The 243793-nt window shown below is 46.0% G+C and overlaps 6 protein-coding genes across 50 annotated transcripts; 3 read left to right on the top strand and 3 right to left on the bottom strand.

Moving 5' to 3' along the window:
- Positions 1-6710: 6710 nt before the first annotated feature.
- MAPK8IP3 (mitogen-activated protein kinase 8 interacting protein 3) lies at positions 6711-86495 on the top strand. Of its 33 annotated transcripts, XR_009746967.1 has the most exons (34): positions 6711-7086; positions 23365-23485; positions 24267-24337; positions 25089-25180; positions 30104-30127; positions 34203-34347; positions 39617-39866; positions 42456-42558; positions 44890-45008; positions 49044-49055; positions 50390-50407; positions 52743-52800; positions 53751-53903; positions 55436-55517; positions 57242-57393; positions 57986-58042; positions 58519-58689; positions 59443-59569; positions 60646-60741; positions 69231-69392; positions 70121-70286; positions 70746-70931; positions 71556-71742; positions 72479-72601; positions 72867-72947; positions 76767-76834; positions 78208-78356; positions 79197-79368; positions 79494-79607; positions 80990-81028; positions 82431-82610; positions 82907-83050; positions 83605-84040; positions 86057-86495. XR_009746967.1 is itself a non-coding variant. In XM_061473817.1 (33 exons), the coding sequence occupies exons 1-33, from the start codon at positions 6769-6771 to the stop codon at positions 83724-83726; spliced, it is 3966 nt and encodes a 1321-aa protein (XP_061329801.1). In that variant the 5' UTR covers positions 6711-6768; the 3' UTR covers positions 83727-85939. The 33 variants fall into 33 exon arrangements, 32 of the variants coding, with proteins under 32 accessions (XP_061329801.1, XP_061329782.1, XP_061329802.1 ...); XM_061473817.1 differs by lacking the exon at positions 86057-86495 and having other exon boundaries at positions 34206-34254; positions 83605-85939; XM_061473798.1 differs by lacking the exon at positions 86057-86495 and having other exon boundaries at positions 34206-34347; positions 83605-85939.
- A 1700-nt stretch (positions 86496-88195) lies between these two features.
- MRPS34 (mitochondrial ribosomal protein S34) lies at positions 88196-90622 on the bottom strand. Its single transcript, XM_061473893.1, has 3 exons — positions 90164-90622; positions 89797-89839; positions 88196-88908 (listed from the first exon to the last, which is right to left on the bottom strand). The coding sequence occupies exons 1-3, from the start codon at positions 90479-90481 to the stop codon at positions 88631-88633; spliced, it is 639 nt and encodes a 212-aa protein (XP_061329877.1). The 5' UTR covers positions 90482-90622; the 3' UTR covers positions 88196-88630.
- Positions 90623-93062: 2440 nt separating this feature from the next.
- On the top strand, positions 93063-156933 carry GLYR1 (glyoxylate reductase 1 homolog). 13 transcript variants are annotated; one of them, XM_061473868.1, is made up of 21 exons: positions 93064-93207; positions 94080-94172; positions 95286-95322; positions 96596-96675; positions 106242-106380; positions 107002-107244; positions 110212-110298; positions 111205-111261; positions 112351-112401; positions 112520-112593; positions 114407-114506; positions 127437-127508; positions 129108-129190; positions 130525-130579; positions 131112-131192; positions 133911-134006; positions 135819-135917; positions 136399-136512; positions 137229-137278; positions 137782-137908; positions 156799-156933. In XM_061473868.1, exons 5-21 carry the CDS (start codon positions 106294-106296, stop codon positions 156907-156909), a joined length of 1587 nt encoding a protein of 528 aa, XP_061329852.1. In that variant the 5' UTR covers positions 93064-93207; positions 94080-94172; positions 95286-95322; positions 96596-96675; positions 106242-106293; the 3' UTR covers positions 156910-156933. The 13 variants fall into 13 exon arrangements, 12 of the variants coding, with proteins under 12 accessions (XP_061329856.1, XP_061329852.1, XP_061329851.1 ...); XR_009746973.1 differs by lacking the exons at positions 94080-94172; positions 156799-156933 and adding exons at positions 138468-139241; positions 144018-144277 and having other exon boundaries at positions 93077-93207; XM_061473861.1 differs by lacking the exon at positions 94080-94172 and having other exon boundaries at positions 93072-93207.
- Positions 156934-163750: 6817 nt separating this feature from the next.
- On the bottom strand, positions 163751-168281 carry LOC133279764 (galanin receptor 2b-like). Its single transcript, XM_061473895.1, is given in 6 exon segments — positions 163751-164207; positions 164210-164251; positions 164254-164335; positions 164338-164366; positions 164369-164595; positions 167885-168281. Coding segments are annotated over 6 exon segments (1065 nt in total). The 5' UTR covers positions 168253-168281; the 3' UTR covers positions 163751-163890.
- Positions 168282-224311: 56030 nt separating this feature from the next.
- RAG1 (recombination activating 1) lies at positions 224312-232262 on the top strand. Its single transcript, XM_061473253.1, has 2 exons — positions 224312-225194; positions 227670-232262. Exon 2 carries the CDS (start codon positions 227696-227698, stop codon positions 230708-230710), a length of 3015 nt encoding a protein of 1004 aa, XP_061329237.1. The 5' UTR covers positions 224312-225194; positions 227670-227695; the 3' UTR covers positions 230711-232262.
- A 5234-nt stretch (positions 232263-237496) lies between these two features.
- RAG2 (recombination activating 2) lies at positions 237497-240223 on the bottom strand. Its single transcript, XM_061473458.1, has one exon. The coding sequence runs from the start codon at positions 240127-240129 to the stop codon at positions 238531-238533; it is 1599 nt and encodes a 532-aa protein (XP_061329442.1). The 5' UTR covers positions 240130-240223; the 3' UTR covers positions 237497-238530.
- Positions 240224-243793: the final 3570 nt, after the last annotated feature.

Here is a 243793-nt window from a genome sequence, read left to right as displayed (position 1 = left end):
AAGACTAATCCCTTTATAAAAGACAGAAGTGACCAAGCTACATCGGATTTGGAGAAGACTGAGGTTCTGAATGACTTCTTTGCCTCGGTCTTCAATGGCAAAGGCTCTGACCGCACCACCCAAGTCTTGGAAGGTAGATGCAGGGACTGTGAGAATGAAGACCTTGGGCCCTGTCCTGGGTTCAGCAGTAGCAGTCATTTTTCTCCTTCTCGGTAGCTGGTGCAGTGCTGTGTTTTGACTTTCGGCTTGGGAGCAGAGCTGATAACAATGGTGTTTTGGTTTGGCCAAGGACTTTGTGAGCCTCATGCTCTGCCAGGGTGGAGGGGAAGCTGGGAGGAAGCAGAGACAGGACACCTGACCCAAACTAGCCAAAGAGGTATTCCATACCACAGCGCGTCATGCCCAGGATGTAACTGGGAGTTACCCAGAAGGCCTGGTAGACTGCGGGGTTGGAAGAGGTATCAGTCGGTGCTTGGTTGGGCTGGGGGGGGCGAGTTATTGGTTGGCTGGTGGTGAGGTGTTGTATTCTCTTCCCTTGTTATTTCCTTTATCATTATTATTATTGGTGGTAGCAGTAGTGATTTGTGTTATACCTTAGTTACTAAACTGTTTTTCTCTCAACCCATGGGAGTTGCATTCTTTTAGATTCTCCCCTCCGTCCCTCCGGGAGCAGGGGGAGGGAAAGAAGGGGGGGAGTGAGTGAACAAGCTGTCTGGCCGGGTTTAAACCATGACAGGCACAGTGTAGGAGAGGATCTGGTTCGAGACCATCTTAAAAACCTGAACGTGCACAAGTTCATGGGACCTGATGAAATCCATCCGTGGGTCCTGAGGGTGCTGGTGAATGAAGTTGCTAAGCCACTGGCCATCCTATTTGAAAAATCATGGCAGTCAGGTGAAGTTCCCGATGACTGGAAAAAGGGAACTATAACCCACATTTTCAAGAAGGGGAAAATGGATGGACCAGGGAATTACAGACCAGTCAGTCTCACCTCTGTGCCTGGCAAAATCTTGGAGCAGATTCTCCTGAAATGCACATGAAAAACAACAAGGTGCTTGGTGGCAGCCAGCATGGCTTCACTAAGGGGAAATCCTGCCTGACCAATTTGGTGGCCTCCTGTGAAGGGGCTATGGAACTGATGGACAGGGGCAGAGCACTTGATGTCATCTACCTGGACTTGTGCAAAGCGTTTGACACTGTCCCACACAACATCCTTGTCTCTAAATTGGAGAGACATCAATTTGATGGATGGACCACTCGGTGGATAAAGAACTGGCTGGATGGCTGCATGCAGAGAGTTGTGGTCAGTGGCTCAATGTCCACCTGGAGACCAGTAACGAGTGGTGTCCCTCACGGATTGGTGTTGGGACCGGTCTTGTTCAACATCTTTGTCACTGACATGGACGGTGGGATTGAGTGTGCCCTCAGCAAGTTTGCTGATGACACCAAGCTGTGTGGTTCAGTTGATACACTGGAGGGAAGGAATGCCATCCAGAGGGACCTCGACATGCTTGTGAGGTGGGCTGATGCCAACCTGATGAAGTTTAACCATGCCAAGTGCAAGGTCCTAAAGCTGGGTTGGAGCAATCCCAGGCACAGCTACAGGTTGGACAGAGAAGAGATTCAGAGCAGCCCTGCAGAGAAGGACTTGGGGGTGTTGGTTGATGAGAAAATGAGCCGGCAGTGTGCACTCGCAGCCCAGAAAGCCAACCGTATCCTGGGCTGCATCAAAAGGAACATGACCAGCAGGTCAAAGGAGGTGATCCTGCCCCTCTACTCTGCTCTTGTGAGACCTCACCTGGAGTATTGTGTGCAGTTCTGATGTCCTCAACATAAAAAGGACATGGAAATGTTGGAATAAGTCCAGAGGAGGGCCACGAGGATGATCAGGGGGCTGAAGCACCTCCCGTATGAAGATAGGCTGAGAAAGTTGGGGCTGTTCAAGCCTGGAGAAGAGAAGGCTGTGTGGAGACCTCATAGCAGCCTTCCAGTATCTGAAGGAGGCTATAGGGATGCTGGGGAGGGACTCTTCCTTAGGGACCGTAGTGACAGGACAAGGGGTAATGGGTTAAAACTTAAACATGGGAAGTTTACATTGGGTATAAGGAAGTTCTTTACTGTAAGGGTGGTGAGGCACTGGAATGGTTTGCCCAGGGAAGTGGTGAATGCTCCATCCCTGAGGGTGTCCAAGGCCAGGTTAGACAGAGCCTTGGGTGAGATGGTTTAGTGTGAGGTGTCCCTGCCCATGGCAGGGGGCCTGGAACTAGATGATCCTAAGGACCCTTCAACCCTAACTATTCTATGATTCTATGATTCTATGATTCTATGATTCTATGATATGAGACAAGAGTGATGGTGTCATGGTTTAAACCCAGTCAGGTAACTCGTTCACTCACTTACCCCCTTCTTTCCCTCCCCCTACTCCCGGAGGGATCGGAGGGGAGAATCTAAAAGAATGTAACTCCCACGGGTTGAGAGAAAAACAGTTTAGTAACTAAGGTATAACACAAGTCGCTACTGCTACTACCAATAATGATAAAGGAAATAACAAGGGAAGAGAATACATCACCTCGCCACCAGCCAACTGATAACTACCGCCCCCAGCCCGACCAAGCACCGACTGATACCTCCTCCAACCCCACAGTCTACCAGGCCTTCTGGGTAACTCCCAGTTACATCCTGGCCATGATGTGCTGTGGTATGGAATACCTGTTTGGCTAGTTTGGGTCAGGTGTCCTGTCTCTGCTTCCTCCTGGCTTCCCCTCCACCCTGGCAGAGCATGAGGCTCACAAAGTCCTTGGCCAAACGAAAACATAATTGTTATCAGCTCTGCTCCCAAGCCGAAAGTCAAAACACAGCACTGCACCAGCTACCGAGAAGGTGAAAAATGACTGCTACTGCTGAACCCAGGACAGTATGTATATTGAAAAATGTGGGATCTGAGCATGATGTGAATGGTATGGAATAAGGGGTGGATACTGTCCTGGGTTCAGCAGTAGCAGTCATTTTTCTCCTTCTTAGTAGCTGGTGCAGTGCTGTGGTTTTGACTTTCAGCCTGGGAACAGCGCTGATAACACCGGTGTTTTTAGTTGTTGCTAAGTCATGTTTACTCCGACCAAGGACTCATGGTGGTCTCATGCTCTGCCAGGGAGGAGGGGAAGCCAGGAGGAAGCAGAGACAGGACACCTGACCCAAACTAGCCAAAGGGGTATTCCATACCACAGCACGTCATGCCCAGTATATGAACTGGGGGCAGTTACCCAGAAGGGCTAGATCACTGTTTGGGTCAGGCTGGGTATCTGTTGGCGGGTGGTGAGCAGTTGTATTCTCTTCCCTTGTTATTTCCCTTATCATTATTATTATTGGTGGTATCAGTAGTGGTTTTGTGTTATACCTTAGTTGCTGGACTGTTCTTATCTCAGCCCATGGTAGTTACATTCTTTAGATTCTCCTCTCCATCCCTCCGTGGGTAGGGGGAGGAAGAAGGTCAGGGGGGAGATGTGAGCAAGTGGCCGCGTGGTTCTGAGTTACCAGCTGGACTTAAACCATGACAATTTTAAAGAACTCAAATAAAATATATTTAAAAAAAAAAAGACAGGGAGTTGCCTTCAGGGATGCAAAAATTTGTGTTTGTGGATCTCTAAGATTTCATCCAGAATGAAAGTTGCTTTTACTAATGTTTTTGAACGCTAAACAAATACTGTACCTTCCTACAAAGCGTAACTTTCTCCTCTGCTTTTCACCATCCTCTGAAGACTAAAGCTCTGGTTACAGTTCTGTCAGAACCTTGGTTACTTAAGATGCCTCCTTGATTAGCCAGTAGGATCAGATAGGGAATGGATTGCATTATATGGTCCCTAACCACCGTGTGAGATCTTGTTTGGTATTGGCACAACCTTGCCTACTGCTTTTTGGCTGAAAATGCTGTTTTGTTTGTTTGCTTGTTGTGCATATTTATATCAGTGCCATTTACACTGCTGTAGAAATGTAGAAGATTAGAGAGGACGAACTGGTGTGCCTGTTCCTCCACTGGTTAAAGAGAGCAAAGTGCTGCATCAAAGCAGTTCAATAAATTTTGACTAAATGAGAGTATTATTTCCATAGCAATGCTGGAGAGCTTGGTGGGGTGAGCAGACGTATAGCTGCTCTAGACAAACATTTTGTGGTTGTGAAGGAATCCAACACATAGTGTTATCTACCTTTTATTTTTTCCTTTTACAGTCCATTTAATTAATGGAAACTGTGCAATAATGTAGAAAACCACATGCAGTTTTCTTCAGTCAGAAGAGAACTGAACAAACAAATACAAGGGTCTGTGGTCTGTAAGTACTTACCAAGAAATGATGTCTGGTTCGAGACAGCTCCTGAATCTTGTAGAAAGTATATTAAATTAAAAATGAAGGTTTTCAAGCTGGAAATACCAGTAAGGATTCCCAAGAGTAGACTGCCTGTTTAAAAATAGAAGGCTAGATCTCTCTGTAACATGCATTCTCTGGCCAAGTCACGACACATTACCACAGCTGAGAAATTACTTGGAGTTTTAGGTGCTACCTTATTTACTATTAATGATATAAAAATGACTCCTTTTAGGTGGTGAGAGTTTCGTCCACCTTAAGCTCTGTTTAGTTTGCTTTGGCTAGGGAAACCTTTTCCAGTTAAACTGCAGCCAATTCTTTGATTACATTACAACCAGGATGATCTTGCTTCTCTTCTGTGAAAGAAAACAATTCACTTTAATCTTCCATTTCGTTTCCCCCCTCCATGCTAACTCAACAGGTTTATCTAGAAATTCTGATGAAAGGAGCACTTCCATCCACATAAAACAATGTTAACTTTTTACACTGTTTACAAAACCACAATAAAATTTGTGTGATTTCTCATTTATTTTTTTTCAAGAAGTTTGAGATCTGAATTACACTATCATATAATTTTAAATGAGGACCTATTTGAAAATAGTACATATCTCACTGCTACATCTGACACCCAACACCAATCTGAAAAAACACTTGAATTTATCTGATAGACACTATCCATTGTGTTTGAAAGATCACAGCAGTCAGGTGAAGTTCCCAATGACTACAAGAAGAGATATATAACCCCCATTTTCAAAAAGGGAAAAGTTGAAGACCCAGTCAACTGTAGACCAGTCAGTCTTATCTCTGTGCCTGGCAAAATCTTGGAGCAGATTCTCCTGGAAATCGTGATAGGGCACATGAAAAACAACAAGGTGCTTGGTGACAGCCAGCATGGCTTCACTAAGGGGGGAATCCTGCCTGACCAATTTGGTGGCGTTTTATGATGGGTCTACAGAACTGATGGACAGGGATAGAGCGGTTGACATCATCTACCTGGACTTGTGCAAAGCGTTTGACACTGTCCTGCACAACATCCTAGTCTCTAAACTGGAGAGACATCAATTTGATGGATGGACCATCAGTGGATAAAGAATTGGCCGGATGGCTGCATGCAGAGAGTTGCAGTCAATGGCTCAATGTACAGCTGGAGACGGGTAATGAGTGCTGTCCCTCAAGGATCGGTGTTGGGACCGACTCTGGTCAACATCTTTGTTGGCAACATGGACAATGGGATTGAGGTGCCCTCAGCAAGTTTGCTGAAGACACCAAGCTGTGTGGTTTGGTTGATATGCTGGTAGGAAGGGATAGGATCCAGAGGGACCTTGACATGCTTGTAAGGTGCCCAGTGCCAACCTTATGAAGTTCAGCAATGCCAAGTGCAAGGTCCTACACCTGGGTTGTGGCAACCCCAGGCACAGTTCTAGGTTGGGAAGAGAAGAGATACAGAGCAGCCCTGGGGAGAAGGACTTGGGGGTGTTGGTCAGTGAGAAACTGAACATGAGCTGGCTTCAGTGTGCGCTTGCAGCCCAGAAACCAATTGTATCCTGGGCTGCATCGAAAGGAGCGTGACCAGCAGGTCGAAGAAGGTGATCCTGCCCCTCTACTCTGCTTTCATGAGACCCACTTGCAGCACTGTGTACAGTTCTGGTGTCCTCAACATAAGCCTCAAGGGTAATCAAGTGCTGGAGCATCTCCCATATGACGAGAGGCTGAGAAAATTGTGGCTGTTGAGCCTGGAGAAGAGAAGCTGTGTGGAGACCTCACAGCAGCCTTCCAGTATCTGAATGGGGCTTACAAGGATGCTTCATCACAGCTTGTAATGATAGAACATGGGGTGATGGGTTCAAACTTACACAGGGAAAGTTAAGGTTAGATGTAAGAAAGAAGTTCTTTGTGAGGATGGTGAGGCACTGGCACAGGTTTCCCAGAGAAGCTGTGGCTGCCCCATCCCTGGCAGTGTTCAAGGCCAGGTTGGATGGGGCTTGGAGCAACCTGGTCTAGTGGAGGTGTCCTTACCATTGGCAAAGGGCTGGGACTGGATGAGCTTTAAGGTCCCTTCCAACCAGAACCAGACCGTGACTCTGGTTCTGTGGAGGTCTCTCGTGTGGCACGGAGCTCCTGTGTGCTGCTGCCCCTGCGCCACCCCTCCTCGGGCCCGCGGGCTTTTGGAAGCAGCTTTCCCGGGCGCGGGTCTGGCCTCGATGCACCCCAAGGTCCCTCGCGGGGCCTCGCCGCTGTCGGGGCCAAGCCGTGGGATCGGCTCCTACTGCCCGCTGTCAGCCGCGTCAGAGCCCTGGCGCTCCGCCCCTGGCGCTCCCCGGTGCTCGTGACGCGACGGGGGCGGGGCAGAGCCCGGTGGTGGCCGACAGTCTGTGGAGCTGTGGCAGGGGTGGAAGGGAGAGTGGCTGGCAGGATGCTGGAGATTCAGCTAGATGATGGCGGCGTCGGGGGATACCCGGGCGACGATTATTGCTCGGGGTCGGTGATGTCGGAGCGCGTCTCGGGCCTAGCCAACAGCATTTACCGCGAGTTTGAGCGACTGATACACTGCTATGACGAAGAGGTGGTGAAGGAACTGATGCCGCTGGTGGTGACGGTGCTGGAGAACTTGGACTCGGTGCTCACCGACAACCAGGAGCACGAGGTGGAGCTGGAGCTGCTGCGGGAGGACAACGAACAGCTCCTCACTCAGTACGAGCGGGAGAAGGCACTGCGTAAACAGGCCGAGGAGGTAAGCGGCGCCGCCCCGCCACCATCTTGGCCGCCCGCCGGGCGGGGGCCCGCGCCGCGGTTCCTCTGCGGCCGATAGGTGGACAGGCCTGGGAGGGGTAGGCGGAGGGGCTGGCTCGGGCCTGTGGTGGCTCACCGTAGGCCTCGGCTCCGTGTTTTCCATCGGCCACCGCGGCGGGCCCCCTCCTTCCCGGCCGTTGCGATGGGGCGGGCCCGCGGCAGTGGCCGGTAGTACCTTCTAGAAGGGGAGCTTGGGGCCGGGGACTGCGGTACGCGTGTGTTCTCCCGGCGGGATTCCCTGTCCTGAGTCCGCTCCCCCCGGCTTCTCCCGGCACCTTGGGCCTGTGCCTCTGCGGCTGAAGCGCCCCGGTGAAAATGGGAGAGAAAAAAAGCCCCCCTAAAAGCCAGCCACAAGCCAGTGGGGTTGACGAATTCACTTTGCGATGCCAACAACACGTAGAGGATTTGCTGATTTGTGGGTTAAAAGCCACTTTTAAAAGTGAATAATTTCTGTGCAGCCGGCTTTCTTAATGTTAGCAGTAAGCTGTTTAGTTAACGGAAGAAGTTACCTTTAGGGTGTATCATCTGGTTTTGAAACTCGTGTTTACCAAAACTACATCTCAAGCCTAAAATAATTTCCCAAGTTGGCATCTGTAGTATTCTGTAGTACTTCTGTGTCATGAGGAGAACAAACCCCTCTGATGGAAGGGAGCGAAGATTCTTGGGTTACAAAGATGTAGGCAGAACAGAGAGAGGGGATGACTTGCACTCTGTCTTCTGTGTGTGCGCCTGTCCCTGCTGAAGTCATGAGCATCTTTTCAGCCATAAATGAGGACTATGAGTAGGGTTTGCTGCTCAGCCTCTTGAAGTGATAATCTGTGAGCTGGGACAAAGCAGTAGTGGTGGAAAAAACCCATCACCACTGTGTCGACCGTGTTTCTCAACACAACTGCACACAAAGTGTTTTTTTTCCCCTGTCAGACTAAGAAGGAGTTGAACGTTGCAAGTTTAGTAGTCTTACTAGGTGTCAGGTTCTGATCTAATAAGGGGTAATTAATGAAATAGCTTTTGGGCTGGAGAACAGCTTAAGGCACTGAGCAGTGTTTTTACAGATGTATTCTTGTTGCTTAATAATCATGTGCAAGAATCTTGCTGATTTGAGGAGAAGGACAGTTGTGGTCTGTTACTAACACTGCAAGAGAGCCAGCCAAAGTTTTTATTTTTTATTGTGTTCTAATTATGTATTAATTGACTAATAAATAATCTTTTAAGATTCTTTTAAATTCATGTTGGGATTGGAAATGATTCTGAGTACCTGAGAAATACTTAAAGTTGCAAGTTGCACAGAGACAGAATTTTGCAGCTTCTGAGAAATAATCTTTTTTTTTTTTTTTTTTTAAAGTAAGTATGCTATTATGGGGGGGGGGGAAACCCCCACAAAACAACAAAGAGGGTACAGATGGGGAATGGAAGAGTCCAGTTGGAATGATCATGCATCTTTGGACTGGGAGGGATTTTTGTTCTTGACTTAATAGATACGGGATGTGTTTTTTGGAAGCAAACATAGTGACAGCATTACATGCATGACAGCATTCCCTGCAAGGAAGCACAGGAACCCATGATGATGATGCTCTGTCATTCTTGGGTACAGCTCAGTGCAAGTGGGGGAGAAAAGCGTCTGCAAGGAGACTTGCTACCAAAAAGGAGTAAATAATACTGCTTTTTATGAGAACAGATGAGTATTCTGTCTCTGTATCATCCCTGTTACAAGGTCATAATATGGAATATGTGGCTGTTACTTCCCTGTGCATATAAGCAAACCTTCACTATTTATTTGCACCTTGCCAGATGCTGCATACTATACAGTACTTTCCATGTTACCGAGGTGAATATCCATGTATTACAGAGAATTCTGTTGTCCACCAGATAATTGTAATTGGTATGTCTTGTTAAATTAGGGCTAACAATTCTGATTTCACTCTCACTAAATGCCGTAAAGTTTTCCATCCTAGTACTCTGCTGTGACTTACTCTTAAGATGATTCCATGTATTATATTTTAAAACAATCTTTGCTAAAAGCAAATTATTGCTTCATTTTCCAAACACCTGGGCTGCAGAGTCATTCCATATTTTCTACTTGTTCTAAAATAGGACAGCAGAAGCGCCTAGGCATGTGGACTGAAACAGCAGTTTCTTGAAACGAGGGAGTGCTGTCAGTCTGATTACAGGGCTTAGTAGACAACGTCTCAGTATTCTGTGACGTCTAAGCTATTGAAGATGTGGGATTGCACCAGATTTTTTTCGTGGTTTTGTTTTCTCCCATCTGCTTCATATTATGTATGAACACAAAGTAATTACTGTTTGCATGGTACAGTGTTCTGTGGCATTAACAGCATTGTTTAGTGTGGCAGGGACATCCTGAGCTCATCTGGTCCAACACCCTCTGCTCAAACAGGGTAAGCTGAAGCAGGTTGTCCAGGACTGTGTCTGGTCAGATCTTGAGCATCTCCACAGATGGACACTCTACAACCTGTCCTGGTGTTTGATGTCCCTTACAGTAAAGAAGTGCTTGCTTGTGTTCAGGTGGAATCTTGTGTGGTGTGATTTGTGCCTGTTGCTCCTCATCCAGAGCAGAGCCTGGCTTCTCTGTCCTCATACCATCCAGCAGGTCTCATGACTCCAGGGAGGTCTCTCCTTGAGTCTCCTCCAGGCTGAGTAGCTCTGGCTTCCTCAGCCCTTCCTCCAAGGGAAGATGCTTCAGCCCTTTTACCTCCTTTGTGGCCCTGGTGTTCATGGTGCTGTATACTAGTACATAGTATTTATTTATTTTTATTGGCTAAGTATTGTCTTTAGCTTGCTTTCTTCAGGAAATGATGCTTATGTGATTGCTCTGTCAGGCAGTTGGCCCCAGTGTAGGAAGCTCATGGCTGCTTTCAGCCATACTTGTGAAAGCGAAAGGGAGAAAGGCCAAGAGGAGGTCCTGCCTGAGGGACAGACAGGCAGAGGTTGTCGCCGTGCCGGTCAGCACCAGGCAGCAGCACACTCAGCATGTGGGTGTGAGACAGGTGGGTCCTACATGCAAATAGTGTCTCTTCTTGGTGACCTCTCAGAAGTCACGTGGGGGTAGAGTTGGGATGCTGAAAGGTTGGGGGACACCAGCAAAAATCCCCAGGGAAAGCAAGCTTTATTAGGTCCACTCTTAATGAGATATTTTGTTTCATTCAGGCTGCTTTCCTAATGTTCTGGAGTCTTCTTCTCTTGAAGAAGACCACCACATGCCTTAAATGCTGCTTTCAGCAGAGACTGTCAGTCATGCTTGGGCACTAGTTCCAAGATGAGCCTGCACATACAAATGTGTGTAAAAGCCTTCACGTATAGGAAGCACAGAAGCACAGGGATGGTTTACGTGCATTAGCATCACGTCTTAGAGGTCAGAAAAGCAAGGCAGATCTCTGCCAGGCGTGGAGATGGCCTTCTGACCTCTCTTTGCATGAAAACTGTTTCCAGTGAAATTTCATACATGGCAACGAAGGTGGCTGTCCTCCATACTTTTAAGTATGTTAATGGCACAGTAAGATCTTGGTCAGTTGATTTGTAGTATCAGTTAATGCTCATTAGAATTTTTAAAATGGATGCTCATTTAACATACAGGTAAGTATAGTGTAGAGGTAAGTACCTGGTGCTGGTTAGGACGTCTGAGCCCCTCCTGAAAGGCTTTTATAGCTTGTGTTCTGCACTGTGACAATCCAGCACACACAAGCAATCTCCACTGGAAAGTGGTTAAGGAAACCTCTGTCTCAGTAGATGTGGCTGTTGTTTCTAAATGACAACTTTTCCTATGGTGGTAGGTATGTTTGCAGGCTGCAGGCGTTGGAGGTCTAGGACAGCATGCGTGGGCCTTTGCTTGGCTCTGGGAGTCCAGAGCTGGCCTGCAACCATGTGGCAGAACCTTCCAGGCTGTGGTTTTCAAAGGCTTGTTATTTTGCTGTTGGACCTGACTGAGAAGGGGGAGCGCTGCTCTGAGCTGCCTGATACGAGCTTTGGCAGAGTAGGGACCTCTTGAAGCAGTGTGTATTGTCATGTGACATTCCTAGAGGGCTGTCTTGACTTGTCATCTTCTGGGCTTTGCCATGGGTGTATATGTGCTCTGGGTATTTTTCACAGAGTCACAGACTGGTTGAGGTTGAAAAGGATCTCTGTAGGTCACGTGGTCCAGCCACCCTACTAAGCAAGGTCAACCAGAGCAGGCTGCCAAGGACCATGTCCAAGCAGCATTTGAGTATCTCCAAGAATGGAGAGTCCACCACCTCTGGGCAACCTGTGTCAGTGCTCAGTCACCCTTACAGTGAAACATTTCCTGTTGTTAAGAGGAAACCTCCTGTGTTTCCAGTTTGTGCCCATCATCTCTTGTCCTGTCACTGGGCACCACTGGAAAGAGCCTGGCGCTGTCCTCTTTGCACCTTCCCTTCGGGTTTTTGTATACATTGATGAGATCCCCCTGAGCCCTCTCTTCTCCAGGTGCTCCAGTCGCTTCATTATCCTTGTTGGCCTTCACTGGACTTTTTCCAGTGTGTCACTGTCTCTCTTGTGCTGGAGAATCCAGCACTGGACACAGCACTCCAGGGATGAATAAATTCCTTTCCCTAATTCATTCACCAGCATTGAATAAAGGGGAAGGATCACCTCCTCTATCACCTCCTCTACCTGCAAGGCAGTAGCTGAGGACACCATTCATCTACCTTGTTGCAAGGCACATTGCTGGCTTACGTTCAGCTTGGGGTCCACCCAGACCCCCAGTTTTCTTCCAAGCTGCTTTCCAGCTGGGTGGCTCCAGCCTGGGGGGGTGTGCCTGGGCCTGTGCTTCCAGGTGCAGGACCTGTAAAGGGTGTGAACTGTGAAAACCCTTTGCTGGTATTGCCACTGTGGGGCTTGTGTGCAGGTGTCATCCTTTCCCACTTCCAAAAAAAGCAACATCTCCATCTTACAGCTGATGTGGCCATGTATGGCGCATTGCAGTGTCCTGTTTGCATTGTTATTTTACATGGTAAACATGTTCACCTATCAGTGTTTTATTTTTATATAATAAGATACGTCTGGTGTTTTGTTTGGGCAGGGATTTTGGGAAGAAATGGTCCTTTGGGAGAGGCATGTACTGTAGTTGCTGTTTCTGCAGCCTGAAACCTGACCTCACAAATAGCTGATAAATGGGAGTTTCTGCAGCTTGATGGTGACCTCATAGGATTGAAGGAGGAAAGCATTTGGGAATAGCGGATACCTAGAAAAAAGAAAGGCTCTGCTTACCATGTGGATTCTTTCCACTGCATGCCATTGAAGTAACTGGCAAGCGTGGAATGCAGACCTATGGCACAGCCATCTGTGTATGAGATCTGTCTCTTGTTCTGCAGACCCCTCTTTGTCCATTCCTGGAGTCTGGGCAGATTTCACCAACAGAATGAGTAGCAGAATCTGTGTCTTAGAGGGTTCTTCCAGTTTACCTAAAGTTTTTTAACTTTTGCTATTGTCTTGATTTATGTCCTTACTAGTTATAGGTTTCCAAAATACATACGTTTAGTTATTCAGATGTAAAAAGTGACCCAAATGTGAGTGTCTGTAAAGTGATCTTATGTCTTCTGGGTGAGACAAACCTTAAATCATGGGGGATATTAATAATATTTTCTCATTTTTCTCCTATGTCTTTTGTCAGTGATATCACTTGGATGTGATTCGGAATTGATCACAGTATTGAGATTATGATTGAAACTCAGCAACTGAAATGAGATTTAAAACACAAGCAGCAACAGAAAATATTTCTGGAGACACCTGTGTTTCAGATTTATATCTAAGTAGGCAGTGTTAGTTATAACAATTCTAATTCTCTCCTTTCCCTCTTAAGTGGTTAAATAAACTTACTAGCCATCCTTACCAATAGTGACAGCCTTGTCACTGCTTTGGCTTATGATGAGCAAGCCTGCGATGTGAAGGTGGCAGTCTTTGCGTTCAAGAGACACCTTTCCTTACGGAAAATGGTAGCAGTAAACTAAATAGGATTGTAAGCCAAAGGTTTAACATCCAATTGCATGTCTTCTGGTACAGGACTAGGATCAATGTTTATGCAGGTAACAGTGATCTTGTCCCCATAAAACGTGGGTGTGCAGAATGCTTTTTTTTTATGTAAAAGCTGTAGATTTGTTTAGCGCATTAGAGGTGGTGTTATAGGACAAGCAGGTGTTGGAAAGCCGCTCTCTAAAAATGCTGGATTAGTTACTCTAAATTTTTCTGATAAATAGTATGAAGTCTACACTGATCAGATGAAATAAATTTGGAAACTCTTCAGTTTACAAATTTTATTAATTTAAACAAAGCTCACAAAAGACATTTGTGTCAGGCAATAAAAATGACCATGTGATACATATTTCTAAATCACTTCTTCATGAGGAATCAGGCTTTCCAAACATAATACCCATCAGTCCTTGCCATCTGGTAGCCATACTTTATTCTCACTGATCTTGAAGGAAAAAAAAATCTATATCCAAACACAGATCCTCTTTGTGTCACTCAAGCTTATGGAACTTATTAATATTCATAAATACCAGTGTGTGGTATAAAAATTACCTTGAAAGTAAAATTAATCTGAGTGAGCGCTGTGAGCTGTTTCTTTATTTAAAGAGCAATTCAAGATAGTATTCTGGATGCTAGTTGATGATGATGATCTGGGGTGATGGCCAGGTTCCCCTCAACAGGGTTATCTGCATAAGTCATATTGTAATCCCAGGGAATAGGATGAAAAATGTATTGAGAGAAAGCTAGCAGGATGTCCACAGCAGCTGGCCTCTTGGCTTTGTGTGGCGCTTGGTAGGCTCTTCTTGCATAAGGAATTTGTCTTCTCCACTGTTACAGCTACATGAAGAGTGTGTGGTTTATTAGCTTTGAACACACAGCTTTACTTTTAAAGCTTGTTACGTGTAACAGATTGGGTTTGGTATCAGTTTTATCCTTAGTACACCAGATTGTCTGCAAATAAGCTCCAGTAACTGATTTTAATTATTTTAATAGGGATTTTCCACTCTAAGCAATTGGTTTGGTTTTGTTTTATCACTTTTTGCTTTTCTGTAGTCTTTTGAATACAAGTAGTTTCTGACTGGTTTGATGCAATTTGGCTCTATGTATACATAAAATAAGGAGATACAGTACACATGTATGCGTAAGAAATTTTATTAGTCACTTCTTACTGTATTTTTTTTTTATTAGAAAATGGTGAAAGATTTGTTAGGGAAATAATACTGTGATTTGAAATAATAGTGCTCATCAGATACTACCATACTTTCACATTCAGTCTCTGAGCATTTATGTTTAAAAGCACATTCAATTTAAACCGTTATTTTTATTGATTGATTTGTATGCACATTGTATTACTTTTTGCCTCCAGAAATATCCTCTACTTACTAGCATAACTGGAGATGTCTGATTTGGAGGGGCTTCTCTGATGCTCCCAACATAAGAGGGATGTGGAGCTGTTGGAGCGAGTCCATAGGAGGCCACAAACATGCTGCAAGGGCTGGAGCAGCTCTGCTCTGGAGCCAGGCTTAGAGAGCTGGGCTTGTTCAGGCTGGAGAAGAGAAGGGTCTGGGGAGACCTTAGGGCTTCCAGTGCTTAAAGGGGCTACAAGAAACCTGGAGAAGGGCTTTGGGTAAGGGCCTGTAGGGACAGGCCAAGAGGGAATGGTTTTAACATGCCAGAGGGGAGGCTGAGATCTTAGGCAAAAGTTCTTTTCTGTGAGGGTGGTGAGGCGCTGGTAGAGGTTGCCCACTGAAGCTGTGTCTGCTCCATCCCTGGCAGCATTCAAGGCCAGATTGGGTGGGGCTTGGAGCAACCTGGTCTAGTGGAAGGTGCTCCTGCCTGTGGCAGGGTGTTGGAACTGGATGACCTTTAAGGTCCCTTCCAAACCAGTCTGTGATTCCCAGCACAGTGCCTTGACTTTTGCAGGGGAAATAGAGCTTATGGAGGCCTGGCTGCAGGCACCTACCATGGCTGTGCGGGGTCTCTGGTTTCATTAGCTGCTCTCTCTCTCTGGAGGTCCCAGTGCAGCAGAACACTTGCCATATTCAGCTTCAGGGACATCACAGGCTCTGTTGACTGCCGCATTGATCATGGCTATGGTGTTGAGGTTGTCCATCTGGTGATGGCTGTCAGCTTCCTTTCTTAGTGGTTGTGGCTTCAGCGGGGGCTGTAACTCTGTTCTGAGGCCCTGCCATGGGCTTGCAGGCAGCAGACCTTGCCCTTCCCACCAGCCTGCGGCTTGTCCTGCTGGATTCTCTGTGACTGCTCTGTGGCTCACTTGCAACCATTCACAAATCTTCTGCTCACTCTGTTAGAATATTTTAAGTCTGTAACATAATGGTTTAAGCACCTCTCAGGATAGTTATGTGCTTAAACACAATTTTTCATCACACCACCTTTTGTAGCAGCATTAAATGCAATTGCATCATTTTCAAAGTTCCTGCTATTTGAAACACTATTTCACCAGCTCTGTGTTAGTCTCACCTTTCTGTTCCTTCACCTGGGTGGCTTTTGTAGTGTGCAGCCTGAGTTGGATTGAAATTGCCACATAATTTGCACCATAATTCCAGATACAAAAGCACGTGCAATACATTTTGGTCCTCATGAAGGAAGAAAAGTTTACATTACTAGCTTGCATAATTTTTATCCTCCCCTCTGCCCCCTAAATGTTTGCTCCATTAATATTTGTTTCATTGTCATCCATGCTCTGTGTCTGTTTAGCATTTAAAAACAGTGCATCAGTATCTTTTATTTCCCTGAGTGGAGGCTTGTGCTAAGCTATGCGGGAAGCAGCCACCCATGACTTCAATAGTGGAATGTCATACATGACAAAATTTAGAAAGAAAGAAAAATCATGGAAGCAGGAGTTTAGATAGTGGTTGTTAGGTGCTCTCTACTTGCTGTATTTGTGGTATGATGATCTCTATAATTTGGGAGAAAATTAATATCTACGCTCTTGAAATCATAGAATCATAGAATGTTCTGGGTTGGAAAGGACCTTAAGATCATCTAGTTTCAACCCCCTGCTGTGGGTGGTTATGTGATAAATTATCTTCAACTAGTACTTACCATATAATTTTACTGACAATCCCTCTGTCCCAGGGTCCAGCTTTCATAGTACAGCCTGTTCTGGAAGCAGCATGGGAAGCAGGAGTCAGCGTGTCCGGTCCCTGGGCATTGCAGGCAATTGCATTGTATAATCAGTTTCATAAATATACCAAGCTTTGCCTTAAGACCATTAGTTAAATCTCCTGTCTCTTACCTTCTTCTAAACTGCAGTGGAATTGTTTTGGTTTTTATTCATGGCCTGGTTTTGCTGGTTTGTTCCTGTGCTAGAGTTGTCCTTTGCTATCAGTAAGTTTTTACTCTATCAAGTATTTACGAGTTTGCTGTGTTAATGGAAACTGGTCCTGCCCTCACCTCATCCCTGTTTGCAAGGTGCTGGAGCCAGGCCAAAGGCGGTGAGTGAGCTGTCCTGTGCTGTGTATCCTGCCTGCATGGAGGTGCCTGTGTGTTGCTGGGCCAGCCTGCTCTTGTGTTATAGATTCCCTCATCCCCTTCTTCCTTGAGCAGCAGCCACATCTGATACTTGGGTTGATCCTCCTTGAGAGGCAGGAGGAATAGTGGGTGGTTTTCCAGGTACATCTTACCAGTGCTTCATACAGTGCTGTGAATACTGTCCTGAGAGTGTCCCAGTGTCACACTGCCATTTGCAAGGTCCTGGTAGTAAGATGTATCTGACCTTTGTTGGCACAGTCCAGTGCACTCTGTGTGACATGGAGCGGCAGGAGGTGGCAGCATGTCCAGTACTTGATCCCTATGGACTGCATAATTTTTGCACCAGTTTTGTAGTAAGTGCAAGATAAAGATTTTGAACAATCATGACATTTGAGATGGTTAATTAAGTATCTGAGAGTTCTAAAAAATGTGGTATAGCCAAGCAGTTTAAATTGTTGATTGCCTCATTTCAAAGTTGCAGCTGAACTTGTTTCAGGTTGTGTACTTTCTGCTGTTTATGTGCTTGTGGATATGTTACAGTCGGGTCTTTTGAACTCTGTCTTATAAAACTAGTACTGGAGGTGGCATCTTCTTATTTGGATAGCTAAACCTTCTGAGATGGAGAAGATATTGTTTATTAGAGATTACTCTATTATAGAGATTATATTATTCTATTATAGAGATTCTATTATTAGAATTTACACATATTGGTTGTATATTTTCTTCTGGTACAGTTGCTATTCGAGGTCTCTTTTATAAGGATTACAGATATATGTATCACATGTCAGTACTGCTGGGGAGATCCACTCTGCTGGGGGATCCTTGGGGACCCAGGGTTCAACCTTCAGGTCCCGTGTTTGACCTGTGTCAGCTGGAGAAGGGTCTTATGAAGGCAAGGGCGTTCCAGAAGAGGAGGTGAGCATTGCTTGGAGCACCTTCTCACACCCATGGGTCTGTCACCTGGGGCATTGAAGAGCGAGGTCAGTGATTATCAGATGAAATTCAAGGAGTCCCTTTTTACATGTTAGAGTAACTGTGCTCTCAAGGAGCAAAAATGTTTCTAAAATTGATGTGTGTTAGATACAATACATTAGAAATTCAGGCATTGTGTGGGAGCTGATGGCTCTATTTTTCTATTTGTGTGTGGGTGCATTTCAGCTCTTGAGACCAGCAAGGGAGAACCACTGTAAATGTTTGCAAACCCTTTGTTTTCACAAGGGAAATACTACATACGTCTACTGCCTCTCTTCCTGATAGAAACTGGGAATGTTTTAATGACATTCATTATATTAAAATGTGTGGTCATACCTTGACCACTGCAATTCTGAGAAGTGGCTTAATTGAAGGATCCTTTTTCTGATTGCAGAAGTGAAAAGATGAAGCTCTGGCATTGTTGGTGTCCGACAATTACCATTGCCTGTACAGGAGTTACACTAAGAAAGTATGACTTGCTGTTTCAAGTGTCAAATACTTTGTGTAGACATCTGCTTCGTAAGGAAGTTAAACTCTCTTCCTAAAGTTGCTGTTGAGTGAAATGTCTCCGTTAAGAGAGCAAAACAAGGTCTTCCCCTTGTTTTGGGGGAACTTCATCAATAAACTTCATCAATAGTGTCTGAAACTCACCAGATAACAAGAGTGGAGACTTGGTGTTGAACAGGTCAGATTTAAGTAGCTAGGAGTTGGCCTCTGTTGTGGCTTTCTAAGACAAAATACTGTCAGCGCAACTCCAAGTTGCAAACCTCACAATGTGCTGCTGAGAAGCTGTGAGGTGGATGACACAATCTGTGTTGCTTCCTTCATCTGTGTGCTCCCTGCAGGTGTGGTGACCTCCCTGGGGCCATCGTGCACAGTATGAGCCCACCCCACTTCAGCAGCAGACCTCTGTGTCTCCAGCAGATGTCTGCCAGGAGTGTGTTCCTTGCTTCTTCATGAGAAGCAACCTTTATTAGAAGAGGGTACTCTAGAGCTCATCCATTTCCAACCCCCTGCCATGGGCAGGGACACCTCCCACTAGACCAGGTTGCTCAAAGCCCTGTCCAACCTGGCCTTGCACGCACAGCGCTGCAGTCCCTTCCCAGGAAAGGGCTGAGGGGATGGGTCTAGTGCTGAACCTCCTGTGCTCCCTTTGGTGTGCACTAACATTGCAGACACTACCAGCCACCACGAATTAAGGCCATGTAATGAGATTTCTGCATCTATGTGCATCTCTGGCTCTCTGCTTGATTCATCACTGATATGATGTGATGATTTCTGATTATGTGCTACTGTTTTTAGCCTCTTTCTTCCTTTGCGAAAGGCAGTAAAGCAGGAAGCCAGGCGCCTTCGGATGATTTTGTGCTGGGTATTTTCCACGCACAGACTAGTGTGTGAGCCATTGTTGTTCATCATAATGCTGGGTTATTGCAGACCAGTTACCCTGCTTGAAGTCTGGGGATAGAAACTAACAGTAAACAATCCATGTGACTGATTTTTATATATAACAGTTTTATACTCCAGTTGTCTTAGATCACTGAAGTGATCAGCTGTTTTACTGAAGTGATTAACTGTTTAACTGCCCATATTCAGAAATTAATCTTTGAAAGCAAGTCTAGAGGCTTTGGAAAAAAATGTGAAAATGAGAAAAGATATTGAAAATATTAACTGGAATTAATAGAGTTAATTCCATTAACTGGAGGCAGCCTTGCTGTTGGAAGTGTGGGCTAGTTGTTGTTCTTGTACACCCATCTACTTTATCATAATGGGATACAAAATACTTTTTCTTAACCTTCCGTGGAATTATTTCTTTTTGTTTCTCTTTTCTAAATGTCTTTGGTAGAGCTTCATAAAGATGGAGCAGGAAGCGGTGAGATCACTGAGATATTGGTCTGAACTGAGCTCTGCTGCTGTGCTAAAAACAGGACCTGGCTCTGAGAAACACCTTAAATCAGGGGCAGCTCCTGGCACTGAGTTGGGCCCATGATTCTTCACCAGTATCATATGAAAGAATGCAGTCAGCAGATGTGCGTTTCAGGTTTTAAACTTCATACCCTGGGCACTTTAATTAATGGCAGATTTTTTTATAAATAGTGTGTCTCAGTTAAGATGTCTTTAAAAAGACCATAAGGCTATGCTGTTTAGGTTTGTTTTGTTGGCTTTTTTTTTTGCCCACTCTTACGCTGTTAAATATTTGAGTTTATAATGAAGCAAGAATAATACCTGCAGTATCTGCTTTCCCTAAGTCATGGGAATTTGTAGTATTTTTTGAGACCAGAAGTATGAATTTGATTCATGTGAATATTCTTTTCCCCTTTGATGAATGGCTGACTTTAATCAGCACCCACAGAGACATGGGCCTTCCTTTTTGTGCGGAGGATTTGTGCAGCATTTCAATAGGATTGGCTGGGCACAAACTGAAATGAAAGACACAAGGAACAAGAGTAAGCCAGAGGGATTCTTTTTCTATTGTAACTGCTTTTGGTGCTTTTTGTAAGTACTGCAGGCATAAGATGTTCAGATGGGAAGGTGACTTTCAAGTTAGTGTCCTCTCTGCTTGTTTGTTTTTAGGATACTTAAAGGTTGGAGCGAAATCTTTGTGCTCTTCAAATGGCTGAGAATATTCCCAGAGCTTCAGCAGGGTTATGTTTGTACCCCCCTTCTCTGAAAGAAATACAAAATGTGAAATGCCTGTGGTGTTTTATTTGCTGAGCTGCATTCATTCAATAGTAGGTCCTTGGTTTTAAAGTGTAACTGCCTCTGTGAGTTTGGGGTTTTAAAGTGTAACTGCCTCTGTGAGTTTGGTTAATGAAAAAAAAACCAACCTCCAACAACCCAAAAACCAAAACCACTTTATTCAGTTAGTGTTCTCTCTTTCTTCTGCCCTGGTATGAGTTTCTAGCAGGTTTGGTGCAGAGGGCATGTGGAAGGGGATTTGTTGTGTGATGGATTGGGTTAGGGCGGGAGAAGGACCGTAGCTGGCCCAGGGATGCTGCTCAGCTGGGTCATTCATAGCCATGTGGTATGGTCCATGAACTGTAGATTGAGGACCAGAGCATGCTGAACATGAGGTGCTGCTTCTGCTGTCTCACTTTCTGGAGGTGGTTGTTCACAAAAGTACTACAAATATACCTGAAGTGCCTGTTCTCTGACTCCTTGCACTGCTTACTTGTGCTTGTGGATGTCATATTCCTGAGCAAGGTCATTTCAATCTCTGCTGCCTTTAGTGGCTGGTAAGGCTCTTCCCTGGGTGCTGTATGAAATGCTTACTGGAAAACAATAAAGCCTACCTGCTGACCCAGTGAGGACTCACTTGTGCCAGGCAGGATGGGCGGCAGTGACAGTGTGTGCTAAGCCATGTCCTCAGTTGGAGTGTGCTTTCCTTGGGAACAGCCCTGACAATGAAACCTTTCTTCCTCATCCCACTGCTGCAGCCGTGATTTCTTCTCTGGATCTTTTTTTTTTTTCTCTCAGCCCTTCAGGGCTTGCATTGCACAGGAAGAGCCTCAGGTGAGATGGCTTCTGATGAAGGAGCAGCTAAAAGGTGTTTCAGAGACAAGGAGAATGAAGAGCCCTTTGGTCCGTGCTCACAATGTAGTCATTCAATCTCTTCACCAGCAGGACAGGATATACTGTACTGCCTTTATCTGAAATGCTGTCTGAGAATAGTGTAATATGAAATTTTAATATTGCTGTGTCCATGTCTCTTTCTTCTCCAAATGATTGATACTCTTAGGTTGCAAATCAGATGGGACTGAAGAAGAATGAACCTTACTTGTAGAAGACTTAATCTTTCAATCAGTTTCCTCTGAATTAAGCCAAAAGAGCCGTAGCAAATCTAGGGATCGTGTTAAACATGACGTACATAGTGGGAATAAAATTGAGCCTGTGCCTTCTTTTGCTTCATAATTTACTGTTGAGAAATCTGGTGCTCCAAATGGAGCAAGTTTAACTGCTGCTTCTCTCTGTCTCATATTCAGTGCACCTGTGTCAGGATTTTACTTTCCTTTTTACTATTTCTGAAATGACACTGTTATCCTGGAAAATGTTTCAAGAACAAACCTGAAAATTTACAAAGCAGATTGCTTGGTAAATTTCTCAAATTCCATAAAAGAGATTGCTGGATATTTGCAAGTGATTAAAGGGTTTCAAGGCTGATTTAACATCTCAGAGAAAAATCTAAAACTTTATACAATCTTAAAATGTAATTGAAAGTTAAATGTGGTTCTATAAACATCTCTAAGGGAGATTAAAGCCATCATGGCTTTATTTTCTCCTCCGCAGTTCTAATCCAGGGTTGTTCCTGGCCTCAGTCTCACTCTTGCTGCTCAGCTGACAGGTTTGTGTTTAATTACTAGACTGGCTGGTTGAGGCTGCTTTGTGCTTGTAGCTGCTGTGGATATAGCAGTTTGGGAATAATGTAAGGAGACTTGAATTTTGGGGTTTGTAAGGCCAGGATAGGACTTTTCCTGAAGCTGTTTATATCATGAAATCAGTTGTGACTGCAGCTCTTGTCAAGAGTTATGTGTAATATCAGTTCATTACAGTGGAGCTAAACTGAATATTTCCTTTGCTAGTGGATGCTAGTATGCAGTGTAGAGAATGACTAAAGCTCCCAGGTCAAAAGTGACATCTTACAGAAATAACCTGAAATTACATATTTTTCTGTTGTTTTCATTGTGAAGTATCTGTAAAAATCTTCCCTTCCACCCAGTGTTTTGTGCAGGAGTTCACACTGCTCTGTGCACAGCTACCACTTAGTTGTTTCTTAATGAGAGTTAGCGGCGATGATCCCTTCCCTCCCTCCATTGCCAAGAGCAGCTAGCAGAAATTCTTCTTGCTAGGTATAAATCTCTTAAATTCTGCTGTGAGAACCTCCTCCGCCTGCTTCTCTCCCTTGCTAGGCTCCCGTGTGCCACACAGCCCTTCTGGAGTTCGCTGTCACCATCTCTGGATGCAGAATTTTCTCTCAGCTGCCTGGAATTGTGACTTATTTTTTCCAAAAGACTTACACGTTCCTGCAAAGCTTACCCTCCATGTGAATTATAGGTGAAGCTTTTTACAAGAGTCTGTAGGGGATAGACAAGGGGGAGTGGCTTTATCCTGACAGAGGGGAGACTGAGATGAGCTCTTAGGCAGAAGTTCTTCCCTGTGAGGGTGGTGAGGTGTTGGCACAGGGTGCCCAGAGAAGCTGTGGCTGCCCCATCCCTGGCAGTGTTCAGGGCCAGACTGGACAGGTCTTGGAGCAACGTGGTCTAGTGGAAGGTGTCCCTGCCCATGGCAGGGGGTTGGAACTGGATGAGCTTTAAGGTCCCTTCCAACCCAAACCAGTCTGGGATTCTGTGAAAATGGCACAAATAGAAGAATTGGTCTGAAGTATTTACATGTATTTGTAAATATATGACCATAGAAACAGATGTATTCTCTGACATCAAATTAACAAGAATAAAAATTCAGCCTCTCATGAGGAAGAGCAGTGTGGCAGAAGATAGCAGAATTGTGCTCGTTTGTAAACTCATGTTGGACAATAGTTTATGTATTAATTAATACATTAAAGATAGCTAATACTTTCTCAAATAAAATAGTATCATCAGCTTGATTAGATGCTGTTATACTAACTAGAGCACTTAAAAATTCTTATTTCATATTTTATATAGTTTTTTTTTTTTTCAAGGAGTGTAAAACTCATAAAGGGAAAACACATTTTACATTTGTTCCTCATCTGTGCTTTCTCTGCTTCTTCTGTGTTCAGAAGTTTATAGAGTTTGAAGATGCACTGGAGCAGGAGAAGAAAGAACTACAAATCCAAGTGGAACACCTTGAATTTCAGACTCGACAGCTGGAGCTGAAGGCCAAAAACTATGCAGATCAGAGTAAGCAAAGTTGTACACCAGACGTGTTTATAAAGTTTAACTTCCACACATAGGTAATGCTGCTCTGAATATATTTTTCATACTTTTTGTATTTAATGTAATTTATGCAAAACCTGAAATGTCTGGTTATGCCTTGCTTTGTTATAAAATTCAGAGCCTTCTAAAGGATGGAATGTATCCAAGCTCATTTAATAAAGGCGTCATTACTTTTTTGTGTGGGGCATGATCAGTCTCTGCAGATACAAGATCTGAGCCATTGATAAAGCTCCGGAACCTAGTTTCCATTTTCTCCTTGTCCATGAATAGAACCTCCCATTTATTTTTTCTCATGTAAACTATTACATTCATTTGTTTATTTATTACAAATACTGCCTTGACATGTGCAGCCATGTTTTGTTGGATCCCCTCAGAATTCGTTGGAGTTTTGTCCAGTACTCCTGCTCCTTACATAGCCAGAGGATAATGCTGGTGGCTCCTCAAATAGCCCATCCCAGAGGGTAATTTAAATCGTTGTCAAACTAGGACACTTGGAGGGCATCAGGATAATGCTGAAGAACTCTGCTTCTGTGGTCTTATTGCACTATTTGGACTCCTTATTTTGGGAGGTACCCTTGGATTGAGTTTGTAATTAAGACCAGATCCCACAATGTGCATTACTCTATTTCTCTTTGTTTTGTTCAGTAGGTATAAATTAATTTGTAACAAAATAGGCTTTGACACTTCAAGTTTCTATTGAGAGTCTGGTGTGTGCTAGTTGATGGTTGGAATCTTCTCTTGGTAGTTTCACGACTGGAGGAACGTGAATCAGAAATGAAGAAAGAGTATAACGCTCTGCATCAGCGTCACACAGAGGTAGGATGTCATCTCATAATTTCTAAATAAATAAACTTCTTGCCTACATATGAAGTCATGTCAAAGAGTTCAGCTTTTCCCCTACTAGTGATGACTACAGCTTCTGAACTTTGGGAGTATCAGAAATATCTGAATGGAGGGTGTTAAGAGGATGGAGCCAGGTTCTTTTCAGTGGTGCCCAGTGACAAGACCAGAGGCAACTGGCACAAACTTGAACACAGAACGCTCCCTCCGAACATGAATAAAAACTTCTTTACTGTGAAGATGATGAGCTCTGACACGTGTTGCCCAGAAGTGTGGTAGAGTCTCTATGCTGAGGGATACTCAAAAGCCAGCTGGACATGGTAGGCAACCTGCTCTAGGTGGCCCTGTTTGAGCAGGAACATTTGATCTGATGGACCCCAGGAGGTTCTTTCCATCTGTTCCATGATTCTGTGAACAGTGCCCCACTATCTCACCTCCCACTGCTGGTGAGAGACTCCAAGAGACGTAAATTATTTTTGGATGTGCTCTTTCATGGCTCTTCTGAGATTAATTTTAAGTAATTTCCAGCACTATTTATTCTGAGATTTTCTGCCAGGTTAGTCCATTCACTTACATCATCAGCTTAGAAGACAAGAGCAAAGGCAAGGAGATGTGCAGGAAAAAAAAAAAAAAAGGAATTGGAAATGGAATCTGGAGGGGATTAAACAAAAGCAGAAAATGAATCTCTTGTCCTCTGTTTGGCTCATGATTTTTTCCCTCTTCACAGATGATCCAGACCTATGTGGAACACATTGAGCGATCCAAGATGCAGCAAGTTGGGGGAAATAATCAAACTGAGGGCAGTCTACCTGGGAGAAGGTAGGGCCATAACCTTTCCATGTAATGTATGCTGCCTGGGAACGCACAGACTGAGTGTGCATATCTGAGAGAGAGAAACCAAAAGTAGGATCTTTCCTTGTGGGCATGGATTAAAGTTGGAGTTTTTTTTTTTGCAGTGAGTTTTGGGTGAGTTATGGGGATATTTTCTAAGGCTTGATGACAAGGAGCTTTATGTGTTATGCTACAAAGCTTCAGCTTTGTCATGCTCCTGTTGATGAGGGGCCTCTGGAAAAACACATTTATATTCTCAGGTAACATGTAAAAGGTTTATCTATAAAATGGGTGAAGGTGTCGTATAAAGTATTTGTGTGTGTGTGTGTGTGTGTGTCTCTTTGTGTGTGGCTGTATGTGATAGCCAGAAAAAACACAGCAATTAAATTTGTTAGCTGTTATGGATTTCCCTCCCACACCATTCCTTCTTTACAGAAAAGGAAGATATCTGTCAGTCAGTCAGTCAATAGGCTTACTTATGCCCAAGAAATTGGTGTCCTCTCCCCCATTTTTAGAGCACCAAACTGGTAAAAAATCAGCCTTTGCTTAAATAAGGCAGTGGTAGGAAAGAAGTTAAATATATAGAACTAGTCTGTTGTAGTCTTACAACAGAAGTTAAGTTCATTGATTCAGTCCAGATACATCTAGTTTTAAGTGGTGTGTGAAGGAATCAAATGCTTTCTCTCTGATGGTACTGTATACCAGTAACATTGCTCACAGGGTGGCAAGCAGAAGTGATGTTCCATAAATACTGGTTAGAAAAGTAATAGATCATATAACACATAATTTACTTCGATTAAGTAGAATCTATTAAGTCAGCCATTAAAAAGGTGTTTTCTGTGGCAGTTTTTATGTGTGGCAGATTGCTGTTTGTGTTAATCAGTGCGTGCTAATGCAGTGATTAACACTGTAATGAGACTGTCTAACCCAGGAAGTTTTAAACTAAAGCAGTGTTTTCCAGGTGAGCAGTGTTGACAAAGTGATAGGCTGCAGGAGATTAAATCTTTTTGCTATCCTTCCCATCTTTAATTTCCTCTGGCCTTGAGGAATGTTAAGAGGTTTTATACATACGCTGACTACAAGCCGTGGCAGCTGCTGGTCTGAAAACCAGACAGAGACAGTACGAATTGCATGAGAATACTTGGACAAGAGTGCCTGCTGCATCTGTCCTCCCTTGTCTCTTACAAAATATGTCTGACTGATCTTGGTTATTATCTGTGAACTTCAGCTGGACTTCACCCATAAACAAAATCTTTAGGAAGCATTAGGCTGTGAAAAGGATTGGGATGGTGTGTCACACTACACACAAAGGGCAGCATGGGCAGAAACACAGACATGAAAATGCTGGGAAAACAAATCAGTGGAAAGCCATGAAGCTTTGTGAAATACCATGTGGTAGGGATGATGAAATGCAAAAGAGGAGCATTGAGCAAAATTATTTGAAATTAAGACTGAAGGAAAGTATAAATAATAAAGGAAGAATTAGGGTAATTTAGAAACTTGTATTTAGGTTTGTAACACTTAAATAGAATGTCAGTTGGTTTTGGGTTAATGTAATAGAAAGCAAATTTCAGGTCTTGGCACAGGACGCACGAATGCCCTCTGTCTGCTGTGGTTCTCTGTTGCTGGGTTGGACTGCTCTGGAAAAGACAGGCTTTGAACTGCCAAGGTTAGACGTGTATTGTAGGAAAGAAAAAGGAAGAGAAAGGAGGACCCAATCCCACCTTGTCAAGCAGTAAAAGACAGGAATCTTCAGAAACTTCAGTGACTCCAGCAGAATTCCCTTCAGCCTTAGAGCCAGGCAATATCCTGAGCTGGAAGAGACCCACGTGTGGATCATGAAGTCCAACTCCTGACCCCACACAAAACAACCATATATCTAGGAGCATTGTCCAAGCACTTGTGGAACACTGACAGCTTCGAGGCATGACTAGTGCTTGACTGCCCTCTCTGTGAAGAATTTTTTCTAATACTATCTGTTGGCTATTTCATTACCTCCCATAATAATTAAAGATACTTCTCTAGGCTAGGAGGATAACTTGCAGTTGGAAGATACTGGTATCTCAAAGAAAGATCCTTTATTTATTCTGAATCAGTTGATAACAGATGGATAGGGGCAAAGTGGTTGACATCACCTACCTGGAGTTGTGCAAAGCGCTCGACACTGTCCCACATGGCATACTTGTCTCTAAACTGGCGAGACATCAATTTGATGCATGGACCACTTGGTGGATAAAGAATTGGCTGGATGGCTGCATGCAGAGAGTTATGGTCGATGGATCGGTGTCCAGCTGGAGATGGGTAATGAGTGGTGTCCCTCAGGGATTGGTGTTGAGATTGATCCTATTCAACATCTTTGGCAACATGGACAGTGGGATTGAGGCACCCTCAGCAAATTTGCTGACGACACTAAGCTGTGTGATTTGGTTGGTACACTGGGGTTAAGGGATAGGATCCAGAGGGACCTGGACATGCTTGGGAAGTGGGCCAATGCCAGCCTCATAAAGTTCAACCATGCCAAATTCAAGGTCCTACACCTGGGTTGGGGCAATCCCGGGCATAGCTACAGGTTGGGCAGAGAAGAGATTCAGAGCAGCCCTGTGGAGAAGGACTTGGGGGTGTTGGTCAGTGATAAACTGAACATGAGCCGGCTTCAGTGTGTGCTTGCAGCCCAGAAACCAACCGTATCCTGGGCTGCATCAAAAGGAGTGTGACCAGCAGGTCGAAGGAGGTGATCCTGCCCGTCTACTCTGACCTTGTGAGACTCACTTGGAGTATTGTGGGCAGTTCTGGTGTCCTCAACATAAGGGGGACATGGAGCTGTTGGTGCAAGTCCAGAGGAGGCCTCGAGGATAATCAAGTGCTGGAGCACCTCCCATATGAAGACAGGCTGAGAAAATTGTGGCTGTTGAGCCTGGAGAAGAGAGGCTGTGTGGAGACCTCATAGCAGCCTTCCAGTATCTGAATGGGGCCTACAAGGGTGCTGGAGAGGGCCTCTTCATCAGGGGCTGTAGCAGTAGGACAAAGGACAATGGGCTCAAACTAAAACAGAGGAAATTCAGGTTAGATAACAAGGAAGAAATTTTTTACTCTGAGGGTGGTGAAGCGCTGGCCCAGACTGCCCAAAGAAGTGGTAAATGTCCCTGGCAGTGTTCAAGGCCAGGTTGGACAGAGCCTTGGGTGAGATGGTTTAGTGTGAGGCGACCCTGCCCATGGCAGGGGGGTTAGAACTAGATGATCTTAAAGTCCTTTCCAACCCTAACTGTTCTGTGCTTCTACGATTCTATGATAAGATTGATATACTCTCATTTGTAAGGATACTAGAGCCTTACATAGAGGAGGGAAAAATACATTTATATGTGAATCAAGAGGGCCTGTTTACCCTTGTTCTTCTGCCAGTTGAATAGTCCTTTCAGAAAAGAATATCTTATGGTGCTTCAAGAGAGGATTAACTAATGGCTGTTGCAGTTGGTAGTGTGCTATATAGTGAGTTATCTCTATGCTATATTTTCTGTGAAACAGTAAATTAGTCTCACAGCAGAGAGTGGTTTAGGAGAATGAAAATAATTACAGAACACTGTATTTGGGATCTGGCTAAAATTTCAGTATCTTAAAATCTGTTTGGGGAAAAAAATCAAAATACAAATGGCAGCCTTTTTAGGCAAAAGACAGGTATGATGGGTATAGAACACAAGAGAAGATGTGGTGTAAAAGGAACCAGTAGTTTGCAGATGTTCTTCTGTTCATAAAATTTCCCTTACTGAACTATATTGATTCCTTCTCCTCTCCCTGTCCTGGTCTGGAAGTCTGTAGTGAGCTCCCAGAAGGTGGTCTGATCCTAGTGTGGCAGCTGAAATGGGATAAGTGTATTAGACTGGTTTCCCTTCCCGCTTACATTTCTGTAAATAAAAATCTATCTGTGGAAGTACTTATACCGTAAAATATAAAAGTACCATAGGCAAAAACATACTTCAGGGCTTCTGTCTTTTACAGGGTGGTTTATATATGCACCTGCCAAATTTTGGTGGACTGCACGGTAGGAGTTAATTTTAATGAGCTTTTCCTTCCCTGATTTTCAAAGAAGCTAACATTAATTGTGAGTTTATGTTATCATTCCTTGAAGGAGATGCATGGATAAAATGTTTCTGGTTATATCTACAGGACTGCCATTCTCTGGGACAAAGGGAAAAATTTTCATCAAGAATTACTACCTCTTTGTATTAGAGAAATTAGTCTTTTACCCTTGTGAGTGTGTCATATTGCTAGTCTTGAGAGAAGAAAAGTGAAACTGTGGATCTGTGAAAGTCCCCGATGGGGCAGTGACCTGAGTTTGTAGGAGCCACCAATGGGAAATGAGACTTTTCCTTCATTTCAGCCTTTGCTCTGTCGGTGTGTGTGTGTAGCTCTGTCTGTATATGCTTGTGGACAAGCACTTGGGACAGATGTGTGTTTTTGTGTTGCTGCACAGCTGGGTGGGGGTGAGCACCAGCTTTTGTGTATCCTGATGCACTGGGGGGACATGGGCATGATTTCTAATAGTCTGTCACATGAATTGGGGTGTATTTATTTATTTTCATCTGTGGGTGTGCTTGAGTGTGTTAGACTGAATAGGGGTGTGTAAGACTGTAGTGTGCATATGACTGTAGTATGCTGCACATGACGCCAAGTATGTTTGCTTGTCCCTTGTGAGAAGTTTGTGCAAGAACTGTTGGGGGCCTGTATCAACAGCCATCCAGGAGGAGTAATGAGCACAGCACACATTTGTGTGTGGGGTGGATGACAGTGCATGCATTCTCCTTACCATTGGTAGGACTGCATGTTTGCATGGCCTCTGGTCTCTAATGTTTCTTTTCTTGTCTCACTTCTTGTGCAATTGCTGCTCTGTTTTGGCTGTTATGTTTGTCACGGCAGTCATCGCCAGTCATGGAGGAAAAGGTAAATTCTGTTGCTGCATCTTCACTTTGTTAATCCTGGTTTGGGAGATTGCTGTTGACTGGCAACAGGTGGTGCTGGGAATTTGCCCTCTGTCTGTTGGCACCAGGGTTAGACTGGCTCAGCGGATGAGGCAGAGGGAGCAACCAGGCTGCTGTGTCTGGAAGGATGTTCTCATCAGGAAGAAGCTTGTGAACTCAAATGCAGAAGACTCAGGTCCCATAACAGGATCAGTCCTCTGTGATTGGACATCTATACTTCACGTCACAGAATATTTTAAAAGTCATCTTTTCTCCCCTATTTTACTATAGAGTATGAGGCATGTATGTGTTCTGAGTGGGCAGAAAATGCATGTTGCTCTTAGTGGCCCTCTGAAGGCATTCCTGGGTTGGGGAGTAAGTTCTGCATCTGGAGCCTTCAAAGAGTAGTTCTAATCTTTTAAGTGCTGGCAAACAGATCACAATTTTGTTATGTATAATAAGCATTAGGATGTTACCTGTAGAGCATCCTGATCCCAGATTTTCGTTACTGCAAACTTTTATTGAGGAGTTTGCTGTTTACCTCGTAATGTAAGGTGTAATCAACCAAGTGTTATGAAGGCTACTCCAGCACTCAAAATTTAGGCCATTCCTGAGGGTACTCCAAATTTCTTTGAAGATTGATAGTCAGCCCCAAGACTGCAAAGTTGAAGTTAGCTCTTCGTTGGTGTTTGCTCTTTCCCCTTCCCTGTGAGATTTAGAAAAGGCTGGAAGGTGTTTCCAGAGAAACTCGGCAAGGAAATTTCCTAACTATCTATGTTAAAATGCTTTCCTGGAGATCCTACAGCTTCTGACGCTATGGAGATCTTGTCCCATGTCTTCTGGTTAGCAGGGACTGTGAAGTTCATACATTCCCTGTACATTCAGTGGGGGGCTGTATCTCCTTGCATGTTAAATGTGTGCGTGTTTGTATATGAATGTAGAAATAAGCTATGGCTTCCCAAAAGAAATCTGATAGAAATTACCTAAAGAGGAAGTATTATGTCTCAGCATATGTTTGGGATGGCTCATATTTCCTGGTGTTGCCAGTGAGTTACATCAGGCCATCCCAGCACAGTCACAAAAGCGTTTCTGTTGTAGCATGTTGTTAGGTGTTCTGACTGCACCACTTGTTCTGCATGGAATGGTTTGCAGCTACAGGACATTTTCTCCAGCTATGAAGCATGACTCCCTTAAGACCATCATCCTAACCTGAAAAAGAGGAAAGATAGGAAACTATGGCTTGGGTTTTTTGTTTGTTTTTTTTTTTTTTCCCTTGAAAAGAAAGATTCTTTTGAATTAGACTTTTTTGGGACCCTTGTTATTTCTTTAAAACTAGGAATTTTCTGTCTTTGTGGCATAAAGTTCTAATTTCTAGTTTTGAATCTCTTCTTAATCTCTTCTACATAAATGGCTATACTTTTTTGTGGCACTTAAATCAGTGCAGTGCTGGGGTGAAGATTTCATATTAGGGGAAAAATTCCCTTGGTGTGTTATTTAGAAACTTAGCAGTAGAAACTTTCAGGGTCTTGGAATGATAGAAGTAGGATAAAGAGAGGCAAATGCAGGAAGACGGATAGAAGTAAGTGTACTAAGGTATCATGACCTATTAAGAACAGGTGTAAATACTAGGATAGAAGTCATAAATAGGTATTTAGACAAGCAGACATAGAATGTTTTCTGTAAACCTTCAGCAATTGTTAGCATTTAAAACTAACAAGCACCAAGGTGCCTTTTGAGTGGAAATGCTACAAGAAAACTGGTAATCCTTGTCATGTATGAATCTGATTTTAAATCTGTTGAAAGATAGTTGCATCTTCTCTGTGAAAGAAAGTAAGGTTAATCAGGTTGTGTCAATGATCTGTGTTCCTCTAAAATCTATTTATGGGCTGCCTTTGTGTCCTGGGTTCAGCTGTAACGGTTATTTTTCTCCTTCCTAGTTGTCTGGTGCAGTGCTGTGTTTTGGCTTTAGTTTGAGAACAGTGCTGATAGCACACCGATGTTTTTAGTTGTTGCTAAGTAATGCTTACCCCGATCAAGGACTGTCAAGTCTGCCAGTGAGGAGGGGCACAAGAAGCCAGGAGGAAGCAGAGACATGACACCTGACCCAGAGTAGCCAGAGGGGTGTTCCATACCATAGTATGTCATGCCCAGTATATAAACTGGGAGGAGTCACCTGGAAGGGCCAGATCACTGCTTGGTCAGGCTGGGTATCAGTCAGCAGGTGCTGAACAATTGTATTGTGCAGCACTGCTGGTTAGTGTTTGTTTTTTTTTCCCCTTCCCTTTTTAGTTTTATATTCTCTCCCCTTGTTACTTCCCTTATTATTATTAGTAGTAGTTTTATATTATACTTTAGTTATTAAACTTTTGTTATCTCAACCCATGGGGTTTACATTCTTTCAATCCTTCTCCCCATCCCACCCAGACAGAGTGAGGGGTAAAAAGAGGAGAGTGAGCAAGCGGCTGTATGGTTCTGGGTTTAAACCATGACACTTTGTAAGAGGGTTTCTCTATGAAACTTCCATGTATGAATCTTTAAGGATCTTCAGGAGGGGATTTTAATGCAGTCTTAGGAAAAGTGCATCACAAATCTCCTTGCTGGCCCACACTAGAAACACCTTTTTGCCCCTTCTGTCTAGCCAAGGTAGGCCACAAGTGATTATTCCTTAGCATGAGCAATGTTGACACAGCGGTGCAGCATGTTGTGTTGGCCAGACAGTGCTGGGAATGGGAAAGTCTGTTATTTATTCCACAAGCATTGTTTCCTCTGCTAGACACTCCACCTCCTTCCTTCATAAATGAGCTGATTCATGTACCATCTCCTGTGTTAGTGTGTTTGCGTATATCCTGGGGGTCCTTACGCTTTACTGCAGCTGTTTCACCTATGGTCATGGCTGAGGTGGTTTTGGTGGTAGCCCAGCCTGATCATCAGAGCAGTTCTGATGACTGTTGAAGAAAGGCACAGGAAGGTCTGCTGTTATTAATACTGGTGTACAGAAGGGTGGATTTCATCACTCCCCACACCAATAACCAGAAGCCCTATACAGGAGTAAGTGAAGTACCATCAATGAACCCCTTTATGGGTGCTTGTCACACAGAAGATCAGCTTAGCTTGTCTCTGCAGAGCCACTGGAGTTGGTGAGTGCAGGCTGCTGGGAGTAACCCCAAATACATGTGTGCTCTGTCCCTGCAGGCCTGCTTCTCTGGCATAAAATCAGTTGCTAGTTTCAGCAAGCTGCTGCAGCCTTTTCCACCTCCACTGCCTGCTCTAGATTTTCTCCCACTGGAGCTTGGTCTCAACACTTGTGCCAGCTTTTATGTTCAGAATCAAACCTGCAATTACCTAGTTACCTGCAGTTGCCCAGAAAGAAGAGGATGAAAAAAACATAGTGACAGACATATGTCAACATAAATGATGTATTCATTTACATCTTCAATTTCTGAATTTTGAGTTCATTGTAATATGAAGAGGGGATCGAAAAATACAGGTATTATTTTCTTAATACTGAAAGTGATCCAGAGCCCTTTGATTTCTGCTCTTAGAGCTAACAGAATTTGGGATGGAATGTACAGAACTGCCCTTTAGGTGACTCTTACTTAAAAGCCCCTTTTTTGACCCAGTGATGGCATCTCTAGGATCTATGGGAGCTTTAATTTTGCTGTGAGAGTTGTTTGCTGTGGGCTATTTTCCCACAGTACCTTTGTTTCTCAGAATATACACTGACTTAAATTGACTGATGGTTCCTGCACTTTTGCATCTCCCCAAAATGTTTTGTGTTGTTGGAGAAGGCAGTTGTGCCTGTTGTGATCACTTGGCCTCCTCCCTCTTAGAGTCTCACAAGGAAGAGGCATGGCTCTAGCAGCAAACACCATGGGTCTGGGTAGACAACAGCATGGAAGTGTGGGAAGTGGGAGTTCATACAGCTGCTATGTGAGGGGCAGGAGTGCAATTCAGTTTCTAGTGACTCATGGTTCACATAAGCTAGTGTGCTCTTTCTTTTCTGCAGAACCTTGTAAATGGCTAACAGATTGGTTTCCCCTCTCTGTTTGTCTGTTTAGCAGGAAGGAACGTCCTAACTCTCTGAATGTCTTCCCCCTCGCGGACGGCATGGTACGTGGGCATATAGGGGCCAAGATCATCCCAAAACTGGACCACTGGCACCTCAGTGACCTCAGCCAGCTGCAGTCCAACTCCAGCTACAAGGTTTTACAGATCGTCGTGGAGCAAGAGCTTCTCACTCTCACACTGTCAACAGCATCCCATGTTTTCATTAAGATGGAGACCAGTCTGTGTCCATAACCCTTTGCAGCCGCTCCCTTTTGTGTGTCTGCTCCCTTGGTAGCTGTGCTGTAGGTGGAAGGATGTTCTTGTGCAGATCTAGTATATGGTACAGGAGGGATTTGGCAGCTCCTTATGCTTTTTGTCTCAGTGATAATCTCCTTTACTTGACTCCAAGAGGAGAGGAATGTATGGGGAGGCATTAGGGGTTTAGGGAAGATAAATCCTTCACTTGTTTTTGCAGCTTACTTGGGAGAGGAAGTGTTGGAACCTGGTCCCTCTCTCCCCCTCGATAAGAGTAGTGCCTCAATATGCATAATGTACTTAGCTGAGACCAGGCATTGGGTTGTGCTTGCTCTCCAGTGTTTGTCATTTTTGCCTAATCCCTGTTCTGGCATTCCTGTCTTCAGGAAGAAGGGCTCCTAATCCTGTCTGGATCCCCAAGTCTTGCACTGTGCTTAAAGGTCTTCAGTTCCTCCTATATCTCTAGTCATTGCTCTAGACTTGCATTTGTCTACCATCAGTATACCTGTCACCTTCAGTGCACTGCCTTCTGCACTGGGGCTTGCCAAATTGCTCACAGCATTACAACTGCACTGAAGCAGCTGCATGGTTTTGCCTGTTGCTTGTGGGGCTCTGCTCTGCCGTTCAAGTGGCCAGCCCAAAGACCCAGATGTTTCAACTGACAGCTCACTGCAGTGCCTTACAGTTTAGACTACACATGGTGACCACATTTCTGATGAGCTGTACCTAGAGACCTCTCGAAGTCTTTGTGCTGAGGATCCCACCAAATTCCTCTGCTTAAATGATCATTCAATCATAGAATGGTTTGGTTGGAAGGGACCTTAAAGATCATCTAGTTTCAACCCAGTACATGGTGACAGGCTTGAAAGTCAGTGGTGCATCTACCCAGCACCAGTATCTTACAGAGCTTCTGGTCTGCTTTAAAGGTGTCTGATAAAATTTGCTTTCTCTCTGCCTGGAATTTGTGGAACATCGAGTGTTTTATATGTCACATCTAAGGACTGATCTCCTTTTGAGAAGTTTGAAATCACTAACCTGTAAAATAAATTGAGGCAGTAAAGGCAAAGAGGAGGAACAAAACCAAAACCCAGCTCATTTTTGTACCTATTCTTCATGTCCCCAGGTTACATTAATGGTACTTTGGCATGAGGGACTGTAGGAGTGGCCTCCTTGATGCATAGCAAAAGAAATCTAGGCAAATTCAGAATTTACACAGCAAACAAAGCAGCAACTTACCTTTTTTAACACCGCCTCTGTTAAGTGGCCAGGCTAAGCACAGCACAAACCTTAGCACTTGGGCAGCCCTCTGCCTCCATGGAAATTGGAAATACCAAAGCAAGGTCTTTGGATAGGGTTGAGACTGTTCTTGGAACCCAACCCTTGCTGTAGTATTAAAAGCACAGAAGCTCGGGAAACATAGCACCTTGCAGAATGCCAGTCATTTCCTGCAGTCATTTCTGGAAAACTTTGCCTGGAATTAGGGAATAGCAATGCCACAGTGCATCAGTTAAGGATGAAGATAGAGCATGAATGTGTTTGTTCAGAGTAGTGCTGTGCCAACACAACACTACTGCAAGGACACAGCCAGCCACGAAAATGCACAGAGACCAACCTCCTTCTTGTTCTGGACCCTTGGTATCTCCAGGCAATGCTGCACACTATGCTATGAACATGTCCTTAAGCTCACTAGTCATGAGGTGTGTGTAGCAAGGGTTATTTTTTGGAGAGGAGCAGTGAGGATGTTGGGGTTAGATCCTTCTTCACAGACTTGCTAAGGTGTAATTCTATAAGCAGTACCATTGCAGAACTTGTGAAAGAAGTTTAGTGGATCTCACTGATAGCCCAGTATCTGCATTGCAGGAGAATGCAACAGGAACCCAGATAAATGGAAGCTTTGATGTCCAAGTTCAGGTAATAAAGGATTTCTGACTGGATCTCTTAGTGATTCGGTGGTGGTTCTGTCACGTAAAGAAATCCATTTCTGGTTACAAGAAAGCTTTGGGCAAGAGTAGTGTGCTACTCGAAACACCTGACAGTGCTGGGATTTTTGTTGGTGATCATTAGGGAAATTCAGAAGTGGGGTGCTGGGTTTAAGGACGATGCCTGATATGGTAGAGTTAGAGATGCTGGGCTGTGGAAGACTTGGATAGGGCAATGTGTTATGGAGAATTTCCTAAGAGTATGGAGCAAACCTATGAATGATTAAAGGATGTGATTGACTGACTAGGTTTGCAATTTGAAATGGAGATTTTCTTCCTGCGAGCATCTTGCACACTCTCTGATTGGAATGTTTTTTCTTAAATATTTTGCATGACTGAAATCTCAGCGGTGCTGCTTGTGCATTCCTCATCTCTTCAGCAGCTCAGACACTTAGCTGACATCAGCTGCACAGACAACTCACCTTTCCATATGTGTATCCAGACTCTTCTGACTAGTTTTTCCTCTTCATGGGGCCATACTGTAGCTACATTTTAAGTGTCCTTGTATGCTTTCTGTTATTTTCTGTTTTAGTTGCTGTCATTATTTTTACATTCAGTTGTATGTTTATTTTATACACCATTTTGGAGATGAAAGTCCTTAACATTTTTGTTTTTATGTACTATGCTTTCAGTGTTATAACCATACAATTATGGCTTCTCATGGTGACATATGACTGCTATGAATGTTGGGCCTTTGCAATGCATTTTGGAGGTCACTACTACACATTTGATGTTTAGGAGGTTGACAGGTATGGCTGTAGGTAAGTGGTGGTTGTGAAGAGTTATTCTTTGGGTGAGCTGTGGGTTATGGAGAATGCCTCCTAAGCTGTAAGGGAGAGCCGTACACTTAGTGGAATATTTAGCATTAACAGAGCACTGAGGACAATAGAAGAAGAAGATGCCAGCAAAGATTAATAATGCTTCTGGACTGTGAAGAGTAATGCCTTTTTAGTATTTACATCTGAGACAAATTTCTCCAATGGAGCCTGGTAGGCTGATAAAGTACGTTTTCTAGGTAAACATAAAACTCAGATGTATAACCAAAAAGTAAGTGAAAGACCAGGGTAGTTTCACTCACTGCTGTGTGCTTGGTGAGGGCTGGATTATGTCAATAAGAAATTAGAGCATATCTCTGATACAGATAGTGCCCTATAGACATTGATGATACAGGGTTTCTGAATGACATCTGCTTCAAGGGATGACGTGTGGACCCACCTGGCTGTCTCTTTCTTAAGGGCTAGGATGCTCAGACACCTGCAGTGATGTTTGGTTATTATTACAGACTTACAGTGGGTAAAAGAACATCTCTGAATCCTTTCATCCAACGGAAGTTTTGTTTGGGGAAGTAGGTTTTATGGCTGCACTTCACACTTGAATCTCTTTGTCACTTTGTACATAAGGAAGCACAGCAGGCAAACTGCAGTTGAGGTAGTACAAGGCTTACTGGATCATATCGGGTGTCAAAAACCTTGTTTGATTTTTTATTTTTTTTTTTGTCTCTTTATGAATTCGGAAAGTAGCTCCTGAAACAGGAGTTTGAAGTAGAGGTGAAAAGTGTGGTTATTACATGCAGCAGCCTAACTGAAAATTCTCCATCTCAGTCCTAATGCTAAGATCAGCAAATGTGCAGGGAGATGAATTGAGTGTAGAAGTGTGGGTGCTGTTTGGACTGACAATGCAGAAGCTGCATACAGAATATGGATTGTGTTTAATGGCAGCACAGTTTTAAAAAGTCTTAATTTCCAATATAAATGCACAGAAGCAGTGTAAAACCTTTGACTTCCACAGTGTGGTGTACAGCGGGATATTTTAAGATAAGCATACAGAGGCCAGTCTAATTAAAGGAAGATCTTAGTAAAATTACGAATTAAAAGTGTACATGGCTGCAAAGGGTTACGTCAGCTTTTTCTTCAGTCTTCTCTCTCATCCTGTTTTGAATTTGTCATGTTGTGCAGTTACTACTAGAACAAGAGAACTAGACTTCCAAATTGGTGACGTGAAACAGCATCACAGCTCCAAGGTTGGGAGTCTCAGAGCAGGATCCTTCTAGTACTTGCACAGAAGGGGAAAGGCAAATAGTAAAGATTCAAGCAGGGTCTGTATGTGTAGGTGCTGGATGTCACTGCACCCAATTGCAACTCATTATCACATCTAACTTGCAACATGAATTTTGTCATCCACCTGCAGGCAGTGATTACAGTGGACTGCCATGAGGAATGGGCAGATCTCATTTTGGTCTGGGAGTTGTCACAGCATTGGTCAAGACATTAATTGGTTGACTGAAGCAGTGGTGACAAACAGGAGTCATGGTATAAAATCCTGACCGAGCCTTGAAACCTCCCATGTTTTTCAAGAGGTGTTATTGCAAGAAATGGGTCTGTAATGTCTGTAAAACTGAGAGCCATTTGTGTGCATTTCACCCTGGGGATCCATCTCCTTTGTTGATTTATCATTTTCTCATTTTTTAATTCTTGGGTCTTGTCATCCTGTTATTTGGAAGTGGGGAGACCAGCTGGGTTTTACTGTGTTGTCAAGCTAGACCCATGCCTGGCTAGCTTTTGAATAAGGTGGTCTGGAGACACAGGTCTCCTGAGCTAACACAGTCAGAATATCCCAGCTAGGTACCTGCTTTGCTGCTCCAGTTTAGTGTCAAAATCATTTTGTTTTTATCTCATTCAGGTTCTGTTGATGACTTAGAGTAATGACATCATCCAGGACCTCTTAAGAGGCCACTTTAGATCCTTCCCAAGCAATATCCATGTTGCCTTCCAGTCTTGGTAAATGCTGGTTTAGCTTGCTGCAAGTGTCAAAGCCTTTCAGCTTCCACTGCAGTCAGTATGAGCTACAAATACTTTTTACTTACGATAAAGCCACTTTTCCTGAGATACATGATGAAGAGATCACATACTGATGTGATTTGTAAAGAACAATGTTTAATGGTAATGGAGGAAGGATACCATTCTTTTCCTAGGTGGGATTTGCTTATTGAGTTCAGCATGAAAATTCACTGTTTCATTGAGGTTGCTGTGCCTAGCATCACCAGCAAGCATTGGACATGTAGCTGGTACAGGGAGCAAGACTCATTCTCCCTAATGCTTTAAGCAGCCATACACCAACAAATGGGAGATTAATTGAAATGTATAGCTATGCTTTTCCCTTTTTGTTCTTCCCCCACCCTGGAATTGTCATAGTGTCCTCAAGATGAAATGTCCGAATCTGGGCAGTCTTCAGCAGCTGCCACACCGAGCACCACTGGAACGAAGTCCAACACTCCCACATCATCTGTGCCCTCTGCTGCTGTCACACCCTTGAATGAGAGCATCATTCAGCCCATCAGCGAATACAGTGGCACAACCAAGAGCAGTAAGAGAGCACGAGAAAAGCGAAACAGCCGGAACATGGAAGTCCAGGTCACGCAGGAGATGAGGAATGTCAGCATAGGTATGGAAGTTGGAGTTGGGTACTTGATCATTAAAATAATTGAATTCCCAGTGCTTTTGTCCCTCTGTTACAGGAAGAGGCTAGGAGACCAAGGGGTAATTGGTATGAAAAGTATAGAATTTGTGGAAATCTTACTCAGAAAGATATACAAGCGAGGCAGGGCTGATGGGATGTTTTCTGGGTAGCAGATTTTTAAAACATCAGTAATATGAATAGCTTCACAAATAGACAGGATGTGAATAGGTTATTGAGTTCAGTCCCCTGTACTTGCATTCATCCATGTCATAGGACTTCTTCCATGAGCAGTCAAGTCCCTTTTTGGTCTGACGTTTTTGCAAACTGAGGACCTCATCAATAACAATTGTTAAAAACTTCCATTTAGTTTTATGTCTGGACTTATTTGTAAGTATTTTACTTCTATTGTTTCATATCCCAAATTTGTTAGTTTGTGTGTTTATCCCCTGCTTTGATGAGTTTAAAATAGCAATTATATCCAGCTGTTTTTCTTAGCTAAATAAGCTGTTTTCTTTTAGTCCCCCTGAAATCTTTAGAAGTTATGCTTGTTTTCTGTCCACTTCCTGGAGTCCTTTAGTAACTTGAATTCATGATTTCTTGTCAGGTAAGCCTTCACCTAACACTTTAGCACCAGGCTGTTTAAATAAAGAGAAAATGATAAAAGCTGTTTTCTTTGTTTTTTCATATAGCTGTGCCAGTGTTGTGTCTGAGCATGTATTGTATTTAGGCTTGCAGCAGCCTTCAGAAATGAGAAATGGCCTGTAATACAGGTCATATACAAAACAACTGTAAAATTAGCTGAAGATCATAAGGGAAATCTGTGCAGGAGCACATGAATGAGTGTAGGTCTCCAAGGTTAGGATCTGAGCCAGATGATGACCTTTTTCTGAATAATACAGAGGAAATTCTGCTAACATTCCCAGGCTGGTTCCCAACAAATTAAGACTATAAACCAACATGTAACATCTTTTGTTGCAGCATTTGAATGGGAATTGCAATGGCTGAATCCCATTCTTCATTTATGTTAGCAGCTGAGGGTGTTCTGGGTCGCAGATGTCAATCTGCCAGAAACTAGCGTAGTTCTCCATAAAAGCATGTGACTTCTGCATAGCCAACTGTTGAATTGTGATCTGTTTGATGATCTTGGCCAAGGCAAGTCGGCATAAGCGTAGGTATCAGAGAAATTGAGAACAGATGTCAGTAGTCTGAATGCCCATAAATTCTTACCCTTGTTTTTACAGCTGTTGCTTTACACGCTCTTTTACCATCAGTAGCTTTCTGGGATCAAAATTTTTTCTCTTGTGTGTGTGCAACTGTGAAGTCATTTTCATGTGAAAGCTGCTTTTTTCTTGGTGGAATTACCATATTGTGGAACCAGCTCAAGGCAGATGCAGTATCTTTCCTGTGTGCTCTGCATATTCAAACTTTCAGCTATTTCTCACATGTAATGCAAAATCGGATCTTCTTGCTGAAGAGAAACACAGATACTTGAAGTTTGATTATTTTGTGCCTCTTACATGGTTAATTATAGATGCATAATTATGTCAGTGATACACATACATGCCTTAGAGCTGAAGTACCAAAAAAAGTACTCAGGTATTTGCAGAAAAGCTTTCCAGCTTGAAAAAAATGAAGAGGAAACCTGTTTCTGTGAGTTTGAGAGCCACTGGTGTATGGATGCATGCTTTGGCAACTGATACATATCATGCTTTGTCTTCAAATATGAAACTTGTTGCCAGCTGGAGCACAATGCCAGCCTAAGAGAATAAAATCAACACACCAGTTGCCATGGCTCTGATATTTGGCTTCTGGGGCTGTTTGGAATGCCAAAAATTTCACATCTAACAGGGACTAATGCAGTTTACAAAGTAGGTCTTTAATCCTTCAAGAATTTCTTGTGTGAACAGGCACTGTGTTCACATTGCTTGTTTAGAATAGGTGCAAGCCTGGGCTTTGGAACAGTTTGGTAGATACTGTCTTCAGGCTCTAGATTATACAGAAATGAGAACAGATTTTAAGAAAGAAATGTAGAAATAGATTTATTAAAACGTTTATTAAGAAATGTAGCAGATTTTAAGAGTAATTTCAGTGTAGTGGGTATCTAAAGCAGTTGTAGACTTGAGAATCTGTATTGAAATTTTATTTCTGTTGAGACTAAATACTGCCAGTTCACAACTACAGTATTCTCTGTGAAGCTGTACAATTTTAAATCTCAGTTAAAGCTGCATGGTGATTGAAGAGTTTTTATTGACAGAAAAATAAAGTTTATTTGTCATTTAATGGGTGAAATATTGCTGGTTATCACTTTTTAATGAGGATTCGGGCCAGTGACCTTGGTGACACTCTGGGCTGGGAGGGAGATGCTTGAGGTCTTCCTGCTCTGGAATTATGAGGGCACTTTCCCAGCACAGGTGCATTTATGACTCCAGATGATCAGCCACTTTCTCTTCCTATTTTAAGACTTGACACTGTAAAGTTTTGAAATGTTGATATTCAAAGCTGCAACAGTCACTTCAAGGAACACCATCCTGTGAAAGTCCTGATACTACAGATCGTATCTTCTGTCTTACCTAGGAATGGGCAGCAGTGATGAGTGGTCTGATGTTCAGGACATCATCGACTCTACCCCAGAGCTGGATATGTGTCAAGACCCCCGCCTAGAACGTACTGGGAACAGGTATTGACTGTGAATTTTCGCTGTGTGCTGTTTTGCTTGTTATGAGGAATGAGGAATGGATGCTGTGGCTTACTCTGAGTTCAAGGTACAGGTGTTTTAGAAAGTCCATATGTTCTGCTGAGTATGACATGAGGGGCTCTGACTTTCTTTGAGTTCTCTGGAGGCGACAAATGTCTCGTGATAACCTGCACAAAGACCTGTCCAGCTGACCCAGAACTGAGCTTGTTTGCCTTGTTAGATCAGAGGACACAGAGGTGTAGCAGCAAAAGGTTTGAGGCACAAAGTGAACATGGGCTTAAGCTGTCAAGAAGAGGGAAAAGATCATAAACTCGTAGAATAGTTTGTCTTGGATCAGCTACTTGCAGCTCCCTGGCACAGGCAGGGACACCTTCCACTAGAATGGGTTGCTCCAAACCCCATTCAGCCTGGTCTTGGAACACCTCCAGCAGTGGGGAATCCATAACTTCTCTGAGTAACCTGTTCCAGTGCCTCACCACTCTTATGGTAAAGACTTGTTTCTTCATATCTAATCTAGATCTATGCTCTCTCAGTTTAAAACTGTTACCCCTTCTCCTGTCAGTACAGGCCCTGGTAAGAATTCTCTCTCCATCTTTCTGATAAGCACCCTTTAGACACTAAGCTGCTCTAAGGTCTCCCTTTAAGGAGCCTTCTCCAGGCTGAACAAGCCCAGCTTTCTCAGCCTGTCTCCAGAGCAGAGCTGCTCCAGCCCTTGCAGCATCTCCATAGCCGTCTCTGGACTCGCTCTAACAGCAACACATCCCTCTTGTGTTGTTGCCCCAGAACTGGATGTAGGACTGCGGGGGGGGGGGGGGCATCTCTCCAGAGCAGAGATGCATATGTCTTATGAGAGATCAGTTCTGAATCCAGTTTCAAAACCTCAAGCTTTTTTTCAGTTCTATTTTTTTTTAAGTGCAAGTTTTTTTCTATTTTTTTTTTCAAAAGCAGGAGCAGGGCTGTTCCAACAAGAAGACAAGCAGGAGTAATCCCAGCAATCCCAGTCCCTCAGGTTCTGAGCAAAGAGGGTAGAGCACTGATGATGAGCTCAATCAGCAGCCCCAGACCAGGCAATGGGATGAATTAGGCCTGGTACTACCCATGAGGAGCAGGAGAAAGGGCTGAATACACTACACCTACATGTAGCTCAGAGAAGGACTGAAGGCCTTGGAGCAGTGGGTGGGTGTGGTTCCTCATACAGCTGGTCAGAGCAATTTTAACCCACCTGTGCACTCAGAACCTTGAGAGTTCTCTCAGACTTTCACTGAACTACTATGCTGCTCTGGTTCCTATCCATTACCCAGTTTGTGTTAAATAGGAGGCTCCCTGAAGGCCATTGATACTGGTACCATATTTCTGTGTGGTATGTGTTAAGTGTAGAATTATTAGTCTAGGTTCCTTGATTCATTTTTACTGAGGTCAGGAGGTTAATTTTACAGGATTTGTTAATTTTTACCCTCATCTAGTGGATAATGTGGCAAAACCACATCCCTAACTCTTAACAGGTATGCAGAAGACAGTAGCCTGACAAAGTGAAGGTGAGGTTTTCTCACAGTCTGAATCTGGACTAGATATACCCTCTTGAGCACCCTCCTAGAGAAGGGTATGAGCAGCAGTAACAGATGCATTTCTCACCTGTAAAACCACATACAGCTGAGCTCCCAGCAGGATATGTGGGATGTAAGGGCAATTCTTAGAGGCAGATGCAGGAGATAATTAGATAGCTGAAACAACATTTGTACCTTTTGATGGTAGTAAGAGGTGGAAACGTGCTCCTAGAAGGTATGATTAGAAAACATTAACTTTGATTTACCTTTCATGAAATAAGTTTTGTTGACAAGTGAAAGCATTTTGGTACATAGACTTGCCCAAAAAAGAAACTAAACCTTCAGGGTGATTTCATTTACTAGTTGGTGAAGGAAAAATGACATTTTTCAGCATTTGAGTCTTTATCTGATCTCGCTATCTAAGGTTGCCACCTAAACTGATAGGAGTGTGGGAATCCTTGCAGAAAAGTCAGAGCTGAGAGCTTCTGTGAGTTGAATATTTCTGTCAAATATTGAATAGTCATTAACTGTTATGACTTTAAAGGAGGTCAGGTGTGTGAGCTTTGGCATTGTACGTGATGAGTACTTGCTCTTGATATGGCAAATAAACCATTTTTTCTTTAATCAGTACGTTCTCTGAATAACCTTATGATGAAGGGGTGGAATGTGCTCTGAGGGTTTGATTTCAGTGGTATGGTAATTCAGAAATGTTTTAGCTTCAATATCGCCAAGTAACAAAAGTCCTTCATTTTTTCTCTTTCAACAACAGCCCAACACAGGGGATTGTGAACAAGGCATTTGGCATCAACACAGACTCTCTATATCATGAACTCTCTACAGCAGGGTCCGAGGTTATCGGAGATGTTGATGAAGGAGCAGATCTGCTAGGTAAAAACTTGCTCAGAACCATTCTGTTTTCTCTGGTACAATGACAACTGTGTTAGGCTTCTAGAGGCATGTTGGGAGAAAGTAACTCCTTTTGTTAAATTTTTTAAATTTAAATTATATGGAGATATTATGGTCTGTACTGCAGTTTTTACCCTTTTACTGTCAGTCTAAGACATGTAGTAATTCACTTTTTAGACTGATTTTGAAGGAGCTTGTAATGCCTGAAGTCTGGTTGTATTCTGTATTCATGAGTTGCACTTTGAAACAGTCAGAGAAGCATCTTTGCCTCAGGTAGCAATCTGAGCCCTTGGCATACTTTCTGGTGTTGGACTCTTGATTACTAGACCTTAATTTGTGACAGAATTTAAGTCCCTGCTGTTTTCCTGAATCAGAGCAATATGAATAGTCAGATAACATGGACAGCTGACAAAGTTATAACTGTGTAGCTCACTTTCCATTTTACTGCTTGATTTAAGGAGACTTAGGAGACATGAGAACTCCAAAAATATGCATAAAGCAAAAGATATGATCTGAAAATGTACGTTTCCTTTCTGGTGATTACTGATGTTGCTTGTGGAAAATCTTGTAAATTTGGTTCTGAATGTGTGTCCAGAAGAGGAGGAAGTTGAATCATGTCACAGATTAGCAGCAGTTCACCTTTGCAGAAATTTAATTAGGAAGACACTTGTATCAGCTTTGAATACGAGTCTTGTATTGGGACCCTATAAAAGTTGTGTTTCTGCAGAGAGGATAGATTTTGCCCTGTTCACTGGAGACTTCACCATGAAGATGTGGGCTGAAGACTTCCAGAAAGGATATTAATACCATACTACTTGCTTTATCTAAAACAAAGTATCTGTGAAAATGTTACTCTTGTAAGTAATAATGGAACTGGAATCTAAGAACAAGATTCAAACCATCACCAGAATGCTTGCAATACCTTTTTGATATGGGTAGGTTTGGTTTAGGGTTTGGTTTTTTTTAGAAGCATGGTGTTAGCCTTGCAACATGCGAGAGAGCTTTTGTGCATGGATTGATGACCATTGCCTGAAGTGTTAAAACATTTAATGTTTCACCTCCAACTCGAAATTGACGGAAGAAAAAAGCCTGCAGAAGATTCGGGAGGAATGCATGGGCTTTCTCTGCCTGCCATTGGAGGCAGCACATGCAGATACTTACAAAATGAAGAATATAGAAGGAAGAGCAAGATTTCCAAGTTGAGAATCATTTGGATGCTAGCAGTCATTGCAGAAGGACTGGGACTGCTGCTTGAAGTGCAGATAACAACAGGAACTACCTGTGATGGTTATAGCTTCATCTGTCTATTATTGAATGAATATTGGTTAGCCAGCCCTCATATGTTACCAGGAACTCTTCTAGCAGAATCAAAGTATCAAAACCAATTACAATCTTGCCATTGCCATCATTTTTATCTTGGTCCTCAGGTGCTTCCTTATCAATGCTTATCTGGGACAGTGCATAGCTGATTCTATGGCTATCTTCCACTAGTCACTGTGCCAACTGCTCCTTTCCTTCTCGCCCGCAAATGGCTGGGGCACCAGCTTCTAAGAATTACTCATCAAGAAAATGATTTGCTTGGTGTCTGAACGGCTTTGGACTACCTGTTCTCCACTTCTGGAAACCTGCCTTCTGGAAGTCCACTTGCCCTTTGGATTACCCTATAGTTTGACCCAGTGATCAGTGACAAATTCAGACTGTTGTTTTTGAAGGGCCAAAGATTTTAGTTGCCCAAACTTTGTAAGGTCCATCACCACAGTAGCAGTTAAAGTAGCAGAAGTCAAAGGTGCTTCACCTCTTCCAGTAATAAGGCTGCTTAAAGGCCAGTGATTGATTTTAGGTTGAACAGTTCCTGTGTAAGTGTGGCTTATGAAGACCACATAGTGTGTGTAGCTTATGAAGATATCATTTCTGTGCTGGGACAGTGTTCTGGTTTGAACGGAACATCAAAACTCCTGCAAGTGATCACATGGTAGGTTATCAGAACAGGAAGGCTTCTCCTGGTTCGTTTTCAAACCTGGGAGATGGGCTGTGATGAAATTGGGTAGTTCCGTGAGTTTTCTGTGAGAAATTTTAATGAACACATATGTTGCCAGGATTGTACAAAGAAAGGCAGAGAGATGTCTTAGGGGTCATATCTCTCACCAAGAAGTGAGATTTGTACTTGTTTTTTGGCTTTGTGCAGTAGAAGGCACAAAGTCTTCTTCCACTCAAGTTACTCAAACTTTTGCCTTTCTTGTTAGAGTAATTTTTCTCTCTTCCTGCTTTGCCTTTGAGTTTGAAGAGCCATAGAGGAAATTGTGTTTTATGGTTGTGATGTAAGAAACAAGATCCACAAGCCAGAAGAATTCTCTTTCTGGGTCATTTGGACTTTTCCCAGTAAATTAAAAGATTAGGTGAGGTTATGCCACCTAAGTAAAATTTTAATACTACTTCTGCTGTCTCACAAAATTTGGCAGTCAGTCTTTGAAGACTGTTCTCTGCTTTTGGACTCAGTTTCTTAAAGGAAGAGAAATCTCACTGAAGAGAACTTTAAAGTAGAAGGATCTTACTGAAATTACCATTGAGCAGTAGCTGGCAGGCATGTCTTGTTTCTCAAATGGAAAATCTCACTCATTCTTTCTGGATATCTGCAAAGCAACCATCATCTCTTGGTACACAAGAGATGCTGTTGTATATAAAATAATACTATTTATGTGAGTTCCCCCTGCTGCCACTAATACTGCTTTATATACATGAGTTTGCATAGGAAGTATTCTGGAGAAAAATACGGAGTGCAATTATTTACTAGTAGTAATTGTAGATCAAATTCCCTTTTTTTTTTTACTACAGCCTTAGGAACACTAGTTTTCAGCATATTCACTTGTTAATACAGATACTAGAGAGGGACTCTTCATCAGGGACTGTAGTGACAAGACAAGGGGGAATGGCTTTCAACTCAAACGGGAAGTTCAGGTTAGATTTTAGAAAGAAGCTCCTCTCTGTGAGTGTGGTGAGGCACTGGCACAGGGTGCCCAGGGAAGCTGTGGCTGCCCCATCCCTGGCAGTGAACAGTGTTGGATGGTGCTTGGAGCAATATGGTCTAGTGGAAGGTGTCCCCGTCCATGGCAGAGGGTTGGAACTGGATGAGCTTTAAAGTCTTTTCCAGCCCTGATTCTGTGATTCTCATCACAAGTTCTTACCTCCTGATCCTTGGTATCTTGTCCTTCTTCCATCTCCTGCTGCCTGCTTTTCCCTATCCCAAGAGTTTCTGTGAAGGAGAACTCACAGTTTGATTATGCACTATGGGCAGGTCCTTTCTTTCAGCTTTAGGATGCCCAACTCTGTTTGCTTTGGAGATTAAAACATACCTTCAAATAACAAGATTTTGTGGTGAAGACAGAAATTCAGCTATGTTAGTGGTAAGTTTATACTTCGTAGTTGAAATGGGATTATCAAACTGTGTCCCAGCACTGCACTGTGAAAAAAAAAAAGCCCAACCACCCCCCCACCCCACCCCCCCTCAGTTTTTTAAATGCAACTACTTGTCTCTTGCAAGCTGAGGTATCACTGAAGAGGCCATGTGTTATCAGAAGATTTAGTTGCTAAAATCACAGGGGGAGTGGAAAGGAGAAGGTAGTGGGAACTAGCTTTTCTGCATTTAGTGTTACACAACTAAATAAAGAGAAAATAAAGGGAAAATAAAGGTTTATCCAGGAACATGTGATTACCTGAGATTCATGTCTGGAAAACTGGAGGTAGCTGAGGAATGTGGTTGCAGTTGCACCACAGATTACCTTCCCTTAATTTATTTATTTTTCTTTTTTATGTCCTGTATGTAGAGTCATGCCATCTACAGTCATGGCAGGTCCTGTCCTTACTATCTCATGCCTTTTGACATTGAAATGGCTGAATCATTGTTAAGTTTTTTTTTAACAATTTTTTTTGTTTTGTTGGTTTCAGTCACTGATTGACCCTTTTTTTCCACTTCCTTTTTTTTCCCCTGTCTCTCTGTGCTTCGCTGGACATGGCCCGTAGGGGAGTTCTCAGGTGTGTATCTCCTTTCCTCAGTTTCCTTTCTTGTTTCTTTTTACCTTGTTGAGGTCAAATGATGTGGTATACACGTGTGATACTCCCCTGCTCTTGTCCAAACACGGTTGGCTTTGCAGACTTCTCCTGCCTTGCTTGGTTGCCTTGCAGCGGTGGGTCCCTGGGCAACAGGATATCCCCCCTCTATGCTCACGCCCGTTGCATTTCAGTAAGCTTTTCTTGTGTGGCTTTATGCAGGTTTGTTACACTGGCCTGTCACTCAAGTTCTTGGGTCTCAAACTACTGTTTTTTTCTGTCAGGACGGATGCTACGGTTGGAGCAGAGCTTGGGTGGGCATGGAACTGAGTGAGGTTCCCACTGTCCTCTCAGTGAACTGTGCTGTGAGGAATCCCTCTGTGTCCATGGTAGTCACTGGGTTAGTGGATTCACACTGGCCTTCTGGGATAGCTGTAGTAGTATTAAAGACACTTGCTTGATGGATTAGAGTGGCACAGCCTCTGTCTTGCATGGAAGCTTGGCCTTTCTGGCAGAACTTGTGGTAGCTCTGTCTTGTTTTAGTGGAGGAGACTTGCTGCCTTAGGGCCATGCTCTGTCCTCAGAAGGCACTTGGGCCTTAATGGAATTTCAGATGAAGTCAGGGGGATCTCTCTTGATTTCAGTGAAAACTGGATGAAGTTTTCTCTGTAGTGAAGGCAGATGCGGTACCATAATACTATGTGGTAATGAGCTCTCTCACATTCCATTACCCGGCACCTCTTGCTGTTGGCTTTAGGGTTACAAAGGAAAGGAATGACATCATCCTTTCTCTTAGTTCAAACTGCTTTTACTCTGAGCTGCTTTTTCATGGATGTTTCTCAGAAAACCTCCTGCTGAAGTTGAGTTGGAGTTTGTCAGAGTGGGGAGGTTGATTTGTGCTTGTACAAAAAGTCCAGATGAGAGCTTTGATATCCACCCTCCTTTTGTTTTCCTCCTGCCCTTATCCTTCCCTCTCCTTGTTCATAACGTCTGTTGAACCATCTTGTTGTGAGGATCGGAAACTCAAATACCTCTAGTGCAGGGAAAATGATGAAGATAGAAGAAACTCATTTTGAGCTTGTCCTGACGTCTGAAGTGTAAATCTCTCTTAGGCCAGGCTGCAGCAAAACAAGTGTAGATCAGTTACTATTGAGCATCACCTCTAATGGCACCACACACAGATGTACATATGCTGATGAGCTGCTCTGTTTTCTATTTACAGACTGGTACTTAATGACTGCTTTTGTTTTTCTCTTCCTTTCTTCCCCTTTGTCCCCATCTCTTTCTGTTCCCTTTCTCGTATGGGATGGCTCTCATAGTACGGGATGATTTCTTTGGTAAGGCGAAGGCCTTTTTTCTTTTTTCTTTTTCCTTTTTTTTTAATGTGCATTTTTTTCCTAAACTTCTTCCATTCACTCAACATCCCTCCATGTGTCTTGCATTTCCTTGGTTTGTTTTTTTTTGTGATGGTGGTGTCACCTTTCCAAGAAGCAGGATGCAGCTGGTCAGTAGCGGTGACTTGTGGATTCTCCTCTGTTTCTTGTGGTGGATTATCCACTTTGATGGTTCATACTATTTGCCTGGCTATGGAAGGTGGACAGTGTAGGATGGGCTCTGTTTAGGGCTCTGTCCAGATGTCTTTTCCCTTTGCTTCATGCCACAAAGGAGTAAAGAGATCTCCTTTTAGTCACTCCATGGTGTTTTGGGTTTTTTTCCCATGAGTAGGACCGTCCCATTACAGCCTGCAGTTATCTTCTACCATACATTCTGTGGCTCTAGGAGGCTTCATCCATTTCTTGATTGCAGGACTAGCCCTTCAGACCTCTCACTGGTTAAAGGTTTGGGCTGCACTGTGTCACACACTAATAAAGTAGAAGGTGTGCTGAGGATGCTGATGTTTGGATGCTGTATGGCTTTTAGTCCTGGTATGATAGCTCACTCTCTTCACTGAGTTCCTTTCTCTCCCCAGAAGAGCTGCAGAGAAGGATAGATGACTCAAGGATAAAAAAAATTTAGTCCAAAAAAACTGTGGGCTGAAATCTTTCCCTTGATGTCCCTCAGCACCTGTAATGTCCTTGTGCCATTTTAATGTCTTACTGGCAGGATATTTGATCATTTGTAGAATCACTAAAAAGGAACATAATTTAAAAGAATTTAATAAAGTGATGACTTCTTGGTCTTCTAATCAACATATGGCATGCTACAAAAGAAAGGGCTGTACTCACCAAACCAAAAACACACTTGAATTTACTCTGCAGTTAGTGTCTTTTTTGCTATTTGCAGTATTCTCTAACACAGCATCCAATGAACACTTTGCCTGAAACATCAAAGTGATTAATTACCTGCCTACTGATTTTCCAAAAGTTACTTGAAAATGCTGCTTCTTACTTGTTCTTGCTGGGAATTTGCTTTTGCCATCATAAATTCATCCCATTTAAATGTGGGAAGAGGAGAGTTGTGATGTGTTCTCACTTCCTGTATGGTACCATGTTTTTCTTAACTTCCATTTACTTCATGTTTGTGTTGTTTTTATTTTATTGCAAATATTAACAAATCAATCATCAAATAATGGTTCATGAAAACTGTTGATGTTTTTGCTGTAAAGGAAGTGGTAGTTCAGAGGGCAGGACAAGGAGCACTTCAGCACACACACTGATGGTTGTGAGGCTTCTTCATGTTCTGGGATCTGTGGTGAGAAGTGAGCTACAACCTTCAGCATTGTTCCCCAACAGGGAGAGGCCTCTTTGCCTTCAGTTCTCAGGTGGCCTCTATTCCCCATTGTAAGACAGAAGCTGACGCTGGCAGCCAGCAAGATCCTGGCAGCAGGAAACAATCCACATGTGCTTTTGGTCCTTAAATTCCTTTCCGTTTGGTTTTGTGAAATAACTGAGTTTGACTTTCACTCTTAGCCCTAGATTTTTCAAAGCGCTTGCATCCCAGTCTGCATATTGCAGTCACTGTATGTTGATGTCCAAGTGCAAGTGCAGTGTGTCTGATTTACATGTTTTGGGTGTGGGTCTTGAGTGATGGGACTGAGACTTCAGATTTTAAATGTGTGAGAAAACTTTTAAACGTAGAGAGATCAACAGACAATATGAAGTCTTATTAAAATTGCTCTCATGGAAGGCTGATAATGGGAAGCCTTTCATATGCATGAAACTGGTCACAGTCATGATTCCAAATTAGTACCACGAAACAGAAAATTTGGCTTATACTGAGAAGGAAAGAAAACCACTGATATGCAGATCTGGCCAGCAATTTTGACAGTGTTTTGCTGTCCGCTGTGAAAAACCCATGAACTTCTTCCTTCTTTCTGTATGAGTGATGATAAAAAGTGGTTGCAGTAGCTCATGGCTGAAGCAGGAGTTACTGACTTGACTTCCTCTGATTGGCATTAGTGAAGCTTTCCTCTGTCCCTCTTAAGGGAGCCTGTGAAAGTTTGGGGTAGGAGGCTAGGTCTGCATTTGGGCTCTTTACAGAAGGACACATGGGTGTCTTTGCTTGCGCTGCATGGTCTTTCAGCAAGAGGTACTCCACTCTCCACAACAGGATACAAAGCCTAGAGAAGCCTAACAAAAGCAATTTCTCTTCCTCAAGCATGAGTCAGGCAGTGCCACACAAGCTTCACATTTCTAGGGGAGCAGGTGAAAACTTCCTGGCCTTTCTTTACAGGAATGGGCAAAGAAGTGGGGAATCTGCTGTTGGAGAATTCGCAGCTACTGGAAACCAAGTAAGGAACTTGCATGCTCTGAATGGCCTGCCTAGTAGTTACGAATGACACGTCATCTTGAAGTAGGTCTTGGACAAAACTCCGGCCTCACAGGGGCTTGCTTGTTTGTCTAACAGGTTCTCTTGAATACTTGCTGTTTGTTCAATTGTAGAAGAGGAATTGCTTTTCTGAGCAAGTTTCCTAACTGTTTCCTTTCTGGAGGCACTTGCAGTCTCTTAGGCATGTGCTGTTAGGGTCTGATCCCAACTGAAATCGGTGCCAAGCTTTTAATTTTCAGTGGTAATCTAGGTGTAGGTGTGATCCTCTGTGAGGACATTGCTGATTTTATTTGCAAGGTTTGCCATTTGGAAAGATAATTTTCTTACTATTGAGAAGACTTTTCAAAGATTAAAGAGATGATAGTGGAGAAGCAGACAATGTAATGGACTTATTTTTTGAGAAAGGCCGACAAACCAGATAGTAAAGCTAAGCAGCCAAGAAGAGGAAGGTAGAGTACTCTGAAGGCAGAGTTTGAGAACTTTGCATGATAGGATGCTGATTTTAAAGATTTTAAAATACTTAACGATTTAAGATATTGGAAATGCTTATTTATATCAGCATCATCCACAGTTATCTACAATTACAGATAATAGCAGTTATGAAAGTTGTATTTCAGATCTTCAGTATGTTAAAAACAGATTTGAGCCTTATACAGGTGATAGGTTACCCTTACACCTGCTTCCTGCAGTATTCTCCTATCTTCTTGAGGAGATGGTCTGTCAGTCAGGATTCAGGACTGGCCAAACCTCATCATGACCAGTTATGGTGATCCTGTGTTCTTCTGCATCTCCTTCTTGCCCAAATCTTCTTTTCCATGAATTAGAGCTGGTCTAAGTTGTTTAAATACACCCATTTCAACTGTCAACTGGTTTTGGGCATTTTTTGCTTACTGTCCCTTTCACACCTTAAAGAAATGCTTTGAATGTTGTGAAGAATGATTTGATTGCCAAGGTGGACCAGCTGTCTGGAGAGCAGGAAGTGCTGAAGGGAGAGCTTGAAGCAACAAAGCAAGCCAAAGCCAAAATGGAAACCAGAGTCAAGGAGCTGGAGGAGGAGCTGAAAAGGTGAGTGAAAAGGAAGCTGGGAGGACATGAGTGTTAAGCCCATTTCCTCTGCTGGTTTTACTGTGTTCCCCTCATGGAGTTCAAGGTACCTTTACAGAGTACTTCAAGGCTGGTGGTAGCTGACTAGGAGATATTTTTAGTGTTATGTTGTTTTTGCTGAATTGGATTATTGAACTTTAGAAAACCTGCAGTTTTCCTCTCCAGGAATAGGATTCTGCGGCAAATCCAGGCTTCCTGGAGCGAAGCGTTCAGGGTTTCAATTTGCAATAAAAAAAAAAAAGGACTTTCAAAACCATCAGTTTTGAAGGAAACTGTCAGGAGTTTCATCCTCATAGCAGCCAGTATAGCTCTGAGGGGAATGAATGCTCAGTTAATGAAAGAGCTAATACAGCTTCCCACAAACAATATTTAAATGCCAGTATTGGCAATTGTTTCATTGTTCATAAAATGAGAAGAAGAGGCAGAAGAGATGTTAAAGTCCTATGCAGGTAGCATTTGGAGTGATCCCACTTCTTATTTTCCACTCCATCTAGAGAAACCGAAGCCTGAATGCCTAGCAAAGCCTGTGATGATTTCACATCCATAAAACTAAAGATGTCACATGGAGCTCAAAGAAATATAATTAGGTTTTAACTTGCACTGCAGTATCTCAGTGAAGGGGACATGTTTGTTTTGCAGCTGGAGTCTGGAAGGTTGCCTCTGTAATCCGAGCACAGAATGACCAAGAATAACACAGACTGGTCATTTAGGTGTTCAAAATGTCTGAAATGAAAGGCTCACAAGCAGTGGAAATTACGACTGATTTTTTTTTTTTTTTTTTTTAATGTCTTCTGAGTCATAAAAATATATCATGTGTATAATATAATAAATATGCTGTAGGGACATGGACTTCTAACTGACAAGTGTGTGTTTTTTAGATGGAGACAGCTTTTTTTTTATGCAATGTCTATACTGGTAATAAAAGTTCTTGTAATTCAGATGGGATTGTATGACTGCACCTTGGTATGGAGTTTAAAGAAACTAAAAGCACTCAGTTAAATACGTTATTTTATTAACATGGATGTGCTGTTCTCTTCTTTACTATTATGGCAAACTGTCCTTCGCTTTAGAAGCTTTTTTCACTGCACTGAAAACAGAAGTGACCCAGAAGAAGACCTTGAGCCAGTATTTTTACTGTTGATAATGGCTCAGTTTCCCCATGGTGAAGATCTCATCAAACATTTGAACATAGACTATGGCTCTGAAATAGAAATTGGCTGGACTGTTTCAGCAGTCAATATTTTGGTGCTTGCGTTAAATGTTCCAAATAAATCAGGTGACTGTTGGTGAAGCTGTTCAGAGTAATGTGCTGCAAGAGAGAGGGAAAAATATCAGAGAGCTATCTCATGGTTTGTATGGTTAGCTCACAGTTCGAAAGTGTTTCCTTGTGATGCATGCAGACAGAACATCCCATAGATGGTTCTCCTCCTAAAACCTCAGGGCTAGCTGTGGTTTCACTTGCTAAGTTGGATGCCTTTCTTCCTCTTTCCTAGAGTGAAATCTGAAGCCATTGTTGCCCGACGAGAACCCAAAGAGGAGGTGGAGGATGTAAGCAGCTATCTCTGTACAGAATTGGTATATTACATTACTAAAATGCCTGCGGGGAAAGGGGGTTTATATACTTACTCTGTATTAGTTCATATATACTAGTCCCAAAATGCATCATGATCTGCCTGTGTTAACAGTGAAGCTAAAGCTGGTGAACTGAGGGTTGTTGCTGACGGGTGTTGCTAGCCATGAGATTACCTCTTCAGATGACTTTCAAACCATAGTTTGGTTTGAAAAGATGAGCAGCTGACACAGTGCTAGAGCAGTGCCTGCTCTAGCACCATTTACCTGCTTCTCCCTAATTTTGAATTAAAGCCTTGTGTACAGTGTGATTTCTCTCAGGGTCTTGTGATAGTCAGGCTTCTCCAGAAACAGTTGTCTTCACTTTGGCAAGGAGACTGTAAGCCGTGAGGACATTGTGCAGAGAAATTCAGGTTATGCAGTCAGCTCTGCATCAGTAACAGCTGCCTTGTATTAGTTCTGTAATTCAGTCTTGCAGCATTGTTTTTCTCGTTATTTGTTTTACACAAGCTAGTAATGCCTGTTACAGGGTGCAGGCCAAGGCGGCTTATGGGCGTGACAGCTCTTGCAGCTGTTCTGGCTAAGCTAGAGGTTTTTCAACAAAGATGAGCTGTAGCCAAAAAAACTCAACCCAAGCCTAAGTACTAACAGAGATTTTTCATGTCAGTGTCAACTCTGCTAGGACAGGGAATTAGATACACTTCAATATTACTGTGTTCTTACTTTGCGAAAGGTACTAGAGCAGACTCAGTTTGAGCCTAGTTCTCTTGATTTAACTGGGATAAACTTGTTCTGTTGAGAATTTAGGTAGTAAGAAAATTTTCAAGTTATTATTGTAAAATGCTGAGGAGGGATGAATTTCTTTTAAGGTGAGCTGACAGAAGGTCTGGTTTTTTAATTAAAAGAAAAAAGCTTGTAAAATTCCTTTTAATTTATGCAATTCTTGTTTTGACTGCTCATACAGGTGTATTCCAAGTCCAGGAAGGCTGGAGAGGGACTTGGTTAATTTATGCTATTCCAGCTCCACCAGTACTCACCAGCCAGGCTGAGCTTGGGAATTGCCAATACAGAGGCAACCCAGTGCCACTTCCTAGTAATGAGTTCCCAAAATCTTTAGAATTTCCTTTTTGGCAAATATTTTCCCTAGCTTAGTGATGTTACTCTCATTTTCCACTCAAAGGAGACAAATCAAATCTCATTCCTGCTGCCTCCTAAGCCGTGTGCCCTCATTGGAAGGCCAAGTTGTGTCACCAGAGAGGAAAAGGCTTTCCTTTAATTTCTTGTGCCCTGCACCTTTATCAGTGTGTTATTACAGAATGCCTCCTTCCTAGTCATGTTGAGAAAACGGATAGCATTATGTGGTAGCTCCCTGCTGCTCATGCCTGGCTTTGCTAATGAACTAAAACTTTGATTTCCAGACTTCTGGATCAATGGACCACTGTGTATTCTCATAATTCCTTGCAGATGATGAAAACACCTTGCTGGCAATAGTCCCTGCATGGGGTTTTCAGTTTGGTGATGGATTTTATTCCAGTTTCCATGGGTTGGTAGAATACCCCAAAAGTCCATGGGCTGTTGTTTGGAGTTCACTTGTCTAGAATTAGCACCTCCTAATGGGGAATTCTGGGGCTAATCAAGCAGAGCAGGAAGCGAACTAACAAATCTGTCTTTCTGACTCCTGACTTGCCCTGTACTAACATCAGTCCCATTCCATCTTTTGTTGGCTGAAGCAGTGCTCCTCCCCTCTGCAGGACAACATTCCCATAGCTCAGCGTCGCCGCTTCACCCGTGTGGAAATGGCCCGGGTTCTAATGGAGCGCAATCAATACAAAGAGAGGTTGATGGAGCTCCAGGAGGCTGTCAGGTGGACAGAGATGATCAGGTGAGACTGGATATTGGTGAACATTCCTATTTAGGAGAGAACCTGGCCATGGTTGACCTCATGGTCAGTGGAACCCCCACCAATAGATAGGTTGAGAAGTGTTGAAAGTTTCTGCAAACTGTAGATGCTTCTCTCCTAGTAGCTAAATTCTTTCCCTCTTATTCCTGAACCTGGGTTGCAAATCTCAAGTTGCCATTTTTCTTTGGAGACACTGGGAAGTTCTTTGTCTTGTTTGTTTTTTGTGAGCTAATTACACTAGAAGAAGCTGTAGGGAAGAACATTGCTTCTAATTGAATTCTAAAGGCTATGGCTTGAATTGAATATTATGCTGGGGTTTATAGTTACCAGCCTAGTACTGATAATATTTCAGGGAGTTGATAAAACTCTAAGTTGAACACACTTACTGTCACTTCATGTCTACATTGAAACATAAAATAGTTGTGTGTGCTCACTTCCTCTGCTGTGTTTTGAAACATGTCAGAATGAATTCTGAATCTTGACATGGCTTTCTTGATGGAAATGGCCTGTTCATTGGCAAAAGCTTGGGTAAGAGATGCTGAAATTAACGTGCTTCTGCTGTGTTCGTCGTTAGAGCTTCCCGTGAGCACCCATCCGTCCAGGAGAAGAAGAAGTCCACCATTTGGCAGTTGTAAGTTCTTTGGTGTTTTGCATAGCATTGAGAAAAGGGGAAGTGTTGCCAATTCTGCTTTAGACAGCAACTTAGTAGACTTCAGCATTAGTGAAATGTCAACTAAAAGTGTTGTTAGCTGAACCCATTTGCCTTCACGGGCTTCCTTTGTTCTTAGTGAAATTCAAAACAGATCTGAACCTCTGTACTGGTTTTGTTTTACTGAATGAAAAAGATAATGAGTATCCTGGAATGGCAACATACATACACTCACGATCAGTTTTAATAAAGGGCTGTTTTCAGAAGGTATTTGTTTCTGGAAGCTAAAACCTCATGTCAGTCAAACTGAGGACTTGGCTCTCTGTTTGAAATAGGATAGTTTTCATGAAGGGCATACAGCCCCTGATTGCATACCTCGTTTTCCTTGTTGTAAATCTATGATGTGTAATCTCTGCCAGTATGTTTTCTCTTATCTCTGGGTCTTCTTCTGTCCTCAGCTTTAGCCGTCTGTTCAGCTCTTCCTCAAGTCCCCCACCAGCAAAGAGGACCTACCCGTCTGTGAACATCCACTACAAGTCTCCAACAACAGCAGGGTTCAGCCAGCGTCGCAGTCACACCATGTGCCAGATCTCCTCTGGCAGCCGCACCCTGGAGTTCTTCCCTGAAGAGTGAGTTCTCACACCGTGTGCCAAGCCAGCTCCCCCTGCAGCATTCCCAAATAGGAGCTTTTCTTAAAATAATCTGTTTTCTGTGTTAAAAAAGGTCTGTGTGGTGTTAATATGTTTCTGTTCCTTGTGGTTTTGGTTTATCTCTGTGATCTTTCACTCATCAGTTACCACATGGGTGGTGGGCTCGGCAGACTTCGTTCTTTCAAACATATCAGTGCTGTGGCGCTCTAGGCTGTGATGGTTCATCTCAGTAGGGACCACTGTAGACTTGGGCTGGCCTCAACCCTGGTTCTGCACTCATGTTTGCAGACTGTGATAGAATGAAGTAGGGTGGTTGTGGTAGAGAGTGATGGCAGCACTGGGACAGCAGGGTGGAATGTCTTGCCCGACCCTATTGACAGGGAGTTCAGGTGAAGACAAAAGTTCTCTCAACAGCACATTTAGGTTACAATATTTGGTTTTAATCTTGGAATGATATTTTAAAAACCTATTGAGAGCCAGTTGATTCCCTGTTTCTGAAGGGTTTTTGGAGCATTGAAGTGGAGATAACAAAGATTTGGCCTGGAGCTATAGATGCAGGATACTTGTCTGTGCTTCCTAACAGAGTTTTTCTCTCTCTGATGTCCTGCATCTGTTTTCAAAGATGGATTTAGTTTGCTTTGTGTTTCCTCCTGCTATGGTGATGCTCCCTCAACCTTCAGTTTCTGTTTTTAACCACAGACTAAGAAGTAACACTGTTGGTTCTCTCCTCAGTGACTGCACATCCTCAGCACGTCGTGAACAGAAACGGGAACAGTATCGCCAGGTCCGGGAGCATGTGCGGAATGATGATGGGCGATTGCAGGCCTGCGGCTGGAGCCTCCCTGCCAAGTACAAGCAGGTAGGAACCTCTCTCTGGGTAGGCTGAGGCAACATTGTCCCTCGCAGTGAAACCAGGGGAGACCTAACTCTCCCACTGGTAACCTTAGTCCTTAAATATTTCAGTTAGAGGTTTCATATGCATGTATGTTTTCATGATAATTGTAGGCACAAATCAAATCAATGTTTGCTGTATCCCCACCGAAGTCAGTAGAGGGAGCATTCCTCTGCCTGCATGAAGGTGCTGAAAGAACCTACCTTATACCAAAAGTAATTAAACTGTGTTGTCCAGGCCCCATTACTTAATCATAGAACCACAGGATCATAGAATCACAGACTGATTTGGATTGAAAGGGACTTTAAAGTTCATCAGTTCCAACCACCTGCCACAGGTAGGGACACTTTCCCCTAGACCAGGTTGTTCAATGCGCCATCCAACCTGGCCTTATTTACTTTGTTATTGTAACCGGGCTTGAACATTACGTATTTTGTTTACACTCGGAACTTTACCAGTCATTCAGTATAAAAGCCAAATGCACTGCAGTTTGCTCCCACTTCTTCCCAGCAGTAACACAAAATCAAATTTCATCAGCCTCATTTCTTAGCCTGTAGGCTAATTTCATTTAACTGGTCAAAGACCATCTGAAAGGAAGGAATCTTGCAGTGTGGTTTGAAAGTGAATGGTGTCCCTGCCCGTAATAGTGGGTTGGAACTAGGCGATCTTTAAGGTCCCTTCCAAGCCAAACCATTCTATGATTCTGTGAGTTTCAGGCCATGATGGAAGGAATGCCAGTGTTCTGACTTCTTTGCAGGGAGCATCCATTAACAACCCATCCGTTAGCAGTCTACTAGCAGTGCAGTGTGTCCTCTGTTAACCGTAACTGGGGCACGATATCATGGGGAGAGAGGCATACTCTAGGGTAGGCTGTTCCCTCCCTGCAGGGACTCTGTTTCATACAAGATGTGAGATGAAGCCTTAGTAGTACCCACGTCATAGACTATTAAGTTTGGTTCTGCCATAGTGGTTATGGATCTCTCTTACCATAGCTTGGTGTTTACAGCTTTGTACTGTCTTTTTCCTCCTCTCTTCCTCCACAGCTGAGTCCCAATGGCGGTCAGGAAGACACTCGCATGAAAAACGTCCCCGTGCCCGTATATTGTCGCCCATTAGTAGAGAAGGACCCAACCATGAAGGTATATTGTCTCTGCATACCATTCGAGTCCAGAAAGCGGACATGGAATAAGCAAGGAGTTTTAATCACTAAATGTGCAATTTTTACAATAGTCTGTATTTTTCTTAAATTATATATTCGAAATTTCAAAATCTTCTGCTACCTTTTTTAGAATATGGTTTCTAGTGTATGTAGGGAAAAAAGTACATCTCTGCAAGGACATCATTCTCAGCAGATTTTGGTTGCCAGGGCCTATGGTTCTGTCTTACACCTTATGCTTTTTGAGACAATTCTTACATAATATCAATTTTGTGCTTATAAGACTTCTGGTAAAACTTCTTAGGGTATAATACAAAACAATAGAAATTAATAAAAATGATTAGGTGAAAGTAAAAATGCATTTCAACACTTCAGATTCCGCTGTTGACAGGGATCCACTGGTAACAGGCCAAAATTACCTAGAACAGGTATTTGTGAAGCTGCGTCTGTCAGTACTAGAGTAGAACTGCAATAATAGAGTAGAACTGCAGTTGAGGATAGGTCATCTCTCTGCACATTTATTGGCTATAGCTATTTGTTTTGAAATAAGCACTTTGTTGTGAACTTCATTCAGAGCTGATTCTGGGATGTCATTCTGATGTTTCGGTTGTAAGAAAATTCTTACTCTGTTAATTGTTTCTAGCAGTTTGACTTGCTTTTTGGATAATACTCTCTTCAGCATCTTTCCATTTGGTTTTGGACTTTCCTTCCCAGCATTCTCCTAAAAAACTGTCTGGAAGTAGTTCCAGGGCGTTTAGCTAGATTGGTTTTCAGAAAATATTGTGTGCTGCTTTCACTCTGCACTAGTTATGTAGAGAGCTAAACCAGCTCCTTTTCCTTTTTTGGGGGGGAGGGGTGGGTGGTTGGGTTTCTTGTTTTGTTTTGTTGGGGTTTTAATGCTGTTTTGTTGTGGTTTCATTTTTTACTGTCGTAGTTCTGTAAATAGCGTTTTCAGCTCCGACAAACTGATTTTTGGGCAAAAGCCTTATGAGGAGGCAAGAAGAGTGCAAGGGGTGGGAGGGGGACACGACTGCCGTGAATATATTTCCTCAGCCAAGCAGTCGCTGTCAGTTGTAGTTAAGCAGTCATGCTTTTCTTGTAGCCCAGGCTAGTAACATCTGCCATGCCCTGCTTGCTTTGCTACAATGGCTTAGGAACCCCAAAGTCAGAAAAACTGAGGAGCCTGGTTTTAGGCACCTGATTTATTATATTTATTTTCTTTAAATCTTTCATTTGCGTCTCTGAAGAAAAAAAAACAACTGACTTGTCGTGGTTTAAACCCAGCCACACAGCTCGTTCACTAACTCCCCCTCTTCCTCCCTCTTTCTTTCCTTGCCCCCCGCCTCTGCTCCCGGAGGGATGGGGAGGAGAATCTGAAGAATGTAACTCCCGTGGGTTGAGATAAGAACAGTCCAGTAACTGACGTATAACACAAATCACTACTGCTACCACCAGTAATAACAATGATAAGAGAAAATTACAAGGGAAGAGAATAGGATACCACCTGCCGAAACGAGTCCGACCCTAAGAGAGAGCCCCATGGCCTTCCGGGTAACTCCCAGTTACCTCTCTGGGCATGACGTGCTGTGGTATGGAATACCTCTTTGGTCAGTTTGGGTCAGGTGTCCTGTCTCTGCTTCCTCCTGGCCTCCCCTCCTCCCTGGCAGACCATGAGACTCAAAAAGTCCTTGGTCAGAGTAAGCATGACTTAGCAGCAACTAAAAGCATCGGTGTTATCAGCACTGTTCCCAGGCTGAAAGTCAAAAACATAGTGCTGCACCAGCTACTAAGAAGGAGAAAAAATGACTGCTACTGCTAAACCCAGGACAGTATCCACCCCTTATTCCATACCATTTACATCTCAGATCCCACATTTTCAATATACCATCGCTCTTACATGTATATATACATCCACATACACACACAGACAGAGAGAAAGAGATCATTTCTTAGTGCATGGACCAAACTCTATAATGCTGCTGAGTCCATTCAGTCCATAGTATCAGGTTCCATTTCTTGTAACAGTCTTTCAGGGCAGGAAAGGCTGTGTGCAGTGTTGGATCGTTGCCTGCTGATGCTGATCATTCCTTTACTGCAGAACTCATCTGGTTCTATCAAAGTTCATTCTCTGTTGGGATGATGGTTGGGGGGAAGTCAGGGCCAGTTGCTGGTGACTTGAAGACATCTAGTTGATGGGCTATAAAAGTATTACACAGCAGGCAACAGCATACAATTAAGTTCATTGGCTGTTTTCCCCTAAAATCAAATCCCCTTGAGGTATACGTCGGACTTCCCCATCTTCCCGCATTACCCACCAAGTATATCTGGGTCCCTGAGCAAAAGCAATCCCACAAGTGGGTTTGCCTTTACCTGAAGCAGGAATAACCCAGACTGTCTTCCCCAGCAAATTCTTTATGTGCACCACAGGAACTTTGTCCCCCTCTACAATATATAAAAGTTCTGACTGGGCTGTTGGCAGATCCTCTGGTGTTGACCAACCAGGTGGCCTTTGGTAAGTGTGTATCCCAGTGCTTGAAAGTTCCCCCACGCATTGCTCTCAGTGTAGTTTTTAACAGCCCATTGTACCGTTCGATTTTCTCAGAGGCTGGTGCATGGTAGGGGATGTGATATACCCACTCAATGTCTATAAGGGTGTTCCGGAAATGAGTCCCATTGTCTGACTCAGTTCTCTCTGGGATGCCGTGTCAGCAAAAAATCTGTTTCTCAAGGCCCAGGATAGTGTGGAGCACAGCATATGTTTCCAGCCACCCGGTGGTTGCTTCCACCATGGTAAGCACATGGCACTTGACTTGGCGGGTTGTTGGCAGTGTGATACAGTCAATCTGCCAGGCCTCCCCATATTTGTACTTAAGCCATCGTCCTCCATACCAAAGAGGCTTTAACCGTTTGGCTTTTTTAATTGCAGCACATGTTTCACAGTCATGAATAACCTGGGCAATAGTGTCCATTGTTAAGTCCACCCCTTGATCACGAGCCCATCTCTGTGTTGCATCTCTGCCCTGATGGCCTGAAATGTCACGGGCCCACCGGGCCAAAAATAATTCACTTTTATGTTGCCAATCTAAGTGAATCTGAGCCACTTCAATCTTAGCTGCTTTATCCACTTGTTGGTTGTTCTGGTGTTCCTTAGTGGCCCAGCTCTTGGGTACATGTGCATCTACATGGTGTACCTTCACCACTAGTTTCTGCACCCAGGCAGTGATACCTTTCCACAGTGCAGCAGCCCTGATGGGTTTACCTCTGTGTTGCCAGTTGCTCTGCTTCCATTGCTGCAACCTTCTCCACAGGGCATTTGGCACCATCCATGAGTCAATATAGAGGTAAAGTACTGGCCACTTTTCTCGTTCAGCAATGTCCAAGGCCAGCTGGATGGCTTTCACCTTGTCAAACTGACTCAATTCACCCTCTCCTTCAGCAGTTTCTGCAACTTGTCATCGAGTACTCCATGCACCTGCCTTCAATCTTCAGTGCTTTCCCACAATACGGCAGGACCCATTAGTAAACAAAACATACTGTTTGTCACTTTCTGACAGTTTATTATATGGTGGGGCCTCTTCAGCATGCACCACCTTTTCCTCTGGTGTCATTCTGAAATCTTTGCCCTCTGGCCAGTCCATGCTGACTTCTAGAATGCCTGGATGAATGGGATTTCTTGTTCGAGCTTGTTGTGTAATTAGTGCAGCCCATTTACTCCATGTAGCATCAGTTGTATGATGTGTAGAGGAGACCCTGCCTTTGAACATCCATCCGATCACGGGCAACTGGGTTGCCAGGAGGAGCTGTGCTTCAGTGCCAATCACTTCCAAAGCAGCTCGAACCCCTTCATAGGCTGCCAGTATCTCTTTCTCAGTTGGGGTATAGCTGGCCTCAGATCCTTTATATCCCTGACTCCAAAAGCTGAGGGGTTGACCTTGAGTCTCCGCTGGAGTTTTCTGCCAGAGGCTCCAGGTAGGACCATTCTCCCTAGCTGCGGTGTACAGTACATTTTTTACATCTGGCCCGGTCCAGACTGGTCCAAGGGCTACTGTGTGAACTGTGTCGCGTTTAATTTGCTCAAAGGCTTGTTGTTGCTCAGGGCCCCATTTCAAATCATTCTTCCAGGTCACATGATAGAGAGGGCTTACAATCGAACTGTAATTTGGGATGTGCATTCTCCATCCAGAACCCCACAGCACCCAAGAAAGCTTGTGTTTCTTTCTTATTAGTTGGTGGAGACATTGCTGTTATCTTGCTGGTCAGATCTGTGGGGATCTGGTGATGTCCATCTTGCCATTTTATTCCCCAAAATTGAATCTCCTGTGCAGGTCCCTTGACCTTACTCTGTTTTATGGCAAGACCGGCTTTCAGCAGGATTTGGATTATTTTCCTCCCTTTCTCAAAGACTTCTTCTGCTGTATCGCCCCACACAGTAATGTCATCAATGTATTGCAGGTGTTCTGGAGCTTTTCCCTGTTCCAGTGCAGTCTGGATCAGTCCATGGCAGATGGTAGGGCTGTGTTTCCACCCCTGGGGCAGTCGGTTCCAAGTGAACTGGACACCCCTCCAAGTAAAAGCGAGCTGTAGCCTATACTCTGCCTCCAAAGAAATTGAGAAAAATGCATTGGCAATATCAATCATGGCATACCACTTGGCTGCCTTTGACTCTAATTCATACTGAAGTTCTAGCATGTTCGGTACGGCAGCACTCAGTGGTGGTGTGACTTCATTCAGACTACGATAGTCTGCTGTTAGTCTCCACTCTCTGTTAGACTTTTGCACTGGCCATATGGGTCTGTTAAAGGGTGAGTGGGTCCTGCGGATCACTGCTTGGCTCTCTAGTCTACGGATCAGCCTATCTAGATGGGAATCAGGGAGTCTCGGTTGGTGCGATACTGCCGTCGGTGCACGGTTGTGGTCTCGATTGGCACTTGTTCTTCGACTTTCAGCAACCCCACAACAGAATGATCTTCTGAGAGACCAGGGAAGGTGGACAGCTGCTCAATTTCCTCAGTCTCCAAAGCAGCAATACCAAAAGCCCATTGGTACCCTTTTGGGTCTTTGAAGTACCCTCTTCTGAGGTAGTCTATGCCGAGGATTCATGGAGCCTCTGGACCAGTCACAGTGGGGTGCTTTTGCCATTTCCTCCCAGTCAGGCTAATTTCAGCCTCCAATACAGTCAACTCTTGGGATCCTCCTGTCACTCCAGAAATACAGATGGGTTCCACCCCTTGACAGCTTGATGGCATCAGGGTACACTGTGCATGTGTATCTACTAGAGCCTTATACTTCTGTGGGACTGATGTGCCAGGCCATCTGATCCGCACAGTCCAGTAAATCCGATTTACTCCCCCTGGCTGGAGGCAGGGCCCCTCTAATAGTCATCACAATGTTGGACACTTAAGTCTTGTTGAAAGGGATTATTCTTTGTTATCACAGGAGCTGGAGTAAAATCAGCTCTTCCACTCCATCTGGGAACCTGCTCACCAGAGGCTGAAGCCGCAGCTCTCATGGGATGATCAGTCTTGGCCCTTGCTCCCCTCTTCAATTCACGCACCTGTTCCTCCAAAGCTGAAGTAGGTTTTCCATCCCATTTTGTCATGTCTTCTCAGTGATCCTGCAGGTAAAACCATAGGGTGGCCCGTGGTGTATACCTGCTGTATCTTCTCTCTTGAACAATACGATGCCTTTTGTTAATAGCTGAGACATGTGTTGGTACATGTGAGGAGCTGGATAAATCAGATAGATCGTCTCGCGGTTGTTTGAGATCCTGGGACAGTTTTTCCACAGCTGAGATGATGGAAGGGGTGAGATTGTCTTCGAACTCTCAGAGTTTATGAATCATTTCATCCACTGTTAGTGGTGCTATGTCATTCCAGGTTACTGTTGCCAATGAATGGGCATATGATGGTGGTGCATTCCGTGTAAGTTTTTGCCACATGGGTCATGTACATTCGACTTCATCTGGGTCTATGGGTATATCCCCGTTATTCAGCTTGATGTGATAGATCATCTCTGCAGTGGCTGATTCCCTCAGAGACTGGATGCCTTTGTCTAAAGTAGTCCGTTTGGCTGAACAATTCATAACATCGTCCTTGTATGGAAACTTTTCTTTCACAGCTGCCAAGAGCCGCCTCCAAAGACTGAGGGGCTTTTTCTCTCTTGCAATTGCTTTGTCAATTCCCCCTTCTCTAGCAAGTGATCTCAGCTGCTTGGCTTCTGTACCTTCTAGTTCGTGACCATTGGCCCCGTTGTCTCAGCATCGGAGCAACCAGGTGATGATGTGCTCCCCTGGTTGACGGGGAAAATTTTTTTGTGTATTCCGTCGCTCGGTTGAGGTCCAAGGTTGAGAAGTCACCTCTTCTTCTTCTTCGTCATGTGATGATGACTCCTGATCAGATGCTGGCCCGGGTGGTGAATACATTGTTTCTTCATCTTGCTTCACCCTTCTTGCTTCTTTTTTGCTTGTTCTCTTGCATACAGGGGCAACCGATATTGGTACGAATTGGTCCTCTGATTTAGCTGCAGTGGTTATCACTGTGGTTTGAGTAGTGACTGTACTTCTCACTGGGGGTGGTGTAGCTACTGTGGTTGCAGCTGGGGTAGTAGCCACGCTGTCTGTTGTAGTCGAAGTTTGAGTAGCTGCTGTACTTTTTGCTGAGGTAGCTGCACTGTCCATTGAAGCCAGAGTTTGGGTAGCTGCTGTGCCTGGAGCTGGAGTAGCTGCACTATCTGTTGCTTTGCCCTCAGATCCAGGGATATTTTTTTCCTTTTGAAGGTGCTGGATAGTGTTGAAGGCCCTGTAAGCATAGGTTAAGCCCCAGCACTTTGCCATGATTTGTCTGTCTCTGGTGTGGCCAGAATGACCACACACCTCATTTAAGTGTTTTACTAATTTTTCTGGATTTTGCAGTTGTTTGGTGGTGAAATTCCAAAGTACCGGAGGGGCCCACTGGCCTAGATACTAGCCCATACTATCCCACACACCCTGCCACTCATGGCTGTCCAGCCTCGGGGAAAATCTCTTTGTCCTCCTATATCGTCGTTTAATCCCAGACAAGACCCAAACCTGACTCTGCTTAACTCTTGAAATCAGACGAAATGGTTGTGAGTAAAACACACTGTGTATGTGTGCCAACATGGTGATCCCCATCACGATCAGCAAATAGGTCTCAAGGGTATTAAAAGGCCATTCAAAAACTTCAAAACTCTAAAATGATGCTGTAAATGGTCTGGGGAGGGGGACTGAGAGGGTAAAAGAACGTCTCCTTCACAGGTTGAGCACCTGAGAAGGAGAAAAAAGATGTGTAATTGCTAAGCACTTTTATTATATAACTCCCAAAGTATAATGGTGGTGACCACACTGGGAACATAAGCCAGATTAGTTTCATGATCAATGATTCTATTGTATTACAAGTCATTACCATAAAGTACAATGAGACAAGAACCTTAGCCCAAGCCCCACACTTGGAAAAACACTAACACAGCAAGTATCGGCTTTAAGTAAGGTACAATATACTGAAACTCTGAGATCAAGAGGAACAACTTTGAGAGCCAGTAAATCAGCATTGTGATGAGTGACTATTAATCTAAACCAATGAATGCTTATCACAAATACAATTAGATGCTCTCTGGTCAGATCTGTTGATCTCAAGATCCGGTTATCTCAACTCTTTGTGCCCCACGTTGGGTGCCAGAAGGAATTGTCGTGGTTTAAACCCAGCCACACAGCTTGTTTACTCACTCCCTCCCTTCCTTCCTCTTTCTTTTCCCCCAACTCCCCCCATCTCTGCTCCCGGAGGGATAGGGAGGAGAATCGAAAGAATGTAACTCCTGTAGGTTGAGATAAGAACAGTCCAGTAACTAACGTATAACACAAATCACTACTGCTACCACCAATAATAATAATAAGGGAAATAACAAGGGAAGAGAATAGGATACCACCTGCCGAAACGAGTCCAACCCCAAAAGAGTGCCCCGTGCACTTCCAGGTAACTCTCAGTTACCTCCCTGGGCATGACGTGCTGTGGTATGGAATACCTCTTTGGGCAGCTTGGGTCAGGTGTCCTGTCTCTGCTTCCTCCTGGCCTCCCCTCCTCCCTGGCAGACCATGAGACTCAAAAAGTCCTTGGTCAGAGTAAGCATGGCTTAGCAACAACTAAAAACATTGGTGTTATCAGCCCTATTCCCAGGCTGAAAGTCAAAACACAACACTGCACCAGCTACTAAGAAGGAGAAAAAATTGACTGCTTCTGCTAAACCCAGGACATGACTTTTGCTGGTTTACAGAGAACCTTTATCTTGCTTCCAGTGAATTTGACGTCTTCTAATAGAGATCAACAAGGTCTGTTATTTCCAGCTCAATATTTTAGATGTTTGGCATGTATCCACAGTTCTGTACAAAGGTGCCTGATTTTAATGAGACCTTGGAGCCTACATAATTCTTAGTTCAAGATTCCTGTTTCTGTTGCTTAGCTGTGGTGTGCAGCCGGAGTCAATCTCACAGGATGGAGACCTTTGGAGCAGGAGCCTGGGAATGGGCAGAAATTGGAACCTGGACGTGATCCCCTTACCTGTGATAGGGAAGTGGAAGGGGAGAATGAGAAAAGTAACCATGCGTCTCCTGAAAAGAAAAAGGTCAGAAAAAAAAATGGATTTTTTTTTTTTTTTTCTCCCTTCCAGTGTTTTGTCTCATTCCAGCCATGACATGCCCCATCTCTCAGTGCCTTTGTATTAGGCTATATGGTGCTTTAACTTACATTTTTGAGGCATCTTCTTGTAGAGCAGCATTCTGGTGTTCTGGTTGTTCAGTAACTTTCTGTGTTATTTGGGATAAATCATCCAGGATAAAGTTCTCCAACTTTTGCTTTTGAAATGTCCTGGTTTTTAATATTCTTAAGTGTTTGGGATTTTTTTAAAGAACCAAGCTAGAATTTGCAGGTGATAATACAGTGTTTTATCCTTTGTGGTTGTGGGTTTTTTCCCCATGACTGTCTTATGCTGCTGCTATAGTCTTCTGAGATCAGCTTGCCTAAGCTGGTAGGTTGAGTGCATCTGAGCTCCATGGCATTCTGACTGAAGTGAATGTTCAGCGATACATGAGTAGACATCTCAGAAATTAATGGTCAGACTGCTTTAGCCCTAAGGAGCCAGATAGGCTCTTTGGCCATTGTTCCAGATGCTAGTGCAGCAATGTGAATAAAATTTGCATAGCTCATATTGTTTATTTGCATCAGCTAGGAAGAAACGTGGCTCTTTGAAGCTGACATTCTGGTATTTGCATGTCTAAATGTTGCCAAGCATTAATACGCTCAGTCTGATTAGAGAGGAGCACTGATTCTGCCCATATGTTTGCTCTCCTGAAGGGAAAGGAGCTCCATGAAATGGATGCCACATCCAGCCGTGTTTGGATCCTCACTAGTACGCTGTCAACAAGTAAAGTTGTAATTATTGATGCCAATCAGCCTGGCACAGTGGTGGACCAGTTCACTGTCTGCAATGCTCATGTGCTCTGCATCTCTAGCATCCCTGGTAAGTGGGGCCCAGGCACTGGCTGTAGTCTCACAGGGTCACCTTCTCCACTGAGGAATGACAAATGTAGTGTCCTCACTTCAGAACTAACCCTTGTACTCTGTTGCATGTAATTGTCCCTCAAAACCATAACTCAGATCTTGCCTTCTTGTAGGACCTTCCATGGAGATCCTTCACTGTTGAGCATTTACTAAGTCATTATTTTGACACATAAAGGATGGCTCCTTGGAGCAAGAGTGAGCCTTGCCCAGTTTTGAGAGGGATCTGTAGATGGCCTGGGTGTTGATGCTAGGGATGAGGGGATTCACCGTGAAATTGACTAATGCTGTGGTGCCTCCCTAGAGCAGTGAACCCCAAAGGTCAGCATCTTCCATCCACATGGGTACCTCAGGAGTACTGCTGTATTTAAATTAGCAGTGCCAGCTAGATTTATGGGAGAATCTGTTCTTTGCCCTTCAGCGGCCAGTGAGAGTGATTATCCTCCAGGAGAGATCTTTCTGGAGGGAGATGTAAATCCTGAAGAGTCATCTGGAACAGATGGTGTCTTGGCAGGAATTACTCTGGTGGGCTGTGCGACCCGCTGCAACGTGCCACGAAGCAACTGCTCCTCGCGTGGTGACACACCTGTGCTGGACAAGGGACAGAGTGAGTTTTTGGACATAAAACTTAATAATAGTCCAATTACAGTTAGTCCCATATGAGCTTATGGTATTACAGCTGTGTCATCCTGTCCTTGATTTATCTACTTCAGAGGCCTTAAGAAGTTTCATTATGTGGCACAGGAAGACTGTAGCCCCTTTTGGTACATTTATCTTTAGAGCCCTTCTTTTCTCTCAAATGGATCCACATCCTGCAGCGCTGTGGTTGTCATACAGTGAAGTATTTTGGACAGGTCATATGTTTGCCCTCCTGTGGTTACTTCTGTTCTCATTGCTTTCCCTGCTGAACCAGTGTCTACTCATGAAGTCAGTTAAGACCATGAAAACCATAATGATACCCTTGGTGACTCCATAGTGCAGTAGGCAGCCCTGCAGAACTGATGTTTTGCTCGTCACAGATTGTGTCTTGTTTTAAAATAGCCTCTGTTCCCCATCAAAGTGGGAAGCACTGGATGAGCTGCTGTCTGTGATGCAGGCATAGGGTTTGACTGAATTTGGAAGGATAAATTACAAAAGGAAGGATAAATTACAAAATTGACAACCTGATTTCTGTATAGCTAACTTACCAGCCCGTTCTCCAGAACATCTTACACTGTACTTTGTCTTTTAGGTGAGGTGGCTGCTGTATGCAACGGGAAGATCAACCAGTCAGAGTCTACTGAGGAGGCAACAGAAGCTACAGAGGTACCAGAGAATGGTACAAGTGAGGCAGAGCCTGCTCAGGCCCAGTCGGGGCCCCTCACGGAGCATGTGTTTACTGATCCTGTCCCTGCACAGGCACCTTTTAGGCAGAACGGGTAGGCAGCCTGGGGCCAAAGTGCCAATTCAGTTATTTATCAGCTCTGTTTTCAGAAGCTTTTTGATAGATAAAGTATCAAACATTTTTCAGTTCTGTGCCCGAATAGTATTACAGATGGGATGATAGAGAAAGAAAGGAAATTAAAATAAACATGGTTCAGCCTGCAGCAAGCTATGTCAGCTGTCAAAGTACAAATATTTGATCTCTCAGTACAAATTTAGACCTGCTGTTAAGACAGATCTTCTAAAGTACACGTACACTAAATATGCTTACTGAAGGAGCTTAGTGATACAAGTGTAAACATGATGATCAATTTATTCTTGTAGTACCCCTAATGTGCTGTAAAGATAATGAAAAATGTTTACCACCCAAAAATGAGTCTGGTGTGGTGACCTGAGGAGCAAGGTCTTGGAAACAAATTGTTCCTAAATGACCAAGTTTCAAAGTTTTTTTGTTGAAGTTGCAGTGAACAGAAAAAATATTGTTAAGATAATAGTACTGCCAAGCAGTTAAGTTCTATGGATTTTGAAGTACTTGCTATTTGTATTGGTGGGGAAAAAAGGAAGTGCAGATTGCAGATTTCAGAGTCAAGGAATTAGAAAGCACTGAAGAGAAGGAAGTGATTTGTGTATATAAGGGCCATTATCTGCTTGTGAGTGCCAGACTAAGTGTAGATGGGCATTCTGTGTATTGCTGCTACCAAAGCCTCTAACAATGTTCTTTTGCCTCTTCAGGGAGAATAGGCAGCTGAAGACAGAGTCAAGCACAACACTGCCAGATCAGGAGTTGAATGGAGATGCTGCTGGGACTTGTACCAGTGCTGCCCCCACCATGTGGCTGGGAGCCCAGAATGGCTGGTAGGTTCCCCTTGGGCTGGCAGATCTCTCTGTCATTTCTTTACTCTGGGCATCTCTTTTCATCTCCTCACACCTATGCCTAATTCAGTTCTTGTTTCTGGAGTAGGTTTTCATTGCTCATTGTTGTTCTGAGCCTTCAGCTCAATGCAGGCACAGGGATTTAACCTCACTTTCTTATTTAACCTCCACCTTTTCTACCAGAAGAAATGATTCAAGTCTAGTCGGGCTGTACTGCTAACTCTCCCCAATTTGTCCTTTCTCACAGGCTTTATGTGCATTCGGCTGTATCCAACTGGAAGAAGTGTCTGCACTCAATAAAGCTGAAGGACTCTGTACTAAGTCTAGTGTAAGTGTGCATGCCAAGGGACTCTGAAGGAGAAGGTTCAGTGCCTAAGCAATATTTCAAATAGTGGCAGGAGCTCTTTTTCAGTTATCTTTTAATTTCCTCTTCTAATTGCATTGGTTTGTGAGGAAAATTTCCCTAGGTTTTTGTTATTGAAAAGCCTCATACTGAGCTGTTTTCCTACTCAACTGCAAACCTGACCCAATTCAGTGAAGAAGGTACTAAATTAGCTTAGCAGGATCAGGAGGGAATAAGTGGCGAACAGAAAGGCAAAATTTCACGAGGATGTAAATTAGGTGGCATTTGTTGAAGTCGATGGAGTTTGTAGTATGAAGAAGAAAGTAACCTCAATAGAAAATCTGTGGATTACCTTACTATGACCCTTGGCCCTTGCAGGATGTTCCTGCAAGTGCTAAACTGAATGGGAATTGTAGAGAGAACATAAAGATAGTGTGTGTGTATCGCAGAATTGTAGAATGGTTAGGGTTGGAAAGGACCTTGAGATCATCCAGTTCCAACCTCACTGCCACGGGTCAGGACACCTCCCACTAGACCAGGTTGCTCAAGGCACTGCCCAGCCTGGCACTGAACGCTGCCAGGGATGGAGTGTTCACAACTTCCTTTGGCAGCCTGTGCCAGTGTCTCATCACTCGCACAGTAAAGAATTTCTTCCTTATATTTAACCTGAATTCCCCCTGTTTAAGTTTGAGACCATTGCCCCTTGTCCTGTCACTGCAGTCTCTGATGAAGAGTCCCTCTCCAGCATCTTTGTAGGTCCCCTTCAGATACTGGAAGACAGCTGTGAGGTTTCCATGCAGCCTTTTCTTTAGCCTGAACAGCCCCAAGTTTCTCAGCTCCCTGATCATCTTTGTGGCCTCCTGGACATGCTCCAGCAGCTCATGTCCTTACGTTGCTTCAGCAGCTCCATGTCTTTCTTATGTTTCACACAGTTTCAGTTTCACAGTATGCTAGAGATTGGAAGGGACCTCAAAAGATCATCCAGTCCAATCCCCCTGCCGGAGCAGGAACACCTAGACAGTGTTACACAGGAATGTGTCCAGGCAGGTTTTGAATGTCTCCAGGGAAGGAGACTCCACAGCCTCCCTGGGCAGGCTGTTCCAGTGTTCTGTCACCCTCACTGAGAAGAAGTTTCTTCTCAAGTTTAAGTGGAACCTCTTGTGTTCCAGTTTGTACCCATTACCCCTTGTCCTGTCATTGTTTGCCACTGAGTAGAGCCTGGCTCCATCCTCGTGACACTCCCCCTTTATATATTTATAGACACTGATAAGGTCACCCCTCAGTCTCCTCTTCTCCAAACTATAGAGACCCAGCTCCCTCAGTCTTTCCTCATAAGGGAGATGCTCCACTCCCTTAATCATCTTCATTGCCCTGCGCTGGACTCTCTCCAGCAGGTCCCTGTCCTTCTTGAACTGAGGGGCCCAGAACTGGACACAATATTCCAGATGCGGTCTCACCAGGGCAAAGTAGAGGGGAAGGAGGACCTCTCTCGACCTACTAACCACCCCACTTCTAATACACCCCAGGATGCCATTGGCCTTCTTGGCCACAAGGGCACAGTGTTGGCTCATGGTCATCCTGTCGTCCACTAGGACCCCCAGGTCCCTCTCCCCTACACTGCTCTCTAACAGGTCGTTTCCCAACCTATACTGGAACCTGGGGTTGTTCCTGCCCAGATGCAGGACTCTACACTTTCCCTTGTTATATTTCATCAAGTTATTCCCTGCCCAACTCTCCAGCCTGTCCAGGTCTCGCTGGATGGCAGCACAGCCTTCTGGCGTGTCAGCCACTCCTCCCAGCTTAGTGTCATCAGCAAACTTGCTGATAGTACACTCAATTCCCTCATCTAAATCATTGATGAATATATTAAGTAATACTGATCCCAGTACTGACCCTTGAGGCACTCCACTAGTTACAGGCCTCCAACTAGACTCCGCCCCATAGACTACAACTCTCTGGCTTCTCTCCTTCAGCCAGTTCGCAGTCCACCTCACTACCTGATCATCCAGACCACACTTCCTCAATTTAGCTGTGAGGATGCTGTGGGAGACTGTGTCAAATGCTTTGCTGAAGTCAAGGTAGACCACATCCACTGCTCTGCCATCATCCATCCACCGTGTTATTTCCTCATAAAAGGCTAAGAGATTGGTCAAACATGATTTCCACTTGGTGAAGCCATGTTGACTGCCCCTCATAACCCTCTTATCCTTGATATGCCTTAAGATGGCACCAAGGATAAGGTGTTCCATCACTTTCCCATGGATGGAGGTGAGGCTGACCGGTCTATAGTTACCCGGGTCCTCCTTCTTGCCCTTTTTGAAGACTGGAGTGACATTTGCTTTCCTCCAGTCCTCAGGCACCTCTCCCATTTCCCAAGACTTGGTAAAGATGATGGAGAGTGGTCTAGCAATGACTTCAGCCACTTCCCTCAGCACCTGCAGGTGCATCCCGTCTGGACCCATGGATTTATGGATGTCCAGATTGCTCAACTGGTCTCTAACCAATTCCTCATCGACTAAGGCAAACCGCTCTGTTGACCTGACTTCATCTAAGGTCTCAGGGGTACAGGGCTCTTCAGGACTGCCTGCAGCAGAGTAGACAGAGACAAAGAAGGCATTCAGTAACTCTGCCATCTCTGTATCTTCTGTCACCAGGGCACCCATCCCGTTCATCAGTGGGCCTACATTGCCTCTGTGGTTAGTTTTGTCTGCCATGTATTTGAAAAAGCTCTTTTTGCTGTCCTTGACCCTTCTCGCCAGGTTTAATTCTAAGGAGGCCTTAGTCATCCTAGCTACCTTCCTACATCCTCTAGCAGCAGCCTTATATTCCTCCCAAGTGGCCAGCCCCTCCTTCCATGACCTGTAAACTCTCCTCTTCCACTTGAGCATACCCAGCAATTCCCTATTTAGCCACGCAGGTCTCCTGGCCCTCTTCCTTGACTTCCTACGTGTCGGGATGCTCCGATCTTGAGCTCGGAAAAAGCAATCCTTGAATGCCAACCAACTATCTTGGGCCCCTTTACCTTCAAACAGCCTTTCCCATGGGATTTCCCCTAGCAATTGCTTGAAAAGGCCAAAGTTTGCCCTGCTAAAGTCCAGGGTTGCAATTCTACTTGCTATTCTACTAGTCCTACCACACAAGATCCTGAACTCCACCATCTCGTGGTCACTGCAACCAAGGCAGCCCTCAACCCTTACTGCTTCGACCAGACCCTCCTTGTTAGTGAGGATGAGATCCAGCAGCGCTCCTCTCCTGGTTGGCTCATCCACCATTTGCAGGAGGAAGTTACCATCCATACACTGGAGGAACCTCTTGGACTGTGGCTGGGTTGCTGAGTGGTCCTTCCAGCAAACATCAGGGAAGTTAAAATCCCCCACGACGACCACGGCCTGTGACTGTGAGGCCGCTCTCAGCTGCCTGTAGAAGGCCTCGTCAACTTCCTCACCCTGATCTGGTGGTCTGTAACAGACACCCACAACAGTATCCCCCCTGCCAGCCTGCCCCTTAATTCTCATCCACAGACTCTCAACTCGCTCATCATCTGTCCCTGGACAGAACTTGGTGCATTGTAGTTGCTCCCACACATAAAGAGCAACCCCACCACCCTGCCTGGCTGGCCTGTCTTTCCTATGTTGGGCACACCAGGACTTCACACAGTACTCCGAGCGGGGTCTCACGAGAGCAGAGTAGAGGGGTAGAACTGCCTCCTTCCACCTGCTGGTCCCGCTTCCTTGGTGGATGTCAGAAAGGATTTGTTAGTTTCTTACTTCTACAGACAAAGTATTTACTTTTCTGTGATTTCAGGCATGTGAAAGGGAGGGTCCTTGTTGCTCTGGCAGATGGAACACTAGCCATATTCCACCGGGGAGAAGGTAAGAAACATGTATTAAGATTAAAACAGGTTGCCTGAAAGTGTAGCAGTGCATTAGGTGCTGCTCTGAATTGGGAAGGAAGAGTGCTGGCTTGCCAGAGTACAAACATGGTTAAAATGCACAACTATTACACACATGTATTAGTCATCCTAAAACATCTACACCATTTCCCGAGCTTTTTTGAACAAAAATACACGTATGTGCTGTGTAGCACATGCAGAGCAAATGCAGCACTTCCAGGAATACACATGCTGTGTAGTTGTTTGAGGCGTGCTTGGTGTAAGTGTAATACCCATGGACCACATCAGTGTTACTGTGCTTTCACAAATCAGCTGTAACAGGGCATGCACAGGGAGCTCCACACAGCTCAGGCTGTACCTGAGCATATTATCTGTGCAATTGATCTGCCTGATCAAACAGAGAAGTTGGACTCTGTAAGGACTGGAATTGATCACTGCATACACAGCAGGCAGAGCTGGGATTCACTTGAAGTCTGGAAATCCGTAACAAATGGCATCTTTGCGTTACCTTTGGATAGTTTTTCTTGTTGCAAAAAAGAGATGTCCAAATAATGTGACATGCCTTAATCTTGTGCTCTTTACTGTTACAGGTTTTGTTTCACTATGACTTGAGCAGTTTCTGAGCTGTGTTCATACCTTTTTAGGTATGAAGACAGCACGTGGGAATTTGCTAACTCTGACTAATGTTTGCATAGTAAGAACTTAGTTATTCATTGAGTAGCAGTTTATATATGAAGCTGAAATACAGAGATTCCCTGTTTTGTGCAATCTGAATTTTGATTCAGCCTTGTTGTGAGTTCAAGCCTGACCATTGACATACGAAAATTGTTCCCATCAGAAGCAGGATAAAGCTTCACAATACAGAGGCCATCTCTCTGTGAAGGACACAGTATCTGCCTAGTTAGCTAGAAAATAAGCCTGAGAGATGGGAGATCTGATTCTGTGTTCTGGATTTGTCACTTTGAGGGAATTATGTGTGTTATGAGGAATCCTTACTGCAAGGACTGTATTGTCCATTTCCTTTAAAGTTTCTCCATAGTCTTGTTAGGCTGTCTTTCCTTTTCCTCTTCTGTGTTTGTTGTACTTGTTAGAGAAGCCTGTTCACTTCATTACAATAAAAGGATGTTTAATTTATCCTGATTTGGAAAGCTTTCAGCCCACCAAACTAAGCGTTATTGTCATGTGTTTTGTAAGTACAAGGCTGGCCCAAAGTAGTAGCATAGATTCGTGGGAGTTTACAGACATAAGCAAGATGTGCATTTGAGTGTTATTAAGCCTGTATATTTAGGTATATGTGGTATACTGACATGTCATGAAGGAGATGCATATTTCCACACTTGTTTTTCACCTTAGATGGTCAGTGGGATCTCAGTAATTACCACCTAATGGACCTTGGTCACACTCACCATTCCATCCGTTGCATGGCTGTTGTGTATGATAGAGTCTGGTGCGGCTACAAGAATAAAATCCATGTTATCCAACCTAAGACAATGCAAATTGAGGTAAGAGAGCAAATGTGTGTACATGCATGCACATGTTTATGTTGTATGTATTCTTAGAGCTATTTTCTGCTGAGTGTATGGAAGTGCAGAACTTTTGTATTGCCACTGCTGACTGTAGGACGCAAAAGGTCAGTCTGGGTCATGTTATGATCCAGTCTGCCAGGAGGTATTCATTCTTGCCTCTCTTTCCAGAACTTAAATCTTCAGGTTAGTCTAAACTGAGCACTTTCTTTGTCTTTACTAGTGAGTCTGCGAGGCCACATGCTGTACAAATATATGTGCATGCCTTCCAGCTACTTTTCGTACACGGTCTAAGACTTCTTCTTCTATAGGAATTGTGGCAGAAAGCAAGCTGCAGTGATCCCATGTGCCTGAAGAAAAATTATGTTTAGAGCCTTTTGGTTGAAATTCAATACACTGGTGTTGGTACAAGGCTATTTGACAGTGCTTGGAGTAATTCTAATCAAAGGGAGAAGTGCTGAATCTGAAGTTCATATCAGCGAGCCAAGGCATTTTGATCTTTGGGATTTATACCGGAGTTGTGTGTTTTCCTTTTCTGCCAAGGACATTGAAAGCTCTTGGTTTCTAAATGTTCCTGAATGTTTCCTGTTCTAAATGCTCCTGAAGTAGCCTGCGAAGACTGTAATCTCTGCAGAGTCACTCAAGTGAGGGATTTTCTGTATACTGTAGTGAACTTCTGAGGTCGGCTGGCATTACCACATTTTTCACCAAGAGCTTTGAAGCCCAAACAAGTGATCTCAGTTGAAGACAATGCAGTATACATGTAGATAATTGCAAGCATTTTATGAACCCATGTTGTTCATCTACTTGGCATTTCAGAAATCCTTTGATGCCCACCCTCGGCGGGAGAGTCAGGTGCGACAGCTGGCATGGATTGGAGATGGAGTATGGGTTTCCATCCGCCTGGACTCGACCCTGAGGCTTTACCATGCCCACAGCCATCAACATCTGCAAGATGTTGATATTGAGCCTTATGTCAGCAAGATGCTAGGTGAGGCAGTAGGAACTGTGAGTAAATGATTTGTTGCTGACTAAGATCAGAGAGAAATCAAAATTCACAAGCAGACCTTGCCCAAAGTCGTAACTGACTCTCCGCTTCTTATTCATGCTTACAAGGCACCGGAAAGCTGGGTTTTTCATTCGTGCGAATTACAGCCCTGCTTATTGCTGGCAACCGCCTCTGGGTAGGGACAGGGAATGGTGTCGTCATCTCCATTCCACTGACTGAGAGTAAGTGCCATCAATTGCAAATACTTCTGCCTTCCCCTCCTGTCCCACCCTACCCATTTCCCCCCCCTCCCCCCCCCCAAAAAATGCATTTATTTGCTATTTGTGCAGCATGGAGGATGGCTCTGGCGTATAATGCTTTCCAGACATTCTTACTCTGAACCTGACACACCTTTGAACAGTTTTCAGAGAGAAGAGTCCTGAGTATGAGCAATCCTGAACTTGGCTTAACTCTTTCTTTCAGAGGAATTAAGTGTTCAGTTGAATGGATTTAACTTGTTTAAAACCAAACAGGTATTTATTACTGTCCCTTTCAGTGCAGCTGAAGCAGTTTCCTTCTTGGGGGACCAGTGATCTTTCTACCATCTGTACAGTTGTCTTTTTTGAGCATGACCCTGACAGCGTAGACTCACATGAACTGATTCTGTAGCTTCTGGAAAGCAGGAGAAACAAAGCTTTGGGAATTGCAGGAAGTCTCCAAAAAGAGGCCATAGTATGAGACATCACAGGGGAGAATTTTATTTTGGCAGAGACATCTAAACATCTCCATAATAGTATTTCCCAGAAACTGACCTTAGAATAGCTTAATTTGGTCAAATTAGAGCTCAGGTTTATCAGTCAAATAGAAATTAGTATCCCAACAGTAGTAGTTAATAGGTGCATCTCCAGAGCTGGAAGTTTAGTTGATACTGTTAGTAATCCTGTTCTGTACCTGTCAGTCTGCATCTTATTTTGAAGATCTGTGCAGTTTATAATGGGGGAGTAGGATTTGCTTTCAAGAGAAAGCAGCCAAGTTTACATTTCTTGCCACTGCTCGCAATAAATCTGAGAAGCAAAAGCTCTTACACAAAAAGGGGAGCAAACCTGTTGCAATATTCCTGGAGGTCAGGGTTGAGATGGTCTCCTCTAAGGCTGTTGGAGCTGGATATGCCTGGGGCTGACACTAGTGACAGTCATCTCTGCATTGCAATTTTGGTCTCATTTCTGAATCCCTGTTTTAAAGCCCATTCTTGCTTGGGCCTGCTATCCTAATTCTGAGTTAAGCTTATTCTCTGCTGTAAGCCAGTTGCATTATTTTTTGGTGTTTCTGTAAAAATGTGGTAAACAGTAAGGTTTCCCTAGAAATCTTAGCAGTGGATCCTTGTAGCCATAGTCCCTCTCCCATCTCAGATACTACATTCATCCTTGTAAGATAAGAGCAAAGTGAGCAAGAACAGTGTTGGTATGAACTATTCTGAGTCTTTAGCTTCTGTTGCGATTTCTCTAGGTCTTATACATTTCTGTTGCTCCCTGAATTTTCTCCCAGTAATCAGCATTCTCTTCTCTCTTGTCCTGCCTGTCTATTCCCATGCCCTTCTGTGTCCCCACTCCTTGCCTGTGCCTAGCTGTAGTCCTCCACCGAGGCCAACTCCTTGGGCTCCGGGGTAAGTCCATTGCCTCCTTCCTTCAGCATTCACTCCTTTTGCACCCATTCACCCTTCCAGTTGCTTTCCCACCCTTCCATTCTGCCACTCAGTTCTCTCCTTTCATTTTTTCTCATCACTCTTTTGTTTTTAGTTCCATCTGAGTAAAGTAACCAGAGACAGTAATGAAAATATCCTCATTTGCCATGGCTAAAATAATTTTCATCCATCTCACCAGCTGACATGTGGGATTTTTTTTTTGAGTTAGGAGTACTTTATTCTTCATCTGTAGTTCTCTTGTTGTGGTAGGCTAGGTTTGAGATGGGGACTTCAAAGGTTCATTCAGAGGATTCCAGGAAGCAGGAAAGTCCTTGGAAGAACAGTTCAAGGTCTTCCTTGGTCATCCTTGGCTTTCTAAGGATGTGTTTCATCAGTTCCAGGACAATGGCAGTAGGTGCTGTGACAAAAGTCACCTAACTGAAATGTAGCCCAAGCCAAATAGAGAACTATGGATAATGAAACAACCAATCGAGTTCTCTCATGGAAATTGAAAGCCTGATCCTAGTACTGCTTCTGTTCTACTGGTGGGGGTGCATGCAGAAGGAAAAGCATTTCCCGTCCTGAGCTCTGAGCAATGATATCTGTTTCTTGCTGAGTGGAAGCATTCACATTCTCAGAGCCTGGATGCAGGCCCTTGAGCCCACCTTGAAATCCTTGGAAAGTGGGGATGGTGAACATCTTTCAAATGTTCACTGCATGAGTAGCTGATCTTCTGGTGTCACAGCTAAATCAAGGCTAAGGAAGGACCTTATTCCACTGCTGTGACATTTACTGGGCTAAGAGGCCTCCACCAGGTCCAGAGACTGCCTTCAACACCCTGTGTGCTCAGGGCTTGGCATGAGCAAAGTACTTGACTTGGAAACCAAGGAACTTCACCGGTCTAGAAAATAGCAGGAATTCTCCTCCAGGTGCCCTTAGTGTTTCCTGCATACAGTGGACACCTTTGGGTACCCTCCCAGGTGTGAAAGACCAAGGTAGATCCTAGGACAGCACATCATTTCTAGAGGCTGGACAGGATTGCTGGTGTTGAAGAGGCTTTCTCCGAGACAGCTCAGAGATGTTGTTTAGCTTGCCCTAGGATTACTCTTGTCCAGCACCTCCAGGGATGAAGACCTTATTTGAAGCCGAATACTATATTTGATGAGAAAATGTAGTTTGTTATCATTGGTCGTTAATCAGCCTAAGATAGAGGGACTACATAGTCTAGTGGTGTCTCCTTCATCACATCCTTTGTGCAAGATCTTTAAAGAGACCTGTGCCTTCAAAGGTTTTTCTTCATGGCTCACAAGTTTTCTCTTTGACCAAGTGCCTTCTGTAAATGGAACTCAAAGCCTTTGCTGACAATATTCCTCCCTGTCCCCAGCCAACAAGACCTCACCAACCTCTGGAGAGGGCAGCCGCTCTGGTGGGGTCATCCACGTGTATGGTGATGACAACAGCGACAAATCTGCCAGCAGTTTTATTCCCTACTGCTCCATGGCTCAGGCACAACTCTGTTTCCATGGCCACCGGGATGCTGTCAAGTTCTTCGTCTCTGTGCCTGGTAAGGATCAGTCCTTGTGAGGTTCTTGTCCCACTGTCCATTCTTGAGCAGGGGCTTGATCTGATCTGCCAACACCCATCCATGCATTCCTAGCACTCACAGGTCACTGTGACTCAGACTATTTAAACACTGTGGATTAGAGTTTGACCTACAGTGTTTAAACTCTGTGTTTAAACTGCAGTGGCTTCTGAATTCCACCAGCAGAAGGACCGGGCCTGCTCAGTTGTGTTCTTGTGTGTGTGTGAACTGCACAAGGGCCTAGCAGAGGCACTGACAGCAACTCTGTCTTCTCCCAGGCAATGTCCTAGCAACCCTGAATGGGAGTGTGCTGGACAGCCCTTCGGAGAACCCCAGCACAGCAGCCACAGAGACTGAGGGGCAGAAGCTGAAGAACGTCCTTGTGCTGAGCGGAGGGGAAGGGTACATCGATTTCCGGATTGGTGAGTGCCTGTGATAGAAGGAATCTGGGACAGGAGGGGTGTGCAGGGCAGAGAGGAATTGGGGTGGTGGCGAGTGAGATCTGAAAAGCACTGATCTCTGTCTCCTGCCTCTGGCTGTGAGGGCAGATAGTGAGCATTTTCTTTGCAGAGCCTGAGGCTGCCATAACCTGTCCCTGCTTGTGCCTGCAATGCCACAGAATCTGTTTATGTCCCTGGAAATTAAAAAAAACACTGTGCCACTGGCTCCAAACATTGCTGCTGCACTGTGGTCACCTGCGCTACTTAAGGGCGCTTGGTGTTACAAACATCGGCTTCCCTGAAAGGAATTCCCTGCTGCTGGAGATTGCTTGTTCCATCCATGCGGTCCTGCTTCAGAAAAGCACCATGTTGCTACAAACGTTCTCCGGGCATAAAGGAAGATCTCAGCTCATGATGTCTGTTGTCAGGCTGCCAAGATTGTATGAGGGGTATGGGTCTCTTTGGAAGTATTCCAGAGCACTTGCAATTTGGGATTTTCTTTCTTGCCTTTTTTACTCTCTGTTTTCTCTCTTCAGGGGATGGAGAAGATGATGAGACAGAAGAGAATGCAGGAGACACCACCCAGGTGAAGCCAGTACTTTCTAAGGCTGAAAGGAGCCACATTATTGTGTGGCAGGTATCATACATCCCTGAGTGAGAATTTCTCCTTTCCCACCAATGTAAGTGTCCCTCCTCCTGCCTGAATGCCAAGATGTACATACAGAACGCCTGCATTATCCTACTGCTGGAAACCGACCCCAGACAACTGCAACAGCTCCTGCCTCGGACTGTGACCCCCTTCTCACCTCGCTTTCATCTTGAGCCCTTGCACTTTCTGCGTGGTTGGGTTATTGTTCTGCTCTGGAGCTGGCATGTACAAGGAGAGAAATGACAGTGCATTGATGAAGTGAGGCTGGAGCTACAACTGTGCAAAGCCTTTGCCCAGTGCACAGGAGCTGGCAGCTGATGGTGGTGGGTCAGATTCTCTGGCAAATTGTCTCACTTCCACCTGCATGAGAAGAATGTGCATCCCCTGCCAAAGCAGTGGTGGTGAATCACAACTGCTACAGCATCCTCGCAGAAATCCTTTCTAGTTCACCAGTGGACTCTTCACCTTATCTACCCTTAAGCACAGAATAATGTCCCACAGACTGAGAGCAGGCAGGTCTAAGGAGCTCTCAATAGAACAGAGTGTCAGGGCTTGGGCAGCACTTACGCTCTTTGGCTGGAGAAGGCAGCAGTGCCATTACTGTGGGAAACGCATCCTCCAGACTTGCAGGTGGAAAGTCTTCTTTTGCTGCTGTTGTTGCAGCAGTCATGTGCTGGCTGACTGCATGTGTCTGGAGAAGATTGGGTGGTAGTCTCAGATGGGAAATGAGTGACGGTGGAGGCTACAGAGCCTTTGGAAACTGGTAGTAAAGGGGTACTAGAGCCTTGCTTTTTTAAGAGCAGAAAAGGCAGCAGTACTTTTAACTCCCCCTTCCAGAAATGCCAGGTAGAGAAGAACCCTTGAGTTCTTTCTCAAAGGTTCAGGAGAAAGTTACCTCTGCGTAGCATTTGTTGGCTTTTAAAGCACAAATGAGGGCAGGTGATGTTTGTCTGCTGTGAATTATGCATTAACACATTGAGGCTACCTGGACTCACAAGGCTGTGTCCCAGTCACAGGAACTGTCCGTTTTCCCTCACACTGTGGCTGTCATTGTAAAGACATTGTAGATGCAGTTGAGGTACAAAAAGGCTATATATCACCTGAGGTCACACAGAGAAAGGAACTGAGGCCAGATCTCCCAGTCTCTTAGCTAACATCATGAGCATTGTATTTATTACTAAGTAGTTTGAAAAGCTGCAGACTTCTGACTCCTGGAAAGAATTGACAGCCCTTGAGAAAAAGGCGTGCTGGCCCTCATTGTGTGAGCAGTGCTGGGGGATTGCAACTATATGCCCTGCTTACAAGAGAAGCAGCAAAAAATGGGGCCGGGGAGAGTGGTTCTGAAATCCTGGTACAGAACATGGCCACTCCTGATGTAGAGGCAATGGTTTGTCCTCCCTTTCTGACAGTGGAAACAGTCCTGTCTTCACAAGAACAAGTTCTGTTTCCTTTGAATGCTCCCTTCTGGATGTGCAGGACTAGATTGAGTAGCAGTTGTTAGCAGTGGATTTGGAAGCCTCTGGTGGTCATCTTGTTTGTTCTCTGAGCTGTATAGCAGTTGAGGGCTCATGGGGATGTCCGTGTGCCAGTGTGATGGTATGGGAACAGCAGGGGGAAGCCTCCATCTCCTCGAAGGCTCCTGGCTGTGTCCTATGCTTGTTGCCAGAGACCAGGCTGCCCCCAAGGCTGGTGGTCTTAAGCTACTCATGTGCTGCAGGAATAGAATTCCCAGGGGAAGCTCTGACATGTGGCATCTGTCTCAATGCAGCAGCACTGAAATGATTTTTGAATCCAAAGTTCAGAAAAGGCTGAGGCTTACGTTTCCCCTCAAGGAGGCAAGAGGGACATCTCTGGAGATGCTACCAGAGTAGAGCCACAGCAATGCCCGTTGACACACACCCACACCGAGGTGGAACACAGCTGGACAGTGTCCTCTGGCCGTTGGCACACTGGGCTCTGTGGCTGGCATGTGGTGAAGGGATGCTTGGAGCCACCACCAGTGTGTGGGAAGACCTTTCACCAGGGACATGTCACCAGGGCACTGCTGACAATGCCAGGCTTTGTTCACTTCCCCAAAATGCTTTCTGGTAGGAAGAGCTATTTGGATCACAACAGAGTGTACTGGTGTTAACAAGATCAACATTCAGAGCACAGATTCCACAGACATGTAACAGCTGACCAGTTAGGGCCAGGTAAAGTTTAGGATTTGGGCATACTGAAGAGGAGAGGATTAAAAAAAGCCCTAGTAGGGCTCAGTTTGTTGGCTCTGTCTACTCTATAGGGAAATAGAGAATTGCAGTGTTCTTACCTCTTACTTTTTGTTCTCTATCTGGTTTTAGCAGTTGAAGTGACAGTACTTGGTTTCCTGTCAGGCCTTGCACCCTGCCAACATAAAGGAAACCCATCTCAGGCCTCTGTCAACAGGTTCCTTTCCAGCTCAGTGCAGAAGCGCGTGCCCAAGAGGGGCAGCTACAGCTGAGTAGAACCAGCCTCTGCTGTCAGCTTCTGGAGGCATTTGGTGGCTGCTGGGCAGCAAAGTAATAACTGACTGGCTTCAACACACTTCCCTGTCATATCTCCACTGTGATGTATGTAAAGTATCTTGTATGTTATGGAAGGATTTTAAAAAGTGTCTTAAGGCCTGTAAACTCCGCTCTTTGGTCTGAAGATGGCATTCTGTAAAGAGACTGCTGTGTCAGTATGTTCCCATGCTTTATCCCCTACGCTATGAAACTATAATCCATATCTGTTCTGTATGTAATAAATGTGTTAACATCAGCAAGTGTGGGACATCTTCCTGCAGAGGCACTGGGAGTTCTGCTCAGTGTTTAATAGCTTGAGGGCACTTAAAAGGGTGGGAATGGCAGCTCAGATATTCACCATTAAGCATTTTAGTGTCAAGGAACGAGGTGTGGATTGTTCACCCTTCACCTGTCGGAGCAGAAGGTCCTGCAAGCCACAGGTGCAGCCTGTAGCTTCCAGTGTCAGAAGCAAAAGGAAAAAAAGACAACGATTCTGCTGTCCTGGGGTGTCCCCTTCAGGTGAGCTGCAAGGGTTAACACATCAGGCTCAGCTTTCAACACTCAGTTTGCCAATGTCTTCTGTCAGTACCAGGTGGTACTGACACAGGAATGGCTGATGTTCAGCATGCAGGAAGTGAGCTCCTTTTAGTCCCAGCAGCACTTAGACACATTCATATTTATTTTGTAGAACTGCATTAATTCAATATGTACAGCTATTAATTCAGTGGCTGTACATAGCAACAAGGGAGCCACCTCCTTATACCCCACCAGGGTACCTGAAGTGAGCCACCTCCATGGTTCCAGGCCAGGTAAAGTACCATAGGCACTGCTCCTGAGGTAGTGGAAGCACCATTACAATGACGTTTGGAAATAGGCCCTAGGGCCTATCCTGCACTCCTGGGTCTGCAGTTGGAGCAAGGCACTGGATGAAGTGTGTGTCTCACACCCACCCAGGTGGGTGCAGTCATCTGTGCACAGGTTTTGAGAGTGCTAGCATAGCTCCTGGTGTGTTCTAGGCAATGAATCCAGCACACAGTAGAACAGGACTGTGCAGCTTTCCAGAAGGGGACCTTCATGATGAGACAAGGCTCTCAGGTTGCCCAGGGCTCTGTGTGAAGGCACCACTGCCCTCTGCCAAGTGTAAGGCCCTGAGGTCACCAGCAGGCCATGATTGTCCTGATCAGAACAATCCCATCCATGCATTGGCCCTTTTCACTCATGGTCCAGGAGCCTCATTTAAGCACTAGCTGGGGCCTTTAGTCTGTGCCTGAGCTGTGCTTGTCTCCAGCTGCTCCTAGATGGACCCCTTGGACTTGGAGGTTTGCATTAGATGATCTGCAATGGTCCCTTCCCTCCCTAGTCATTTTATGATTCTGTGCCTTATGGTATATTATCTCCATTTGCCTTTGCTCCTGGCCAGGCTCCCTGGATAGATGGTGGTCATGGGTCATTTCTTGATTTGTCTAGGGCTGTTGGTGGACCCTGTTAACAGTACTTGGCTCTGCCCTTTGTGGTCAGATAATTCTTGCATAGCCAGAACTGAACTGCATTGAATTCCTGGCAATGCAGGACAGAGGACTAGGTTGTTCTGCTCATCCCACCTAAGTCACATCTACCCCTCCTCTCCCATCTTGCTTGTCCTCAGAAATGTGCTGGTTCAGTAGCACATTGACCATGGTAAAGACAGCAAGGCATCAGCCCAGCACCTGTCGGCAGAGGCTATGGAAGTCAGAGACACTGTCTTCCATCCAGAGCAGCTGCAGTGGGAAGTCTCACAGCCCCAGTGTTTGTGCTTCTGGCAACACTCTGGATTTTCCCTCCTCTGGCTTCTCCCATTGCTTCTGAAGTCAGTGAAGCAGCAGCCCTACAGAGCAATGAGAGATTACCTCTTACCAGCCTTTGCTCCTCATCAAAGGACCAGCTCATGACCTCCACGCACTGAAAAAAAATACCAGGTTTTCTTCAAATATTTATTTTCATTAGTAGATACATTCATACACAGTTCTGTGAAATAATGCAATATTCTCAATCATTTTTGTCTGATTTATGTAGGACCCAAATTATTAAAAACCCCCAATGCTCTTAAAAAAATAATTTTCAGGCTGAAAAGGAAATTGTGCTCCAAAGAATTGCAGCTAGATGACAGGAGCTATGCGTTCAGAAACTATGCAGGGAACCAAGAAGGTTCCTCTGCTGAGTCCAAAGCTATGGTAAAAACAAAGCTGAATGTATCTGCATCTTTCCTTCCAGACGAGGTGACTGTACAGGGCTGGGGAGAAAGTCAGGAAACCTGGACACACCTTATCGCAGTGGACAAGGGAGTCTTCTGCAAGATGCTGTACTTCTAACACACTGAGAACACATGGGAAGCTCAAGACATTGGACAAGTCTTTATACTGGTGTCCCTGTAGTTTTTTTCTTTGCACATTGACAGGGAGAGGCCATGACCTTCTCCAGGTCAATCATCGGCTCCTCTGTGATTTGCTTTCCCTCTTTCTGCCACTGCGCCAGGATCATGGCTCGGAGCAAAGGTGGGTATGGCAGGAACCGAATGATCTTCTCCTGCACCGGGGTGAATTTCTTGAAGGCCTCCTCCTCGTGTTTGGGCACCATACGCCAGTCATGGTACATGACTTTGTCAATCTCTCTCACTTCTTCTTCAGTTTTGCCTGAGAAAAGATAATGAACACAGTGAACAACACTATCCACAACAAACTCCCTCCAGGAAATGCAACAAGTTTCAGCTCTAGGATACCAAAAATCCTACAACTGGCAATAACTAGTAAAGGAAGTTTCTCAAATGATCCGACAGTATCTTCCCTGCTATACTCTAGGATCCCACTTCTGTCCTTGGAAATCGAAAGAGAAACAGGCTGAAAGGAATACAGGGAAGTTGTTCCAATTCTGTGGTTGACTCCCTCTTTAAGTTAAAATGTCACTTTATCTGTCCAGTTCAGTTTCCATGGCTAAGGGACAAGAGTTCTTTTCACTGATTACAGTTCCCTGGGAAATATTAAAAATACCCAACACCTTTAAAAACTCTGAATGAGAAATGTTTCAAAAACTCTAGTAAATGACACTCATGTGCCTAATATAAAGCAGCTTTAGAAATGCTAACTGAATCCCTCAACTCCAAGTGTTAATTTAAAATCCCACTAACATAAGTTTACTTGACATCACTCCTATTTTACTGACAATTTTACCTGGAATACCTTCATGCATTCATTTTATGTTTTGCTTTTGAAGACTCAAACTAACCTGTCACCTCACTTAACTCCCTGAATGGCATGCTGTCCTTCTCCATAGTCAGCCTACACTGGCTATCTCACAACATTCCTTAGAAAGACATCCTGTGGGGGCCAGATCCCAGCACTGGAAACCAAAACATGCAAAATTTTGTCATTGACAGATCTGAGAAAAACTTATTTCCCAAGTAGGAAGGCTGTGGTTTTCCTGCAGCTCTCTCACCCTCCCATATGCCTCCACTTGTTATTCTCTGGTCCCACTTACAGATGCTCTCTCCAAACCTCACATGTAGGAAAATAAGTTGGTTTTACCTCTGAAGGTCAGGTAACCCCAAGCTCTTCCATGATCCATATTCTGCAAAGAAAACAAGAACCTGTTGAACGGGGAATGGCTTTAACCTGACAGAGGGGGGACTGAGATGAGCTCTTAGGCAGAAGTTCTTCCCTGTGAGGGTGCTGAGGCACTGGCACAGGGTGCCCAGAGAAGCTGTGGCTGCCCCATCCCTGGCAATGTTCAAGGCCAGGCTGGACGGGGCTTGGAGCAACCTGGTCTGGTGGAAGGTGTCCCTACCCATGGCAGGGGTTTGGAACTGGATGAGCTTTAAGGTCCCTTCCAACCCAAACCAGTCCGGGATTCTGTGAAGCAGTGGGCTGTGAGGCGCCGGCGGGGTGGTATTACCTCGGCCATGTAGTCCGCCTTCACCTTGGTGATGACCCAGTAGCAGGGTTCGTCGTGCGCCCACAGCCAGGACTTGCGGGTGACGGTGCGGCCCACGCCGAGGCGCGGCAGGCGGCAGAGCAGGGCCAGCAGCCGGTTCTCGTATCGCACGTCCTCCCAGGCCAGCACCGGCAGCCGCTTCTGCGTAAGGGGCCGCCGCATGGTCTCGTAGTCCAGGGCGAAGCGCTCCGAGTCCCGAGGCCGGTTCTTCAGCGCGCGGTACTCGCGGATCTTCTTGGCCATGGCGGCGATGGGCCGGTGCAGCTTCTTGCGGGCCATGGCGCCGTCCTGCAGCACCGTGCTCTCCGCCACAGACCGCCGCGACCCTCCACTTCCCGCCGAGCCCGGAAGCCGCCCGGAGTCCTTGTACAGCGGAACACTTGTGCAGTGGCGCAAGCGGCCGGAGGGACACTATCTCCTCACCGCGTTCCGCCGCTCGCGGAAGTGTGTCGGCTGCTCTCAAAATAGCGGCGGGGGGCAGTAGCGCCCCCGCGTCCTACCTCCGGAGCTCTCGGCGTCGGTTCTGCAGACACAACACAGCCGTGCAGCACAGATTTAAGGAATAGAAAACTGTAGGTCTGGTTGTATTAGCCCCTGGATTTTGGCTACAGGCTGGCGTCCTGGGTTCGCCTAGGATAGAGTTAATTCTCTTCTTAGTAGCTGGTGCAGTGCTGTGTTTTGACTTTAGCTGAGAACAATGCTGATAACACACCAATGGTTTAGTTGTTGCTCAGTAGCATTTACCCTGGTCAATGACTTTTCAGTTTCATGCTCTGCCAGTGAGGAGGGGCACAGGAAGCCGGGAGGAAGCAGAGACAAGAACACCCGACCCAAACTAGCCAAAGGGGTATGCCATACCGCAGGACGTCACGCCCAGTATATAAACTGAGGGGGTGGGCTCACCTGGAGTTGCTGCTGAGGTCAGGCTGGGTATTGGTCACCAGGTGCTGAGCAACTGTATTGTGCATCACTACTGGTTAATAGTTTGATGGTCTTTTTCCTTCACCTTTTAGCTTTATATTCTCTCCTCTTGATCTTTCCCTTATTATTAGTAGTAACAGTAGTATTACACTGTACTTTAGTAATTGGGCTGTTCTTATCTCCACCCGCAGGTTTTACATTCTTCTGATTCTCCTCTCGGGGGTGAGGAAGCAGCTGCTGGTGCTGAGCTACCACCTGTGTTTCAACCACGACAGCTGGTAAATTTAACCTCTCGGGAGAAAAGTGGGTTTTGGTTTTCTTTTTTAAACCAATACCTTGTACTGAAGTGAATGCATCCATTCCAGTACTGCTACAGAGCCCTTTACTGAAGGCACTATAGTGAGACAAGGAGGCACAAAAGTACAAAATGTAAACAGTTCTCAGTAATGTTAAGTTTGATGGCTTTGTAATGGAAAATAACTGCGGTGCTTGGAAGTAGTTGACATAGTTTCAGGCCCTCAGTACAAAAGGTGTGAGAAAAGAAGAACAGAAGGACAGGACCTGGGATGGGGACTAGCAGATGTCCAGGATGAGAGCAGTTAAGCTAACTGATAAGTAGAAGGCCAGGATGATTGCTACGTCTGTAATGTTAATTAAGCTTGTTGGGAAAAGTAAACGACCCTTAAAGACCATCACATTTTTGTATGCATGCCGGAAACTTTTTGGAAAATGATGTAATATGCTCAGTGACCATATAAGGATGACCTGTATAGCAATTTGGGGACACACGTTAGGAGGAGCTACCCCCGTGTCTCCCGGCGCCGCAATGAAGAATACCTGCTTGTCAACTTGAAACTGTTGGCGAGTTTGTTCCTGGAGTTTTCTCCGAATCAACAGAGACTTTTTTGTCAGCTTCCAAGATGGATGTGTGAAGAAGTGGAGAGAAGGGGGTCCAGGCTACACAACATAAAAAAATGCTTTTTTTTTAAAGGCTGTTAATGCTCTTAAAATAGGACATTTTCTCTTAATATGGTACATCTCTTGAAAAAGGACAGGCCTGTTGTAACAAGGAGGACATACCTGAATAAACTGATAAACACTGATTTAGAGTAACAAGATACCTGACCTCAGTCCACTCAAATCTGTGAGAAAAGGCAGAGCAATTAAGCCACTTATTACAGGGTACAGTTAGTACAGAGTGAGCATGTTGTATCCAGCACACCTGTTAAGCTCATACCCTTTAAGGCACTTAAGGTTTCTGTGGGGGCCCAGAGCAGAGAGGACACAAGAATGCTTGAGGAGTTGTGAAACTGGTTGAGTCAAATGTGCAGAAAGGTAACGCCTGACACAGATTCACCAGGAAAAGCTGGTGTAACCCTACAACAGCCAGCGAGAGACAGCATCTCCCGGCTGCTACGGCAGGCGAGCAGGTGCATACTACATTCTAAACCTGACCACTTCCTCGTCTGGCCTAACGGGGGTCCGTGGGAGATACACGTGCAGGTCACAAACGCTCCTTCGTGCCCAGCCAGCCCGCAGAGGCTGCACCTGGACAGCGAAGTCCCCTGGATAGTAGCAGAGTCCTCGGTCTACTTTTCCTCATGGCAAAATCCCGTATTAAAGTACACCCCTTCACTGCGGGCTGCTGCAGACACTCTGGGAGCAGCGCCCTGTGCCACAGCGGGAGAACCGGCACCGCCACCGCAGTATCGTAACCGCTTGCTCCGACGTGTTCAGCACAAAATCCTGCTGCCTGACGGCTCCTCCTGAGACGCTGGCGGCAGCGGGACAGCCTGGGGCCAAAGTTGGACACACACGCCTGTGTCACATCCAGCTCCAGCGGCAGCCTGACGCCATTACAATACTGCCCGTCCAATCGGCGTCGCAGCCACTGTCACGTGTCGGGGGAGAGGTCAGTGACAGCCCTCCCTCCCACATGACGGGGGCTGCCCAATCTGCGCTGCCGCTGTTCCCCTCCGCTCCCTGCGGCGGTGTCGTGTTGTCCCGGCAGGCTTCGCGCGGCGCGGCTGGGGCTCTGTCGGTAAGATGGCGGCCGTGAGCCTGAGGCTCGGAGACTTAGTGTGGTGAGTGGCGCGGCGGGTGGCGGAGGATGGCGGGCAGACACTTCCTGTGAATGAGGCTGAGGTGCTACCTGTGGCAGACGATGCGCGGGCGGGGGGGGGGGGGGGCCGGGCCGGGGCTGTGCCCTGCCCGGGGGAGCGCGGCGGGAGCCTGAATGCCATGACGAGCGCTGTCACCCCGCAGCTGGGGGGGGATTCCCGACTCCTGGCTGCGGGTAGGGAGGGGTTCGGCAGCGCAGCGGGTGGGGAGGGTTGCCGCCCGGGCGGCTGGTAATGCTACTGCTGTCCCTCAGGGGCTGTGTGAGGTGGGGCGGGGGGGGGGCGGCGATCCGCGGCAGTGTGCTGAAGCGGGCCGGGAGCAGGAAGCCTCGGTTCTTGGCCGGGCCCGCATTGGAGTCTAACGGGAGGCGGCGCATAAAACCTGTGTAAGGTGGAGGGAGTGAGGGGAGTCGCGTCGGGGGCCGATCGTTGCGGGGCTCGGTTGGAAATACGGTGTTCTCCCAAAGGAGGTGAGAAGGGACATAAAGTTAGTAGGTGTTTAGGGAGAGTAGCGATACAATTTCTTGGCAGTGCTTTAAGGAACCAACACGGCAAATCGGGAAAACAGTGGTTTTTTTTTTTCACGTTAGGATGTCCCTTTTGTAGTTCACAGAAGCCACTTTGTCACTCCAGTTCTGCCCTCTAATTGTTGGAGACCTGTGATTTTTTTTACCTGTATTTCCTGATCAGAAGGCAAATGCATCAAGCCCTGCAAGCACTCATTCTTTAAGAGCATAGGCTCTACTGTACTTCATAGGCCACGGTGTCCTGCTAGGGTTTGCAAGAAATAGCTAATTCTCAACACGCAAGTGCATGCATTTATATTTATATCCCAGATAAAAAGAAGCGCGTGCGCCATGCTGTGCCAACTGCAGTTTCTCATCCGAAAAACTGACAATGCTGTGAAGTTGTCTAATTTATATAGCAAAGTAAGTACAGATTGGTTCCTTTTAGCAAATAATTTTTTTTTTTTTTTGAAGGCAGATTTGGGGAGTACGCTGCTCACAGTATTGGAATGCAGATTATCCTACTTTAGTTTTGTACATGACAACCTAGACAGGTGCTATCCCTAGAGCCGTCACAGAAGAGCTCTGTACAAAGACAGTAGCATAGGAAAGGCTTTGATGAATGTCGTGTTCAGTACAAGAATGGAGATACCAAATATGAGACACGGTCACTGTTCCAGCTCTTGACAGCCTTCCTGCCTGAACATGGCTGTGGAATAGTCTGTGCAGCATTGCCATCTCGCAGCAGCTTGCTGAGAGTTACTGGTTTGGGAGTGGTGGTCTCCACAGGTTCTTTACCAGTCTCTTGCAAGACAATGACTGATAAGGTTTTGTGAAAGCATTGCCACCATGCTGAGGGCTAAGACTAATGTCTCCTCTGTGACTTAAGTACTTTTGTGTAGTTTTCATAATAGATTCATTTGCAAGTGTAGGAAATAACTTTTCTGCCTTTTTAAATGGCTCTATTATATCTTTAGCATGTCTTACTATGGTGGTGAGCACCTGAAGAAAGTGGTATGGAACTGTTCAGGGAATCCTGCCAGTAATTCTTTCCTGTGAGAGCTTTTAAGTATCTCAGTTCTCTGAGCTGGAAATCAGTGGCTGCTCTGCTCACTGGACTGTTATGTCTGATGACTATAAGTTACCAACCTGAACTTTGGTTTGATTGCTTGCATCAATATGTTTTTCAGTTCCTTGTGAGGGAATATCCAGTATTATGGGAGTAATAAGCATTGTAACACTGTGTTTTCCAGCAGTAGCGGTGCTGCTGCTGATCTGTTAATGTAAATTCTGATAAGACTAGTGAGATCGTGGTGAGAGGCTTAGTTTAGGTGCAGGTATCTAACAGTGTAATGCTAGTATGTCAGCTGGGTGTTCTGTCTGTCACGATAGATTTAGAACGTAAGTAATACAAAATACAAAAAATGTAGCATAATCCAAAAAGGTAAACATGGGATAGCTGGTTTGTTTGTTTGTTGGTTGGTTGGTTTTTCTTTTCCTCTGGTTCTAGTGCCTAATACTTTCTTTTTTCTCTAGGGGGAAGCTGGGCCGGTATCCTCCATGGCCAGGAAAGGTGAGATTTGGCGGCTGTTTGGTTTTTATAGTATTTTTTTTTTGTGTGTGTGTGTAAGGTTTTGGGTTTTTTTGTTTGTAGTTGTTTTTTTGTTGTTTGTTTTCCCCATTATTATTGTATTACTTTCTTAGGTTTTTGTGGTGTTTTTTTTGTTGGTTGGTTATGCTTTTTCCTTCTACACTGAGAGAGTTTTGCCTGAAAGCATTTCAGTTGAAGATTAATACTGGATCTTGTTTGTTTGTTTTGTTTTATTTTATTTTATTTTGGTTTTTGTTTTGGTTGGGTTTGGTTTTGTTTGTTTGTTTGTTTGTTTTTAATACAAATTAAACTGTGAACCAGTTTAGGGCTTTATTTGATATAGTTCAGCCTGTCACTGACAGCTGTTAGTTCAGATGGAATCAAAAGTAACAGCAGTTCTTCCATCTCTGAAACTGATTGTGTTTCCCAGATTTACTTATTTAATTCCTATTGGTTTCTGCAAGGTAAGTTTCTTTCCTCCCATAGTAAGTTGGTTGGTTAAATGCACTGTGTTAAGTAATAGAAATAGTCTGTCTTCTCAAGATATTTTTTAGAGCCACGTTTTTTGAGTAATCCTGGGGTAGGAAGTAGTTTAACTTTCTCTTCTGGTTTGGTTGGTCGGTTTGGATTTTTTTTCCTGATGAAAGGCCAAAAAGATTTAAAAAATTGTATATGCCATTTTTATTATTTCTTCTTCTCTGTAAGAACTTTGTATTTATTTTTGGTGTATGTATGAGGATTAAGCATGCTGAGAGAACAGCATGTGGTAGGGTAAAGTGTTGTTGATGTGGTTTGTGGTTGTGACGTTTGGTTATTGGATCAAGTGGACTCCATGCTCCTCTAGAGCTTTTCTGGTGTCAGCTGTGTAACTGAATGACAGCTTTTTTCTAATATTTTAAACTTTATTAGCAATCTGTTGTGGGTGTGAAGACAGAGGTTTAGATGGAAATATTATTAATGCCAATTTTAAAAAGATTGATAACTTATCTATTGGAGATAAGGAGAAGAAAACCTCACTAATAGTGTAGTGATGCATCCATGGAATTTGGGTACTTTTTCATTTTGCTGCACCCTACCCATGTCTAAGGAAACACATGGCTTACATATTTACTTGAAAGACTTGTACAGATTCAGGATTCTCTTCCTAATCAGGTAGAAAAAGCAAACAAACCTACAGTAGCTGTAACACATGACGTAAAATCGTAAATTTTCATTTCAAACGTGCTTTTTAACTTTCACTTCTCATCACCTTCAGATTGTTAATCCACCTAAAGATCTGAAGAAACCTCGTGGGAAAAAGTGCTTCTTTGTGAAGTTTTTTGGAACAGAAGATCAGTATGTACCTGCTTGTTTTCATCTGGGCAAAATACTGTGCTATATAATAAGGATCTTTCACAGAAGAAATGTTTACTAACACAGTACAGTGGAACTTTGCAAAGGATTGTCTTTTATTTGCACTTAAAAATAAACTATCATTGCATGCTATAGCTGCTCATGTGGGGGTATGAAGACTGGAAAGACATCTCATAACTAAATCATGTTATGATTTCAGTTGCTGCTGTGAAGAAAAGCTCTTGATAACTTGCCATTTTTAGGGCAGTAGGTGTGACATGACAGGGTTAGATTTTAGCCTGTGTGTATGAGAAAGGTACAGCTAATGAGTGCATTTGTTTTTCTGCTAGAGGAATAAACCAGCACTATATTTGATGTTTGTAAAAGAATATACTGTCATACCTGGTAACTGAAAAGATTCTTGCTGTGCTTTGAGAAGACTTTACAGTACAGGGAAGCAAAAACTATTGTAGGCTATCTTTTTCAAGGCAGAATTTATTGATTTGAAGCACATCTACAAAATTGTAGTTGTCTACACTTAGATAGTTACAAACTGGAAAACAAACAAAAAAAAAACCCTTCAAAACTGCCCAACCCCACCAAGAACTTCAGGATTTCAACAAACTGAAAATTATTATTCCCCCCCCCCCCCTTTATTTTCTGTTATTTTGTATTGAGTTATGCAGTAAGGGAGAAAATTGCAATTACCTGTGGAAGACTAGAAAACCCTTAACTTTTTTCAAAAAGGTAACTGAAACCATTTAATGGATGTTTGTTAAGGAAATGATTGAAAATAATAAATTCTTTTTGCTCAATATTTAAAAATAAATTTCCACTAAGAACTGAGGTCTAAATTTGATGGAGTAGAGTGAATGCTGCATAATAGTATGAACTTTAGTTGGATCTCTAGTAGTCTAGGGCATGTGCAGTTGATATGAAGGGAGAGAGTGGTTTTTGGTGGTGAAGTTGTTGGACATGGTTATTTGAGCAAATCAAGTTCTAAAGTTGAGGAGATTGACTCTTTTTATCCTGATTGTTCTTGATTCTTTTCACATTATTGAATCAATTACAGAGATGTTCTGTGTTAAAGACATCCCAGAGAGACTTTGATGTGCTTGTGAGGTGGGCAGATGCCAACCTTATGAAGTTTAACTGTGCCAAGTGCAAGGTCCTACACCTGAATCGGAGCAATCCCAGGTACAGCTACAGGTTGGGCAGAGAAGAGATTCAGAGCAGCCCTGGGGAGAAGGACTTGGGGGTGTTGGTTGATGAGAAAATGAACATGAGCCGGCAGTGTGCGCTTGCAGCTCAGAAAGCCAACTGTATCCTGGGCCACATCAAAAGGAGCGTGACCAGCAGGTCAAAGGAGGTGATCCTGCCCCTCTATTCTGCTCTCGTGAGACCTCACTTGGAGTATTGTGTACAGTTCTGGTGTCCTCAGCATAAAAAGGACATGGAACTGTTGGAACAAGTCCAGAAGAGGGCCACGAGGATGATCAGGGGACTGGAGCTCCTCCCGTATGAAGATAGGCTGAGAAAGTTGGGGCTGCTCAAGCCTGGAGAAGAGAAGGCTGCATGGAGACCTCATAGCAGCCTTCCAGTACCTGAAGGGGGGCTATAGGGATGCTGGGGATGGACTATTCATTAGGGACTATAGTGATAGGATAAGGGGTAATGAGTTAAACAGGGAAAGTTTAGATTGGATATAAGGAGGAAGTTCTTTACTGTAAGGGTAGTGAGGCACTGGAATGGGTTGCCCAGGGAGGTTGTGAATGCTCCATCCCTGGCAGTGTTCAAGGCCAGGCTGGATCAAGCCTGGGGTGAGATGGTTTAGTGTGAGGTGTCCTTGCCCATGGCAGGGGAGTTGGAACTAGATAATCTTAATGTCCTTTCCAACCCTAACTATTCTATAAGACAAATTTGGAAAAAAGTGGTCATGTGTGGTACTGTAGCTGAGATTAGTAACAGGAATGCAAATAAAGAATTCAGAGCTTCAAAATAATCGGGATTTATTGCACGATTCTAGAGCTCTGGCAAGGGAAAATCCAGTTGTCTTTCACAGTAAGGTAGTGTGGTGGTTGTCATGTCTCCCCCTCCCATCTCCAGCTTGGGAAATTTAATCATTTCCTGTTAATAATAATGATTTAGAAATTTGCTCACTTTGGCTGGCATACCCTGCTGGAAAATTAAATAGAAATTAATGCTGTCCCCTTTGTTCTGCTTTCAAATTAATTTTAAGAGAGAAGCTTGTGTGCCTGTTCTGTCCTGACTTGGAAGTTTAAAAGGGTGTGCTGGCTAGAACACAGTTAGGACAGCACAGTTTAACCAGGATGCTGCTTGAGAAAATCCTGATCTTTGAGCGTTATCAACCAAATCAGGAAAAATGTAAATTATTTTACTTGAAATGTGAGCTTCAGGAGAAAAATCCCTTTAACTATTTTGTGGAGTAAACTAATGTGTTCTGCAAATACTTTTTTCTAAGTGCATGTAAACAATAAGTGGAAAGACATAACTGATGAAATGTCACTACTCAACATACTGAAGAGTGTGACAAACAGGATTATGCGAAGTTCCATCATTGACTGTAGTCCATGTTGTGATGAGTGCACTTACTCGTACTGATATTCTAGTGTATATTGCTTCTGTTTTCTAGCACTTCACTCTTTCTGACACTTTCAGGTTTGTAAGGTGATGTTCCTTTATCACTGATCCATTTTTATACTTCTATTCTTGCTTTATTTGTCAAGGTTCAACAGGTAAGGATACAGGTATAAGATATTTGCCTGTTGTCCAGTGTGTATAGGATGAAGGTGATGCTAGCTGCTGAGTAGAATTCCTCTCACAAACTTCTGAGGCTGGTTGCTAGCCAGTTTGTTGATGGGTAGGCAATCTCTCTATCACTTGATAGTCTTATTTTCTTATGAGGTTTCCCAGGTGACTGAGGTGGTCAGTAATGCCACAGTTTCAGGCTAAGTAAAAGCTGTTTCCTCCTGACTTAGGTGGCTTCAGTTTGCCATACCAAAGATTAAGGAAAAAGCTTTTTAGAAGTGAGAATTGGTGTGCATGCATCTGAGTGGAATGGAGGGGTAAACATAAACATAGTGATGAGTTTGAAAGTGGCTTTGGTGTAGTGTATAGATAGGTTTTGATTATTTATAATTTAAGAAAATGTGGTTTTCCCAGTGCAATGCTGCAGCGACTAAGGAAATACATTAACTGGGAGGCTGTGAGTAGTTTTGGCTAAAGACAATAAATTGGGAGCATGAGTACATTCAGACTGTGACCTAAGACCTGGCTTTTTGATAAAGCTTCTACTGAGCTCTGTGTTCCTTATGTTAATTGTACAGGTGGAGTCAGTTGCTTCTGATGTGATGCACATATTCATGTAGTGCCTCTTATTTACTTGTTCTCCACATTGATAAGGATATTTTTCTAGTTTGCCTAGGAGTTATTTTTCTGACTGCCTCTTCTCAGAGCAAGTCACAGTAAAAGGGTTCTTCATCTAAAACTGAGAAGACCTGATGTTTACTGCCCATAGACCTGGCAAGGATGTAATAACATCAAAACATGGGAGTATAAACAAAACAATTTTAATTTAGTCTTTCTAAATAGAAGTGAACTTTGAACTCTTACCTGTGTTTCTAACTGTGCTTTTAAGATAGTTTTTTAAGTCCCCTTTCATTTCCCAAGCTACAGTCTTGTCCTAGAAAGTCTTTGTAGGTCATTCTGGTAGTCAAGTATGGCAGTATAAGAACTTACACTTTCTTATATATGTGCCTTTTTGCTTTTAGTAGTTAGTACTAATAGACTGGCAGGCCCACAGCTTGCAAGCCTGTCTTAGTGTGCTTCATCCAGTTCAAAATATTCTTACATTTCATAGCCTGCTTGGGAATTCATTATATCACACTGTTAAAAATCGGAAAAAAAAATATTTTGAAGGTATCATTCTACTGTTTTTTGTAGAAATAGTAGCAAGAGTCCTATAGTTATCAGAGATGTGTGCACAAACATTTAGCTTGTGTCTCTCCCTCTTCCCCCTTTAGATAGTCTGTAATAGCCTTGCAATAACCTTTTAATAGGTCTTGCAAGTCATATATATCAGTCTTAATAGGAAGCTTGAGTAGTCTGTTCTTACTCATAGCACTTTTATGAAGCATCAGAACAAAACTAGTCTTAATAAATGTAGCTGAGTCAAGGGGCTCTTCCTGATTTGATGTGTTAACTTAAAAGTTGAAAGCTTGCAATCCAAGATAAGTATAATAATCTGCAGTCTGTTGCAGCCCTGAGAAGGACCTGGGGGTTTTGGTTGATGAAAAGCTCCGCATGACCTGACCATGTGTGCCTGAGCCCTGAAACCCCTCGTGCTGGGCTGCATCCCCAGAGCGTGAGCAGCAGGTCGAGGAAGGGGATTCTACCCCTCTTCTTCCAGCTCTGGGGCAACAACGCAAGAGGGATGTGGAGCTGTCCAGAGGAGGACACGGAGATGCCGCGAGGGCGGAAGCAGCTCTGCTCTGGAGAGAGGCTGAGAGAGCTGGGCTTGTTCAGCCTGGAGGAGAGGAGGCTCCAGGGAGATCTTAGAGCAGCTCCAATGCCTAAGGGGCTGACAAGAAACCTGGAGAAGGGCTTTAGACAAGGGCCTGTAGGGACAGGACAAGGGGGAATGGCTTTCACCTGACAGAGGGGAGACTGAGATGAGCTCTTAGGCAGAAGTTCTTCCCTGTGAGGGTGATGAGGCACTGGCACAGGTTGCCTAGGGAAGCTGTGGCTGCCCCATCCCTGGCAGCATTCAAGGCCAGGTTGGATGGGGCTTGGAGCAGCCTGGTCTAGTGGAAGGTGTCCCTGCCTGTGGCAGGGGCTTGGAACTCGATGAGCTTTAAGGTCCCTTCCAACACAAAACAGTCTGAGATTCTGTGATAACTCAGCCGTGAATTAATGCCCTAGAAAAGCATTAGTGACATTACATTACTGAAGATGTCATATCAGCATGAGAGATTTCTAGATATAGTCTTTCTGAAATGTTCGTTCAGGTCCTGACATCAGAAAACAAAATTTGCCAGGTATTAGATGTGGTACTTCTTGGCAATCTGAGGGTACAGGCCAAGCTGCCAAGCGGGAGTTAGCTTATAGCACTGTTTTTTCTCAGCTAGGCAAATTATTCTATGCAGAGCTCTATATAGCCATACTACTGTATAGCACAGCCAGCTGGCATGTTGTTAGGCATCTCTGCAGGCAGAGTGCCGTACCTGAAAATGACTACAGTAAAAACTTTTCCACCTCTTCCTGGTATCTTGGGCTGTGTAAGTACTCTGCATCAGTTTTTTATTGCACAAATTTGAAAAACCTAGTACTTAGAATTTCTTTCAGTATTGCCCTGCTGCTTTGTTTTCTTTTGCTCAGTATGCCCTCCCTTTAGCTGCATGGGCAGTCATTCTAATTTAGTGTGGTCATTTTTTTTGTTTTTTTTTTCCATGAAGATGTTTACATATCAAATCCTGTACTTGAGCCATTTGAGTTGTTTTACTGATGGAAATTGAGGCATTCCCTTTTAACAGCAGGAAACCCATTCTGATTTCTCTGTTTTGTTTGTAAACAACCAAGGAGATTTCCCTTGACTTTTGAAGTTGGTTGTGTTAGCATTTAAGGTGGATATCTATACTGGTGCAGTGTAGAACATGATGAGTTTTTTCCTAGACTGTAGTAAGTACCAGACGTTTCAAGATACCGTGCCACTGTTTTCCATCCCTAAACATACAGCTTGCAAAAATTTTATGTTTGTGTACAGTTCTCGACTTCCATTTCTATAATTTATCATGAAGAAGTAATATTGGAACAGAGTGGCTCGAATGCTGAGTGGTTAAGGTCTACTTGTCTGTGCTAAGCTTGTATCATAGATTTGAGTCTGGCAGCTCTGGTTGCATCTTTCCACTGCCACTGTTTTCCATGCAGCTCCAGGACACATTCATAGTATGTGTTAGGAACTTTTCTTTAAAAGCATTGGAATTTTTGAGTATTGTTCATAAATATAACATAGATTTGACATGAGTAGTGGTTTTATAAGAATGATATTTTGGAGAGGGTGAGGAAGGGTATGGAGAAACTAACAGAGAAACCCAATCCTAACATGTACCTTTTTTACATCTTTTCACTTTTTGTTTAGCCCATTTTTTAACAGATGTCGGATGACTCTCTGTAGCAGTATGAATACAACTTCATCTTAAATATGACATCTTCAGTAATGTCATTGATGCTTTTCTAGGCATTAATTCATTGCTGAGTTATCATACAGGTTTGTGTTGGAAGGGACCTTAAAGCTCATCGAGTTCCAAGCCCCTGCCACAGGCAGGGACACCTTCCACTAAACCAGATTGCTCCAAGCCCCGTCCAACCTGGCCTTGAACGCTGCCAGGGATGGGGCAGCCACAGCTTCCCTAGGCAACCTGTGCCAGTGCCTCATCACTCTCACAGGGAAGAACTTCTGCCTAAGAGCTCATCTCAGTCTCCCCTCTGTCAGGTGAAAGCCATTCCCCCTTGTCCTGTCCCTACAGGCCCTTATCCAAAGCCCTTCTCCAGGTTTCTTGTCAGCCCCTTTAGGCGTTGGAGCTGCTCTAAGATCTCCCTGGAGCCTCCTCTTCTCCAGGCTGAACAAGTCCAGCTCTCTCAGCCTCTCTCCAGAGCAGAGCTGCTTCCGCCCTCGCATCATCTTCGTGTCTTCCTCTGGACTCTCTCCAACAGCTCCACATCCCTCCTGTGTTGTTGCCCCAGAGCTGGACACAGGACTGCAGTGGGGTCTCCCCAGAGTGCAGCAGTGGGGTAGATGAGCCCAGAACCCTCATGTGTGCTGGGCTGCATCCCCAGAGCGTCAGCAGCAGGTCAAGGGGAGCTTCCCGTCACCAACACCCCCAAGTCCTACTCCTCAGGGCTGCTCCATCCAGTCTCTGCCCAGCCTGTACTTGGGATTGCCCTGACCCAGGTGCAGCACCTTGCACTTGGCCTTGTTGAACTTCATGCGGCAGGCATTGGCCCACCTCTCCAGCTTGTCCAGGTCCCTCCGGATGGCATCCCTTCTGTCCAGCACGTCGACCGCACCACACAGCTCCATGTCATCAGCAGACTTGCTGAGGGTGCTCGAGCCCAGTGTCCATGTTGCTGACAAAGATGTTAACAGCATTGGTCCCAGTATTGACCTGTGAGGAGCACCACTCATCACTGATCTCTACTTGGACATGGAGCTGTTGACTGCAACTCTTTTGAGTGCAGTGATCCAAATAGTAGTTCCTTTTATATGTTGTGTGCTAGAGGCCTCTTACCTAATATTTGACTTTGTTGGCATTGAGGTTGTTGCTTAACAGAGAGATATCTTGTGTCTGAACATGAATGATTGTTTTGGTGGAAAGTTCTTTTGTTTTCAAGTGTTCTGAGCAGAGATATATTTGTACCTTATAGAAGGTTGTCCACCTAAGTGACACACAAAAAAAAACAAAGTGGAAAGGAAAAGACTTATATTACTGTTTGTTTTTTTTTAATTTTATTTTTAACATTGAGACAGCATTTAAGACTTTCACTGATTAGTTTGCTTCTGAGATCACTAGGTCTTTGTCCTAGAGGATCGTAAGTGCCAGGATGCATCTTTGAAGCTATGATCCAGAAAGCTTTGTGATTTAGATGTTCTCCATAGCAAAGGAAAAGAAATGAGAAAGGAAGCTAATGGATATGTGTGGTGAGGAGGGATAGGATGTGCAGAAACCTAAGAGAATGCCGTGATAGAAAAAAGTAATTTTTATTTAGAAATTCAAATTTGGCAACAAGGTTTATCACACCTTATTATAATGTACTCCAAAATTTTGGCACCTTCATATACATAACGGAAGGGTTTTGTGAGCTGATGTTGTCTAGTATCGCTGACTACCACTCAGAGGAGCTTTACAGTAGAAGAGAATTTAAAGATACAGTTCACTAATGTCTGGGCAGCTAGATGGGATTCTTTGAACAGTTGCCAGATGGCAGACTTTAATCTGAAAGTAATAATTTGACTTTTTAATTTATATTAAGTCAGTATTATGAAGAAGATGTAAACTAAGCAAAGATTGAGCTTTGCATGCAAAACAGTACTGGGGTCTGCTTCAAGACTATGGGCATCCTGGTGTAGTCTGCAGTGGTGTTGTGGGAATGATGCCAGTGTGTTTTGCAGTCAGTTCCCAAAAAGCTGCAGTCTGCTTCAAGCAGATGGATTGCTTACTACAGTGGCTAATGCCAGCAAAGAGGATTTCCATAGTTTTAAAGAGTTTACTGAGTTATATTCATGAAGAGAGGACAAGCAAGATCCAGAAAGGCATAACAACAGTAATAATAATTGCTATTATTTTCATCTTTATGTTCAGCTTAGCTGTGTGACATAATGCTTACTGTGTCTGAAAAGGCAGCTATTAAACCATTTCAACTGCTTGCAAGAGCTAAACTGCACTGGAAGATACTTAAAACCTATAACCATGGCTAGTTGATGTTTGTAACAGAGATGTTTTGGGACCAGAGAAAATCAGTTTGATTGGGTTTTACTGTGTGCTCAGAAGCGCTGTTAGCCATCGTAAGGTCAGGAAAAGCTTTTCTAAAACTTACGCAGGTTGTTTTCAGTTGGATGGAAGTAGCTTTGTAACAGTGTAGCTGATAAGCCTGGGCTTGAATCTGGGGAGAGAGGAAGGTAATCTGTTCTCTGAGAGCTGTAAAGAATTTTGAGAGCAAAGGCATTCCCCTAAGCCACAGTGAAGGAGTGATAGAAGAACTTGTCAACCTCAAGGAAGGCAGAGTTAGTCACCCTATACTTGACCACTTAAACATTTGGTAAATATCAAGAAGTCCTATTTAGCAGCAGTGGGAAGTTACTTGAGTTTCCTCATAGGACTGCAGCCAGGTTAATGCTGTGCTACTGTACCAGTTCATCTTAAAATATCAGTAGTGAAGAGTGATTCTTTTCCCTCAAAAAATGACATTTTTGTGGTTTTGTGAGGAATATCAAGGTACATCAGAAATTTCTTCAGCAATAACCTATAGTGTTTGTGCTCATTTTACTTGTGATTTGGTCTATTGAGATATGTAATTTTGCTTTTTTTTTTTCTCATGTGTGCAAAGTATGTTTGAACAGGGGTGGATGGCTCAGAATTGTTTTGTGACCCCTGCTTTCAACAACCTCTTGAGCAGTTTCATATTATTGACTACCTTGATTATGGGTATTTCCCCTAGTGATACAAGAGCAGTCACTAGGCTGCCTCTATTCTAAACAAATACCTGTGATCACATCCAAAAGCTGTCTTGCTGACTGCATATATGAATAGCGCTTAGAGTGGAGCACTGCTAGCATAAGAGGATATAAAACTTGAGAGAGAAATGAAGTGCCAGAAGAAAGTTCTTGGTGAATGCAGAAATCACAGCCTTTCAGGCTGTAGAAAGCAAGTGAATTTGGGCTGCTATCATCAGTAGCTCTGGAGAAAAAAGGTGTATCTCTGCGGTTTCGGAAGTGGGATGGTTGAAAAAGTTCCTGTTTGGAGAATATAACTAACCTATTTTCTTGTTTCTAGTGCTTGGATCAAAGTGGAGCAGCTAAAGCCTTATCACCCTCACAAAGAGGAAATGATAAAGATTAACAAGGGTAAGCGCTTCCAGCAAGCTGTGGATGCTGTAGAGGAGTTTCTTAGAAAAACCAAAGGCAGGGACCAGGTGAGTGGTTTCTTTTTCACTCTGTGAAAAAAAAAAAAACACCAAGTCTGGCATGCATAATGATCAGGTCCATTTCTGTGTGAAAGGAGTTTGTCACATCTGGCAAGGTGAGGGTGGGTTCATTTTCACACCTTTGGGGTTCTTTTTGAAGTTTTTTTTTCTTGTATCCTCTTTTCTTCCATGTTTAGTCTTGTTTGATGGGAAAAAGGTGGTGTTAAACTGATGGAGAAACTGAAGAGGCTAATACATCTGCTTATGATGATTTAATAAATTAGTCTTAGGTCTTGGGCTAGAAGTTGGTATCTGCTAATCTTGTCTTCTGTATACTGGAAGTGCATCTATCTGCACATGATACCAGCAAGTCTTCAAGTGGCCTGTTCTGTTACTCCTTACTTAAACTGATGTGTTTTTGCAGGAGATCTAATCAGGAACTTCATTCACCAACTTCAAAGGGCTGACAAATATCTAGTTTTAAATAAGTTACTATGCTGTTGTTTTGCTTGTTAGTAATCAGCACAGGGTCTTTCACATCCTTGGTTTTGCATGCAAATCATTCCAGCTATTCTTTTCTTTTCTTACCATCTTCTGTAATCTTTCTTATCATGTTCTGTAATCTCTCAGGCATCTTCCCATAACTCCAATGAAGAAAAGAATCGGCATAATTCCAGTGAAGAAAGAGGCAAGCAGTCTGCTGGTGAAGAGAAACGCAAAGCCAGTTTCCCTGAAGGGAAGTTGAAGAAGGGCACAGGGGAAGGAAAAAAGAGGGTCTCTTCTGTCTCATCAGAGAGAGGATCAAAATCACCTTTGAAAAGAGCCCAGGATCAGAGCCCCCGAAAGCGGGGGCGTCCACCCAAGGATGAGAAGGTTTGTGTTATGCATGTCCACCAGTGCCCTGTGGACTTTACAGATGGACTCAAGGGTTGACTGGCACCTTGATTAACAGGCTAGCAGGAAGAGTCAGTTCAGTCTCAAGTTTTTTAAGCTGTACTGTGTTACTACTTCTAGACCATTTGGCCCCCTGATACCTTTAGCAAGCATGTTGTTGCTTCTTCCTGTAATTTTCACCAGTTAGTTATTTTGAGTGGCTCTTTTCACACCTTGAGAGAGCTTTGAGAGCTGTATCCTGAGACTCCACCTTTCGTCTTGCCCATCCCTCAAGTTCAGTTTGTGTTGGAAGGTTTAGTGAAGACATGGGTCTTCATATGATTCCAGACTTCTCCCATCTCAACTACTTGGTATGGTTAAATGATTAGTAGTCTTACCACTTCGCCCTCAGTACTTAGAGGGGGTGCTGTGTTCTTAAGTGCTAGGTAGGGCTTAAAGAAGAAACTCTTGTAGCCTGGGGAATCCACCAGAAGAATTAGTTGCTTTCATTCCAGCTTCTATGCTGTAGGATGTATTTCCATCCACATCACAAAGATCCGAACTTGGAGCATTTTATGCCCATTAGTTCCCTGTTATTTCTGGATGTTGTGGTAGCAGCAATAGCCACCATTACTTTGTCTACCCTCATCTAGAGTTTCGGCCTCTTTATTTATTGTGGAACTCACTGTTGTGGTCCAGATCTTCCTTTTCCAAATGGATAATTGTTTCTTCAGTGGAGCATTGCAATGTGCATGCTCTGTCTTGAGACTGCACCAGAAGACCATTGGAAGACCTCAGCTGATAAACCGTACGGCAGTCTGCTTGCTCACCTGTGCTCCAAAGGGATCATGTTATGCCATGCTTCACAATCTTTACTTTCAGTGTACTTCTGGTTGCAAGTCAAGACGGTAGTCTTTGATCTCCAAAATGATGAATGGATTTGCATCCACTGGTTGAACAGCAGACTCTTTCTTAATGTAGTAAAATGAAGCTGATAATCTCAGATAGTAGCTGTGAAGGAAATGCTAGATTTTTTTTAGAGCCATCTTCTGTTAAATGAGGCTGTACAACAAAGCCCATCAGTTTCTCCTTTTGGGGAGGAGCTGGAGGAGGGGAGGAACAGATGCGTATTTTGAATTTTTACTAATAATTTTAGAACTTGTGACTTGACTGATGCAGGAAAATACTTCTCATGCAACATACTTTCACCTTTCATAGTGTCTTGCTATGAGCCTGTTGTATCTTCACATATTTCTATTACAAGGCCACAGGGCCTTTTTTGCTGCTTGCCATATGCTTTTGTGTCTTTGAGCTAGATTCATTCCAAAATTAATCAAAACTAATCGCTGGGAGAATTCTGATCATGCTGACACATTGCATGCTTAGGTTTTACAGTATTGGCTATCTCAGAGCATCAGAGTGCTTTGAGTGAGTTGGGGTAGTAGAAATTATTTTACTGGCAAATTGAAGGGGACTGGTTTTAAACAGCATATCACAAAGAGGTGACCAGCTATGTGATAAATGTCTAGCCCAAAATCATGAAAGTAAGCAGGCTAATGTAGGAAAGTAGCTTCTGGAAAGTAGTGTACTGACAATTAAAAGGAACTGCTGTGAAAATATAATAGTACTGCTGTAATACTATTTTGCAGCCTGTGAAATAATTTTAGAATCCTATTGTTGTCTTGCCTGGTTCTCGTAATTTCCCCATATCCTTAGCTCTGGGGTAGAAAACACTAATGGCACTGTCCTGCATTATTGCAGTGTTGGGATTTGCGGGGTTTTGCACCATCACAGTCCAAATTGTGGTTTTCCAAACAATGAGAATGCACAAAATTCAAGAACCCAGTTGTTGCTGAGGTGTGTTCTAGATAGAAAAGCTTTGTAGGCGTATGTGGTCATTCAAATACTCTTGCTTTTAAGCTTACATGCATGTTTTCAGAGAACAAACATGACTTTGTAGGTATCAAAGCAGGTTTCATCCGTGCTTTACCAGTTGAAACAGCAGCATGATCTCTAAGGAGAGAATTTTAGTGTGCAAGGCTCTCTCTAGACACTTTAAGGTTGGAGACTTGATGTGTAAATTCTCTCTGCTAACAGATGAAACAGTTGCATCAATCTAGGGTAGTCCTAGTAGTTAAGACTCCAGCACTCCTGCTCTTACCTTTTTTGCAAACAGTGCTCTTCTCTTGTGATTCTGCATAGACACTAAGGTACATTGTGCATTTGCAGGAAGTAATTTTGGAGGAGAGATAATATTATTCCATTTCTGAACCCTCATTTCAGGAAGCTAACACATACTGTGCAGAAGTCCTTTACATTCTCTTCATATAACATAAGACCCTGTATGTCTATAGCTTATGTCTGAGCTATAGCATGAAGACTTATTTTAACCTATATATCTTTGGAAAATAAGAAAGATAAATTTTAATCTGTTCAACAGTTTAAAAAAAGAATTATCATGACATTACAAATCATGGGCGTGTTGAGGGAATGGGACAATCCACATGTCAGTTCTGTCTCATGGATTGTGCAAACCTGAGCAGATGTGACCATCAGCCGCAGGCTTAAAAGGTAGGCTACTTGTTTTTAAGATGGGAAAGTTGGAAGAGTTAGACCTCTGTGCAGAGGTCTGCATCCACCAGAGGAAAATGCTGGATCAAGTCTGATCATTTGTTTCTCTGTTCGTTGCATGATTACACAATTGCGATGATTCCTCTTACATATGAAGAATGGATTCTCCAGAAGTGATAACTATGATTGATTTGCTTCGTTGGCAGTTCATGTTTTCTTCACCTCACTTGTGTTTACTAATACAGTGTGTGTTTAACTATGAACACTTCATGGAATGTCATGTGACATGGAAGTCATTTGTAATGCTTTTCAAAACTGTGTGCTCGTATTATCAGCTTGCTGTGGCCAGCCACTGAGCCAGGTTGTAAGCTCTTTCTGCTCCTCCTGTCTCCTCAGGACCTCACAATTCCAGAGTCAAGTACAGTGAAGAGAGTGATGACTGGAACAGTGGCTGGATTTAAATGGCCACCAAGTGTCAGTGAGGTAAGAAACTTTACAATATATGTGATTTAGGAACTGAGTTTGTTGAAGCAAATCTAGAACCTCTTGTCTGGGCTGTAAACCTGTGAGATCTTTTCCTCTTGTAGGAACAAAAATGCTCTTGTTCTGTCATTCTGAAGTGTAACAAAGCTAGATGATATCCTGGGCAATTAAGACTGAAATCTCATTTCCCAACATACTACTTTGTGAAACCATTTGCAGATTCACACTTAATGTGAATCTGTTTTGCACTTCTTGTTTCAAAAATATTTCTGGGACTGGCTTCATAGAACTGAAGGAGGTGATGTGGATAGGCTCTCCCTGTCTGAATATTATCATACAGAATAGTTTCATTTGATTTCTCTCATAGGCAGCTTTTGGAAATCTTTCATTTTTTTTATGCATAAATATGTGTTCAGTAAAGCAGAGTAAGAGCAGTGTGACTGAAGGGTAGTGCTTATGATGCTTACTGGGGAGGTGAGATATTTGGGTTTACAGCCCTTGTTCCTGTTAATACGGGTTGCCTAGCATGTGACAGTGCTAAGTGTAATCCACAGCCAGTTCCCAGAATGCTGTTTTAAGGAGTTCCCTGGAAGCTGGGAAAAAATGTTTTCATTCCCTTGGGAAGAGGAAGAAGTGGGATATGAGATCTCTTCCTCCCATGTTAATCTTGCTCATAATCTTCTCTGGTTTTCCAAAGCTAGAGGAATTTGATTTGAATGGATTTGAGAATGAAACACAATGTAAACTGCTTAATTGAAACAGGCTGCTTGATACAGCTGATATGTTTAATAAATATTTCCACCTTAATCTGCCATTCTTGTGGGGTTTGGGAGAACAAGGAAATTGTGCTGTGGTTGCTCAGTGACTCTGGGAATGTTTCTTAGCCTGTGCTTTCTCTCTCTGTAGCCTGTGAAGGACAGTGATCCACACTTCCATCACTTCCTGCTGAGTCAGACAGAGAAGGTGAGGATTTGGCACACAGGATTATTCTCCTGGTCTGTCTAGTTTGGCATCCTGCCCTGTGCTGGGATTAAGTACAAGGAGTATGTGTAAAGAGTTCATCACAAGAGTATCATACAAAAAGAGTATGTGATGCTCTGTTCTTCAGGAGCTAGGGGCAATTGGATTCTCATGTGTTTAATTACTTCCTAGCCTTAAGGTTTAGAATGATTTGGCATTGAGTTCAGTGAATAGTTTAAGTAATTAAAGATAATCTCACACCAGGATTTGACAGCTCTGTGTAAATTCTGTAGACTGAATGTTGAGGGGTAGGAAAAGATGGTTTTCTGTTTAAAATCCCTGTTGTTAGGTTGTCTTCTGTTGTCCTACCACTTCCTTCATCTGGATGAATTTGTCAACTAGCTGAATATGGCAGGATTTCCAGGACCAGAAAAGCTCCGTGTAAAATGTAGCCAACTTATCTCCTGAGAGTCAGAAGCCTTGCAGGATTTTATCTTCAGCAGTGAACATCAGGAGGAAAAGAAGTTATCAAATCAAATGAAAAAGGATTTATATTTAGCTGAGGATCTGGGCAGAGCCAGAAGGATTAAGAGCAGCTAACAGTTGTAATCTAGACAAGCCTTACCATAAGCAGCATGGGAGGGAGCAGCCTTCACCTTAACATTTGCTGACAGCCACCTGCCTTCTCGCATTAACAAGAAGGTTTTGCTTCCACAGCTGTATGGACTTACTGGGCATAGGTAGGAGGCAAAGGACTCTATGGCAGCCTTTCAAGATTTCTGTTTAATTTGGGCCAAATGTGAGAGTAGGGTTGCCCTCTCCTTGCCTCTAGAGGAGCCAGTCATGCAAACTACAGATGGAAGTTTGCAGTACCTGCTGGGGCAGGGTGGGAAGGGAGGAGCTTAGTGTGTTGCAATAGGGTTTTTTTTTTCATTATTTTCTCCCTTTGAAGAAAGCCTAAGAGCTTTCCTCCTTTGCATATGGTGGTGGGAAGGTGAGCTGCCTGTTTTTGTCTAACAAGGATTTGTCCATTTGCTAAGCACAGCAAATCAGCACTGTCGTTTCCCTGAATGCTTTGTCTTCTCCATGCAGCCAGCTGTCTGCTATCAAGCCATTACAAAGAAGCTGAAAGTTTGTGAAGAGGTAAGGCCAGTCTTGGTTTTGGTGGGTTTTCTTATTGTCTTGAGGACTTAAAGTTCCTCCAGAGCTGTGCACTCTATTTTTTTTTTTTTTTTTCCCCTCTTGCCTCCCCCCACCCCAGGAAACAGGATCCACCTCCATCCAGGCAGCAGACAGCACAGCAGTCAATGGCAGTATCACGCCTACAGACAAAAAGTAAGATCTCCAACGCACTTCAGCCATTTCCCTTTTTCTCCTTCCCAACTCAGACATGCAGCCATTATCCAGCTTGTCACTGAGAATAAATAAACCTAATGTTTCCCTCTGACTACAGATCTCCTCTGTCCTTGTGTGAAAGTCTGATTTGGGGTGCGGAAGAGGAGAAGGCAGCTAAAAGCAAACGGGGGCTGTACAGTAGAAAAAATTCAGAATAAGGTCTGGCCTGGATAAGTTTGCAATTCAGGGCTTTTCTGCAGTTGCCCTTTTCCTGTAAGGCATGCTGCAGAACATTAAGCATCATTATTTCCGAATGCTGTATGAGGCAGAAAGATAAAAGGGTACTTTTCTCCTGTAGTGCCTGGCAGTTGAGTAGGATTATTTAATCGCTCTCCTGAGCACATAGAAGACAAGAGTATGAGGGAGATGTGTTCTCCCACCGCAAGAGCTTTGCTGTGTAGTACGTGAGCTTTCTGGTTTCTTCTAACGTACCCCTTCTCCTTTCTAGAGTGAGAGAAGCCTAACTTGAGCTTCCTGTTTCACTCTGTAACTTCTGCTCTGTTCAAATTGAGCTCAGGCCACAGCTTGCCGTTTGCCATTAGGGTCGTTCTCGTGAGATGTCAGTTCTCAACTGTACTCCAGGGGAACTACAATAACAATGAATCTGTTCAGGTAAAATTGTCTCACAGGAATATGTGGTTCAGAGGTGGGTTGGGAGAGAAAGAGTATCTCGTCTGTTTTAGAGACTTGAAAATAGGTGGACCTTGTTTAAGTGACTTGCTCTGACTTGTCTAAATGAGTTTGTTCTAACAAAGGCAGCATGGCTAGCTGGGTGAGTGCAGGTGGCTTGCAAAAGCCAAAGCACATCTGTAGTGTGGCTAATTCTGAAGAATTAACTGAGGAATTGCCAGGCAGATTTTGTCATGAAGTTACATCAGACATGTAACTGAACACTTCAGAATCTCCTTATAGAGTTGTTGGTTTGGTAGGAAGCTGCATGATGTATAAAAGGATCCTTGCCGCAATAACTGCAAAGGAATTCCTGTTGCAGGTAACTATAGGGGTGGAGCTTTTTAGCACGTTGTCTTTTTCTTGAACAGGGAGAACAGAACTTTTGCCGGTTTTGGGAGGGGAGGAGGAGGAAGGCAGCTGGTGTCTGGAACTATTGTGCCGTTGCTCATGGTGACCTGTACTGGCCTGCTGCTTCCTTTCTTTCTGTGCCTGTTTGAAGTCACAGCTGTGGAGCAGGGGCTACTTTTAAGCATCACGCACAGACCTAGCCCTGTCTAGTTAGGTCTGTGTGTGATGCTTAGCCCATCAGTCCTTGCTGAGCTTTATTAAAATAAAGATTGTAATCATTCAGTAGTATAAGCACATCATTGTACATGTGACTTAGTTTAAAAATCAGGAAAATTAATTAGAGAAGCACCTGTTGATCTCTGAAAGTTCCCTTTGTCTTCAATAAGGCAGTGGCTGGCAACAGAAAGCAAAAGAGGAATAATTTTGATAAAACAAATCCTCCCAGACAAACAAAAAGCCCAGACCAACCAAACCTGTTACATTTTGATAGTCTTCTGAAGCAGACTAAAGAGATTCTTCAAGAAATTGTTAGGAATGCTTGGTAAGCAAAATAAACACTAGCTTGCTTTAAAAGCTCAGTATCTGCCTATTCTAGCTGTGGCTGCAGTTGAATGTGTTTGGTTTTGGGACTTCTTTGCTGGTGATGCTCCAGGGTTTGTTCTTCATCTCCAAGACCATGAGAGGCTGGCACCAATTGTTTTCTCTTGCATTAATGTTTATCTCTTCCTCGCAGGATAGGATTTCTAGGACTTGGCCTAATGGGAAGTGGCATTGTCTCCAACTTACTGAAGATGGGTCACACTGTCACTGTCTGGAACCGGACTGCTGAGAAGGTAGGCATGTGCTTAGGGTACAGATGATGAAATTTAACCTTTTCTAAATGTGGGAGAGGGTGCCCAGAAAACACAAGTATATGCTTGCGACCTTGTTTTTTATTATTTCCTAGGTGATTTTTGGGAGCCACTTTTGACTAGATGAAGCTATAGTCTGTTATAGTATGGTCACTCCTATGTGAACAGTCCCCATCCCATTGCTATTTTGTATGAGAGGAGAGAGTTGCCAGAACAATTATAACCTTGTGTGTGTGTTGGGGAATGCTATGTAAATGGCCTCTGGAAATACTGCTCATATAAATAGACAAGTCATTGTCTCATGGAGTCAGACAAAAAGACTTGCTTGGGAGTTGATCTCAGGAGTGGTGTTTTAAGATGCAGACCACAGCCTTGTCTACACATCCATTGTTCGGTTCATGTGGCAGTAACAAAGATTCTGTTGAAAACCTGCTGTGTTGTAAGACCAGGATGAGAAGGGTTTTATAGGTATATTCAAAGTAAAGATGGAGCTTATATTACGCTTGTATTCTAGCCAGTATTATCCTTTGTAGTGGAAGAGGAAAAATAGGTAACTAGGGGAGTGGCGGTACTTGGATGGTACTGTGGAATATCAAAGGCAGGAAGAACACTGTGGTTACTTCGGTAAAAGAGACTGAAAGATTTTTTTTCTTTTTTTTTTTTTTTTTTAAACTGCAAAAACTGGCTAATATGAGGGGATAGAATAAGAAGGAACTAAGACTCTGAAGCAGCAGGCCACTGAAACATGTCTCAGCTGTGCGTATTCCTGTTTACTGTCCACTAACGCCTTTTTCTATGTCTGTTTACCATTATTCTCATCTCTCCTCCAAACCTGACAACCTTCAGTCTCTTACTTCACCAAAGCATTCTCTTTCCTATGTTTTTCTTTGAAGTTCTTCACCTGGGGGTTCAGAAAAGCTGCAGAAGAGCCCTTGTATATGTGTATGGACAAACCAACAGCTGACAACCCAGTTGCCTGACTCCTTTTGAATTTGGTTCTAGCAGCAGACTTTGTTTCAGCAAAATGCTAGAGAACCCATTTGCTCCAGACTTAATTTTTCTTATATTTGGATTTGTGACTTTTGCAGTGTGATTTGTTCATCCAGGAGGGGGCACGGCTGGGAAGAACCCCCGCTGAAGTTGTCTCCACCTGTGACATCACCTTTGCCTGTGTATCAGATCCAAAAGCAGCAAAGGATGTAAGGATTAGCTCTTATTGTTCCTCCACCAGCTAGACTACATGATACAGTCACTGCCAGTTCTGATTCCTACCAGCCATGGTAGGCTGGGTAGGTCATTGAAGGTGCTGGGCAGTGCAGCTGTGTAAAAATAAATGTCCCAACAAAAACCATACTTTTTAAAAACAACCCCTGGGGGCTAGGTTTTGACATCCCTGTAGGAGTCCACCAGTGCAGTGCCAGCCTCACTTGAACTGCTTTTCTGCAGGATTAGAGTTTCTTTGCAGACACCCTATTGCTTTACCGTTCTTCTGTTCCCCACAGCTGGTACTGGGTCCGAGTGGAGTGTTGCAGGGTATTCGCCCAGGGAAGTGTTATGTGGATATGTCCACCGTGGATGCAGATACAGTCACAGAGCTGGCCCAGGTAATCACATTCAACTGAACTTCTGACATCTGTGATTCGGCAGCAGTACTGCAGTTCTTGTTGCTTCAGGCAGTAAGCTGTTGATAATAAAGATGCTTCTGAAGATTCTTGAGCTTCTTTCAGGAAACACTCAAGTCCCAGGAAAATAGGACAACATAAACTGTCAAATTTTCACTAGCAAACAAAGTTGGACAAGACATTCCCAGATGATAAAACAAAGCCTGTAGATTGGGCAGGGCTATTAGGTGGCACCAGTGCAGACAGCAGCCAAATTTTGATCCCTTAAGAGGTATTTGTAGCAGATTGGTATTCTGTAACAAGCTGGAGAACAAAGCACTGTCTAGATTAGTAACTGCCCTTAAATTGATAAAATGCATAATCATCTATTTTAAATGTTGTGATTGGGGAAAAAGAATGCCTTCATGTTTCATTTTGTAGAAATATAGAGAAGATTTCTATAGACACGTTCTGAAGTAGTATTTTCTTTCCTTTTTGACATCATTATTGTTATTCTCTGCCCTAAAGGCAATGTGTGGTGTTGCATGAGGAAGGGGAGCTGGTTTTGGTGAAGTTTCAGCAGACATGTTGGTGATGCAGTAGTGTACAACATGAATTGGGAGAGTGAGGAGTTGTAATATTAGTAAACCTATGGCTGAAGAGATCTCTCAAAGGCCTTTCCTCTTTGCGGAAAAAGAGGGGGGATATCTTCTTTGATTCATAACACCACATGTACAGCTTCAGCACCGGTTCCTTGTCCATTACTGATACCATGGCAAAAGCACCTAAGTTCAGCTTCTTAAAACACACACAGTAGTGATGGGTGTAGGAAAGTCTTGCTGGAGTGTGAGGGCAACTCTTGGTCTTGAGTACCATTTGCAGGATGGAGCGTGTGTTAGTGTTTTCCTCTCTTTGTGTCTAAGCTACTTATTCTGCTTTAAATTCTGTCCTCAGGGACATGAATGCCCTAAACAATGGTCTTGCTGTACTGCCTACACAGCATCAATGCATGCTGTTCATGCACAGCTAACCAGAGATGCTCTTTTTCCAGGTGATTGTGTCCCGGGGTGGTCGCTTTTTGGAAGCACCGGTCTCAGGAAATCAGCAGCTATCTAATGATGGGATGCTTGTGATCCTGGCAGCTGGTGACAGGGGTTTATATGAGGACTGCAGTAGCTGTTTCCAAGCGATGGGGAAGACCTCATTTTTTCTAGGTAATTGAAACACAGAGGGCCTGATGGGAGTTTCTTAGTAAGTGCAAGGACTGAGAATTCCAGCAAGGAGTCCAAAAGGCATATGTGTTCTCTATTTCTTGTCTTCGTAGGCAGTATGCCTGTTCTTCTGGACCTTGACTGATTTCAGAGCTTTCAGCCTAACTGGAGGTTTAACTGGGGTTCTTTAGTGTGGAAAAGGGAAGGCTTAGTGGGGACCTTAGTGCTCTCTTCAACTACCTGAAAGTGGGATGGAGAGAGGAGATGGCTGGTGTCTTCTCCCAAGGAACAAGTGACAGGACAAGAGAAAATGGCCTTAAGCTGCACCAGGGGAGATTTAGACTGGATATTAAGATCAATTTCTTCCCCAGAAGGGTTGTCAGGCATTGGAACAGGCTGCCCAGGGCAGTGGTGGAGTCACCGTCCCTGGAATTGTTCACAAACCATGTAGACAAGGCCCTTGGTGACATGGTTTAGTGGTGGCCTTGGCAGTGCTGGGGAACAGTTGCACTTGATGATCTTAAAGGTCTTTTCCAACCTGGTTGATTCTGTGATTTTTCTTTTGAATACTGGCTCATTTTGGAGAATCCATGATACTTTTCATTTTAAATCTTACTTTTTTACAATTTCTTCCTTCCCTCGAGTACTTGCAAAATGGATAAGTTTCTGAACTTTTTCTTTCTGGGGAAACGAGAGTTGCCAAGTGCTTGATATGAAGAGTCTGGTAGTGTTAATACTGTGTGGGATGGGGGAGCAAGGCTGCTGTATCTCTTCTGGAGGAATGCCCAATGGTATGTCTCACTCCCAGGTGAAGTAGGCAATGCTGCCAAGATGATGCTGATTGTCAACATGGTCCAAGGCAGCTTCATGGCAACGATAGCAGAAGGACTGACTTTGGCTCAAGTGACTGGCCAGTCCCAACAGACCCTTCTGGATATCCTCAATCAGGGACAACTTGCCAGCATCTTCCTGGACCAGAAGTGCCAAAGTAAAGTTCTCTTACATTGTTTTATTACACGACATTTGCCACAACTTAGCAGCATTTCAGATAATGGCAGAAGGGAGAAAATAACCATCCCATCTTCATCAGCCTGGGATTCTGGGTACTTTAAGCATTCTGGAAATGAAGAGCTGAGTTTCATTCCTTTCCTTTCATAGCCAGGGATTCTGAGAATTCGCCCCAAGCTCTGCATGGTCTACAGCCTGCTTAGGATTTGAGTTCACAGTGAGGATTTCACTGGACCAGGGTATTAACTGAAGTGGAGGGCAAGCTGCTTTGCAGTCAGTTTGCTTTGTCAAGTGGGCAGTAGTGACATCTGCTGTGGCCAGGTAAAGATAGAGGGCAGAGAAACAGAAGAGCTAAAAGCAGTGTTCCCAGTGCTCAGCATGGGAAAAGGAAGTTTGGTGTGGAGTTGCATGCCCTTGCAGTGTGGGCTTGATTTACTTTTGTCATGCTTATTTTTTGCATGCATTCCTCTCGACAGATATCTTGCAAGGAAACTTTAAACCTGATTTCTACCTGAAATACATACAGAAGGATCTTAGATTAGCTATTGCGCTGGGTGATTCTGTCAACCACCCAACTCCAATGGCAGCTGCTGCCAATGAGGTAAGAGTTACTCAGTTTTCAGATGTGTGTTGCTCAACATGTCTTCAGTAGAGCCATTTGTCAACAAGAGCCAAAATCTAAGAACTACATCATCTCTATAACAAGGGAACAGTATTGAAATACATTTTGAGTAGGATGGAACTGAATTTATTTTTATTTTAGAAGCCCTTAGAATGTCACATCAGTAAACAGAGATGGCCTCACCAAGACCTGGTGTGTTCTGATTTGTGCTGCTCCACAAACTTGACATACAAAGCAGTTCTCTGGTTTGCAGTGGTCAGCAAAGTAGTTTTTCTGCTGGGGAAAGGCTTTGCACACGCGCAGGCACTGATACTTTCCTAATTTCTCTTCTCCAGGTCTATAAACGAGCAAAAGCATTGGACCAATCAGACAACGACATGTCTGCAGTGTACAGGGCCTACATCCACTAGGCTACACCGTTCTTACTCTTAATACTATGATTATTGATTAATATTATTATGATACTGGGTTTTAACTCTGGACCAGTCCATCTCTGTCTTTCCATTTACTTTTATATACAGACTTTGAGATCTGCCATGGAGGCAGCTGCTGCAGTGAGCCTTCCCCTGGTGGCAGAAGTGGGGGGGAGGAAGGGGCTTGGATTGTTGCAGTCTAATTAGAAAAATCCATGCCATGCACTGACAGTCATGGAACAGAACAGTGGCGGCTTGTTCAGAAGCTCTGAGGCAACTCTGCCAGAAATCTGCTGCTTGGCTGCTTTTATTTTCCTCTTTGTATGCTTGTCCAAAATGCTGTTTCTAATGATCCCTTTTCTTCTTTGCCGTGAAAATAATGCGTGTATTGGACTCTTTGTATCTAGAGGACAGGTGACATACTTCCCATCTACCTATGAATATCAGTAAAGTCCTTGGTCCCAAGTAAGGTGAGGAGCATTCTTGTTAATTGGCCACTGTTAGAGAACAAAGCACCTCCCATGGAGGAGAATGGCAGTTCAGAAGGTAATGGGATTGCACACTGTCTTGATTCTGTTTCATTTTAAACCTCCACCTCCCCAAAACGCTGATGGAGGAATTCTTTGTACAGTTAAGAACAGATTACATCCATGTCTTCTCCTGTACAGACAGCTTTAGCTTAAGAAACACAAACCTTCATGAAAATGAGAGAATGCCGGTGTTAAGTGAGCCTCCTAAAAGGCTAATCACAGCTGCCCATCCCAAAACCAGCATTGAATATCAACACATTTGCATAGAAAATTGCAAGAGTAACATGTAGCCTAAAACTGAGGCAGAGATACTCTGGGGAAGGAGCAAACCTTAGGGTTGCTCCTGGTCTTAGCTTATGTTGTGTTGCTTCACTTGCTTTATTCTTGTTTTTTTTATCCTTGTAGACAGTAATGATGACAAAGGTGTCTTGGATTACAGCAGTGTCACAGAGTGATGAGTCTGAAAGGGGTGAAAAGAACAATTATAGAGCAAAGAGACTGGGATTCCTGAGCTGCTTCCCACGCTCTCTGTCTGGCCTTTGCATGGTCATTATATCCCTTAGCCTGTTTGCCCATCTGGAAAGGTGGGTGATGAATGCCTACCTCACAGGGATGTTTTTGTGTACTGATTTGTGATCTTTATACATGTCAGGTTTTCCATATATGTTCTTAGTGTTACTACTCTGGGCATGACACTAGCACAGTGTGAAACTTTTTCCTGTGCCTGTGACTCTGTGGCCAGATAGCAACTTCTAGAAAGACTAGGAAATAAAATGGGAGGCTAAGGCCACTCACTGCTGAGCTTCTAGCTTTCTAGACTAGAAATATGGGACTTTAACTGCAGATGCCAAGGATGGAGAGCAGAGATGCTCTCTGTTGCTAGCAGAGTAACCCAGAGCCTGTCTCTCAAAAAATTCACAGAGCATGTTTGTTTTTTTTTTTTTTCCCTTTCCTCCCCATTCACACTTGCTGTTCTCAGCATTAGCCTTTTAGGAGGGTTCTTGCATTTTAGACTTGAGAGTTAGTAAAATGCCAGTAAGAAATTTTATTGGCCAAAATCTCTTCAGTGGCACAGTCTCCTTTCTTGGGTTGGGATTCTGACAGGAAAGAAAGCAGATTCAAATGAGACCATGTTCCTTTAAACCTGTGAGGTCTGGCCCTCCTGCCATCTTATTTTTCTGGTAACTTCATGGCTGTATAAGGAAATGTTCCTGTGGGTTAGGATTTCTTACCAATCCTGCTTTGTGCAGCATGTGCATATGATTCAGGGGCACCTTATTAAGAAACAGAGAAAGTATCAGATACTTGTTATGAATCGTAACATCTAACACCTAATGCTGTAAATGTTACTTGTTGACTGTTTCACTGCCTGTGATCACCATTATCTGTGGGCTAATAACTGTGTTACACATTATGTCCTCTGGTGAACATCTAGTAGTAGAACTTACGCATCAGTTTGCCCATTTGTCAGTGGTATGCGTGAACAATACTAGTTATACATGTTTCTTAGATAGTGCAACTGTCATCCTGCATGTAGATATCCATATTAAAGGCACATATAACTACTCAGGATAACCAGCCATTAGCCTGCTTTTGACACACTTGCGCTTCCCCTGTCCAGAAGAGCTCAGCTGTTAGCATCAGAAGTCCTTGGTTAAACATACTGCAGTTAAGAAATCACTTATGTGAATTGTGTATTGAGGACATCTGGGGAAATGGTGTTTTCGGGGGCAGGAGGTAAGTTTTAGGTCTTATAGTCTAAGAAATCTTTTGGGAGGAAAAGGAAGGTACTGTCCCTGGTCAAGAATGAAACTCTGCTGAGCCAGTGCAGCAGCATCCCTGCCCTGTCCCTGCAGAGGTCTTTTGGGCGAGAGTGAAGGTGAATGGTTCTGAGCAAAGGGAATGGAGGATCTCCCTCTTCTTTACTTTGTGGTGCCTCTGGATGGAGTGAGAGTACAAAAGGAGGTCTCAAGTCCCGTGACCTGTATTTCATAGTGAACTCAACTGTATCTGTGAGCGGGAGAAACGCTCCCTAGCGCCCTGCTGCTGCAGGTTTTGTTTTCCAGAAATACTGTAGTACTCAAAATGGATTTGATTATTTATGTGGGAGTGGCAGGTGTAGACTACTTCAACACTGTAATTTATCCTGAGAAAGACTGACTGCAGCTTCCTGGTGAGGAAGGTGGATGTGGGGTGGCTGGAAGGTGAAGTACACTCACTGGTGGGCCAGGTAGGAGCAGGAGGAGACTGAGGGCTCTGACGCGGATATGGAGTGAGGAGGGAGGAAACGGTGAAAACCCAAATGCTTCAGATGCCGTTTGAGATGAACTCATGTCAGTCTCGCTCAGATTCTTGTATTTATGTCTGTAGCCTCTGAACATGGATCTTCATCTGTTCTATGCCTGAGATTTGGGGGAGATAAAAGGGCGAGGGTGAGAAGCTCTAATAAAACTGGCTACTCAGTGTTGTCTTAATATTGTTGAGAATTCTGTAAAGTTCCTTTTATGAGGATTTCTGTTTTGGCAGTTTGCTTTTTTTGACTCCCTCCTTTTTAAAGAGAAAATGTGACACTTGTGAAAAGCTTGTAAGAAAAACATTTTTTTCCTAAATGATAGATCCTATAGTTAATTAAGGTTGTGAATTTTTATTTTTTTGCGTTGTTTTTAATTAATGTTTGTCATTCAGAATAGGATGTGTGAAAATGTTTAAATGGCAAAACAAAATTTTTTTTTGTGCAATTAACAAAGCTACTGGCAAAAAGAATAAAACCTTTCTTGGTAACACGATGTTCTTGTGACAGTTCCTAAAGCCTATCAAACCTCAAGTGTGGCACTAAAGAATTGTGTGCATTCCTCAAAACATTCAAAACTCGGAGATGCTGGAAACCAGCAGCATGCCTGAGAGCATTTTGGTCCTTGCAGAAGCCTGATCTTGTCAGTGAGACACTGCAAAGGATTAATGGGATAGATTCCAGACTCTACATGCAGAAGGCTGTGTGCATCTGGGCTAAGAGGAGGAGGAAGGCTTTGTATTAAAGCAAGGAATGCTGAGAGGTGGAGGCCCAGGAATTTTCTGATGTGGGTGACTTCTTGTGTTGGCCAGGTATTGGGAGCCTGGTGCCCAGTTGCTGTGTCTGGAGCACCTGTCCTTCTGGCTTTTGGTGTTTTTTGCGCAGTAATGCTTAAGAGCACCAACTCAGCAGTGAGTGGGGTTTCCTAGGACAAGATCACCTAACTGAAGTGTTTGTAAGCTCCAGAATATTGCTTTTTGATGATCCAGGCAGCAGTTGCTGTCAAACGGCAGTAGCTGTTCGTTTACTGAGGTGTAAGGGGCTAGTACTTGATAGGCTTTAGCTAATATGAATGACAGGTGCTACAGTAAGGAAAACTCTGGTTTAGCACTGTAATTAAAAGCAATGCAGAAGGTGGGGGAGCAGGGCCACCACATTAGAGTTGTGCCTACAGCAGAAACAGGTAGTAGCAGAATTTTACATGCTCTGTGAATGAGCAGTACCTTCCATTCCACAGCCACCTCACTGATGCAGTGAAGATGATGGTGCTCTTTGCTTCACCACCTGTCACCCGCAGTAAATCTAGCGTTAAAACCCACTAACTTCAACAGAGAGTTCAATGCCAGCATAAACTTACTGCAATTTCAGAATTTTGAGAGGAAAGTGATGAGACTTCCAAGTCTTTACCCATTATTCACAGAATCATCGCAGAATCACAGATTGGTTTGGGATGGAAAGGATTTTAAAGCTCATCGAGTTCCAGCCCCCTCCCATGGGCAGGGACACCTTCCTTGGACACTGCCAGGGATGGGGCAGCCACAGCTTCTCTGGGCAACCTGTGCCAGCACCTCAGCACCCTCACAGGTGTGAGAAACGAGCTCAATTCTAAAAAATTTATTAGGGACAAAGTCAGTCGTTCAAAGCAAACAGCGCTGGGTGCATGACCATAGCCAGAGGCGCCTTGTTGTGCCCGTACACAAGCTTTTTATCCATTCTCTGTTGCATCAGCCGAATACATATTCAGAGTTATCGCGGGAACAGGGAGGAACTATTACAATTGCTTCTCCGAAAGGATTTCCTGGTTTCCTCCTTTCGGTGCATGCTTTGTGCCTCCTGGTGGTCGTTTCCGGGATCTTTGGGAATGAAGTAAAACGTCTTCCTCTAAGGTGAACTTTTCACCCTCGCTCTTGAGCCAGTTCTGACCAGTCTTGTGGGTGTTAGTTCTTTCAGTTTCTCTCACTGGTGTTACATTACAGGATGGTCATATTTGATAAGCTTTTATCTTGTGCAGGCTACATATGCTTGGTGAAAGCAAAATTTCATTAACCCTTTATTACCTCTCACACAGGGAACAACTTCTGCCCAAGATCTCATCTCAATCTCCCCTCTGTCAGGTTAAAGCCATTCCCCCTTGTCCTGTCCCTACAGGCCCTTGTCCAACCCCCTTCTCCAGCTTTCTTGTAGCCCCTTTAGGCACTGAAGCTGCTCTTAAGGTCTCCCCTTAAGGAGCCTTCTCCAGGCTGAACAAGCCCAGCTGTCTTACCCTGGCTCCAGAGCAGAGCTGCTCCAGCCCTCGCAGCACTTCAGGAGCCTCCTCTAGGCTCGCTCCAACAGCTCCACAAGGGCAAAGAAAACACAAGAGGTACACAGCTTGACTTGGGGTTCCAATTTTACCCAAAGTGACCTATCTCTTAATCACAGCGATGGCTAGCAGGAGATAGGAAGAATAAATACCTCTACCGCTGGTACCATCCAACCGCTACCAGTGTCGCACCCGCTTAACGTCACCTCGCCGCGCTTCGGTTGCGCAGGGAGCGCGGTGCTGCCCAATCAGTCGAGGCTTCGGCTGCGTTGCTGGGCAGAGAAACAGTGGTTGTAGCCAATGGGAGCAGCCGAGGGCGCAGCGAAGGGGCGGGGCCGGCGGCGGATGGTGGTATGGCGGCGGCAATGGCGAACGCGGGCGAGCGGATGGTGTTGGTGAGTCGGCTGGGCTGGGGGGCTCCTCCTCTGTTCCTCTGTTCCTCTGTTCCTCTGTTCCTCTGTTCCTCTGTTCCTCTGTTCCTCTGTTCCTCTGTTCCTCTGTTCCTCTGTTCCTCTGTTCCTCTGTTCCTCTGTTCCTCTGTTCCTCTGTTCCTCTGTTCCTCTGCTCCTCTGCTCCTCTGCTCCTCTGCTCCTCTGCTCCTCTGCTCCTCTGCTCCTGCGCTGGGTGGTTAGCCGCAGCCCCCTGGCTGGCTGCGGCGCTCTGTGAATGCCGCCCTGTCACCGCTGCGTGCGCTGCCGTGGGGCTTTGATGCCAGCTCCGGGCTCCGGTGCTGTGCTGCCCTCAGCACTACTCCTCCTCGCAGAGCCCGTCTTCAGCTGTTGTGGCGGCCCTCGCTGAGCTGGCCTCCACTGGCGCAGGGATTGCTGCCGCTTCTTGCGCTGGCCGCGGTTGGGTCCGGGCGCAGGTGGGTACCCTGCCTACGTAAATCACTGGTTGAGTTACGTGACCTTGGTGTTTTTCATAGCCCAGTATCCTGCTTGGTGGAGGACCAGCCCCAGCAGATGATAGGCAGGATAGTACAAAGGGTAAGGGGCTAAAGCTTAAACAGGGAAGATTTAAGTTAGATGTAAGGAAGAAATTCTGTACTGTGGGAGTAGTGAGGCACTCGAACAGGCTGCCCAAGGAAGTTGTGAATGCTCCATCTCTGAAAGTGTTCAAGGCCAGGCTAGACAGGGCTTGGAGCAACCTGGTCTAGTGGAAAGTGGAAGGTGTCCCTGCCTGTGGCAGGGGGTTGGAACCAAATGGTCTTAAAGATCCTTTCCAACCCAAATGAATCTGTCATTCTGTAATACATGTCAGAGCAGCCTTGTTGCCTTGATAAAGGTAAGGGAAGATGTGGACCTGCTGATACTGCGGATGCCTCCTTGGACACAGTCTGCAAGAAATAGTGAAAGCTTCCTCTCCAAGGAGGGAACTTGAGAGATGCATCTGGACTGGACAGAAAGCCACATGTGAAAACCATGGTTTTCTAAAGCTACTGTGCTTTAGAATGATACGACTGCATTCCCCCAGAACACAAGGCGTGTAGTTGTGCATACATGGTGAATGAACTTGACTTAGCATAAAATCAATACTGGGGCAGGAAGATCTTGTGCAGTCAGTTGGGGGGTGAAAGATACCAAAGATGATGTGCAGTGGAAACACGTGCATAGCAGCAGTAGGGTGGCGGAGGCACTTGAAGGTGTCTGTGTTACCTGCGTGAGTTCTGTTCCTTTGTGAACCTGAGGGAGAGTGAGTGTAACAGAGAACAAAAGAACAAGGAATCCAGTATATTGGCATGATGCCCAGAAACCCAAAACAGGATTAAATGGTGAAAGTCAGTAGTCCTGCAGCCACACTGGTTTGAAGGATAACGGAGAATCCTGCCTAGGTTATAGTAGTGTGTACCTGCTTCAGGTGACCATTTGCAGAAACAGAACTGGCCTTGTCCTACTCTTTATTTAGATAACTGGTGCATAAGGTGACATCAGGGAGTAGTTATTTTGTGTTTTTCATGGTGAGCAGGGACTATCAAGCGGAGAAACCACAGGCTTAAATTCTCTGAGTTGACCACACTTCTCCATGATTTCTGTGGGCAACCTGCTCAATTCATTTCCTTCTGGTAGTGTCCATGTGGAAAATTTCTCTTCTAAGGCAGCAAGTGTCAATCTCTTCTTTGTCCCTTGCTTGCTCCTGTCACCTGCTTCTGTGATGTTTTTCAGCATGGGGCCTTGTGGTTTAACAGTAATCCTTAGCTGTGTGGTTTGAGGATCTGCTTTATACAGGCTTCCCTGCTGGCTGAGGCTGAAGGTGGTGCTGCCAGATCTGAGCTTATTTCTTCCTGAATTTGCCCAGGTGATGGGGTGTCTTCAGCTTTTCTGTCCTGCCACCCACATTTCAGCTTAGGTTTACTTTTAGGCTGCTGTTGCCTGGTAAAATGTTACAGGGTGGGGGAGGAGAAACGTTTTAGGTATTGTCTTTGTTTCTCACTACCTAATTTGTCTGCAAGGTGAGTGTGTTTTGCCATTGATGGTAATTAGACTTTATCTCAACCACAAGCTTTTAATCTCAGTTTTTTCTCTTATCCTGTTGAGGAGGGGGAGTAGGAGAGGCTGAGTGGGTATCTGGCTGCCCAACAGTCAGGGTCAGCCCATTCCAGCAGCTTAAATAGATGTCCCAGGTTTTGAAGCAGCAGGGTCTGCACATTTCCCTGAAATTTACATCTTGTGAATTTCCAAATCCTGTGATTTGTATGAAGGCTGTTTTGTGAGACAATATCAAAACAAGAATAAGGACAATTCATTTGGTTAGGATGGAGAGTAAGGCCCTTTAACAAATTAGGACTAAATATTTTTCTTCTACTAGCATGTGATTTAAAAGACATGGACATAGCAGAATACTTAGAACTTAAATAGTTTTCATGTGTGACTGAGAGAGAGATCTCTTTCCAGTGTTTGACTTCTAATGATTCCACTGCTATCTTTCCACAATGTAGGAAGAAGAATTTAAATGGCTTTTACAAGAAGAGGTCCATGTTGTTTTGAAGCAGCTGCAGGATATTTTGAAGGTAAGGTTTAATTTGCTTCATCTGTTTTTTTGTATTGTGGGTTTGTTTGCTCTCCCATGTGAGGACGGGTGGTAGATTTCTCCTGAAGGAAAAAATTCTTGGTAGAGGGTGCACAGAAACATCCCTCCTGCATGTCTAGTGCTGTCTCAAGTGTTTGCTTACCCTCTGATCTTGAGGATTCCGTAAAGCTGGTTTCCCCTAGATTGCTCTGTTCTTGTTCCTCTTTGCTGAGAGCTGCTTTGAAAAGGCACATGGAGGCAGCCAGACCTGCCTGCCAGGCATTTGCATGAGATGGGAATATCTTCTATAACAGAGAATCTGGATCTGCCTGTAACTCTGTCATGTGATGGTGGAAACAAGCATGATAGCCTTTAGCTGACAAGCTACTACTTGTGCAGTAATTTATAGCATGCACTTCATAACCATCCTTCACTTGCTATACCCAATATTCCTGCTTCTGTGCTGCTACCTGCCCCTTTCAGAGGTGTGATGTGTTCAGCTGAACCAGGACTGCAGCGCCTTTCATCCAACCTGAGCCTGGGCTGCTGAGTATAGCTTTTTCCAGGCAGGGGGGTGGTGAACTGGCCAAAGGGGATTGTGTGCACAAGAGCTCACTGCTGTCCTGCTAGGTTAGTTTCCGACAGACCCAGCTTCTTCATGCCCTGAGGTTTTTGAGGGGGTTCCTGGTTGATGCCAGAGCAGGGACAAAAATGTGGAGGTAAGGGGGGTGGGTGCCAGGAGAGGTCAGAGTGCTGTAGTGCCAACCCAGGATGTGACTCAGTAGCAGGTGACAATAGCCTGCAGTATCTCTATCTGTAGTGTCTGTTTTGAAGAATTTGTTAGAGATTTAAGGGTAAAGTGCGATTGAAGGATAGCTGTCCACTAAGGAGGGCTGGGTTTCACCCTTCCCAGGTGGGTAAGGGACCAATGGTTCTTGTACTGTGCAGCCCAGAGCAGGTAGCATGATGAGAAAGGGCCACTGCCATGGCCCTGAGGGCATGCAGGGCTGGGCTGGGCTATGCAGAGTGACAGCTGAAGCATGGGATTTACAAGGCCTTTTGCCATGGGCTGCATGCACTGAGCTTTCTCCTGGTCTGCACCTGTCATAGAATCCCAGCCTGGTTTGGGTTGAAGGGACCTTAAAGGTCATCCAGTTCCAACCCCCTGCCATGGTCAGGGACACCTTCCACTAGGCCAGGTTGCTTCAAGCCCTGTCCAACCTGGCCTTGAACGCTTCCAGGGATGAGGCAGCCACAGCTTCTCTGGGCAGCCTGTGTCAGCACCTCAGCACCCTCACAGGGAAGAACTTCTGCCTAAGATCTCATCTCAATCTCCTCTCTCTGTCAGGTGAAAGCCATTCCCCTTGTCCTGTTCCTTCAGGCTCTTGTCAAAAGCCCCTCTCCAGCTTTCTTGTATGTCCTACAGGAGGATGAGGTAAAATCCATGTGTTGTGCTAGCTGGATTGTAGGAGGCTTGCAAAGATGATTGCTCTTCATTTGGCCACTTGCTGGCATCTGCGTTTCTTCTCTTTGTCCCTGGCTTGAGGTGTGCTGGGCCCCAGTGAATACTCCAGCACTTACTGTGTCCTCTCTCTGGCAGGAGGCTTCTCAGTGCTTTGCCCTGCCTGCCAGTGGCTTGGGAGGAGCTGTCAAGCAGGAGAACTTTGTGCTGAGCACATCCAGGTAAGTGGTCATGGTCAGTGGGTTTCTGCTGATCTGCCAGACCGCTTGGTGGGGGCTGTCCTTGTGCTGGGGGCTCTCCTCTGTGGTGCAGGGTGCTGTTCCTCTATCATCCGATGCAAAGGTCTACAGCACCCGAAGAGTAAAGGGGTTTTATTTAATACAAGTTTTTGCCTTAAGGAAAACAAGACTCTTCTGGCAGGTTAACAGTCTGTAGCTGTGTTTCAGGGCTGCCTTAGCCAGACTTGTGCCATTTCCTACCAACACCTCTAACATAGTCATTGGTTACCAACCACTCACTGGTGGGCTGCATCAGTGTGCTGTTGTCAGCAGTTTTGCCAAGAGGTGTTTTCCTGATTCTGTGTGTAGGGAGTTGCAATTAAAAGACCTGAATTCTGCTCTTGGCTCAGTTTTTGACTCTGACTGTGGACAAATCTTACCTCTGTCCTAATCTCCCTAAAATAGCAGTAAGAAAGGTATTTTGCACAAAGCAAACTGAGATCTGGTGTGGAAGGTGCTTATAGAAGTGCAGTTCTTCTGAAGTAGCTGTCCATTTTTTGATCTTCAGCATAAGCCTTGGTCTGAATAGCTGCACTCTGGCAGATGTTGCAAGCAAAGTAGTACACCTTAGTCCTTAGAAACAGAGTGGTGAACATTTTATAGAATGATGCAGTGATTCTGTTTTGGGTTTGAAGGTTCCATTCTTTAGATATTAAAGTTGATTTTAGTATTCATTCGTTATTGTTGCAGGGTGGATCTTAGTTGATATCAAGAGTCTCTGTCCTAGTGTATTAAAATTTAAGGTGTGGCTAAACTGAGTTCTTGAAGGCCCTTGGTGCTTCAGTCTTCCCCCATTGTTCGTTGTAGATGTAAGCCCTCTTGCAGAACCTTTCAAAAGGTTTGGGGTTTGGGTTTTTTTTGGTTTGTGTTTTTTTTTTTTTTCTTGTTTGTGCGTGCAACTTTCAACTCCCATATGAGCCACCTAGCACTCCAGTGTCTGTAAGTAATCTTAATATCTTGTGTTTGTGCCTGCTAGAGCTGTTTGTAACAGCAACCAAATTCTTGATAGATAATACATGAAATAAGGATAGGATCAGAAATAAATATAATGTTTTAGTCAGGGCAGTTAGAGTGAGGTGGCTCAAAAAGAACATGACAGCAGCTGGCCACAAGCCAAGGTCTCAGGACATGAAAGCGTGTGTGTGGTTCATCTGCATAATCCAGCTGACCCCTGGGGGTCAGCTATATGGGACAGGCAGGGGTGGCATTAGATTGATATTCAATATGTCTCTTGCCTCCTATGACTAGTGTTGCCCAGATCTTTCTTCTCATTTCAGCACAGACCAGGTGAAAGGAGTGTTGACACTACAGGGAGATGCACTATGTCAAGCTGTGAGTACTTGCAGTGTTTCTTGCTTTAAACCACCATCAATGGGTGGGAGTCATCCTTTTCACACTTCGATGACCTCAAGATAGAGGCCATTCTTACTATGCTTTATCAGTGATCAATAAGTATTCTTTATCAGTCTTCCCTAATGGGCCTTAAATCCTTAATGTTTCAGCAACTGCTGAAATTTATTAAGATCCAGCATTAACACCACCCTACCCCCACTCTGTGGTGAGTGGTGGAGGCGACTTCTGTGGGGATTCCTGGCTTTTACTGCCTTTGTTTAATATCACATTTCCTCATGGGCCTTATGAGATGAGTTTGTGTGGCCTGCCTAGGGCATGATTCACTAAATGCCTTTCAACTTGCCCTTTGTATTAACACCTTCCTGTAGGAGGACTGAGGTTCTGGCCATGCCAGGGCAGCGGAAAACAGCTTGCCAAGATTGTCTGGGAGACAGAACAGAGGGGGACTGGCAGTCTTCATGCTCTTTATGTGGGGATTGCTTGCTTTCATGCGTTTATTTCTTTCTTCAAGGACATTAGTCTGAAAATGCCCAGAAATAATCAGCTCTTGCACTTTGCATTTCGGGAAGACAAGCAGTGGAAATTGCAGCAGGTACTGTTAACTTTAGATGTCTACCCGTCTGTGGCATGTGTGCGTTCCAAGCAGTAGCTATAGCCCCTTGCTTTCTGAGAGGGAAGGTTACGTCCATCCTGCATTAACTCCAGTGGTAAAAACTAAGGGAGGAGACAGATGCATTTAAATTCAGTTATGGTGCTGGGAGAGAGGTGGGACCTGCTTGTTCCTGAAACACAAGCGAGCTGAAGGATGTCTGCATAGCAGTCATAATGCTTCAAAAGTTGTGCCTAGGGTGGCTATGAAGTACTGGCCTTGTGTCTGCTTGTAAAACCCAGGGTAGCAGGGCAAAAAGCAACTTTGAGTAGCTTGCTCTCATTCTCTTACAGAAATATTTCTTTAAGCTGAGAATAAACCTCACCACACTGTGCTCTTGTGGCATAGCTAAAGGGCTTCGGCTGCCCAGAACACTGAATCTCTTTCCCCCCGTTTTGCTGGGAAATACTTGATTTCAGGACCTGATCTTGAAGATGTAGTTTCCTGCAGCTATTTTGTTGTAGCTGAGTAGGTTGGAGAAAGATGTATTCCACATGCTTCACTATGGCTCAGATTTTTCTAGGTGATTAGTGCATTTGGTATTGAGTTCTGTTTCCAGTAACTGCATTGGTAGTGGAGTGAAACCCCTACCAGGTAACTTTGTAGAAATCTAGAAAATCGAAATGTTAATGCCAAGCACGACTGGGTTTGTTTATGCTTCACAACAAGTCAAGGAAGTTTCTGTGATAACACTCATAGAATCATAGAATAATTAGGGTTGGAAAGGACCTTAAGATCTCATCTAGTTCCAACCCCCCTGCCGTGGGCAGGGACACCTTACGCTAAATCATATCACCCAAGGCCTCGTCCAACCTGGTCTTGAACACTGCCAGAGATAGAGCATTCACAACCTCCCTGGGCAACCTATTCTGGTGTCTCACCACCCTAACGGCAAAGAATTTCCTTCTTATATCCAATCTAAACTTCCCCTGTTTAAGTTTTAACCCGTTACCCCTTGTCCTATCACTACAGTCCCTAATGAAGAGTCCCTCCCCAGCATCCTTATAGGCCCCCTTCAGATACTGGAAGGCTGCTATGAGATCTCCAAGCAGCCTTCTCTTCTCCAGGCTGAACAGCCCCAATTTCCTCAGCCCGTCCTGTTTTATGGCTGGTTTCTATTGCTGCCTGGTTGATAGGCTTCTACCAGCTTTTATGGAAAATACCTTCCTGTATTTACTTGCAAGTGTTGTGTTCTAATATTGTTCAGATGTGTAGTGTTAGTAGTGCCTGAAGGGCTTCTGTGCAGAAGCATTTACCATGATTATGTGGTGATCTTTGTCCTCTGAATTAAAAATTAGTATCTTGAAGTATTGTGAGTTTTCTTCCCTTAGTGAGTGGTGCCAGTTGAAGTTTTGTTCCTCTGTGCAAAGTAAAGCCATTGGTAATAAACTGTACTATAGGCACATTTCTGAGGAACACAGGTGCAGGCACACAAGTTTTGAGAAACTTGATTAGAAAATAGCAAAATCAAGGTGGAGTAAGAATGAAGCAAATCCTTATAATAGCAGGATTGTCACTGCTGAGTTGAGTAACAGGAACTATGTAGCTTGCTCAGAAGCATCTGAAAGATATAAAGGCTGGAGGTGATGTTTGGAGATGCCATAGACCTACTTGGTACCTGCAGAATATCTTTGCAGTTTGGCAGTGGACATTATCATCTCTTTCTTCTCTCTGTAGCTTCCAGAGCCTTACGCTTCGTAAGAGCATCCCTGAGCTCTAGATGAGGAGGAACCAGTACGCAGATCTATGGCAGGGAGGCCTCTATAAGGCTCAGCTGTGATCTAGGGGTGCTGGGAAGCAGTGTAGATGTATCGCGCTACAAATACCCCAAGCTGTGTTATCCATCTTCCAGCAGCCACTTCTCATACAGGCTTCCCTGCTTGCCTTTTCCATTTATTGCACAATCTCATCTACCCTTTTTCAATTTTCGTGCTGCTGCTTGGAACTGAGCACAAGTCACTTTCTCCCAGGGCCATTTTTTTCTTTCCTCTGGTTTGTCCTTGCTCCCGTGAAAGCAGTGGGATAACCTATTAATCTTGCTTTGGTAATGTCTCCTGGCTACAAGTGGTCTTGCTTGACAGCGACTTGAGCCAGCTGTGTCCTCAGCCTGGTCAAGTGCCACACAAGTGGCATGATGGCAGCCTCTTGATGCTGGACATAACTCTCAATCTCAACAACTGTAGTTTACATATATATTGGAAATCTGTGTTTGTTGCTCACTGTTGCTGCTATTGATGTAATTTGTCATTGGTTTTAGCTGCAATAATTCTTGAAAAAGAAATCATTATGCATGTTGTTGGACCTGACTGCTCACCATCAACAGTGAGAATTTCTATCTGAGCAGTCATGATCAGAGTCCTCCCAGGATGAGAGTGCATGATGTCAGTGTTTCTTCAGAGCAGCAGCAATATTTTTATTGACAATGCAGGTTGTAGCTATCAGACTGTTATGCATCTCCAGTCCTTGAGTGAAGAACCCAGTAATGCAGCTGGGCATCAGTGGCAGACTTGTGTTAATGAGTGTCTGGTACTTAGACAGAAATGGCCTTAACATTTGAGAAGTCACCATCTTCTTAGGGCCAATTAGATAATCAGGGAAACCTCTACTTCCTACTGTGAATCAGAGTGTTTCCTTAAGAGGACTGTGTTTGTACCTTTGCAGATCCAGGATGCTAGAAATCACGTTAACCAAGCTATTTACCTGCTTATGAACAGAGATGTAAACTACCAGTTCAAAACAGGCTCGGAGGTGCTCAAGGTGAGGAGGAAGCATTCTCTACTTGTGTGGTTTCTTCCCTCCATTTGCTGTTTCAAAGACAGTCTATGTACATTACTGTCTTGAGTCTTGTACTGGAAACAGATTCCCCAGTTGTACCTGATATGTCAGAGTATCCATGTGTCCTGGGTTATTTTTCTCCTTCCTGGTAGCTGGTGCAGTGCTGTGTTTTCAACTTTAATCTGAGAACAGTGCTGGTAACACACCAGTGTTTTAGTTGTTGCTAAGTAATGCTTACCTTGATCAAGGACTTTTCAGTCTCATGCTCTGCCAGTGAGAAGGCACACAGGAAGACAGGAGGAAGCAGAGACAGGACACTTGACCCAAAGCAGCCAAAGGGGTATGCCATACCACAGCACGTCGTGCCCAGTATATAAACTGGGAGGAGTTACGTGGAAGGCTCACATTGCAGCTCAGATTGGTCTGAGTATCAGTCGGTGGGGGGTGAGCAATTGTCTTGTGCAGCACTTGTGCTTATTGTTTTTTTTCCCCCTTCCCTTTTTAGTTTTATATTCTCCCCCATGTTGTTTCCTTTATCATCATTAGTAGTAGTAGTAGTTTTCTATTATACTTTAGTTAATGGACTGTTTCTATCTCAACCTGTGGGGTTTACATTCTTCCAGTTCTCCTCCCATCGGTCCAAGGGGATGGGGGAAGGGGAGAGTGAGTGGCTGCATGGTGCTGAGTTACTGCATGGGCTTAAACCATGACACCATGTGACCTCATATTTGGTATGAATCTATGCCAGTTTAGCATTAGTAACAGGGCTGTACATCCTGGTGAGTATGAGCAGTCAGTGCTTTGTTGCCAATGATGATAATCTGGAAGCATCTCTCTAGATCTTTTTTGGATTATGTTATTACAGAGCTTATGCTCTTCCCTGTCAGTGTTTATGGCAAGTGAAGACACAAGGTAGTTGTCAAAAGATTGCTGTTAGTATTTGCGACTGACAATTTGAAAGTACTGCTTGCTAGTAGTGTATCTGGTCTGATACAGACCAGCTGCTGAGTGGCAGTAAAGCCCAGCCCTTTGCTTGGAATTGCTTACTGAAGCTACCAGAGCTTCAATTTACTCATTAGAATCCATTACAATATAACATGTGAGAAAGCTAAACCCTTTAGTCTCCACATGGCAAGGGCTGCTAATAGGAAGAAACTAAGAAATAAAACTTTTTTCCTTTTGGGTGGAAGCAGGATGAGAAATTAGTCATAATATAACATGCCTTCATCTTAGCAGTTATGAGCTCTATAAGAGACATGTTGCTTCCCACATTGTTTATGGAAAAGGAAGTCTGCCTGAATAAGCATTTGTGGTTTCTGGCAGGATTGAACTCACGATGAGCTGGTTCTTTTCTCTAGTGCCCTAGCTCATAGATGGTTATGAATGAGGGGGCCCATGCAGCAGTTGTATTCGTGATGTGGGAGTAGGGATAACTAGAACACAGCCTGTTGTTTTTCCTTAATGCTCTTCAGAAGAGCATAATGAATTTGTTGATGCTTCCGTAGCATCAGTAATTGATCTCATGTTCTATTCTTCTAATCAATAGCTGTTCTCTCTTCAGTCCCTGATATTAAAGGCTCCTGCCTGTTTCACAGGTGTCTATGGCAGTGGTAACAGTTAAACTGCATTTATGTGGGAGCCACCCCTTCCCAGTAAGTGCCTGAATTCCTGGAGGTGGGTATTGCTGGTGGTGATTTTTGTAACACTTTGCAAAAGGTTGTAGAATTCTGCAGTATGCTATCTAGAGCTGTCCAGGGACTGCCACTCAGCAGTGTACTGTATGTTTTCTTGTAGCTTATGGATGCTGTGATGTTACAGCTCTCAAGAGCCCGAAATCGGCTTACCACTCCAGCCACTCTAACTCTACCAGAGATTGCCTCCAGTGGTCTCGCAGTAAGTGTGTCGTGGTCTAGCTCTCCATACAGTCTGGTAGCATGCACCAGTTAGGATATTGTGCTGCATCCTGGTGGAAATGAGTTTCCAAGTGTTTCCTGAGGCAGAAAGAGAGCTGAAGTAGGTGAAAACCCTACATTTTCGGCTTCTCTGAATCTTCCTGTAGGAAAACAGATGACTTGGGCATGAAGACTATGTTTCTTAGAGAGTAAGTTCTGTTTTCTTCCCAGGAATCTTGTCTGGGGATGATTTGCCCTTGTGAATGCTACCTCCATCCTCTTTGTCACCATCATGCATACACCATTTCTGTCAAGTGCAGCAAGAGCAGCAAACATTGCATGCAAGCTACCTAGTCTTTGTTTCTTTCCTGTCCTGCTCACTATGTTGTAACTGTAGTATGGCTTAGAAAAAGGTAATGATTTCCCAGCACTAGAAATAATGGTCCTTTAACTGACAAAGAAACTGCTTATTTTCTCACCAGAAAATGTTCACTCCTGCTCTGCCTCCAGACATCCTTGTGAATTTCTATATTAACCTCAATAAGCTGTGCCTGACTGTCTACCAACTTCATGTGCTGCAGCCCGGCACAACCAAGGTGACACCTGCTATCTCTTAAGCTTAATTTATTTACCCTTCCCTATGTACCACTGTGAGGATGCACTGTTACATGGTGCAATGTGGTATGCAGAAGATGATACAGAAATGACTCTACCTGCTGTGAAGTGTCTGTGTTTATATCTGCTGCAGACAGAATACTGACTCTAAATCTAGTCTGGGGCATGGACACTTAACCCAGAAGAAAATATTGGTGCTCTGGAGAAAACCAGTAATTTTTTTTTGGCATTTTTTTGCCAAGTAATGCTTTATCTTACAAAATAATTTATAATTTTGTGTAATTTTGGAAAGGCATAATTGTATTACTGCAGTTTACATTAAAGTAGCATCTTTGGTTTTCTGAACAGTTTTGATGGATACTTTTCTGCTTTACCTGTTGTGTTTGGGTCAGCATGGTATGTTGTGAAAACAGAATTAAACTCTTAAGCTCTATGAAATGCACTCCTCTGTAAGGATATTTGTCCTAAAAGTCTCTTTTGTTTTTCTTCTGGATCTTCTCATCTTACTTTTGTTAGCTAAGATGGACTCGGTGACTGTGTAGATCCCTTTTCATGAAGGGATCAAATGTCATGGATTCCCTATGAATGGAGTATTCAGGCAGATACAGCATAGGCATTTCTTGATGTCAGGCTACTGAAAATGCAAACCTTAAGTGTCCTTTGTTTACAGTGTTAAATGCTTTTCTTTCTCTTCTAGAATGTCAAGCTTGCTGGAGGGTCCATTTTACACAACCCTGGAGCCATATTGTAAGTACAGTCACTACAAGGGCTGTGTAACAGGTGTAGGAGTATGCTGAGGATGAGATTCAAATGGCTGTATGTAGTTTTAATATTAGCGTCTGTTAAATGAAGCAGCTATGCAGTCACTTGATGTAGCTGTGCCTGTGAAAGCGCAGGTGCCCATTAACAGTGCTTCTTTAATGACTTGGTCTTAAAGGCCTGCTCAAAGATGTGACTTTTCGGGATACAGTCCATCTATAACAGTGCCATGAGTTTGTCTAGAGATGAGAGGTGTCCAAAATGAACATTATTGGCATTGCTGTTTGCATTTCTGTCTTTTGTGCTTCTCTGAAAACTGATAAAGTTTCTAACTTAACACTCTTAGTTTGTATTCTCTAACTTTGCCAGTTTTTCTTTTAAATGTAGTAGAAATCATAATAGTCTCCGCTGTGAGAACAGACAACAGTTGATTTTTATGCTCTGTGCTGTTGTGTGCGAAGCTGTGCTCTTTTTTTTTTTCCCCACTCCAGTGAGTTTGGCAACCAGCGGTATGAAGTCAGCCATGTCCATAAAGTGGAATGTGTTGTCCCATGGTTAAATGATGCCCTTGTCTTCTTCACAGTTTCACTGCAGCTTTGCCAGCAACTGAAGGATAAGGTAATGGCCTTAGAAAAAGGGCTTTGTTTTAAACTTTGGGTTTTGAGAGGACCTCGGATCTAAAACTCTGATGTGATGTTATTCGGTACAACTTACATATAAACTGAAAACAGTGATGAGTCAATGTTCTTGGAGCCAGGGAGCTGACTGGCACTGGGTAGCAGACAGCCAGCTGGGCTAAGTGTAGTAGTGTGGCAGAAGTCTTTCCTGAACTAGTGACTAGGTGAGAGCAGGTAGATGCTTTTGTGTCCTCAGTCATGAGACTGATTTTGTGAGAAAATGACAGGTTACAGGAGAGGAGGCATGGAGACCTCAGCAAACTAGATTCCAACAGACTAATGTTCAGTATCAGCATTGCAGCTGAGCTGGCTGCCACCTCGAGCAAGTAACTTTGTGCTCCAAGCCTATTCACTGACAACAGCAGCACATCTGCCTTTCTGCAGTGTAGTGCTGCAGTGTGTAAGACTGTAAAGCTCAATTGTCATGCATGCATTATATGCTCTTTCTGCTGTGGCCCAAAAGATATGGGAACTTACTTGCTTTTCTTCTACCTTTCCAGATCTCTGTTTTCTCCAGTTACTGGAACTACAGGCCATATTAGTTCTCTGTGAAGTCTCCAAGCCTTTACAGCACTTCCAGTGTCTTTGTTTTAAATATGCCAGCTGAGCACAGGTCAGCCTGAAGAGTGCTATGGCTCACTACCTACCCTGTGGCTCTCCGTAGGGTAGGGTCATTGTATCCTGAGACACAGCTTGTTTGGGACTGCTGCATAAGCAGGTCACCGAGCAATGCTTTGTTGTTGGCAAGAGATTGCTTCTGTCTTTGTTCTCACATGCATTGTGTTGCTTACACTTTCCAAGCCTCTGATTAATTACACTAGTCCATTACAGGGGATGGGGAGCTGTGGACTACTCTCACTAACTGTATTTGCACACAGTGCTGAAACTAACTGCTGGGCTGTGAGCTGCCTGGGAAGGGGTGAAGACAGCGTAATTTAACACACCATGAAAAGTGTATTATTTCCTTGCAGTGAAATATGTTCTTGTGATCTGGTCCAGATGTGGTTATGACTAGCCCCAAGCTTCTCCCTCTTCTGTCTGTTCTGTCCATGCTATTGATTCCCCTTTGGGGATAGTCTGTTGGGTTTTGGGTTTTTTTTAAACCTTCTCCTGCCCCCTGGCATTAATGTGATAATATAATTTTTTTCCGACGCACTAGTTTCGCCAATTATTTTTTTCCAGGTTTAGTGTCTTGTTTTCACTGCCAGCCTTTGGAATTGCCTTGATACCTTGAGCACAGCTGTGCAGTCTCACATCCTCTTATTAAACCCAAAGTGAGTAGCACATGGCTATTACAGTTCTACAATTTATTGCCTACCTATGGATGCTACAGTATGTAACTCATCCTTCTCGGCTTTGGAAACTGTAAAATAAAGATAATCAGACCTGCCATGTTCCTGTGGGCTGTCAGTGCTGAGAATGAAAGAGTATCAAAGATTATGTGCTCTCTTACGAGTGAGTGGTTGTTCTTAGTTATGCATGCTAGATTACTATTTGTCTTACTGGGAGGAGAGTAGTGGTCTCTGAGGGCAGAGTTGAGCAGCTCTTTGAAGGCTTGGCCTAGTTTGTGTAGTCTCGGTCCAGTGACACCCAAGTACTGCCTGAAGTACTTTTCAGACTTCCCTTGATGGTCATGTTCAGAAGAGGCTGCAGGTATTGAGGCTGGGTTGGGTTAGCTCATGGAGCTGTTTGTTAAGTGATGAGGAAGCATCACCTGTGTCCTGCTTGGCTCCAGCTAGGTCTGCCCAGCCTGTGTTTCTGGTGGCTTTCCTCACTAAAGTACCTTACCAAGGCGCCTACGTGTGTGCTGAGGTGAAGATTGCAGGCACACCAACCTCCTCGAAACACCAGGATCCTGGTGTTTTCCAAGTGCTGTCGAGAGCACTGTGTTCAAATGGACAAGACACTGAATGTTTGAGCTTGGAAGGGAACCTCTGCAGTCTACCTGTTCCAATTCCCCTGCTTAATCAGGGTCACCCAAAGCTGGTCTCCCAAGACCATATTATATGTATATGCATATATATGTATGTTTTGAATAGATCCAAGGATGGAGACTAAGAGATAGGCATGTTGCTTTGAGGTTTTGAGGGTTTTTTTATGGTTTGGTTTGTTTGGTGCTTTTTTTTTTTTTTTTTTTTTTTTTTGCATAGACCTCTGCTCTGGGCATATGTGGCCTATGTTGTGTGTGATGTTCCTTTCCATCCCTTTGTGAGATTGCGGGGATCCTGACTAGGTTAGTGCCGGCCTTCTTACTGATGCAGCCTCCTTCCCTGAGGACACTTGGTGCTGTGCTTGGTCTAATGCATGCTAATATTACAGGTTGCAGGTGGTAATAGAGCCTGCAAATGAATATCAGGCTGTGACTGATGAATATGTCTGTTAATGACTAATGAAAGATGTAAGTAAGGTAGAGAGGGGGCTGATGCAATAGCAGACTGTCATGGTTTAAGCCCAGTCAGGTAACTCGTTCACTCACTCCCCCCCCTTCTTTCCCTCCCCCTACTTCCGGAGGGATGGAGAGGAGAATCGAAAAGAATGCAACTCCCACGGGTTGAGATAAGAACAGTTTAGTAACTAAGGTATAACACAAATCACTACTGCTACCACCAATGATAATAATGATGAAAGGAAATAAGGGAAGAGAGTACAGCACCTCAGCACCAGCCGACCGATAACTTGCCCCCCTCAGCCCCACCAAGCACCGACTGATACCTCCTCCAACCCTGCAGTCTCACAGCCCTTCCGGCTAACTCCCAGTTACATCCTGGGCATGATGTGCTGTGGTATGGAATACTTCTTTGGTCAGTTTGGGTCAGGTGTCCTGTCTCTGCTTCCTCCCGACTTCCCCTCCTCCCTGGCAGAGCATGAGGCTCACAAAGTCCTTGGCCAAACCAAAACATCGCTATCAGTTCTGTTCCCAGGCCGAAAGTCAAAACACAGCACTGCACCAGCTACCAAGAAGGAGAAAAATGACTGCTACTGCTGAACCCAGGACATTATCCACCCCTTATTCCATACCATTCACCTCATGCTCAGATCCCACATTTTCAATATACCATCACTCTTATCTAAGTGCATAGACCAGTAGCTATAAAGCTGCTGCGTCCATCTGGTCCATGATGCCAGGCTCCATCTCTTGTAACAGTCTTTCAGAGCAGGAGAGACTGTGTGCAGTGCTCACACTCGTGAATAACCTGGGCAATAGTGTCCATTGCTAAATCCACCCCTCGATCATGAGTCCATCTCTATGTTGCATTTCTGCTCTGATGGCCTGAAGTGCCATGGGCCCACCAGGCTCAAAATAATTCACTGTCCCCTTCAGCAGTTTCTGCAGCTTGTTGCTGGGGACTCCACACAGCTGCCTTCCATCTCCGATGCTTCCAAAGCACTGGAAGGGCCCAGTGGACTAGATACTTGCCCATACTGTCCCACACACCCTGCCACTCATGACTGTCCAGCCTTGGGGAAAATCTCTTGGTCTCTCTATATTGTTGTCTAACCCCAGACAAGACCCAAACCTGAGTCTGCTTAACTTTTGAGATCAGACAAAATGGTGGTGGGTTGCACACACTCTGTGTGTGTGCCAACATGCTGATCCCCATCACAATCAGCAGGCAGGTCCCAAGGTTACCTAAAGGCCATTCAAAACCTTCAGAACTCTCAAACGATGCTGCTGTACTTGTCACTGGGGCTGGTGTAGCCGCTGTGCTTGCCGGCTCTCCCACCACCAGCTTCTCTTTTCCTGAGTCCAGCTCTTCCTCCTCTGCCTTGCTGGGAAATGCTGCGTGGTCTCCTGCGTCCTCCTGGGGCTCGGCGGGCGGCTTCCGGGGAATGCTCTCGGCCGTCGCGGGGCTCGGCTCGGCCGCGGAGCTCGGCTCCTCCGCGGGGCTGGGCTCGGCCGCGGGGCTCGGCTCCTCCGCCGCCTTCTCCGTCTGCTCGGCAGCCACCTCCTTCCGCTCCTCGACCTCCCCGGCCTCCTCCACCGGCAGCCGTCCCCTCGCGGCCTCCGGCCCCGCTCCCGCCGCCGCTTGGTCCCCGGGGCCGCTTTCCCGGGCCGGTTCGGCTGCCGCCGGCTCCCGGGGCCGCTCCCCCTCAGCTCCCCGCAGCCTCACGAAGATGGAGAGTAGGGTGAGGGCCAGGACGGTGAAGAGCAGCCGGACGGCCAGGTAAAAGTCCACGGCCACATCCGTCCCGCCCTGCTCCTGGAGCCCACCCGTATTACAAGCCATTGCCATAAAGCACAGTGAGACAAGAACCTTAGCCCAAGTCCCACACTTGATAAACACTAACACAGCAAATACCGGCTCTAAGTAAGTTACAACATTATGAAGCTGTGAGATCAAGAAGAACAACTCTGATACCCAATAAATCAGCATTGTGACGAGTGACTATTAATCCAGTCAAATCTGTCGTTATTTCAACCCTTCGTGCCCCACGTTGGGCGCCAAAAAGAACTGTCATGGTTTAAACCCAGTCAGGTAATTCGTTCGCTCACTCCCCCCCCTTCTTTCCCTCCCCCTACTCCCGGAGGGATGGAGAGGAGAATCGAAAAGAATGCAACTCCCACGGGTTGAGATAAGAACAGTTTAGTAACTAAGGTATAACACAAATCACTACTGCTACCACCAATGATAATAATGATAAAGGAAATAACAAGGGAAGAGAGTACAGCACCTCAGCACCAGCCGACCGATAACTTGCCCCCCTCAGCCCAACCAAGCACTGACCGATACCTCCTCCAACCCTGCAGTCTCCCAGCCCTTCTGGGTAACTCCCAGTTACATCCTGGGCATGACGTGCTGTGGTATGGAATACCTCTTTGGTCAGTTTGGGTCAGGTGTCCTGTCTCTGCTTCCTCCCGGCTTCCCCTCCTCCTTGGCAGAGCATGAGGCTCACAAAGTCCTTGGCCAAACCAAAGCATCGCTATCAGTTCTGTTCCCAGGCCGAAAGTCAAAACACAGCACTGCACCAGCTACCAAGAAGGAGAAACATGACTGCTACTGCTGAACCCAGGACACAGACTTATTACTGATTCCAGTCAGTTAGCCTTATGACTAGCTGTGGTCATGACCCTGAGTATTTATTTACCAACCCTTGCTCTGTTCCAGACCATTCTCCACTTAGAAAGTGCTCGTGCATATGTGGAATTGCTCACCATTAACAGCTTCTTGTAAGTGAGTATTTTTATAGTTAATAAACCTCTCTGGAGCTGTCTGTGCTCTTCTTTAACCCACCCTGGGTGTTGAAGAGGCTCCTTTTTTAATTCACACTAGTGTGTGCAATCCAATTAATGTTGCCACATCCTCTCCAACTCAGCTTCCTGCTGATGGGGATGTAGCCTGCAACCCAGTCTGTGTTGTTTTCTTCTGATGAAAATAGCTGTTCTTCAGCTCTGGAGGGCAGGAGTGTGCAAAATGGAATACTTGTCCCTATTCCAGCTGTGGTGCACAGCTCTGATGCTGTGTCTGGAGGACTGCTGGGTGACAGTGGTTAGTTGCTACCGGACACTGACAAGGTTACTGTTACAGAACAGAGCAACAGCAATTTGTGTTGCATTCAGCACGAGAGGCTGGCCCAATGCCCTGGGCTGGTACCCCTTGATTTGAAGGATAAAACAAGGGTCCACCGATTAAAAGACTTTAAAGTCTCTCTCTTTTTCCCCACTAAACCTCTGAGTTCAGAAGGCCCTAAAGGCTCTGCTTTTGCAGCCCAGCGAGACTAATACTGGAATAACTACTGACAGCCCACCCCTCCCTTTGCAAATGCAACTCATACATGCTGTGGGCCACACTCTTTGGTGACTGCTTGGCATTCTTCTCAGACTAAAGTCGAAAACACAGCACCGTACCAGCTACTAAGAAGAAGAAAAATAACTTTTGCAGCTGAGCCCAGGACACACGCACACACTCCTGTGCAGCTGCAGCCAAATGAAATAGACTGCCTTTTCCTGGGTTGGGTTTTTATTTTCTGTTTTTTTTAGCAGCTTCCTTTGGGGAAGCTATAGTTCTCATGAATGAAACCTTTCCTGGGGGCAACTTTCTTTTTCCCAGGGAATCTCTACTTGGTCTTCAGGGGATAGTGGTCTACTGCTTAGATCCTCTCGCTATCTGCTTTTGATGGGTCTAGCAGTTGAGTTACTGCTGCCTGGACGATGCTGATTCTGGAACTGACACTGGTCCATGGGCCTCAGCTACTCAGCTTCTATGTGCCCTTCAAGAAGGAATTAGTTGCCTGAACTAAGATGGAGAAGACACTTGCTGGGCATCTTTCAGCAACATCACTGCAGCAGGCTAATGACAGCAGTAGAGTAGTAAGAAAGTAATAAAGTTTATTTTATGACTGTCTCTTATCTCAGTCTGAGCCAGCTCTTTCTGCATTGTCCACAGAGTAGTCCCAGAGAGTGAGCACTATCCCACACCCAGCATCTCTGCACTGAGCAGACAAGAAAGTCTACTTGCTGAGCTCAGCTAAGGCTAAATGTAAAGATACAGTAATTTTTTCCTGGATCTGGAGTTGAAACTGCAGGTATTTGTGTGTGCTGATGCCAGTCTGCTCAAGTATTGCCACTGCCAGGACTTGCTTGGCATTGCACCTGACATGCCTGGCCTAATTCTGCCTTCCAGCTATGATAGGAACATTGGAAAGGTATGCACCTACCACTCCTATTCACAAGTAGGTGCTTTGCTGCCTTTCAGGGTATTGCCTTCTGGAATTGGTGTTCTCTGGACAGAATCAGACCGTTCTTGTTCTTGTATATGTCCCAGCAAAAAAGGGTGACTTGCCCCCTCATGGGATCATCTAGGGAGACACAAAGCATCATCCTAAAACAGAGGGACTGTACCAATTGAAAACCTGGCTCTACTTGGGACTGAAGGATGCTAGCTAAGGGGGTGATGCTTTTCAAATTGGATGCATTGCTAATATTCAGGATGAAGAAGCAACTTTCTCTTTGGTGCCCCAAGCATCTTCTACAAAGGCTATAGGGAGGAGGGAGCCACTGCTGCTTTGCACACAGCAATTTCGTCTCCGTATGCTTTTGTGTCCTCTGGGAAGAGGGAGGTAAATTGTTTCTAAAGTTGATGTAGCGCATAAAGGAAGCTGGCTCACTGGTGACATGCTCCAAATGTCTCTACAGGGACTAAAAGGGTTCCCAGATGTTGTGGCTGTGCTTTGAGGCATCTTCAGAGCCTTGTGCTGCCCTGCTGCAGAATATATATGGACTCAGTCAGAGATCAATATGATCAGACAAAAAGCCATTTATTACAGAGGCTTAACCCCTTAAATACTATTTCTTATATGCACTTAGGGTGATTTGGCATATTATGATTGGATACATGTCTTGAAGACCCTTTGCAACTAGCATATAATTGGTTAAACACAGGTGTGGGAACTTGACCTCAAAAGCTTGCCAACACTCCACAGTTCTCATTAACTCGGTGAAATCCAGCTGCTTCTTATCTTGCTTGTTTAGGCTTCTTCGGGCCTCTCATGCCTTGCTTTATCTTTCAGGATTTTCAGAGTTTATGTACCGATTATCCATTCTCCTGTGAGAACATTGTCTGCACACTGCCCCTTTTAGGAAATGACCTCAGGCTGTGCCATGAGAGGTTTAGACTGGATATTAGGAACAATTTCTTTCACAGAGGGTGTTCAGCTATTGGAACAGGCTGCCCAGGGCAGTGGTGGAGTCACCATCCCTGGAAGTATTCACAAACCCTGTAGGTGAGGCCCTTAGTGACATGGTTTAGAGGTAGCCTTGGCAGTGCTGGTGTTAGCGTAAGAACTGACACATAACCACCAGAATGGTTATATGAGGTGCTTTATTGCAGCACTGGGAAACCAGGGGCATGCGCCTGAATCTGGCTTCAACCCCGTCACATCGCGCTCGCAATTTATACACTAAGAATTTTGTAGCTAATACATATTCAACACAGATTACATCATTGACTAATACATATGCATCAAAAATTGCCACATCAGTCTATTACAACATCAGCCTCTTCTGTGCTTGCGCAGCCCCCCTCTGGTGGTCGTCCTGATGAGGTAAGGAGTCTTCCTCGGATGAAGTAAGAAGTCTTCCTCAGCTTGTCCTGTTCACTTTTTGTTCCTTGGATATGTCCCAAGCATTATGTGGACGCCAGCATTCTCTTATTTTCACTTGACTACTCCTGGTACTTTTGTGAGTTCTGCTTCGGTAGAGTTTCACAATACTCCCCTAAATCCACCCATATACGCTTTCCCATATATGGCTATGTTAATTGCTTATCGTTATAGCTACCATTGTAATGCTTAGTTATAAAGTAACTAAGATACACAATAGAAGAATTTCAGCTTGTTCTTAAACTTTCCTAATACATAAAACCCCTCTACTGATTAACAGATTTTTAAATATAATCATCTTTTCTCTTTGTATTACTGTTTCAACACACAATGTCACTTGTTACTAACACTGGGACAATGGTTGGACTCAAAGGTCTTTTCCAACCTCAACTTGGTTGATTCTGTGATTTGGTGTTCAGCCAGCTGTTCTTCACTTTCATTCCTGCTGGAAATTAAGCCTGTAATGGAAGGGCCAGAGCCCAAACCCCTGAAAGAATCACAGCTGGGCCTATGATTCTTTCATAGTCATAGTCATTCTTTCACAGTCATTCTTTCATAGTCATCCCAGAAGAGATCTTAGTGTGAGGATGCTGCACAGCATGTTTTTGCTGATCAGCAACTGTGAGCTTGGAAAAGGATTCCAGCTTCTAGCTGGAGGGAAAGCAATCTTTCTCCTTGCCCTCATTCCCTGGCGATTCCCCTGACTACTGGCTCTGCATGGGGGAACTCCTTTTCTCCACTTTGGCTGCAGTAGCAAAGGATGATCTGTGGCTTGTAGCTGAAAAGTCTGCCCGCAAGTACAGTATCTTACAGGGATTGTGGAGTGGCCTGACTCAAGTGGGTGTATTAGCCTAGAATGGCTTTGCAGGTACCATGTAAGGGATACACATTCAGCCATGTAGAGGAGGATGGAAGTGGCTGAGCAGCCCTCGGCACTCAGGGAAAGATTCTGATTTGTAGGAGCAGGAGAGGGAAGCAGCAAGAACAGTTTTGTCCAGCCATGAGGTGGAGGTGGGTTTAGGGCTGTATTGCCAGGTTGTCTATGCCCACTTTGCTTCTGGGAATCTAGTTGTTTTGGAAAAGGATGTGTCATTTTAAAGAGGACAGGAATGAGTTTGCACATGCATGAACACATGAATTAAAATGGTCTCCATGCTTTCTAATCCAGCTCAGGTACCTCCCTCCCTCCTGGGCATGTCTCCACCTACCCAAGCATGTCCAGGCCTGTTCTCTCTTGCCCATCACCTTCCCTGTGTGAACGTCCCCACAAGGTGGCTCAGCTGTGTTTCTCCTGAGACGGAGTGTGTCTCTGCAGGGGAGAGCAGGGTCTGTCCAGTGCTCTGTCCGCTTTTCTCCTCTGCCTCCATGAACCTCCCCACTTATGACAAGCAACAAAGATACTGCAGGGCAGGCTGCAGCCTTGGGAGATCCTGTGTGTCCCAGATCATTCCTGTGTGAACAGATTGGGTTTTATCACCTTGCATTGTTTTGGGGAATCACAGTTGCAGCAGCAGTTGATCAGTGCCAGGAGTAGCAGCAGAAACACAGTCCCTGGAGAAAAGTGGGCAGTTACATTGGTATTAGCCTCCGTGTCTCCTTTTTAGCACCCTGCATTTCAACAAGTACCCTCTTGGCTGTATGCTTCCATTTTTTTCTGGTTAGCACTGCAGCACTTTGGGTGAAGTAATGTACATCACACAGGGTATGGCAACCCCACAAATGCCATCCAAGCCCAGACAGGTTGATCTGTGCTAGCATTAGGCAAGGTAGTGGCATAGCTATGAAAGTGGTCTTGCGACCAGGGGAGGTTACACAGGGTATATATTTCCTTTGGGCCCCTGTACTTTGCTGTTGTTGCTGCCCTTGCCTGCTGAATGTAAATGGAGCGGCCACACTCTGTTCTTCCTCCAGGGCTGTGCTGCTGGGGTCTGTATGAGTTGCTGGTATTAGGGCAGCTGCCTGCCAAGCCCAGCATCTAGAGAAGCTATCTGGCATATGCCTCATGCTGAGCTATCCACTCACCCACAAAGACGAGGAAGATGGCAAAGGCAGCAATAGCCCATTTGGTCTCAAAGAATGTTTTTCTTGCCAGCTGGCTCAGGAAGTGTTGGATCTCATTTTCCAGGTCTGGGCTTTGGCTCATCATCTCAATTTCTGCTCAGAGCTGATCTGGGTGAGTGACCTATAGACCTGTAGGGCAGCAAGACTACCCCTGCCAGCAAGGGAGACTGGAAGAGAGATGCAGCCATGTGCTGCTGATCCCTGACTGGAGGATGCAGGCCATTGCCCGGGAGCAAGGTGGTCTTTATAACCCTGGTTGTGAGCCTTGAGTTAAGGCTGCCCTTGCAGGGTGGGTAACACTGCCCAAACTAGAGCAAGAGCATGGCAACACTTCAGTCGGGAAAAAGATGCCATCATTTCATGCAGCTGCTTTAGATGCAGGCTATCAGCATGGCACCATCTCTCCTCCACAGCCTGGTCGGCAAGAGGGATAAGTGGGACCAAGCCTGTAGAGCCGGGTGGGTGCATGGCAACAGGAAGGGCTTCCAGGTTTCTGGAAGCACTGGCTGTCTCTGCTGCAGGAGGAATGGGTGGAGAAAGGAGCATGGAGATACTGACCCCAGCCCCTGTGGCTGCCAGAGCAGCCGCGTCCTGCCTGCAGGTGGGAGAGGGCAGTAGTGCAGCAGCCTTGGCTCCAGCTGCCCTGTTCTGAGCCTCAGACCGAATAACGGGCTGTGCCTCGGGGACCCGGGAGAAGGGAACGTCCCCAGACTGCAGCCTGGCGCTGCCAGCTCTCCCACATTCCCCGTTAGCCGTGTTTGGCCTCACCCCGTTGCCCGCACCATGTTCCGTTCCCGGAAGCGCAGGACAGAGTTGGGTGTCCCACCTGCCGCTGGGCGGCGGGCAGCGGAGTAGCAGCGCGTAATCGGGTGTCGGTGCTGGGCTAGGCTTCCTGGAGCGCGGCTGCGGCGCCGGCCCCCGAGGGAGCGCCGGCCCCCGAGGGAGCGCCGGCCCCCGAGGGAGCGCCGGCCCCCGAGGGAGCGCCGGCCCCCGAGGGAGCGCCGGCCCCCGAGGGAGCGCCGGCCCCAGCCCCAGCCCCAGCCCCAGCCCCAGCCCCAGCCCCAGCCCCAGCCCCAGCCCCAGCCCCAGCCCCAGCCCCAGCCCCAGCCCCAGCCCCAGCCCCAGCCCCAGCCCCAGCCCCAGCCCCAGCCCCAGCCCCAGCCCCAGCCGGTCCTGGAGGTCCGGCCCCGAGGAGACGGGAGCCAGGTGCCAAACCGGCCTCAGCCCCACGGCACTGCAGGAGGTGGGCTTTTAGTAGGGGGTCAAGGTCACCTTGTCAGCAAATCAGCCTCTCACCAGCTGCCCATTGGCAGATTTCATGGGGTGGGTCAGGGGCTTCCAGGACCCACTTGTTGTGGAGTGGGAGTCCTGACCCAGTTGCAGGTAGCCCTTTCCAGCCATCTAGACACCTACAGCAGCCTCCAAGGAGGGGCTTCTAGTGCAGGCTGGGATTACCAGCAGCATTATGTGGCTGGTCAAACTGGAGGGACCAGGCTGGAGGCCTGGCTAGTCAGCCCTTTACCATCTGCTCTTGTAGAGGTGATACGCGGATTGACTCCACAACTCGTTAGAGTTGTAAAGTAGGTATGCTTTATTCAGCGCTGAGGCGCATGGGGGTTTCTCCTCCAAAAGCATGCGTGCCCCCCTTTGCCACTCTGTTTATATCACATATGATTACCTAAATATGAGATTGCTTCACGCCTAATACATATGCAAAACCTATTCCCGTCTAGTATTATAATTAGTTTTCTGGCATTTGTCCCATTGGTGCGCCTGCGCAGTGCCTCCTGGTGGTGGTTGTTAGGGGGTCGTGAGGATGAAGGCCTGTAGTTCCTCTTCATCACTGCGAGTAACCTCTTGCTTTCACGGAGACTCAATAGGGCTTCGGCTCTTGTCCAAACCTCAGGTTCGGTACAAGCCGGTTTTATGTATCTTAAAGTAGAAACTTGTCAAGTTTGTAAATTTTGTTACTCTGGCTATCTTTTGTTCCTTTTCTTTCTAAAAATACTATTTGAAGAAGAATGTCTTAAATATTAAGTTATGAATCTTATCTAACTACAATTCTACCTAGCAGCTGTAACTCCTACAATTCTGCTTCACCATTCTAGCAGCTTTGACTCCTACAGTTCTGCTTCACCAAGCACAGCGACTGCTTAAGCAAGCAGGCACAATGTTAACCCTTTATTTCCCATTATCACAGGAGCTGCCACAATTTATTTCCCCCCTTTCCTGATAATGTTTTCTGCCTTTCCTGCTGCTCATGTTGTTTCATATTAAAAGGCACAAAACTAATTTTGAAATTCAGACCACAGTGGTCTCCACCAAGGCTACAAAGATACATTCCTTGTAAGAACCTTATGCATATTACTAAGCACTACAGTAGTCCTAAAGGATGCTGCTCACACACAGGAATGTTTAATGCTGCGTGGGCACAGTTTCCCATGATGCCTGGAATGGGGCCTGTGCCTCCTTACAGAAAGCCTGGGGATTGAGAAAAGGATTTTTCTTACCCCCCACTCCCCAGGTTGACAGTGCTTGTGTTATCTGAAATGGCAGCAGGCAAGCTGATTTGACAGCTGGGTGTTTGCTCCATAGAGTCACAGTGAAGTGTAGTTTCACGCCTGTCTGGTCCCATTATCCGTGATCGTCAGCAGGAGTGAGGAGGTGGTGCAGAGGTTCATATATGGCCTCCTGCCTCTGAAAGCAACTTGCTTGGCGGAGCAAATGCCCAGGTCTCCAGGTATTTGCTATAGCAGAGCTGCTGTTCCTTCTTGTGTCCCCCATTTTCAGGACCTGGCTCTCATTCCTGGGGTGGGGCACTAGGGAGGGAAACCTGTTTGCTGCTTATTTCCAGGAGACTGTCCTTGCTTGATTCTTGTACAGTAGTCCAGTGAATGGAGGGATCATGGCAGGATGGTGTAATCAGCTTCAGGATACAGGGGAGGATGCATGTGCGTCCCTGGGGACTGGAGCTAGAAAGAGCCCAGTATATCCTGTTCCCATGGAGCATCAATCAGCAACAGGCCTGTGCACAAGGCACCCTGCTGCACCAGGAAGGAGGTGTGAGGCTGAGATGTGCATTGGCTTTATTCCTGTAAACATTCAATCCTGGCAGAACACATGAATTCATATGTACTCTGCCTGAATATGACAGTGCTGGGCCACATCCTCAGTCTATGGCTTAGCCAGGACAGAGCTATTGGTGTCTCAGCAAGCCAACAAGGCAGTGTTAAAGCAGTGGAAAAGCTGGGTCAAGAGGGAAAGCCTACTGCAGAGCCTTTAAAGAGTGCTTGAATATCTGGAGGTTTGGGGGATGGCTGGTGAGAGGCAATGTCTGTTTAGGTGGGGGAATGCTCTGACAAAGCATGTACTAGGTAAAGTATTAGGCATTCATTTCGTGCTTCTGTGGTTTGGAAACAGCTGCCTTCTATTTTTAATAAAGCACATGTGTTTCCAGATTGAGCTCTGACTCAACAAAATAATTAGTGTTCAGAAGGACTAAGGAATGTTAACAAGACCTTGCAAGCCCCCACTCAAAGTGGGAAAGAGACTGTTATGGGTGCTCTTTCAGTGATACTATTGCTGCTACTTCTTTGGTAAGAGAGAAGCTGAGGAAAAATTAAGATCCTTTGAGTGCGGGAGGCTCATTGGAAAGGCTCAGACCTCAACGCAGTAAGATTTCTTTCCTGTCTAGTGATCTGGAAGGATTGCTGGCTGGTCCTGCTGCTGTCCTTGCATTAAGAGGCATGGGAGTCATGTACAATGGGTAAGACTGTGCAGATGTGGTGCTGAGTCCTCAGAAACTTGGGCAGCCTTCTGGGTCCTGTTTGTGCCTGGGGATGTCTGAAAAAGAGATAGAAGCACCATTCCAAAAGGACCCATTCCTTTCCATCAGCCAGGGGCTGTGGTGAAGCCACAGGGGATAAGAATGCTTCAAATCCAAGTACTCTGCACACAGAGACTCATATGCAAATGGCTACTTGCTATGGGCAGCTGTAGTCTCCTAACCACCTATTCTCTACTGAAGGTCCCTCAATTAACTATTCCCAAAACACGGTGGGCTATCATCTCCTGGAGACATCCACTTCCTTCCCAGATTTGGTCAATGAGAGGGAAGATCTCATTGATTGGCCTTGGCTGTACAGTGAGAATTGAGTTTGCACCACCTCCATCTCCTCCTGTCTCCTCTGGAGACATCTTTTCCCATGGGGAAATCACTGGCAGAAGCAAGAGCACAGTTTTGCCTGTGCTACACTTGCTGCAGGGAACTTTGCTGTGTGTCCCACAGGCTGGTATCACCCTCATCCCTACTGCATGCTGACACCAGACTGCCAAGGGTACCTTCACCCTGAAGGAGGGAGCATGAGGGCTTCAGCTAGAATCTGATGCTTCTTGTCTACCTGGAATAAGATCTGGGGGGAAATTTTGTCCAAATTGGGATGAGGAGAGCTCCTACAGTATCAATTCAAATCTTTCCACATAGAGTAAGGGTCCTCTGCAGGACTGATGGTCTGTCATGAGTAAGGATGTGTTGTCTTCTCTATCCAGGCTGTGTATGGGTGCACATGGAGACCATCCCTTGGCTGTCCTCTCAGTGATTCATTGCACATGTGCAACACCTTAGGATCAGGGAGCACCTAGGTGTGCAGGAGAGCACAGGCACCCATATGGCATATTTGAGGTGGGAGCTAGAACTGGTTCTGTGTGTTGGTAATCTTTGCAGAAGGTGTTTTGCTTGTCCTGATGGCTGTGAACAGCGGGACATAAAAAGTGTCCTGGCTTCTCTCTCCTACAGTCTAATTAGAGCCAAATTCTACCACCACTCAAAATCATGGTGTCAGAGTAGAAGCAGGGCAAATGAATGTTTAACTTCTTGGCTTCTTATCAGCAGGGTCAATGATTCACCTGAAGGATATTCATGTGAGATGATTCATTGCCCAGAGATAGGAATGAAGTTTATGTCTCATTGTTGGGACGCTGTTTGTTTGGGGTGGGGGCAGTGGCACCAGATGAGAGCTGGATAAATCTGTCCACATGGCCAGCTAGATAACTGGATGGGTTTACAGGCAGATGGAAAGTTAGCTGGGGAGGTTGAAAGCTTGAACGGGTGACAGGCAAAATGCTGCATTTACATGCTGAGTTGCTACATATGTGCAAATAGACATGAGGAAGAGCTAGGTTAAGCAGCTGGTGAAAATGGAGAGATTGAGCCTCACATGCCTCACGTGCAAAAATGATTTATGGTCCTAGAGCAAACACCACCTCCAAAATGCTGGAGCCAGTGTGGGAGGTGGTCAGAATAACTCAGCATCACGCTGCATCTCCCCATGCCTAGGATTGCAAGCCCCATCATTTGGGCTGGTTTTAGTTTTTCTTTGAGAAAGCATTTGACTGGAGCTTGAACATTTCTGCTGCTAGTGTGGAGGATTTGCTCCCAATTCTAACGATTATTGTTTTGCCTGGTAAAAGAAATGCATTCTTTGGTTTCAGCCTGAGTGTGTACAACTTCCGTTTCCAGCTAGGTCTGAGACACCAGCGGCAAATGGGGCTTCTCTTTCAACGCAAGTCAATTTTCAGCCAGATTGAAATGCCAAATGCTTGCCTTCTGCCAGCCTGCCAGACAAGATGGGTGATGAAGGATCCCTCTGCCCTTGTGAGGCCTCACTTGGAGTATTATGTACAGTTCTGATGCCCTCAACATAAAAACGACATTGAACTGTTGGAAGTTGGAACAAGTCCTGAGGAGGGCCACAAGGATGATCAGGGGACTGGAGCACTTCCAGTATGAAGACAGGCTGAGAAAGTTGGGGCTGTTCAGCCTGAAGAAGAGAAGGCTGCGTGGAGACCTCATAGCAGCCTTCCAGTATCTGAAGGGGGCCTATAGGGATGCTGGGGAGGGACTCTTCATTAGGGACTGTAGTGATAGGACAAGGGGTAATGGGTTAAAACTTAAGCAAGGGAAGTTTAAATTGGATATAAGGAAGAAGTTCTTTACTGTGAGGGTGGTGAGCCACTGGAATGGGTTGCCCAGGGAAGTTGCGAATGCTCCATCCCTGGTGGTGTTCAAGGCTGGGTTGGGCAGAGCATTGGGTGAGATGGTTTAGTGTGAGGTGTCCCTGCCCATGGCAGGGGGGTTGGAACTAGATCGTCTTAATGTCCTTTCCAACCCTAACTATTCTATGGTTCTATGGTTCTATGATCACTAGCAATACCCATTCAGCAATGATTCTCCCTTTCTGTCTGTGGTTTGTGGCATGGACATTTTTACGGGGTTTTAACCCACTTAGTGTGCATTATTCTGATATTGTTCTGGTGTATTAATCAAGCATTCAGGCATGGTCTAGTAGACAGTGCCAATCAAAGTGGGGTTATAGAAAATAGCTCTCATTAAAGTAATTTGATATTTTTTAATGCAAGTGTAAGAAGTAATTTGTACAAGCTCTGTCTTACCATCATGTGATATAGTAATTAAAGAATCACTTTTCAGCTTTTCCATTATTTTCCTCAGTTGGCATCAGGCTGATTGCTGTACAGTTACATGTGTCCTCCTGGTTCCTTTACAAATCTCTCTGCCAGCCCTGACACCTTCTGAAGAGTTTGAAGATTTACTGAAAGCCAGTGTTGGCTGGCCTGAGAGTTCCTGGAAAATGTAGATGTATTTCAGCATCCTGTGATAGGAACACATTATGACCACTTGCCAAGAGGAACAGAAATATTCATTTACTCTTCTGTCCTGTCTTTTCTAGTATTGCAGGTCATCAAGGTAATTCTGTTCATTGTAGCAATCTGCTTCCTTCCCTTATCAGTTTTCTATTTTTTATTATTATTTAGTATGCATTTATTATGCATTGGGTGGGAGAAGCTCATTCTTAACTGCTTACATTTTGTTCCTTGACCAGTCTGTTTTGAGGAGTGTGTTCTTTCTCCTCAGTTTTTCATGTTTCCTCAGGTGGTCTCCTTTCCTGACTGTGGAATTGGTATTTTTTAGCCAACAGTAAAATATCCTGAAAAAAATGCAATTATTATGTTTTTCTGTTTCAGTTCCTTTCGTTTGTCAGTCTGGTGCCTGTATGGACTATCTGTGCAGAGGAAATAAGTGATGTCTTCTGGCTGTACATCTAATTAAATTTCAATTTAATAAAGTGCACTGTAATAAATATACTCACCTCACACTTCTACACACCAAAATGACTGACAGGTCTTCTAAGACTGAGTGCTGTTCTGTCAAGCTCAAGTGTAATAGATAATATTCTTATGCAGTGCTTCAATTTAAGGAACTATGTTTGCATATTCTTAAAAGTCCAGAGATATTTGAATTCTGGTAGGCCTTCTCCCCACCTCAAAGGCATCACTTGTGATGAGAGCATTGTGCTGAGAGCTGGTTTTGATGGTGCAGTTCTTCTGCCTGTGGCAGAAGGGTGAAGATAACCACTGAAGTGTGGTTTTCCCTGGTGGGAACAAACCTTTGCTCCTAGCTGGATCTCTTGCTCTTCAGAGACATTTGCTGCTTATTGGGTTTGAGGGCCAAGGAGAGCCTTCAGGAGTGCGCTGCCAAGCTGTCAGGTAGTCTGTGCATCACCAAGCTGTGGTGTGCAAGTGGGATTGTTCTTTCTCTGCACTGGGTCCTTTGCACAAGGACAGAAGCTCATTCTGGAGTCTTTAGAGAAACTCATGTTGTTTTAAGTGTGTACGTTTAGTTCTTCCCCTTCTTTAAAATAATCTCTCCCCAGGAAAGCTTTTTCATTAAAATTGTCAGGAAAAGATGGAAGTGGCTTTATTTAAAACAGCACCAAACACTTGGGGAAAAATTAGACTAAGATTGACTTATTCTAGATTTAGCTATTGGCTGGGGCAACAGCCAGCTAGGAGACATTGGTACGAGCAGGAAGATCATGGTTACGTATTGTGGGCAGGAAGCCGTACAGGACACAGTGGCAGTATTTTGCTGTCTAACACAAAGCCAGGATGAGCACTTCATCTAAAGCACTTGATTTAGAAGCAAGATGTGTAATGTTCTAATATTAGCAAATCTGCAAACAGCTTGCTGTGTCTGCAGTCTTCCTGCAGGGTCTGGCACAGCATCCACACATCTGACTGCAGGCTGTGTGCCAGGCTGGGGATGCGTGCAGGAGTCTGGGCTGCTGCTAGCAGAGCTCTTTGCAGTGTGGGGTTTTGCTAAGGGGTGCAGTCCCTTTGCTTGGACATTCAGTGAGTGGTTTTCAGAGGCAGTGGCACTGACAGGTACTCAGGAGATGCAATGTAACCGAGCCTTCAGGCTGCTCCATAGGGGCCTTGCGCAGGGGTTTGTGCTCACATCTTCCTGTCCCCAGGTTCTGCTGCTCTAATCTGAGATCTCTCCGTTGTTTTCAAGTGTCTTCCATTTCTGTTTTTTTGGGCAAGAGCAGTAGATAAGATGTATTGAGCACAAGATGAAGTAATTCTGTTGATGGAGAATACTCCCTAATGGAAAATATTGATCATGTGTCAAAACTGTTGGCATGAATTGATTACAGTACCTCAGTCTATTAGATGGCACTAAACAATCTGTTTTTAAATATCCCTTGAAATACATGCCTTTCTCTGGGAGGGCCTGATCCAGAATCTAGCTTGGCAAATTGCAGCCTATCCAATGGACTCCATTTAGACCCTTTTACTGGTGTGAATTTTCAGGCAGTTGCAGCCGACAGAACAAAGGGATGCCAGGACTGTATGGCCAAGAAGATTGTCTTGGCTCAGTCTTGCAGGGAGAGTTGTGTCTGGAGGCACCGTCATGAGGCATGAGCTTAACCATTGCTGGCTTTCCAAGAAGAGGGAGGTCCCATGTTAACCAATGACTACTGAGATGAAGGGAAGGGTGGGTTGAGATGGCATTATCCTATGAAGAGGCTGGTGTCTTCTGTGCTCAGTCCCAGGTAGTGGCATAAGAAATGGAAGATGTGGGACCAGCTCTCATGTGCTTGATGTTATTGAAGATGAAGTTAAAGTCAGTGACTGGAGGGCAAAAAATCTGTGACTCCAGGTATAGTAGGAGCTCACAGTTTCCTACCCTGGGCTGCTCCCAGAGCTGTAAATCCTCACCTCCTTCTCCTAGTGCCAGGACTTGGATTGCCTTGGTGCCTTTAGACTAACTCAGCAAGCTGCCTGCTGCAGTACATCTGGCAGTAACATCCTGCTGTGAGGCACCCATGGGTGCTTATGGGCCTCTTGAGGGGCAGGAAGAAGGGCATGTGAGGAGGGGTGCCAGATCCCTAAGGTACCTATAGGGAGTAGGTAGGCTACGTGGGAAGGGTGCTTGAGGAGAGAGGGACGCTGCAAGCTAAAACTGATGTAGGGCACACCTCTGCTAGCACTAAGGCAGGGCATTTTACCTTTCGCTCTGTTCCTGGTGCTCATCCAAGCTGGCTTATAAAACAAAGTAATTGCAATTATGAAGTGCTCCCACTTCTAACAGCAGCAAGGACTGGTTGGCAGAGTCCTGGTGTGTGGTGGTGTGTGGTGGTGCCCAAGGCCAAGCCAAGAGTGGTGCTTCAGGCTGCTGCCTCTAGGGACTTGGTGCTTAATGTGAGCAACCCCCAGGCACTGAGTCTGGCAGATGTCCATCTTCAGAGCCCCTCTGAAGGACCAGCCCTAGGCAAGTGAACTCATCACCACCATCCCCCTTTTTCTTTTCCTGAGGGCTGGGTGAAGGTGGTGTGTGAATGATGGCACCGGGGCAGGGACAAACTGTCCCATCACTGAATGATGAGAATTTGCATGCAAGTAACTTAAAACTATGCTCTGGCCAAGCTGATTTCCTGTGAAACCCAGGTGGCTCCTGGATGTGCTTGGCTACACAATTGGTACTCTCAACTGTGAGTAGCCCAGGACTATGTAAATGGCAGTCATGTGGGCCTTGAAGCTAAACCCAACTCATCCGCTTAGTGCAGTTTTGTAAAGATATTGTGTGTCCACCCAGAGACATCAAGCAGAATAACAGCCCTGGTATCCCCAGCACAGCTTCTTTGTCCGTTGACTGGACATCTAAATAAAATAATTGCTGTCTGAAAGTTGAATGCTTTTGTTCAATGGACTTTATGTAAGAGCAGATGGAACCATTTATTTCTGCCTGGGTTGATATGCATTGCTCTGAAGGCATTTGGAAGCATTGTGACTCCTGTCCTGAATGATTCGGAGAAAACTCCAGGAACAAACTTGCCAACAAAGTTTTCAATCTGACAAGCAGGTATTCTTTATTGCGGCGCCAGGAGACACGGGGGATAGCTCCTCCTAACGTGTGTCTCCCCAGTTGCCACACAAGCCGTCCTTTTATAGCCACTGGGCGTACATACGTATTCATGAGGCTACGTATGGATTACATCATTTTCCAGAAAGTACCCCACATGTGTACAGAATTGTGGTGGTGGTCTCTGAGGGTCGTTTACTTCTTCCAACAATCTTCATCACTTCTGGCAGCTTTTGAAGCACGCACAGTAGATGCTTATACCAGTTTATTTGGTTTGTTAGCACCAGAGGCATAATAATCCTCCTGTCCTCCTACTTATCAGTTGGTTTAACTGTAGCCCATCCTGGACACCTGCCATTCCCAGATACTCCTTATCCCTGTGTCCTGTTCTTCTAGACTGTTTTTCTTAAAATTATGTCAACTATAATGATTTATCTTGTACAAGAATTCTCAGTATGTTCTGTAGCTGTACTCTACTTTTTTTATAGTGTATCATGCAACTCAGTAATTTTCCATTGCTACTGTTACAAAGCCATCAAACTTAACATTACTTAGAACTGATTCTAAAGGTTTATATATTCCATTTTGTGATTTTGTGCCCCCCTTGTCTCATGAAGCACAGTCAATTACTATTATTATAATGCTAGGTCATGCTACAGGGCTCCCTAATCACAGCATTTACATGATAGATTGAGAGGATGGAGAAACAGGCATGGGAGAATGCAGCCCAACCCATGTGGAAGACAGGTTGCATGCTCAATGGAGATGCCTGCTTGCTCTTGACTTTACTGACCCCAGCTGAAATCTCCGGGACTCACATCCTCCTTGATTGTGTTGCCTTTACACTTACCAGGGATGCTGCCAGATCCCTGCATAAGCCACCCAGCTAAGTGCTGATCCGTGTCTATGACAATACTCTTGAAATAGTTCTGGTCTCTGTCTGACATTAGGGGAGAGAGGTACAATTAAGGTGATTACAAGCTATTTGATATCAGGGAGAGAAGACTTTCACATGAGAAAATCACAGCATGTTAGTCTGCTCAAACCATCACAACACAGAGCAAAACCAGATGGCTCCAGCCTACCCAAGAAAAACCCCTTGGTGACAATGCTGCTTGGTGACATGTCTTGCTCTGCCTGCAGGACAACCAAAACCCAGCCCTTAGGATCAGAGGAGCTCCCAGCACTCCCCTCAGGGTGGTGTGACTCCTGGCTCTGCCACAGCTTACTGCTGGGGCTGGGGGTTGAAACAGGTGCTATGGTCATCTGTCTCTGTGCCTGGGCAAAGCCTGAGGCATTACTGTTAACTTTGCATGGCAATGAATCTGTCTTGTACAGCAAAATAGATCCAGATAACAAAGAAGCTCAATATAATTGCTCTCTGTCCTGCACATCTGGAAGAAATGAGAGCTGTCAAGTTACTTACAAATGTAAGATATCTGTAAATAACTTGACAAATGGAATGTCCTTCCCAGTGCTCCTGGGTGCCACAGCTGCCTTCCAGAAAGCTGCATACTGCAGAATCCGTTGGGAGCCCAAGATGCCATCTGCTATGGGGGCTGTCATGGTACTTTTGGATCTCTCAAATATTCAGGACAACATATTCTGTGATTTAAACCGTATTTCATGAGCCAAGGGACTTGTCTTAGTCATCTGCTACTGTGGGATTGAATGGTTGTGGCTGAGATTTGTCTGTTGAACCCTAATGTGTTACCTGAATGTTTCTCTCAGCAATACTGTGCTGATTGTGGGATTATTTTCTTTACTTTTATTTGAAGTAATTAATTCTAATTAAATTAACAGATCAAATAGAGTTGACTTAATTTATTTCATTTCAGTATGTCAGGGTCCAATTGGAGAAAAAACCCAGTGCTCGACAATGTTTCAGTTCGTGATCCCAAGAGTGAAATTAAGACACAAATGAGGGCAAGTACCGTAACTGGACAGTTTGTTTATTACAAATTACAAAAAGACAGTTATTATGAAAAAGGGAAATTATTGTAATAAAGGCGATAGCAATAGGACAGATTGGGAAAAAGGCAGAAAATGAAGCAAGGATTCAGGGTGCAGAGAGAGAGTGAGCTAGTCACCACTGCGGATCCAGCGGTGTCCCAGGGATCCACTGTCATCGTTGTTGGTGGTGGGAGTCCTTCAGGGTTCGTAGTTGGTGTCAGAGCAGAGTGTCTCCCAAGAGTTCGTTGGAGGTGGGTGTCCTCGTGGAGCCGTCCTTCTGGAGTCCCCTTGAAGGTAGCCCATGGAGTGTGTATTGTGGAGTTGCCCTCCTGGCGATGTCTCATGGAGGGTGTCTCTCAGGATCTGTAGTAGTCATCAGCAGAGAGTGTCCCCACGGAGGTGTCCTCCTGTAGTCATCCTCATGGCAATGGCTCCCTGACGATGTTCCTTGGTGAGTACCTTTACCTATTTTATAATGAGTTGGGGGGAATACCTCTGTTCTTCATGTCATGTATTACATGTTTCTGGTGGACCAGTTTCCCTGGTCTCGCAACCAGCTCTTCAACTGCATGTGTATGTTTGCACACATACACGCACACGCGCGCACACACACCTGTGCATGCACACCCATGTCTGCAGCAATTCTCGGGATAATGGGTAGCCATTCCTGGCACCAATCCTCAAGGTAATGGACATTTACAAGATTGGAAAGGTAAGGTAGTCCCTCAATGAGCAATGAGAATTGGTTGGACTATATTAAGCACAACAAGGAAGGAGTGGTAAGTTATTGCCAGTCTTGATCTTGACTGAATAGGTCCTAGCCTCTTGTGTAGAACTGTCTTGTGCTTACAGATTTTGGCCTCATAAAGCTTGCTGTTGCGAGTTACCATCAGCTACAATGAAAAATATGTTTCCAGATTGAGCATTTCTTGGCTTCTCACCCTTCTGGGGTGGCTTTTGGTTGAGAGCCTCTGGGTAAGGATGAAGGGGAAAGGAAATAAAACGGGTGTTGTTGTGGGAGTTTACTATTGATCACCCAGTCAGGATGACAACACCAATTAATTATTATAGAAGGAGCTAAGGGATATCTCTCAATCAACTGGCTTTGGTCTTATGGGTGATTTTAACTTCTCAGACATCAACGGGGAATATCACACAGCACATACAAACAGGTCCAGGAAATTTCTGAAGCATGTTGAAGGTAACTTTTTGGTGCAGGTGCTAAGGGAGTCAGCTAGGAAAGGTTCCCCCTAGATGTGTAGTTTGTAAGCAGAGAGAGACTTGTGGGCTCAGTGACTGTGAAGTAGCTGAGTTTCAAATCATCAATAATAGGTGGAAAACTGCCAGCAAATCTTCAACACTGAGGATGGGGAGAGCATACGAAGGGCAGCTGAAGGAGCAAGTTGGTGTCCTGGGTTCAGCAGTAGCAGTCATGTTTTTTTCCTTTGTGTTAACTGGTGCAGTGCTGTGTTTTGACTTCTAGTTTGAGAACAGTGTTGGTGAAGCCGATGTTTTCGGTTGTTGCTAAGTGATGTTTACCCTGACCAAGGACTCTGTGAGGCTCATGCTCTGCCAGGGAGGAGGGGAGGCTGTGAGGAAGCAGAGACGGGGCGCCTGACCCGGGCTAGCCGGGGAGGTATTCCATACCACAGCACGTCATGCCCGGGGTGGGGGGTAACTGGGAGTTACCCGGAAGGACAGGGGCTTCCGGGTGGAACTCGCTTTCTTGGCCGGTGGTATCGTATTCTCTTCTCTTGTTATTTTCCCTTATCATTGTTTTAGCTGATAGTAGCGGTGGTGATTTGTTGCTGGACTGTTCTTGTCTCAACTCGTAGGAGTTGCACTCTCTCGATCCTCCTCCCCGTTCCTCCGGGAGCGGGGAAGGGGAGAGCCCTGGTGCAGGGGGGGGGGAGACGGACACGGACCTTGATTGTTGTCAGCTTGGCACCACTCACTGGGAGTGAGTGAACAAGTTACCTGACTGGGTTTAAACCACGACAGTTGGTCAGGTGCCCTGGCAATCTGCTGTTGAAGGTCATGTGGTCCATGGATGCTGGTCACTTTTTTAAGAGTCATCTCTTAAATTGCACAGGATTCGGCAATCCTGAAGTGTCAGAGGTCATGTACATGGGGCAAAAGGTGCTGATCCCCTCTCTCTGGTAACCAGCAAAAGCACATGAGGAAATAGAGTGAGGCTGGGCATTAGGAAAAGGTTCTTCACTGAGAGGGTGGTTGGTCACTGGAACAGGCTTCCCAGGGAAGTGGTAAAGGCACTAAGCCTGTCAAGAGTTCAAGGAGCATCTGGATGATGCTCTTAGTCGTATAGCTTAGTTTTAGGTAGTCCTGCGAAGAGCAGGAATTTGGACTTGATGATGCTTATGGGTCCCTTCCAACTTGAGATATTTTACGATTCTATGATCTCTAGCTAGAGATCGTGGCCAAATAGCTATTTAGCCATGGAAGCAGGCACTCACATCTAATCAGCCCTGATAAGGGAGATGAGAGTTTTCCTTCCTGAAACTCCAAGGCGTTAAGAGCATGCTTAGATTCTGAGATGAGACTCAGCAGGCCCTGAAAAGCATCTGCTCCACTATGGAGTGTGAGCCTCCTCAATCCCCTGTGCAAAGACTGCTATGCAGGCAGGAGGAGCCATAACCAAACTAACCACTTAACCCTGCTTCTGCCCACTAGCTCCTTGCCTGCTCATGGAACCTCAGAAGCATGGTGGGCAGGTTAAGCTGCTTTTACGCACTGACAATTGACTGCTAACTGTGGAGAAAAATGTCAGCTGTGCACTGACCTGCTCAGGGACCTGTCTGTGTCAGTAAACATGGCTGTGGAGAAAGGAGTTGGGAAACCAGGCAGGGTTTGTCTCTGCAGACTTTGCTCAGTGCTGGTTTTCCTGGTGCATTGTGATTTGCACCAGTTATGAATGTGGCCCCATTGAGGTAGCCCATCCCCACTCCAGATGACTACTGCAGGCCTCACTACTGCCTGAATGAAGAAAACAGATTTATTTGCTCTGGGTTAAAAAAGACATTTCTCTAGTATGCACAACAGCAACATCCCAAACATGCAGAGAGCCCACAGCCCACTCCACATCCCAGGGAAGGACCAAGTCACAGGGAGAACAGCAAAGCCACCACTGCAACCACCAATGGGCTGTGCCAGGCGCTTTCCACACCACCTTTACTTGCCTGGTCCTGCCTGCACTGCCCATCTGCCTTGTCATTCCTGCTGTGGGGGCCAGTCTGACCAGATGGGGCACTAGGAGGCAGAAGTGGCTCTTTGACAACTAACCAGTGTGTCCAGAGAGGTGAGGCCATGAAGACTAGTAGTTTGAGAGTCAACAGAGGAGCTGGAGCTTTACTTCTTGGAGTTCAGATAGTTTGAGGATCAGGGGCAAGTCTGGATCTGTTTCTTCCCTTCCATGCAGCATACTGGTGCATGGGGAGGAAGGATTCAGCCAGAAGCAGCGTATAGCAGTTTTTGGCTTGACTTTCCAGCATCCTCTTCTCACCCAGTGGGAAAGGGTGGCCTGAGGCTGGTGACGCAGCCAAGCTGGAAGATGGTGTGTTGCTTGGCCACTATGAAGTATGAAGGGGCTTGAAAGAACTGGATTGGACTGCCATGGAAGCTTGGTTCAGCTCATGCCCATTATTCTCCTCATGTGTCTGGGACACTCCAGTGGAACCTGCCTCAAATCCAGGCACAGTGTAGGCTGTGTGCATCACATGCACCTTGTTGTGATGCTTTTTCCTCAAGAAAGAGATGAAAATGTTTTTGAAGTCCTTGCGGAAGTGCTAGGAGACCAGGGCATAGACAATGGGGTTGAGGCAGGAACTGGCATAGGCCATGCAGTGGGAAAGCAGGTGGAAGGCATAGGTGGCCTGGTTGAACGGAAGTCTCCATAGTGGTATTGGAGGATGACTGGGTGGTATGGCAGCAGCAGAGACAGAAAAAGATGGTTACAATGATGGTCATCTTGGTTACTTTATGCTTGGCCTTCTTGGACTCTGATATGTCCTCCAGGTGTCCTCCACTGCTGTCCACAGATGCTGTGGATGACATAGCCAAAGGCAAACGTGCTGGTGTCCATGACCTTGCGTCTCCACTTCTCCCAGCCAGGCATGCAGATGTAGCTGGACTCCCACTCAATCAAGTCATAGTAGCTTACTTAGGGCCCAGCAAAGACCACAGAGAGGCCCCAGATCACAGCCATGGCAGCCACTACATTGTGGGGGGTTCGCAGCTCCTGGTAGTGCAGTGGATAGCAGATGGCCAGGTACCTGGAGGGGAGAGGAAAGTAACCAGCACTGAGATTTCAGCCAAGCTCGACTTGGCCACATACACTCCAGGGACAAAAGGGTTTCCTTCATTCTCCTGAAGGTCCCTGAGCAGTGGCCCTACATGTTATCTCACACCTTCTTTGAGATACAGTCCTGGGTAAAGCAGCATTTACCTTTCTAGTAAGAATGCTTCTCCCACAAGGTTAGGCTGGCTTACCCCTCAGTACATGGTGGGGTGGGTTGTGTCACTGAGCTAGGGCCAGAGAGATAGTGTTGTGGAGAGCCTGCACATATCAATTGCTTGGCAGAATTTATGTGGCAGAAAGAGGTCTGAACTGTGGATTCAGGTCCTGAGAGGCTTTACTAGGTGACGGGCACCATGCAGGCTCCTGCCCACAGAGGGCATATTTCCAGCCTTCTCCAACTTTCATACAAGCGTGGCAGGAGGGAGATTTGCTGACTGGAGTTGGGGCTGCTTCCACCTTGGTACCAAAGGGACCAGGTGGGCCCTTGACTTTCGGTACTGTCTACTTTCTAAGACCAGCCCAAAGCAGGCAGTGATGCTCCATCTGCTCCCTCCAGCAACAGTGGCCAGATACAGTGTGATGGCCAGCCCTGCTCCCTTACCTCCAGGCAACACCACAGGGCAATGTCCTGGGTTCAGCAGTAGCAATCATTTTTTCTCCTTCTTGGTAGCTGGTGCAGCACTGTGTTTTTGACTTTTGGCCTGGGAACGGTGCTGATAACACTGACGTTTTTAGTTACTGCTCAAATGTTTGGTCTGGCCAAGGACTTTGTGAGCCTCATGCTCTGCCAGGGAGGAGGGGAAGCTGTGAGGAAAGCAGAGCCAGGACACCTGACCCAAACTGACCAAAGAGGTATTCCATACCACAGCACGTCATGCCCAGGATGTAACTGAGAGTTACCCGGAAGGGTTAGGGCACTGGGGGTTGGATGAAGTATCAGTCAGTGCTTGGTCGGGCTGGGGGGGGTGAGTTATCGGTCAGCTGGTGCTGAGGTGTTGTATTCTCTTCTCTTGTTATTTCCTGTATCATTATTATTATTGGTGGTAGCAGTAGTGATTTGTGTTATACCTTAGTTATTAAACTGTTCTTATTTCAACCCATGGGAGTTGAATTTTTTCCAGTTCTCCTCTCCATCCCTCCGGGAGTAGGGGGAGGGCAAGAAGGGGGGGGGGGGGCGGGGGGGGGGAGTGAGTGAACGAGCTGCATGGCTGGGTTTAAACCACGACAGGCAAAGATATAGATGTCAGCAAGGAGAAAAGATGGCTTGGTGCTTGTGAGTACGAGATGGAGAGGAGCCATCAGCACAGACAGGAGTGCAACTGCCTCAGCCTCAGCCTGCCAGAGTGCTCATTTGATGTACTGTGAGGTCGGCAGAGCATGTAGATAAGACACGTAGCTAGTGTGAAGGGTCATGTGTGACAGAACCCTTCTTTCTTGCTGGTCCTGTCATCCTGAAAGCTGCTGACAGCTCTGCAAGCACAACACAGCACAGCACAGCACAGAAGTGCCTCCAGAAAGGGAGAGAACGCAGGCACTAGCACCTTGCCAAAATGTTCTTTCTTTTTGAGAGAGAGATACTGTCCCTGATTCTGAGCTGGCTGGAGGGGCAGCCTGCACCCATGTCATTTAGGTTACAGGAAAGCATGAGGCTTAGACCATGAGAAATCTCTGGTTTTCCTGGGGATAGCAAGCAAACTGTGTAGCCACTGAAATGCCAGATGATTGGGGTATTTTAGTCGGAGATGCCATGTGACCCCAGACAGGGGATACTGGCATTTCCAGGTGCATGAGTTGCTGAAGTGTCAGATCACTGAGTTTCTGTAGGTGGCACCTGGAAGCAGGACGATCTTGAAAGGGATTGGAAGAGTAGCCCAACCACACTTTTTGCTGGGATTTAACCAGTCACACATATTCCCTGGTACTGAAATTTCCTTCTGCCTGCAGTGCTGTGAACCTCCTCATTGAAGACGGCTGTTTACCCTATCTTGTCTTGGTAGCTTGGAAGCAAGCACAAGGAGCAAGATGGGCTAGGACATGTTCCCTGTAGCAGTCCAGGCTGGAGCTTACCTAATGAGGACCTTTACCTCATCCTGGACCATAAATACAGGCTTAGTCAGAAGTGGGGCAGCTGACACAGTCACCTTAAAGAGCTCCTGTTAACAATATAGGTGGCACTGATCAGTGCCAGAGCATCCTGGGTAACCTCCCAGGAAGGACTTGGCTCATGGTATGGGTGCCTTTCTGTACAGACCGCAGGAGGGCTGGGGGCAAAGGGGGAAGAGGAATTGCAAGATGAGTAGGGTTTGTGCTGGGCTGGAACCCCCAGAGGAATGAGAGATGTGTTTATTGCAGGACTGAGACCTCCAGTATTTATGGGTGTTTATGGATCTCTGGGTATTTATGTGGCTTCTCTTACAGTCCTTTCTGTTTAGAGTCACAGAATGGTTTGGGTTTGAAGCTCATCCAGTTCCAACCCCCTGCCACGGGCAGGGACACCTTCCACTAGATCAGGTTGCTCCAAGCCCCATCCAACCTGGCCTTGAACGCTGCCAGGGATGAGGCAGCCACAGCTTTTCTGGGCACCCTGCCTAAGAGCTCATCTCAGTCTTCTCTCTGTCAGGTTAAAGCCTTTCTTCCTTTTCCTGTCCCTACTTGTCCAAAGCCCCTCTCCAGGTTTCTTGTAGCCTCTTTAAGCACTGGAAGCTTCTCTAAGGTCTCCCCGGAGCCTTCTATTCTCCAGGCTGAACAAGCCCAGCTCTCTCAGCCTGGCTCCAGAGCAGAGCTGCTCCAGCCCTCACAGCATCTCCGTGGCCTTTTCTGGACTCGCTCCAACAGCTCCACATCCTTCTTATGTTGGTGTCTTATTATTACTTTCCTGCCTGCACATCATGCTTTTCTGAAATGGTGGCTATTTCCCTCTGAGTGGCATCTCTTAACACAGAGCTAGGTGACACCCAGTGGGAGTTTGTGGCACAGTGGGGAGCTGATCTTGTGTCTCCAGGGCTTTAACCACAAGGCAGGTCTCTCCAGCAGAAAGCCAGACAGGAGCAGACCCAGCCTTGTACTCCAGAGATCTGGAAGTGCTGCTTGGGGGTTGCTAGGGGAAGGGGGTCACACCAGGTCCTCAGACTGCCTTTGGCAATGATCATTACCAGTGGGGTTTGAACCATCTTCCTAGTAGTAGAGAGCCACAATATTCCCATGCCCTCACTCAATCCAGCTTCTCAGACTGCCCTCCTTCCCCAGCCCAAGGGCATCTTTAACTGTCCACAGAGATGGCAGTCAGGGTAAAGCTGCTAGCATACATGGTGAGGTAGATGAAGAAGTGGACAGCCTTACAAATGAAGGAGCCAAAGACACAGCCCTGAAGGAAGTAGACAGTGGCCTGGAAAGGCATGCAGAAGACAATGAAGAAGTCAGCCAGGCTGAGGTTGAAGATGAAGAGGTTGGTAGTGTTGTGGCCCACTTGCCCGTTGCGCAGCAGCACTGCCAGCACTAGGCTACTGACCACTGTGCCCAGGAGCAAGATGAGAAAGAAGACCACAGGGACAATGACCCTGGCAGTGCTGAACTGGTAAATGTCAGAGGAGTTCCAGTACACAGCCAGGCTCTTGAAGTCCTCGTGCTCCATCATCCTGTGTCATTATGAGATGCTGGAGCATGAGGCAACACAGGGAAAGATGTGAGAGACTGGAGAAACACTGCTTAGCCTGTTAGTTTGGCTGATGGGCCTGTTGGCTCACTGGAGACACAGAGACCCATTTTCAGCTCTGTGACCCACATGCTTCTCAGCAGGTTCCCCTGGACACTGTTGGCCTGTAGGACAGGTAGCGTAGGTTGGGAGTAAGGTGTTCCCTGCTCCCCCATTCTGGCCCTTGCCCCACAGCCCATGTTCAGATGCTGCCTTGGACTGATGATGCTGTAGGTGAGGTATAAGGGAGAGGAGAGGATGGCATCTGTCCCCAGCTTCCTCCTCTGTGGGAGAATGGAGTTCTGTTCTGCTGATTAAATTCTGCCAGTGGGTTTCCAGCCCCAAACCAATCATCTGGACAGGCCAAGATGCTTGCTCTCCTGATACTGACATGCAGAGTTTATCCTCCACTCCCAGGTCTTTTGGTACCTGCTCCTAGAATAAACCTGGCACACTAGGCAGAGAGCAGGAAATACTTTTGGCAGTTACAGCTATTACACAGCTCCATGTTGTGCCCAGGAGGAGGACAGTATGATGGGACCATTCCTGCTTTGGTTTCAGTAACCCAGATATATATTCCTTTCTATGTTTCACAGGGCAGCTCTCCTGAGTACATGAACTTTTTGTATAATTTCCCTGACTCCCAACATAAGAATTTCAACTGCAGGCAGAAGGTGAGATTATGCGTGGAAACATTAGTTTCTCTGTCACAGGCATAGAAATCTGTCTGCATGTTTCTGAGTTCTGGAGCTGGAGGAATGTCATGTACAGATACAGGTACAGCTTCCCTTGAATAAAAGGGATTCTTACCCCTGTGAGGTGTTTGCAGGGATGTGCTGTGGCCCAGGAAGGTGGCCCAAGGCCATTTCACCGTGAGTATGGACATAGCACAGTCTGTGCAAGAAACCGACCTCTTAGCTGTGCATTCTCTTTCAGGCTGGGGAATTAGCAAGTGCTAACCCTACCCCCTGACCCTAACTAACTCTGACCCTAACTGTAACCCTAACCACTAACCCCTAACCCTAGCCCTAGCCGCTAACCTAACCCTAACCCAAGTGCTCCCTGGGAAGCCCTGGCAGTGAGTGCCTGAAGCAGAAGCTCTGCAAAGGGCATGTGACCATGGGTTGCTGGCTGCAAGTGTTCCTGGTATCGGAGCAGATCTCAGAACGCCAGTAAACTGCCTGGAGTCACACCAAGCCAAGTTCAATCCTACAACAGCTGTAATGAGACCATTCCCATACAGTTGCAGGTATTCCCAGAGGCCATTGCCGAAGTCTTATAGAGTCTAAGAAGCAGGATGTGATCTTCAGGTTGGCCTGTTGTGCACTGGCCAACAGTTGTACAAGTCAAATACCTCACTTGACATGGCAGCATCTCCTCTGTCTGGGCAGCAAGAAGTTCATGCTACAGACTGGGAGTTGGATTCTGATATCTGGGACCCAAAAGGTCACTGCATCTCATTTGTGAATATAGAGATTGCTCCAATAGCACCTACTCGTCCCAAAGCAGAAAGGATTTCACAAGGACAGTTTCAGTTGCTCTGCATGTGAAATGCAGAAATTTTATTTCTCACTTAGACTTTTTTTTTTAAGTAACCTTGACTTACATGAATGCTGCTTATGTGGCAGAGAGATGAGCTTTCCTCTGAAAAGCTGGAATGGCCAGTACTGAAGTGGCCATGCTACTTATTTTTGCTAGCTCTGCTTTGGTGCAGAGCTGGAGATAATGGGCAAGCAGTTCCTCACACCAGTGCTTGAGATAATGGATCGTGGGGTCTTACCTCAGCTCCTGTCACTCATGTGCGAGGAGGGGCTGTATGTTGTGACAGGGCATTGGATGGTTGCCCAGCAGCTACGGGCACAAGGGTAACTGGAGAGGAGAACGCACCCCCCAAGAGAAAGGGCCTGGCCTTGCAAACTGCCCAGGCTCCCAGTGCTTGGGCACGGTTCTGCATCAACAAACCCTTAAGGAAGCAGTGGAGCTGCAAGAGTCCTGGTGAGTTGGGCCCTTCGCCCCACATGGGTGTCCAGGGCAGGGGGGGGGCCTCTGCAACACCCCGAGGAATGTGGCAATGGGGGGGGGAGGGGATGTGCAGCAAGCAGTGTGACAGGGGATCCCAGTCTATACCTGGTGGGGGGGGGTGGGGGTGGTGTATGTTTGGAAGAGGACCACCCCATGTGGCCAGGAGGTTTGTAACTTGTCCAATCGAGGCCTGTTGCCTGCAGCCAACAGCAAAGGAAGAAGGAAACAGGGACACCAGAACCTATGGTGATGGAGGTTGCAGAAGCACAAGGAGAGAGCCAGTGCCATCCCCTGCCATGCCAGCATGCCCCCACCCCTTCCTCCTGGGGACCCCTGAGAGGACCGCATGAGAGGCCCAAAGAAGCCTAAGCAAGCAAGAGAAGAAGAAGCTGGAAATCACTGAGTTAATGAGAACTGTGGAGTGTTGGCAAGCTTTTGAGGTCAAGTTCTCACACCTGTGCTAAACCAATTATATGTTAGTCACTAAGGGTCTTCAAGACATGCATCCAATCATAATATGCCAAATCACCGTAAGTGCATGTAAGAAAGAGTATATAAGGAGTTAAGGCTTTTGTCCTGGGTTCAGCAGTAGCAGTCATTTTTTCTCCTTCTTGGTAGCTGGTGCAGTGCAGTGTTTTGACTTTCAGCTCGGGAACAGAGCTGATAAAAGGATGTTTTGGTTTGGCCAAGGACTTTGTGAGCCTCATGCTCTGCCAGGGAGGAGGGGAAGCCAGGAGGAAGCAGAGACAGGACACCTGACCCAAACTGACCAAAGAGGTATTCCATACCACAGCACGTCATGCCCAGGATGTAACTGGGAGTTAGCCGGAAGGGCTGGGAGACTGCAGGGTTGGAGGAGGTATCGGTCGGTGCTTGGTCAGGGCTGGGGGGGGCAAGTTATCGGTCGGCTGGTGCTGAGGTGTTGTATTCTGTTCCCTTGTTATTTCCTTTATCATTATTATCACTGGTGGCAGCAGTAGTGATTTGTGTTATACCTTAGTTACTAAACTGTTCTTATCTCAACCCGTGGGAGTTGCATTCTTTTCGATTCTCCTCTCCGTCCCTCCGGGAGCAGGGGGAGGGTAAGAAAGGGGGGAAAGTGAGTGAACGAGTTACCTGACTGGGTTTAAACCACGACAGTTCTTTTTGGCGCCCAACGTGGGGCACGAAGGGTTGAGATAACGACAGATCTGACTGGATTAATAGTCACTCGTCACAATGCTGATTTATTGGCTCTCAAAGTTGTTCTTGTTGATCTCACAGCTTCAGACCGTTGTAACTTACTTAGAGCCGGTATTCGCTGTGTTAGTGTTTATCAAGTGTGGGGCCTGGGCTAAGGTTCTTGTCTCACTGTGCTTTATGGCAATGGCTTGTAATACGGGCGGGCTCCAGCAGCAGGGCGGGACGGACGTGGCCGTGGACTTGTACCTGGCCGTCCGGCTGCTCTTCACCGTCGTGGCCCTCACCCTACTCTCCATCTTCGTGAGGCTGCGGGGAACTGAGGGGGAGCGGTCCCGGGAGCCGGCGGCTGCTGAAGCGGCCCGGGAGAGCGGCCCCGGGGACCAAGCGGCGGCGGGAGCGGGGCCGGAGGCCGCCAGGGGACGGCTGCTGGTGGAGGAGGTCGGGGAGGTCGAGGAGCGGAAGGAAGCGGCTGCCGAGCAGCGGGAGAAGGCGGCGGAGGAGCCGAGCCCGGCGGAGGAGCCGAGCCCCGCGGAAGAGCCGAGCCCCGCGGAGGAGCCGAGCCCTGCGACGGCCGAGAGCATTCCCCGGAAGCCGCCCGCCGAGCCCCAGGAGGATGCAGGAGACCACGCAGCACTTCCCAGCAAGGCAGAGGAGGAAGATCTGGACTCCGGAAAAGAGAAGCTGGTGGTGGGAGAGCCGTCAAGCACAGCAGCTACACCAGCCCCAGTGACAAGTACAGCAGCATCGTTTGAGAGTTCTGAAGGCTCTGAATGGCCTTTGGGTATCCTTGGGACCTGCCTGCTGATTGTGATGGGGATCAGCATGTTGGCACACACACACACTGTGTTCTACCCACAACCATTTTGCCTGATCTCAAAAGTTAAGCAGAGTCAGGTTTGGGTCTTGTCTGGGGTTAGACAACAATATAGGGGGACCAAGAGATTTTCCCCAAGGCTGGAGAGTCATGAGTGGCAGGGTGTGTGGGACAGTATGGGCAAGTATCTAGTCCGCTGGGCCCCTCCAGTGCTTTGGAAGCGTAGGAGATGGAAGGCAGCTGTATGGAGTCCCCAGCAACAAGCTGCAGAAACTGCTTAAGGGGACAGTGAATTATTTTAAGCCTGGTGGGCCCATGGCACTTCAGGCCATCAGAGCAGAGATGCAACACAGAGATGGACTCATGATCGAGGGGTGGACTTAACAATGGACACTATTGCCCTAGTTATTCACGAGTGTGAACACTGCACACAGTCTCTCCTGCTCTGGAAGACTGTTACAAGAGATGGAGCCTGTCATCATGGACCAGATGGACTCAGCAGCTTTATAGGGACTGGTCCATGCACTAAGATAAGAGTGATGGTATATTGAAAATGTGGGAACTGAGCATGACGTGAATGGTATGGAATAAGGGGTGGATAATGTCCTGGGTTCAGCAGTAGCAGTCATTTTTTCTCCTTCTTGGTAGCTGGTGCAGTGCAGTGTTTTGACTTTCAGCTCGGGAACAGAGCTGATAAAAGGATGTTTTGGTTTGGCCAAGGACTTTGTGAGCCTCATGCTCTGCCAGGGAGGAGGGGAAGCCAGGAGGAAGCAGAGACAGGACACCTGACCCAAACTGACCAAAGAGGTATTCCATACCACAGCACGTCATGCCCAGGATGTAACTGGGAGTTAGCCGGAAGGGCTGGGAGACTGCAGGGTTGGAGGAGGTATCGGTCGGTGCTTGGTCAGGGCTGGGGGGGGCAAGTTATCGGTCGGCTGGTGCTGAGGTGTTGTATTCTGTTCCCTTGTTATTTCCTTTATCATTATTATCACTGGTGGCAGCAGTAGTGATTTGTGTTATACCTTAGTTACTAAACTGTTCTTATCTCAACCCGTGGGAGTTGCATTCTTTTCGATTCTCCTCTCCGTCCCTCCGGGAGCAGGGGGAGGGTAAGAAAGGGGGGAAAGTGAGTGAACGAGTTACCTGACTGGGTTTAAACCACGACAGCTTTGTAATAAATTTGGCAATCACTTGATCACATTGATCGTCTCTGTGTTGTCCGTGACTCCTGCGTCAACGAGTGGCGCCCAAACAGGGACCCTCCGATCGGTAACTCGACAAAGACGAGTTTGAAGGTCCGACGAAAAGGAGGGGGCGGAGAGCCGGCCGAAATTCAGCTCTGCCCCGGCGCTGGGAAGTCAGACGTCTGCAAAACTTTGGGAATCTCGCCCTGATGAGGTGAGTGGCTGGGGAGGAGGTGGGGCACTTGCTATCCAAAGAGGAACAGGCAGTGGTGAAGCTCCTCCAACACATTCTCTCTAAGAGAGGACTGCAATATGATAGTGCCGCCTTACAGAGGCTGTTAAAGTGGTCCCCTCATCGCGAGGTTAGTAAAGGGACCAAAGATGCACAGAAACACTGTACGCTTTGGAGATTGGTGTTCGAGACTTTGAAAGAGATGAAATTGGAAAGGGCGGCGGTAGCTTCCGTATTTGCCGCCACAGCTCCAGAAGGTGCTGTCTCCCCTAACCCCCATCATAGTGCTGCGGCTATGACTTTTGCACCTCCTGTGGTACCTGGAACGGCGCCGAAAAAATCAGCGCCCCGAGCCGATGAAAGCAAGAGCCAGGTCCGCAGATGGCCACATACCGAACGAGAGACATCTGACAAGAAAGACATGGCTGCGAACAACGGAGACCCTGAGTTCTACCCAGGATCAGACCTCGACTGCCCTGAATTCGAGCCAGATTTATATCCTCTGCTTCCAGACTCTGACTCTTCGTCTCCTGGGTCGGTCTGCTCAGCCCATCAGCAACTACTCGCTGGCCTTGGAGACGCTCAGCTGCAACAATTGATGAAAAAGCTTGACGCCCTCGAGACTCGGATTGAGACATCTCTATCGGTGCCACCACCTTATCCTCTGCAAAACCGCTTCCTTAAAGAAGGCAAACAGCGGGAGGGGGTGGGAGAGGTATCGGGGGGGGGGGGGGGGGGCACAAATCCTATGCACTGTTGGCGCGGGTTAATCAAAGATGCAATTATTACAGGTGAATTTTTTGCAATGGGCCTCTCTGCATATGTTTACTACACAGCAGGGGGTTAAAGAGTGGGAAGCTTTTGATCTCAAAATAGTTAAGGAGGCCTGACAAGCAGTGACCACATATGGGTTAAAATCCTCTTATACCCAAGCTGCATATGTTATGATTTTTTTTGCGATTGACAGGAGACTGTAATGACTCCCCTGCTATAATACATGGTGTTCTGGGTTCAGCAGTAGCAGTCTTTTTTCTTTCTTGGTAGCTGGTGCAGTGCAGCGTTTTGACTTTCGGCCTGGGAACAGAGCTGATAGCGATGTTTTGGTATGGCCAAGGACTTTGTGAGCCTCATGCTCTGCCACGGAGGAGGGGAAGTCGGGAGGAAGCAGAGACAGGACACCTGACCCAAGCTAGCCAAAGAGGTATTCCATACCACAGCACGTCATGCCTGGGGGGATGTTAGCCAGAAGGGCTGGGAGACGGCAGGGTTGGAGGAGGCATCGGTCAGAGCATGGTCGGGCTGGTGGGGGGGCAAGTTATCGGTCGGCTGGTGGTGAGATGTCGTATTCTCTTCCCTTGTTATTTCCTTTATCGTTGTTATTACTGGTGGTAGCAGTAGTGATTTGCGTCATACCTTAGTTACTAAACTGTTCTTATCTCAGCCCGTGGGAGTTGCATTCTTTTTGATTCTCCTCTCTGTCCCTCTGGTAGTAGGGGGAGGGAAATAAGGGGGGGAGTGAGTGAACGAGTTACCTGACTGGGTTTAAGCCACAACTGTTCTTTTTGGCGCCCAACGTGGGGCATTTGGGGTTGAGATAACAACAGATCTGACCGGATTAATAGTCACTCATCACAATGCTGATTTATTGGCTCTCAGAGTTGTTCCTCTTGATCTCACATCTTCATAATGCTGTAACTTACTTAGAGTAGGTATTTGCTGTGTTAGTGTTTATCAAGTGTGGGGCTTGGGCTAAGGTTCTTGTGTCACTGTGCTTTACGGCAATGACTTGTAATACGGGCGGGCTCCAGCAGGAGGGCGGGACGGACGTGGCCGTGGACTTGTACCTGGCCGTCCGGCTGCTCTTCACCGTCCTGGCCCTCGCCCTTGCCTCCCTCTTGGTGAGGCCGCGGGGAGACGAGGAGGAGCGGCCCCAGACGCCGCCGGCTGCTGAAGCGGCCCCTTTATAGATATTGCTGGCCACTTCTTCCAACATAGGCTGGCCACCTGTGTCGGAATGAGCGTGCATTTTGGTAAGTATAAAAGCGCAAGCCTCATACGATGTGGGGGAGGCAGAGCCTATGTGGGGACGCCCGCTAAGGATGAGCCTGCCACCTCGCACTGCAATGATGCTTCTCGGCGCTGGTTTCCTGTTAGTCTCCACAGGATCCTTGTGCCACGTTCTGTACGTGGGACTGTAGTGGGAGTAATGATTGTCTGGATTTTGTGCTTCAAACATTGTAGTTGTGTGGAGTGTGCTTGTGGGATCCCATACGTGTGTGTGTGTTGAGGGCAGACGGTGTTCTGTGTATTTTTTGTTGTTGAGTTCATGTAAAAGTTTTTAACCGGTAACAGTTTAACATTTCGGGCAAGAAAGTGTTAAATGCAAAAGTGCGGTTGCCGGCAGGTATTTATGGTTGCTGCTGAAGCAGGCAGGCAGCTGTAGCTGCTGCCAAGCAGGCCGGCGTTTGTAGCTGTGCAAAGCAGGGTGAGCGACTTTGGGGAAAAAAAAAAAAAAAATGCTGACCTCCGATTCAGCTCCCGGTGCTCCACCGGCGGAACGGCCAGGATGGATGCCAGAGCCGAGGCGTGAAGGAAAAAAAACCAAACAACAAAACAAACAAAAAAAAACCCAACAAACCAAACCAAAACAAACAAAACCCAACCTCTCAGTCTATTGAGGTATTGAGGCAGTTTGTAGAGACACCACAGACAAAGCCTAAAGAGCACCTGCGACACAGTGGGTGCATGGTAGGAGCCTTGCTTAGTATGTTTAAGGTAACCTGGGGGTGAATCCAAGACTTGCAGGAATAGATAGATCGGTTGAAATAAGAACTGCTAACTGAAAAAGCGAGAGGGGTAGTGCAAGCACAAGCTTTATAAGCCGTCACCTAAGCAGCATCAGGGTGGCAGAAAAAAAAAAAAAAAAGAAAAAAAGAGGCAATGATGCAGCAAACTCCTCAACTGTTAACAATGTGCAGTTTAACCTGTCTGCTTCTCAAGAACTGATAACCTGGAGGAGGGGCTATATTTGTGTCCTCCTGCCTACGGGTCCATGGCGACTGCCTGCAAAGTTCGTCAAGCCTTGCCATGAGCTGGACAGACGAATGGAAAAACCTGATGCCTTAGCTACAGGAGCTGACCATGAATACCCCAAGCAGAATGAGATAGAGGAAGAGAAAAACGAATGATTGCAAAACATCACTTGGGGGCAATTGAAAAGTAACATCCTGAATATGTGTGCTTGTAAAGTAGCTATTATTAGAGGCTGTGATTTTGTGTATAAAACCACCTGTATTTACTAGCCAGTTGCTAATAAGAAACTACACCTTGTATTGTATAGATTTGTCACTTGTAAAAGAGATGTTAGAGTATGGAAATTTGCAGTAGCTGCTAGAAAATGCTAAGACAAAAGCTGGAAAGATTCTAATACGATGGTAGTGTTATAAAGCAGGTGATGGAACAAATTAAGAGGGTGGGAGAATTCCACTGGTAAGAAATTTCTTTGGCTAGTCCCTCACTGCCATCAGCATCTTCAACATGCTGCTGCACCCTGTAATAGTTACTCTGCTAATGTAAATTTGTGTGTGCCTTGCTGTAGTAGCGACTTGTTACCTGATGAAGCAGGCGAAACTCTGCATTGACAGCAAGGTGCAAGGACTGAGGCTGACAAAATGCCTGCTACCGCAGTCAAGCGCAAGACTGGGTTGGCCTCTGTGTTTGCCACCAAGAAGAACATTTAGCTCCGCTGTTGGCTGCAACCCAGCAGGCGTGGAGCGGTGGGGACACATGCCACGCCAGACCTTGATGTGAAGGATGGCCTCCCCTGTTATCAGAGAGCCATTCAGCAGAAAAAAGGGGCAGGCCCAGCAGCCTGTAGTTGGCATATGTTGGAGATATAATCTAGCCCAAATCCCCTGCTCAAGTAGGGTCACCCAAAACATATATAAAACAAAAAGGGGGAGATGTGGAGACAGTGTTCTCACGGGAGAATGCATAATTAATACATAAATTCTGAAAAATCCTGAAAGATACAGCAAGGCAATGAGAGGCCCAAAGAAGCTTAAGCAAGCAAGATAAGAAGAAGAAGCTGGAATTCACTGAGTTAATGAGAACTGTGGACTGTTGGCAAGCTTTCGAGGTCAAGTTCTCACACCTGTGCTAAACCAATTATATGTTAGTCACTAAGGGTCTGCAAGACATGTATCCAATCATAATATACCAAATCACTGTAAGAAGTGCATGTAAGAAATAGTATATAAGGAGTTAAGGCTTTATAATAAATTTGGCAATTGCTTGATCACATTCATCATCTCTGCGCTGTCCGTGACTCCTGCGTCAACACTGCTGCTTGCTCCGCTGCTCTCGGAGCAACTGAGAGACCCCATTCCTTTGGGGAGCCTGCAGCACAAGTGTCTGCCCAGGTTAGAACAGAGGCCAGTCTTTATTTCTCCCCTTCCCAGGCGGTCGCTTTCCCCTGGCCAGATGCTAGATTCAAATGCGGGGCTAGGTACTGCAGCCCAGTGCTGCGGCGCCCACACTGTGACCGTCTGTGCACATGTGTGCATGCACATGTGTGTGAGCGTCTGCTGGGAGGGCATGTGCAGCCCGGCTTCTGTTCGGTCCTAGGGTGGGAGCTATGGCAGTTGCTCCCACCCCAGACTCCCAATTGTTCCCAAGGAACAGGCAAACCCCACAGGGAGACTCTGACAGACGGTACCATTGCTCCTGTTTGTACACCAGCAGTGACGCCCCATTTCCCTGGTGGCTATGGCTGGGCCCCACCTCAACTCCTGGAACCGGCCCCAGGGAGGTGATGTCACTATGGGCCTGTGACAGTGACATGGGTACAAAGCTGGGCTGCTGCCGGAGGTGGGGCAGTATCTGGAGAAGAACCTCGGTGCTGCTGGGCAGGAGCTCAGAGAGCAATTGCCAACAACCTGTCCTGTGTCCCCCCTGCAGTGGAAGGGCGCAAGCGCAGGAGAAGAGGATCTGTGACTGACATTCCCCTGGCTGTGCCCCTCAAACCCTCTTAGTTCCCAACACAGGGGTGCAGCCATGCAGGCAGAAGAGGAGCAGGGAGATCTCTGTGTGCTGCAGGAGCGCCTGGCACAGTGTTCTGCAGAGGCACAAAGGCACAAGAAGCTGCTGGGGTTTGTGGTAGGTGTGGAGTGGTCCCCTTGTCCCCAGGGCTGGGGCTGCGAGATCTGAGCCTCTGACCCTTCCTCTCTCCATGCAGGAGAAGAAGCAGCAGTATCTGTGGGAAATCGTGGAGCAGCTCAGCATGGAGGTTAGTGTTCCCTACTTTGCCCGTGCCCCCTGCTGTGGTGCTGGGGCTGTGTCAGGGCCTCAGTGCCTGTGTCCGGCACCTCTTCCCAGAACTGTGAGGTGGTACGGTGCTTCCAAACCAACCGCCGAGGGCTCCAGCAGCTGGAGGGGCACATGGCCAGGATGAAGGTGAGTTCACAAGAGTAGTTGAGGTTAGAAAGGGCGTCTGGAGGTCACCTGGTCTTGTCCAATGCCCCTGCTCAAGAATATGACCCAGAGTCATTTGCTCAGGACCATGTCCAGAAATGGACTGGGTCCAGATTTGGGCCTGGGGAGTCTCTCTGTCTGCCCCCGGTGACTATAGGGTTGGGTAGGAGAACAGATGCGAGGACAAAGGCAGTGCCCAAGGGGAGCTGGGAGGGAATAATGCCAAGGGGAGTGCGCTCAAGGAAGTGTCCCAGTGCCCTGAGAATTGCAACTCTTCCCCTCCTCTCCCACAGGAGTGCCTGCAGATGATAAACAGGGAGGTAGCCACAAGCCTGGAAGAGGAGCAGAAGGTGCAGGGGAGAAGAAGGCCCATCTTGACAGGGTCAGGGGGGGGGATGCCAGTGATAGGTCTGTGCAGCCCAGCAGCAGTAGGCAGCAGCATAGCTGGGGGGGACATCTATTCTGGGGTCTGCAAAGGAGGGGTTGGGCCTCTGGAGATGCCCCAGGCTATTGGCTGTGCTGTAGAGGGGAGCCTGATGTGGATCTCTGTCAAGGTCTGACTGGAGAAAACCCAGTGTTGGACCTATTTTGCTCGTGATCCTCAGAGGGAAATAAAAACAAAAGTGAGGTCAGGTACTGTAATTGTTTATTATGAAAAGACAATTATTATAAAAAAGAAGATCTTTGTAAAAAAAGATAGCAACAGGACAGATTGGGGAAAACAAAAAACAACAGAAATCAAGCAAGCATTCAATGTGCAGAGAGACAGCAGACACTACCGTGGACCCAGTGGCATCCTGAAGGTCCGTAGCTGTTGTCTTCAGTGGTGGGTGTCCCCCAGGGTCTGCAGTCGGCATCAGTGGAGGGTGCCCCCAACGGCAGTGACCTTTTTCCCCTTTCATTATGTGTTTGGGGGGGGAGTACCTCTGTTCTTAATGTCACATACTGCACATTACTGGTGGATCACAGCAGCCAGCTCTTCAACTGCACGTCTGCCAGCAATCCTTGAGATAATGGGCAGCAGTTCCTCACACCAGTCCTCGAGATAATGGATCGTGGGGTCTTACCTCAGCTCCTATCACTCATCTCTCGGGCAGTGGAAGGTGGAATCCCATCTCAGCTTCTCATACCAATCTTTGAGACAATGGACGGTGGAGTCTGATTTCAGTTCAGTCTCACAGTCTGCAGGCACAGCACCATGGCTTTGGGGAAGGGGGTGGGATGAGTGACCCTCACTTGTGCTCCTGGGGATGGCGTGTGGAATGGGCACGCTTCTGGCGCTGGCCCAGTCTGTGACCGCATCCAGAAACCCCTCGGGGGTGGCCAAGCTGCTGGGCAATGGTGCCAGCACCAAGACACCTGTGTGCCAGCACCCTGGCCCTGCCCTGACCTGCCAGGCCCTGGACACTTTGACACCCTTTGAGGCTCCCTGTGAAGCATCCCACTTGTTTTCCAGAGGCGGCAGTGGTCAGAGCTGGCAGGAGCTGTTCTGGAGCAGGCTGAGGTCAAGAAGGTACTGGGGACAGGAGGGACAAGGGCTCAACATTACTGTGGGGGGAAGCCACACCCAAGCAGGCATGGCATGGACTCCTGACTGGGCCCTTTGCTTTTCCAGCTGCTCAGGAACAGGCTCAAGCTCCTCCGGCAGAAATGTGAAGGTTTCCAAGAGCCAGCAGCTTCATGGACAAGGAGGAATAAGACCATTTCTTGGCTGCAGTGAGTTGCCCTGGGGTCCAGGGCTCTTCCATAGGTGGTGGGATGTCCATGCCAGAGGTCCAAGAGCATTAGGCAGCTTTGGACTTGTCCGGGATCAAGTGTTTCAGTCTTTCTGTTCTTCCTAACTTGGGGGGCATGTACGGGGGAGATTTTGGGACACACTGGCAACACCAACAGCAGAGTTGAGACAGATGCTCAGACCCCCTCATCCCAGTCCTGTGTGTAGCCTGTTGTGCCCAGCCTAGTACAAGGTCCCACTGTGGTGTTCAAAGAGGGTGCTTGGAAACAGCTGAGACGAATTTGGCTTCTGCTCTGCCTGACCCCTCTTCTATCCCACAGGAGGCTTTGTGTGTTCCTCTTGTTGCTGCAGATAGTCACCTTCCTGGTGCTGCTGACGAGCGATGGCCTTAACTGGGTCCTGCCACCAAAGCTGGGGGCTGCCCTTGGGAGCTGCCCAGCGAGGGCCTGGTTCTTTTGAAATCCAACTAGAAAGAGAATAAAGAAACTTGGTATTGTAGGACACGAGAATCACCCGGTCAGTGTTACATGAGAAAAGCCACCATGTAAAGTTGTCTTCGAAGACACATGCAATGGAACAGTCAGCAAGGAAGCTGCTCATCGTTTACCTCTACAGATACTCAGAGATGAATACTGTCATTACAGAGAAAGCAGCTTGTCTCTTGGAGATGGCTAAATGGAAGAAATTGAAAAATGTCATAAAAATAACAGCGTTGACATTTCTAATAATTGCCTCGGTCTTAACTAAGCTGTTATAAAAGAATGCTGGAGCCTGATTTCTACTGAGAAATCCATTTCTTCAGCCCTACTCAGTGAAGAATCAGGGTGACTGAAGAAATAGGGTGGATTGAAGAATGGGGTTGATTGAAGAGCAGGGTTGTAAATAAGTAACTTCTAGGACGTTAGGCTTTGTTGGCAACTATCGAGAACAGAAAATTACTAAGGTAAGCTTTGCCAGAACTGCCTCGTGGTTACTGATACGACAACTATCCTAAAAGGAAGTGATGAAGAAATAACCACCAGGGTCCCAAAGCCCACTACCACATTTTAGGGCGCACGATATAATGTATGTAATCTAATGAATATGTATGTTTAAGGACAATATAATCACAGCCTGGTTGATGCTTGGATGAGGCACGCTAGGAGGAGTGTGACTCCTTTTTGTAAGTACCTAGTGAATACAGGCGTTCAAATAGACTTCTGGACAACTTCAGAACAGTGTTTTTCAATTCCTGCAAAATTTCCACTCTAAAGGTGAAACTGTACAGCTCCCTTAGAACACGCTGGTTGGAAATCTGGGCCGGGTCAGCCATCTCCTTAACTGTTATGGGAATTAAGGATGAAATGATAACTTTCCATTTTTTTTATTTTTTTATTTTTTCCTCCATCTTAAATGATAGTATGGTTGCTTGGGGACCCTGCATCTTTTAGGAATTGTCTGTAAGTGTTTAATGTGGGGAGGGAATGGCGCCAAAAGAACTAACTGACTTTGAATTGAGTGGTGAATTTGGAAATTCACCCTGTGTCTCCCGGCGCCGCAATAAAGAATACCTGCTTGTCAACTTAAACTTTGTCGGCGAGTTCCTGGCGATTTCTCCAAACCATCAGCCACTAACCCAAAGGGTGTCTTTCCAGCTGATCAATTAGTTACGTTTAATTTTTTATATACCAGTTTTTTGGAGCAGCAATCAAAGGGCAGCTGGCAGCTGCCTCCCGCTGCAGGCAGAGCAAGCCTGCCGCTCCACGTGAGGAAGCATCCCTGTTCCCAGCCCACAGAAGGCCAGGCTGCCAACGTGCACCGCAGGGTGTGTACGTGTTACCTACAGCACGGCATGGCTGTGCAGGACATGAGCGAGCGAGGCTGCGTGTATCAGAAGCCTCATCTGGCTGGAAGTGTGGGTCTCCAAGCCTCCCCGATACACTAGTTACCATCATGCTGCGTGTGCAAGGGTTAACTGTGCCTTTTTGGTAGCCTTGGGCATGGCGCTTCTGAACCAACCACCCAGGGCTCCAACAGCTGGAGGGGCAGGTGGCCAGAAGGAGGGTGAGTTCACAGAGTTACAGACTGGTTGAGGTTGGAAGGGGTGGCTGGAGGTCATCTGCTCTTGCCCAGTGCCTCTGCTCAAGAAGGGTAAGCCAGAGATAATTGCTCAGGACAGAGAGAGGGTGCCAGTACTGGGTCTGTGTACCCCCGCAGCCATGGCAACAGCATGGCTGGGGGGGGACATTTACTTTGGGGTATGGTGTCTGCAATGCAGGGAGATGGCCCTGTCCCCCCTGGAGACGTTCCTGTTCCCTCTTCTCTGCCAGGCACAGCTCTCTCAGGGAAAGGGAAAGGCAAAGGGAGGCAGTGCAGGTCCCTGATGACCCCCCACCTCCTCCCAGCACCAGGGCACCCAAGCAGCACAGGCTGAGCCAGGCACAGGGAGAGGGGGTGTGCAGGGCCGCTGGCCAGGCGCAGGTGTGCGGGTGGCTGGTGGGTGCCAGGACACGGGAACCTGGGGCAGCAGCATGTGCGAGGAGGGGCTGTATGTTGTGACAGGGCATTGGATGGTTGCCCAGCAGCTACGGGCACAAGGGTAACTGGAGAGGAGAACGCACCCCCCAAGAGAAAGGGCCTGGCCTTGCAAACTGCCCAGGCTCCCAGTGCTTGGGCACAGTTCTGCATCAACAAACCCTTGAGGAAGCAGTGGAGCTGCAAGAGTCCTGGTGAGTTGGGCCCTTCGCTCCACATGGGTGTCCAGGGTGGGGGGGGCCTCTGCAACACCCCGAGGAATGTGGCAATGGGGGGGCGGGGGAGGGGATGTGCAGCAAGCAGTGTGACAGGGGATCCCAGTCTATACCTGGTGGGGGGGTGTGTATGTTTGGAAGAGGACCACCCCATGTGGCCAGGAGGTTTGTAACTTGTCCAATCGAGGCCTGTTGCCTGCAGCCAACAGCAAAGGAAGAAGGAAACAGGGACACCAGAACCTGTGGTGACGGAGGTTGTAGAAGCACAAGGAGAGAGCCTGTGCCATCCCCTGCCGTGCCAGCATGCCCCCACCCCTTCCTCCTGGGGACCCCTGCTGTGTGGAGACAGTGTTCTCATGGGAGAATGCATAAGTACTACATAAACTCTGAATAATCCTGAAAGATACAGCAAGGTCATGAGAGGCCCAAAGAAGCCTAAGCAAGCAAGAGAAGAAGAAGCTGGAAATCACTGAGTTAATGAGAATTGTGGAGTGTTGGCAAGCTTTTGAGGTCAAGTTCTCACACCTGTGCTAAACCAATTATATGTTAGTCACTAAGGGTCTTCAAGACATGCATCCAATCATAATATGCCAAATCACCGTAAGTGCATGTAAGAAAGAGTACATAAGGAGTTAAGGCTTTGTAATAAATTTGGCAATCACTTGATCACATTGATCGTCTCTGTGTTGTCCGTGACTCCTGCGTCAACGAGTGGTGCCCAAACAGGGACCCTCCGATCGGTAACTCGACAAAGACGAGTTTGAAGGTCTGACGAAAAGGAGGGGGCGGAGAGCCGGCCGAAATTCAGCTCTGCCCCGGCGCTGGGAAGTCAGACGTCTGCAAAACTTTGGGAATCTCACCCTGATGAGGTGAGAGGCCTGGGAGGAGGTGGGGCACTTGCTATCCAAAGAGGAACAGGCAGTGGTGAAGCTCCTCCAACACATTCTCTCTAAGAGAGGACTGCAATATGATAGTGCCGCCTTACAGAGGCTGTTAAAGTGGTCCCCTCATCGCGAGGTTAGTAAAGGGACCAAAGATGCACAGAAACACTGTACGCTTTGGAGATTGGTGTTCGAGACTTTGAAAGAGATAAAATTGGAAAGGGCGGCGGTAGCTTCCGTATTTGCCGCCACAGCTCCAGAAGGTGCTGTCTCCCCTAACCCCCATCATAGTGCTGCGGCTATGACTTTTGCACCTCCTGTGGTACCTGGAACGGCGCCGAAAAAATCAGCGCCCCGAGCCGATGAAAGCAAGAGCCAGGTCCGCAGATGGCCACATACCGAACGAGAGACATCTGACAAGAAAGACATGGCTGCGAACAACGGAGACCCTGAGTTCTACCCAGGATCAGACCTCGACTGCCCTGAATTCGAGCCAGATTTATATCCTCTGCTTCCAGACTCTGACTCTTCGTCTCCTGGGTCGGTCTGCTCAGCTCATCAGCAACTACTCGCTGGCCTTGGAGACGCTCAGCTGCAACAATTGATGAAAAAGCTTGACGCCCTCGAGACTCGGATTGAGACATCTCTATCGGTGCCACCACCTTATCCTCTGCAAAACCCCTTCCTTAAAGAAGGCAAACAGCGGGAGGGGGTGGGAGAGGTATCGGGGGGGGGGGCACAAATCCTGCGCACTGTTGGCGCGGGTTAATCAAAGATGCAATTATTACAGGTGAATTTTTTGCAATGGGCCTCTCTGCATATGTTTACTACACAGCAGGGGGTTAAAGAGTGGGAAGCTTTTGATCTCAAAATAGTTAAGGAGGCCTGACAAGCAGTGACCACATATGGGTTAAAATCCTCTTATACCCAAGCTGCATATGTTATGATTTTTTTTGCGATTGACAGGAGACTGTAATGACTCCCCTGCTATAATACATGGTGTTCTGGGTTCAGCAGTAGCAGTCTTTTTTCTTTCTTGGTAGCTGGTGCAGTGCAGCGTTTTGACTTTCGGCCTGGGAACAGAGCTGATAGCGATGTTTTGGTATGGCCAAGGACTTTGTGAGCCTCATGCTCTGCCACGGAGGAGGGGAAGTCGGGAGGAAGCAGAGACAGGACACCTGACCCAAGCTAGCCAAAGAGGTATTCCATACCACAGCACGTCATGCCTGGGGGGAAGTTAGCCGGAAGGGCTGGGAGATGGCAGGGTTGGAGGAGGCATCGGTCAGAGCATGGTCGGGCTGGGGTGGCTAGTTATCGGTCGGCTGGTGGTGAGATGTCCTATTCTCTTCCCTTGTTATTTCCTTTATCATTGTTATTACTGGTGGTAGCAGTAGTGATTTGCGTCATACCTTAGTTACTAAACTGTTCTTATCTCAGCCCGTGGGAGTTGCATTCTTTTTGATTCTCCTCTCCGTCCCTCTGGTAGTAGAGGGAGGGAAAGAAGGGGGGGAGTGAGTGAACGAGTTACCTGACTGGGTTTAAACCACAACAGTTCTTTTTGGCGCCCAACGTGGGGCATTTGGGGTTGAAATAACAAGAGATCTGACCGGATTAATAGTCACTCATCACAATGCTGATGTATTGGCTCTCAGAGTTGTTCCTCTTGATCTCACAACTTCATAATGTTGTAACTTACTTAGAGTAGGTATTTGCTGTGTTAGTGTTTATCAAGTGTGGGGCTTGGGCTAAGATTCTTGTGTCACTGTGCTTTATGGCAATGACTTGTAATACGGGCGGGCTCCAGCAGGAGGGCGGGACGGACGTGGCCGTGGACTTGTACCTGGCCGTCCGGCTGCTCTTCACCGTCCTGGCCCTCGCCCTTGCCTCCCTCTTGGTGAGGCCGCGGGGAGACGAGGAGGAGCGGCCCCAGACGCCGCCGGCTGCTGAAGCGGCCCGGGAGAGCGGCCCCGGGGAGCAATCGGCGGCGGGAGCGGGCCGGGAAGCCGCGAGGGGACGGCTGCCGGTGGAGGAGGTCGGGGCAGTCGAGGAGCGGAAGGAGGCGGCCGCCGAGCAGAGGCAGAAGGCCGCGGAGGAAGCGAGCCCCGCGGCCGAGACCAGCCCTGCGACGGCCGAGAGCATTCCCCGGAAGCCGCCCGCCGAGCGCCAGGAGGTTGCAGGAGACCACGCGGCATTTCCCAGCAAGGCAGAGGAGGAAGCGCTACCCTCAGGAAAAGAGAAGCTGGTGGTGGGAGAGCCGGCAAGCACAACAGCTACAGCAGCGTCGTTAGAGAGTTCTGAAGGTTTTGAATGGCCTTTGGGTATCCTTGGGACCTTCCTGCTGATTGTGATGGGGATCAGCATGTTGGCACACATACAGACCGTGTTCTACCCACAACCATTCTGTCTGATCTCAAAAGTTAAGCAGAGTCAGGTTTGGGTCTTGTCTGGGGTTAGACGACGATGCAGGGGGACCAAGAGATTTTCCCCAAGGCTGGACAGTCATGAGTGGCAGGGCATGTGGGACAGTATGGGCAAGTATCTAGTCCACTGGGCCCCTTCAGTGCTTTGGAAGCGTCGGAGATGGAAGGCAGCTGTATGAAGTCCCCAGCAGCAAGCTGCAGAAACTGCTTAAGGGGACAGTGAATTATTTTTAAGCCTGGTGGGCCCATGGCACTTCAGGCCATCAGGGCAGAAATGCAACATAGAGATGGACTCATGATCGAGGGGTGGACTTAGCAATAGACACTATTGCCCAGGTTATTCACGAGTGTGAGCACTGCACACAGTCTCTCCTGCTCTGGAAGACTGTTACAAGAGATGGAGCCTGACATCATGGACCAGATGGACACAGCAGCTTTATAGCTACTGGTCCATGCACTAAGATAAGAGTGATGGTATATTGAAAATGTGGGATCTGAGCATGAGGTGAATGGTATGGAATAAGGGGTGGATAATGTCCTGGGTTCAGCAGTAGCAGTCTTTTTTCTCCTTCTTGGTAGCTGGTGCAGTGCAGTGTTTTGACTTTCGGCCTGGGAACAGAGCTGATAGCGATGTTTTGGTATGGCCAAGGACTTTGTGAGCCTCATGCGCTGCCAGGGAGGAGGGGAAGTCAGGAGGAAGCAGAGACAGGACACCTGACCCAAGCTAGCCAAAGAGGTATTCCATACCACAGCACGTCATGCCTGGGGGGGAGTTAGCCGGAAGGGCTGGGAGACGGCAGGGTTGGAGGAGGCATCGGTCAGAGCATGGTCGGGCTGGGGGGGCAAGTTATCGGTCGGCTGGTGGTGAGATGTCGTATTCTCTTCCCTTGTTATTTCCTTTATCGTTATTATTACTGGTGGTAGCAGTAGTGATTTGTGTCATGCCTTAGTTACTAAACTGTTCTTATCTCAACCTGTGGGAGTTGCATTCTTTTTGATTCTCTTCTCCATCCCTCTGCTAGTAGGGGGAGGGAAAGAAGGGGGGAGTGAGTGAACGAGTTACCTGACTGGGTTTAAACCACAACACATGGTCAGGCATTAGGTTCAGGTTATATGACTAAAACTCCGGGTATTCTGGTCCAGTACAAGGATTTGGAAACCGGCATTTGGAAAGGTCCTGCGGAAGTAAAACTAACTGGTTGAGGTTATATGTGTGTAAATTACAGATTCCGCTTTGCAGTGGGTGCCAGCTCAATGGGTGAAACCCTGGCAAGAGTCAGCACCGCTCCAGGACATCCCCCTTGTCAGTGATTGAATTAATTGAAATTTGAGCTTAGGACATCCGTTTTATGTATGTTTTCAGTCCTTCTTGAAGTGAAGGGAGCAACCTTTTTTACGTTAAAGTAAACAAACAAACAAAAACCCCAAAACCCAAAAAAAAACCACCCCCCACCCCCACGCCCCCCTCCCCCAAACCTCCAGGGAAGCGAGATGAGCGCGGGATACAGACGTATTGTGTGATTTTCTGGTGGTGGGAAGGTCTCTCATATGCTCTTATCAGGGGTATGGGGCATACTGTGACGGACCGTGGACTTGGGAGCCCATATGCAACTCATTTAATACAGTTTCTCTGTGATACTCATGTACTAGAAGTTGGTAAATACAAGTATGTCCAGGTTTCTATCGACCTTTGGAGACCTTTATAGATACTGCTGGCCACTTCTTCCAACATAGGCTGGCCACCTGTGTCGGAATGAGCGTGCATTTTGGTAAGTATAAAAGCGCAAGCCTCATACGATGTGGGGGAGGCAGAGCCTATGTGGGGACGCCCGCTAAGGATGAGCCTGCCACCTCGCACTGCAATGATGCTTCTCGGCGCTGGTTTCCTGTTAGTCTCCACAGGATCCTTGTGCCACGTTCTGTACGTGGGACTGTAGTGGGAGTAATGATTGTCTGGATTTTGTGCTTCAAACATTGTAGTTGTGTGGAGTGTGCTTGTGGGATCCCATACGTGTGTGTGTGTTGAGGGCAGACGGTGTTCTGTGTATTTTTTGTTGTTGAGTTCATGTAAAAGTTTTTAACCGGTAACAGTTTAACATTTCGGGCAAGAAAGTGTTAAATGCAAAAGTGCGGTTGCCGGCAGGTATTTATGGTTGCTGCTGAAGCAGGCAGGCAGCTGTAGCTGCTGCCAAGCAGGCCGGCGTTTGTAGCTGTGCAAAGCAGGGTGAGCGACTTTGGGGAAAAAAAAAAAAAAAATGCTGACCTCCGATTCAGCTCCCGGTGCTCCACCGGCGGAACGGCCAGGATGGATGCCAGAGCCGAGGCGTGAAGGAAAAAAAACCAAACAACAAAACAAACAAAAAAAACCCCAACAAACCAAAACAAAACAAACAAAACCCAACCTCTCAGTCTATTGAGGTATTGAGGCAGTTTGTAGAGACACCACAGACAAAGCCTAAAGAGCACCTGCGACACAGTGGGTGCATGGTAGGAGCCTTGCTTAGTATGTTTAAGGTAACCTGGGGGTGAATCCAAGACTTGCAGGAATAGATAGATCGGTTGAAATAAGAACTGCTAACTGAAAAAGCGAGAGGGGTAGTGCAAGCACAAGCTTTATAAGCCGTCACCTAAGCAGCATCAGGGTGGCAGAAAAAAAAAAAAAAAGAAAAAAAGAGGCAATGATGCAGCAAACTCCTCAACTGTTAACAATGTGCAGTTTAACCTGTCTGCTTCTCAAGAACTGATAACCTGGAGGAGGGGCTATATTTGTGTCCTCCTGCCTACAGGTCCATGGCGACTGCCTGCAAAGTTCGTCAAGCCTTGCCATGAGCTGGACAGACGAATGGAAAAACCTGATGCCTCAGCTACAGGAGCTGACCATGAATACCCCAAGCAGAATGAGATAGAGGAAGAGAAAAACGAATGATTGCAAAACATCACTTGGGGGCAATTGAAAAGTAACATCCTGAATATGTGTGCTTGTAAAGTAGCTATTATTAGAGGCTGTGATTTTGTGTATAAAACCACCTGTATTTACTAGCCAGTTGCTAATAAGAAACTACACCTTGTATTGTATAGATTTGTCACTTGTAAAAGAGATGTTAGAGTATGGAAATTTGCAGTAGCTGCTAGAAAATGCTAAGACAAAAGCTGGAAAGATTCTAATACGATGGTAGTGTTATAAAGCAGGTGATGGAACAAATTAAGAGGGTGGGAGAATTCCACTGGTAAGAAATTTCTTTGGCTAGTCCCTCACTGCCATCAGCATCTTCAACATGCTGCTGCACCCTGTAATAGTTACTCTGCTAATGTAAATTTGTGTGTGCCTTGCTGTAGTAGCGACTTGTTACCTGATGAAGCAGGCGAAACTCTGCATTGACAGCAAGGTGCAAGGACTGAGGCTGACAAAATGCCTGCTACCGCAGTCAAGCGCAAGACTGGGTTGGCCTCTGTGTTTGCCACCAAGAAGAACATTTAGCTCCGCTGTTGGCTGCAACCCAGCAGGCGTGGAGCGGTGGGGACACATGCCACGCCAGACCTTGATGTGAAGGATGGCCTCCCCTGTTATCAGAGAGCCATTCAGCAGAAAAAAGGGGCAGGCCCAGCAGCCTGTAGTTGGCATATGTTGGAGATATAATCTAGCCCAAATCCCCTGCTCAAGTAGGGTCACCCAAAACATATATAAAACAAAAAGGGGGAGATGTGGAGACAGTGTTCTCACGGGAGAATGCATAATTAATACATAAATTCTGAAAAATCCTGAAAGATACAGCAAGGCAATGAGAGGCCCAAAGAAGCTTAAGCAAGCAAGATAAGAAGAAGAAGCTGGAATTCACTGAGTTAATGAGAACTGTGGACTGTTGGCAAGCTTTCGAGGTCAAGTTCTCACACCTGTGCTAAACCAATTATATGTTAGTCACTAAGGGTCTGCAAGACATGTATCCAATCATAATATACCAAATCACTGTAAGAAGTGCATGTAAGAAATAGTATATAAGGAGTTAAGGCTTTATAATAAATTTGGCAATTGCTTGATCACATTCATCATCTCTGCGCTGTCCGTGACTCCTGCGTCAACACTGCTGCTTGCCCCGCTGCTCTCGGAGCAACTGAGAGACCCCATTCCTTTGGGGAGCCTGCAGCACAAGTGTCTGCCCAGGTTAGAACAGAGGCCAGTCTTTATTTCTCCCCTTCCCAGGCGGTCGCTTTCCCCTGGCCAGATGCTAGATTCAAATGCGGGGCTAGGTACTGCAGCCCAGTGCTGCGGCGCCCACACTGTGACCGTCTGTGCACATGTGTGCATGCACATGTGTGTGAGCGTCTGCTGGGAGGGCATGTGCAGCCCGGCTTCTGTTCGGTCCTAGGGTGGGAGCTATGGCAGTTGCTCCCACCCCAGACTCCCAATTGTTCCCAAGGAACAGGCAAACCCCACAGGGAGACTCTGACAGACGGTACCATTGCTCCTGTTTGTACACCAGCAGTGACGCCCCATTTCCCTGGTGGCTATGGCTGGGCCCCACCTCAACTCCTGGAACCGGCCCCAGGGAGGTGATGTCACTATGGGCCTGTGACAGTGACATGGGTACAAAGCTGGGCTGCTGCCGGAGGTGGGGCAGTATCTGGAGAAGAACCTCGGTGCTGCTGGGCAGGAGCTCAGAGAGCAATTGCCAACAACCTGTCCTGTGTCCCCCCTGCAGTGGAAGGGCGCAAGCGCAGGAGAAGAGGATCTGTGACTGACATTCCCCTGGCTGTGCCCCTCAAACCCTCTTAGTTCCCAACACAGGGGTGCAGCCATGCAGGCAGAAGAGGAGCAGGGAGATCTCTGTGTGCTGCAGGAGCGCCTGGCACAGTGTTCTGCAGAGGCACAAAGGCACAAGAAGCTGCTGGGGTTTGTGGTAGGTGTGGAGTGGTCCCCTTGTCCCCAGGGCTGGGGCTGCGAGATCTGAGCCTCTGACCCTTCCTCTCTCCATGCAGGAGAAGAAGCAGCAGTATCTGTGGGAAATCGTGGAGCAGCTCAGCATGGAGGTTAGTGTTCCCTACTTTGCCCGTGCCCCCTGCTGTGGTGCTGGGGCTGTGTCAGGGCCTCAGTGCCTGTGTCCGGCACCTCTTCCCAGAACTGTGAGGTGGTACGGTGCTTCCAAACCAACCGCCGAGGGCTCCAGCAGCTGGAGGGGCACATGGCCAGGATGAAGGTGAGTTCACAAGAGTAGTTGAGGTTAGAAAGGGCGTCTGGAGGTCACCTGGTCTTGTCCAATGCCCCTGCTCAAGAATATGACCCAGAGTCATTTGCTCAGGACCATGTCCAGAAATGGACTGGGTCCAGATTTGGGCCTGGGGAGTCTCTCTGTCTGCCCCCGGTGACTATAGGGTTGGGTAGGAGAACAGATGCGAGGACAAAGGCAGTGCCCAAGGGGAGCTGGGAGGGAATAATGCCAAGGGGAGTGCGCTCAAGGAAGTGTCCCAGTGCCCTGAGAATTGCAACTCTTCCCCTCCTCTCCCACAGGAGTGCCTGCAGATGATAAACAGGGAGGTAGCCACAAGCCTGGAAGAGGAGCAGAAGGTGCAGGGGAGAAGAAGGCCCATCTTGACAGGGTCAGGGGGGGGGATGCCAGTGATAGGTCTGTGCAGCCCAGCAGCAGTAGGCAGCAGCATAGCTGGGGGGGACATCTATTCTGGGGTCTGCAAAGGAGGGGTTGGGCCTCTGGAGATGCCCCAGGCTATTGGCTGTGCTGTAGAGGGGAGCCTGATGTGGATCTCTGTCAAGGTCTGACTGGAGAAAACCCAGTGTTGGACCTATTTTGCTCGTGATCCTCAGAGGGAAATAAAAACAAAAGTGAGGTCAGGTACTGTAATTGTTTATTATGAAAAGACAATTATTATAAAAAAGAAGATCTTTGTAAAAAAAGATAGCAACAGGACAGATTGGGGAAAACAAAAAACAACAGAAATCAAGCAAGCATTCAATGTGCAGAGAGACAGCAGACACTACCGTGGACCCAGTGGCATCCTGAAGGTCCGTAGCTGTTGTCTTCAGTGGTGGGTGTCCCCCAGGGTCTGCAGTCGGCATCAGTGGAGGGTGCCCCCAACGGCAGTGACCTTTTTCCCCTTTCATTATGTGTTTGGGGGGGGAGTACCTCTGTTCTTAATGTCACATACTGCACATTACTGGTGGATCACAGCAGCCAGCTCTTCAACTGCACGTCTGCCAGCAATCCTTGAGATAATGGGCAGCAGTTCCTCACACCAGTCCTCGAGATAATGGATCGTGGGGTCTTACCTCAGCTCCTATCACTCATCTCTCGGGCAGTGGAAGGTGGAATCCCATCTCAGCTTCTCATACCAATCTTTGAGACAATGGACGGTGGAGTCTGATTTCAGTTCAGTCTCACAGTCTGCAGGCACAGCACCATGGCTTTGGGGAAGGGGGTGGGATGAGTGACCCTCACTTGTGCTCCTGGGGATGGCGTGTGGAATGGGCACGCTTCTGGCGCTGGCCCAGTCTGTGACCGCATCCAGAAACCCCTCGGGGGTGGCCAAGCTGCTGGGCAATGGTGCCAGCACCAAGACACCTGTGTGCCAGCACCCTGGCCCTGCCCTGACCTGCCAGGCCCTGGACACTTTGACACCCTTTGAGGCTCCCTGTGAAGCATCCCACTTGTTTTCCAGAGGCGGCAGTGGTCAGAGCTGGCAGGAGCTGTTCTGGAGCAGGCTGAGGTCAAGAAGGTACTGGGGACAGGAGGGACAAGGGCTCAACATTACTGTGGGGGGAAGCCACACCCAAGCAGGCATGGCATGGACTCCTGACTGGGCCCTTTGCTTTTCCAGCTGCTCAGGAACAGGCTCAAGCTCCTCCGGCAGAAATGTGAAGGTTTCCAAGAGCCAGCAGCTTCATGGACAAGGAGGAATAAGACCATTTCTTGGCTGCAGTGAGTTGCCCTGGGGTCCAGGGCTCTTCCATAGGTGGTGGGATGTCCATGCCAGAGGTCCAAGAGCATTAGGCAGCTTTGGACTTGTCCGGGATCAAGTGTTTCAGTCTTTCTGTTCTTCCTAACTTGGGGGGCATGTACGGGGGAGATTTTGGGACACACTGGCAACACCAACAGCAGAGTTGAGACAGATGCTCAGACCCCCTCATCCCAGTCCTGTGTGTAGCCTGTTGTGCCCAGCCTAGTACAAGGTCCCACTGTGGTGTTCAAAGAGGGTGCTTGGAAACAGCTGAGACGAATTTGGCTTCTGCTCTGCCTGACCCCTCTTCTATCCCACAGGAGGCTTTGTGTGTTCCTCTTGTTGCTGCAGATAGTCACCTTCCTGGTGCTGCTGACGAGCGATGGCCTTAACTGGGTCCTGCCACCAAAGCTGGGGGCTGCCCTTGGGAGCTGCCCAGCGAGGGCCTGGTTCTTTTGAAATCCAACTAGAAAGAGAATAAAGAAACTTGGTATTGTAGGACACGAGAATCACCCGGTCAGTGTTACATGAGAAAAGCCACCATGTAAAGTTGTCTTCGAAGACACATGCAATGGAACAGTCAGCAAGGAAGCTGCTCATCGTTTACCTCTACAGATACTCAGAGATGAATACTGTCATTACAGAGAAAGCAGCTTGTCTCTTGGAGATGGCTAAATGGAAGAAATTGAAAAATGTCATAAAAATAACAGCGTTGACATTTCTAATAATTGCCTCGGTCTTAACTAAGCTGTTATAAAAGAATGCTGGAGCCTGATTTCTACTGAGAAATCCATTTCTTCAGCCCTACTCAGTGAAGAATCAGGGTGACTGAAGAAATAGGGTGGATTGAAGAATGGGGTTGATTGAAGAGCAGGGTTGTAAATAAGTAACTTCTAGGACGTTAGGCTTTGTTGGCAACTATCGAGAACAGAAAATTACTAAGGTAAGCTTTGCCAGAACTGCCTCGTGGTTACTGATACGACAACTATCCTAAAAGGAAGTGATGAAGAAATAACCACCAGGGTCCCAAAGCCCACTACCACATTTTAGGGCGCACGATATAATGTATGTAATCTAATGAATATGTATGTTTAAGGACAATATAATCACAGCCTGGTTGATGCTTGGATGAGGCACGCTAGGAGGAGTGTGACTCCTTTTTGTAAGTACCTAGTGAATACAGGCGTTCAAATAGACTTCTGGACAACTTCAGAACAGTGTTTTTCAATTCCTGCAAAATTTCCACTCTAAAGGTGAAACTGTACAGCTCCCTTAGAACACGCTGGTTGGAAATCTGGGCCGGGTCAGCCATCTCCTTAACTGTTATGGGAATTAAGGATGAAATGATAACTTTCCATTTTTTTTATTTTTTTATTTTTTCCTCCATCTTAAATGATAGTATGGTTGCTTGGGGACCCTGCATCTTTTAGGAATTGTCTGTAAGTGTTTAATGTGGGGAGGGAATGGCGCCAAAAGAACTAACTGACTTTGAATTGAGTGGTGAATTTGGAAATTCACCCTGTGTCTCCCGGCGCCGCAATAAAGAATACCTGCTTGTCAACTTAAACTTTGTCGGCGAGTTCCTGGCGATTTCTCCAAACCATCAGCCACTAACCCAAAGGGTGTCTTTCCAGCTGATCAATTAGTTACGTTTAATTTTTTATATACCAGTTTTTTGGAGCAGCAATCAAAGGGCAGCTGGCAGCTGCCTCCCGCTGCAGGCAGAGCAAGCCTGCCGCTCCACGTGAGGAAGCATCCCTGTTCCCAGCCCACAGAAGGCCAGGCTGCCAACGTGCACCGCAGGGTGTGTACGTGTTACCTACAGCACGGCATGGCTGTGCAGCACATGAGCGAGCGAGGCTGCGTGTATCAGAAGCCTCATCTGGCTGGAAGTGTGGGTCTCCAAGCCTCCCCGATACACTAGTTACCATCATGCTGCGTGTGCAAGGGTTAACTGTGCCTTTTTGGTAGCCTTGGGCATGGCGCTTCTGAACCAACCACCCAGGGCTCCAACAGCTGGAGGGGCAGGTGGCCAGAAGGAGGGTGAGTTCACAGAGTTACAGACTGGTTGAGGTTGGAAGGGGTGGCTGGAGGTCATCTGCTCTTGCCCAGTGCCTCTGCTCAAGAAGGGTAAGCCAGAGATAATTGCTCAGGACAGAGAGAGGGTGCCAGTACTGGGTCTGTGTACCCCCGCAGCCATGGCAACAGCATGGCTGGGGGGGGGACATTTACTTTGGGGTATGGTGTCTGCAATGCAGGGAGATGGCCCTGTCCCCCCTGGAGACGTTCCTGTTCCCTCTTCTCTGCCAGGCACAGCTCTCTCAGGGAAAGGGAAAGGCAAAGGGAGGCAGTGCAGGTCCCTGATGACCCCCCACCTCCTCCCAGCACCAGGGCACCCAAGCAGCACAGGCTGAGCCAGGCACAGGGAGAGGGGGTGTGCAGGGCCGCTGGCCAGGCGCAGGTGTGCGGGTGGCTGGTGGGTGCCAGGACACGGGAACCTGGGGCAGCAGCATGTGCGAGGAGGGGCTGTATGTTGTGACAGGGCATTGGATGGTTGCCCAGCAGCTACGGGCACAAGGGTAACTGGAGAGGAGAACGCACCCCCCAAGAGAAAGGGCCTGGCCTTGCAAACTGCCCAGGCTCCCAGTGCTTGGGCACAGTTCTGCATCAACAAACCCTTGAGGAAGCAGTGGAGCTGCAAGAGTCCTGGTGAGTTGGGCCCTTCGCTCCACATGGGTGTCCAGGGTGGGGGGGGCCTCTGCAACACCCCGAGGAATGTGGCAATGGGGGGGCGGGGGAGGGGATGTGCAGCAAGCAGTGTGACAGGGGATCCCAGTCTATACCTGGTGGGGGGGTGTGTATGTTTGGAAGAGGACCACCCCATGTGGCCAGGAGGTTTGTAACTTGTCCAATCGAGGCCTGTTGCCTGCAGCCAACAGCAAAGGAAGAAGGAAACAGGGACACCAGAACCTGTGGTGACGGAGGTTGTAGAAGCACAAGGAGAGAGCCTGTGCCATCCCCTGCCGTGCCAGCATGCCCCCACCCCTTCCTCCTGGGGACCCCTGCTGTGTGGAGACAGTGTTCTCATGGGAGAATGCATAAGTACTACATAAACTCTGAATAATCCTGAAAGATACAGCAAGGTCATGAGAGGCCCAAAGAAGCCTAAGCAAGCAAGAGAAGAAGAAGCTGGAAATCACTGAGTTAATGAGAATTGTGGAGTGTTGGCAAGCTTTTGAGGTCAAGTTCTCACACCTGTGCTAAACCAATTATATGTTAGTCACTAAGGGTCTTCAAGACATGCATCCAATCATAATATGCCAAATCACCGTAAGTGCATGTAAGAAAGAGTACATAAGGAGTTAAGGCTTTGTAATAAATTTGGCAATCACTTGATCACATTGATCGTCTCTGTGTTGTCCGTGACTCCTGCGTCAACGAGTGGTGCCCAAACAGGGACCCTCCGATCGGTAACTCGACAAAGACGAGTTTGAAGGTCTGACGAAAAGGAGGGGGCGGAGAGCCGGCCGAAATTCAGCTCTGCCCCGGCGCTGGGAAGTCAGACGTCTGCAAAACTTTGGGAATCTCACCCTGATGAGGTGAGAGGCCTGGGAGGAGGTGGGGCACTTGCTATCCAAAGAGGAACAGGCAGTGGTGAAGCTCCTCCAACACATTCTCTCTAAGAGAGGACTGCAATATGATAGTGCCGCCTTACAGAGGCTGTTAAAGTGGTCCCCTCATCGCGAGGTTAGTAAAGGGACCAAAGATGCACAGAAACACTGTACGCTTTGGAGATTGGTGTTCGAGACTTTGAAAGAGATAAAATTGGAAAGGGCGGCGGTAGCTTCCGTATTTGCCGCCACAGCTCCAGAAGGTGCTGTCTCCCCTAACCCCCATCATAGTGCTGCGGCTATGACTTTTGCACCTCCTGTGGTACCTGGAACGGCGCCGAAAAAATCAGCGCCCCGAGCCGATGAAAGCAAGAGCCAGGTCCGCAGATGGCCACATACCGAACGAGAGACATCTGACAAGAAAGACATGGCTGCGAACAACGGAGACCCTGAGTTCTACCCAGGATCAGACCTCGACTGCCCTGAATTCGAGCCAGATTTATATCCTCTGCTTCCAGACTCTGACTCTTCGTCTCCTGGGTCGGTCTGCTCAGCTCATCAGCAACTACTCGCTGGCCTTGGAGACGCTCAGCTGCAACAATTGATGAAAAAGCTTGACGCCCTCGAGACTCGGATTGAGACATCTCTATCGGTGCCACCACCTTATCCTCTGCAAAACCCCTTCCTTAAAGAAGGCAAACAGCGGGAGGGGGTGGGAGAGGTATCGGGGGGGGGGGCACAAATCCTGCGCACTGTTGGCGCGGGTTAATCAAAGATGCAATTATTACAGGTGAATTTTTTGCAATGGGCCTCTCTGCATATGTTTACTACACAGCAGGGGGTTAAAGAGTGGGAAGCTTTTGATCTCAAAATAGTTAAGGAGGCCTGACAAGCAGTGACCACATATGGGTTAAAATCCTCTTATACCCAAGCTGCATATGTTATGATTTTTTTTGCGATTGACAGGAGACTGTAATGACTCCCCTGCTATAATACATGGTGTTCTGGGTTCAGCAGTAGCAGTCTTTTTTCTTTCTTGGTAGCTGGTGCAGTGCAGCGTTTTGACTTTCGGCCTGGGAACAGAGCTGATAGCGATGTTTTGGTATGGCCAAGGACTTTGTGAGCCTCATGCTCTGCCACGGAGGAGGGGAAGTCGGGAGGAAGCAGAGACAGGACACCTGACCCAAGCTAGCCAAAGAGGTATTCCATACCACAGCACGTCATGCCTGGGGGGAAGTTAGCCGGAAGGGCTGGGAGATGGCAGGGTTGGAGGAGGCATCGGTCAGAGCATGGTCGGGCTGGGGTGGCTAGTTATCGGTCGGCTGGTGGTGAGATGTCCTATTCTCTTCCCTTGTTATTTCCTTTATCATTGTTATTACTGGTGGTAGCAGTAGTGATTTGCGTCATACCTTAGTTACTAAACTGTTCTTATCTCAGCCCGTGGGAGTTGCATTCTTTTTGATTCTCCTCTCCGTCCCTCTGGTAGTAGAGGGAGGGAAAGAAGGGGGGGAGTGAGTGAACGAGTTACCTGACTGGGTTTAAACCACAACAGTTCTTTTTGGCGCCCAACGTGGGGCATTTGGGGTTGAAATAACAAGAGATCTGACCGGATTAATAGTCACTCATCACAATGCTGATGTATTGGCTCTCAGAGTTGTTCCTCTTGATCTCACAGCTTCATAATGTTGTAACTTACTTAGAGTAGGTATTTGCTGTGTTAGTGTTTATCAAGTGTGGGGCTTGGGCTAAGATTCTTGTGTCACTGTGCTTTATGGCAATGACTTGTAATACGGGCGGGCTCCAGCAGGAGGGCGGGACGGACGTGGCCGTGGACTTGTACCTGGCCGTCCGGCTGCTCTTCACCGTCCTGGCCCTCGCCCTTGCCTCCCTCTTGGTGAGGCCGCGGGGAGACGAGGAGGAGCGGCCCCAGACGCCGCCGGCTGCTGAAGCGGCCCGGGAGAGCGGCCCCGGGGAGCAATCGGCGGCGGGAGCGGGCCGGGAAGCCGCGAGGGGACGGCTGCCGGTGGAGGAGGTCGGGGCAGTCGAGGAGCGGAAGGAGGCGGCCGCCGAGCAGAGGCAGAAGGCCGCGGAGGAAGCGAGCCCCGCGGCCGAGACCAGCCCTGCGACGGCCGAGAGCATTCCCCGGAAGCCGCCCGCCGAGCGCCAGGAGGTTGCAGGAGACCACGCGGCATTTCCCAGCAAGGCAGAGGAGGAAGCGCTACCCTCAGGAAAAGAGAAGCTGGTGGTGGGAGAGCCGGCAAGCACAACAGCTACAGCAGCGTCGTTAGAGAGTTCTGAAGGTTTTGAATGGCCTTTGGGTATCCTTGGGACCTTCCTGCTGATTGTGATGGGGATCAGCATGTTGGCACACATACAGACCGTGTTCTACCCACAACCATTCTGTCTGATCTCAAAAGTTAAGCAGAGTCAGGTTTGGGTCTTGTCTGGGGTTAGACGACGATGCAGGGGGACCAAGAGATTTTCCCCAAGGCTGGACAGTCATGAGTGGCAGGGCATGTGGGACAGTATGGGCAAGTATCTAGTCCACTGGGCCCCTTCAGTGCTTTGGAAGCGTCGGAGATGGAAGGCAGCTGTATGAAGTCCCCAGCAGCAAGCTGCAGAAACTGCTTAAGGGGACAGTGAATTATTTTTAAGCCTGGTGGGCCCATGGCACTTCAGGCCATCAGGGCAGAAATGCAACATAGAGATGGACTCATGATCGAGGGGTGGACTTAGCAATAGACACTATTGCCCAGGTTATTCACGAGTGTGAGCACTGCACACAGTCTCTCCTGCTCTGGAAGACTGTTACAAGAGATGGAGCCTGACATCATGGACCAGATGGACACAGCAGCTTTATAGCTACTGGTCCATGCACTAAGATAAGAGTGATGGTATATTGAAAATGTGGGATCTGAGCATGAGGTGAATGGTATGGAATAAGGGGTGGATAATGTCCTGGGTTCAGCAGTAGCAGTCTTTTTTCTCCTTCTTGGTAGCTGGTGCAGTGCAGTGTTTTGACTTTCGGCCTGGGAACAGAGCTGATAGCGATGTTTTGGTATGGCCAAGGACTTTGTGAGCCTCATGCGCTGCCAGGGAGGAGGGGAAGTCAGGAGGAAGCAGAGACAGGACACCTGACCCAAGCTAGCCAAAGAGGTATTCCATACCACAGCACGTCATGCCTGGGGGGGAGTTAGCCGGAAGGGCTGGGAGACGGCAGGGTTGGAGGAGGCATCGGTCAGAGCATGGTCGGGCTGGGGGGGCAAGTTATCGGTCGGCTGGTGGTGAGATGTCGTATTCTCTTCCCTTGTTATTTCCTTTATCGTTATTATTACTGGTGGTAGCAGTAGTGATTTGTGTCATGCCTTAGTTACTAAACTGTTCTTATCTCAACCTGTGGGAGTTGCATTCTTTTTGATTCTCTTCTCCATCCCTCTGCTAGTAGGGGGAGGGAAAGAAGGGGGGAGTGAGTGAACGAGTTACCTGACTGGGTTTAAACCACAACACATGGTCAGGCATTAGGTTCAGGTTATATGACTAAAACTCCGGGTATTCTGGTCCAGTACAAGGATTTGGAAACCGGCATTTGGAAAGGTCCTGCGGAAGTAAAACTAACTGGTTGAGGTTATATGTGTGTAAATTACAGATTCCGCTTTGCAGTGGGTGCCAGCTCAATGGGTGAAACCCTGGCAAGAGTCAGCACCGCTCCAGGACATCCCCCTTGTCAGTGATTGAATTAATTGAAATTTGAGCTTAGGACATCCGTTTTATGTATGTTTTCAGTCCTTCTTGAAGTGAAGGGAGCAACCTTTTTTACGTTAAAGTAAACAAACAAACAAAAACCCCAAAACCCAAAAAAAAACCACCCCCCACCCCCACGCCCCCCTCCCCCAAACCTCCAGGGAAGCGAGATGAGCGCGGGATACAGACGTATTGTGTGATTTTCTGGTGGTGGGAAGGTCTCTCATATGCTCTTATCAGGGGTATGGGGCATACTGTGACGGACCGTGGACTTGGGAGCCCATATGCAACTCATTTAATACAGTTTCTCTGTGATACTCATGTACTAGAAGTTGGTAAATACAAGTATGTCCAGGTTTCTATCGACCTTTGGAGACCTTTATAGATACTGCTGGCCACTTCTTCCAACATAGGCTGGCCACCTGTGTCGGAATGAGCGTGCATTTTGGTAAGTATAAAAGCGCAAGCCTCATACGATGTGGGGGAGGCAGAGCCTATGTGGGGACGCCCGCTAAGGATGAGCCTGCCACCTCGCACTGCAATGATGCTTCTCGGCGCTGGTTTCCTGTTAGTCTCCACAGGATCCTTGTGCCACGTTCTGTACGTGGGACTGTAGTGGGAGTAATGATTGTCTGGATTTTGTGCTTCAAACATTGTAGTTGTGTGGAGTGTGCTTGTGGGATCCCATACGTGTGTGTGTGTTGAGGGCAGACGGTGTTCTGTGTATTTTTTGTTGTTGAGTTCATGTAAAAGTTTTTAACCGGTAACAGTTTAACATTTCGGGCAAGAAAGTGTTAAATGCAAAAGTGCGGTTGCCGGCAGGTATTTATGGTTGCTGCTGAAGCAGGCAGGCAGCTGTAGCTGCTGCCAAGCAGGCCGGCGTTTGTAGCTGTGCAAAGCAGGGTGAGCGACTTTGGGGAAAAAAAAAAAAAAAATGCTGACCTCCGATTCAGCTCCCGGTGCTCCACCGGCGGAACGGCCAGGATGGATGCCAGAGCCGAGGCGTGAAGGAAAAAAAACCAAACAACAAAACAAACAAAAAAAACCCCAACAAACCAAAACAAAACAAACAAAACCCAACCTCTCAGTCTATTGAGGTATTGAGGCAGTTTGTAGAGACACCACAGACAAAGCCTAAAGAGCACCTGCGACACAGTGGGTGCATGGTAGGAGCCTTGCTTAGTATGTTTAAGGTAACCTGGGGGTGAATCCAAGACTTGCAGGAATAGATAGATCGGTTGAAATAAGAACTGCTAACTGAAAAAGCGAGAGGGGTAGTGCAAGCACAAGCTTTATAAGCCGTCACCTAAGCAGCATCAGGGTGGCAGAAAAAAAAAAAAAAAGAAAAAAAGAGGCAATGATGCAGCAAACTCCTCAACTGTTAACAATGTGCAGTTTAACCTGTCTGCTTCTCAAGAACTGATAACCTGGAGGAGGGGCTATATTTGTGTCCTCCTGCCTACAGGTCCATGGCGACTGCCTGCAAAGTTCGTCAAGCCTTGCCATGAGCTGGACAGACGAATGGAAAAACCTGATGCCTCAGCTACAGGAGCTGACCATGAATACCCCAAGCAGAATGAGATAGAGGAAGAGAAAAACGAATGATTGCAAAACATCACTTGGGGGCAATTGAAAAGTAACATCCTGAATATGTGTGCTTGTAAAGTAGCTATTATTAGAGGCTGTGATTTTGTGTATAAAACCACCTGTATTTACTAGCCAGTTGCTAATAAGAAACTACACCTTGTATTGTATAGATTTGTCACTTGTAAAAGAGATGTTAGAGTATGGAAATTTGCAGTAGCTGCTAGAAAATGCTAAGACAAAAGCTGGAAAGATTCTAATACGATGGTAGTGTTATAAAGCAGGTGATGGAACAAATTAAGAGGGTGGGAGAATTCCACTGGTAAGAAATTTCTTTGGCTAGTCCCTCACTGCCATCAGCATCTTCAACATGCTGCTGCACCCTGTAATAGTTACTCTGCTAATGTAAATTTGTGTGTGCCTTGCTGTAGTAGCGACTTGTTACCTGATGAAGCAGGCGAAACTCTGCATTGACAGCAAGGTGCAAGGACTGAGGCTGACAAAATGCCTGCTACCGCAGTCAAGCGCAAGACTGGGTTGGCCTCTGTGTTTGCCACCAAGAAGAACATTTAGCTCCGCTGTTGGCTGCAACCCAGCAGGCGTGGAGCGGTGGGGACACATGCCACGCCAGACCTTGATGTGAAGGATGGCCTCCCCTGTTATCAGAGAGCCATTCAGCAGAAAAAAGGGGCAGGCCCAGCAGCCTGTAGTTGGCATATGTTGGAGATATAATCTAGCCCAAATCCCCTGCTCAAGTAGGGTCACCCAAAACATATATAAAACAAAAAGGGGGAGATGTGGAGACAGTGTTCTCACGGGAGAATGCATAATTAATACATAAATTCTGAAAAATCCTGAAAGATACAGCAAGGCAATGAGAGGCCCAAAGAAGCTTAAGCAAGCAAGATAAGAAGAAGAAGCTGGAATTCACTGAGTTAATGAGAACTGTGGACTGTTGGCAAGCTTTCGAGGTCAAGTTCTCACACCTGTGCTAAACCAATTATATGTTAGTCACTAAGGGTCTGCAAGACATGTATCCAATCATAATATACCAAATCACTGTAAGAAGTGCATGTAAGAAATAGTATATAAGGAGTTAAGGCTTTATAATAAATTTGGCAATTGCTTGATCACATTCATCATCTCTGCGCTGTCCGTGACTCCTGCGTCAACACTGCTGCTTGCCCCGCTGCTCTCGGAGCAACTGAGAGACCCCATTCCTTTGGGGAGCCTGCAGCACAAGTGTCTGCCCAGGTTAGAACAGAGGCCAGTCTTTATTTCTCCCCTTCCCAGGCGGTCGCTTTCCCCTGGCCAGATGCTAGATTCAAATGCGGGGCTAGGTACTGCAGCCCAGTGCTGCGGCGCCCACACTGTGACCGTCTGTGCACATGTGTGCATGCACATGTGTGTGAGCGTCTGCTGGGAGGGCATGTGCAGCCCGGCTTCTGTTCGGTCCTAGGGTGGGAGCTATGGCAGTTGCTCCCACCCCAGACTCCCAATTGTTCCCAAGGAACAGGCAAACCCCACAGGGAGACTCTGACAGACGGTACCATTGCTCCTGTTTGTACACCAGCAGTGACGCCCCATTTCCCTGGTGGCTATGGCTGGGCCCCACCTCAACTCCTGGAACCGGCCCCAGGGAGGTGATGTCACTATGGGCCTGTGACAGTGACATGGGTACAAAGCTGGGCTGCTGCCGGAGGTGGGGCAGTATCTGGAGAAGAACCTCGGTGCTGCTGGGCAGGAGCTCAGAGAGCAATTGCCAACAACCTGTCCTGTGTCCCCCCTGCAGTGGAAGGGCGCAAGCGCAGGAGAAGAGGATCTGTGACTGACATTCCCCTGGCTGTGCCCCTCAAACCCTCTTAGTTCCCAACACAGGGGTGCAGCCATGCAGGCAGAAGAGGAGCAGGGAGATCTCTGTGTGCTGCAGGAGCGCCTGGCACAGTGTTCTGCAGAGGCACAAAGGCACAAGAAGCTGCTGGGGTTTGTGGTAGGTGTGGAGTGGTCCCCTTGTCCCCAGGGCTGGGGCTGCGAGATCTGAGCCTCTGACCCTTCCTCTCTCCATGCAGGAGAAGAAGCAGCAGTATCTGTGGGAAATCGTGGAGCAGCTCAGCATGGAGGTTAGTGTTCCCTACTTTGCCCGTGCCCCCTGCTGTGGTGCTGGGGCTGTGTCAGGGCCTCAGTGCCTGTGTCCGGCACCTCTTCCCAGAACTGTGAGGTGGTACGGTGCTTCCAAACCAACCGCCGAGGGCTCCAGCAGCTGGAGGGGCACATGGCCAGGATGAAGGTGAGTTCACAAGAGTAGTTGAGGTTAGAAAGGGCGTCTGGAGGTCACCTGGTCTTGTCCAATGCCCCTGCTCAAGAATATGACCCAGAGTCATTTGCTCAGGACCATGTCCAGAAATGGACTGGGTCCAGATTTGGGCCTGGGGAGTCTCTCTGTCTGCCCCCGGTGACTATAGGGTTGGGTAGGAGAACAGATGCGAGGACAAAGGCAGTGCCCAAGGGGAGCTGGGAGGGAATAATGCCAAGGGGAGTGCGCTCAAGGAAGTGTCCCAGTGCCCTGAGAATTGCAACTCTTCCCCTCCTCTCCCACAGGAGTGCCTGCAGATGATAAACAGGGAGGTAGCCACAAGCCTGGAAGAGGAGCAGAAGGTGCAGGGGAGAAGAAGGCCCATCTTGACAGGGTCAGGGGGGGGGATGCCAGTGATAGGTCTGTGCAGCCCAGCAGCAGTAGGCAGCAGCATAGCTGGGGGGGACATCTATTCTGGGGTCTGCAAAGGAGGGGTTGGGCCTCTGGAGATGCCCCAGGCTATTGGCTGTGCTGTAGAGGGGAGCCTGATGTGGATCTCTGTCAAGGTCTGACTGGAGAAAACCCAGTGTTGGACCTATTTTGCTCGTGATCCTCAGAGGGAAATAAAAACAAAAGTGAGGTCAGGTACTGTAATTGTTTATTATGAAAAGACAATTATTATAAAAAAGAAGATCTTTGTAAAAAAAGATAGCAACAGGACAGATTGGGGAAAACAAAAAACAACAGAAATCAAGCAAGCATTCAATGTGCAGAGAGACAGCAGACACTACCGTGGACCCAGTGGCATCCTGAAGGTCCGTAGCTGTTGTCTTCAGTGGTGGGTGTCCCCCAGGGTCTGCAGTCGGCATCAGTGGAGGGTGCCCCCAACGGCAGTGACCTTTTTCCCCTTTCATTATGTGTTTGGGGGGGGAGTACCTCTGTTCTTAATGTCACATACTGCACATTACTGGTGGATCACAGCAGCCAGCTCTTCAACTGCACGTCTGCCAGCAATCCTTGAGATAATGGGCAGCAGTTCCTCACACCAGTCCTCGAGATAATGGATCGTGGGGTCTTACCTCAGCTCCTATCACTCATCTCTCGGGCAGTGGAAGGTGGAATCCCATCTCAGCTTCTCATACCAATCTTTGAGACAATGGACGGTGGAGTCTGATTTCAGTTCAGTCTCACAGTCTGCAGGCACAGCACCATGGCTTTGGGGAAGGGGGTGGGATGAGTGACCCTCACTTGTGCTCCTGGGGATGGCGTGTGGAATGGGCACGCTTCTGGCGCTGGCCCAGTCTGTGACCGCATCCAGAAACCCCTCGGGGGTGGCCAAGCTGCTGGGCAATGGTGCCAGCACCAAGACACCTGTGTGCCAGCACCCTGGCCCTGCCCTGACCTGCCAGGCCCTGGACACTTTGACACCCTTTGAGGCTCCCTGTGAAGCATCCCACTTGTTTTCCAGAGGCGGCAGTGGTCAGAGCTGGCAGGAGCTGTTCTGGAGCAGGCTGAGGTCAAGAAGGTACTGGGGACAGGAGGGACAAGGGCTCAACATTACTGTGGGGGGAAGCCACACCCAAGCAGGCATGGCATGGACTCCTGACTGGGCCCTTTGCTTTTCCAGCTGCTCAGGAACAGGCTCAAGCTCCTCCGGCAGAAATGTGAAGGTTTCCAAGAGCCAGCAGCTTCATGGACAAGGAGGAATAAGACCATTTCTTGGCTGCAGTGAGTTGCCCTGGGGTCCAGGGCTCTTCCATAGGTGGTGGGATGTCCATGCCAGAGGTCCAAGAGCATTAGGCAGCTTTGGACTTGTCCGGGATCAAGTGTTTCAGTCTTTCTGTTCTTCCTAACTTGGGGGGCATGTACGGGGGAGATTTTGGGACACACTGGCAACACCAACAGCAGAGTTGAGACAGATGCTCAGACCCCCTCATCCCAGTCCTGTGTGTAGCCTGTTGTGCCCAGCCTAGTACAAGGTCCCACTGTGGTGTTCAAAGAGGGTGCTTGGAAACAGCTGAGACGAATTTGGCTTCTGCTCTGCCTGACCCCTCTTCTATCCCACAGGAGGCTTTGTGTGTTCCTCTTGTTGCTGCAGATAGTCACCTTCCTGGTGCTGCTGACGAGCGATGGCCTTAACTGGGTCCTGCCACCAAAGCTGGGGGCTGCCCTTGGGAGCTGCCCAGCGAGGGCCTGGTTCTTTTGAAATCCAACTAGAAAGAGAATAAAGAAACTTGGTATTGTAGGACACGAGAATCACCCGGTCAGTGTTACATGAGAAAAGCCACCATGTAAAGTTGTCTTCGAAGACACATGCAATGGAACAGTCAGCAAGGAAGCTGCTCATCGTTTACCTCTACAGATACTCAGAGATGAATACTGTCATTACAGAGAAAGCAGCTTGTCTCTTGGAGATGGCTAAATGGAAGAAATTGAAAAATGTCATAAAAATAACAGCGTTGACATTTCTAATAATTGCCTCGGTCTTAACTAAGCTGTTATAAAAGAATGCTGGAGCCTGATTTCTACTGAGAAATCCATTTCTTCAGCCCTACTCAGTGAAGAATCAGGGTGACTGAAGAAATAGGGTGGATTGAAGAATGGGGTTGATTGAAGAGCAGGGTTGTAAATAAGTAACTTCTAGGACGTTAGGCTTTGTTGGCAACTATCGAGAACAGAAAATTACTAAGGTAAGCTTTGCCAGAACTGCCTCGTGGTTACTGATACGACAACTATCCTAAAAGGAAGTGATGAAGAAATAACCACCAGGGTCCCAAAGCCCACTACCACATTTTAGGGCGCACGATATAATGTATGTAATCTAATGAATATGTATGTTTAAGGACAATATAATCACAGCCTGGTTGATGCTTGGATGAGGCACGCTAGGAGGAGTGTGACTCCTTTTTGTAAGTACCTAGTGAATACAGGCGTTCAAATAGACTTCTGGACAACTTCAGAACAGTGTTTTTCAATTCCTGCAAAATTTCCACTCTAAAGGTGAAACTGTACAGCTCCCTTAGAACACGCTGGTTGGAAATCTGGGCCGGGTCAGCCATCTCCTTAACTGTTATGGGAATTAAGGATGAAATGATAACTTTCCATTTTTTTTATTTTTTTATTTTTTCCTCCATCTTAAATGATAGTATGGTTGCTTGGGGACCCTGCATCTTTTAGGAATTGTCTGTAAGTGTTTAATGTGGGGAGGGAATGGCGCCAAAAGAACTAACTGACTTTGAATTGAGTGGTGAATTTGGAAATTCACCCTGTGTCTCCCGGCGCCGCAATAAAGAATACCTGCTTGTCAACTTAAACTTTGTCGGCGAGTTCCTGGCGATTTCTCCAAACCATCAGCCACTAACCCAAAGGGTGTCTTTCCAGCTGATCAATTAGTTACGTTTAATTTTTTATATACCAGTTTTTTGGAGCAGCAATCAAAGGGCAGCTGGCAGCTGCCTCCCGCTGCAGGCAGAGCAAGCCTGCCGCTCCACGTGAGGAAGCATCCCTGTTCCCAGCCCACAGAAGGCCAGGCTGCCAACGTGCACCGCAGGGTGTGTACGTGTTACCTACAGCACGGCATGGCTGTGCAGGACATGAGCGAGCGAGGCTGCGTGTATCAGAAGCCTCATCTGGCTGGAAGTGTGGGTCTCCAAGCCTCCCCGATACACTAGTTACCATCATGCTGCGTGTGCAAGGGTTAACTGTGCCTTTTTGGTAGCCTTGGGCATGGCGCTTCTGAACCAACCACCCAGGGCTCCAACAGCTGGAGGGGCAGGTGGCCAGAAGGAGGGTGAGTTCACAGAGTTACAGACTGGTTGAGGTTGGAAGGGGTGGCTGGAGGTCATCTGCTCTTGCCCAGTGCCTCTGCTCAAGAAGGGTAAGCCAGAGATAATTGCTCAGGACAGAGAGAGGGTGCCAGTACTGGGTCTGTGTACCCCCGCAGCCATGGCAACAGCATGGCTGGGGGGGGGACATTTACTTTGGGGTATGGTGTCTGCAATGCAGGGAGATGGCCCTGTCCCCCCTGGAGACGTTCCTGTTCCCTCTTCTCTGCCAGGCACAGCTCTCTCAGGGAAAGGGAAAGGCAAAGGGAGGCAGTGCAGGTCCCTGATGACCCCCCACCTCCTCCCAGCACCAGGGCACCCAAGCAGCACAGGCTGAGCCAGGCACAGGGAGAGGGGGTGTGCAGGGCCGCTGGCCAGGCGCAGGTGTGCGGGTGGCTGGTGGGTGCCAGGACACGGGAACCTGGGGCAGCAGCATGTGCGAGGAGGGGCTGTATGTTGTGACAGGGCATTGGATGGTTGCCCAGCAGCTACGGGCACAAGGGTAACTGGAGAGGAGAACGCACCCCCCAAGAGAAAGGGCCTGGCCTTGCAAACTGCCCAGGCTCCCAGTGCTTGGGCACAGTTCTGCATCAACAAACCCTTGAGGAAGCAGTGGAGCTGCAAGAGTCCTGGTGAGTTGGGCCCTTCGCTCCACATGGGTGTCCAGGGTGGGGGGGGCCTCTGCAACACCCCGAGGAATGTGGCAATGGGGGGGCGGGGGAGGGGATGTGCAGCAAGCAGTGTGACAGGGGATCCCAGTCTATACCTGGTGGGGGGGTGTGTATGTTTGGAAGAGGACCACCCCATGTGGCCAGGAGGTTTGTAACTTGTCCAATCGAGGCCTGTTGCCTGCAGCCAACAGCAAAGGAAGAAGGAAACAGGGACACCAGAACCTGTGGTGACGGAGGTTGTAGAAGCACAAGGAGAGAGCCTGTGCCATCCCCTGCCGTGCCAGCATGCCCCCACCCCTTCCTCCTGGGGACCCCTGCTGTGTGGAGACAGTGTTCTCATGGGAGAATGCATAAGTACTACATAAACTCTGAATAATCCTGAAAGATACAGCAAGGTCATGAGAGGCCCAAAGAAGCCTAAGCAAGCAAGAGAAGAAGAAGCTGGAAATCACTGAGTTAATGAGAATTGTGGAGTGTTGGCAAGCTTTTGAGGTCAAGTTCTCACACCTGTGCTAAACCAATTATATGTTAGTCACTAAGGGTCTTCAAGACATGCATCCAATCATAATATGCCAAATCACCGTAAGTGCATGTAAGAAAGAGTACATAAGGAGTTAAGGCTTTGTAATAAATTTGGCAATCACTTGATCACATTGATCGTCTCTGTGTTGTCCGTGACTCCTGCGTCAACGAGTGGTGCCCAAACAGGGACCCTCCGATCGGTAACTCGACAAAGACGAGTTTGAAGGTCTGACGAAAAGGAGGGGGCGGAGAGCCGGCCGAAATTCAGCTCTGCCCCGGCGCTGGGAAGTCAGACGTCTGCAAAACTTTGGGAATCTCACCCTGATGAGGTGAGAGGCCTGGGAGGAGGTGGGGCACTTGCTATCCAAAGAGGAACAGGCAGTGGTGAAGCTCCTCCAACACATTCTCTCTAAGAGAGGACTGCAATATGATAGTGCCGCCTTACAGAGGCTGTTAAAGTGGTCCCCTCATCGCGAGGTTAGTAAAGGGACCAAAGATGCACAGAAACACTGTACGCTTTGGAGATTGGTGTTCGAGACTTTGAAAGAGATAAAATTGGAAAGGGCGGCGGTAGCTTCCGTATTTGCCGCCACAGCTCCAGAAGGTGCTGTCTCCCCTAACCCCCATCATAGTGCTGCAGCTATGACTTTTGCACCTCCTGTGGTACCTGGAACGGCGCCGAAAAAATCAGCGCCCCGAGCCGATGAAAGCAAGAGCCAGGTCCGCAGATGGCCACATACCGAACGAGAGACATCTGACAAGAAAGACATGGCTGCGAACAACGGAGACCCTGAGTTCTACCCAGGATCAGACCTCGACTGCCCTGAATTCGAGCCAGATTTATATCCTCTGCTTCCAGACTCTGACTCTTCGTCTCCTGGGTCGGTCTGCTCAGCTCATCAGCAACTACTCGCTGGCCTTGGAGACGCTCAGCTGCAACAATTGATGAAAAAGCTTGACGCCCTCGAGACTCGGATTGAGACATCTCTATCGGTGCCACCACCTTATCCTCTGCAAAACCCCTTCCTTAAAGAAGGCAAACAGCGGGAGGGGGTGGGAGAGGTATCGGGGGGGGGGGCACAAATCCTGCGCACTGTTGGCGCGGGTTAATCAAAGATGCAATTATTACAGGTGAATTTTTTGCAATGGGCCTCTCTGCATATGTTTACTACACAGCAGGGGGTTAAAGAGTGGGAAGCTTTTGATCTCAAAATAGTTAAGGAGGCCTGACAAGCAGTGACCACATATGGGTTAAAATCCTCTTATACCCAAGCTGCATATGTTATGATTTTTTTTGCGATTGACAGGAGACTGTAATGACTCCCCTGCTATAATACATGGTGTTCTGGGTTCAGCAGTAGCAGTCTTTTTTCTTTCTTGGTAGCTGGTGCAGTGCAGCGTTTTGACTTTCGGCCTGGGAACAGAGCTGATAGCGATGTTTTGGTATGGCCAAGGACTTTGTGAGCCTCATGCTCTGCCACGGAGGAGGGGAAGTCGGGAGGAAGCAGAGACAGGACACCTGACCCAAGCTAGCCAAAGAGGTATTCCATACCACAGCACGTCATGCCTGGGGGGAAGTTAGCCGGAAGGGCTGGGAGATGGCAGGGTTGGAGGAGGCATCGGTCAGAGCATGGTCGGGCTGGGGTGGCTAGTTATCGGTCGGCTGGTGGTGAGATGTCCTATTCTCTTCCCTTGTTATTTCCTTTATCATTGTTATTACTGGTGGTAGCAGTAGTGATTTGCGTCATACCTTAGTTACTAAACTGTTCTTATCTCAGCCCGTGGGAGTTGCATTCTTTTTGATTCTCCTCTCCGTCCCTCTGGTAGTAGAGGGAGGGAAAGAAGGGGGGGAGTGAGTGAACGAGTTACCTGACTGGGTTTAAACCACAACAGTTCTTTTTGGCGCCCAACGTGGGGCATTTGGGGTTGAAATAACAAGAGATCTGACCGGATTAATAGTCACTCATCACAATGCTGATGTATTGGCTCTCAGAGTTGTTCCTCTTGATCTCACAGCTTCATAATGTTGTAACTTACTTAGAGTAGGTATTTGCTGTGTTAGTGTTTATCAAGTGTGGGGCTTGGGCTAAGATTCTTGTGTCACTGTGCTTTATGGCAATGACTTGTAATACGGGCGGGCTCCAGCAGGAGGGCGGGACGGACGTGGCCGTGGACTTGTACCTGGCCGTCCGGCTGCTCTTCACCGTCCTGGCCCTCGCCCTTGCCTCCCTCTTGGTGAGGCCGCGGGGAGACGAGGAGGAGCGGCCCCAGACGCCGCCGGCTGCTGAAGCGGCCCGGGAGAGCGGCCCCGGGGAGCAATCGGCGGCGGGAGCGGGCCGGGAAGCCGCGAGGGGACGGCTGCCGGTGGAGGAGGTCGGGGCAGTCGAGGAGCGGAAGGAGGCGGCCGCCGAGCAGAGGCAGAAGGCCGCGGAGGAAGCGAGCCCCGCGGCCGAGACCAGCCCTGCGACGGCCGAGAGCATTCCCCGGAAGCCGCCCGCCGAGCGCCAGGAGGTTGCAGGAGACCACGCGGCATTTCCCAGCAAGGCAGAGGAGGAAGCGCTACCCTCAGGAAAAGAGAAGCTGGTGGTGGGAGAGCCGGCAAGCACAACAGCTACAGCAGCGTCGTTAGAGAGTTCTGAAGGTTTTGAATGGCCTTTGGGTATCCTTGGGACCTTCCTGCTGATTGTGATGGGGATCAGCATGTTGGCACACATACAGACCGTGTTCTACCCACAACCATTCTGTCTGATCTCAAAAGTTAAGCAGAGTCAGGTTTGGGTCTTGTCTGGGGTTAGACGACGATGCAGGGGGACCAAGAGATTTTCCCCAAGGCTGGACAGTCATGAGTGGCAGGGCATGTGGGACAGTATGGGCAAGTATCTAGTCCACTGGGCCCCTTCAGTGCTTTGGAAGCGTCGGAGATGGAAGGCAGCTGTATGAAGTCCCCAGCAGCAAGCTGCAGAAACTGCTTAAGGGGACAGTGAATTATTTTTAAGCCTGGTGGGCCCATGGCACTTCAGGCCATCAGGGCAGAAATGCAACATAGAGATGGACTCATGATCGAGGGGTGGACTTAGCAATAGACACTATTGCCCAGGTTATTCACGAGTGTGAGCACTGCACACAGTCTCTCCTGCTCTGGAAGACTGTTACAAGAGATGGAGCCTGACATCATGGACCAGATGGACACAGCAGCTTTATAGCTACTGGTCCATGCACTAAGATAAGAGTGATGGTATATTGAAAATGTGGGATCTGAGCATGAGGTGAATGGTATGGAATAAGGGGTGGATAATGTCCTGGGTTCAGCAGTAGCAGTCTTTTTTCTCCTTCTTGGTAGCTGGTGCAGTGCAGTGTTTTGACTTTCGGCCTGGGAACAGAGCTGATAGCGATGTTTTGGTATGGCCAAGGACTTTGTGAGCCTCATGCGCTGCCAGGGAGGAGGGGAAGTCAGGAGGAAGCAGAGACAGGACACCTGACCCAAGCTAGCCAAAGAGGTATTCCATACCACAGCACGTCATGCCTGGGGGGGAGTTAGCCGGAAGGGCTGGGAGACGGCAGGGTTGGAGGAGGCATCGGTCAGAGCATGGTCGGGCTGGGGGGGCAAGTTATCGGTCGGCTGGTGGTGAGATGTCGTATTCTCTTCCCTTGTTATTTCCTTTATCGTTATTATTACTGGTGGTAGCAGTAGTGATTTGTGTCATGCCTTAGTTACTAAACTGTTCTTATCTCAACCTGTGGGAGTTGCATTCTTTTTGATTCTCTTCTCCATCCCTCTGCTAGTAGGGGGAGGGAAAGAAGGGGGGAGTGAGTGAACGAGTTACCTGACTGGGTTTAAACCACAACACATGGTCAGGCATTAGGTTCAGGTTATATGACTAAAACTCCGGGTATTCTGGTCCAGTACAAGGATTTGGAAACCGGCATTTGGAAAGGTCCTGCGGAAGTAAAACTAACTGGTTGAGGTTATATGTGTGTAAATTACAGATTCCGCTTTGCAGTGGGTGCCAGCTCAATGGGTGAAACCCTGGCAAGAGTCAGCACCGCTCCAGGACATCCCCCTTGTCAGTGATTGAATTAATTGAAATTTGAGCTTAGGACATCCGTTTTATGTATGTTTTCAGTCCTTCTTGAAGTGAAGGGAGCAACCTTTTTTACGTTAAAGTAAACAAACAAACAAAAACCCCAAAACCCAAAAAAAAACCACCCCCCACCCCCACGCCCCCCTCCCCCAAACCTCCAGGGAAGCGAGATGAGCGCGGGATACAGACGTATTGTGTGATTTTCTGGTGGTGGGAAGGTCTCTCATATGCTCTTATCAGGGGTATGGGGCATACTGTGACGGACCGTGGACTTGGGAGCCCATATGCAACTCATTTAATACAGTTTCTCTGTGATACTCATGTACTAGAAGTTGGTAAATACAAGTATGTCCAGGTTTCTATCGACCTTTGGAGACCTTTATAGATACTGCTGGCCACTTCTTCCAACATAGGCTGGCCACCTGTGTCGGAATGAGCGTGCATTTTGGTAAGTATAAAAGCGCAAGCCTCATACGATGTGGGGGAGGCAGAGCCTATGTGGGGACGCCCGCTAAGGATGAGCCTGCCACCTCGCACTGCAATGATGCTTCTCGGCGCTGGTTTCCTGTTAGTCTCCACAGGATCCTTGTGCCACGTTCTGTACGTGGGACTGTAGTGGGAGTAATGATTGTCTGGATTTTGTGCTTCAAACATTGTAGTTGTGTGGAGTGTGCTTGTGGGATCCCATACGTGTGTGTGTGTTGAGGGCAGACGGTGTTCTGTGTATTTTTTGTTGTTGAGTTCATGTAAAAGTTTTTAACCGGTAACAGTTTAACATTTCGGGCAAGAAAGTGTTAAATGCAAAAGTGCGGTTGCCGGCAGGTATTTATGGTTGCTGCTGAAGCAGGCAGGCAGCTGTAGCTGCTGCCAAGCAGGCCGGCGTTTGTAGCTGTGCAAAGCAGGGTGAGCGACTTTGGGGAAAAAAAAAAAAAAAATGCTGACCTCCGATTCAGCTCCCGGTGCTCCACCGGCGGAACGGCCAGGATGGATGCCAGAGCCGAGGCGTGAAGGAAAAAAAACCAAACAACAAAACAAACAAAAAAAACCCCAACAAACCAAAACAAAACAAACAAAACCCAACCTCTCAGTCTATTGAGGTATTGAGGCAGTTTGTAGAGACACCACAGACAAAGCCTAAAGAGCACCTGCGACACAGTGGGTGCATGGTAGGAGCCTTGCTTAGTATGTTTAAGGTAACCTGGGGGTGAATCCAAGACTTGCAGGAATAGATAGATCGGTTGAAATAAGAACTGCTAACTGAAAAAGCGAGAGGGGTAGTGCAAGCACAAGCTTTATAAGCCGTCACCTAAGCAGCATCAGGGTGGCAGAAAAAAAAAAAAAAAGAAAAAAAGAGGCAATGATGCAGCAAACTCCTCAACTGTTAACAATGTGCAGTTTAACCTGTCTGCTTCTCAAGAACTGATAACCTGGAGGAGGGGCTATATTTGTGTCCTCCTGCCTACGGGTCCATGGCGACTGCCTGCAAAGTTCGTCAAGCCTTGCCATGAGCTGGACAGACGAATGGAAAAACCTGATGCCTCAGCTACAGGAGCTGACCATGAATACCCCAAGCAGAATGAGATAGAGGAAGAGAAAAACGAATGATTGCAAAACATCACTTGGGGGCAATTGAAAAGTAACATCCTGAATATGTGTGCTTGTAAAGTAGCTATTATTAGAGGCTGTGATTTTGTGTATAAAACCACCTGTATTTACTAGCCAGTTGCTAATAAGAAACTACACCTTGTATTGTATAGATTTGTCACTTGTAAAAGAGATGTTAGAGTATGGAAATTTGCAGTAGCTGCTAGAAAATGCTAAGACAAAAGCTGGAAAGATTCTAATACGATGGTAGTGTTATAAAGCAGGTGATGGAACAAATTAAGAGGGTGGGAGAATTCCACTGGTAAGAAATTTCTTTGGCTAGTCCCTCACTGCCATCAGCATCTTCAACATGCTGCTGCACCCTGTAATAGTTACTCTGCTAATGTAAATTTGTGTGTGCCTTGCTGTAGTAGCGACTTGTTACCTGATGAAGCAGGCGAAACTCTGCATTGACAGCAAGGTGCAAGGACTGAGGCTGACAAAATGCCTGCTACCGCAGTCAAGCGCAAGACTGGGTTGGCCTCTGTGTTTGCCACCAAGAAGAACATTTAGCTCCGCTGTTGGCTGCAACCCAGCAGGCGTGGAGCGGTGGGGACACATGCCACGCCAGACCTTGATGTGAAGGATGGCCTCCCCTGTTATCAGAGAGCCATTCAGCAGAAAAAAGGGGCAGGCCCAGCAGCCTGTAGTTGGCATATGTTGGAGATATAATCTAGCCCAAATCCCCTGCTCAAGTAGGGTCACCCAAAACATATATAAAACAAAAAGGGGGAGATGTGGAGACAGTGTTCTCACGGGAGAATGCATAATTAATACATAAATTCTGAAAAATCCTGAAAGATACAGCAAGGCAATGAGAGGCCCAAAGAAGCTTAAGCAAGCAAGATAAGAAGAAGAAGCTGGAATTCACTGAGTTAATGAGAACTGTGGACTGTTGGCAAGCTTTCGAGGTCAAGTTCTCACACCTGTGCTAAACCAATTATATGTTAGTCACTAAGGGTCTGCAAGACATGTATCCAATCATAATATACCAAATCACTGTAAGAAGTGCATGTAAGAAATAGTATATAAGGAGTTAAGGCTTTATAATAAATTTGGCAATTGCTTGATCACATTCATCATCTCTGCGCTGTCCGTGACTCCTGCGTCAACACTGCTGCTTGCCCCGCTGCTCTCGGAGCAACTGAGAGACCCCATTCCTTTGGGGAGCCTGCAGCACAAGTGTCTGCCCAGGTTAGAACAGAGGCCAGTCTTTATTTCTCCCCTTCCCAGGCGGTCGCTTTCCCCTGGCCAGATGCTAGATTCAAATGCGGGGCTAGGTACTGCAGCCCAGTGCTGCGGCGCCCACACTGTGACCGTCTGTGCACATGTGTGCATGCACATGTGTGTGAGCGTCTGCTGGGAGGGCATGTGCAGCCCGGCTTCTGTTCGGTCCTAGGGTGGGAGCTATGGCAGTTGCTCCCACCCCAGACTCCCAATTGTTCCCAAGGAACAGGCAAACCCCACAGGGAGACTCTGACAGACGGTACCATTGCTCCTGTTTGTACACCAGCAGTGACGCCCCATTTCCCTGGTGGCTATGGCTGGGCCCCACCTCAACTCCTGGAACCGGCCCCAGGGAGGTGATGTCACTATGGGCCTGTGACAGTGACATGGGTACAAAGCTGGGCTGCTGCCGGAGGTGGGGCAGTATCTGGAGAAGAACCTCGGTGCTGCTGGGCAGGAGCTCAGAGAGCAATTGCCAACAACCTGTCCTGTGTCCCCCCTGCAGTGGAAGGGCGCAAGCGCAGGAGAAGAGGATCTGTGACTGACATTCCCCTGGCTGTGCCCCTCAAACCCTCTTAGTTCCCAACACAGGGGTGCAGCCATGCAGGCAGAAGAGGAGCAGGGAGATCTCTGTGTGCTGCAGGAGCGCCTGGCACAGTGTTCTGCAGAGGCACAAAGGCACAAGAAGCTGCTGGGGTTTGTGGTAGGTGTGGAGTGGTCCCCTTGTCCCCAGGGCTGGGGCTGCGAGATCTGAGCCTCTGACCCTTCCTCTCTCCATGCAGGAGAAGAAGCAGCAGTATCTGTGGGAAATCGTGGAGCAGCTCAGCATGGAGGTTAGTGTTCCCTACTTTGCCCGTGCCCCCTGCTGTGGTGCTGGGGCTGTGTCAGGGCCTCAGTGCCTGTGTCCGGCACCTCTTCCCAGAACTGTGAGGTGGTACGGTGCTTCCAAACCAACCGCCGAGGGCTCCAGCAGCTGGAGGGGCACATGGCCAGGATGAAGGTGAGTTCACAAGAGTAGTTGAGGTTAGAAAGGGCGTCTGGAGGTCACCTGGTCTTGTCCAATGCCCCTGCTCAAGAATATGACCCAGAGTCATTTGCTCAGGACCATGTCCAGAAATGGACTGGGTCCAGATTTGGGCCTGGGGAGTCTCTCTGTCTGCCCCCGGTGACTATAGGGTTGGGTAGGAGAACAGATGCGAGGACAAAGGCAGTGCCCAAGGGGAGCTGGGAGGGAATAATGCCAAGGGGAGTGCGCTCAAGGAAGTGTCCCAGTGCCCTGAGAATTGCAACTCTTCCCCTCCTCTCCCACAGGAGTGCCTGCAGATGATAAACAGGGAGGTAGCCACAAGCCTGGAAGAGGAGCAGAAGGTGCAGGGGAGAAGAAGGCCCATCTTGACAGGGTCAGGGGGGGGGATGCCAGTGATAGGTCTGTGCAGCCCAGCAGCAGTAGGCAGCAGCATAGCTGGGGGGACATCTATTCTGGGGTCTGCAAAGGAGGGGTTGGGCCTCTGGAGATGCCCCAGGCTATTGGCTGTGCTGTAGAGGGGAGCCTGATGTGGATCTCTGTCAAGGGTCTGACTGGAGAAAACCCAGTGTTGGACCTATTTTGCTCGTGATCCTCAGAGGGAAATAAAAACAAAAGTGAGGTCAGGTACTGTAATTGTTTATTATGAAAAGACAATTATTATAAAAAAGAAGATCTTTGTAAAAAAGATAGCAACAGGACAGATTGGGAAAACAAAAAACAACAGAAATCAAGCAAGCATTCAATGTGCAGAGAGACAGCAGACACTACCGTGGACCCAGTGGCATCCTGAAGGTCCGTAGCTGTTGTCTTCAGTGGTGGGTGTCCCCCAGGGTCTGCAGTCGGCATCAGTGGAGGGTGCCCCCAACGGCAGTGACCTTTTTCCCTTTCATTATGTGTTTGGGGGGGGAGTACCTCTGTTCTTAATGTCACATACTGCACATTACTGGTGGATCACAGCAGCCAGCTCTTCAACTGCACGTCTGCCAGCAATCCTTGAGATAATGGGCAGCAGTTCCTCACACCAGTCCTCGAGATAATGGATCGTGGGGTCTTACCTCAGCTCCTATCACTCATCTCTCGGGCAGTGGAAGGTGGAATCCCATCTCAGCTTCTCATACCAATCTTTGAGACAATGGACGGTGGAGTCTGATTTCAGTTCAGTCTCACAGTCTGCAGGCACAGCACCATGGCTTTGGGGAAGGGGGTGGGATGAGTGACCCTCACTTGTGCTCCTGGGGATGGCGTGTGGAATGGGCACGCTTCTGGCGCTGGCCCAGTCTGTGACCGCATCCAGAAACCCCTCGGGGGTGGCCAAGCTGCTGGGCAATGGTGCCAGCACCAAGACACCTGTGTGCCAGCACCCTGGCCCTGCCCTGACCTGCCAGGCCCTGGACACTTTGACACCCTTTGAGGCTCCCTGTGAAGCATCCCACTTGTTTTCCAGAGGCGGCAGTGGTCAGAGCTGGCAGGAGCTGTTCTGGAGCAGGCTGAGGTCAAGAAGGTACTGGGGACAGGAGGGACAAGGGCTCAACATTACTGTGGGGGGAAGCCACACCCAAGCAGGCATGGCATGGACTCCTGACTGGGCCCTTTGCTTTTCCAGCTGCTCAGGAACAGGCTCAAGCTCCTCCGGCAGAAATGTGAAGGTTTCCAAGAGCCAGCAGCTTCATGGACAAGGAGGAATAAGACCATTTCTTGGCTGCAGTGAGTTGCCCTGGGGTCCAGGGCTCTTCCATAGGTGGTGGGATGTCCATGCCAGAGGTCCAAGAGCATTAGGCAGCTTTGGACTTGTCCGGGATCAAGTGTTTCAGTCTTTCTGTTCTTCCTAACTTGGGGGGCATGTACGGGGGAGATTTTGGGACACACTGGCAACACCAACAGCAGAGTTGAGACAGATGCTCAGACCCCCTCATCCCAGTCCTGTGTGTAGCCTGTTGTGCCCAGCCTAGTACAAGGTCCCACTGTGGTGTTCAAAGAGGGTGCTTGGAAACAGCTGAGACGAATTTGGCTTCTGCTCTGCCTGACCCCTCTTCTATCCCACAGGAGGCTTTGTGTGTTCCTCTTGTTGCTGCAGATAGTCACCTTCCTGGTGCTGCTGACGAGCGATGGCCTTAACTGGGTCCTGCCACCAAAGCTGGGGGCTGCCCTTGGGAGCTGCCCAGCGAGGGCCTGGTTCTTTTGAAATCCAACCAGAAAGAGAATAAAGAAACTTGGTATTGTAGGACACGAGAATCACCCGGTCAGTGTTACATGAGAAAAGCCACCATGTAAAGTTGTCTTCGAAGACACATGCAGTGGAACAGTCAGCAAGGAAGCTGCTCATCGTTTACCTCTACAGATACTCAGAGATGAATACTGTCATTACAGAGAAGTCACCAAGAAGAAATGCTCATTTTCACATAAGGTTTGGAGCAGGGGAAGGCTGGTCACAGCTTCACAAGTTTACAAAAATCCTACTCAGTGGGATTTCAAGAGAGGGGAATATCCTAGGTGAGCCTTCTATTGCTTTTACTGGAAATTGATTACAGACCGTCCTTCAGCATCAGATTAATGTTACAACAAACTCTGTGATGCAAATTCTCCAGGGAATCTGAAACAAAGAAACTGGAGGTAAGACTCAAAATAATGACCAAGCTAAAAGCATCATCAGCAGGTCCATGCTCTGCACTGTGAGTGGTGAGCAGAGCAAAACAGTGAGTGGCAGAGAGACACCGTGAGGCAGCATAAGCATGTGAAGAGGCACCGGAGATGTGCAAGAGGCACAGGGGTTTCTGGATCTCAGTAAGAAAGGCCTGACAAGATATGACCTAATAAAATAGCTGGTTTAACCAAACAGAAGAAACAGAGGAAAAGAGTAGCTCAAATGAGCCATAAGGACAGGATCTGGGCAGTGCACATGGAAAAATACCAGCATCTCACCAGATCATCTCCTGTCCTAGAAATAAAGTATACCCTCATGCAATGGAAGTTCAACAACTGAATTGCTCCATCTGCTATTTTGAAGGCTCTCAGCAGGGGAAACACTGAAGAACTTCAGAAACTTGTAGGCTTTTCTAAGGGAAAGTGATGCCAAGGTCTTACTTATTCTGCAGATTGGTTTTAAAGAAACAAAACCTTGCTTCTCAAAATGATTTTCTCTCATTAATTGACAGCAGCAAAAAACATCCTTACCACTTTATCCATTCTACAAGAGGGAGAGTCACAGTCCCTCCATTCCTGAAAGACTCCACGATTTTTCCAAGCCAAATGCTGCACTGAACTTGACATTTCCCACTTCGCCATATTTGTTGATAAGAGCTTCTGTAAAGAAGTTTATGAACTTCAGTTGTACAGGATTAGCCTACACCATTCTTAGTGCTTATGCAGGATTCCCAAACCCTGCTGCTGTGTCAGAAAGGAGGTGTCTTTTCTCATACAACATCCAAAGGCAACCTTCTGATTATGCATGCTTAACTATTTGTTTCAAAAGGCCAGGATTAATAAATGGTTAATAAATGGTTAGAAAGGTCGTGCCATAGTCAGAGGTTTGGTTATTTAGACCATGGAACTCAATTTGGGAGGCCAAGTCTATTGGAAGCTGGTGGGGCTGGTCTGATACAAGGGAAAGAGCTGCTTTGGTAGGAGACTTGCCAGGCTGGTCAAGGCGATTTTGAACTAAGTTTGCTGGGGGAACGGGACACTGTGCACTGCAGAACAGGGATGGACTGAGAAAAAAAAACAGCAATAGGGAGCAGGACAAAGTGAGACTGAAGGGAAAAAAAAAAGGACTGATGTATCAGGACAAGGAGATAAAAAAGAAAAATACAGCAATGGACTGCAGGACAGTGACAGAGAATGAAAAAGAAAAGCATAAAAAGAGGGAAAGGAGCAGGACACGAGAATAAAGAGAACAAGTACAAGAAAGAAAAAAAAAATGAAATCACAGGAGCAAGGGAAAGAGAGAAGCCCAGGGAATAGCCAGGGAGGGACCAGGACACATGAGGGAGCGACAGGGTCTTGACAGCTCAGGACTCACTGCAGCTCTCACCACCACTGGGACAGTTTGGTGCGTCATATGCTTCTTTCTCCTTGTCTCTTCCCTTCCTCTTCTACAGCTCTGGGCTGCCCCCTCTCTCACCCATCAGAGAGCAGACGGGTGTCGTCTCACAGCTCCTGCATTACAAGGCTTCCCAGGCACACAGCCTTGCTCACTCATGCTCTGCATGGCTGTACTGTGCTGGAGGTAACATGTGCAGACCTTGCGGTGCATGTTGGTCCTCTGGCCTGCTATGGATCATGACCAGAGATCTTTCCTCATCCTCAAGAGACACAAGCCCTCTCTTGCCTGCAACAGGAGACATCTGCTGGCTGGCTGGCACTCGATTCCATCTTGTTTACCTTCCTTTGGCCTCTCCAGCTTCAGCTGTGTCAGCAGCTGTCCATAGCCAGTGTGAAAAACTAGGGACTATGGTATTGTTTATTAAGATTTATGCTAAGCCTGATGTAAAGATTAGACAACAAAAGAAAAGATAACCGTGGTCGCTTGTGCAGATTAAACCAGACACCGCTTGCGCAAGTTTTGAGGAAACATCTGCAAGTTTTGAGGAAATATCTGCAAGTTTTGAGGAAATATCTGCAAGATGTTCTAAAAAAAACTGGCAGACATATGGGTGGGGGCAACTATTGCTTTGCTTAAGTGCTTTACTTGCATAAGTTGACACCAAAATTACTTACAAACCGCAAGACGCTTACTAAGGGCTTTTGCAAAATAATTCTAAAAATTATTGCACAGCAAGTTGAAGACCATATATGGAAAAGGATATCTAAAGGTAACCGAGGAGGACTTCAAGCCTTCAGCCTCAAGCAACTGGGGCATGCGCAGAGTACTCCGTTGAAGATACGAATGCGGAACTGGAGGACTGATAAAAAGGGACTGTTAGAACTGTTCAGCACGGCAGTTGTCAGAGCACAGACTCCCCTGTCGTCCAGCGCTGTTTTTGCTCATATTCTACTTGCTATAATTAATAAAATTCAATTGGATTATGATCCGTTGTGGTCTCAATTTATAACACCAGTGAGCTCTCCGTTTGTCCTATTCATCCCCACAATGCCAGGGGAGCAAGGCCAGGCAGAGACAGCCCATGCAAGTTGAGGTGGACGTAGTCAACAACATCCCCGGGGGGAGAATGGACAATTGCGTTCTCACCATGGCCTCTGGGAGAGGGGAAGAAGCAGCGTTATTACCAGAGATCAGTTATTACCGTAGATCACCCCTGGCCCAAGACCCTCCTCCCACTGGGGCTTTTGACAGCACATTCGAAGTCCAGCTCGTCTCTGTCACCTCAGAGTTTTGGACAGGCGTGGAGTGACGCAAAAGGCTTCCGGGGGCACGCTGGAGCTGGCAGCTACTGCACGGGGTGCACAAGGCCACAGCACACTCGGGAGCTCTGGTGAGCCGGGGAGGTACCCGGTGTCTGCACCCTGGAGAGTGTCTGCCTCCTTCCTCTCTTCTCTCCTGTCAGCTTTCGGAGACCTCCCGGGGGCTGTCTTGACCCACCTCGCCTGCAGCTAAGCGGGAGCTGCCACGTCGGGCAGCTTGAGGCTTCCTGTTCCTCCACCCCGGGAGTCAGCGCGCAGGACACACAAGACGACACGAGACGACACACCTCCCCGATGGCTTCAAATCCCACCTGACGCTGTCCCCGGAGCCAAGACCCGCTCCCTGCATGTAACCATGCTGTTCCTGGACACTGCGCATGAATCGCGCTGCTGCTACCGGGGTCCGGCTGCGGAAGCTGTAGGAGCACCATGGCGCATGAGTGCGACCGTGCTGCAGTACCGATTTCTTCACATGGGGTGGCAGCACTCGGCCACGCAGAGGCAGCGGATGAGCAGCGGTCGCTCCCCAGCCCAGGTTACACCCTCGGGGACAGCAACTACTTACTGGGGAGACAGGGCTGACGCTTCTCTGCCCCTTTCCAGCCCCGGCTCCGACAGTGTTGCCTCCATACCAAAACCCAGATCAGGCCTTTGCCTCTGACAACAGGACAAGGCTGGAGCTGTTCTGGCCATGCTCCCCAAGCCGGGAAAGCAGAGACACGTTCCCTGACGAGGTGCTGCTCAACGGATGACCATAGCGCTGGGGGTTCCGGCTGTGCGGCGGAACGCAGCGGGACTCTGCACCCGTCGCCGGTGGGATAGGGGAGAGAACCAGAAGGCTACAAACGAGAAAACTCTTGGCTTGGAGATAAGAAACAGTTTAACAACCACCCCTATTAGCCACCCACCACAAATATCCCAAACGGGATGTTTCTTCTCCTCAGAAATTTGTGTGGGTATTCCCCCCCCCCCCCCCCCCCCAACCTTGCAGATCTAGAATCAGAAGATCTGGAGTATTTTGGGGCCTTTTATATTGTGGATTTGTCCTCACTGCCCAGGGCCTTCAAGATCCTGGACATACATTGCCAAAGAACTAATATCACTGAAAATTAAATGCTGGTTATCAGGACATTTTTTTGACTCCATTGTTAATTCACCCAGAAGCTTGGCTGCTGTGCCCTGCTGAAGTAGGCCACTGGCCTTCAGTGAAATAGCTTTTATGTGGGACAGTGATCTGACTAGACACCAGGTTCTCTTCTCTGAGAGTTAACAGTGGAGAAAGCAGCTCTGAAACTATAAAGAAGAAAGGCAGATGCAGAACTTGGTGTTAAAAAACAGTGCAGGTGCTCCTCAGAGAGTCTGCATACTTATCTGAGAGCCCAGGAGTCTCACACAAGAAGACCTTGTTTATGTGAATTTTGTGGTTAAGCCTCATAAATTGCCAGGTGCCACCTGAATTTGAGAGTGCTGTATTCTTTTTAGTTGAAGTAACCTGTGGTTAGGACCAGGGTGGTACTGGGAACTTAGAAGGGCAGGGATAAGTGAGATAAACAGCTTTACAGTGGCTTTTAAAAGAAGAGGGAACACAGAGCAAGAGCATGCAAGAGGGAGAGTAAGCTTGACATTGGGAGCAAACTGGGCAGACATAGCAGCAGCCTCTACAAACTGACAGTGAGCTAAAGGTAGGCTGGCAGTACTAATGACAGCATCCCAGATACTTGTAGGACATAGTGTCAATTCCTTCTCTTGGTTTAATGTGCATGTCAGTGATTTTATTTTATATGTGCTTCCTCACCTTAGAGGTTGTTCTATTCATTTTGTCCTCATTGATGTAAGAGTACTGCAATCTTGCTTGTCTTCAGAAATGTATGAAACACTGTGATCTGGGAAGAAAAGGGATTTCCTGTCCCTTTTGAAGAAAAGGGTGATACTGAACACAGCTGTCAGAGTCCATTAAGCAACGATGGCTGGGGTTCATGCCTGGGGTTCACTCATGAAGAATCTGAGTGGAGTAGGCAGGAAGAAGAAAGATTATTCACTGTGCCCCCCAACTAGAATAACAATACAGGCAAATTCAGCATAAGTACTATGAAATATTCCTAGCACTGAGAATATTTCTAGCTCTTCCAAAGACAACTGCTGAAATCTCCACTGCCTGAGAGCTAGGCAATTAAAACTGTTTGATGAGTAGTTTGTTGGCAACAGCTATCTATTGCAAAGGGCATGTTCAATGCAAGAGAAAAAAAGAAAAGAATGCTTGAACTTTCTTTAGCAGGGGTAAACCCTATGTGATTCATTGGAGTTGGTGATTAATAGGAAGAGTTAGATCATGGGTCTGGAAATGAGAATGGCACTATGGTGGCACTCAGTTAAAGGGTTAGAAGAGTAGAAATTACTACATATTTTGCTCTAAATGTACTCAGTGTTTGCTGATTCTTTACAATGGCTTGGATACTGCCCTGATGAAGCATTGCTCATAGTTTAAGAAATTCTGAAGGTGCTGCCAGAGATGGTGATATCACACATTTTATAGGGTGCTATGCAGAAGAAAAGGAACTGTGGACAGTATAGGGCAACTGGCTGCTCACTCTGCAGGTAATAGGAACTCAGGACTACTCAGGGCAAGTGGCCCATTGCTCAGAGGATAGCTTTCACCAAGTCTGTCACAGGATGCAGCCAAGAAAGTGAGGCAGTGGTAATGCTCTACACACATCTGGGCACAGCTGCACAACACAGATCTATGAACCAGCCTGTTGCCAGGCTGGATTGTGAGGAACAGCAGGGGACTGCAGTGCAGTCGCTGATATTTAGCAGTATAGGCAGCTGAATGGAGCAATGCAGGCATCTGGGTACAGTGATATGGGCAGCTTGTTCTCAGTGGGACAAAATGAAGAGGAGCTGGGAAGAAAACAAACCTAAATTTTAGTTGCCAAGGCCTAATGAATTATTTTGAAGTTATACACAGCTTTTAAGGAAAGAGCTGAGCAGACTGATATGTCATTTTGGGTCTGGAGCTTAATTAAAGCATGTGGTTCTTTCCCAATGGGCTTTGAAGGACTGTACTGAAATGATGCCTTATTGAAAGATTATAAATGAAATAATCTCAAAAGCACCCTGGGCATCATTGCTTTAGACCATAATTTGGATGTATTTCTTATGAAGGATGTCTTCTGAATAGATACTGCAGTGAGATTTATAGCAAGTTACATTAATTCCTAAGTGGCAATATAATCAGTTTAAGAAATCTCAGCCATACCCACGTCATTTTTAGTTCTAGTGTATAGTCCTAATGTATATAGTTTTCCTAATTTTTATTACTTACACCAAACAGATCGGTAAAACTATAGAGAGCATAACTGAATCTTCTCTGCACTGCTTACTTGGCATTTCTCATAGCCACGTAATAAAAAATAGGCTAGTCACTTCTGTTGTTTCTACACAATTTTGTTTTCTAAATCTAATGCAGTAGCAAAAAGTTTCAGTGTTTGAGGTAACAGTCTTGTCTTTATTTTTATACAATACCGTATTTCCATGGCAACCACATTGATATTCCTTTTGGCTTTATCTTTGAAAGCTAAAATTGGGGTCAAATTTGAACAGATACTTGTTTCATCTTTCCAGGACCACTATCATTACAGAGAGACTTCTCAAGAGGGTACTTCAACAGACAACTAACTTAAAATGTATGAGTATTCTTTCTAGAGCAAATCTGCAGCCAGTGTAAATGGCCCCATCTCCTTTGGAGTCCAGGGAACTGTAGCACTTTCATTTTCATATAATAAAAGCACCAAGCTTTCAGAATGTAATCCTGTTGTCTGTAGTAACTTTACTTATGATAAGCTGAGTCAGCTATAAGAAGGATGGGGCAGATTTGGCTGTTCAGACCAGATGACTAATGGCTTGATATAAGATGTATTGGTTATCGAATAGACACGTGTATGCCTCAGGATAGAAGTCAAAACTCATTCCGGTGATGAACATGAGATACTGATTGGGCAGCCACGTCTGGGCCTCTCAGTTCAGTAGTTGTTTTGGATGAGTAACTCACTGTCAAACCATTTCTCAGTTAAAGTGATTAGAACTGTTCTATTAAAAGCCATGGGATCATTATTCATTTTGGACGATAACCTAACTTACTGCTTCTTTCTCTCTCTCAGGTGATTTGGTTTCTGCCAGATAGCAGATGTCAGTAGCATCACAAATGGACCTGCCTGAAGAAATTCAGCATCTGTATACCAATTTTTCTGAATGGAAATTCAAGCTGTTTAAAGTGAGATCATTTGAAAAACTACCTTCTGATGACATAAACATGGGTAAGGCAGAAGAAGTTGCTTCTTCCAGGAAAGAAATCATACTGTGTAAAGATGAAGCAGTGCCAAGAGGAGAAAACATGGACTTAATGGGCAATAGACAGGTACTTGAGAATGATGACAAAAACATGAAAACACAAGACAATAAAGCTCATCAGAACAATCTGAAGCAACTTTGCCGCATCTGTGGAGTTTCATTTAAAACTGATTGTTACAACAGAACTCACCCAGTGCATGGGCCAGTGGATGATGAAACTCTGTGGCTTCTGAGGAAGAGAGAGAAAAAAGCAACCTCTTGGCCAGATCTTATCTCTAAGGTTTTTAAGATTGATGTGCGGGGGGATGTTGATACTATCCATCCCACTCGATTCTGTCATGATTGTTGGAGCATTATCCATAGAAAATTCAGTAATACTCCATATAAAGTATGTTTTTCTAGGAACAGCATGAAGGAGTGGCAACGCCACTCTCCAAACTGTGATGTGTGCCACACTACCCGTCAGGGAGTCAAGAGGAAAAGCCAGCCACCCAGTGTACAGTATGGCAAGCCTGCGAAAACGGTTGCAGAATGTGCTCAAATAAACAGAAATGTAAAGAACCAAGCCCAGATAAACAAAAATTTAATGAAAGAGATTGTCAGTTGCAAGAATATACATCTCAGCACCAAGCTCCTTGCAGTTAATTACCCCATAGATTTCATTAAATCTATCTCCTGCCAGATCTGTGAGCATATTTTGGCAGATCCAGTGGAAACATCATGTAGGCACTTGTTTTGCAGAACCTGCATCCTTAAATGTTTCAAGGTTATGGGCAGCTATTGCCCCTCCTGCTGGTATCCTTGCTTCTCTACTGATCTGGTCACCCCAGTGAAATCCTTCCTGAACATCCTTGATAATCTGGGTATAAGATGCACTGTAAAGGAATGTGAGGAAGAGATCTTGCATGAAAAATATGGTCAACACCTCTCCAGCCACAAGGAGACGAAAGATAGAGAGCTCTACAGCCACATAAATAAAGGTGGCCGACCAAGGCAGCATCTCCTGTCTTTGACCAGGAGAGCTCAGAAACATCGTCTGAGAGAACTGAAGCGTCAAGTCAAGGCTTTTGCTGAGAAAGAAGAGGGAGGTGATATAAAATCTGTATGCATGACTTTGTTTCTGCTAGCTTTAAGAGCAAAAAATGAACACCAACAAGCAGATGAATTGGAGGCTATAATGCAAGGGAGGGGATCTGGACTTCACCCTGCGGTCTGCTTGGCAATTCGAGTCAACACGTTTCTTAGCTGTAGCCAGTATCATAAAATGTATAGAACAGTAAAAGCTGTCACTGGAAGGCAGATCTTTCAGCCTTTGCATGCTCTTCGCACTGCTGAGAAAGCCCTTCTACCAGGTTATCATCCATTTGAGTGGAAACCTCCCTTGAAAAATGTGTCCACTAACACAGAAGTGGGAATTATAGATGGACTATCAGGATTGCCACTCTCAATTGATGACTACCCAGTAGACACAATTACAAAGAGGTTTCGGTATGATGCAGCCTTGGTTTGTGCCTTAAAGGACATGGAGGAGGAGATCTTGGAAGGCATGAAAGCGAAAAACCTGGATGACTATTTGAATGGTCCCTTCACTGTGGTAGTGAAAGAGTCCTGTGATGGAATGGGAGATGTCAGTGAAAAGCATGGAAGTGGGCCTGCTGTCCCAGAGAAGGCTGTTCGCTTTTCTTTCACAGTCATGAACATTGCTATAGCACATGGGAATGAAAGCAAGAGGATCTTTGAAGAAGTAAAGCCCAATTCAGAGCTGTGTTGCAAGCCCCTGTGCCTTATGCTGGCTGATGAATCAGATCATGAAACTCTGACAGCAATCCTGAGCCCCCTAATAGCAGAAAGAGAGGCTATGAAAAACAGTGAACTGCTACTTGAAATGGGAGGCATCCTGAGAACATTCAAATTCATCTTTAGGGGTACAGGGTATGATGAGAAACTTGTGCGGGAAGTGGAAGGGCTGGAGGCCTCCGGTTCCACTTACATTTGTACCCTGTGTGATGCAACCCGTCTGGAGGCATCCAAGAATGTGGTCTTTCACTCCATAACCAGGAGCCATGCTGAAAATCTGGAGCGATATGAAATATGGAGGTCCAACCCATATCATGAATCTGTTGATAAGCTCCGTGACAGAGTGAAGGGTGTTTCAGCCAAACCTTTTATAGAGACCGTTCCCTCCATAGATGCGTTGCACTGCGACATTGGAAATGCAGCAGAATTCTACAGGATTTTCCAGATGGAGATCTGTGAAGTTTATAAGAATCCTGATGTGTCTAAAGAGGAGAAGAAGAGGTGGCAGTTGGCACTTGACAAACACCTCAGGAAAAAGATGAACTTGAAGCCTATGATGAGGATGAGTGGAAATTTTGCTAGAAAACTCATGTCCAAAGAGACAGTAGAGGCAGTATGTGAGTTAATAAAGTGTGAAGAAAGGCATAAGGCCCTAAAAGAACTAATGGACCTTTATCTGAAGATGAAGCCAGTGTGGCGATCCTCATGCCCTGCTAAGGAATGTCCAGAATTGCTGTGCCAGTATAGCTATAATTCACAGCGTTTTGCCGAGCTCCTATCTACAAAGTTCAAGTACAGATATGAAGGCAAGATTACAAATTATTTCCACAAAACCCTTGCTCATGTTCCTGAAATCATTGAAAGAGATGGGTCCATTGGGGCCTGGGCAAGTGAAGGAAACGAGTCTGGAAACAAACTGTTTAGGAGGTTCCGAAAAATGAATGCCAGGCAGTCCAAATGCTATGAGATGGAGGATGTCTTGAAACATCACTGGCTATATACCTCAAAGTACCTCCAGAAGTTCATGAATGCTCATAAAACATCAAGAAACTAGGGCTTTACCACTGATACAGAGGATACTTTAGGTGACCCTGTGACACTGGATATCTTGGAAAGCAATGATTCAGGGGAAGTCTAAATGTAAAGGAGCATTTGTTGTTGGGTTTATAATGGCGTCTTCCTGCAAGGAGGCAGCTTGTTTTTCAGGGCTGTAGAGGTACAGGGAAGTGTGAAAATATAATTTCTCCATTCCTTGTTAAAGGTGCTGAGTGGAGTTAAGCACCATGTCTGTTGGGATTTTCCAAGAGGCAATGCATTATGTGTTGTGTGTTGGTATCGGGTAACTCAGCTGTCCTGTGAGATGAAAGCAGGAACAAATTGAAAAGAAGGTTCTTCAGTTTATTTTGGTCTTAGCATGTTGCTTAGAAGTGAGAAAGCCAAAGTAAACAAGATTTATATAAAGTAGCATTTTCGAATGAGTATGTTTGTGGAGAGTTATGACAGTTGCTGAAAAAGGGAGCAGGCTGTTTGTTTTTAAAACTATTTTGGTTTTTACTTCTTAAGAGGGTTTGATTATTTTATTAACAGTCCCCTGGCTTTTATAAGTAAAGCCTCATCAGTAAGACATTTGGGTATTTGTTTGGGGACAAAGTTCACTTATTTTTGTATAAAATGCTGAGTAAAGATGCAAACTTTGATCTCACACACTTTAAAAAATATTATTATTTAACATTTGTATTGTAGTATGCTTAGGAGCAGCTGGTGGTATCACAATGCTCATTTCCTATATGAAGATAGAGGAAAGGTAGCTGGAATCTCTTAAAGATATTTTTATCATAAATAATGCAAACTAAAATGCAAACTCGTGCTCCTAAATCAGGATTTACAGTACTTTGTGGTTGGTTATTTCACTATACAAAGTACATTCAAGCTCTGCTGTGCAGCTTGGTGCTTCATGAGCATTTTAGATTTCTGTGGTAACTTTGGTATAATTTGTATTAGTATTTGTATTAGTGAATTCCTGGTGTCCCTGAAGTCACCAGTAAATTGTAATTAATACCAGCAGGCCCACAGTTTCCCCAAACACCTTTAGTCACAGCAGACCCATTTCTCAGGAGATGGATATTACCTTGATCAGATACATGACATTGTTCTGATGTCCTAATGTAACCTATTAGGGTATTTCACTTACCACTACTGATGTCCTCCAGTTGTATCCAATATTGAGCTTTTCCCATCTGTGATACACCACACTCATAGTCTCATTTTCCAAATTGTAAAAGAGGAATGGTATTTATTAACCTCAAGGATAGCTGGTGTACCAGATGAGTTAAAAAGCAATGAATTGTCTTGAAATTACTGCATATTGTATTTCATGTTATTACAGAAGTGTTTAGTAGGCATTCCTCCTTCATACTGTATTAGTTGACTCATTTTGCTGGTTGTATTTGCCTTTCTGAAGTAATATCTAGTATATTAATATACTAAATTTATCTGTCTTTAATTCAATATTAATAGAATAATAGAATCACAGAATTATTTGGGTTGGAAGCTCATCCAGTTCTAACCCCCTGCCATGGGCAGGAAGATCTTCCACTAGACCAGGTTGCTACAAGGCCCGTCCAACCTGGCCTTGAACACTGCCGGGGTGGGGCAGCCATAGCTTCTTTGGGCAACCTGTGCCAGTGCCTCACCAACCTCATATTCATGAAATATACTCAGAAGTACCTGAAATGGCCTGAAATCTAGCCTTTCAGCTCTGCACCTGTAGCTAGGGCATTACTGTGCTTGGAGTAATTTTTCTGAAGCAAGATTAAATGCAGAAACAATCAAAGTATGGATCTAAAAGAATCTGCTTTTCATTTTCATTTTGATGTGTCAGACGTTGGTTTATGAATGTAAGGGAACAGCAACTTAATGGTCTGAGATTAGTAGTATCTTGTTCATATTAGTTACTATATCTTTGAGGGTCTGGTATTTACCATTTATGCAATGAAAAAATAAAGTGTTAGCAATTAGTACCAATATTGATGTTATTATGTCTTTTGATTTTTTTAATTAAAGTATTTTTAAAGTTTTCTGTGATTCAGGATTTTATTTTTATATGGTTTCTTTAAACATAGTTTAATATTATGTCAAAATTTGCAGTTGGAATAATACTTTTTACTTAAAACATGTACTTTTTAAGCCATCAGAAGGACTACAACATCTTTTGTATAGAGTACCATCTACATCTGCACTTACAAGTGTTCATTTCTACATTAATTTACATTTTTTCAATTCTTGGAATAAAGCAGGTATTTCCCATACCACATAAATACTGGCTTTCCATGGGAATCATTCTTTACAAACCAATGCAGGCAACAAATACAGCTGTTTTCCAGGGAGTATAAATATCAGGTATAAAGAGCATCCTTTACCAGTAAATGCATATATAATTTGCATTTTTGGCTGGCATATACTTCATTATGCAAATAGTTGCACACTTTTCCTCTGTATGTAGATTTGGAACAACCTTATGCCTTATCCTTGGTTCTTCCTGACGAACCGAGGGCCTGGTTTAACAACCCTGACTCACCTCACAGTGATTTTCACTCCAAATGGTGTAAAAGTTTTTGTTGCACAGGAATGAATTTCATCCCCAAGTAATCCAAACCTCTTCTTTGTAATGCATATGTGCCACTAGAGAGACAAACCGGACTGTTCATTTTACACGTAATTTCAGTGCATCTGCTAACATTTTTAAATTCCAAATTTGCTTTAACAAGCTGCTGATGTAACAGCAAGTGAATCATCTCACTGCCTTCAAAAGGCTGAGTAATATCCATAGATGTATGATTTTTCAAGATGAGGCTTATATCCTGGGGTAACTCATCAGACTGAACAGAACCTGGATGGGAACAGAGGAATGCAGTGACACATGGAAATATTCTTTTGTGAAATATTAAGCCATCAAGACACATTTCACATTCTGCAGCTGTGGGCAAAATAGCTGACACAAAGAACTGCTTTTTTTTTTTCACCTTTTCTTTTCTCTTGACTTGAATCTAGTTTAATCTTCTTTTTCCCCATTGTTGACATCTTCTATGAATCAAGAATCTCTCTTGAGAATTTTGAATTCTTTAGAACAAGCAGCACTGGAAGGATAGGTACCTGCAAGTGATGCTTTTATAAGTGGTGATCAAATAATGATGCTGCACGCACACAGCCATGCATCAAAAGGCAAAGAAATTCTGACTCTGGACAGGTGCATCACTTGGTTATACAGTATGATGTTGAACATTTTGATTTTGAAAAGACTTTAGAAAAATGAAGACACTTATTGATGGTACTCTTTCAAATATTCACATTTTCGTTTCTACATTAATACTTGGTACAAATCCTTGCGTAATTCATGGTAAATAATTTCTTGTTCTGAAATGTTGACTGTAGTTTTTATACAATCATATTATGTATCTTTTTTTTTGTTTGTTTTTATTCAATGGCTTATGAAACAGTTATGAAACACTGTGAACTATGTTAGAAGCCAAGATTCTGGTCTCACTTATTTTTTCCTCACAGGAATAATTTTGCTGACTTCAAGCTCATCAGCTTTGAATTTTGGTCATATAGTTCAGAAAAAAAAAAGAGATATTTACAGCATCCTAATTTCTGACTATACTGAGTTCTGTGCTTTGTGGCTCTCTACATGGCTTCATTTTTAAATTTTCTTAATGTATTGCAGTTTCTTAATTCATGAAACCTATTTAATATAAAGGTTTTATAAATATTTAAGTTTTTGGCTTTGCCTTACTGTTTTTTTCAGCTGTGCACATGATTTCATGGTACCAGTCTTACTTTTCATTCAAATTGTGTATGCTTTTCATATTTAGGCTGTTCTAATACCCAGAATCAGCTGTGATTCCAGCCCTGTTTTTGGAATTCATTAAATTCATTAAATTAATCAAATAAAGATTACTCTGTGACTCTCAGCAGTCCTGTCAGCACCCTTCCTCACAGGCAACTGTTGGATAGAAAACTAAACTAATTTAAATCAGTTTTATTTAGTCTGTAAATGACTTTTGCTTCATTTACAAATACCATCTCTTTGTTTGAAATCAGCCTTGCACTATTATGTCCATGCTGATACATTAACCCTCTTTACTGGCTTCTGTGCATCCTTTGCATCAAATTTTGGCTCCTCACCATAGACTGAACTGTAAAGATTAGCTCTAATCTATCTTTCAGTTCATTATTTGTAGCTTCTGTTTATTACACTTCAGAAAGTCATAGAATCATAGAATCACAAAATTGTTTGTGTTGGAAGGGACCTTAAAGGTCATGTAGTTCCAACCCCCTGCCATGGGCAGGGGCACCTTTCAGTAGACCAGGTTGCTCCAAGCCCTGTCCAAACTGGCCTTGAACACTACCAGTGTATGTACTGAGAAATCAGACAGCTTATATGATTACTGTCTTGCTTTTTTAAAAGAAAAAATAGACTTCGGTGTCACCATTTTCAAAGGTGAACGACAGACACTAAACTGGTGTTTGATGTTCAGAGGTTGTTGCTCAAGCCCTTCCCAGAAGTTAGCCTTGTCTGAAATGGGATAGAGTAGGAAATAAAACCAGGAGGGAGCTGTAGCCAATAATACTAATAGTAATAATAATAGTAATAATAATCATAGTAATAGTAATAATAAGTAAACCAGGCTATCTGTCTTTAGTACATTGAATCTATCAGTAAATAACTTTACAGATTCCTTTTCAATATTAAGTTGTTTTCTTTTTGCTTTGGGCTCCCAGTTGCATTATTTCCACTCCTTTCAATTGGTGCAATGAGTCACTCTGAGCAATGACACATGCCTTTGTGCTACCACTAAAGTTTGTGCTGTGCTTTTCTTGTAGATTAATTAGCTAGTTCAGGGTCCAAGCACCTTTCAGTAGCAGTAAAATCCATATATTATTCTCATAAAAGCTGATCATAACAGCATAGTCTTACTAAAATGTGGCTAGGAACCATGATGCTGCTTGTTGCGGTTACAAAACACATAGGTCAGTCAGATGCAGATACAATAGAGCTTTATTTCTGCACTCAAATCTACTTCATTTTATCTTCTAATTCAAAATTGCCTGAGGAAGAAACATCTTGTATTGATTAGCTGCTTTTGAAGATAATCAATGCTCTAACAAGTATATGACTCAAAAGTGTCCTCAGAATTACCAGGGAGTTAAGTACCTTCTTCAGTCTTGAATGCTATGTCAAATGTCTTCTTCACAGGCTAATGTTCATGTATCTCCTTGAGTCCTTTGGAATATTATATTTTGCTTTACTTATGATTTTTTCTTCCTGCAGTGACTACAGTCTCTGAGCTGTGATTTAATGCCCGTCACTTGGAGGCTGAGATGTGGTTTGATGAAGCAATTTCTCCATCCTGCTCAAATAAAGCATTAGAAAACTCCACAGTTTAATCTTACAATAAACTAATGGTATGTGCCTGATGAGGAATATTGTAAAGTTTGACTCTGAATTGTCATAGCCACAGCCTTAAAGAATGACAACTCAGATAAGAATTGGAAGGGGCCATAATGTGGGCTTGTGTTTGCAACATGCTCTCGGCTCCTAGGGACTGCAGGAGTCAGTTCTGGAAATACAGAGATGCTCCCAACATACTGCAACCATGCCACCAGTGCCTGAGCCACCAGGCATTATCTCAGCCTGAATGTCACTTGATGGAATCATAGAATGGTTTAGGTAGGAAGGGACCTTAAAGCTCATCCAGTTCCAAGCCCCTGCCATGGGCAGGGACACCTTCCACTAGACCAGGTTGCTCCAAGCCCTGTCCAACCTGGCCTTGAAAACTGCCACAGATGGGGCAGCCACAGCTTCTCTGGGCAACCTGTGCCAGCACCTCAGCACCCTCACAGGGAACAACTTCTGCCTAAGAGCTCATCTCAATCTCTCCTCTGTCAGGTTAAAGCCATTCCTGCTTGTCCTATTCCTACAGGCCCTTGCCCAAAGCCCCTCTCCAGGTTTCTTGTAGCCCGTTTAGTCACTGGAAGCTGCTCTAAGGTCTCCCCAGAGCCTTCTCTTCTTCAGGCTGAACAAACCCAGCTCTCTCAGCCTGCCTCCAGAGCAGAGCTGCTCCAGTCCATGGAACATTTCTGCACTGGTACAGCTATTGTGGGGAGTCTTTTGTTGTACAATGGTGAAGGGATGAGGGATGGAGTTTTGTTGTTTGAGTATGTTGTCTACCTTTGTTGCTTTTGTTATATTGTGGCTTCAGTTTCATTGTGAGTTTTCTTTTTTGGTTGATGCAAATGAAGTCTATGAAAAGTGCACGATGAATGCATATTTTAATGACAATTCTGCTCAGTAAGAGCTGTGACTAACCTACAAAAGGGAATGGGGATGCTGACAATTTAATTTCACCAGTTTGAAGGGACTTTACATGAGTATGATATTCATTTATTCCTTGGAAAACTCACTATTCAGATCTTACGTAAAGTAGCATGGCAAAGGAAACAGAAAGCTGGTACTGAAATCTGCAAATTTATACCAGTATCAGACTGGTGAGAGGAGAGTCAATGTGGTGGAGGTGAATACCTCCCATTTACAAGCTCTACCTGAACTTTAAGCTCCCTCAGCACATGAAAAGGTTGGAAAAAGAAACTTTATATGGTTGACTTTTACTTTCCTCTGCTGTTGAGTTGTGAAAGTTTTAAGGGGAGTACTGTGCATACATGACTGTGTTTATAGGAATACTGTGCTGCACATACTAATTTGTGGCTGCTCAGGGTCTGCACATAGTGATCAAATGGCTGACAGCTCCTCTTGGTTTTCTTTTCTATATAGGTGTCCAGCATGAGAGCTGGATTGTGTATACTGAGCTATTATTGTTGGCTCACAAACGTTGAGCTGAGGGTATATATTTTTGGAAAAGATGTTTGGAGCAGTAATAAAAATAAAAACAATAAAGTGATGAGGCTTTATGAATAGGCAGTAAGAGAACCCACAGAAATCTTAGTAAACTCTTGGGCTATTCAACCTTGATGATGTCCTTTTCAATCTGAATCCTGTCTTCTTGTGCTTTGAGAACCCAGCTGCATTTGTTCCCACCCTCACAATGGTCCACTGGCTCAGTGAAATGCTCTGACCTGCAGCTTGCACTTTTAAGCTTTCACACTCTATACAGTCACCCTGGGAGAGCAGAGAAAGAAATGCATAGGGAAGGAGCTGGAATAAATTATAAAAGTCCTGTTCATCAGAAGGAACTTCTTCTGAAGTCAACAGGAGCTCATAGCGTGGGGTGGATGTGAAGCTAGACCCCTTACCAAGCTTCAGATGGACCTCCTAAGCACACATGCTGTCCTTTCATAGATTTTGGGATTTACAGTGCTTGATTTACCCCATGAGTAGGTGAAAAAAATGCAATAACTTATATTATAAACTTTATTAGCTTACTAGCTTTTTAAAAATATAAACACGAAGTTGTTGAGCACAGTGGTTTAAAAAAAGTTTGATTTTTATTATGAGATAATATTCTACATCTGTAGTCAAAACTGACATATAATCATTCAATACATGGGGTAATATCTTATCCTACCAGCAGTTCCATTAAACTCATTGGGGATAATGAGGGGGTAATTTGTGCCATGAAACACAGAACACAGTTACCAGCATCTGGCTGTGTGTTTGCACAATGCTCTCTGTGATGGGGTTCCTATCTGGATGTTATAAAAATACACACAAGAGGCGAAATAAATTCATGAGCTTTGAAGCGCAACTGAAATATTGAGATAATTGAAATCAAATAACCAGTCCTATTTCAACCGTTACCAGCTGTCTCTGCAATTTCATTTCCTTCCAGGTGAATACAAACCAGCAGAGTAAATCTATTAAAACAACCTCCGAAGAAAGGACTTTTTCGCTGGTGATGTTAACTTCATGGTTGTCTTTTTGGGAAGTGGTTTCATGGGTTGTTTTTTCAGGGGCACCACCTTTTGGGAAGTTTGTAGCCCTTTATTAACGTCAGTGTGCTCATTGCAGAAGTACTTGACATTTGCTTCTGAGAGATGCAGAAGCATGGTCTCTGAGAGATCCATACATTGAGCATGCACCCAGTGGCCAGCCCCGCTGGAACACAGGATCATAGCAGGCTTGTTGAATTCTGTTGAATAGAAAGGGACCCAGGTGTTACTGTCAATATTGCAACTGGCAGAGCAGGTGATCCAGTAGCCTGTTTCTGATTCATCTTCATCAGCTTCATTGTAAGTGTCAGTATTATCAACATCAAATCTATTGGCTTTAGCACTCAAACAAAACTCTTCAGAATCTTCAAATGGAGTGGAGTCTCTAGGGTCTTCAGTTGATGTCTGACTGCAAATTTGTGCTGTCAGTTCTTCTTCCTTGTCCTCTTCTCCTTTGCATCTCAAAATGTAGAAGTAGTTTGCATCTGAAATTAACTGTTTGTTGACCCCTGGAATGCCCAACAATACAGACCCTTTGCCCATATCACTGCCAAACCACATCCTGCAGTGTTTAATATCTGGTGTCCAGTCTGGGCTCTCCCTTTCAACAATCTGTATATTACTGTCTTCCAGAACAATGGTGTTGCATAGCAACCGTTTCAGGTTGTCAGACTGGTATCCCCCAACAAGGACAAATTCAGTATCACTGGTTTGAGTCACTATAGCACTCGATACAGATATCCCTCCTGGCAAGATGGTGCAGGTCACGGCTGGGCTGCCCAGCGGGAGATCAACTTTTAGCTTGTACAACCTGGGGGACCTGGTGTTTTTTTGAAGTGAATGACCTCCCAAAATGTATATTGTATCATTTCTGGCAACTGAAACGTGGAAAGCAAGTCCATCCTGAAGCTCTGGAAGTATGTATGATGTACAGCATCCAAACTCAAAATCAACCAGAAACACAGATGGCAAACAGTCAACTACGCTGTTCCATATTTCAGTGGTTCTTTGTGCAAGAGGGGTGTATGATCTCCCTCCAAATATAACGCTCATGCTTTTACCCTGACTATGAACTATGTTAATTGTATGCCCGTATCTAGCTTCAGGGACATCTCCATCCAGGTCTTTCTCAATACATTGAAATGTGGTTTTCTTACTATTTTTGCTTATCAGACTCATAACATAAATCTTATTTGAAAGGTCATTGTTAGGCGTTTTTCCACCATGGATGATATACTGGTACTCATCAGACACTGCATTGCCTCTGAGCTTGCAAATGGCAGGGTAGCGGAGAGGGGGCAGGTAACAGGAGTCATTAGAGAAGAAGGCAGGTTTCATTTTGAGCTCATTCTCCTTTATATAGAGGAGGAAAACACCAGTAGGACAAGACCTCTTTGGCCATCCTTTCTGCCCAAAAAGGAAAGTGTGCCCATCAAAATTCAGGAGAGAGAAGCCTGGCTGAAGCAGCGATGAATTACTGACAGCTGATACCACCTCCAGTGACATTTTGTCTGCTGACTGGGCCATATTTGGGTCAGTAGCTGAGGAAAATAAACACAAAGAAGCAGATTAAATATGGTTTAGACACTGTTGTAAGAGTTGTTTAGCAGTGCTTCAATAGTGAGTTGTTTATCAGGACTTAGTGTTGACGTTGCGTTATCAGTTCACACTTTGAGACCCTAAAAGGCACCCTTTCCTACGATTCAAGGCGTGAATCAAGGTGAGACGTGTGCAGTTCCGCAGGATTTTGTACGAACTACAACCAGCTAGCCCCTAACATTCTAACGCTGCAGAACCTGCAGCCTCCAGGTCCTCCTCGCGGCTCTGGGACCTAGAAGCGCCCCGCTCCGGGCCCGCCCGCTGCTATGGAAACGGCGGCCCCGCGGCCTGCTGGGGCTGGTAGTTGTCGCCTGAGGCCGGCCTGGCTACGGTCCTCAGGAAACGGGTCTGGAAGCGGTTAGCGGGCAGGAAGCGGGTGAGTGTGGTTCCGGGCCGGAAGGATTAAAAGTTTGGTGGGACCGGTGACACAAGGCGTTTTTTCCTGCCTTCTCTCTCCCCGAGGCTGCCGGCGAAGCGGGGAGGAAAGTTGAGCCTGGAGAAGACTCCAGGAGACCTTAGAGCAGCTTCCAGTGCCTAAAAGGGTTACAAGAAACCTGGAGAGGGGCTTTAGACAAGGGCCTGCAGGGACAGGACAAGGGGGATTGGCTTTTAACTGACTGAGGGGAGACTGAGATGAGCTCTTAGGCAGAAGCTCTTCCCTGTGAGGGTGCTGAGGCACTGGCACAGGGTGCCCAGAGAAGCTGTGGCTGCCCCATCCCTGGCAGTGTTCAAGGCCAGGTTGGACACAGGGGCTTGGAGCAACCTGGTCTAGTGGAAGGTGTCCCTGCCCATGGCAGGGGCTTGGAACTGGATGAGCTTTAAGGTCCCTTCCAGCCTAGGCCAGTCTGTGATTCTGTTTTGCAGTTTACAAGAAAGACATCAAAATTTACTGAAGACATGTAAGAGCAGTCAGTGCTAACTGTATTTCTAACCATATAGGTAGGTATCTTGAAGCAGCAGCTTTTAGTGCTGGGGTGAATCTTGCACACTTACGCTGAACTGCCTGTTTGAAGTGAATTTGTTGCTTCCGAGTCTTGCTGCCAAGTGTTTTGAGTGTGAACAAATTCTGTATTGTTGATGTTTGCTGTTCACTTACGCTTTCATGGGTAGGTTTCAAGGGGTATCTTTTACGTTTTTTACCTCTTTGTTCAAAATCTGAGAGAGTTTGCAGTAGTCAGCCTGGATGATAACACTGGAAGAGCTTTGGAACGCACAGACACAAGGGAGGGAAACAACTGGCTAAGTTCATTGGCTCAGTCCCTTGGTGACAGCTTAGTTGTGCCTTTTAGTAAATGTCCAGGTTCACTGTCACAGCCTTTGTCAAAACCCTAGAACTTAAAGGCATGCACTAGCTTTCAAATATTTGAAAACAAACAAACAAAAAGTATTTGAAAACAAACAAAAAATCCCAAGAATCCTCACATTTTAAAATACAGTTCCATGTTTTAAAATCTGTAGGATTCATATTTTCCTTGCTTCTGCTTTTCATTTTGCTCTAACAACAAAAACAGGGCACATAGTATTTCTTTTTTTAAGTCAAGATCGGTGTCTTCTACTTAAGTGACATCAAAACTTGAAGACTGTGGGAAAATATAGTGTACGGTGTAAAACCATGGGAGCTGAGGATGCTGACTACATCAAATTGCCATGAGTGCATGTTCTTGTGCACAGCAGGAACTGTTGTGCTGCCTGCCCAGAAGCTGGTATGCAAACTGCTGTGCTAAAATACAGTTCTGTCAGGTTTTGTTTTTATTATTTGCATGAAGATTTGCCCAGTTATTTACTGTCAGGTGATATGCTAAACAGGAATTTCTGCTGCTTGTTTCTTATAAACCATTAAAAAAGGTTTTGTTAGAGAATCTTGCAGTAAATTTGGTTTGCTGAGTTAGATTTCCTTTGTGTCTTCTTTCATACTGAGTGATTACTTAGCTTCTTTGTTTTTACAAGATCTTTCAAAAAAGTAATATGTGTCTTCATGCTGAAGATGCTACAAGTGCATGTGTAAATTAGTGCTCTGTGTTTTGTAATACTAGTATTCTACATTTGACGGCTGGTTTATATTTAAGGTCTAACAAGAGTATTAAAAATGTCCAGCATTTTAATTGGAATGCTGGCATTCCTCTTATATTCTTACAGATATATAAATTATCTCCACATATGACAGTTATTAGTGTCCACAATGTCCCAGACTGTTTCCCAAATCTAGAGCAGTACTCAGTCCAGAGTATACTGTCTGAAGAGACTGATGCATATAGACAGTGGAGAAGTGACCCATGAAAATGATGGTGGGATTGATAAACACACAGAAGTTGTTGGTTAAATAAACTTACTTAAACACACTTTCTCCTTGCCATCCCTTAGTATTTCTTGAACTTTACATAAGCAAGCAGTTCAGTAAGTAAAGGAGAGAATGTTTATCCTAGATTCTCTGACAGGAGTAGCTCCTTAGGCACTTGCTGGAATTGCTTTATCTTCCCAGGTTGTTTCCAGCTAATTATGGTGTATTAGTACAGTGTGGTTGATATTTGATTGTGCTGTCCTCTACCTCTAACCTTCCAACACTGCTGTTTCCTCATCTGACCATGAACAGCTTCAAGGTGGCCAAAAGGTGAAAATCTAAACTTACAACAACAAAAAATAAAGTTTTTTTTTTTTTTGTGGCTTTATGCTCAAAACCATGTCATTGTGGAGTCAGATTAGCATTAGTTAAGATAGAGGGGAAAAGCCACTATCAGAGTCAAGATGGATAAATAATGAAGGGTGGAGTTACATAGACAATTACCAGTTAAAGTGACTCAAGTCATGCTTCGTTGTATTTGTTATTTTTATAAAAGGCGAAGCTCCAAGGATTACACAAATAAGTGAGAATTCCAGCATTGTTTTTAAAACCTCCATATTTGAGAAGTGAACTGTAGAGATCTGACCTGGAAGCTAAGGTTTTTTAAACAGAAAGAAGAAACTTAATATTCACCTTTATCTTATTTTAAAATCAAACATGATTTTGAGCTGGGTATTTTCAGGTGATAGTTGTTTGTGTGGCAAGAAGAGATTGCAAGGTATTCACATTTAGATAGATTCATTGGGAGATTTACTTACAGACTGATCAAATAAAGAGGTGATTTTTAAAGGCACTAGCTAATTTAATTGAAGCGTGCTTGATATGGAAATAGATGGATGTACTTCCAATTTTGTATGTAGGGTATTATTTCAGAATGTGTTTTATAGGATGAATGTGTTTTAGAAACAAAGGGTAGGATTCAGGCACCTCAATATCAAGTGACATTTCATATGCCATGGGATATTCTTGTCTTCTATGGAAGGCAGCAAGTCACCCATAGTTACTGTCTCCTAGGTCCTAGTAAATTTAAGACTTATAAATGTCACTACATTACTATGTTTTGGCACTGAGTCCCTCCCAAACTGTGTTTACTACTTATTGTTCTGGTTGACCCTGTGTAATAATTGTTGACCTCTGTGCTGTGCCAGTTACCTGATAAGGCAACAAAATAATTTTAACCAGGAGAGCAATAAATAATCAGGTCTGTTGTATAGCACAAATTTTCATCTTAATATTTGTTACCAATATGAAAAA

This window comes from Pezoporus flaviventris, unplaced genomic scaffold, assembly GCF_033815535.1.
Source record: "Pezoporus flaviventris isolate CSIRO_AGI_PZ_B2104156 unplaced genomic scaffold, CSIRO_AGI_Pfla_v1 ptg000078l, whole genome shotgun sequence".
Lineage (NCBI taxonomy): Eukaryota > Metazoa > Chordata > Aves > Psittaciformes > Psittacidae > Pezoporus > Pezoporus flaviventris.
The sequence above is the reverse complement of the archived record's forward strand: the minus strand, read 5'-3'. Positions and strand labels throughout refer to the sequence as shown.

Coding starts and splice junctions, on each gene's coding strand:
- RAG2 (XM_061473458.1), bottom strand. CDS start 240,129: ATGGCCCAGTCAGCAGACAAAATGTCACTGGAGGTGGTATCAGCTGTC.
- MAPK8IP3 (XM_061473796.1), top strand. CDS start 6,769: ATGCTGGAGATTCAGCTAGATGATGGCGGCGTCGGGGGATACCCGGGC. Junction 57,394..57,985: donor AGGTGGACAGAGATGATCAG/GTGAGACTGGAT, acceptor GTTCGTCGTTAG/AGCTTCCCGTGAGCACCCAT. Junction 60,742..69,230: donor AGAAGGACCCAACCATGAAG/GTATATTGTCTC, acceptor TCTGTTGCTTAG/CTGTGGTGTGCAGCCGGAGT.
- RAG1 (XM_061473253.1), top strand. CDS start 227,696: ATGTCAGTAGCATCACAAATGGACCTGCCTGAAGAAATTCAGCATCTG.
- GLYR1 (XM_061473861.1), top strand. CDS start 93,170: ATGGCGGCCGTGAGCCTGAGGCTCGGAGACTTAGTGTG. Junction 93,208..95,285: donor AGGCTCGGAGACTTAGTGTG/GTGAGTGGCGCG, acceptor TTTTTTCTCTAG/GGGGAAGCTGGGCCGGTATC. Junction 136,513..137,228: donor TGCAGCCCGGCACAACCAAG/GTGACACCTGCT, acceptor TTTCTCTTCTAG/AATGTCAAGCTTGCTGGAGG.
- MRPS34 (XM_061473893.1), bottom strand. CDS start 90,481: ATGGCCCGCAAGAAGCTGCACCGGCCCATCGCCGCCATGGCCAAGAAG. Junction 89,840..90,163: donor AGGCGGACTACATGGCCGAG/GTAATACCACCC, acceptor TTTTCTTTGCAG/AATATGGATCATGGAAGAGC. Junction 88,909..89,796: donor GGGTTACCTGACCTTCAGAG/GTAAAACCAACT, acceptor ATCTTTTCTCAG/GCAAAACTGAAGAAGAAGTG.